Source organism: Cetorhinus maximus, chromosome 12, assembly GCF_964194155.1.
Source record: "Cetorhinus maximus chromosome 12, sCetMax3.hap1.1, whole genome shotgun sequence".
NCBI lineage: Eukaryota > Metazoa > Chordata > Chondrichthyes > Lamniformes > Cetorhinidae > Cetorhinus > Cetorhinus maximus.
The window spans coordinates 84,373,202-84,622,445 of record NC_135890.1 but is presented as its reverse complement, the minus strand read 5'-3'; the positions used below and the strand labels follow the sequence as shown (position 1 = coordinate 84,622,445).

The 249,244-nt window shown below is 43.8% G+C and overlaps 1 protein-coding gene across 1 annotated transcript; it reads left to right on the top strand.

Annotated features, from left to right (window-relative positions):
- Positions 1–36,884: 36,884 nt before the first annotated feature.
- On the top strand, positions 36,885–189,939 carry LOC144687212 (kinase suppressor of Ras 2-like). The gene is made up of 12 exons (XM_078552983.1): positions 36,885–36,938; positions 41,674–41,792; positions 48,721–48,889; positions 64,016–64,057; positions 64,457–64,523; positions 80,922–80,973; positions 90,576–90,952; positions 151,034–151,130; positions 152,681–152,814; positions 185,651–185,827; positions 187,893–188,022; positions 189,778–189,939. Exons 7-12 carry the CDS (start codon positions 90,636–90,638, stop codon positions 189,937–189,939), a joined length of 1,017 nt encoding a protein of 338 aa, XP_078409109.1. The 5' UTR covers positions 36,885–36,938; positions 41,674–41,792; positions 48,721–48,889; positions 64,016–64,057; positions 64,457–64,523; positions 80,922–80,973; positions 90,576–90,635.
- The last annotated feature ends 59,305 nt before the right edge of the window (positions 189,940–249,244 follow it).

The window sequence follows — 249,244 nt, the reverse complement described above, 5'->3', positions numbered from 1 at the left end:
CTGTTCCTTTCTAGCTTTCTGGACACCTTCGAAGATGAACAACTTCTTGATGTTCACATTGATCACCCCCCCACCAGTGCGTCAGGGACTCAAAGAGGAGTTTCATGGTTCTCCAACCTTTCTAACCCTTTTTGAGTTTCTCAATGTTCTCTAGGGTCAACAGCTTCACGTTCAGCTTCCATGTTCCCCTGCCAACCCTATGGCCTTCATGTAAGTTACAGTTGGCCAGTAGGAGGCAGTGGTCAGAGAGGAACACCGGCTTGATGTCAGTAGATTTGACCGTGAACGCTCGGGACACAAACAGTAAGTCTATCCTGGAACAGATGGACCCATCTGGCCGCAACCAGGTGCATCCACACTGCGCTCTGCAGGGTTGCTGAAGACGTCGTGCAGCTTTACTGTTTCCATCAGGAATCTGGACGTGGCGTCCAGTCTGCTTTCGGCTCTGCCGGATTGTCCAGCACAGCGATGATGCAGTTGAAGTCACGGCCCAGAATAACCAGCTTGGAAGTCACCAGCAGCGGTGGGAGCTGCTGAAGGAGGGCCAGCCGCTCGCTGTTTTGAGCCAGGGCATACGTTAGTTACCAGAGTGGAGCCTTCTTGTACAATATATCTGCTACGAGTAGGCCTCTGCCCACCACCTCCTTAACCTCAGAGATGGTGAAATTGCCTCGCCGCAGCAGAATACCAATGCCGGAGGAATGTGAGTCATTTCTTCCCGACCAGATCGATGGCCCATGGGACCACCATCGTGACCATTGCCTGTAGGAGTTGAGGTGCGGTATCGTACACTCCTGCAGAAACAGCAGGTCAGCTTTGACCTTGGCAAGGTAATCCAAGGTTGTAACACATAGCATAGCAGATTTGATGCTATGCACAGTAATGGACACAATCTTTGTCCCCATTTTAAAGCATTTTGTTGCTTACCAGACCTGTTGTCTTTGAAAGTTCCAGTCCTTTGGTCTGCTCCTGCATACCCATAGTGTTCACAAATTGTCTCACTTTTGATGGACTAGGGAAAGCTTCCTGAACTGCCTCATTGGAAATGTCCTGCTCAGGTGACATCAATGGGGTTCGTGCAAGGTGCGAGATTTGAATTGTTCTCTGTTGGAGAAGTCTCTCCGACCCATTCCACCTCAGGGACGTTGCTGTGCTCGGCATCCCAGAGTTGGAGTCTGCCATGCACTTCACTGCTTCTAGCTTCCTGGGGTTGGGGTGCATTGACCTCTTCAGGTCAGGGTGTGCAGGCCTCTTCATTGTCTCCAATGTTCTGGAGCTTGGGTGTCTCCTCCTCCGGTCCCTAGAGCTTTGCTGCTTCTTCTGTGGGTGCCACCCTTGCCCTTCTTCGTCCATTCTACAGTAAACTCTGCAATGCTTAGCAGTGGTGGAAGGCCTCAAATGCACCGGTGGATGCCGCATGGTTCCTCTCTAAGGATTGACATTTAGGTGAGTGGCAGTGAATGAAATGTTTAATCCTTGAGTGTTTAAAACTTAAGCAGACATTAATTTGAACATTCTACTCCAGCTGATAGTTCCTTTGCTCACCATCTTCATTATTGTCAGCTTGCTTTTCTTTTTGAAATAAAACGGAATCTTGTGCACTTTAAGAAATAGTTCAGGGTTGGGACTGTTTTCGGGACTCAACGCTCTATTGGCTGTCAGCACGCCTGCCTGGGACGTCTTCCTGGAGGAGCCAATTAAGAGGCTGCCTCTGGGTCCGCTGTCCAAACAAGGACAGCGGGCGGGTTCTACTGGCTGCAGGCCAAATCAAAGGGTCTGCAGTGTTGAAAGGACAGCACTGTAACGCCAGAGTGCTAAATTAGAAAGATCAGTGCCTATAAAAATACACCCGCTTTGAAAATTAATCAAAGCAAATTATGTTATTTTAGGAAGTGTTCAATGGAACTATTAAAGTTATTAAAATCTTACTTTGGCAGTATAAGTAACTTCAAGTGAATTCATTTCTGAAACCTATTTGTACATTTAAATCTAGACTTGAGATGCCCTCTGGAGAGGGATTGAATTTACTAAAGTAAATGGTGGTCACAGCCGCCAAGCTACTCCTCCACACGATGGCTGGCGTCCGCAACTGTGGCACGCTGATGGTTGCAGCTCCACTTGGGCCCGGAGTTGGGGTTGGGGAAGTGAATGTCGAAGACTTCACAGGCCCCTGAGGCCAGCCATTGGCAAACTGTCTCCAGGCATCTGCCTTGGCCCTCAATGGTGGCCCTAGTCAGCCCACAAATGGGCACCTATCTATGCCAAAATCGAAATACTGTGGGTGCTGGAAATCTGAAATGAAAAACACGATTCTGGAAATACTCAGCAGGCCAGGCAGCATCTATGGGGAGAAACAGAGTTAATGGGCAGAATTTTGCCCTTGGTGGGCGTGCGGGCCCCACTGGCTGAAATGGGGCCCGCTGCCATTTTGCGTGGGCCAATTAAGGTCACACAGTGGGCTGCCCGACGGGAAGCGCTATGTGCTTCCTGTGCAGGGGGGGGGATTCCCCAACTGTCAAAGTGTGCTCTTTCGCACATGCGCGCAAAAGACCGCACTGCTCCCTGAGACTAAAGTGCTGTCTCAGGGAGATTACTGACAGTCCAAAGGACTTTAAAAATAAAAAAATTATTAACATGTCCCCCTCATGTGACAATGTCACATGAGTTGGGACATGTTAATAAATATCACATAAAATGTATTAAAGTTTTTAAAAACAGTGGATGAGGTTTCATGTATTATCAGGAGCCCGCTGGGGCTCCTGGCCTGTCTGCCAGCCTTAAGGTTGGACGGGCAGGGTCTTTAATTATCTTAATTAGTCTGTCAGTGGCCTCAATTGGTGTTGACAGGTCGGTGGGCAGACAGCTGATTTCGCTGTCTGCCCGCCTTCCTAAAAATTTAAAGGGACCGGGATGACGTTGGTTCCTCCTGATGTCATCCTGCGTCATTTTCCCGTCGGTGAGTGGGCCCCACCCCCAAATCGCCATCGGGAAAATTCAGGCCAATGCTTCAGGTGGATGACATTTTGTCAGTACTTAATTCTGCAGATTGACTACCCTCTCTGCCGGTGGACTGGGCTGCTGATGACCTGCTTCGAGGCGATCGCCCAGAGATGGAAGCATGCTGCCTGCTGACCCAAAACTAATATTTCAGACTTTCCTCTAAGTCCCGCCATCAAGTCTGCCCTGCAGGGCCAGGAAGATTGTGCCCTATGTTAGCCCCTGATTCAGTTCCCAGTAGTCTTGTGACTTATCCTGAAACATGCTTGCAAACAGGTATTGTGGGAGGAATGGGTTTGAAGCATGCTAATGGTGGATACCTTCAATAAGAGATCAAAACACAATAGTAAATAGCTGGGAGTTATTGATTGGCAAGTGATCTCATCAAAGGGCCTAACTGACTTCACAGACCACAAGAGCAAAGCTTGAGTAGTTTGTAACTGCTAACTGAGCTTCAAGCGATAAGTTACGTTTTTTAATAAATGCAGCTTCATATTTTATTTCTGTTTTATTTATTCTCGGGTCAGTTATTTCTTAGTCATGAACAGCTGTTGGCGTTACATGTTGATGTTCGTTTACAAGTTGTCATGTGCAACAATATTCATTGCTGCAGGTTTTTAAGGATGCTGCCAGATTTTATTACTTCAGAAATAATATATTTAATATAATTGTTTTGCTGGAGCAGCAGCACATTGTGCCATTGAGTGATGAGACACAGGTTCAGTTCATCCACTCTGCTCAGCACCTTGTGTCAGTTACAAAGTTATGGGGAAGCACCAGGAAGAAAGGAGATCTTTCCCCTGGAGGCTTCAGATGCTTTTTATATCCTATCAAGAGTTCACCAGATGTAGTTAAGGGTTACCAGAGAGGTGATATCTCCAGATGGCATCTGTTACTTACACATCATAATTCTACATTTCAAATCAGGCTTGCCTTTTGCATACAAACATAGCACTAAAATTCAGAGTGGAAAAGGCAATAATGAAAGTCACTATCCCCACCATGTAAAAAGAACATAAAGATAGTGGATTCGTCCTGAGGAACAGCAATGTACTATCCTGACTTGGAACTATATCGCCATTTCTTCACTGTCCCTGGATCAAAATCCTGGAACTCCCTCCCAAACAGTGCTGTGGCTGTATCTACACCACAGTTCAAGAAGACAACTCACCACCACCTTCTCAAGGGCAATTAGAGATGGACAATAAAAATGGTGGCCTAGCCAGTGACACCCACATCCCATGAAAGAATTTTTAAAAAGGCTCCAGTATTTTCCTCTGTATATTAGTCTTAATGAAATTGTAAACACTTTGGAGTCATTTAATGCACAAAAGGAAAATAAAAGAAATCTCTATTCTGCCATACCATTTCTAGCATGCATTGTTATTTTATGGTAATGTGGACTTAAAGTGGTAGCTTCATTACCATAAAGTAACAATGCTTGCTAGAAACAATGCTTGCCCATTGGTGCCTAAGATCCTAATCCTAATGGGGCCCTTATCACTCTATTATTATTATTACGCAGTACCTTGCCCGCAGCAGGCCTCAGGCACCAAATGGGTTCCCTGCTACACCTCACCAGTTCTCAGAATGAGGGCATGTGACCCCAGTGGTATTTTTTAAGATGCTAAATTTCAAGTGGTCTGCAGTGGGCCCTTTGAGGGCTACTGGTTAAGTCACTGAGTTTCTAGAACAACTTGTGCAGTCATATCCGAAAATTGTAATCAGGATCCTGCAACCGGCCTAGAACCCCCAATTTCCTATTTAGGCAGACCCGCCTGTTTCAACCTACTTGAGAAGTGCAGCAGGTGGGCTTTGTGTGTGAATTTGGTGTCCTTCCCCATTTTCAGTTACTGGCTGCCTGTTTTTCACCCCAGAAATGGGTGGTCAGCAGGTTTTAAAATTGCTCCACGTATTTTTCAGAGGGAGGACAGGTTTATTATGGGCATTACAACAGTCATGCCCAAAGGACATGAAAAAGATCATAGACTATTTAAATCAAACCTTACTCTCTGCTTATTTAAAAATGGACTTTGCTGGTCCAAAAACATGGCTGCTACAGGTCACATGATTTTCAAGTTGGCTACAGTTCTAGAGTCATAGAGTTATACAGCACAGAAACAGGCCCTTCGGCCCATCGTGTCCATGCTGGCCATCAAGCACCTACCTATTCTAATCCCATTTTCCAGCACTTGGCCCATAGCCCTGTGTGCTATGGTGTTTCAAGTGCTCATCTAAATACTTCTTAAATGTTGTGAGAGTTCCTGCCTCTACCACCCCCTCAGGCAGTGTGTTCCAGATTCCAACTACCATCTAGGTGAAAAAATCTTTTCCTCAAATTCCCTCTAAACCACCTGCCCCTTACCTTAAATCTATGCCCCTGGTTATTGACACCTCCGCTAAGGGAAAATGTTTCTTCCTATCTACCCTATGTATGCCCCTCATAATTTTACATACCTCTATCGGGTCCCCCCTCAGCCTCCTCTGCTCCAAGGAAAACAACCCTAGCCTATCCAGTCTCTCTTCATAGCTCCACTCCAGGCAATACCCTAGTGAATCTCCTCTGTACACTCTGCAGTGCAATCACATCCTTCCTATAGTGTGACCAGAAGTGCACACAGTACTCCAGCTATAGCCTAACTAGCGTTTTATACAGCTCCAATATAACCCCCCTGCTCTTATATTCTATGCCTCGGCTAATAAAGGCAAGTATGCCATATACCTTCTTAACCACCTTATCTACCTGTACTTCTCTTTAAAACATTTTAAAAACGGAGGTCAAAGGATCAAATTTTCTAACAAATCAATGTTTTCTTGAAGTAACAATTTGAGTCCAGATGATATTTGATAGTCTGTTGCATTTCCTAAAGTGCTTTTAATTGAAACTCTGAAGGACAAACACCAAACATGTTGTAGTGTACTTTAACTGGCATATAGTTCACTGCACATTTAAGAATACATAATAACAACAGCAAATTACATTTATATAATGTCTTTAACATAATGGAATGTCCCAAGTCACTTCACAGGAGCATAATAAAGCACAATTTGACATCAAACCTCAGATGCTAATATTAGGTCAAATATCCAAAAGCTTGGTCAAAGAGGCAGGTTTTAAAGGGTGTTTCAAAGGAGGAAGATGAGGTAGAGAGTCATAGAGGTTTAGGGAGGGTATTACAGGGCTTAGGGGCAGAATCATCCCAGATTTGCACTAAGTCCGGTAGCGGGCGGGGAAAGGGATGTTTTACTCACCGGCCGCAATGGCGGCTTTTCACACCGTATCACCCCATTCCCGCTTCATTTGTCATACATTCCCGGGAAACACACCATTTAGATAGTGGGCAGGTTCCGATTTGCCCGCCATGCTGTCACCTCGCTGCTTCAACAGTCCGGGCACCACATTTAAAGTGCAGCCGCGCACACAACTCTGGATAGCAACGAACAGGATGGTGATGGGAAGCGCACAATACATAGGCATGCAGTCTGAGGCACTCAGAACCCTGCAGTCTAGTACCCCATTCTGCTTTACACTCTCCATTGAGAAAGCAGTGTAGATGTTTGTCCTGAGTGACCTTCTGGACGTAGTACTGCGCAGCATGCTGGGAACTGCAACAGATGTTACCTACTACAGCATGGAAGGAGCCCATTGTATAAATGCTAAAAGCCACAGTGCCTCTGACAGCCACAGGCAGTGCATCCCATGTCTGAGTTTGAGGTTCCATTGCACGTTAGCAGCCTCCTTGATGAAGGGAAGGCTCCTGACACATTGCTCCTCATCAAATTGAAGTAGAAGTGGTGTTCCCTGAAAGCCCATTGTGGGCACCAACTACGTCTGTTCTCTCCTGTCTTTTTCTACTGCACTCTCTGATTCTCCAACCCCAAAGGGAGATTTATCAGATTGACCATGACAAGAATAAAAGTATTTTGAAGGAAAACAAAAGCATTCCAGCTCCAGCAAAATAAACTTATCAACAGAAGCCAGAATTCAGTGCTAGAAGGTAGAATATAGGCCGAAGAAAATAATAACCAGAGCCAAAAAGGGAAACAGCAGTTAATGTGGAGAGAGTGGATGAGCCCTTCAAATAGCATTGCTGCAGGGTTCATGTTGCTGAGCAGGCTTCTCATGGGGAGTTTGGTGCCGAGTGAACGAACTTCACAAAAAGATATGATAAGAAATAAGGAATTTAATTGAATAATAGAATGAGGTTTTCTTTAAATACCTCTGCCACGTGGCAAACCTGTTGATATGGCAGGTGGTAAATTGAAACGAGCAGGGGTGCTTCACGCCAACATGTTTCACAACTGCACATAGGCGACGTGCACCTGGCGGGCTGCACTTTGCTGAGGACTTCGAGATTTGTTTTCCTACCTTGCTTCGGGTAGCACTCACAGTCATCAGTGCCAGGCTTCTCAGGCAACACCACATCACTTTTAGGGGGGCTTATGGGCAGGTCTGTACCTACCAGACCAGCCATAAGGCAGGGGTGGTTTTTCAATGTCTGCAGGTCTAGGGCTTGCTTGGGGAAGGGGGAGATGTGGCCTCAGGCAAGGGAAGAGGCTGCAGGACAAGGGCTATACTGGGGAAGGGAGTATCCCAGGGTGGGTGTGGGGGCACAGGTTGATCTGTGCAAGTGGCCTCAAGATGGTGAGGACTGAGGAGGCAATCTCCAGAGGAGATGAGGCCAAATGGAGGCATGATGGTGTGCATGAGAGAGTGAGTGGTAATGTCTCCTTGAGCTGGCAGTGAGTGAGATGCCATTGAATGTGTGATGGACTTGAGTGTGTGAGTTTAGAGTGATGAGATGGTTGCCTTACCCTGGTGGCATGGATGAGATCATTTATCCTCTATCTGTATTGGATGGCCAACCTCTACTGTGCAGCATTGGCACTGATCACCACGTTCTGGAAACTTCCAATAGTAATTACAGCACAGAGCTCAACTCTCTCCCTTGTGGAATCTCACACCTATCACTGTGTGGACCCATTACAACAAGGGAGCAGCAGATGGTCTGTCTCTCCAGCCTGGACTAATAATAAAGAGAGAGCCATTGAAATTTGTTATACCTCCGGAGGCACTAATAACCACCATCTGCCTCCTAAGGTAAACAATGGATTTTGACATGAGTCATATAAACTAATTGTTAGCCTGAAACTGACTCATCAATGGGCAAATGACCTAAGCTCCTCTGACCTATGGAAAGTTTTAATGTTACATTCCTGGACTCCCAGGGCAGTCTGCTGTTAACACCCAGCGTGTCAACACCAAGGCAGGACACCAGGCTGACAACAAAGCTTGCCTCAGACCTAAGCCTCCTAAAAGCCTGGTTCTCTAGAAGATTACTGCCATCGCCTGTACAGCAGACCGAGTCTCTGTATACCAACCAACCTTGCTACGCCATCACCAAATTTGAAGGAATTCGGCCACTCCTGCTTTCTGCTAGTTGAACCCACCTGAACCTTAACCCCTACATGAAGGCATCCTCACTGGACCCTGACGTTCTGGACTCTGACATTTCTCTGTTATCCACATCTTTGATTTCTTTTATTTTATGTATTCCTAGTTGTAAAACTCTTTTCTTTCCTATCTCCGAGTGTGTGTGTGTGTGTATGTGTGTGTGTGTGTGTTGTGTGTTTTTGTGTGTGTTTGTGTGTGTTTGTGTGTGTGTGTGTGTGTGTGTGGTTGTGATGATCATCCCCTGGGTTTGAATGTGTGAATAAACAATACTTCTGATTTAACTCTAATGAGCGTTTTCCGCTATTCACTTTAACATTGACTTCACGAGCAGACATTTAGGGGAAATGTGCCATGGTCTATTCCAAAAATTGAAACACCTCTGTTTATGAACAGATGGTGAGAAAAATAAAGGAGTTCAGTATGCCTCTCTCCCCTGTCCGTAACACAACATGAACTTCCTTTTCAGGCTACACGATGCTATAACTTTTCCTCTCAGCCCTGACACGCAATCTAGTCTTTTTGTTTTAGGGAAGACCAGAGGCACCTAGCACAACAGATGCCAATTAATCCTTCAGTCAGTCAGCCAATACAGTAGTTTTAACTTCACAGTACAGCTAGGGGAACAGGAAAGGGGAAAGAAGAAAACGAGAAACCTGGCTTGTACTTTAAATAGTACTTTGCCAAAAGGAAAATGTAGCCCTTCATGTGTTGCTTTCAAAATCCTTATTTCCCCATCCTTTTGATTAAAACATCGCCTAATTTAAAAAGAAATACAAAATATTCACACTTGATTGTCACTTTGTGTTATATTAGTTTATTATAAAGCTGTTAAAGTACTACTTAGCCCCTGGCAGTAATAGAGATGGGATTAGTAATTATCAGATCAATTTAAAAATTGAACTAGAAGATGGGGAAGCTTTTGCAATTTTTTTTTACTGTTACAATGATTCATAGAAAAGTGAGACATTCAAATGGTAGTTGAGAGTTTCATTTTATTGTGTTCCTTATCAATTTAATCCATTACCTCCATGCACATGCACAAATACAGATAACCACCCTTGACATATCTATCTCCGTGTTATGGGTTATCATAATCAAACCATTGACATTCAGATGCATATTATACACTGATACCATACATTTAACATGTGTTTTTCATATGTTACCTGGCAAGTCCAATCTCACTTCAATGCCAGTTTATTGTTGCCTAGGTTTGATATTCTTGGGAAAATTCAGAGTTCATTGATGCTGCTTATCAATTGTATCTGATGAAAACTGCAGTGTACACATCTGCAAAATTTGAAGAAAAGTAGCTTGAAACCATGCATGATAGTATCTAACATTAAGATAAATATATAGAATTGTAACAGCATTGAGAATAGATAAGAATGATATATAATTGTGTATGCAGCAACAAGATAATTAGAATGCTGAACTACTTAAATTTGAAAGCTTATCTTGTTATTCCAGTGGGAGTCCAGCAACATTTGCAAATAAGCAGTCATGATGGTTAGCTAGTTGCTGAACGACTCACATCGATGGGGAAAAATATAGTGATCTGGAGAAATGTTCGTTAGCTATCACAAGCACAATAAATGCAATGTCCACAGAGAATTTCAAGGAATATTAAAAAAATAGAAAGGGGGTATGAAACTCACTGAACATTAATCATGCAGGTTCATAGCAGAAGAGCAATAAATTAGCCCTTCATTGACCAAGGATGAATTTCAGTTGGGGAGGGGTGTGGCTGGGGGCAGTGGCGGTGGGGGGGTGTGGTTTTGTGAGTGGCGGTGGTAGTGGTCTCCGATTGTCAGATGTAACATTGGTGGATGACCTCTGTTTACCTCTGTTGCAGTAGCAGCAGATAATCAAGAGGGAGAAGCCCCCATGAAAATTTAACCCCAACATTTTCTAACTAGCATTCTAAAATGCACACTCTCTGTCATTGAATTGATTGTAGTGTTATATCCTGTAAACGTCTAATCATATATGTGCAGCTAATGTTTACTTAATATACCTTGGAATTAAATAACTATGGGCAGATCTTGCGGAGTCGATGGGGACCTTGGCCTGCTGGAGAGCCAGTGAGAGTCTCGTGACGCCTCTTTTCACAAAGGCCACCACATCTTGTGCTAACCTGGCACTTAACAGGCCAGTGACAGGCCTTTCCTAGGAACAAGGACTCAAGGGGCGGAAGTCCCATCCACCAAGAGCTGCCGGCCAATCAGAGGCCAGTAGGTCTTCTGTATGCAGCAGCACCACTAGGGAGGCAGTGGCTGCTACCGGTAGTATAACCGCCCAAGACCTTGGATCAATGAGGACCTTGGCACAGATGAGTGATGGCCGGAAGTGGGTCAGGAGTTGGGGTCGCAGGGGAGGGATGGGGTGGCAGCAAGGGAAGGGGGTAGCTTTCAGTGGGCCCTCCCCTTTTCGATGCTGGTTCCCTCCATTAGGCACTGAGTGCCTTTGAATGAGGGAATCAAGCGTGTTTGCTTGTCTTGCTCCCCACATGGCAAGTCCCCCACCACCAGCCCCCAGCAATGGCAGGAATAGGACCATAAATGGGCATTAATTGCCCACATAAAGGCCTCAGTCGGTAGCAGGGTGGGACCATGGGCCTTCCCACCACAGACTTAATTGGGGTGGAGGCGGGAAGGCGGTGGAGCCCACACTCGCCACCCTCCTGCCTGATTAAATGACCTGCTCACCAAATTCGCCATGAGGGAGGACATAAGATTCACTCATGGGGCGGAAGTGTGATTCCGCACAAAGTGTGGTAGCGGGCAGGAAAAAGGACGTTTTACCTGGTGGCCGCATTGGCGGTTTCTTGCGCCTTATCGTCCCATTCCCACCTCATTCATTATGCATTCCTGGGCAACTCGCTGGGTTGCTGGCGTGGCATCCTCTGATTTGCCCACCGTGCCGTCACCCTAGGCCTTCAGTAAACCAGACGCCATATTTAAAGGCCGTCTCTGCAAAGAACTAGCACTCTTCAACGGCTAGCAAGCTGTTGGGACCTGATGGCTGCCAAAACGAGAAAACATACTGACCCCAGATTTAGTGATGCTTCCCTCGAGCACGTACTGTGCACAATGGAGGCCTGCCGCAATGTCCTGCACCCCCCAACAAGGGCCTAGCTTTAGAGTAGCCTTGGGTTTACAATCTGGTGAGTATATCGCTCTATCTATCTGATCCAGGCGGCGGCAAGGACTTCCCAGGTTTCCGGCATTCGGAAGACTGCTGGAGACCAGAAATCTGCTGAGTCCAAGTCAGATGAGGAGCCTTTGGACATGGTCATACCTCAGTTGCTGGAGCTGAAAAGGCAAGCTCGGGAACATCAGGATGGGATGTCTGCTGTACTCCTCACAGGGCACGATGGCGGCTTCAGTCTGAGGTGATAGCGCCGGCATGACAATGGTCCTGCGCTGCTGCGCGGGTTAAGCTCCATCGCTGACACCATAGTTGGCCTCCAACAGTGTCAATGCAAGAGGGGTGGGGCAGCTCGATCTCACTACAGCTTCCCCTTCTCCTCAAGGAGTCAGCCAGGGGCTCTCGAGCACCCATAGGGAGGAGGATCAGCAGGTGCACTCCCTGGGGCCATCCACCCAGGTGACTCCGTGTGTGTCCAGCCCATCCGAATCCCCTCTTCCAGTGACCCCAGCAGCTCCAGCTCCACAGTCCGAGGAGGGTGCCACTGCCACCCAGCAGGTCCCTGAAACCAGGCCGCAGCCCCCCAGGTCTCAGCCCTTCAGAGGACGCCCGTCAAAGTCATCACAGACAGGGCGTAGCAATCTGCAGGCTGCCTCCACCTCCACTGTGGATGTTGGGGGAGCACCAAGAGCACCAATAGCAGCAGGGTTAGGAAGATTAAGAAGATGGAGTTGCACAGCTTGGGCACGGGTGTTAATCACTTGTACTTGATGTTCACTATTGTAAATAAACTCCCAAGAATGTTTCCTTACCTATGGCTTCTTGTTATGATGAGCAGTGTTCGTGACAATCAGGCTTGAAAGCTTGGCCCCAGCACCAGATAAAGGCAGGTGTCTCAGTCCAGAGCCTCTTCCCTGTGCTTTGTGCAACCTTCCCAGCACACTGATGGCGCACATTCATAGCCACTGGGCACATTAGTCATGCCTGCACCTCGATGGAGCTTATTATTGCTGCCAGAATGTCCTGGGCCAGTGGCAGAGTTCCGTCATTCTCTCTGTGTGCTACCAGCCCCTTTGAGTTGTGGCTGGACCTCCATCTCACCAGCATCTGTGTCCGGTGACAGTGTGGCCCTGAAAGCTCACGAAGGATGCCACAAGATCAGAAAAAGTTAGTTTCCCTGCTGCATCTCTGTTCACAGAGAGCAAGTGATCTGCCATCAGCCAGACAGGAGTCAGACATTTACATAAGCTATATGAGGACCCATGGAGTGTCCGCACTGCATGTCGTCATCATCCTCCTGGAATGTAGGGATGTAAGGACTATGGGCATCTGCTGCGTTTCCATGACAGGCGCCATTTCACAGAGGGTATGTGCGCTGCCATCAGCCAACAGGAGTCAACATTCACAGGTGCAATGTGAGGATCTATGCACCAGGATTCCTGGTCGGTGAGCAGGGTGCAGGGCCCACTCGCCGACACATAAAATGAACTCCTGACGTCATCCTGCCTCATTTCAATTTTCAGGTGGGTGGGGGCTCAGCAGAATCAGTTGTGCACCCGCCGACTTGTCAATAGCCAATTGAGGCCATTGACAAAGTAATTAAAGTACTTAATGGACCTGCCCATCCAAACTTAAGGTTGGCGGGCAGGCCAGGAGCCCTGGTGGGCATTGGAAAAAGCATGAAACCTCATCCACGGGCGGGATGAGGTTTCATGTAAGTTTTTAAATTTTTAATAAAAGTGTTAATGAAAGTGATGGACATGTCCCAACTCATGTGACAGTGTCAAGGGAATTCTGTTTTCTCTATTGTTAACATTTTTAAATTTGGCGCCGATCTCCCTGAGGCAGCACTTAGCCTCAGGGAGATGAATGCGCTCTTTCGTAGGCATGCACTCTCAGTTTAGGGATTCCCCCGCCCACACGGGGAGCGCATAGTGCTTCCTTGTTGATGTCATGCTGGGCGGGCCTTAATTGGCCCACGTAAAATGGCGGCATGCCCCGATTGGGGGCGCCGATCGGAGGCACGCCTCCACGCGCCTGCTCCTAAACCTCCCCCTGACGGGGGGAAAATTCTGCCCATGGTGTCTCCTCACTGTCATCATCCTTCACAAATCTAGCAGCTATGAGGGCCTCCCGAGCGCACTTGCCTTGAATAGTCAGTGTGATGGCTGCATCCATGTCATCGTCACATTCGAGGACCTCCGCACCTTCATCCCTGTCGACATCCCCCTCATCGGAGGAGACGCCCAGCTGCTCCAACTCCTCCTCCGCCAGCTCCTCTTCTCTTCCCGTTGCAGTGCCAGGTTGTGAATGGCACAGCAGGCAACGACAAAGTGTGACACCCTCTGTGCACTATACTGCAGGGCCTCAACTGACTGGTCCAGGCACCGGTACCTTACTTTCAACGTTCCGATGGTTTTCTCCACTAAAGTGCGAGATGCAGCATGAGCCTCGTTATACCTTCTCTCTGCTGCAGCCTGAGGCCACCGCACAGGCATCATCATCCACATCCTCTGCGGGTAGCACTTGTCCCCGAGGAGCCAACCCTGCAGCCTTTCTGGACCCTGGATGATGTCAAGGATCTGAGACCTACTGAGAATGTAGGAGTCATGGACACTCCCCAGGAACCATGCGCAGATCTGTAGGATGCATTTGTGGTGGTCGCAGACCAGCTGAACATTCAGCGAGTGGAAGCCCTTGCAGTTGACATAGTCGTCCGTGAGTTGCCATGGAGATCTGAGTGCCACGTGAGTGCAGTCAATGGCATCCTGCACCTGCAAATCCTAGAGCTCTTGCTTCCTGACTTACCTGATCCCAGGTGAAATGCACAAAGATGTGTGCCTTCACGAATATGGCATCCGTGACCTCCTGGATGCATTTGTGTGTGGAGGCATGCAATATCCCACAGAGGTCACCTGTGGAGCCCTGAAAGAAGTCACTGGCATAGAAATTGAGCGCCATGGTCATTTTCATGGCCACTGGCAGTGGACGCCTTCCATGTCCCCATGGCGCCAAATCCAGCAGCAGGTGTCAGATGTGACTGACCAGTTTCCTGGACATGCACAGTCTTCGGCAACACTGGTTCTCGGTCATCTGCAGGAATGACAAGCGCAGTCTATAGACCCCTGGGTCCAGCGACAGCTCGCTCTGCTTCTTCAGCAGTGTGCATAGGACCCTCAGCCGCCCTTTCTTGAGGGTGCTGCTTCTCCCTCTGTGTAACCATGCGTCTCTGTCTCTCTTTCTCCTTCATCCCCATTCCCTGGAAACCATGAGGCACACAGCTGGGTCACAAGGCTCCATGCTCCTGATGTACTCTGGTGGCACATTCATGTCTCTGCATTGCTTGAGTGGGCAGATAAGCTAGAGGCATGACTCCAAGCATGTCAATATGGCTGCACCTGAACTGTCTCAGCTGTGGAGGAATGTCACTTTATACAAGGTTTTCCCCAACTCACCTCACAGCGTGCTGCCTTGCCCCCCGCAACTCACCCCAGCCACAGTGCAGCCCTTGCTCTGGCACTGCATTGTCAGCCAGCTGGGAAAAAGTGACTTGCCTGTGCTCTCACCTGAATGCGCGGTGCCTCAAGCTTGAAGTTCAACGGGCGACCCTCGTGAGTGCTACGCAACGTTAGTGTGCACTCACTTCCGAGTTCCCCTTAAAGTTCAGCTCACCAGGTACAAGCCTTTTTAATGCTGTTGTGAAACATGTCGGCGTGCAGTCGCCCCGGCGTGCTCGAATGATCCAGCGTGGGGGGATGATTCCGGTGAGCAGGGCTTATAATGATATGAAGATGCATTAAAATGACATTCCCGACATCCGGCGGTGGGAAATGCTGATTTGACGACGTCGTGAAGCCAATTTTTGGCTTTCCCACCATATTGTCCGCTCATGCCCGCCATGACACCCAATGGATGTGGATAATTACGGCCATAGGCTTTATATACACAACACAACTGAAAGATGAAGCCGTTCATTTTTCTTTAACTGTTCATATGAGGCAATGATTAAAAACAGACCCTCATCATATCTACTTCACAATGTGTTGGATGGTAATTTTAACTTAACCGCATGATCTAGGTGTCAGCTATGGCTCAATGGTAGCTCTCTTCCCTCTGAGTCAGAATATTGTGGGTTCAAATTCCACTGCAAAGACTTGCACAGACTGACTCTCCAATGCAGTACAGAGGGAGCCCTGCACCCTCAGATCTGCCATCTTTCAGGTGAGATGTTGAATCAACCCATTTGCTTTTTTATGTGGATGTATGAAATCCTGAGGCACAATTTGAAGAAAATATTAATAAACTCTCAATTGGAGTGCCTAACACAATATTGATTAGCCACTTCAAAAAGATTAGCAGGTTATTGGTTATGAAAGAAATGGAGAATTCAAAGGCAGAAATGCAGATAATGAAACATTCCACCAAGCACTCTTGAGTTTTGTTGAGATCATGTGAATATCACCTGTGAAAAAACCCATACTGGGCATTATAATAATAATGCACATTAACATATTACAATAATATTCTGGGTTATAAACTTGCGAGAAAGTACAATAAAGTATCAGACTATACACAGTGCAAAGCCCATGCACTTTTGGGACTTTCTGTCCTTTTTCTAGATATTTCCATTTCAGTATTTTAAAAGCTGTCATCAGGGTCTCTCAGCTCCCGCTGCCTTAAAAGTATGTCCACTGGCTTTGATATTTGGGTAAGTTATGAAAGCATACTCATGGATAACAAACAGGAAACCATTCTTAGATTTGTTTTTGCTGTTGGATCTATCCTGTGACTCCATGCTGGAATATACCTCTGTAGAATATACCTTTGAGAACTATCCCAAATACCAGACAACATTTGAGGTTTAGCTGCCAAATAAGGGTATTAAACAATAGATGAATAAAGAAACATAACAGTATAATGTATATTTTTCCAGTAAATGCTAGACAATACTAATCTTCTTGGATGAGGAAAATGATTTTTTTTTAATTCATTCATGGGATGTGGGTGTTGCTGACTAGGCCACAATTTATTGCCCATCCCTAATTGCCCTTGAGAAGGTGGTGGTGAGCTGCCTTCTTGAACCACTGCAGTCCATGTAGTGTAGGTACACCCACAGTGCTGTTAGGGAGAGAGTTCCAGGATTTTGACCCAGCAACAGTGAAGGAATGGCGATATATTTCCAAGTCAGGATGGTGAGTGACTTGGAGAGAAACTTCCAGGTGGTGGTGTTCACATGTGTCTGCTGCCCTTGTCCTTTTAGATGGTAGTGGTCATATGTTTGGAAGGTGCTCCCTAAGGAGTGTTGCTGAGCTGCTGCAGTGCATTTTGTAGATGGTGCACATTGCTACCAGTGTGCATCGGTGGTGGAGGGAGTGAATGCTTTGTCCTGGATGATGTCCAGCTTCTTGAGTATTGTTGGAGCTGCACTTATCCAGGCAAGTGAAGAGAATTCCATCACACTCCTGATTTGTGCCTTGTAGATGGTGGACAGGCTTTGAGGAGTCAGGAGGTGAGTTACTCACCGTAGGATTCCTAGCCTCTGACCTGCTCTTGTAGCCACAGTATTTATATCGCTAGTCTAGTTCAGTTTCTGGTAGTGGTAAGCCCCCAGGATGTTGATAGTGGGGGATTTAGCAATGAAAATGCCATTGAATGTCAAGGGGTGATTGTCAGATTCTCTCTGTTTGGAGATGGTCATTGCCTGATGCTTATGTGAATGTTAGTTGCTACTTGTCAACCCGAGCCTGGATATTGTCCAGGTCTTGCTGCATTTGGACATGAACTGCTTCAGTACCTGAGGAGGCGTGGATAGTGCTGAACATTGTGCAATCATCAGCAAACATCCCCACTTCTGACCTTATGATGGAAGGAAAGTCATTGATGAAGCAGCTGAAGAGGATTGGACCTAGGCATTACCCTGAGGAACACCTGCAGTGATGTCCTGGAGCTGAGATGACTGACCTCCAACAACCACAACTATCTTCCTTATGCTAGGTATGACTTCAACCAGCGGAGAGTTTTCCCCCTGATTCCCATTGACTGCAGTTTTGCTAGGGCTTTCTGATGCCTCACTAGGTCAAATGCTGCCTTGATGTCAAGGGCAGTCATTCTCACCTTGCTTCTACAGTTCAGCTGTTTTATCCATGTTTGAACCAAGGCAGAGGTCAGGAGCTGAGTGGCCCTGGCGGAACCTAAACTGAGCATCAGTGAGCAGGTTATTGCTAAGCAAGTACACTTGATAGCACTGTTGATGACCCCCTTCCATCACTTTATTTTTTTTTCATTCACGGGATGTGGGCTCCGCTGGCTGGGCCAGCAGTTATTGCCTATCCTTAGTTGCCCTTGAGAAGGTGGTGGTGAGCTGCCTTCTTGAACCACTGCAGTCCATGTGGTGTAGATGCACCCACAGTGTTGTTAGGACGGGTGTTCCAGGATTTTGACCCAGTGACAGTGAAGGAACGGCGATATATTTCCAAGCCAGGATGGTGAGTGACTTGGAGAGGAACTTCCAGGTGGTGGTGTTCCCATCTATCTGCTGTCCTTGTCCTTCTAGATGGTGGTAGTTGTGGGTTTGGAAGGTGCTGTCTAAGGAGCCTTGGTGAATTCCTGCAGTTCATCTTGTAGATTGTACACACTGCTGCTACTGTGCATCGGTGGTGGAGGGAGTGAATGTTTGTGGATGTGGTGCCAATCAAGTGGGCTGCTTTGCCCTGGATGGTGTCAAGCATCTTGAGTGTTGTGGGAGCTGCACTCATCCAGGCAAGTGGGCAGTATTCCATCACACTCCTGACTTGTGCTTTTTAGATGGTGGACAGGCTCTGTGGAGTCAGGAGGTGAGATACTCATTGCACGCTTCCTAGCCACTGACCTGTTCTCGTAGCCACAGTACTTTGTATGGCTAGTCCAGTTCAGTTTCTGGTCAATGGTAACCCCAAGGATGTTGATAGTGGGGCATTCAGTGATGGTAATGCCATTGAACACCAAGGGGCGATGGTTGGATTCCCTCTTGTTGGGGATTGTCATTGCCATTGTGTGGCATGAATGTTACTTTCCACTTGTCAGCTCAAGCCTGGATATTGTCCAGGTCTTGCTGCATTTGGACATGGACTGCTTCAGCATCTGAAGAGTTGCGAATGCTGCTAAACATTGTGCAATCATCAGCAAACACCCCCATTTCTGACCTTGTGATGGAAGGAAGGCCATTGATGAAGCAGCTAAAGATGGTTGGGCCTAGGACACTACCCTGAGGGACTCGTGATGTGATGTCCTGGAGCTGAGATGACTGACCTCCAAAACCACAACCATCTTCCTTTGTGCTAGGTATGACCCCAACCAGCAGAGAGTTTTCCCCCGATTCCCATTGACTTCAGTTTTGCCAGGGCTCCTTGATGCCATACTTGGTCAAATGTTGCCTTGATGTCAAGGGCAGTCACTCTCGCCTCAGCTCAGGAGTTCAGCTCTTTTGTCCATGGTTGAACCAAGGCTGTAATGAGGTGAGGAGCGGACAGGCCCTGGCAGAACCCAAATTGAGCGTCACTGAGCAGGTTATTGCTAAGCAAGTGCCACTTGATAGCACTGTTGATGACCCCTTCCATTACTTTACTGATGATCGAGAGTAGACTGATGGGGCGGTAATTGGCTGGATTGGATTTGCCCTGCTTTTCATGTACAGGACATAGCTGGGCAATTTTCCACATAGCCGGGTAGATGCCAGTGTTGTAGCTGTACTGGAACAGCTTGGCTAGGGGTGCGGAAAGTTCTGGAGCACAAGTCTTCAGTACTATTGCCGAAACATTGTCAGGGCTCATAGCCTTTGCAGTATCCAGTGCCTTCAGCTGTTTCTTGATATCACATGGAGTGAATCAAATTGGCTGAAGAGTGGCACCTGTGATGCTGGCGACCTCCAGAGGAGGCCGAGATGGATCATCCACTCGGCACTTCTGGCTGAAGATTGTAGCAAATACTTCAGCCTTATCTTTTGCACTGATGTGCTGGGCTCCTCCATCATTGAGAATGGGGATATTTGTGGAGCCTCCTCCTCCAGTGAGTTGTTTAACTGTCCACCACCATTCACGACTGGATGTGGCAGAACTGCAGAGTTTAGATCTGATCTGTTGGTTGTGGGATCGCTTAACCCTGTCTATCACTTGCTGCTTATGCTGTTTGGCACGCAAGTAATCTTGTGTTATAGCGTCACCAGGTTGGCACCTCAATTTTAGGTATGCTTGGTGCTGCTCCTGGCATGCCCTCCTGCACTCTTCATTGAACCAGGGTTGATCCCCTGGCTTGATGGTAATGGTAGAGTGGGGGATATGCTGGGCCATGAGGTTACAGATTGTGTTCGAGTACAATTCTGCTGCTGCTGATGGCCCACAGCGCCTCATGGATGCCCAGTCTTGAGCTGCTAGATCTGTTTGAAACCTATCCCATTGGGCAGTGGTAGTGCCACACAGCACGATGGTGGGTATCCTCAATGTGAAGGCGGGATTTCGTCTCCACAAGGATTGTGCAGCGGTCCCTCCTACCGATATTGTCATGGACAAATGCATCTGCGGCAGGCAGGTTGGTGAGGATGGGGTCAAGTATGTTTTTCCCTCTTTTTGGTTCCCTCACCAGCTGCTGCAGACCCAGTCTAGCAGCTATGTAATTTAGGACTCGGCCAGCTTGGTCAGCAGTGGTGCTACCAAGCCAATCTTGATGATGGACATTGAAGTCCCCATCCAGAGTACATCCTGCACCTTTGCCACCTCAGTGCTTTCTCCAAGTGGAGTTCAACATGGAGGAGTACTGATTCATAAGCTGAGGGGTCGGTATGTGGTAATCAGCAGGAGGTTTCCTTGCGCACTTCCTTGAGACTTCATAGGGTCCGGAGTCCATGTTGAGGACTCCCAGAGCAACTCCCTCCCAACTGTATACCACTGTGACGCTGCCTCTGCTGGGCATGTCCTGCTGCTGGGACAAGACATACCCAGGGATGGTGATGGTGGTGTCTGGGACATTAACTGTAAGGTATGATTCTGTGAGTATGACTATGCCAGGCTGTTGCTTGACTAGTCTGTAAGATAGCTCTCCCAATTTTGGCACAAGCCCCCATGATGAATGGAGACATGATCTGAAGTGCATCGAGCTTTTAATTTCTTATATATCATGGCTGAATTTTAAAAAACAACAAATCATGTAAACCAAAGACTAGAATACTTTTTTTGTCATAGGATAGTAGTGGTGGTCTCACACTTCCTGGCATAAGTAGGAGTCAGATAGTTTCCCGAATAATCAGATACGCTACTCTCTATTGCCGGTATGCATTGGCAATCTCTTCACGTTAAAATGAAAGCACAGTATAGTGGCTCTATAATTGATAAGTTTTATTATCTATTATTATAAAGCTTGTGTCTGTGTGAGTACATGTCTGTATTTTGTGCTTTAACATTGGAGACTCCTTTCAAACCAATCAGATTGCAGAAGCAGAGTACCCTGTTGGTTCTATCAATTATATCTGAGAACTTGAACAAATCAGATCTTTAAGACCACTGTCCATTCAACCTGTCTTTTCATCCAGATGGGATCCCTAAGAGAGGAATAAATTAAATCCTAGAATCATCTCACAGGGCAGATCCCAGAGTCTCTCTATTGTGTAATTTATCATTGAGTCAATCATTAAAATGACCAATTACATTTTACCAAAAAATATTTCTGACCTGCAATTGTCAAGATAGCTCTTCACTCGCCTTGCCATTCAAAAAAAAAGTCAAACATACCGATTTTTCTGTCCCACTTGTCCTGATGTCTTTCCTCTCCCCACACACAATCAACAGCTTTGACCCTGGGTACACCTTGGTTGCAATCAGTACCATTTCCGGCCATACCACCACTTAAGCAACTGCCCAACTTAGGTCCAATATGGTGAATGCATAATAATGCACAGCAGGCCAAGGTCTATGCATGGTGACAATCCTATCTCTCTGCATTTTGCTGTTTGATCCATCCATTGGTTCTATGCTCAGTGCTGGTTTATTGAGCTCCCACCAATAATGCTTCTCCGAAGCAGGCTAGGTTGCGTTATTACACTGAAGGTGCTACCTCAATGCAAGTTGTTGTTGTTATTCTCCACCTATAATGAAGCCGGAGTGAGCTTCAGTCATTTGTTTTGCACTAACCCATCTTTGCAGAGAGCAAGCAAGTATGCTAACAAAAGGCTGAGTTGCTGAATTGTTGAAATCCACACATTTTAAACATGGGCTTTAATAAGGAGTGCTTGTGGTGCAGTGAGTAGCGAGCCTGCCTCTAAGTCAGAAGCTCTGGGTTCAAGTCCCATTCCAGGCCATGATGGCTAAGGAAGGTACATTCATAATGATACTCAACCTGATTAGTCTGAAGAAGGTTCATACTGACTGAAAACATCAATTCTGTTTCCCTCTCCACAGATGCTGTCAGACCTACTGAGTTTTTCCAACATTTTCTGTTTTTCTTTCAGATTACCAGCATCCCCGCAGTATTTTGCTTTTATCTTAGGTTGAGTAAACTAAAAACTCGTAAATCCTTCCAACACATGCCAATGGCAGGTGGTAACGGCAGGTGAGATTCCTGGTCAGCTTCTACCATCATTATCCATAGCTCCAGGCTACAACATGCATGTAAAGTGTATGTGGCCACAGCAACTTAGACTCCTTGGGAGGCCAGTTGACTAGATGGTTGGTGTGAATCAGATTGGTGGGAACAGCATGAGATTTGATCCCCATTCTGGCTGGAGGCAGATTCAGGACCTGCCTCCTTGCCCCACCCATGGTGGAGACCATAGTGCTGTGGGTTGGACCTGCCTTTGGGCAGAGAACTCAAGAATAAGAAAATTTTAATAAGGGTCTAAAATATTTTTACATATACACAAACTTGTAGCAAGTTCCTGCAGTTCCCTGCACTTTTTTTCCTTGGAGCCGCTTACCTCCAAACATACGGTCTTAGGGCGCCAAGAAAGCGCAGAAAAAAATGCCCACAAAGAGCAGCAAGAAGAGGAGAAGATCCAGGAAAGAAAGTTACTCCATCCACATCTACAAAGTGATGAAGCAGGTTCACCCTGACACCGCCATCTCCTCCAAGGCCATGAACATCATGAACTCGTTCATGAATGATATTTTTGAGTGCATCATGGATGAGGCTTCCCACTTGGCCCATTAAAACAAGCGCAGCACCATTAGCTCCCTGGAGATCCAGACCGCCGTGCACCTGCTGCCCGGGGAACTGGCCAAATAAGCCATGTTGGAAGTGACAAAGGCATTGACCAAGTACACCAGCTCCAAGTAAAACTCTGCAATGTACTAAAAAACACATATGGTCTTAGGAGGTTAGGTGTAGGGCTCAATCTCTTGGCCAAAAAGGGTCATAGCTCTGTCCAGTAAACCATGTTTACTTTCACTCATGCAGGACTGTTAACCTTTCAGAATTGAGATGGTTCATTACATGTACTGTCAGTAAAGATGAAACTTGTGAGGTTTGGCTCTTATTGGCAGGAACGTTTTAAGCGGTAAAGTGCAAACTCTCAAAAAGTTTGCATTTGTCCCTGAGCTGTTTTCTCGCTAATAAATCTATGTATGTATTCAACCTGCATTTAACCTGTAACTCCACATTAGACTTAAGCTATGTTATTGATTTAATGCAGCCAAGTTTTTCTGACTTTTATAAAGAGTGCCTAAGCATTATGTCCAGGCAACTTGGCGGGGCATTGACTTCAGCACCTTTCAACTCTCAGTCCTGGAATTGAAACCACCCCAGGAGGATGGGCTGACTGTCTCCTTTCTCCGTCAGCTGTAAAAGTCTTGTGAGATTAGCATGGCATGAGCAGTCACCACTTAGTTCTGAGTGAACATTGTCCCACACCACAAAATTGCCGATAAATTGGCATTCTCACAAAGAGGCCATCAGAGGTCAATGGGAAAATGTCATGCTGGTTTACTTGGAGGTACAGTCCTGAAGTTCGTGTTGAGGTGTTTTTTGGGATTTGTGAACATATCCTAATTCCTAAGACTAACATCTTTCATCCTGATACCATAAATCCAGAATACTTCACTGAAGGTGCTAATTCTTATTGTGGATTGAGGGCAGTATCCTAATTGTATTAACGCATTACAGACTAAATGTGGAAAATATTTACAATCTGTTGATGGAGAAGAGATCTTTTACACTGAAAGTTAAGAACCAATCTTATTCTCCTTTATTTGCATTGATGCCTCCAGGCAAGGGATAAAGATACCTCAGAATAAAACATTCAACAAGTTGCTGTCGGTAGGGCAGAAAATAGATAAAGCTGAGCTTTTTCCACAGTGCGATAGTGTCAAATACTTCAGATTTTAAATTACATCTTTGCGCTACATCATGACATTTTAATCCTTTGCATAGACTGCCCTTTTTATTTCTCAGAAGAGAAGCAGCTTTACCGAAACAATGGGGGACTTTTAACCTGGTTGAGGAAGTGGGATTGGGTGCAGGTGGGTTTGTTAAATGGGCAAGTATTCCATGTGTGTCAGGAAACTGGCTCCAATCTGCTGAGTTCCAGGTTTTACTGAGGCAGGACAACAAGTGGGTAGCCACTCCACTCCCAGGAGGCAAATTGTCATTTTAAATATATCAAAAAGCTGAAAGCCTTTTATTTAACTAGCTTTGCAGCTTGAACTGTGGCCAATGGGTTTTCTGGGCCTCAGGAAACCCAACAGCTGCTGAAAGGTGAAGACAACCTGGGGGAGAAGACAAGTGCCTGCCTATAGGCCAGGAGGAACAGGAGTGCTTCTTCCTTCACCCCCAACTTGCTCCAACATCAGAGCTATCCCCAGGATTGATCTCTTCTTGGGATCGGATCTCCTATTGTGTTCAAAGATTGGAGTCACCTTGGGATCAGACAGCCAGTGTGGTCTGGTACCACACCCCCCTGGGGATCAGCCCCCCAACCCAAGGTCAGGGATTGGACCTCCTTCTGAATCAGATGTTATACTCCAGGAAGTCAGTTGCTTAACATTGATATAGGAGCCAACCTTTACTCAGTCTTATATTTATTTACAGAATTAAATATTACAAGCATACACCTCCTAACTCAGCCATATCTACATATCTCTTGTGCTCATGTAAAAACACAATTAATGCTCTCTACCTGCATATAATAAACAAAATTGATATACAATTAACATCAGAACCCCCTTTGGTTAGGGATCAGATCAAACAACTGCCCCTCCTGGGATCTGGGATCAGATCCCATTCTGCAGTCTGACCCCTGGCCCCTATGTGAGGGATTGGACCAGCCCTGAAATTGCACCAACTCCCCCCGTGGTTTGGGATTGGACCTTCTTTCGAATTGGACCTACCTGGTCCTGCAACTTCTGAAGTGGGATGCCTTTCAGTTGGGCTGACTTCTGGCGGGGAACCTGTCAAGCCACAAAGTCACATGCTATGCAGTTAAAATTCCAGAGCACATGGAGGAACCCAGAACCAAAATTCTAGGTTTCCTGCCCACCTACTTACCCCATCCCTGTTTCCATCCCTGCACAACAGCTGCAACCCCCCCCCCCAAACCTCAGTATTTAGGTATCATGCTGTAGGTTTGAATGCACTTGTGACAGATTTTTAGTGATTGAATCGATATTTCTTATAAACAGGAGATGATCTAATGTGAATTTTAGAGCTCATCATATTAAGCTTTCTTTCATAAGAGAGGAAGAAAGACTTTTTGGGCAGAAATTTCCCCCCGTCAGGGGGGTTGTGCGGGGGCAGGCGCGAACACGATTGGCACCCCCCCGATTGGGGCCGCGCCACCATTTTACGTGGGTGCGCCGATTAAGGCATGTGCGCGAAAGGGCGCAGAAATCTCCTTGAGGCACAGTGGTGCCTCAGGAGATTACTTTCGCTTATGAAACATTGAAGAAAGGTAAAAATAAAAATTTAAGCACATGTCCCCTCATGCAAAACTGTCACATGAGCTGGAGCATGTCCATTAATTTTTTCAAAAATTTTTATTTAATTAATAAACCCTTCATGAAATCTCATCCTGACCATGGATGAGGTTTCATGAAAAATGTGAAGGCCGCCTGGGCTCTACGCCTGCCCGCCAACCTTAAGGTTGGACAGGCAGCATTCTGAACAACTTTATGTACTTTCTTAATGGCCTTAATAAGCCTTTGACAGTCCGGCAGGCGCTCAGCCGAGTCAGCTGTGTGCCCACCGAACTGACAATCTAAATGACTCACGGTTATGTTGGGACACACGCCTGATGTCACCGCGCGTCATTTTACGCGTCAGCGAGTGGGCCCCGCCCCCGCCCGCCGACCCGAAAATTCTCCCCTTTATCTACATTTTGAATTACCCTGAAAATTGGAAATGGGACAGCAATCATCAGTGATGAAGATTGTTTCATCATGTTTCATTAATCTATTCTGTGCATTTGACCCATTAATTGGAAAATATAAAGATTGGATAATGATTAATATCTTATTTTAATGCAGAGGCAAAATCTGAAGCTAGTTTTTTGAATAATATATACTTGTGAGCCTCATTAGTATAGCCAAGCACAGAGACATGTTAACCATGGACAGGATGCTTTCATTAAATTTCTGTGTAATGGGAGGGATACAAGTTACTTCACTGTAACTTATAATTATTCAGATTAAATGTAGCACTATATGACAATTATTAAAGATTTTATTGAAGCTAATGATCTGAGGAAGCAGTTCTGTGGGGTGCTGCTTGATTTAGTTGTTGTAATGTTCATAAAACTACAAGGAGCATAAAGTTCCAAAAGTTTACTAGATTAACTTTATGAAGGCTCATTCCCCTGGGTACCTGGCAAAAATAATATTTCTCTTACAGCCCGTGCAATAATATTCATTATAATTTTTTAAGTTTGAATGCTGTTTAAAAAAAGTGCTTTGGTTGTCCTTATGGTAAATAGATAAATAGATTTAATATCAAACTCAAGTTTGAAGAACTCCTGGCAGTATTCTCCTGAGATGAGATGTTGGTCTCGATGTTTTGATCAGACCCACTCAATTTTGGGGCATAGATCATTACTCTGAATCTCTGCCGACTGTACATCATGCACACATTTATAGGGACAGGAAATACTGGTATGAAAGGTGCTTGCCTGAAACAGGAAGGAACTCCTTTTGAACATTAAAATCAGCCCTGCCCTTCATTCTGTGTGCAACCTCCTGCCAATGCATAGGGAACTCTCAATCAACATTAGGATGTTGTAAATGTATGAACGTTAATTTAGAGGTTACAACAAAGCTCAGTTAAGTGTTCTTAAGACATTACTTGACCAATTTTCTCAGTGTTCCTTGAGCTCTTTTTCTACCTTTTAAAATTAATTCTTGGGATATGGCGTCGCTGGCAAGGCCGGCATTTAGGGCTTAATCCTAGTTACCGTTGAGAAGGTGGCAGTGTAACTTCTTTTTGAATCGCTGCATTCTGTGATGTAGGTGCTTCCACAGTGCTGTTAGGTAGGAATTCCAGGATTTTGACTCATTGATGATGTTGTTCAAGTGGAGGCAATATTCTTATGCACCCTTGCCTGCTAGGCGGTAGAGGTCCCAGGTTTGAGAAATGCTATCAAAGAAGCCTTGGCAAGTTGTTACAGTGCTCCCTTTAGGTAGTTTTCATTGCAATTTTGCAATTATTGTGCTCTGCTGGCAGAAGGAATGTATATTTAAGGTGGTGGATGGGCTACCAGCCAAGCGCATTACATTGTCCTGGATGGTGTCGTGTTTCATGGGTGTTGTGCAGATGCACTTATCCACTAAAACTCTGGCATGCCTTGCAGGTATTGGTGGAATATTTTTTTATCACTGAGACCATTATGTTTTCTAGAGGGAATCCCCTTTATTTGAGCTTTTTAGAGGAAGAAGAGAATAATCAATGGAAGTATATCAAGCCAATCCGACTGCCGCAGAGCCATTCTGTGCCAACTGTTGGTACCCTCACACCCACATCCGATACTTTGCTTTGACAAAGGATTACTGCATGAGGAAGCTTCTTTTCCCAAAGGAAATTGGACAGCAGGCCAGATGGCACCATTAAGATACATATGTGCTTGATCAATGCTAATGCTGGTTGCTTCCTCAAAGCATTCCAGCTACAATGTATAATGCTTTCAGTGGTATTACTTGAAAGAATACTAATGAGGCCTTGACAAGATGCAACAGACTAGGGAATTTGAGCAGAATGCTGGTGAAGGGGAGGAAGAGAGAAAAAAGTTGAATTTCAAAGTATTTTGGTCAGATTTGTGGGCAGTTTTAGTTGAGAGATATTTTTGTCCCTTTTAAACTTTCTTGCTGATCACTCTTCCACCATCAAAGTTTGTTCTTGAAGCCAATTTTGTTCCTGCAGTCTTTGAGCTTTGGTGTGAGTTTATTTGCAATTATGTAAGAAGCAAAACTGAAGTACTTGTTCCACTTGGAGGAATAATAAACTCAAGTATGTGTTACAGGCAGCAAAACACTTAACTTGAAGAATTTCAAATGCATCCCAGTGAGCCGCGTACTCTTCATATAAATATAAATAACATATAAATAACAAGTAATGTTTGAAAGTTTGGTGAAACTTTCACTGTCAGGCTGAAAATAGATCCAATAATGGATCTTAATTGCTCCTAATAAAACAGATGCAAGTATCACCACGTTTACTTTTCTGCTATTTAGAACTAACAAACTCCTTCAACCCACACTAGAGTACATTAAGCCTGAGCTGACACTCGGTGGTATAAGTATTGCAGGTGGGGTTTTTTAATACTACTCACAGGGTGTCAGTAGCGTTATTTTTGAGCATTTTTAAAGGTACAAAAATATTAGACAAAAGTGGAATTTATAAACACTCATGTGGAGTATTTGAAAGTTTACATAATATTGATCAAGGATATGGATTCAAACAAGGTGTCTATTTGCTGTGTTAATTGTAATGTGGAGATTGTGGTGTAGTGGTAATGTCACTGGGCTAGTAATCCTGACGCCCTGGACTAATGCCTGGGGTACATGGGTTCAAATCCCACCATAGCCATCTTTACATGGTCTGGCCTACATGTGATTCCAGATCCACAGAATTGTGGTTGACTCTTAACTGCCCTTTGAAATGGCCTAGTAAGCCACTTGGGCAACAAATGCTGGCTTTGTCAGTGATTCCCACAAGCCATATAAAAGATTGTTAAGCAAATTAAATTTAAAAGTATGCTTCATTTATATAATTTAGAAATAAATGTGACTATAATATTGCTGTTGTTATATTTTCTGTGTAGACTTTTAGAGTAATTGGCCGAATATCTCATTTGCCTTTTTCTCCTCTCCCTTCGTTAGATACATTGTCAGTGCCTCGATGGTCCCCTCAGATTTCTCGCAGAGATCTGGGGAATTCAATAAAACACAGGTATGGTACAGTGAATGATGTGATAAAAATGTAATTTTTGTAATCAACAAGCCTTAACCACAAGTATAGCAGCAATAGAGTGGCAAACCAGTAAAACTAAGCATTAGAGTTTCAAATTATTCCTTAGTTTCTTGACAGTGAAAGGAAATTGACTGTGAACCTGAAAACTTACCACAGCAGAGAGATCTGACTGGTGGTACCGACTTGCTGGAATTTCACAAATGAGTGAATAAAACTGATGAATCTTGAGCACTGTACACAAATTGTTAAATTATGAAGGAGCTTTACATGATCAGACTCACCGGATTATGTCTGACTTGAAGATACCTTCCTCTTTCTTTATTTCTGTCTAGTTTTCTCCCTCTATTTCTATCTCACTTGGCTTCTCCATGTTTGTTTTGTATCTTTTTCTTGCTTAAACTAATTCTGTCTTTTTTGAACTTCCTGCTTCTCTAATTCCTTTCTCTCTGTTTCAGATGCGCTCTGTCTCCATTTTCTTTGCTTTCCTTTGTCTCTCTCATTGATTATTATTCATGTTGACTTTTTCTTTCACTGCCCATTTTAAAGCGCAGGCGATTGTGCCTGTTCTCTTTGAAGCACCTTAAATCTTAACTCAATTTTAGAAGAATAACTCCTATTCCACCCTTACTCCCACATTAGCTGTCTTTATGACCTTTGAATGATGACTCCAACTAGTGCTACTTCACCCCACATAAAGGAAATATTCTATAAATAAATAAATTCTGTAAGAGAAAGTATATTTTTTATTTGAATTCTGTAGCAATTAGACTACAGTATAAAACAATATGATGAGTCATTACTGCAGTGTGGGGTAGGAGTGGTAATGATTTTACCAGTAAATCAGGATCAAGCTGTTCTCTCACCAGGGACACTAAAACCTTTCTAAGAACAAATATCTCATAGGCCAGGATTTTTTGGATGGCGGGGTTCCCCTTCCTGCGGAGAATGCAGGAGTCGGCTGCCCCACAGCCATTTAATGCTTCAACAAACGTTAATTGACTGGAGATGGGACCTCCGCCCCTCACTCCGGTGGAAGTCCTGCCTCAGAGAGTCGTTGGCCAATCTGATTGGCCTGCAGCTCTGTAGTCCCAGCAACACCACAAATTACAGTGGACAGGACTGGGATTGCAAGCCATCCCCAGAGTCTAAGTCCCAGGAGTCCAGGACCAGGTAAGTTAGGCGATTTCAGGGCGAGTAGGAGGGTGAGGCCCAGGTTCGGGTGGGGTGGGGGGGTGGGTGGTGGTGGGCAGAGAGGGTTGGGTGTATTATTGGAGAGGCCGTGGGAGGGAGCATCCGCAGGGGCCAAACCTTTTGGGAGTCGCCCGATGTTGAAAGGAGGCCGTTGATGGAGGCACTCCCACCCACCTGAGGCCTATAGAATTACAGCCAGTTAGTGAAGGATCCAGACAGCTTTGTGTTGGTTATCATTGTACAGGATATTTAGGCCCTGTCTTTACAGTCCCTGTTACCTCTATTCAAAGAATTGGGCCAGAATTTTACATCCCGTGGGCCGGCATTTGGCAGATCCGAACGGATGTGAAATACCGCGAGATGACGTCGGGCAAGCGTCCAACGTCATTGCGCACTCGCACGACATTTTGCTCAGCGGGCACACGCGGCAGTTGGAAGCACGCCCGCTGACAATTAAGCGGGCAATTAAGCCCATTGGCGATGCAGTTAACAGTGATTTTACATGGCCTGTCCATATTTACGGTTGGCGGATGGCCATTCTCCCAGGCGGCATTCACGTTTTTACTCAAACGTCGATCCAGGGTGGGATGGAATCTCCATGGGGGAATAAAATAAAAGGAGATATCTGGGGACTGGTGTCATATGATGTATGCTTTCAGGTGCTTGATTGTGCAGCGTGGATATATTTTGCAGCATTTTTGTCGTTTCCTTTATTCTGTGGAGGCTTGCAGCTCCCTGGGGCAGCTGTCTGCCTTCAGGGAGCTCATTCGCACTCGCACCCTCTTCCCGCCCTCACCCCAGCAGCACTGAGCATTTCTCAGCGTGCATTTCAGGCTGGCCAGCCGTTAATTGGCCAGCCGGCGTGAAATCACGGTCAGGGGCCGATTGCGGCTGGAGGCCCATTTGTTGTCTGCTTCCGGGCCCACCAATTACGTGTGCCTAACGGACGAAAAATTCAGACCTTGGTTGCTATGGGCCATTAAACTAATTTTTTTTTACAGTAATTGGGATCTGTTCTTGATACAGTTGGCAGTGAGCCTGTAACAGAAACTATCTTGAAAAATATTTTCTGATTTTGCCCTTGATGAGAGCTGTTACATGGATTGTGGGAGGAATGGACTTGGATGGCCACATAGACCTTTTCTCACCCTCTTCTAACTCTTGCTGTTCTAATTAATTGGGAACTGAATCATCTCCCACAGAGGTTCTATCTGCTGCTGCCTGTTGTGTAGGATGCAGCACCAGTCTGCAGTTTGGATAAGTGAGATTTTTGGAGCTCTTTGTGGGGAATCCTAGAGGGCTTGCCTTCTGTCCACCTCAGTGGTAAACTGGGCATTTTCTTTAATTCATCCCTGTAGCATACTCTGCCAGCTGAGATATGCTTTTCAAGATAACCCCTTCAAGATAACTTGGCAATATTCTGATTACCTTTTCCCTCAGTGCATATTACAATAAATGTAACATTTACAAACTCACGTTACTTCAAAAGAAATGTATCTTAGCTACCATACAGTAGTTGATAATGATTTACAGTTTACATTGAATTAATGTAATGTGCATTTTACTTTCCCTTTCTCCTTCCTGATCACTGTAATTTTGTTTAAATTTAATTAATAATATTGATTCAAGTGATTGATCTTAACTCCTTTTCTTGTAGATTTTCCACCAAGTATTGGATGTCTCAGACCTGCACAGTGTGTGGGAAAGGGATGCTTTTTGGCTTGAAATGTAAAAATTGCAAGTATGTAACCAAATCAAGTACTTTGGAGTATATATTCTACAGTTCTTTAATTTTAGTGATAATGTAAAATAAATTTTTTTTTGTGCTTTACAGCCAATGAAGTACTTCTGAAGTGTGGTCACTATGGTGTAGGAAACACAGCAACTAATTTGCACACTGCAAGCTCCCACAAATAGCAATGTGATAATCACCAGATCATTTTTAAAGTGGAATTGGATGAGGGATAAGTTATTGCCAGGACACAAGGGATAACTCTCTTTTGAAATAAAACCAGTGGATCTTTTATGTTCACCTAAGAAAGGAAACAGGGTTTGACATCTCACCCAAAAGTCAGTCCTGCATTGGAGTGTCAGCCTAGATTGTTGTGCTCAGGTCTTTGGAGTGGGGCTAGGTGTCCAACCTTCTGCCTCAGAGACAAGAGTGCTACCCGCTGAGCCAGGGCTGACATATGAGAATCTATTTTTATATATGGACAGTTACCATCTCACTAAAATTAGGAAACAAAGTAAATTATAGCCTTTCATTCTTGACTAAAGTGTGCATTAAGTCTAAATGTAGTATTAACCCATGTCTATTTGCAGAGTTTTTTTATTGGACATGTTGAATCTCAGTAAGTAGTAGAATACAGTGTAGTAGAATACAGATATATGCTGATGATTTTTCAAATGATGAATTATAAGTTTTAGTTGTATCAAGAGGAGGCACCAATGGTTGTGAGGCAGGGTAATGAGAGGGCCATTCACCCTGGATCACTCTTGTGTATCTCTTAGTAATTGGATTAAGCATGGCATTGACTGGTCCTGCTTCTCTCAGCTGAACTAATGGCGAATGGACACATTGAGGAAGGAAATAATAATGAAGTCAAGCCAAAAAAGGCCCCCAAAACTAACTTGAGGTTTTACATCACAAATTGTTCCCCATTGTGTGTTGGTGTGTTATACTGGCGACATCTATCAGTGTGCTCAAGGTGCTTCAAACCCTGGTCCTCATTGAGAAATTGGTAGTTAATCAGGTACAAGGTCTAATGCTTTAACATTTTCGGTTGCTGATTTCAGCTTACACTAGTTAAAGCACTACATCTCCTATCATGTCAAACCAATCTGTTGACGACCGGAGATAGAATCAACAACGACTTATCAGATTTAGTCAGTGGGTAGCAGAACTCGGCCTTGCAAGTTCAACCTTTGGGAACACATTATGACTACTAGTCGAATTACACTCAACTAACATTAGACTGAACTCAGAGGGGAAGAATTTGTGCTGAAATCATTTTGCCATTTATTCCCTTGTTTGCAATTTTCCCATCAATATCAGAAAATGAAACTCCTCACAGTTGCTCCCATTTTGCTGCGATGTCAACCAATAACTCCAGCATTCCCCAGTAATTGACAAAGGGAAACTTAATAGGCAAAATTATACCCATGCAGTATCTGATACCTGGTGTGATCAGACTGGTTTGTAGGCATACTGCAAGTAGCAAAGAATTATTTTTTTTACATCTGCTGAACTTACATGTAACAACTTATCTCTTTAGCTGAAATTTGTTTTGTTGTATTTGTGCTTAACTAGATCGATTTTTGTTATGCAGATGTATTATAACTCATTAAGTAAATCTTACTGTTTTTCATGTTATAGATGTATTATAACTCATTAAGTAAATCTTACTGTTGATTCTACCTCCAGCCAACAGCAGATTGGTTTGACATGATTAGGAGATGTAGTGCAGTTAATGTTATTTAACTGGTGTAAACTGAAACCAGCAATTAAATGCCTACCTTGAAGAAGTACTGCTCTGCTCTCCGACAGGATTTCCGTCTGTCTCTTCTGCCTTGTTCACCTTCATTGCTTTCCATTTCTCTCCTGGTGTTTGACAAGGTGTTTACTAAAACCCGCTTTCACAGCTATATTTCCTTTATTATCTGCTCCTATCACTGCTTGCTTGTCCCTACAACCAACCCCCCCCAACTTCTCTCCCCCCCCCCTACCTTAAACCAGCTTATATTTCACCCCTCTTCTAACTTTACTGAGTTCTGCTGAAGGGTCATGAGGACTCGAAACGCCAACTCTTTTCTTCTCCGCCGATTCTGCCAGACCTGCTGAGTTTTTCCAGGTAATTCTGTATTTGCTTTGGATTTCCAGCATCCGCAGTAGTTTTTTGTTTTTATCTCTGTGTTTAATTGACTGCTACTCCTCTTCAAGAAATGCCTACCTTGAAGAAGTACTGCTCTGCTCTCTGACAGGATTTCCGCCTGTCTCTTCTGCCTTGTTCACCTTCATTGCTTTCCATTTCTCTCCTGGTGTTTGACAAGGTGTTTACTAAAACCCGCTTTCACAGCCATATTTCCTTTATTATCTGCTCCTATCACTGCTTGCTTGTCCCTACAATCCCCCCCCCCCCCACCCCCCCCCCCCCCCCCCCCCCAACCCCCCTCCCCCCACCTTAAACCAGCTTATATTTCACCCCTCTCCTAACTTTACTGAGTTCTGCTGAAGGGTCATGAGGACTCGAAACGTCAACTGTTTTCTTCTCCGCCGATGCTGCCAGACCTGCTGAGTTTTTCCAGGTAATTCTGTTTTTGTTTTGAAAATGTCAAGCCATTAGATCCAGTACCTGCTTAAGCTACTGATTTCTCAATGAGGACTACTAGGGATTGGAGCACCTTGATTGCACTGGTAGTTGTTACCAGTATAACTTACAACAACACACAACAGGAAATATTTTATTCCATAAAATTTGGAGCTAATTTTGGGGTTATATTTTTTGCTTGGCTTAATTTCCTTTTCCTTCCTCCAGTCCATTACTCAATGCAGGAGCACCAAATGGCAACATAATGGAAGAGTGGTGGCTGCTATTGTGGAACATACTGTCAGCATGTTGAAACAGTGATTCAGATACTTGGACAGATCAATGAGGTTGTTTTGCAGAGCACGCCTGCCAAAATGCCAAATGTTATAATAGTGCATCACATATTACACAGTTTCACCATAAGAGATGAAGGGGGCCAGCTCTGGCAATTGGCAGAGCAGGACATTGAACCAACCTATAGGCCAGGATTTTCCTGTCGGTGATCGGGGAGGCGGGGCCCGCTCACCGACGTGTAAAATGACGTGCGGTGATGTTGGGCGGAATTCCTGACGTCACCGCGCTCCATTTAAATTTTCAAGTAGGCGGGGGCTCAGCAAAATCAGCTGTGCGCCTGTCGACCTGCCAGTGACCAATTGAGCTATTGACAGAGTCATTTAAGTAATTAATGGACCTGCCTGTCCAACCTTAAGGTTGGTGGGCAGGCCGGGAGCCCTGGCAGGAATTAGAAAAAGCATGAAACCTCATCCACGGGCGGGATGAAGTTTCATGTAGGTTTTTAAAAATTTAATTAAAGTGTTTTTAAAAGTTATGGACATGTCCCAACTCATGTGACAGTGTCACATGAGGGGACATCTCAGGGAATTTTTTTTTTCTCTATTTTTAATACTTTTTACAGTAGAGCTGATCTCCCTGAGGCAGCACTTAGCCTCAGGGAGATGAGTGCGCTCCTTTGTGCGCATGTGCGAAAGAGCGCACTCTTGGGTTTAGGGATTTCCTCCCCCCCACCGCCCGCATAGGGAGTGCAAAGCGCTTCTATGTGGACGTCACGATGGATGGGCCTTAATTGGCCCGCCCACGTAAAATGGCAGCGCGCCCCTGATCGGAGGCACGCCTCCGTGCGCCCGCTCTTCAACTTCCCCCCCCCCACCCCCCCCAATGGGGGGAAATTTTGCCCATAGATAAGTTTGTTGAATGCAGGTACACGTGTCCAATAAACAGTCCTAACAGCCACGACAGAGCACTCAGATTGCGAACTTAACAAGTGACCCCTTTATGTGTAATCCATTGGTGGTTTGGAAAAATGACAGGTTGAATGCGGCTGACGGGAAGGTAGGTGGAGTGGATAGATCACCTGTTTTACATCCCGCCCAATTAACCTTTCATTGACTTCAGTTTCCCATCAGGCGGGTTAAGTAAAATTGCCCCTAATTTGCTTTCCCAGTTTCTTTTATCTGAATGAATCTGATAATAACCAGACTCAGGATTAAAAGCATTTGCCCCAAAGTTCCAAGGTAGAGTCCCAGTGTTCCCTAGTTCAGATCCAGATCAGATGGCAGAAAAGGAGATGTAATCCAACTACCCTGGTAATCTGTCTAGTGGTTTCCACCCTGCCATTTTCCATTGTATTTGGGAGGCATGGACTGGCTGGTATTCTGATAGACCTTTCTATTTCAAGGGGGCTAATAGCTGACATGGTGCTGTGGGTCGCGTCTGTACCTCTGAGACAGAGCTCTGGATTCGAGTCCCACTTCAGGACTTGATAGCCAAGGAAGATGTGTTCATAATACCGTCAAACAGGTTGATTATTAACCTGCAAATCCTTCCAACACACACCAATGGCAGACGGTAAGAGTAGGAGAGATTCCTTGTCAGCCATGTGATGGAAAGAAAATTGGAGCCTCTACCATCGCTATCCATAGCTCCAGACAATAACACACATGTAAAAGTGCATGCTGCTATAGGATGTAGGACTTCTGAGTGAACTGTAACACACATCCACCAATAGCTGACATGAGTTCCACTGAGGCCTGAAAAAATGCCACAAATCTGGAGGGGATTGATTACCTTCCCAGAGAGGCTAGCTTGGTCCAGTGTACATCACACCGAATGAGTCATTGGCAAAGACCTAAAAGGCCAATCTGCCTCCCCTATCAACAAAGGGATTGGTCCTTATTTTTTGAGAATACCTAAGATCAGAAGAAAGCAAGGTTGCTTAAAAATATAGGCGAAATCTAGAAAAGAGTCAACAGAGAAACTTATTTAAAAATGCCATTGACATTGATATAGATGTCAAGGAATTTTCCTGTAACAATATTTAAGTGTTTCTTTCTCCACCAGGTTAAAGTGCCATAACAAATGCACCAAAGAAGCCCCACCTTGTCATTTACTCATCATTCATCGTGGAGGTGAGTTTAAACATTCATGTTTTGTAATTCTTATTTGCCTTTTGACTTTGAAATGTTCCACTCATCTATGTCTTTGCTACTCAATGCTGGAGACCAACAGGAAACTGAATATAAAGTTAACAAAGAATTACTGTTGTTTTTGTACCTTCACACTCTTCTTTTAATGATTCATCAGGTCACTTTCCAGTTCCTTTTCCTTATTTTTTTATATTTAAATAACATGGCTCATAGGCGGCTGCCTCTATGAGAGCTCTACCTTACATTGAGAAATCATTCTGTATTTAAGTCATATAGTACATTAATTTAATTAACTGACTATTCTTTCTTTCAGTTTTGTAAACATATAATTATATTTTGCCTGATGTTAAATGCATCCATTTTACTCAGCAAGGCATAGCATGCATAATAGATTTTGAGATAGAAACAGAAAATGCTGAAAATTCTCAGCAGGTCAGGTAGCATCTGTAGAGAGAGAAACAGAGTTGTGTGTCAGGTTGATGACCTTTGCTGTAAATGTTCACTGACCAGCTGAACATTTCCAACAATTCTGACATTTCCGATTTCCAGTATTCACAATAGTTTACTTTTGTTTCAATAAATTTTACGTGTTCAATATTGTAATACAGAATAATGTGACTCCATGGGCAGAAATTACCCCCTGTCGAGGGGCGGGCGTGAACCCGATTGGCGCCACGCCCCCAGTGTGATGCGCACCCGGAAGCGCTGACCGCTCCCTGTGCTGGAGCGGGGGGGATTTCCCTTAGTCAGGGCCTGTGGTCTTTTGCGCTTTCACTTATGAAGCATTGAAGAAAGATTTTTAAAACATTTAAGGACATGTACCCTCATGTGAAACTGTCATGTGAGCTGGGACATGTCCATTAATTTTTTCAAAAATTTTAATCTAATTAATAAACCCTTCATGAAACCTCATCCTGCCCTGGATGAGGTTTCATGAAAAATGTGAAGGCCGCCTGGGCTCTTCGCCTGCCCGCCAACCTTAAGCGTGGACGGGCAGCATTCTTAACAACTTTAATTACTTTCTTAATGGCCTTAATAGGCCTTTGACAGTTTGGCAGGCGCACAGCCGACTTGGCTGCGCGCCCGCCCAACTGACAATCTAAATGACGCGCGGTGACATTGGGCCTGACATCACCACACCTCATTTTACGCGTTGACAAGCGAGCCCCGCCCCCTCTCACCAACCCAAAAATTCTTTCCCATGAGATAGAGATTGAAACACTTTTGTCTATGGAATTCACCTGATAAGTTTTATATTGCTTTTCAGTAATAATTCTGTTTCCGCTGCAATTTACATCGAGACTCTATTTTCGTCTTCATCTGTAAAAAGATTTCTTTTTCTTTGCATGTGGAGTTGCACTCAAAGTAAAGCGTTTTACCAATGTTATGATCCTGTGTAGAGACCAATATCTTTAATTAAAGAAATTTGTGCTTCCAGTTTATAGCTGAAAGGATGACATGTCAAGATTTCACGTTTTAAGACTTTCACTGCAACAGACAGACTTAAAGCACTATTGACTAAACACTATTTTTGTAGGCAACTTATACTTTAAACTTTGGAACAGAACTTTCCCCTTTTATTTTTAACACAACCAAAAAACCCACTTCACAGATATACTTTACACTATCCCTTAAGTAGTCATGCAATTTTCCTGGACCCAGTCCAAAGTGATTCTTAGCTCCCTAGATTTACTTCCATTCTTTTCCTTTCCCAACTTTGTATCTTTTAACCACTGAACTGTCTTTCACAGGGAGGTTTACTTCCTGGCAACTCTCCCTCAAGCTAGGCGAATCTTCCAGCCTCATTTCAAATCCTCACAAAGTTGATCTCTTCAATCCAAGCATGAACTACCACCCCCATTCCTACACAGTGAATTATCGGGACTTTTGGCCTCTAGCTGCTCCCACTGTCTCAGATCCCGGCAAACTAACTCTAGCTGTGAGTTTCAAGGGTATCTTAAAAACCCTTCGCCTCTTAAAGCCCATTTCCATGGCCATGTGAATCGTATGGGCCTTGTATCCAGGTAGAAATGCTGATTAGCTATCCTTGAGACCACAGCTCTCCTTTATCTTGGAGGTAAATGGACAATTTAAAGCACAACTGTTTACAACCCGACATTCTAACACCTTCCTGGGACTTTGGAGACTGGCAGTCTAACTACTGCAAACACAGATACCACTGCCATTGTCTCCAAATGTGCACACCTTACACCTTTGTTCCAGCAAACAATCCAGGCCTCCCTTTAATCTTTTAATAGCCACATCACCCAGGCCTGTTGTTAGGCAAACTTCAGAATAGGTCACATGACCTATTTCATTTTACCCTAAATTAAAGACACAAACCTGAAACATAACAATTTATAAGTCTCATATTTATAACAATAGTCTCTATATCCTGAGCCTCAGTATTGATGGGAAAATAATAATTATGAATGTATCAGAATGTATTATTTGGCTTTAAAATCTTTAAATCAATTCAGGTAGCTGCTGATGCATGCACACTTTCTGAGCTCAATTTTAATTCTGTGCAAGTGGATAGGCTCTGAATGAGTTAAGATCTCTCAGTATTATTTAAAGCAAGTTTCAGAGGAATATAAGTAGTTGGTGTTTCACTTAGCTGGATTTTGCAGAGGTTATGATAGTGAAACTGTCAGGGTCTACATCATTACTCCTCTAAAGCCAACAGCAGCTTCTGGAGTTTGCTCGTGCGCAGTTAAATGCAGAAATCCAGAAGTTGCTGTCAGTAATTCTATTCTTTCCCATAGGTAAACACTTAAACTCCCCTCAGACTACATTCAGATAGAAATCACTGAACTGATGAGAATTTGCCCTTTTATCCTATCAGTCGCTATAAAGATCCTTATAAAAGTTGCACCTTGTTGAGTGAGTTGTAACTGAGTTTTTAACGTTGTACTAAGTTCATAATTACTGCTGAAAACCTTTATGGCCCTAAAAAACTAATTTTATATTTGTTAAATATCTCCATTATGATAGAAAAAAAATCAACATTTTCAAAATAGTTCTTTTAAAATTTTGTTTATGAAATGTTAGCCTCTTACTTAATATCATGTGTATGTATGTCCCAATAATTTATTTTGCTATCTCTAAAATTTAATTAAAAATTAGTCATTGCATTTTACTTCCTGGTTTGCTATCTGTGAGAATACTTCAATCTCATTTGCTGCCTACTCAACTTGATGACATCGTTGTTGTTGAATGCCTGGAGATCCCCTTGGCTTGGTGCTAGATTAAAACTAACACCAGGAAAGGGGAAATCCACATGGCAGAGATCACTAGACCTTTGTGGGCAGCTTTCTTTGAGGTCAGCGGCAAGCGTAGTCACTTTGCTGCTGAGCATGAAATCCGGGCCACTGTGACTATCAAACCATGGGATTTCCGAAGACCAGCATTCATGAGCAGGCTGGTGCTGAATCTGGCTCTCTTATCCCAGAAATTGACACACAAAGCATGGAATATACAAATGTACAACCAGCTTAAAGAAACCAGATACAGTGCAATGCCCATCTCCCAGGATATGGACCAATATGATGGCAATATAAAAGCGACTTTATTTTGTTTGATCTCAGGAACAAATGTTATAAAAGGAAAATAGAGCTACTTTGTCACAAGTCCATTTGGAAATATGTACCACAAATCGCCACCTCTGACTTTCATCATCTGAGAGTTATTTTGAAAACCATAAATGCAAGTTTGTAGTAGGTCCAGATGCTCTTTATCTTTGTTACCTTTGTAAGCAGTAATTATGACAAATCCTTCATCAAAATGCTATACTCATCAAACAGCAGTCATTTGGGTAAAAGCAGCCCCAAGCTCTGGCAACCTGGTCCTTTTGGCTCGAGCAACTACTTTTGCTTATTTCTTATTTCTTAGCTTGTCCTATTGAGTTTTGTGGACATGAAGGTTAGGAAAGTGCTGTTCAAAGAAGCACTGCCTGTTCGGTAAATAAGTAAATCAGGTCACCAAGATGTATTAGTTTAAGCAACCCGAGATACATGCAGCCTTACAATGTATCTCTGCAAGCCTGTTTAAAAGACTTTCTACCTATTCTCAGATGTATTATTCTAACCACAAACACTTTTTTTCTATCAATTGGCCTATTGAGAGAGAACGGATGATCTCACTCAACGTCTTTGAGTCTCTCGCTGACCACGGTAGAGTACCCTATTTGGTGAGATTGAAGCATAGGGAATTCCTCCAGGGAAACTAACAGCTGTCATCAAAATTAGTGTCTCCTGATTAAGAAAAATGCTTAGAAAGCCAAAGCAGAAACAGGCTGGCTGTCTTCAAAATGTTAGCTTGTTAATTTTTCATAATGCTCGTGAAATCTGATGCATTTACAACTTGTATAAAATGTTGCATTGAAAAGCCAAATTGTGCCTGCTAACTCCGGGAGCCATTTTGAAAGTTTCCCCTACTGTAGACTCTGAATATATAGAAATTGATACTTTCCTTGTACCTCCATTTTGAACACAGGATCAGGATGCATATAGATGAAAGGACTAAGATATGCAAATAAATGAAATAAATTTTTTGATCAATGTTGCCTTGTTCTTTATTTGAGGGCACTGACTTTAATATGGGGAGCAGTCATTACTAGTCAGCTAAGTGACTAATTATGGAATAATTCACAAAGTTATGCGTAATAATGTTAATATGTATAGCTTTTTCCTCACTTGTAGCCATCTCTGATTTTCAGCAAGACTTGTGCGAACAGAATCTGTGCCATGTGACATTAATAATCCGCTTAAGAAGCCACCCAGGTACTCCGATTTGCACTCCAGCCAAACACTGCCTAAAACCAACAAAATTAATAAGGTAGGTCATTATATTTGCTTACAGCTCACATACACCAGGCAGATATGTCAGTGAAGATATTGCTGTCGATGTTACGCATTAACCATGATATTTTTGGAAGTGAAAATCAAGCAGGAGATTAGCAATGCCAATTTTATGTCCAGGTATCTGGTTTTAAAATCTACTGTGTTTCATGCACTGATATCCTAGAGGTGAATGAAAGTTATTTGAGCCATCTGTTCAACAACATCAACTTGCATTTATATAGCACCTTTAATATAGTAAAGTATGCCAAGGTGTGTTATCAAGTAGAATTTGACACCGAGCCACAAATGAGATATTAGGGTAGGTAATCAAAAAGTTGGAAAAAGATGTCGGTTTTAAGGAGGAGAGGGAGATAGAGCAGTGGAGAGGTGTAAGGATGGAATTCCAGAGCTTAGGGCCTGGACAGCTGAAGGCATGGCCACCAATGGAACAATGAAAATCAGGGATGTGCAGGGGCCAAAGTTGGAGGAATGCATATATCTTAGAGGATTGTAGCATTGAAGAGGATTACAGAGATATAGGGGCGAGGCCATGGGGTGATTTAAAAAGAAGAATGAGAATTTCACTTCCAAACTTCCTGTGACAAAGGTTGAATCATTTTGTTCAATTTTTATTTATACTGAGTCACAGTACATTCCTCCTCTTTCAGGTGCCAGGCCTAAGAGGGCATTGGTGACTATGGACTTCCATTGGATTGGTCCATGATTATGCTTGCAAAGTATTGCAGTGGTTTGCCGTTGCCTTCTGCAGTATGGTTGACCAGGAAACTCTCCCACTCTTACCACCACTCATAAGGCATATTGGAAGGATTTACAGGCTGGTAATTAACTTATTTGACCACACTATGAATGCACCTTCCAGGGCCGTCAAGTCCCAAAGTAGGACTTGAATTCAGAACCTCTAGCCCAGAGGTAGGAACAGTATCACTGCACCACAAGACATTCCACAGTACATTAGTAGTTTAAAAACCAGTGTAATTCAATATATTTTGATAAGTGTTGAAAGTTGATTCGTTATGTGGTAGAGAGGAGAATCATAGAATCACAAAATGGTTACTGCACAAAAGGAGGCCATTCAGACCGTCAATATAATTACATCTGATTTATTTTGTTAGTAACTTATAATTCCTTATTAAATTTGAATGGTGAGAAATTCTAAATTCAGGAAGTCGTCTAACTCTTCTAGAATATAAAAAGACCTGTTCTGCTTTATTTCAGTTTTGTTCTGTTCAAGATACTGTTTACAAAATCTCACAAGCTGTTGATTTGAAATTCCTGAAAGGGAAAATTTAGTTTGAATTTCCAAGAAACAGTTTGCACAGTGGTAAGAACTCCTATGGAAAACAATATTTGCAAGTTATTTACAAAGGATGAGCTTAGTTTTTGGACTTGTAATGTTCTTCCTTATCCTTCTCCAATCGAGGAGTTAGGTAGAACAGTAAATTTGTAATGATGTTATAACATTACTTATGTGCTTGTTCCTTTTTTAAAATAACATTTAACTGTGATTTTTGCATTCCAATTTATGGCATAAGGAGTTGTCTGCTCAGAAAAATGCAATAGTGTGATATTCAAGTCCAAGTGGAACTGCTTTACCAGAGCTGACCGTTTTATATATGTAGAACTAAGCAGTAAAATGACCTCATGTTCAATTAAGTAAGCGGGTGCCTTTTTCCTGAAATGTTTCCAGAGACTCAGTGCAGGTAGTATGGAAAATTTGACGAATACAAGTGATCACACTTTATTACCTACTAAATGTTTGGAGCAAACTTGCAATAGTACACAGAATGTTAGTGATATGGTCACTAGGCATTGAAAGTTGATTGGTTATGTGGTAGAGAGAAGAATCACAGAATCACAAAATTCGATTAGTATTTTGAGCCACTTTGACCTTGCTGAACTCCACAAAGTGACTGCTATTGTTGAGTTCAGGAAATGGGCCTACACATTTGACAATAAGAAACCCTGTATCATCAACCCTGTCGTCGCCTGATGCCAGATCCATCTGTTTGGGCTTTGTCATCTCATGTTGCCGATAGGGGTTGCAGCAGGTTTGTTATGAGAACTCGCAAATATGAGTTGAAAGGGCTGCCTCAGCTATTAACTCCATTCAAATGTGTTCTATATAGATTCTGACTGAAATCAGTTCTGTCCTTGCAATTATCCAGAATTCCTTCTTAATGGATAAATTACAATTTACATGCACTAGAAAGATAGATGCAATATTTGTTTATGCCCATTAAACTAGCGACACATTATCACAGTGTGCCTGCTATTATAACTAACTGCTGGTGCACTGCCACACCAATTAGCATCTGAACAAGGGGAATCATTAAATAAGGCCTTGTTCAAGTTGGCTTTGCTGCTCTCCAGAAGTGAGTGGGTTGTTAAGTATAGGTTATTGAGCAAACGATGGCTTCCTGCTGAAACGATGGCTGAATCTCATAAACCTGGGTGTCTGAACTGCTGTCACAGCCATCAGTATAAATCAACGCTATCAAGCCTAAAGAGATAGTGGTTTCTCATGATCTGCTGCTGCTTTCAGGCAAGGCCCTAAAATTTATCTGGATCTTTCAATGTGCTTGTTTTAATGACTAGGAAAGTCACAGTCTGGTGACCGCAGAAGTAGACAAACACCAGCCTGTGTCTCTCTAGCTTTATTGATTTTTTAAATTCTGGTGTGATGTTTGGAACAGTAAAAAGCTAAAAAACATTCAATGATAGATTAAACAGATCACATACTCAAGGGAATTCATGTAAATTATGTCTAATATGTTTACAAGTCTTTCTGGCCATATTATATGTGCGTACCATTGTTTATTAGAGAAATATTAGAATTTTATCTTTTTGTTCTCAGCACAGTTGAATGCCAACACAACTTTATAACTTTATTTTTAAAAAATCAAATTATTTGGTTGTAAAGCATTCTGCAGTTCATGCATTTCATGAAATTGGACAATTACCCTTGCTACTTAATAACTTTGTGTGCACTGTTACTGTCCGCTTAGTATCTTCATGCATTATTGCATGTTTTATAGTATAAAATAAGCCTGTTCTTCACAAATATCATTGTATTTAATAGAATTTCTGTTATATTACATTGCATTTGAGCAACATTTTAAAAAGCAAAACTGTGTTGTAAGCACAGAAATTGCTGTTAGCTGCATTAGTAGGCAAGCACTTAACATTTTATTGCTGAATTCAGAGTTATTTCTTGCTGAAAACTGGATCCGGATTGGCACAATTTATCATACTTTTGACAAACCTAGCATGAAGAAATGATAACATTTTCAGCAGCGTTCGATCCTCTACGCAACCCACTGAATGGCACTGAATCATGATAGCAAGTGCAATTTAAATTGTCAAACACATTCCAAGCTTATTTTGCTTTGCAGCTTGGATAATATTTAGTTCGTACTCTGAATTGGTTAAGCTGTAACATGAAACATGAATAATTTACAAGGGTGATATTTTTCAGGAAGCTGCTCCTCAGTCATACACTAATCTGTTTAACCATCTGTGAACGATAAAAATCACAGATGGTGGTACCAGCTTAAAGTCATGTACATCTTTATTGCTTAAAAAAAAGTGTTGACAGCTTAATGCAAATTAGGCACTGGTATCTTTTTTATCAATGGAAACTTGTGAATAAAAAAGAAATCTGTCAAAACTGTTATAATTAGCAGGTAGCATGTAGCTCTGTGGTGTCTGCCAGACGCCCCTCCCCTCCCCTCCCCCCACACCCCGCAACCTCAACAGTATATCACCTCTGAAGTTACCATCTTCCATTGGGCTGCAGCCCCTTGCTTCAATGTCTATTTCTCATGTGTGGTGCTTAACAGTGATTGGTGACAGGATAACCTCATAACCCAGCCAGTAATGTCCTCATCTCAAGGCCTTGGAGAGAGTGCAGAGGGGATGTATCAGAATGATACCAGGGTTTAGGGAATTCAGTTATGTGGAGACACAAGTGAAGCTGCGATTGTTCTGCTGAGACCAAAGGCATTTAAGGGGAGATTTAATAGTTGCTCAAGATCATGAGGAATTTTGAGAGGGTAGATGAGGAAAAAGTGTTTCCATTGGCAGTAGCCAAAGGACAGAGATTTTAAATAATTAACAAAAAATCCAGACAGGAGCTGAGAGGATGAATAAATAAAAATAATTGGTATAATCTGCATTATACTGCCAGAAAGAATGGCAGATATAGGTTCAATCGTAACTTTCAACAGGGAGTTTGATATATTCTAAAAAAAAGAAAATATTTGCAGAGTTATGGGGAAAGAGCAGGGAAGTGAGACTAATTGGCTAGCTCTTTCAGACAGCTGGCACAGACAGGTTGGGCCAAATGGCCTCCTCTTGTCCTGCATGATTCAGCGAGCTCTGCACATGTGCACTTTGCACCAGGAGTTTCCTGCTAACTCGATTCAGATCTGAGGATTAAGGATGAGATTTTCCTGGATGCTTACTTGTGACCTCTGCTGAAAGTGCACCAGATGAGAAGCAGCATCAGGCTTGGTTCTGTAATTCTCACGTGCTTACTGACTCTGCAGGCACATGAACAATATTCACTTGTGTGAAGTGGAGGAGACTTGCTGGCACTTGTGGAATTGTACCCTTCTAAGTATGGAGAACAGTGGGGGAACAAGTGACTTGAAATCACAGTCATTGCTGCATAATTTCACCAGTACAAAATTGGTAAGGTAGTATTAGCACTGATATGATACAATCAGAGTATAAATACATTACCAACATACCAGTATTTTAAAACCTAGCCTCTTTAAGACTGTGATTACTGTTTTAATTTATTAGTATCTTATGTGCCAAATACTGAATACCATTCAGTTACATATTAATATAATGCATCTGCTGGAGCCACAGATCAAATAATTGACTTAAGTGGAAAACTGATCTTTTCAGCGATAATCTTAGAATTGCATTATTCTTGAAAATGAACAAAGAAGTGCAAGCAATCACTGAGCTTTAAAAAATGCCAAAAGGCACTGAGTATGACTCTTAAAAAGCGATTGGAATAGAATTTATGTTTACAAATTTTGAGGCAATTATAAGCTGTGAGTATGACAAACAGTATACCTAAGTGGTTATAACCTGGTCCTCTCCCAGTGTCGGCCTATAATTACAGACTTTTATTCTTGCTGATTATATAGAAGTACACCTAAATTACAGCACAGAAACTGGTAGTTGGGTTTAACCAGTCCATGGTGTTTATCATCCACACAAGCCATGGTCCCAATCCCATGTACCTGCTCTGTTTCCATAACTGTCTAGCACACTTTTCCCTTAACCACCAATCTAACCTATTGTTAAATGTTCACATGGGCTGGAATTATCCGGGCCCTTTGGGGTGGGTTGAGAAGCAGAAAGGCAGATAAAATGGCATGGCATGGCATCCAGGGGAGGGGCAGGGTGGTCAATGTCTTCCCACCGTCATGCCATTTTGCCAGCGGTGGGAAAGTTTGTGGTTGAACAACACCAAGAGGCCATCTGAGCCACTTAATTGGCCAATTAAGGGCCACTTCTTGCCTCCGTGGGGATTTGGCCCACAACTGGAGGACCCGCTGCTGTGTGGTGGCCTCCCAACAAGCTTGGGCAGGGGACCCTCCTTTATGGACACTCCATGGCCTCTTAATTTGCCAGTGGTGGCCAATACCCCACTGCCGGCCAAAGTGGGGGTCAGGTCCTACTTTTGCCCCCAGCAGTGGAACCTCTGCAGCTCAGTAAAATTCAGAAGTCTCTTTTTCAATTACTGAGACTGATCACATGTTCTACAACCTTGCAGCCCATGTTTAAAATATGTTTCCCCTGCTCTCTGTCCTAAATCTCTTTAATTTAATCTAATGATTACATCCCAGTGTTCTAGAGCCATCTCAAATCACTCGAAACAGTCCATTCTGTCTCATCCCTTCAAAATTTTAAACACATCTATTGAATTACCCTATAATATTTTCTGTTCTAATGAAAATTGCCCTAACTTTTAAGTCTTGACTTACTTCTGTATTTTGTCATGCTCGTCACATCCTAGTAAATTTGTGCTGCACCCTCTCTATGGTTTCAACATCCTTCCTTTGTGGAACTCATACAGTACATAGAACTCCAACTGTAGTCTTAGAGAGCCTTTATATAGATTGCATCTCAACTTTTATATTCTGTACATGTTGCCATAAACCCCTGTATTCCATTAGTTTTTGATGTGCTGCTTTTAATGTCCTGTGAACCTGAAACCCCAGGCACCTCTGCTTCCCACATCACGCAGCTTTCCCCCATTCAAAATATAATTTCGGTTTTTTAAAAAACAAAACGTATCATCTCACATGTACAGGCATCAAATTCCATTACCACATTGTTGCTGATTCTTTCTCATCAGTATCCCTTTGCAACTTTAATTGAAAAGCAGAATACTGCAGATGCTGTAAATCCGAAATAAAGGGCAGAAAATGCTGGGAATACTCAGCAGGTTATGGCAACATCTGTAGAGAGAAGCAGAGTTAACATTTCAGATCTGTGACCTATTCAAAACTATCCCAGCCACTGGTAAAATTGCAGTGAGGGCAGGGAAAATGAGTGGGTAGGGCCGCCCGCTGGGTTTAATGTGTGCCCCCACCTTCAAACCAGTCAGCAATGAAGCATAAAATCCAGCCCACATCCCTGAATTCATGCATAAAACTACAGCAAACAGTCTCCCATATACAGCAGGATTATCTCTCCGGCGAAATGCAATGATTGGAGGATTGGTAATACAAATTATGTGTGTAAAATAAATCCCAGTCTTTTACAGCATCCCAGTCTCCAGGTGCAATTGACAGGACAACTATTCTGGCCGGGACTTGTGGTGTCACCACATGCAGTCTTGGATAATTGCATGCTCTTTCTTTTCTCTTTGCCTGCAGGATCACATACCTGTCCCTTACCAGCCGGATTCCAGCAGTAATCCTTCGTCAACCACGTCTTCAACACCATCCTCTCCAGCGCCGCCTCTACCTCCCAGCGCGACACCTCCTTCACCACTCCACCCTTCACCACAGTGCACCCGGCAGCAGAAACAATTCAACCTGCCAGGTACAACACTTCAGTGTTCCATATGTTTAGTCGAAAGGTGTCGGAGTAATGGGATCCTTTTTCCGAGTTTACTCTGCTGTCGGGGAGCCATTACAGATGGAGAATTGAGAACAGCATGTCCCATTCTTCCCTCTTCCCCAACGTTTTTCTGGCAAGGCTCCCTGCTGGCAGTGCAAACACGGAACATCAGTCCCAACGTGTTTTATTTAAACAGAAAATGATAGAGATGCACAGCTGATTAACACTGCAGGTGGAACCCATCATCTGATTCAAATGAGGGGCTTCCACAAAGAATGTCAGCTTATCTTTTTTTGTGTTTTTCCAACATGTTTAAAACATTACTGGTCAGTCCTATAATATTTGTCATTTTTCTTCTTGTTTAAATTATAAGGGTTATGTTCAAATCCCCCACACCCAATGGGGGACCAAAGCTCTCAGTAAGCATAGTTCATAATTAACGATGGGTCATTTTGAGTGTAATTTAATTCGGACTAAGGAGGCTTGCCTTTTGGTTAGAGAGTTTGCAAGAGCTCCACATCACCTCCTTTGGGGAAAGCCCATCACACTAAGTGCCAGTCAAGTGGCCAGTGGTGGGCCTTCCCCGGGAACAAGAATCCCGAGGGCAGAAATCCTAGAGGCCTCCTTGCTATCAGCGCCACTGGGGGGAGCAGTGATGGTTGCCAGTAATGCTCCCACCAGAGGCCCAGAATAAGCATGGCTCTCAGAGAGGTCCTCCTTTCCCATTGTCTGGTCGCACAATCAGGCACTGGTTGCCTTTGAATGAGGGACTTCCCCCCCACCCCCAGAATTTGCTGTTGGGTTTGTTTTTCAGGCTTCCCACGTGGCAACTGCCCCAAACTGCCCCATCAGCTGCTGGTTGGACACTATTTGCCCACTCAAGGACCTCAATTGCCATGGGCATGGGAAGGCCATCCACAAGCCTTTCTACCTCAGACTTAAATGGGGCAGAGATGGGAAGGTGAGTGGGTCCTCGCCTAGCACCCTCCCACCCAATTAAATGCCCCCGCCTCCAAACTCATCTTGGAGGGGGCGATTAAATACTGCCCTTTATCTCCGATTCTCCCATTCCCTGGGAGTGCAGCTCTCCACTGCAAGTGCAGCCTCACAGAATTACCCTCATGTCAAATTACTTCAGAGTTTGGTAAATACCACAAAATAAAATTCTAATAGGTCACAGACAATTAATGATTGTCCTCATATACTAGAACAAACAATTGGGTAATTGTTTACAGAGCATGGCTTATTTGCAAATATAATTTGTTTATGTGACCAGTAGGGAAATCCTAATTGCAATATCACATTAATCCAGAAAAGAACTGGCGTCAGAACAAATAAAAATATACAGTGAGCAGTCTTTCTCTGCACATTTTCTTCTACAATGCCCTGTACATCTCAATCACTTGTCATGTCTTATCTGATTTTCTGGAAAGCCAGGTTTGTTGAGCACTGGACTCAACTTCCTGAGATCGAATCCTGCCAGGGTTTTTACTCAACATTTTATAATTGTAAATATTCCAAGGAGACAGATCCTTTTCATGTGTTTTATTTCTCTTTCTCAAAATGTACTTATCTACAATCACGTCTCTGACAAACTTAGAAATCATAAAATGTTTGACATCAACATTCTCCCATTTTTATTTTCATTTTGTGTCTGCTCGCCTGTATAAAAAAAACGATTCCAGATTACAATTTACAAAGTATAACAAATTTTTGCAGTGAGTATTTTTCCATGTCATGAGATCCTCTATTCTGGAATGTTCTAACTATCAGCATCTTACCCTAACATTAAATGAGAGTAAATGACTATCGCAATGCTGAAGGAGGGAATGAGTTTTTTCATCAAAAGATTAATTTCTCTTACTTAAGCTGCTTCAAATAAATCAATAATTGACACAGTCTGATGATGATTTTATGTGAAAATGACCAAAAATGTTAATATATGACAATGTTTGATAGAACAAATATGTTTCAATTAATAAATAATATCTGGGACTGTTCATACAGATATATTGGATCTTAAGTTTGCTGTTAATTGCAATCTACAGTATGAGCCCATGTGTAAAGTGTATAGAATTTTTTCAAATTTGAGGCAGCAATTCCTGCACAACATGGTAAATCAGATTACATACCTGAAATAAGACTCTTTGAGGTTTATGTTTACTTCTGGGTGTACAATTGAAGAAGAAAGGGGGTGAAATTGGCCTTTGGTGGAAGAGAAAAATGGGTGATAGTAACTGGGCACCATGTCCGTTTTTTCTTTTCCATAATGTGTAACTGTTTTCCCACAGCATGTGTAATTTCCATAGGTTGCTTCATTGGACTGCTGAGTTTGAGTTTACTAGCTAAGGTTGGAAGCTTCCTCTGTGCATGAGATATAGTAAAACCCCAAAAGACTTCCTTATGTACGAGGTTATAATTTCCTTATACAATGCCTACTGCATGGAGGGTACCAACCCCATTAGTCTCTACTGTGATAACCGCTTTGACTACGTTTGTTGTGACAGAATCAAGATCAAACAGTGAAAGTGTTCCTTGTGAAACAGTTTCCTGTGGAAATGTTGAAAAAGACCGCCTTGCTCTCCAAACAAAATAAAAGTGCTCCATCCTCATTGCTCCCGCAGCGTCATTTTTCAGGTTCTTCCCTCCCCCACTCCCCATCCTGGCCCTTTTTGGACTCCGGCGACACTTTTCTCTTTGGCTTTGTTGCATAAAGCTGACTCCAACAGCTAGGAGCACGCCTGATCTTGACTGGTTTCCCGCAGACACATCCCTTTCTCCATCACTTCAGTCACTTCTCATTAGGACATGCAGTTGCAATGATCCCCATCACATCCCTTGAAGAGCAATAAGCAACAGATTTCTCAAAGGAAGCTTGAGCTTGGATGTTGGCTTTCTCCCATCACCATCATAAAATCCACATGTAATTATTTCTAAAAGTGGATAGAAATTTGATTCACCACCAACAAATTCTAGCCGCAGATTTTTACACATTAGAAGATAAACGGCCACCATAAATTTGTGAAGAAATGGAAATACGAAAATTGACAGTATAAGCCAGTGTTTTGTTCCTGTTTGATCCTGGTCACCAGTTTGTTGGATCCTGTTCACACGCTTGTGTAAGTGGTGGCCGATTTGGTACTAATAATAGAGTTAAGTAGCAGATACTTCACAGGTAGAAACCCTGTGTTTATTTACAAAGATACTCAGCAGCAACTAAACATGTGCTTACATTTCAAACTCTATGTCTGTACACTGCTGCTACTAACTACTGACGACAGACTACTAACTACAGAGGTAGCCCACGCTACTCTGTTATTGGATCCTAAGATCACATGATCTTCTATTATAACATTCTTCTTAAAGGTATATTACACATCAGATTACCACAGTTCTTTCAATCATGAAATGATATAATACTCTGAGGTGATTGAGAGGAGTGCGCCATATTGTTTTGAACATTGGGATGACCCAGATGGACTGCAGAAGCTTCTTACAGTGCTGCCCATCCCTGTATTCCTAAACGTCTAAGTCCTGACAATCCACAGAACTATTCATGCCGGTGTTGCAGCCTGCAGTTTGCACGTTGGCTGACGACCCTCAACAGCGTTGAATCTATCATATCTCACTTGGGTCAGCTGACAGTGTTGTTATCTGAGAGCAGATCCTGTGTAACACGGGAGAACTACTTTTTTTTTCTTTATTCTTTCATGGGATGTGGGCGTCGCTGGCAAAGCCAGCATTTGTTACCCATAGAGTCATACGGACTCGAAATGTTAACTGTGTTCCTCTCCGCAGATGCTGTCAGACCCGCTGAGGTTTTCCAGCTATTTATCTTTTTGTTCCTAATTGCACTTAAATTGAGTGGTTTGCTCAGCCATTTCAGAGGACAGTTAAGAGTTAACCACATTGATATGGGTCTGGAATCACATGTAGGCCAGACCAGGTAAGAACAGCAGATTTCCTTCCCTGAAGGACATTAGTGAACCAGATAGGTTTTTGTAACAATCGGTGATAGTTTCATGGCCACCATTACTGAGACTAGCATTTCCAGATTTATTAATTGAATTTAAATTCCATCAGCTGCCATGTTGGGATTTGAATCCACATCCCCCGAGCATTAGCCTTGGCCTCTGGATTACTAGCCCAGTACTGAGTGCTACTCCTCTCACCCCGAGAACTACAGACTCATGCCACAAAAAGTTCAGTGACCCAGTGAGGACAAACAGGGTAACAGATTGGACAGTTTACCTTTTTTCTTTGCCTTGAGCATCTAGTAGCACTGGGGAGTGGTTGGACAGCACCCTTTGTAGTGTCTTTCTAACACTGGGGGTCAAGATACGGACATTTATCTCTTGGCTTTAGTCATCTGATAGCTGTAGTTACACGAGCCAACCTACTGATCAGTGGAAGCACATGGGGGGATTTTCAGTGAGCTGTGGGATTGGGCAAAGCAGTGGGCAGACTTGCAATCTCGCCCTACCGGCCTTTGTGACAGTTTGGCACCACAACCCCAACCCCAATCTGTTTTTAGAGAGGCCAGGCCAGAGTCAAAATGGCTACCTGCCCGCTAGTGGCGGGTAACCAATTGCGAGAGAGGCCTATTAAGTTCCCTTTCCCATGCTGACTGACATTTCTAATCAGCATGTGGGCTTTACACGTCGGGCCGAGAAATGGCCACTGAGTCAAGATGGCTTCATAGCGAGAAAGATGACGGTATGATTAATCCCACCAGAGACCCCCCACCCACCTCCACCTTCATCCATTGTGGCTGCTGAGCCACTGCTGTGACTGCTGGCTGTCCCATCACATCCAGGTAGCTGTGCTCTTTTCAAATTTTAAAGGGCTGAATTTTCCCCCTATCTGGGGGGGGTTGTGCAGGGGTGAGCGGTAGCGAGAGCGAACCTGATCGGGTCCGTGCCGCCAGTTTACATGGGCGGGCCAATTAAGGCTGAGCGCTCCCTGTGTGTGGGCAGAGGGGATTCCCTGAGTCGGGGCTTGCATGCGCGAAAGAATGCAGAAATCTCCCTGAGGCACAGAGGTGCCTCAGGGAGATCAGTTTAAGGTTTTAAAATTTAAATAAAGGAAAAAAAAACTTTTAAAACATGTCCCCTCATGTGAGTGTCACATGAGTTGGGACATGTCAATGAATGTTTAAAATAATTTTTATTGAATTTTAAAACACTTCATGAAACCTCATCCCACCCATAGATGAGGTTTCATGAAAAACACGAAGGCCATCTGGGCTCTTCACCTGCCTGCCAGCCTTCAGGTTGGACGGGCAGCTCATTAAACTGTTTTAATTAGTTTTTAACAGGCCTTAATAGGCCTTTGACAGTTCGGCGGGCGTGCAACCGAGTCGGCTGCCCGCCCACCGAACTGAAAGTCTAAATGATGCACAGTGACGTTGGGACACCCGCCCCCGCTCGCCAACCGTAAAATTCTTCCCAAAGAATCTGACCTTTTCTTCACATTGTGACACCACATCCGCGCCCTCCCCCCCCCCCCCCCGCCAACTTTCTTCATTATGAATTGGCAGTTCTCCACTAGACCTGAGTGTTGGACGGCGTCACACTGGCCCTCTAGCCTCAGGAGCCTGCCTGCCATCCTTAGTTGGAAGGCGAGCCTGCTCTCTGGCCATTAATTTGCTGACACTTTAAAAATTGGGGTCGGCATCCCGTGGACGCGATGTATGGGGCTGGGAAGCGGAACTGGCTCTGACATCGTGTTCCCGATCCTGGAATGGAAATCCCACCCACAGATACCACAGCATACCCACAACATACCCACAGCACCCAATACTGTTCTGTCTCAGAGCAACAGCACATGCTAAGTGCCTGGTCTGCTCTCTCAGATCATTCAACGTGCATATCAACATGCTGACATAAAACTGACTAGACACTACCGACAGAAACAAATTCAGTAGCTGGTGCCCTCCAGGGCTTAGTTAAGGGCCACCTCCAAATCATGAGCCTTTTGTAGCACAGGATCACCACTCATGATACTCTCAAGTTGCACTGAGGAGAAGCGATGGAATAATAGAAAGAAGTGCCCAGAGGAAGCAAAGTGCAATGGGAGAGTAGGAAGACTTAGATTCTCTTTTGATTTGCTTCTCATCAAGCCTCTCATTTCAAATTTAGCCATTCATCAGATTATAATCGTATTTTGCCAATTTGCAGCGTCATGTAGACCAAGGAGATTTAATGTGATGTAATGACATGAGTGCTGGATTAATAATGAGTGCTGGATTAAAGGATTTGCTATTTCTCCCAATCATCCACCATAACTTTATAGCAAAGATTTGTGGAATGCCTGCAGCGTAAACAGCATTCATGCCATTTCTCTGGGGTTTCCACGAACCTTCCATCAATTGAGTGATCAGGAGCATCCTATGTAAATTCAACCCCCAAGTGTGAACATACAGAGCATTACCTATCTGAAGTATCTGCCACGTATAATATTTTTCATTTGTACTCCAAACAATCCGAGCAGTAACACCTTCAAGTGGTATAATTGCTGAATAACTACCTTGGATGCAGGAGGGTTTTACTTTTTGAGAACAAAAGTAGTTTCTCTTCCCCTGAAGACAGCTGTTGAATCAAGTGGCCAACCTTCTCTTGAGAACCAAGACAGCAAGTGTAAGCAAGTTGTTCAACAATGAAGGATTACGCAACAAAACCCAGTCCTGTCACCACCTGATGTCCATACTTCACAGAATGGAAATTGAGTGGAAATTTTCTCCTTCCTAAGCTACTAAGACTAATTGCGGTACACCAACTGCCACCTTGGTTCAGGGGTAGGGCATTGCTACAAATTTTTGGTTGAGTCTTGCAAGCGATACCCAGACCTGGGGCTGGATTTTATGGCCCCCCCACTGGGTGTATTTTCAGCAGGGAGGCACGTAAAATACAAGGGGTGCCCAGCCCACCGCTCCCCCATCACCGAGCTGTCCCCAACCATATTTAAATAAAGAATTAAAAATCAATTGACCTTATTACCAAGCCAATTGATCAGAATATTTCACTGCTCATGCCAGAATATGGTTGGCGTGGACAGGCAGGCGGGAGTGGGTAATACATATTTTGAGGCCAGGCTGAACAAGGGCGGGAAAGAAGAGGGAGGCACATCACTCAGGGAGTGCCCTGTGTACACTGGGGGCATCCTCTTCCCCCCACAAGATGACATTCCCCTCTTCATTCCTCACCACTTGCCCTCCAAAATGCTTTTCCCTGTCCCTGAGCTCTTGGATCCCTCCTTGACCTAAAAGCCCGGGACTTAATTGTCTCCAGCAGCCATCATCATCATCTTCTCCTCCTTGCAGTTCCAGCAGCACCCACTACTGAGCTGTGGCGCTGCAGGGACTGCAATCCGATTGGCCAACACCTCTCGAGGGCTAGACTTCCTCCCACTGAGGGGTAGAAGTCCCACTCCCATGTAGTTCAGCCCCCCGACAGTTTGTTATGGCTGTGGGATGGGCTTCTTTCCAGTGCATTGGTTGCCAGCTGACTTTCCTTCCAGGAGGGGTGAACAGTCCCCATACCACACCACCACTCCACCCCCCATAAAATCCAGCCCCTGTTTCTCTTTTCTGATGAAAGGTCATCCACCTGAAACTTTGGCTCCGTTTCTCTCCACATGTGCTGCCTGACCTGCTGAGTTTTTGCTGCACTTTTTGTTCTTATTTCTGGTTTCCCTGTTGCTGGCAAGGGTTTCCTCAGAAAAGCCATTTTTGGAAAGAGAGGGAGCCTCAAACAGTGTGAGGCTGCTTATTTGGATATGCAAATACTAGTGGTGGTAGAGGCTCCAATGTTCTTTCCAGCACATGGCTGACCAGGAATCTCTCCTGCTCTTACTGTCTGCTTTTGCTGTATGTTGGAAGGATTTGCAGTTTGATACTCAACCTGATTGGCTGTGTTCTGAATGCTTGCTATCAAGTCCTTGGGTGAAATTCAAATCCAGAGCTTTATAGGGAGGAACGCTACGCACTCCGCCAAAAAACCTCCATTAGCACAAGTACACAAACTTATTTCTAGGTTCAGATTTTGTGGTTTGTTCACAAATAGCTGGTTGAACAAACTGATTTACACATATCCTGTTTGAAGAAACAAATAAATGTATAGAGGAAGAAAACCTCCATGCTGGTGCATTGCTCTCTCCAATGTTGCTGCTTGAGTTTCCCACTTTTACAATGGGGAGTATATTGTACCTGTGCTGGAATCCATGTGCATCCATTTTATTGTTGGTATATTTTAGTGTGATCTTGTAAACATGGGCGATATCTGGTTTTATTTTAACTTTAGTCATGAATATGTCAGATCCTAGACAATCCAGCAAAGTGGAAGTACATCAAGGGGTATATAATTATGCATTTGGCTCCTGCCAAATGAGTGGCATGTGTCTAATCACTAGCACTCATTGAGGATTATGTCCATGTTCATTAAAAGCCTAGTTTTAAAATTTTATCTGATCTCTGATGGTCCAGTGAAGCTCCCCATTGAAGTTTGTTCTTGATGGCCTAATTCAGCTTAGGCTCCTCAGTAACAGCCTAACCTTCAAATAAATGTTAATACTCTCCCCTGATAATAGTCTCCCAGCCTGTCAAGTGATTTGCTATTCTTTTCTATGGTAAATCATTGCTCAGAAGCTTTCTTTACAGCTTGTGTTCTCCCGAATGCAGTTCCTTCCTCCAAACTTTGTGTAAAATGTATTTTTACCTTGCTCGAGCTTCTAAATCAACAGAGTCTGCTGATAACAAAACATGCGTGCCCCGTTTTATCACTCATTAGTTTAAGCCATCAGTTGCTGATCTATTTCCTTTGGCACTTCACTCATTCTGTTGACTGACCATTTTTGATCTGTGTACATAATAGTTTCAAAGTCATGCTGTTAAGGCTCTTAAAACACCTGATAACGGGTTTGGTTTCCAGGTACATGCCCACAGCTGGATTTTCCAGTTACATCAGTGAATGACTAAGGTTCAACTGAAGAAGCTCCAATCAATGTGGAAAATAAAATAGGTTCTTTCTGGGAGATTTTGATTTTTTTAAAAATCAAAAACCTCCAATTTCAAACTGGCCATTTTCTTCAAAGCCCTCTCTTCCATTAGAAGTTGTTATTTTTGATAGCCATCCAATTGGGATACTATCCATCAATTCACCATTTTTTTTAAGTTTCACTTTTGAAAGAAGATACGTGACAACATCCAGCTCTGTTCATAATTGCACTTGAATGTTTTGTGCATTTGGCTGTTGATATCCATTGTAGGTTTTCTTCGTAACCCACGGGAAGCTGATGTTACTATAACAGCAAAACAAATGACTGCGATTAGCTGGGACACAAATAGTTTCTATGGTAACAGGGAATAGGACATCGGCAACATCAGAGATTGTATAAAAGCGACATTAATTTGACAACAGATTCTTTATCTGCACAACAAAATCTTGAAATGATAGTAATTTTCAGTTTTATCCTTTGGGATAGGGTGGTCAACTTTTAAGTACAGTCAACATCCATCTTAAATGGGTTTTAGAATGTTGCTTTTCTTCTAAATCAGGTATACTCACTAACATTCGGTTGAGGGCAATCACAAGCAGTGACTTGCTTGAGGGTCACAGCCACACAAGCCCACCACAAGGTAACTCCATTTTTAACAATAGCATCTGGTCTGTATTTACATTCTTAGAAGTAAATATATTACCACCCAATTTTCTGTTGTATTACCGAGGTTCGAGATAATCCCATAATTTGAAGTATGCTTCAATCTGAAGGCTCAAAATGTTGAGGGTTGTTTATGTGAGCGCTATGTGATAGCATGGTATGTTACAAACTCTGTTCATTATGACAGTCAGAAAACTCAGTGACAGTCCAGCTGGAAAACATTTCATTGACTCACATATGCCCTTACACAGTGAGAGCCAGGAGAAGGAACAAAGGAGTGCAATGTATCCTTAGTGCTCTATTTAAGTGTAGCCTCATTAATAGTATGACATCACTTTGAAAATAGTAGAACTTAGTGAAAGTGAGAAACACAGTGATCTGAAGAATGCCAAGGAAAGAAAATTAACAAAAGGAATCAAAATATGTTGATGACATTTTCTATCCTATTTTGTTGTTGTATGTTGCTCTAGTTGAGTGCATATTCAGGCAGATTTTATGAATTTATGCTCCTGGCATGGAGTTTTGCACTGGGAATTTAATGAATGGAAAACTGTAAAGGACTGCTGACCTCTCCACCTGAACTCTCAATATGCTTTTCTGGCAAGTGACATTCAGGGTTGGGAAGATGAATTCATAAGATCTACAGTAGGATTTATCTGCATGTCAGAGCATGTTTGTGGCGTGTGTAGCTGAGCCACTGCAGTGGCAACGCATCAGTTCCCCTTGGAAATTGACTTGTGATGAGAATGGGATGCATTTTCCCAGACCCGCCTTTTCAATCTAATAACGTGATGACCAGGAGTTTTCACTAAGTTACGTTTCAACACATTTCAGCCAAAATCAGTAGAACCAGAGCAAAAAAAAGTTGCGATAATTTTAAGCGCAAATTGGGCTTCTGTGATCATTTGCATTCCCTTAAAAAATTGTTCTTGAAGCCAGTCCCGTCTGCCAAACTGACCACACCCCCAGACTAACTTAATGACCATGGCAAGCTTCCTCTAATTGTGCCTGTTTACAGGCCTTCAAGGAGGTTCTTAAAATTAAACTTTTTTAGGTCGCTCAAAATGGGGATCTAATAGATATCTTCTAAAAGCTTCCAAGGTTATATTTTCTAATTTACTAAGAAGCTGACTGCACAGCAATGTAAAGTAGATGGTACTGTGTAGCTTTTTAGTGTCATTTTCATTTATTCAAAATCGGGTTAGTCACTGGTGGTGGACTTTGATTAAAATGCTTTTTATGATAATTCCATTTTCAGCTGCATTAATAAAACCGCATCAGATTTAACTCAGATATTTCAAGGAATATTTTGCGATGCAAAACAAAGAAGTACTTAAAAAATGAACCTTCTAAAACACTGCACAGCTGTGCTGATGCATGGAAGATTTTATGTTCGGCGATTTGCAAATGAATTAGTGCAAAAACACAACCCAAAAAAAAACTTCTCAAAACAAGCATGATTTTGACCGCAATTTGCACCTGACTTGCCGATTGCACTCAAAGCAAAAACTCCAGGCTTAAACAGAAAATGCTGGTAAAACTCAGCAGGTCTGGCAGTATCTGTGGAGAGGGAAACAGAGTTAACGTTTCGAGTCCATATGACTCTTCTTCAGAGCTAAAGCTCTTTAGTACTTGGGTTAATAGTTACCTGGAAATGTTAGACAGATTAAAACCAGGTCTCACATCTGGGTGATTCCACAACTGACCATTCAATCGCCATGCCCCCCCATACCCGACCACCCAACTGACTACCCCAAACCTCTCCAACTACCCCACAACCCGATTACCCACCCTGACCCAATCCAACTACCTGCCTGATCCAGCCCATCTACCTCCCGCAACCCAACCCGAATACTCCACAACCACCCGATTACATGCCCAATCCAATCTGACTACTCCTGACTACCCCCAGATGCTGCCAGACCGGCTGAGTTTTACCAGCATTTTCTGTTTTTGTTTCAGATTTCCAGCGTGTGCAGTATTTTGCTTTTAACTCCAGGTTTAAGTCTCTTGATCAGATATGGGGCGGGGTTGTTGCACTTGCTCGACAATCGTGGGTGATCACAAGAATTCCAAAATCTTCTCATTAACAAAGCCATTAGTTACAGCAGATTGTGATATGGGTTGAGAAGTTCTGAAAAGCCATCTTACTGCTACATTGTGGGTTCTATTCTAAGTACAATCTGTTTTATTGAAAGCAGTGAATTTGTGCTGTATCTTATGTCTTTTTCGGCTGATATGATCCTGCAGTGCTCCACAGGTGAGTATACAGAACTTTTATTGTTGCAGCATTTCTGAGCTTAATGGCCCAAATTTTCTGGTCTCCAGATCATCGGAGACCAGACGTACAATGGAGATGCGTGTCAGGACCCTGTAGATGTCCTGCGCAATTCCCCTGCTCCCCGGGACCCTCTACGAATGTCTCCAACCCTGATTCAGAGTCTGAGACTTGGGACAGCTCTACAGTACTTAGCTTAATAGTTACCCAGGAAATGTTAGAACATCTGGGTAATTCCACAACTGACCTCCCCAACCCGATCACCCAATTACCCCCATGTCTCCCTGACTACCCCAACTACCCCGCAACCTGATTAACCACCCCGACCCAATCCGACTACTGGCCTGTTCCAACTCGACTACTCTCTCCACCCCCCCCCACCCCCCTCCACCCACCCAACCTGACTACTCCACAACTACCTGATTACACCCCCAATCCGATCTGACTACTCCCTACTACCCACTCCCCCTAACCTGACTGTTCCTGACTACCCAAATAATGCCTAAATACCTGCCCAAATAACCCTGACCTGACTATCCACTCACCCACCTAACCACTCACCCATCCACCACCTTACACCTCCTACCCATTCACTCACTCACCCATTCGCTAACCCACACTCAAAGACTGAACCTTTAAACTGTTTCCTGTGGTAGATGGGTCAGTAACCAGAGGACACAGAGAGAAGGTGATAGGCAAAAGAACTAGAGGCAACATGAGAAATTTGTTACTAATGCAGAAAGTTGTTGTGATCTGGAATACAGTGCCTGAAAGGACGGTGAAAGAAATGCAGCTATAACTTACAGAAGGGAATTTGCCAAATACTTGAAGTGAAAAAATTTACAGGGCAATGGGGAAAAAGCAGGGGAGTGGGACTAATTGGGGAGTTAAGGTGTCTAAGACTAGGGGACATGGTCTAAAAGCTAGAACCAGACATTTCATGAGTGAAATTAGGGAACACACCTTCACTCAAGAGGGTGGTGGATCTTTGGCACTCTCTTCCGCAAATGACAATTGACTCTAAATCAGTTGTTAACACTTAGATTGATAGATTTTTGCTAGTCAAAAGTATTAAGGGAGATAGGGCAAAAGTTTGCTATTTTCTTTTCCCATCTCATGTGAAATGGTTTCTCCTATAACCTCCTTCAGCTAGGAGAGCAGAATACCCAGAGTCATAAGCCTTTTGCACTTCCGCTGTTGTTCTGTGTTAGGCTGGCAGGATACATTTCATGATTAAGGATCTACCTCCCAAACATTAACCACTTTTAAAAAAATTACTAGATGCCGACAGATTAGCAGATTGTATTTTTATTTCCACTTTTAAAAAATTTAGTTGTTTTTACTCCCACTTCCATTTCATTTCATTAGCGGAAAGAGCTCCACTTCTGAGCCTTGTGAGATGCACAGTAGTAAAGATGTTTCTCATGGCTTTGACATTGTTTACTGGGAGTTGAGGAATAAGGTCAGCATCGAGTTTCAGGGAGGAGATAGGATTGAATCAGGAGGAAAATTGACATGGAGGTCAAGGGTTGGGTTGACAGTGACAGTAATGTAGGGAATGGGATCATGGAATTGGACTTTGGGCCCCAACAGAGGCTACAAGACTGCAGATGAGTCATGGACAGTACAATGGGTGTTTCTTTATTAAATCCATTCTCTATCCTCCTCAAACCATAATTCACATGATTCAGTTGGAAAAATTACAACAGCTGGTACTTTAAAGACATTTTCATCTTCCATTTTCTACAGCCTTTATGCCAAAAGCACTAATGCACCTTGCGGTCCACCATCTTCTCTCACATCAGTTGTATTCATTGCTATTCCCAGACAGAGGAATACGAGAGCAGATCCTTATTGCACATGAGCTGACTGCCTGGGCATAGCTTGCAAAGGAAAACCAGGCAGGTCCATAAACCTAAGAAAAGAGGTGCCATTGGTTTGAAGAACTGATGAACCTCAAATTCATTAAGGCCTGAAATATCACCAACCTATCATGGCTGAAATGTGGGAGAATAAATAGCCACACAACTACTTTCATGACATAACACTAAGAAAAACACGTCAGGAAAGCGATAACAGAAAATATTGGGAATGCAGGGCTGTCAGCATGTTTAAAGAAGAAAGACTGGTTAATAATATACAAAAGACCCTCTGCTTTGCCCAGCTTGTTCTAAACAACAGCAATGCCATGTGTATCACAATATATACACTAGCCATCTCACCTGAACACTACAAAATGCTCTGTGCTGGTGTCAACACTTGTTAGAGCTTTGACATTGAATTCCTTTACACGCACTGTTTTACATTCTATGCAAGAAATTCCCCTCCTGTAACATCAGGAAGCTCCATGTGTTCTGATTGAGGAGATGATTATGGGCATTATTCCATATACGTGGACACCAGAAACCTGTAGGCCAACAGTCCTGGAGGTTACACCTTCCAGTGCTCTTTAACACTAACTCTAACATTAGGCCATCTAATTAGTATGGGGTCAGCAGGTGCTGATGTCATTGTAGAGGCACATCTCCAGTACATGCCTGCCCAATGCAGCTGGAAAATCATCAACAACAATTATCACTTGTATTTATATAGCCCCTTTACTGTAATAAAAAAAACCCCAAGATGGTTCACAGGAGCATTATGAAACAAAATGTGATGTCAAGCCACATAAGGAGATATTAGGGCAGATGGCCAAATGTTTGGTCAAAGAGATAGGTTCAAGGAGTGTCTTAAGGAGCTTGTTAGATGCTTAAGAAATGTTTTTTAAAAATTATTACGTGTGCGCTGTGTTTGGTAGTTGTTTTGTCAACCCTGCTAACAAATTTGCATCCAAAGCAATCACATGTCTGAAAGGTGCCCCATAATTTTTTTAGCAGGTTGTTCACAAGGATGGAAAAGGCATTTCAACCCCTTTTGTAGAACCAAGTAACATAAAACTCTGTAAAATCTATAGAACAGACATAATTTAATCTGAGATTTTGGTGCCCTGTTATCAGTTGTTTTAGCTTATAATATTGCTAGTCTGATATAAAGTGTTACTTGTAACATAGCCTTAATAACAATAACGTTGACAAATGTAATGTTTATTATAAAGATAAGAGAATGCCTTTGTGCCTATGTTTTACTTGGTCTTGATTACTTTGCTTACAGTTCTGCCTTTTCTCTGTTGCAAGCTTCTCATTATTTCAAGTACAAGCAACAGTTCATTTTTCCAGGTAAGTAATCTTTAGTTGACCATTATTCCTTTCTGTGGCGCAAACACAGTTTGCACCTTTTGATGGGTGTTATACAACTGAAGTCATATTCTTAAGGCACATTTTTTCCCCTTTAATTATTGACATTTGGAAATGCTTTAATGAATTAAACCGTGTGTCTGTCATTGCCGTAACTGGCAAGGTCCTTTGATAAATATTTGACTAGGACGCATGAATAAATTCATAGTTTCTATTTGATTTCCCCAAGATTAAGGTATCTCCTTTTAATATGTGCCATGTGCTTGCTTTGAGGTCCTTCAGAGGTTTGGTGTTCTTTATTTGATGTAGAATTTATGATTGCTTTTTTAAAATTGTTGCTTGTAATTTCTCCTCTCGTCTAACCTAATGTCTTGTTCCTAGACGTCACACCTGAGGTACAAAGCCGAACTCCACAAGTTATTCTGCATCCAGTCAACTCTGACCCCATGTAAGAGATTTTGATACTGGCTAATTTGAATAAAGTTTCAGTAAACTTTGTAATATTAAGCATTTGTACAGTCTGCAGGAATACTGAACGACCTATAAAATGTAGAGTGGTATGGTGACGTTTTGCCATGCTGAATTATTGTAATACAGTGTGAGGAAGGTGCTCTCACACAGATAATTTCTCACACAGCGAGTTTTCAGTGCTACTTTGCCACTATAGCCAAGGCTGCTAGTGCAAGCTGGTGTTTTCAAAAGTGGCTGTGAATTTGGAAAGAGGCTTGTTTTGGTTTGTCTCTCACATCTTCCTACGTGATTATGGAACCCTATTGGCACTGGGCATAGATCACAGCACCTAAGAGCTGTCTGCTCTCCAGAGAGGAGAGTACACCAAATACCTTAACAAAACAGCCCCAAGCCATATAGATGTTACAAAGCCTGCTTCCTAGTCATTTCATGTGTACGCTCACTGACATATTGTCTTAATAGCATCAGTGGCATGTTAATATACACAATTAATGAGACCAAGGACTGCATTAAGGAAAATAACTTTTTAACATGTTAGTTTTCATCACGGGATACTCTCTCACTTACTTATGGCATCAAGGAGCCCTAGCAAAACTGGAGTCAATGGGAATCAGGGGGAAAACACTCTGCTGGTTGGAGTCATACCTAGCACAAAGGAAGATGGCTGTGGTTGTTGGAGGTCATCATCCCAGCTCCAGCACATCACTGCAAGAGTTCCTCAAGGTGGTGCCCTCGGCCCGGCCATCTTCAGCTGCTTCATCAATGACCTTCCTTCCATCAGAAAGTCAGAAGTGGGGATGTTCGCTGATGATTGCACAATGTTCAGCACCATTCACGACTCCTCAGATACTGAAGCAGCCCATGTCCAAATTCAGCAAGACTTGGATAATATCCAGGCTTGGGCTGACAAGTGGCAAGTAACATTTGCGCCACACAAGTATCAGGCAATGACCATCTCCAACAAGAGAGAATCCAACCATTGCCTCTTGGTGTTCAATGGCATTACCATCACTGAATCCCCTACCATCAACATCCTGGGGGTTACCATTGACCAGAAACTGAACAGGACTAGCCATATAAATACTGTGGCTACAAGAGCAGGTCAGAGGCTAGGAATAGTGTGACGAGTAACTCACCTCCTGACTCCCCAAAGCCTGTCTACCTCTACAAGGCACAATTCAGGAGTGTGATGGAATACTCCCCACTTGCCCGGATGAGTACAATTCCCACAACACTCAAGAAGCTTGACACCGTCCAGGACAAAGCAGCCCGCTTGATTGGCACCATGTTCACAAACATTCACTCTCTCCACCACCGTCGCACAGTAGCAGCAGTATCTACAAGATGCGCTGCAGAAATTCACCAAGGCTCCTTAGACAGTGCCTCCCAAACCCATGATCACTACCACCTAGAAGGACAAGGGCAGCAGTTAGATGGGAACACCACCACCTGGAAGTTCCCCTCCAAGTCACTCACCATCCTGACGTGGAAATATATTGCCGTTCCTTCACTATCGCTGGGTCAAAATCCTGGAACTCCCTCCCTAACAGCACTGTGGGTGTACCTGCGCCACATGGACTGCAGCGGTTCAAGAAGGCAGCTCACCACCGCCTTCTCAAGGGCAACTAGGGATGGGCAATAAATGCTGGCCCAGCCAGCGAGCCCACATCCCATGAATGAATAAAAAAAGATTTATGTTAGGTTACTTCTGAACATCCATATTTAAATGTACATTTCCCTTGGGTTTTTTTTTAATATTACAACTTAGGAAGCACTGTCAGAAAAATTCAACCCAACTTTAGAAACATCTCCAAATGACGAAGGATGTGCAATTCCGATTCGTGGCAGTGCTGAAGACGGTACTAAGGAAGCTGGATGGCCTCTGGGTGAGGTGTGCTGCACCTCCACTGTTATGGTGTTGCTCTGCACAGCGCCCTCCCAGGCTTTGAATAGTGTTTGCACGAGTGTACCCTGTGTGTGCCGGAAGCCTCTGAATTAGTGCTGTCATGTCGTTACTCAGCCCTACGAACTAATTGGGTGCTCTATTTAAAAACTTGGGCCACACAGGCCCTGTCATATATTCCCTTGTTAACCACCAAAGAACATGCATTCAGCTGCAAGAGGGTCCCAGAACTAGCATTATTGAAAGGGCCAAGGACCCAACTTGCTGGTATGGTAAGTTAGAATAACCTTTACTCTTGCGAAGTCTCTGGAAGTACTGTGGAGTATTCTTGAAGACGCTATTGAGAATTCCTGCATTTGACAGGAGTCTGAGGGAAGCCAGATGATTTGGTGACCTGTCTACGCAAAGGCTGCAACAGTGGGTGGGGCTGCAGCTGAAGTGCCTCTGGGTCAGCAGCAGGGCATAAGATAAACCAGAGGCTTCAGAGAGGGCAAACCAGTTTCCTCTGCCAAGTTGGAGCTGGACTCCTGCATGTTCCTTAACAGTGACAGGAGGCTGTCTGGCAGGCCTGTCAATTCACCCATCTCGGAGTGCATGCTCATCAGCGTTTCACCGCATGCTGTCCCATCAAGGTCTTCATCTCAGTCCCCAGTAGCAGAACTTGTCTGCGACCTCACTCTCCAAAGAACTGACACACAAACTATCCTTTCTGTCTGGCCCCCCTGCAACCCACTATAGCCCACGGACTCACCATGTGCAGTTCCCAACTCTACATTCCTCTAAGGTACATACAATGCCAGTATTGGAGCTGGTGAATACCAGTGTCCGATGAGGTGATAGGGTCGTTTCATAACTTCTCTTCTGTTCCTTTCTCGCCTCCACCTGGTTGTGCTGCGGCTGAGCAGGTGACAGTTCCTGGGCGTGTGGATGCAGGAAATGGGAAAGTGGAAGGTTGGTGTAAGGAAAGTGGAGTGGGAAGCAAGAGGTCCATAATCACATGATTAGCAGCATGCTGATCATATCAGATAGAAGGATGAGGGTGATCTGGGTATTGAGAGGGGTATAAGGCATGAACCAAGGGCTGAAGTAAAGAAAATAACTTTTTAACACATTAGTTTTCATCATGTGATGCCCTCTCACCTATTTGCTATTAATATGTTAGGTTATTTCTAAACATCCACATTTAAATGCACATTTCCCTTGGGCTTTTTTTAACATTACAACTTGAACAGCACTGTCAGAAAAATTCAACCCTACTTTTGAAACACCTCCAACACTGCCATCGTTAATGTTCTCAACAACAGAATATTTGAGAGAGCAGAATGTCAGTGATTGTGTCGCACTGTGTTCAGGTAATATGCTTATCGCAGCTGAATAACTGGAGGTTTGCGGGAGCTGGGTGTGAGGTTGGCATCATCAGAATGTGTGTGAGGGTGAGGTGGAGTATCTGAATGTTAGATGTGAGTTCTGCGTGCCAGAGACTGGCACTGGGTGAGCGATGAGGATGTAGTGCATTCTTCAGCATGAGAGGCTGGTAGTGTAGTGGGTAGAGGATGTCATTTGACAATGCATTCACTGACTTTGACCGTGTATGTGAGGTTTCCAGATCTCTTGGGGCACTGCTGCTATATCCTTGGGGCACAACACTAGGAATTGACCTGATCCCTGTCCCTTCTGAGCGTGTTCTTTGACCATGGCATCTCTCCCTTGGTCGATTTCCATGACTAAAGCCTCCAGTACCATATCCCTGAATCTGGGAGCCTCTCTCTGTCTGGGTATTCTTCATAATTGGAACAATAGCATTAAATAGCCACTTCTGATTCAGTGCAGCTTTCCTTTAAGAGGGGAAGACTGCTTTTAAGAAGAGCAGGCTGGCTGCACCACGTTCTATCAGCTCGCGCTGCTTGACCCTTGCTGAGCACAGAGGCAGCCAGCAGTGCAGGACCTGCTTTGGACCAACATGGCAATCAGATAAATGAGGAGGCAGCACCAACTTTATGTGCTGCCTTCTTCCACGTAAATTGTGACCCCCCCCCTCACCTAAACTACGCATGAACCAATTTCTAGCCCCAAATATATCAGGTGATAGGTAATCTGAATAACTAAAAGTAAAGCAGCCTGCAATAATATCAGACATCAGTTGACTTTATGCAGTCCTTAGGGTTTAGGATGTCCATTGAATTCTTCAATTGATTACCTTTAAAGCCCTTATAAATATAAGTGAATATTGATCAGTTAAGTTAAACGATTTGTTTCATCACGTTAGTTATTTTTGCTCCATCTCATTCAGAAGCCAGGAAAGTAATTTTAAGTTAATCTGCCTGGCAAGAAACTGACAAAATCAGGTTGGCTGCCTATTTTACACCCCAATATTTATAAGTCACATTCACATATAAGATTATAACATAGCAATTATAATGAATGCAACAGGAAGTTAATGCTGGAGTTTTCATTTTGAAGCAGTTGGGCAGCTGAAAAACTATCAGACGTGTTTGTGGTTTTCTAGAGTCCATTTCCTTCAATTGTTTATCTTATTATTAATATTTCATATCTGAATAAGTTGCTGTTCCTGAAATTTCTTGGACTCACTTTCTTTTCATTGCTCACTGGGAAAAGTTTTACGCTGACCAGGCAGGTGCGCGCCCGGCCTAATCAGATGTGAAATCACACGAGATGACGTCGGGCAAGCATCCCGACATCATCCCGCGCTCACGTGATATTTCGGTCAGCGGGCGCACGGGTACCAGAGCCATGACCGCCATCAATTAAGAGGCTAGTTAAGGCCATCAAAAAGGCAATTGACCAAGATTTCACGTTGCCCGTGTGATTTCGCGCTCGTCGCACGGGCATAACGAGCAGGCAAGTGGCCAACATTTAGCAAAACCTCATCCGGGGGTGGGATAAAAAGGTTCTGCAGCATTGCCAGTGTAAGTAGTGAGGAATTTAGGAGATAGTTTGTTGCTGGTTGCTTATTGGCAGCTTCATCTCTGTTCAGGGCTTCGTTGTTACCATTTCCAGGCTTTATTTCAGGACTCATTGGTGTCTCCAAGGCCCCCGGAGGATTCAGACCGTGTGGACCCTTCCAGGTATCAGAGAGCCTTCTGTAACCCTAGTAATGGAGATTGTGGTCTCCACTGGAGGCACCTCCTCTAAGGATGAAGAGAAGGGCAGAAGGGAGAGGAGGCCAGGTGTCCCTATGCAGCTTCCAGAGGAGTGACCTGTGGGAGGAGAAGTGCAGGCACAAGGGGCGCAGGGCCAGCAGGGAGTCCAAGGTAGAAGGGGCCACAGAATACGCCACTATCCTGCTGCCAGGATTTACAGGCAGCGATGCAGCTACCTCAACATGTCTGAGGTGCAATGCCAAAGGAGGCTCCGCCTTTCCAAGGAGACTGTGACCTCCATTTGTCGGATGATTGGGCCTGGGATAACCTCCAACTGTGTGGGTAGACACCTCATACCAATGGCTCTGAAGATCACAGTGTTCCTCAACTTCTATACATCCGGCTCTTTTCAGGGGTCAGTGGGGGATCTGTGTGGAGTGTCCCAATCAGCTGTCCGCAGTTACGTCAAGCTGGTGACAGAAGCTCTGTTCAGGCGGGTTGTGACATTTATTCACGTCGGTACAGACGAGGCCAGCCAGGCTGAGCGAGCCAGAGGGTTTGCAGTGATTGCTGGGTTTCCCCGCATCCGGGGTGCCATCGACTGCACACAAGTGGCCATCAAGGCGCCAGCCGGTCAGCAGGGTGCCTTCGTCAAAAGGAATGGGTTCCACTCCATGAAAATGCAGATAGTGTGTGATCACAGGATGCAGATTCCGCAAGTCTGTGCAAGGTACCTCGGCAGCTCCCATGACGCTTATATCCTGAGGCACTCATAAAGTGCCAAGGCTCTTCAGTGCTCCAGCTCGACTGGGTGGATGGCTGCTGGATGACAAGGGCTATCTGTTGAAAAAGTGGCTTATGACATCTCTCCGCCACCCAAGAACAGAGGCAGAGCAGTCGCATAACAGAAGTCATGCCTCCACAAGGATGGTGATAGAGAGGATCATAGGTCTTCTGAAGATTCACTTCTAATGCCTGGACCGTTCAGGGGGTGCACTCCAATACCCCCCCAGAGTGGATGTCACTGATAGTGGTTGCATGCTGCACTCTCCACAATCTGGCACTAGCAAGGGGGGACCCACTGGAGGAAGAGGGTCTTGATGCAGCTCCACAGGCCACAGAGGATGAATCCAGTAGTGAGTCAGAAGAGGAGCACGATGAGGAGGACGCTGAGGGCATGGAGGCAGACCTCGGTTACCTCCAGGGAGGCAGGAAAACCAGGGATGCCTTGATCCAACGCTCTTTCAGCTAGATTACCAAAGATCAGCTTCAGCCTCATGCCAGGGCTGCCGCTTCCATCCTGGATGTCCGAAATGCCCCTGTCATGTGAACCTAAAGTCCAGTCAGTGCCTGTGTAATAAGGTTTAGGATTATATACTGGCATTCACTGCACCAAAAAATAAAAGGTGAAGCATACTCAAGCCATTACAACAAAATAAAATTTAATGTTATTGTCACATTGAAATCATACTGACATGACCGTTACTGGTGTTGATGTCCACACCAATAGACATATAAACCAAACATAACTGAACAGAAGATCAACTGTGAACAGCCCCTCTTGTGCTCATGGTGCCTTAAACTTATGTTTGCGAGTGCTATGTCTTGGTGCCCCCTCCCACTTTGCTGGCAGTGACATTTAAGACAGCCTTCCTACTCTGCTGTCATGTTGGCCTTGGTGACCTTGGTGGTCGTCCTCTGGCCAATGGAGCCTGTGCTGGCCCGGCCTGGGAGGGAGCGGCCAGTGCCACGGCTAGCATCTCCCCAGTCATCCCAGCCTCATCAGATCCACTGTTACTAGCAGAGAGGCGGAGGAGCTTCTGCCATGAGCACCCTGAGAGGAGCCCGCAGAGACAACAAGCAGGTCGTGCACCAATGTGAGGTCGCTCTGGATCTCCCTGCTTGCTATTGATGGACGGGTGCCTAGCTGGGATACTGGGTGCCTCACCCATCTCCCACACGGATAGTGACCACCTGAAGTCATTGCCTGTGTGAGGGTTTGCAGGTCCGAGCACAACCCCAGGAACCCCTGATTCTGTTATTGGAGCTGTGTCCCCATGAGAGTCGACACTCTCTCAATGGAGGAGGCAGTGCGCTCGGCCATGTGGGTCAAGGCAGTGCTTATGCTCTGCATGGACTCCGCCACAACAGAGACCATGGCACACAGACCCTCATGGATCTCTGCCAGATCCTCTTGCGCATCCCGCTGGACATCCAGCATCTGCCGCCTAATGGATGAGTCCAGAGGCTCATCATCTGCCTTTGACACAGCATTGCCCTGGTCTCCTGCAGTCCTCTGACTGCTGGTGCCCTGGGCACTCTCTGCCTCCACCTGCACCTCAAGCAAGTATGAGGTGCCCTCAGCAATGTGCACCGGCAATGTAGCCGACGATCTAACGGCTGCCGAACTGCTGGTATCTGCGCTGGTGCCTGGTTCAGAGAGTGGGTGTGGTGCAGGTGCATCTGAAGCCAGGCGGTCCTCTGACGTCAGGAATGGCTCTTCGGGATCCTGCAAATGAGCATGTACTGGTGAATCTAAGGGAGCAAAGTACATGTTATTAGTTAAAGTCATCACACTGTCACTGTGCATGCCAGGCACCCTGGTGAGACAGTGGAGATCTGCATCATGGTGCCATCGTCGTTCAATGATCAATGGGGATCCAGTTTTGAGGCTTCCATCAATGAAGAGACTACACTAGAATGGTTGCACAATCCGAAACTCTCACCTCTGTGCACCGCATTCTTACATTCATCTGGCACCCTGGTTGGACAGGGAGCCAGTCTTCTGAGAATAGAGATGCATAAATAGCTAAATGTAGCAATGTAAACGGTGCAAGCAGAGTACTGGAGCTCATTTCTAAATTCAAATGTGGGGTGGTAATGTTAAGTTTAAATAGAAATTTGGTTTAACCAAACTTGGAATGCTGTGCCCAGTTCTGGTGTAAAAGGATGTTGAAGCGCACAAAAAGATTACAGAAGAGATTTTTAATAATTGAGCAAACGCAATTATCAGGAAGAACCAGAACATAAGAAATAGGAACAGGAGTAGACTGTTCAGCCCTTTGAGCCCGCTCTGCCATTCAGTGAGATCATGGCCGATCTTCAACTTCAACACCATTTTCCTGCACTATCTCCATATCCCTTGATGTTGTTAATATGTAGAAATCTATTGATCCCTGTCTTGAAGATACTTAATGACTGAGCCTCCACAGTCCTATGGGGCAGAGAATTCCAAAGATTCACCACCCTCTGAGTGAAGAAATTTCTCTTAATCTCAGCCCTAAATAGCCTAATCCTTACTCTGAGGATAGCACAGGCTGGTGCTTTTTCACTGGAAAAGGGAAGATTAAGAGATTTAATAGATGCTTTTAAAGTCAGGAAGGGGTTTGACAAGGGAAAAATGGTCCAGAACTGGGGGCCATAAAAATAAGCTACTCATGGATGAGAATTTCAAACTTGTAGTGATAGAAGCAGACAGAATTAACTCATCTAATGGCTGCCTTGATGCATACATGGGAGAAGGGATTCAAGGGATATAGTATCAGGGAGGGAAAATGGGGATGCGGCTTAAACCTGTTGTGTTGAATTGCTTGCTAATGTGCTGCAGATTTTATATAATTCTACATGTTTTGATACACATCCATCACACTTGGGTGTGACACTTTCACACAGAAATTTCTATGACATTCTTTTAAAAAAAATTTAAACAAGAGCCGATCATTCCCAATATTTTGAGAAACTTCCCCAACAGGTAGCTCAGGAAAAAAAAATATGAAAAGCAAAGCAAGCCTATAATTGACCTGAGAATTTGTCCAATATAGCCACACTGGGAGAGGTGCAAAACAACTTTGCGAGGATGATATCAGAACTGAGAGATTATACCTATCAGGAAAAACTGAACAGGCTGACCTTCTTTTCTCTAAAAGGGAAGATTGAGAGGTGACCTGATAGAGGTCTTTCAAATCATGAAGGGGTTTGATGGGTAGACATAAAGAAGATTTTTACACTTGGGAAGAGTCTAAAGGGATAACAAACAATTCCTTATTATATCCAATAAGGAATTCAGGAGAAACTACTCAGAAAATGTGAAACCCAGTACCCCATGGAGTTGTTGAGGAGACAGTCAACAATATCTGTCAGATGATAGACCCTGAGATCTCCGCAAACTGTGTGGGTGGACACCCAATGCCAGTGGCTCTAAAGGTCACAGCTGCCCTCAACTTCTATGCCTCCAGCTCTTTCCAGGGGTTGGTGGGTGATCTCAGCGGAGTCTCCCAGTCAGCTGTCCACACTTGTGTTAAGCAGGTGACAGACGCTCTATACAGGCGTGCATTGACTTTCATCCACTACTGCTGGGACGGGGCCAGCCAGACAAAGCGAGCCAGAGGCTTCGCAGCCATTGCTGACATCCCCTGAGTCTAGGGTGCAATAGACTGTACACACGTGGCCATCAAGACACCAGCAGGTGAGCCCGGTTCCTTCGTCAACAGGAATGGATTCCACTGAACGTGCAGATAGTGTGTGATCACAGGATGCTGATTCTACAAGTCTGTGCAAGGTATCCAGGTAACTCCCACGACGCTTACATACTCAGACACTCTCTGCCCTGACAAGGGCTATCCCCTCAAAAGGTGACTCATGATGCCTCTCCGCCATCCAAGAACAGAAGCTGAGCAGCGGTACAATAGGAGCCACGCCTCCACAAGGGCTGTGGTGGAGAGAACCATCGGTCTTCTCAAGATGCGCTTCCGATGCCTGGACCGTTCAGGGGGCGCACTCCAATACCCCCCAGGTCGTGTGTCGCTGATAGTGGTTGCATGCTGCGCTCTCCACAATCTGGCACTGGAAAGAGGGGACGCAGTGGATGAGGAAGACATAGGCGCAGTTGCTCCGGATGCACATGATGAGTCTAGCAGTGAGTCCGAGGATGAGCACGCACAGGAGAACACTGAGGGGGTAGACACTGACCCAGGCATACTCGGGAGGCAGGGAAATCCAGGAGGCTTTAATCCAAAGAACCTTCAGCTAGCCCACTACAGATGGACCTTCAACACACGCCAGGGCTGCAGGCTGCACACTCAATATCTGAATGCTAAATCAGCCTGGATGCTAACATTAACATTAACATAAGGCCCTTGTCAATAAAGCTCAATGTCGAGGGTCCCAGAGGACTGAAAAATCGCTAATGTAACCTCCCTGTTTAAGAAGGGTGTGAGGCAAAAGACATGCAATTACAGGCCGCTTAGCCTGACCTCGGTCATTGGTAAGATTTTAGAGTCCATTATTAAGGATGAGATTTCAGAATACTTGGAAGTGCATGGTAAAATCGGGCAAAGTCAGCATGGTTTCATCAAGGGGAAGTCATGCCTGACAAATCTGTTAGAATTCTTTGAGGAGGTAACGAGTAGGTTAGACAAAGGAGAGCCAATGGATGTTATCTACTTGGACTTCCAGAAGGCCTTTGACAAGGTGCCGCACAGGAGGCTGCTCAGTAAGATAAGAGCCCATGGTGTTAGAGGCAAGGTACTAGCATGCATAGAAGATTGGTTGTCTGGCAGGAGGCAGAGAGTGGGGATGAGGGGGTCCTTCTCAGGATGGCGGCCGGTGACTAGTGGAGTTCCGCAGGGATCAGTGTTGGGACCACAACTTTTCACTTTATACATTAATGATCTAGATGAAGGAACTGAGGGCGTTCTGGCTAAGTTTGCAGATGATACAAAGATAGGTGGAGGGACAGGTAGTATTGAGGAGGCAGGGAGGCTGCAGAAGGATTTGGACAGGTTAGGAGAATGGGCAAAGAAGTGGCAGATGGAATACAACGTGGGGAAGTGTCATGCACTTTGGTAGGAAGAATAGAGGCATAGACTATTTTCTAAATGGGGAGAGAATTGAACTTGGGAGTCCTAGTCCAGGATTCTCTTAAGGTTAACTTGCAGGTTAAGTCGGTAGTTAGGAAGGCAAATGCAATGTTGGCATTTATTTCAAGAGGACTAGAATATAAAAGCAAGGATGTGCTGCTGAGGCTTTATAAGGCTCTGGTCAGACCACATTTAGAATATTGTGAGCAATTTTGGGCCCCGTATCTCAGGAAGAATGCGCTGGCCCTGGAGAGGGTCCAGAGGAGGTTCACGAGAACAATCCCAGAAATGAAAGGCTTAACATATGAGGAACGTTTGAGGACTCTGGGTCTGTACTCGATGGAGTTTAGAAGGATGAGCGGGGATCTGATTGAAACGTACAGAATACTGAAAGGCCTGGATAGAGTGGACGTGGGGAAGATGTTTCCATTAGTAGGAGAGATTAGGACCCGAGGGCACAGCCTCAGAGTAAAGGGAAGACCTTTTAGAACGGAGATGAGGAGAAACTTCTTTAGCCAGAGAGTGGTGAATCTATGGAATTCATTGCCACATAAGGATGTGGAGGCCAGGTCATTGAGTGTATTTAAGACCGAGATATATAGGTTCTTGATTGGTAAGGGGATCAAAGGTTACCGGGAGAAAGCGGGAGAATGGGGTTGAGAAACTTATCAGCCATGATTGAATGGCGGAGCAGACTCGATGTGCCGAATGGCCTAATTTCTGCTCCTATGTCTTATGGTCTTATTAAACAACTCACTCATAACATCATGGCTTCCCGTCCATTTGCAGAAGTAAGGAATCACCCTGAGGCATGGCAACATGTCAACATTTATTGAGTGAACAAATGTAATTTCATAAAGCAAAAAAAAACCGTGTTGGACATCACACCAATTCTTTCAGAAACGACTATGGGCCAACATAAAAGCACCAGTGAGAAACCCGTGGTATGCCTAAGGTGCCTTAAATTTACGCTTACGGGTGCTACGTCTAGGTGCTGTCCCCTCACTGGCACTGGCATCTGAGACAGCCTGCTCTCTGTGATGTCCTGTTGGCCTCAATGACCTTGGCGGATGTCCTCTGGCCCGTGGAGCCTGTGCTGGCCCCGCCTGGGAGGGAGGCGCCAATCCCACAGCGGGGTTCTCCCCAGTCACTGCAGCCTCGTCGGATGCCATGCTCACTGGCAGAGGGGCGGAGGAGCTGCTGCCCTCATCTGGGGCGCCCTGAGAGGAGCCCACAGAGACGACAGGCAGCTGCTGCGCCGACGTGAGGCCGCTTTGGACCTCCCTGCTCACCATAGATGGATGGGCACTGAGCTGGGAAACTTGGTGCCCAGACCATCTCCTACATTGGCACTGACCAGCTGAGGCTAATGCCGCTGTGAGGGCTTGCAGGTCCAAGCACAACCCCAGGAGGCTCTGATTGGTCTCCTGGAGGAGCCTCTCCATGAGAGTCGCCACTCTCTCCATGGAGGAAGCATGGCACTCAGCCATGAGGCTCATTGCATCGATGATGCTCTGCATGGACTACTCAAGCACGGGCACCATGCCACGCGTAGCCTCATGTATCTCCGCCAAATCCGCTCGCATACCCTTCTGCACTTCCAGCATTTGCTGCCACACGGGCGACTTCAGAGGCACATCATCAGCCACCGATTAAGCGTGTACCCGGTCCCAAGCAGTCCTCCGACTGCCGGAACCCTGGGCATTCTTTGTCTCTGCCCACAACTCAAGCGAGTGTAAAGTGCCCTCACCACCGTGCCCCGGGACACTAGCCGAATATCTAATTCCCACTGAGGTGTGCTGGTGCCTACCTGGCTGAGATGGTGTGACGCTGGTGAGTTGATTTGCTCTGGGGCTTCAGGTGTGAGAGGTGGGCCCTCTGTCTCCTCCTCCAGGCCCCACTCCAGTGATGCTGAAAGGAAGAAAAAGGACATTTGATTAGTTACAGTGGAGACAATGTCAACTTGCATGCCGCTCCCCCAGATCATTATGTGTTCATCTTTCCATAATCAATGGTCAACCCATGTTGCTTACTTCAATCATTGAGCATTCAGCAGTGCCATGGCTTCTGGGACACACATGGTGACCTGAGTACTCGCCAAACACACCTCCCCGTGGCACCCCCACCTCACTGCCACCGGTGGACCTGGGGGCATGGCGCCTCTCCAGATCCATGGCCTGCTGCTCGAAAGCCGTTAGGATGGCCAACTGGGCCAGGCATTTGTTCCGACACGTTGTGCACAGTCTTCTCCTGAAAAGGAGAGAAGAGCATTGATTAGTCCAGCCTGCACTTGAATTCCCATCGCATATCTGCCAACCCAGCCAGAGTGGGACACTGCAGGACTCCAGTTCTTCGTCACCCTGCAGCTGCCGCACACTCACCCAAACAAACCAGGGCTGACCCCCACCCCACCCCCACCCCCACCCCCCAGCATTGCCCAAATGCTGCCTCCTTCACATATGGCCCCACAAGGTGTCGCTTTGCTAAGCAAGGAGGCATATAAGCATGTGGAGCGCAAAGACCAGCAGGTGGATTGGTGCCCCGTCAACTGGAAGCTCCCCTTCCAGCATGTTAGCACCCTGACTTTGACATGCTTCGCAGTTCCAGCACTCTGCCTAGGTGCAGACCCTTGACTTTCCACCCCATTCTGTACTCTGGGTGTCAGTGTCACATATGCTGCGGATGCAGAACACACCCTAGCTCAACCCTCTCAAGGTGAACTGGGCATGGGCAATATCTGCTGGCATACCCAGTGAGGGTACATGTCGTGAGGGATTCAATGCGGTACTGTACTCAGATTTGGCGGGGGTTTGGGGGGTTGCGAAGGGGTGATGGCTGCATTAAGTGACTTGAGGCAACACGGTACCCACCCTTCCTGAGCACAGGGGATCGTTGAATCTTTTGCGGCACTGGACCCATGTGCGCCGCACCACATCATGAGAGCTAACGCTCTCAGCCACCACCTCCCACGCATGTTTGGTCACGTGGGGAGGCCTCCCGTCCCTCGGAAGGAGGACCTCCCGCCGTGCTGCCACCTCCTCCAGGAGGGCAGCTAGGCACTCATCGGAAAACCAAAGGGCACGCTATCCCGCTGGCCTACCCTCCGGCCTGGCTTGCCCCAACAGCCTACCCTCCGGCCTGGCCTGCCCCAGTGGCCTAGCCTCCGGCCTGGCCTGCCCCAACAGCCTACCCTCCGGCCTGGCCTGCTCCGATGGCCTACTCTCTGGCCTGGCCTGCCACAGTGGCCTACCCTCCGGCTTGGCCTGCCCCAACAGCCTACCCTCCGGCCTGGCCTGCTCCGATGGCCTACCCTGCGGCCTGGCCTGTTCCGATGGCCTACCTTCCGGCCTGGCCTGTTCCGATGGCCTACCTTCCGGCCTGGCCTGTTGCGATGGCCTACCCTCCGGCCTGGCCTGCCTTGATGGCCTACCCTCCGGCCTGGCCTGCCCCAACAGCCTACCCTCCGGCCTGGCCTGCTCCGATGGCCTACCCTGCGGCCTGGCCTGTTCCGATGGCCTACCTCCCGGCCTGGCCTGTTCCGACGGCCTCCCTTCCGGCCTGGCCTGTTCCGATGGCCTACCCTCCGGCCTGGCCTGCCCTGATGGCCTACCCTCCGGCCTGGCCTGCCCAATGGCCTTTCCTCCGGTCTTGTGTCAGGCACATTGCCCCTCTGATGTGCTTTTCTCCCAGCCATTGTGAGCAGCCTTGCAAAGGCTGCCAGGTCTACATTTAAACAGGCCATCGGGTCACCATTCGACCTGGCGGTCTGTGCACGCCCGCCGACGCCCGCCCACTCCCACTATCCATGGGAGCCATGAAGTACGCTGGGCAGGCCTTAATTGGCCCGCCTGCGTAAAATGGTGGCGCGGAACCCGCGATCAGGTCTGCGCCCGCCTGCACCCGTTCCCGCATGACCTGCCTGCGTAGGAAAATTCTCCCCTTAGGCATTTTTAAGCAGAATCTAGGTAAGTACATGAGCAAGGAAGAGATAGAAGGATATGTTGATAGAATTATATGAAGAGGGGTAGAAGGAGCTATTGTGTGGAGCATAAACAATGGCAAAGACCTGTTGGATGGCCCATTTCTGTGCTGTAAAATTCTGTGTAATTTATTTTAAAAATCCACGGAGCATAACGTCTCCACGTGTCAGCTGGAAAGTAAACAGACTTTCCCTTACTCGAGTGAGTGATTCTTTACTGTCAGTAATCAGCCTTTTTCATCCATCTCTAATTGTTTTAATTTAAGTGCTCAAAGGAAACAGGGGAGAAACATTTTCTCTCATGCTCTCTCCAAGGTAGCTGGAAGCTGTGTCCAGGAAATGAATCTTTAATTCCAGGAGACTCCGGAACTATCCTGGAAGATTACCTAGTTGAGTGAAATGCCAATGGTTAGATTGGAGCACTGAGACAGGAGACAGACAAACAGCACAGTCAGCTACGAGACTCAGCTGTATTTTATGCTGAGTCACACAACTGTTGTGTTTGCCCGTCTGCTGATGTCCTCAACCTAAATCTATTGTTGCCAGTTGTGAGAGCTGAGAAAGTCAGTTATGTGGCCAGTACTAAATCTAACACCAGGCCATACTAGTGAGTGGGACAGGCCACACAATAAGCAGCAATACTGTAGGGTACCCAAAAGGTAAGAACTGGAATTCTGACCCAATTTCACCACTGCAGTTAACCATTTTCTTAAGAGCCCCTTCACTCAATCTACAAAATTTGCAGGATATGTTACTTTCCCTTAATCGTTCTGTCAGGGGATGGGCGGTGGGATATCTAAATGGTACACAAGCTAAGTCTATTATAATGACGCTTTCGCTCCCTTCTTGCAATGGTAACACTTTCCAAATACTCCTCCGGTTTTAACTGGAAATGCCCAGCCATCTTAGAGAACATTTAGATTAACTTCTCTCAAGATATTGTGTTCATCGTGCATACATTAAATCTCTGTAATCTCTGGTGTTAGCCAGATTTATTCAGTCTGCAATAAAGTAAATCAGAGAGGGTACACCTCCTCCAATATTCTCACTCACTGGGGAAACAGCTCACCATTGATCAGCCCCCACCACAGCTTCAAAATAGATGAGTTGGGGAAACTCAACCAAACAAAGGAAAACCATTCCTTAATTTGAGCTCAGCACGTTTAGGTCAATATGTTGCACCATCAGCCACTTTCCTGCATGAAAATATATTGGAATTAATTATGGGGTGGTCTTTATCAATTAGCCTCCCAATGCAGAGTTTTATGCACTGAGAATGTATACTGGAAGTTCAAACATTCATATAGGAAGCCCCAGGCAATTTTCTATTCATTAAAATTAATGACTAGAAATTGTATGAAGTGCAATACTCTCCTGTCATGTAAAATTTTTACAGGAGTACTAAGTCAAATCTATACCTGCATAATCAGTGCCCATTGCAGAGCATGGAATTTGCTGTTTGATTTTTTTTTTGTTTGCATGGACTACCTTCGGAGTACCAGGCTGTACTAAAATGTAATGGTTTTTTTTTCAGAAGTGAAGGAACTCCCGCACTTAGAGTGGAAGTGAATGAGCCTACTTCAGAGGTAAGTTGAAAGTGATTAAAAATGATTAACTGAACTCCTGAAGCTAATAGCTTTATCAATGAAGTTTAAGCAGCAAGACAACTGAAGAATAAATCAATTTATAAGAGATTTCATTTGAAAATAATTGCCAATAGACTTAATAAATTTAGGAAGCTAAGCCTAGATTTACTGATCATCAGTGAAGTAACGCCAAAATCAATGTATTTATTTTAATATTTGTAATTGGAAAGAAACGAATGTAGATTCTAGGCCGAGCTGTTTAAGTGTTGATGGAACGGACATTAAATTTTGCTCTTGTATAAGTATACTGCAGCTATGTTAAATTAAAATAAGCTGTGCTAACCTGCTTCCTCAGTGTTTTCATTAATAAATGAATCAAGCATGGAACTAACCCATGCATGATTAGAAAGGTTGCAGTTTCAGTGCATGGTCTGCGTCATTAGTTCATCTCAACTGTGATGGGTAATGAGAGGACTGCAATTAGTCTCAGTGGGGGAGAAATTCATTTTGGGGGGTTAGCGCAAGACAGGCATTATGCACTGGCCCCCTGTTAAACCCTCACCTGATATTCCTTCATTCATGTGCTATGCCCAAAGGCAAGTCTTTGGCATATTGTCTGCTGATGCTTCATCCCGAGCAATTTTCTTGGCAGTAGCTGATATTCAATCTCATTAAAAATAATGCAGTATCACACATTTTGCATGTACTGAACCATTACAAGTTTTGTGCCTGAGGGCAACAGTTTGCCCAAGGACTACAATGATAACCTAGGAAAGGGAATGACTGCCTAATTATCCCATTCACAAGTGCAGGCCTGTAAAGTCAAACTGCAGATTGTTCTGATGAAAGCTATTTATTTAAACTACTTGGAACTATGTGTTCTGAGCTTTTATTCCATTAACTGGGGAAAGTAAAAATCAATAATCCTGTGAATCTTGCTGGAAAGTGCACACGTTATAGATACTGGATGAGAATACCATCAGGCTTGGCTGTGATGCTGTCTTCCCACCTCCTCACAATTGAGTAACCTGCCAGTACTCACTGCCTCATACGTACGGTGCTCACACATGAAAAATTACACCTGATTGAGATACTGGAGGGCTGCCATCACTGTGGAAGCATATCTCAGCAAAAGTCAACACTATCAAAAAGAAATGGAAAATTAATTGGCAACATGAAGCATGTGCATCATTTCCTGTCTCACTTCACAATCGAGTGTAGGAAAAATTTATTCCGGGCTTTTCTTTTTTTTTGCTGTTTATTGGCTCAGACAAACGTTTTCTTCCAACCTTTCTTCCTTTACAAACCTGTCCAAATAACCTTGAGCATTGACATAGTTACTGCCTCAACCCATAACTAATAAGTCTGAAAATGAATTCTACAACTTTTTGAATGAGAAAGAAATCATCTGCTCCCTTTTTTTAAATGCCTTGCAGATAACTTTGTACCTACTGCCCATCATTTTTACCCCCTCAGCTACTGGATACTATCTTCTTTGATTGGCTCTGTCCCATCCTTTCATAACTTGATAAGAATCTATTATATCACCCCATACTGTGCATTGCCCTAACAAAACAAAGACGTAATTTCCCAAATGTTGCTTTATGTTTATATTTCTTCATGCCAGGCAGCAGCATGTCGAAGTAAAACCTATAATTCTATTAGATTTTTTTTATAGCCTTATTGAGTATCACACGGGTCTGGATTTTGCCATTAATGCAGAAGTGCCATCACCGGGACTGAAAGTGGGAGCCTACCTCCCTTTGACCAGCTGCAGGATCTGGGATGGCATGTTGCTGGTAGTGGCCAATTAAGATACCACTGCTGGGGTTGCCATTCAATTAAGGCAGCAGCCTGTCCCTTGGAGCTGCTGCCCAATCAGAGGGCTGGCAAACAGTCTCAGCAGCACCACCTCTACCGATGTCCATTGCTGAGGCTGCAGCTCCACCCTACAGCCTTAAACGCCAGGGGCCCTCGAAGACAGGTAAGTTGGGTTGTGGGTTGCCAGCGCCAGCCAGGAAGGTCCCGGTGATTGGTGTGGAGGGGATAGCGGGGGTGGGGGGGGGAGGGGAGGTTGCTCACTGAGCCCTGGTGGTCAGTTGCTGTAAGGGCAGCCATTGCCACCATGGGCCATAGAGTGCCTCTAAATGAAGACCCGGCCCCCACCCCCTCCCGAGGCCACCAGGTTTCACTCACTGATCACGCCACGCAAAATACCAGTGGAGGCAGGAGGTGGCCCTTAATTGGCATTGTCCTAGCTGCCAACTTTCTGACCACTGGCAGTATCCCATGACGGTGGGAAGACATCAGGCTTCCCTCCCAGCACCTTCCCCCACCATTTTTCTCAGCCCTCCTGCCTCCCAGCCCATTGCCCAGAGAGCTCGGAAAATTCCAGCTGTGGTTTTAACCACTGCTATACATAAAACGTTATCACCCAAACCATTGTGAGCAATACTGTAGAACCTCCCCAGCTGTATAATTAAAAGTTTGCTTATAGCTGACACTTATTTCCTGTCATACTCCCATCACAGTTGGTTGATAACACATTTATTGGAATAAAGCAGCTGGATCTTCAATTCACAATGCTGTGGAACATTTGAAGTGTATTTATAAAGGTCATGTGCTCATCTGTTACATCCAGTATGTGATGTCCACAGTCTAACACATTGTTAAGATGCAAAATAATCTTAAAAGCAGAAAGCCAGTCATTGTTCTGTATACTAAAATTTACAAGGAGTTGCCATGGTGCTATTAATAACATTTAACAGATTGTAAATAGCAACAATTACCTAGATTTGCCTATTAGAGCAGCAAAACATCAGAACCGTGCCCCAGGTCTAAGACTGTCAATGAGCAACACCACAAGACATCTGCTAGTTTCCTTAAAGTTTTATAGAAAATCTAAGCCTTGCTCTGTATTTGCAAAGTTGCTCTGATTTATGTTATGAACTATAGCGAGAACAAAAAACTACTTTGCGTGTTTTAAATTAGATTGCCACAATTGTTAGCTCCCTGCCTTCAGGCACACTGAGAATCAATAGCCCTGAATACAGGGCTGACTCCATTAATGTGCTGGTACATCATTTTACTTTGTAAGAATCAAAAATCTCCTATTATCAAGAATGACTGCTTGATTGGGACAGTAAGAAAATGAGCACGCAGCATTGATGCAAGAAGTCTGTTTTCAAGCATGTGAAATAAGGCACCACTGAGTTAACAGGTTGGCTGTGCTGGTTGCTGATGATTCACTTAGCACACAGTGTCCTCTGTGCGGAAACGTTACTAACTTCACAAGAACTGATGCATTCCCCAAATTGAGCTTATTTGCGGGATACAGTAGATAAGAAGTCAACAGATAAAGCAACAACACATAATATGCTTTTGTGAGTGAAGGATGGCTTCGGTATCTGCTGATTTTCATGGTTAATAAACACACACAGTATGTTAATGTATTTGTGTGAAATTCGTCAGTCTGCTCTTTTAGTGTAATTGTGAACCCATTTAACACACATTTTGCATTAAAATAAACTGGTTTATGTTTTCATTGAAACAGTTGACAAAGGATTTCATACTAACATGTTAATGTATTCCTGACTGACATAACACGACACAATACCAAATCAAAAGTAAAATGAACATAAAAGAGGTGGCCAAAAGGTCTTATTTTCACAAATGCAGAGCCGAAATAGAGAAAAATATTAAGATGTATGAGATCAAAATTCTGGCTTCCATTGTTCTGGTGTACGTTTATCAAGGAAACAGATATCAACAAATCTTTTTTGCTCTTGAGTGTTGGCAACAGATGGAGGTTTGCACAGAAGAGGAAGATTCCTGAACTTGGCATGAACTATCAGTATTTTGTGGGGCTTGTAAGAGTGGAAACATGGCAGGTAGGGTGACTTAATTAGGCGGAAAACAAAATTTTGGTTTCGTGATGGCAGGGTTGAGATGCAGAGATTAAGTCGGCGGCGTGGCAGTGGTGGGTCAGGCCGCACGCCGTCCCATGGCAGGTTCATACTTTTAATACATTTGCATGCCTCATTACCTCACAATTATTTGAAATTAAGTCCAGCCTTGAACATTAAGTCAGCAGTGCACAGGAATCTCCTGGCACCCGGTTCATGTTTGAACAAACGAATATACAAAATAGGAGCAGAATTCAGCCTCTCGAACCTGCCCTGCCATTCAATAAAATCATGGCTGATCTTTGTGTTTTGAACTCCACATTCCCATCCAGATAACCTTTGATTCCCTTGCCTAACAAGAATCCATCTACCTCCGCCTTAAATATATTCAATGACCCTGCCTCCACCACCTTCTGAGACAGAGAGTTCCAAAGTCACACAACCCTCTGAGAGAAAAAAATTCTCCTCATCCCTGTCCTAAAAGGGCAACTCCTAATTTTAAAACATTGCTCCCTAGTTCTGGACTCACCCACCAGCGGAAACACCCTTTCCACGTCCCCCTTGTTGCAACAGTTCTTCATGTTGCATGGTCACATTGTACAGTACATAGCAGACCATGATCATGAGTCATTCTCTCTGGTGCATACTGCAGAGCCCCTCCAGACCGTCAAGGCATCGGAAACACATTTTCAGTATGACAGTAGTTTGTTCCATGATGGCTCTGGTGGAGATGTGTGCTGCATTGCACCTCTCTTCCACTCTGCTCAAGATCTTATATACTTCAATCAAAACACTCCTCACTCTTCTAAACTCCAGTCGAAATAAGCCCAGCCTGTCTAACCTTTCCTTATAAGACAACCCAGTCATTCCAGGTATCAATCTAGTAAACCTCCCCTGAACCACCTCCAAAGCATTTGCACCCTTCCTTAAATATGGAGACCAAAACGGCACACAATATTTGAGATGTGGTCTCATCAATGCCCTGTATAACTGAAGCATAACATCCTTACTTTTAAACATGGCATGCAACAGTTGACTTTGTGTAGTTATGTCTGAGGTCACCAGTTTTTTTTTAAATTCTGCAACTCAATGGAGCGGAGCAGGAGTATGGCAGCTTGCATGGAGGCTTTGGACTGGCAGGGGCTGGCCGAGGGTGAAAGGGGAGGGGGATCTAGGGTGAGGTCGAGGGTACGGAGGAGTGAAATGGGAAGGGCCTAGCATCCTGGGTGTTGGACACAGCTTTCCAGTGAAAGCATTGTAGAAGATATGCACTGGCACATCACCACGAATTCAGAATGAGAACTAACTACCTGCAGATGTTGGAGAGGCAATGCCAGAGACAACTGAGGCTGTCCTGGGAAGTGGTCATTGAAATATATGGGATTGTGCAGCTAGATGAGGAGCCATGTGGGCTTGGCAAGAATCCTATGCCAGAGGCTCTCAAGGTGACTGTGGCGCTGAATCATTTTGCCACCAGTGTTTTCCAGGGCTCCAGGGGCTCCATATGTGGCATATCACAGGCTGCCACACACAGGTGGATTAAGAAGGGGACCAGTGCTCTCTTCTGTCATGTGAATGAAATCATCAATTACTCTACAGATGAAGAGAGCCAGGCAGCAAGGTCATTAGGCTTCAGAGCATCGCTCATTTCCCTGGAATGCAAGGGGTCATCAACTGCACTCATGTGGCCATTAGAGCTACTTAGGACCAGCCAGTGGCATTTGTGAATTGCAAGGGCTTTCACTCTTCAAATGTGCAGCTGTTCTACAATCACATGTAAAGAATCACGCATGTCTGAGCTTGTTTCCCAGGGAACTCTCATGACTCATATATTTTGCACAACTCCCAGGTCCCAGAGCTTTTTGAGGTGGCAGCCCATCGTCATGGCTGGACCTTCGGACCTGGTTGATGACACCAGTGAGCCATCTCCAGAACAGAGTGGAAGAGTGGCACAATGCAGCTCACACCTCCACGAGAGCCATCATTGAACAAGCCATTGACTTACTGAAAATGCATTCCTGATGCCTTGACCAGTCTGGAGGGGTTCTGCAGTACGCACCAGAGAGGATGTTGCATAATCATAGTCTGCTGTATACTGTACAATGTGACCATGCAATGCAAAGAACTGTTGCAACAGGATGAGCAGGAGGAGCCATGATGGGCTGCCACCTCTCTGGTGCGTACTGCAGAACCCCTCCAGACTGGTCAAGGCATCAGGAATGCATTTTCAGTAAGTCAATGGCTTGTTCAATGATGGAAGGGTTCGAAATGGGCTAAAAGGTGGAGATGAAACAATAGATCGAAATAAATTTAAAAATAGGTAGGAAAAGAAAAATATATTTGTAATACAATTATAAATTTTGGAAAAAGGGGGATCAGAAAGGGGGTGGAGATGGAGAAAAGAGTTCATGATCTGAAATTGTTGAACTCAGAATTAAGTCCGGAAGACTGTAAAGTTCCTAGTTGGAAGATGAAGTGCTGTTCCTCCAGCTTGCGTTGAGCTTCTCTGGAACATTGTGGCAGGCCAAGGACGGACATGTGGGCATGAGAGCAGGGTGGTGTGTTGAAATGGCAAGCGACAGAGAGGTCTGGGTCATGCTAGTGGACAGACCAAAGGTGTTCTGCAAAGCGGTCACCCAGTCTGCGTTTGGTCTCTCCAATGTAGAGGAGACTGCATTGGGAGCAACGAATGCAGTAGACTAAGTTGAGGGAAGTGCAAGTGAAATGCTGCTTCACTTCAAAGGAGTGTTTGGGCCCTTGGATGGTGAGGTGGGGGAAAGTAAAGGGGCAGGTGTTGCACCTTCTGCGGTTGCATGGGAAGGTGCCGTGGGAGGGGGTTGAGGTGTAGGGGGTGATGGAGGAGTGGACCAGGGTGTCCCGGAGGGAATGATCCCTACGGAAAGCCGCCGGGGGGGCAAATGGAAGATGTGTTTGGTGGTGGCATCATGCTGGAGTTGGCGGAAATGGCGGAGGATGATCCTTTGAATGTGGAGGCTGGTGGGGTGATAAGTGAGGACAAGGGGACCCTATCATGGTTCTGGGAGGGAGAGGAAGGTGTGAGGGCGGATGCACGGGAGATGGGCTGGACATGGTCGAGGGCCCTGTCAACCACCGTGGGTGGAAAACCTGGGTTAAGGAAGAAGGAAGACATGTCAGAGGAACTGTTTTTGAAAGTGGCATCATCAGAACAGTTGCGACGGAGGCGAAGGAACTGAGAGAATGGGATGGAGTCCTTGCAGGAAGCGGGGTGTGAGGAGCTATAGTCGAGGTAGCTGTGGGAGTCGGTAGGCTTGCAATGAATATTGGGTGGTCAGTCTATCATCGGAAATTGAGACAGAGAGGTCAAGGAAGGGAAGGGAAGTGTCAGTGATGGACCACGTGAAAATGATGGAGAGGTGGAAATTGGAAGCAAAATTTATAAATTTTTCCAGATCCAAACGAGAGCATGAAGCAGCACCGAAGCAGTCATCGATGTACCGGAGAAAGAGTTGTGGGAGGGGACCTGAGTAGGACTGGAACAAGGAATGTTCCATATACCCCATAAAGAGACAGGCATAACTGGGGCCCATGCGGGTACCCATAGCCACACCTTTTATTTGGAGGAAGTGAGACGAATTTAAGGAGAAATTGTTCAGTGAGAGAACAAGTTCAGCCAGTCGGAGGAGAGTAGTGGTGGATGGGGATTGGTCGGGCCTCTGTTCGAGGAAGAAGTGGAGAGCACTCAGACCATCCTGGTTGGGGTTGGAGGTGTAGAGGGATTGGATGTCCATGGTGAAGAGGAGGCGCAGAATCTTACATGTTTCGGTAAGATGTTTTTCCCTACCTCATGCTGCATCTCCAGCAGGCTTCTTGAGGCCACACCCAGAGGCCCTTCATCAGCATGGGACTCAGCAGAGGCCTGGCCCCAGCAGTGCTCCGAGTGTCTGGGGACAAGCTGTCACATTCTCCCTCAGCTGCCAGGATTTGTCTGTGCTGTGATCACCAGATTGTAACCCCAGTTCTAAATGCGACCTCTCCACAGTCTGTGTGGGTGTAACTGCATTGGTGGAGGTTGTGGAAGAGGCAGGTGATGGTGCAACCTCTGGGACAGCAGTGTCTTCACTCCCAGAGGTGGAGTCTTCAGGCTTCTGCCATAGCTATGTCCTGGTCTTCAGATAGTGAGTACCTGTAGTGGAGATCAAAAGGAACCACATTAAGGAACATGGCAGTATGAGCGCAACACATGTCAGCATGCCTCCTGTGTGCCCATGTGCCAGCATCAGGTTAGATGCAAATTTACGTTTACACCTAGCCATTGCAGCCTCACCATCTCCAACTGCTCAGCCTCCCCCTTTCATGTGAGCTGTAGAGCCTCCTCGTGTGCAGGAGTGAGGACCTTCATGTCTGGAACTCCACCTCCTGTCCTTGATCTCCCCTTCACGTTGCGGATCTGTTTGTCTTGCATGACAACACACAGGGTTAGTGACATGCCAAGTGACATCTAACTCTCTTGTCTGCACCCATCCCATCACACACGTATTGGCCCGTCAGTGGCATGTTGGACCCATGAGCTCACATAAGCCAGAAGGTCACACACTTTGGCCTCAATTGCCATGTGGCACTAAGGCTATTCATGTAATCACCTGCCTGGCATGGATGCCCACTTTCAAATATAAATTAATTGATGACCCCACAAGAGATCCTTTTGTAAGATGTGACTCTGATGCTTACTCTGGGCGGATCAGAGCAGGTCATTGATCAGTTTCCTGAACCTGGACCAGTGAAAAGCTTTCCCTGTGATGTGATTGCAAGTGTTTCCTGTGCCTGCCGCCAGCACTTTAAATATGAATTTGAATCATTGGGAGCTGGCTCCCAACACAAGAGCAGAAGAGCCGCCCATTCCTGATTCCACCATCAGGAACAATGTGCCATTGATAAAATACTGCCCAATGTTGCAAGAGTGAAATTTTCCCAACTATTGCATATGATGCTTATGTATGCCTTTTGTAGCTTGGCAATCAACTGTGGAACATTTCTCAACAAATAGTTATAACCCTAGTCAGTAATGACCTTGTGTGTTCATCACATCATTGCTTTTTCACATCAAGGACATGAAATTCATTAAGGCTCAGCACCTGTCATAACAGCTGCTGCTGGCTCAAAAAATGACTGAAAATTAAAACCTCTACATTGAAACAACCGAAATAATATAAAATAATAAGTACAAAGCAAACATCTGTTCATAATGAAGGCTCCCAATGAATGCTGAAGCTTTACTTCAACTCATCATTTTAAAAAATTATTTCATGGGATGTGGGCATCGCTGGTAAGGCCAGCATTTGTTGCCCATTCCTAATTGCCCTTGAGAAGGTAGTGATGTGCTGCCTTCTTGAACCTGATTGCTTAAAGTCAGTCTCGCACATTCATTGTGAATATGGAGAAAAGCATGAGTGAGATTAAGATGGAAGAAATACTGCAATAAAAGGCAAAAGCATTTTTCAAATTGAATTGCAGAACTAGCTGTCATTGTGCAGAACATTTTGGATTTACTTCATAAAATAACTTGTGGGAACCAGTTGATTTTCAGGCTAATCATGCGTATCATGTAGCAAGCACATTTGGACACTTCTTAACTCTGTTATGTCACATGTTTCCCTTAAGAAGCAAGACATATATTGCAAGTTACTTGATTAATTGAAACTCATTTTGTTTTTTTAGAATGAAGATGCAAATGATGAGGCTTATAAGTCAGATGGTTCTGAAGATGATTTTGAGGAGATGAACCTTTCATTGTTGTCTGCACGTAATTTTCCACGAAAAGCAAGCCAGACCAGCATTTTCCTGCAGGAATGGGACATCCCATTTGAGCAGCTAGAAATAGGAGAACTCATAGGCAAAGGACGCTTTGGCAAAGTCTATCATGGTCGTTGGCATGGAGAGGTGGCAATCCGTTTGATTGATATTGAAAGGGACAATGAGGACCATCTAAAACTTTTCAAAAGGGAAGTGATGGCATATAGACAAACTCGACATGAGAATGTGGTACTGTTTATGGGAGCCTGTATGAGTCCCCCTCACTTAGCTATTATCACCAGGTAAGTGATGGCTCAGTATAACTTATTTTGTAGATTAGCTAAAGAAGAGACAAGAAAGAAAAAATATTGGGAAGAATTTTCCGGTCAGCGAGCAGGGTGGGGGGGGCCCACTTGCCGACGTGTAAAACGACTGGGCTGCGCGCCTGCTGAACTGTCAAAGGCCTATTAAGGCCATTAAGAAATAATTTAAAGTTGTTAAGAATGTTGTCCGTCCAACCTTAAGGTTGGCGGGCAGACGAAGAGCCCAGGCGGCCTTCACCTTTTTCATGAAACCTCACGGGTGGGGTGAGGTTTCATGAAGGGTTTATTAATTAAATAAAAAAATTAGAAAAAATTAATGGACATATCCCAGCTCAAGTGACAGTTTCACATGAGGGGACATATGCTTAAATTTTTTTTTCCTTTATTAAATTTTTCTGAACTTAAGCTAATGGGTGCCTCAGGGAGATTTGAATCCCCCCCCACCCGCCCCCAGCCAGCATAGGGAGCACTCAGCGCTTCCAGGTGTACGTCACGCTGGGTGGGCCTTAATTGGCCCGCCCACGTAAAATGGTTGTGCAGCCCCGATTGGGGGCGCTGATTGGGTCCACGCCTGCTCCCGCTCCGCCTCCCCCACCCCCGGCATCCAGAAAATTCTGCCCAATGTTTGCAAAAGTGTGATATTACAATAACAAGTAAGACCCAAAACAGCTTTAATTCATTTTCAGGGGTTCAAAAACGCACGTTCCATTTTCTTTTCAGTTGAAAGAGAAGATGTAATAATTATGTTATTGGGTGCTATTTGATGTAATAAATGTCTCCACTTGGGAGTTGACTTTAACTTATTTGACGTTTGACAGGCTAACTTATAGTGACGTTTATCCTATGTTCTACCATCCGTACCACAGTGTCAATGTCAAGCATGAGGCTTAGTAAGGGTGTTGGACAAGTAACAAAGATTTACTTTTTTCCCTTTTCTTTTCATTCAGCTATTATACAAATTAAGATGAGATCATAAGAGTATGTATATGGTTTACACTATGAGAGTCAAAGTTCAGGCTGAAGATCAATGTAGATAAACATAGACTTTGGAATACTTTCAGTCATCACATGCTCAAACCATGACTTTTGGAAAATGGGGGTCAACCTTATTGAACCAGTCAGACCTCATTTTCATATGTGACAACTGCTGGGTCAATAGAAACTTAATGTTTTTAATAGTTTCAACTCTTAAGAGTTACAGTGAAAAGTTTGATTTTTAAGGCTTCTGTTAAGGTTTTTGTGTTGATGTACTGGTATTGGCTGTGAGAGAGGTGGTATTAAATGTGATTCTAGAGGCAATCTGGCTGTCAGCTGCGATGAAACCAGGAGATAGGTGCCTCACACACATTGGGTTGTCTATAAGGCTTGTATAATTACAACCTGAACCAAAACTGCAGTGAACCTCATGGGAACACTAAAAACTGGTGCGAAATATTTCAGATATTAAGAGAAACATCCTCCCACAAGTTGTCTCCTGACATTAAATTTAGCCAGCAGAAGAGTTAACCTCCACACATGCAGCGTGCACGCACCACAGACCTTGTTTGATGCTGTGCTCAGTGTGACCCGCAGTTCGCAGTATAACTCAGATCTGCAATCTGCACATCATACTACTGGTCTGCCCTTCAGCAGCACCAGCACAAGTCACCCATTTTTGATGGATTTAATCCCAGTTTAAGATGAGTAGTTTATGGATGGCAGTACACTGCTGCAGCAAATCTTTCCAAACATTAGTTTTGATTCAGTGTTTGTTGCTAATCTGTTCAGATGGTTATTAATTATACGAAATACAAAACTCAGAGGAATACGCCACAATAAGGCGACATAAAAGATATTCTATTTGTTTAGTGTCAACGGGGAACTACAGCTCTGATTGAGGAGTCTACCTATTTTGTTGGGGTGGGGGGCTGGATTGGGGAGGCAGGTTTTCCACTCATTTTTATGAATTAAAAGTCTTGAATAGCAAGGCAGTCACTGAATTATGTCACCTACTGAACCAGACCTATGGATGACATGCAGCACAGGAACAATCTTGCCCATTGTGCTCAAATCCACCGCCACATTGGATTTCTCTAGCTGGAATTTTTAGGCTGGTGGTTACCCACCCTGGCTGAATACCCTGGGCCTCTGCTGGACCGGAAGGCCACGACCAGGTTTTACATTTGTTAGGCTGTTAACTGCCAGAGGTTGTGGTTTCTGCCCCCCAGTGCGGGAGGATGACCCCTTCTGATCAGCTGGCTGACAGCTCTCCAGTTCCAGCAGCACCACTGGGAACAGTGGCCATTGCTGGGACAGCAGTCAGCCCCGCACCCCCCATGAGAAACAGCGATGGAAAGTGGATAACCAGTTAAGTTGAGGCTGTTTCACTGGGACCGATCTGGAATGCCCCATCGAGGGGGTTTGCGGGAGTGGGGGGAGGTCCACGATCAGGAAGCTAGTAGTGGGGGAGCAGCAAATACCTTTGGAGAGGGAGGGGTGGGGTTCCGCTGGGGACAGGGTGCCCAAACAGAATGGCTCCCGCTCCTCCACTTCACCCCACCCCGTACGCTCCCCTCCCCCAGGGCCGCAGACAGGATTTACCTGGTGGCCTTGTCAGGTGGCGTAGACACTTTCTATACTAGCGGAGGTGGATAGGCGATGGGCATGGCACCCCAGACCATGCCACCCGATTTTAGGCCCTCATCCCTTGCCTACTGGCCTGCTTTTGAGGGGGCGTAAAATTCCAGCCAGAGTTACTAACTCATTACAAGGCACCAGTACAGTTCTGTGTTGATGGTTATGTGCAGCCTTCTTCTTTGAAAAAACAGCCTGTTGAGCATTAGGAAGTAACATGAGGAGCATCCTAACGTGAAGCCTATATTCTATCAAATATGTAAGGATGAGAAGAAACCTTCCAATGGTTCTAAGAACTATTGTAAAGAACATATATTTTTACTTTCTGTTGGACTGTGGATTAGAATTACAATGGCTGCAGGTTGAACAACACCCCACTGGGACAGGATGAGCGATATATACAATGTTGCAGTCCTGGAACAGAATGTACCATGAAAGACAGGATGGTGCTGGAAAGGAGTCCTGCACCAAGGGAGCTGCCTGACAACAGCATTTTAATTAGCTCCTGACCAGATGACCAGGGTTTTGTGTGGTAACAGTGCAGCAGAGAGCTCCTGGCCTGCAAAGAGAAAATATCTAAAATCTCTCTTCCTCATATCTCTATAACCTGCTCTCTCCCTGAGGAAACCCCTGTAAAAAGGAAAAGGAGAAAACCACTGTTAGAGACATTGAAGAGCAAGTTCTCAACGAGTGAACTAAATACGGAAAGTGCTGGAAGACCACCTCGTGTCATTAACAAAAACTGAAAGGAATTTGGAAGACAACGATCAAAATCAACCCATTGAATCCTGTACTCTGGACTGGTGCTATTGAACTATTTTATCCCACCCCTAAAATCCATGTTTTGTGTGTCCTATGTGTCTTGCGTGTGTGTGTGTATAGGGATTTAAGAACAGGGTAGAGTTTAAATTACAGTGTTAGAAGTTAGGAGTTCATATTTCTTTCTTTTGCCACTAGTTAAAGACAATTTGTTCAATAACCAGTTATTTACTTATTAAATTTACAAACCTGGTGCTTGTATTCTGTTAACCTAAATTAAACAGGTAGATACAAAGATAGGTGGAGGGACAGGTAGTATTGAGGAGGCGGGGAGGCTGCAGAAGGATTTGGACAGGTTAGGAGAATGGGCAAAGAAGTGGCAGATGGAATACAACGTGGGCAAGTGTGAGGTCATGCACTTTGGTAGGAAGAATAGAGGCATAGACTATTTTCTAAATGGGGAGAGAATTCAGAAATCTGGAGTGCAAAGGGACTTGGGAGTCCTAGTCCAGGATTCTCTTAAGGTTAACTTGCAGGTTGAGTCGGTAGTTAGGAAGGCAAATGCAATGTTGGCATTTATTTTGAGAGGACTAGAATATAAAAGCAGAGATGTGCTGCTGAAGCTTTATAAGGCTCTGGTTAGACCACATTTAGAATATTGTGAGCAATTTTGGGCCCCGTATCTCAGGAAGGATGTGCTGGCCCTGGAGAGGGTCCAGAGGAGGTTCATGAGAATGATCCCTGGAATGAAAGGCTTAACATATGAGGAACGTTTGAGGACTCTGGGTCTGTACTCGATGGAGTTTAGAAGGATGAGGGGGGATTTGATTGAAACTTACAGAATACTGAAAGGCCTGGATAGAGTGGATGTGGGGAAGATGTTTCCATTAGTAGGAGAGACCGGAACCCGAGGGCACAGCCTCAGAGTAAAGGGAAGACCTATTAGGAGAAACTTCTTTAGCCAGAGAGTGGTGAATCTATGGAATTCATTACCACAGAACGCTGTGGAGGCCAGGTCATTGAGTGTATTTAAGACCGAGATATATAGGTTCTTGATTGGTAAGGGGATCAAAGATTACGGGGAGAAGGCAGGAGAATGGGGTTGAGAAACTTATCAGTCATGATTGAATGGCGGGGCAGACTCGATGGGCCGAATGGCCTAATTTCTGCTCCTATGTCTTATGGTCTTATGGGGCAATCTGGTGGTTTGTTCAAACTTTTCACATTTGTCATGGCTCGGGGAACAGTGGGGCTTGGCATTACAGCACACTATCCCCAGTGAGTCGTGACACTATACAATATGTTTGCTGGAAAAGAAGTGTCAAAATTCTGTGTGTAAGGAAGCCTAAACCTTTTTTAAAAAAATCAAGTTGGAGGTGGAGCTTCAGATATTTAGGAGATCAAAGGAGTGAGAGGTGGGCCTAGTACTTTGAAGGTTGCTCTGCATGTGTGATAGTGTACTGGGTGCTGAATGCCTGTCACATGCATAATACTTCACACGTAATCTGCTTATTTTGAGTTGGTACCCGCTACTCTTGGTACTCTTCCCGAATGCAAAGAATATTTTTGTCTGTTTTCCTTTCATGAGCAATGCACAGAGGAAGTGTTATTGAAGTGATTGGGCACTTCCTGCCATATTTGCTGTACAGTGTCTCTGTTGGAGGATTTGCCTTTTCGAAAATTATTGATTTCATCAAAGACAGCTCCACCAATTAAACTACAGCACTGTTCATCGAGTAAGGCATTTTAAGAGTTGAACAATAAGTTAGTCTTCAAACTAAAATGCTGCCTCCCTTTTAAGGATTTGGCAGAATTTTAGAAGCTGTTGTTGTCCCGCTTCCCTCCCCCCTCCCCCCACCATGCCCCACCTCTGGTGTCTGGTAACTCCATGTGAATTCAGGCATGGTTTGGCTGCCACTCTGCTGGCATAGGTGCACATGGAGCATGGTCAGGTTTCTGGCTCAACCACAGAATCGGCTGTCAGATTTTCAGGTGTGTTCATGAATTATGTACGATATGTTGTTCTTGACAATGAATTAGTTTACATTTAATACAAAAAAAGCACACTAAAAACAGTTTTTATAAATGGCTAACAGTAATGCATCTTACTCGCCTATTGCATATGGCATTTTTCTCAGATCCTTTTTTGTGTTCAGTGTATTACAAACATGAGGTTTAATTTAAACAGCACTAATTTCTCCTCTCATCACCTGTCCGTAAACAGAAAGGTGTTTTGGCTTGTTTCCCTCTTTATAAGCAGTAGCGTATTTCCCAACCCCTTGGTTTTTGTGTGCTTCAATTTTTTAGTAATGACCTCACAATAAACTCGAGATAGGATGAACTCAAAGGATTAGTTTATTTGCACACACTCAAAACGTGGGAGGTCGGTCACCACACTCAGACAGTAAAAGAAGGATAAAGAAAAGAAGGATTTACAGTACAGAAACCACAGAGAAAATAAATATTGGTTCATGTGGGTTCTCGAGTTCAGAATAAAGTCCAATGAGGTTTTCCTTCACGGAGGTCAGTGGCTGAAAACCAATGTAGAACTCACTTTCACATGATGAGATAGGCATGCAGAGATGAATCAGTCTTGTAGGCGATAGTACAGAAATTCCAGCAAAAGCAGTGCAGCTGGGGCCAGGTGTTCAACCTGGACAGAGCTCCTTTTCTGTGAGGCGGCCAGTCAGATGGTAAACAGCAGACTGAGTTATTCAGTTCAGCAAGGCAATATTACTTGTCCCACAAGCCAGAGGCCCATGTCACATGACTTTACCACTCCACGATGTATTCAATAAAGGATGTTCATCCAGTGTCTGGAAATTGGCTTTGTGTTCCACGCTGATAATGTCTCAGCCATTATGGATTAAAAGGAATGTTTGAGAGGCCTTGTCTTAGTAGATGTTCCATATCCGCTGGCCAACCTGGGTTATCAAATACAAATAGACTTTGTGTAGCTCCCTTTGAAATTGGGCTGTGTAGTCCCTAGGTGATCATTAGAGATTCTCAGCGATAACAAGGTGAGAGATTTCCGAAACTGCAAGGTGGCTTCTTTTGTTCTTGAGTAACAGACAGGCACAGTTTCAGCCATTTTAAGGATCTTTGTTCAGTTTTTAAAATTCTAGAAATAGCCAAGAGGACATCTATGTATATTTTATAAAAATATATAGTGTGAGGTTTTAGTCCCTCATAAGTGCAAGTTTAATGTTAAAGACTCACTGGCTTCTTGTAAACTAAACTGACAGAGCAGCTCATATTGCACAGATTAGTTAATCAAATCATGTCATTATGATGAAGATGATGGAAAACTCTTCAACTTCTTCAAGGAAAGTTTTGTCAGACAATTCTATGTTAATATGAAGAAAGTATCCCTGTAAAATATTGGGCAGCATATTACTGGGGTGGGGAGGGGGAGGTGGTGGGTGGTGTGGATGTCTCCGCTCCTTCCCCCCCCCCCCACCTCCACACCAGAAGCAAGGCTGGTGTAGAGCCAACTCGCTGGAGGCCAAGTCTCCAGCATATTGTGCTGCAGACAGGCTAAATAGGCAACCAGTGGCACTCCTCACTGGGAAGGAAGTCCTGCCCTCAGGAGCTGCCAGCCAATCAGATTGGCTGGCAGCTCCAACAGCACCAAGAGCACTTTAGTGGGCACTGCCGGGACTGCAAGCAGGTCCAAGAAGAAGGCCCGTGGATCCCGGAGCCAGTTAAGTACGAGGTCTTGGGCAGGGAGGGTTTGGGCAGTTTTGGGAGGGTGTTGGGGTGGTGTGCTTTATAGAGCAGGCAGGTGGGAAGAAAGGGGGGCACTATCTTAGGGGGGCTGCCCCTAGATGTGCAAAGGGAACTCCCCCTCCCAAGATAGTACCTCCCGTTCCTTGCTGCCCTTTTAAAAAGTTTTTATAAAAAACTTTCCCCGCAACTGCCCATGCCAAGCATATTATGGCATGGGCAGCATATTATTGGGGTCAATTGGCTTGTTAACAAGTTCAATTAAGCCTTGATTATTTATTTAAATATGACAGACAGCCTGCCTATTTTGGCACCTGCCCACTCCCGAATTATGGGGGTGAGCTCGGTGGTGGGTGGGAAGGTTGACACCCACCCTATTTTACTTGCCACCGTGCTGAAAACACACCCAGTGGGGGCAAGTAAAATGCAGCCTGTTGTGTCTGCTTCTACTTTATGCTGGAGTTAAGGACTAAACTTTACAACTAACCTAAAGATAAAGCATTGAGTTAGCATGGAGTTTTTTATATTGCATGGTTGAGTACCTTGTGCATTCTAATCCATAAATCCATATGGGATTTCAGAGAAGTTAACTGCAGCCTTAAAAATGTAGGTATCAAAGATAATATAAATAGTAAATGATTCATTTCATATGGAAGCTAATCCACGGAAAGTTGGCCAAATGATCTTTCCATCAATTGCACACAGTTTACTCAACCTGGGAGACTACCCATCCATTTAATCTCTTGAGGGAAAGTTCTGAGTAAAAACTCATTGACTAACAAAGCTAATCGAGCAAAGCTCCAAAATATCTATTCAGTGCCATGTCTGTTTTTCAGCAACGACTTTCGACAGGTTAAAATGAGGAATATATCGCCCTGGATTTTGTGGTAGTAATGACTGAAAAACTGTCATTACTCATCATCATTACTCCTTTCACATCGGAAGCAACTTCTGGAGTCCACACATATGGAGTTAAAGGCAGAAACCTCGAAGTTGCTGTCAGTGTTTCTATGCTTCTCCATAGGGTGTCCCTGCTCTCCCAGAATGCACTCAAATAGAAATCACTGAGCTGACAAAAGCTTGCCCTTCTACACTATTAGTCTTGCTGTAAAAAAACACTGAAAAAGTAACACCTTTTGAATGAGTTGTGACTAGGTTTTTAAACAGCGTACTAAGTTCATAATTATTGCTGAACAGCCTGACTGGTCCTGAAAAAAATAATTTTATATATGTGGAACGTCAAATGTCTCCAATACGGTAACAAAAATCACTTTGGGCAGAATTTTTACCTCGTTGGGCAGGTGAGGCGGGCGGGCCTGGGAGCGGCCGCGAAACTGATTGTCGCCCGCAATCGGGCCTGGACCGAGATTTCATGCCGGCTAGCCAATTGACTCTGTCACATAAGCAGGGACATGTTAAAAATGAGTTTTAAAACTTTTTTAAAATCACTGGTCGAAACCTCATCCCGCCCGTGGATGAGGTTTCGCAAAACCTTTTCGCCTGCCCCCCAACCTTAAGGTTAGATGGGCAGAGAAATATTCAATTAAATTAATTAATTAGTGGGCTTAAAAGCCCTCTTAATTGTCAGTGGCCGCACTGCCAACTCCCACACGCGCCCCTTGACCGAAATATCGCGTGAGTGAACGATGATGTCAGGACACTCGTCTGACATCATCGCGCATTATTTTTCTCCTGTTTAGGTCGGGCGCACACCCGCCTGATGAGGGAAAAATTCTGCCCTTTGATTTATTTACAGGTTTTTTTTTGAAAGTTTAGCTTCTATCTTAATCCCACATGTATACCCCAATTATTTATTTTGCTCTCTGTAAAATTTTAATTCAGTGCATTTTTCTTCCTGATTTGCTGTTTGTGAGAATTTTTTTTATTCTTTCATGACATATGGGTGTGTTGGCTAGGCCAGCATTTAAAGACCCATCCTTAATTGCCCTTGAGAAGGTGGTGGTGAGCCTTCTTCTTGAAAAATGCTTGACAGCACTGTCAAAGACACCTTCCGTTACTTTGCTGATGATTGCACGTAGACTAATGGGGCAGTAATTGGCTGGGTTGGGTTTGTCCTACTTTCATGGACAGAATATCTACAAGGCACAAGTCAGGAATGTGATCAAATACTCCTCACTTGCCTGGATAAGTGCAGCTCCAACGACACTCAAGAAGCTCAACACCATCCAGGACAAAGCAGCCCACTGCATTAGCACCCCATCCACAAACGTTCACGCCCTCCACCACCAAAGCACAGTGGCAGCAGTGTGTACCATCTACAAGATGCACTGCAGCAACTCACCAAGGCTCCTTTGACAACACCTTCCAACCCACAGCCTCTACCACCTAGGACAAGGACAGCCGATGCATAGGAGCACCACTACGTACTTCAAGCCACACACCATCCTGACTTGGAACTGTATCACCGTTCCTTCACTGTCGCTGGATCAAAATCCTGGAAATCCATTCCTAACAGCACTGTGGATGTACCTACACCACATGGACTGCATCGATAGGCTTTGGGAAGTCAGGAGGTGAGTTAATTTGCCGCAGAATTCCCATTTCATGACCTGCTCTTGTAGCCAATATATTTACATGGCTGGTTGAGTTCAATTTCTGATCAATGGTAAGCCCCCCAGGATGTTGATAGTGAAGAATTCAGCAAGAGTAATGCCAATGAATGTCAAGGGGAGATGGTTAGACTCTGTCCACTGTTGGAGATGGTCATTGCCTGGTACTTCTGTTGCACGCATGTTACTTGCCACTTATCAGTCTAAGCCTGGATATTGTCCAGGTCTTGCTGCATTTGGACATGGACTGCTTCAGTATCTGAGGAGTCATGAAAGATGCTGAACATTGTGTAATCATCAACAAACATCCCCTTCTGCCCTTATGATGGAGGGAAGGTCATTGATGAAGCAGCTGAAGATGGTTGGGCCTGGGACACTACCCTGAGGAGCTCCTGCAGTGATGTCCTGGAACTGAGATGATTGACCTCCAACAACCACAAGAATCTTCCTTTATGCCAGGTATGACTCCAACCAGTGGAGAGTTTTCCTCCTGATTCCCATTGACTCCAGTTTTGCTAGGGTTCCTTGATGCCACACTCGGTCAAATGCTGCCTGATGTCAAGGGCAGTCACTCTCATCTCACCTTTTGAGTTCATGCGTCTTGAGTCGTGTTTGAACCACGGCTGTAATGAAGTGAGGAGCTGAGTGGCCCTGGTGGAACCCAAACTGAGCATTAGTGAGCAGGCTATTACTGAGTAAGTGCTGCTTGATAGTACTGTTGAAGACCCCTTCCATCACTTTACTGATGATTGCATGTAAACTGATGGGGCGGCAATTGGCTGAGTTGGATTTGTCCTACTTTTTGTGGACAGGACATAACTGGGCAATTTTCCAAATTGCCAGGTAGATGCCAGTGTTGTAACTGTCCTGGAACAGTTTGGCTAGGGTTGCGACTAGCTTTGGAGCAGAAGTCTTCAGTACTATTGCTGGAATGTTGTCAGGGCCCATAGCCTTTGCAGTATCCAGTGCCTTCAGCCATTTCTAGATATCATGTGGAGTGAATCAGATTGACTGAAGACTGTATTATGGTATAGCCAATGGTAAAGGCTGAGTTGCTCAAATCCCAGAGGGAAACTTGAAACAACTGTTATAACCCATTTTTGCAATTTGTATGTTTCATGATGCAGGCTTTGAATTCAGTAGCAATAAGACCACCGAGCCTCAAGAGGTTTTTTCATAAAACTAAATTAAACATTTATTAATACAAGCACATACATATGTCTACAAAATTACTACTATAATAACTACAAAAATCCCCTAATTAATCTGAATCTCAGTTACGCCCCCGTTAAGGCAACTGTAAAGCTCATTGATTTAAAAAGACCCCAGGCAAAGCACATTTGACCTTACGAATTCAAAATGAGGTTCCTTGCAAGTTGGTTCCTTTACAGACACAGTTGGAGGCATACAGGCTGGTTAGTTCTTAAGTGCTTCTGCCATACACACACAAACTCCTTTCTGTTTATACCTAGCTTTTCCTTTGAATATAAATTTTCCATTGTATCCCTAGGCTTTCAACGTCACATTTTCTAACAATAATATCCTTTCATTCCACCAATTTCATTAGTAAGCTGAAAAAAATAAACACATGGCTTGGCGTCTTCTAGCTAGGTGCAAAATTTCACCCATTCTTTTGAATGCTTTATTCAACAAATGCAAATGTACACTTCACATTTTAACTTCCTTACTCTTTGCCCAATTAACATCTCAAAACGACTACATCAAAGCACCCAGACTAGCTGGCTTTAATCCAATTAAGATGCACACACATACACACACATAGACACAGATACCACTAAACTCTATTTAAAAAATAATTTCCAATAACATTATGGACATTAATCTCTTCATGACAATTGGCATTTGTGACACTGGGAACCTCAGGAAGAGGCCAAGATGGATCATCCACTTGGCATTTCTGGCTGAAGATGGTTGCAAATACTTCAGCCTTGCCTTTTGCGCTGATGTGCTGGGCTCCCCCATCTTTGAGTATGGGGAGATTTATGGAGCTGTCCTCCTTTTAGTTGTTTAATTGTCCAACACTACTCAGTACTAGATGGCAGAACTGTAGAGTTAGTTCTGATCGGTTAGTTGTGGGACTGCTTAGCTCTGCCTACTGTCAGCTGCTTATACTGTTTGGCATGCAAGTAGTCCTGTGTTGTAACTTCTGCAGGTTGATACCTCCGTTTTAGGTAAGCCTCATACTGCTCCTGCATGCCCTCCTGCACTCTTCATTTAACCAGGGTTGATCCTCTGGCTTGGCGGTAATGGTAGAGCGGAGGTTATGCCAGGCCACGAGGTTACAGATTGTGGTTGAATACAATTCTGCTGCTGCTGATGGCCCACAGTGCCTCATGAATGCCTAGTTTTGAGTTGCTAGATCAGTTCAAAATCTATCCCACCTAGCATGGCGGCAGTGTATACAACACAGTGGAGGGTATCCTCAATGTGAAGATGGATTTTTGCCTCCACAAGGACTATGTGGTGTTCACTCCTACCATTACTGTCATGGACAGATGTATCTGTGACAGGTAGATTGGTGAGAATGAGGTCAAGTAGTTTTTTTTTTCCCTCTTGTTAGTTCTCTCAAACCTGCCACAGACCCAGTCTAGTAGTTATGTCCTTTAGGACTTGGCCTGCTCAGTCATTAGTGGTGCTCCAAGTTACTTTTGCTGATGGACATTGAAGTCCCCCATTCTGTGTCCTTGCCACCCTCAGCCTCTTCTAATTGGAGTTCAATATGGAGTACTGATTCATGAACTGAGGAGCGGGGTGTGAGGTAGGGTTCCTCAGTGGGTTTCCTTGCCCATGTTTGACTTGATACCATGAGACTTCATGGGGGCCTGGAATCAATGTTGAGGACACCAAGGTAAAATCCCTCCTGACTATACCACTGTGTCGCCACCTCTGGTGTGTCTGTCCTGACGGTGGGACAGGACATACCTGGGGATGGTGATGGTGGTGTCAGGGTCATTCTTGGTAAGGTATGATTCAGTGAGTACAACTATGTCAGAGATAAAAACAAAAGACTGCAGATGCTGGAAATCCAAAACAAAAACAGAAATACCTGGAAAAACTCAGCAGGTCTGGCAGCATCGGCGGAGAAGAGCACAGTTGACGTTTCGAGTCCTCATGACCCTTCAACAGAACCAAGGGTCATGAGGACTTGAAACGTCAACTGTGCTCTTCTCCGCCGATGCTGCCAGACCTGCTGAGTTTTTCCAGGTATTTCTGTTTCTGACGACTATGTCAGACTTTTGCTCGGCTAGTCTGTGAGACAGCTCTCCCAATTTTGGCGCAAACCCACAAAGAGCCTAATTAAGCCAGTCAGGGGCCACTTCCTGCCTCACTGGCATTTTAACGGAGCAGGAGGAGCTCTCCACTGCAAGGGGTGAGCATGAGGTAAACCCTGACAGACGCCCAGCAGACTGCAGGCGGATGCCTCCGTTTAGGGTGCCATTTGGCCCACTAAGAGGTTCCCCCCACCACCTGGTGCCAGCCCTTTGATTGGCATTTAATGGGCTGTCTCCCGCAAAATGCAGCCCTGGGTTCCATCACCTGCCAAAGTATGGTCGGCCCCACTCTCAGCCCCAGCAGTGGGACCCCTGCGGCGTCCAAAGAATCCCAACTATTAACTTTAATTTGGCCCCCAAAAAGAGCGAAGTAAAACAACTTTGATTTATCCTGTATCATTCTCAGATTTGTATTCTGCGAGATGGGTTGTGGTACATTAACTTGCATACACCGAGCAGTATCACCTTAAGGGCTAAATGAAGCATAGCCATATTTATTGTTTGTCTATAGAAGAGAACTCCAACAATCTACAAGATAATTGCTTCAAGAATAGGATGGTCAGCATGTGAGTTGTTTAGCAGACAGTGACCAGAGAGTCATGGTCAGGGAAGAGCTTACTGATGAGGAGAAAGCGATACTGAGTATACGCTGAAATTGAGCTTCATGAATCATACACAAGATATTCAAGAACATGGAGTTCCCCACTAGAAAAACTGTTGGGAGTACAATACCAAGTGTGAGATTTTAACTCATTCAAAACCCATTCACTCACACTGAGTTAAAATCAGGACCCAAGAGTATCAGGTAGGATGGAGGGTGCAGGTTCTGCTGCCAGTGAAGTGTCAGAAATTACAGCTCTACATGGCAACACACATCCAGAAGTTGGAAAGATGCAGCAGGGTTAATTGAATTGAGGTATGCAGCCAGCCATATACCTGCCTATTCTGTTTTCCGATCGTTCCAATGGACCCTACCCCCTGTATGGGGGTAGTAAAGGCTCTGCTAAGAACATAGCAAAGGATCAATAACAGAGAGAATTGACTCTTTTCTTTTGAGAGCTGTAGAATTGGCCCCTTAGCTGAGACAAACACTGCTGATGCGCCCTTAAATGTGCCAGTAACCTACTTCATGTGTATTAACAACCCTGTCTCTGTAGTCTAGGATAGAGTCTACAGCACATCCTCTGGGAAGCCCTACTTGGCCACCATTTGGCTGATGGAGCAGGCCATTCGGATCTTGAGGCCCATTACGTCTAGTCATGTTTTTTTAAGGATGGACCAAAGCACTCAATTCAATGATAAATTTAAATTTAACAGACACATATTTAAACTTTCTTGTCCTTGCAAAATTGCGAAATGTATCTCTTAACCTGTCTTGTTCCAATTGAGCTGCCCAACTCAAGGCATCTGAGATTTAGATAGACCAGAGAGATTCCATGAATAGTGAACAACACATGTCCCCATATAAATTTATATTGCCTTTTAATGCAGCAGACATGACTTTTTTAAAATCTTCTTCTCGGGAGCAATTGTTAAGCCTGTAACTACTGAAAATCTACACTGTTGTTTCTTCTTTTCACTTAGAAAATAAATAAAGAAATAAGTTATATAATGCCTTTCATATCATCAGGACATGACAAAGCACTTCCCAGCCAATGGATACTTTAGAAGTGCATATATCTTTTATATACATATTTAATGGGAGCAAAAGATGAATTGGTATCATGTTTGCCATCTTTCAGTACAGATCACTGCCAACCTTTAATGCAGAGGAATATAATTAGCCTCTTAGCAGTTACAACGTTGTCATACATTATGAGCTAACTTGCATACATGATATCATTGAATTTGACAGCCTTGATCATTCCTTTCTCTTAATTTTTGTTAACAGTTGTTTGATGGTGACTCATATTCCTTGATGAGAAGCTGCAGGACCAAACAAGCAACTCATTATCACCAGTTAATAAAAATGTTGGGTGGGCTTCTAACCTATGAATCGGTAGACATTTTTATTTTAATTACCATTGTGGAACATCTGATGCAGGGGCAGGGCCCCTAACTAGTGAGGCCTGTAGCAGCCAAGTGCATGTTCAGTGAATTTTTTGATAAATCGTGCTTCACAATGTCCTAAATAACTGTCATTTAAAGAGAAATATATCTTTTTGCATATCAAGAGTTGAGCATATAATAGCCCTTGTACGCAAACCATAAAATAAATTCCACTTTGTTGAACACATTGTCCAATTATCTTTAAAAGCATTTTTTTCACAATAAAATTGTTGGTGGTATTTGCAAATGGCCCTCACAGTGCAAAGTACGGTTAACTGCTAAAATATTGGGCGGGGTTTTCCAGCCCCTCCCGCCTCCAGGATCATCCGGTCCCGAAAAGTAAATGGACATTTGGCTGGCCCGCTGCATTCCCCCGCGGCGGGTCCCGCCACCACGGGGCCAGAAAATCCCAGCCATTGTCACAGGGACCTCATTGGGTCTTATCCCCATCAGTCCCCATAACTTCGATGTAAGATCACTGCAAATGCACACGTAAATGGGTATGCGAGTATCTTCTGTCAAAGTTACAGCGACCAATTAAGGGATGTCCCAAGGAGATTCTGGCGTTTATTATTATTGTAGGAAATTATCATATACAATAGTTGGTGTTAGCTTTAAAAGATCATAATTGCAAAAAAACTGTCAGTTTATAATCAAGTGAAACATTGGTGTACAAAGCTTTGTCTCACAGTGGCAATTTTGAAGTACTGTTCTACTGTTCATATTCATATGGCAGTCTGTAAAATGTTCCTAAAATGAGGGTAGTAGACGTGCTTTATAGTCCAGGGCATGGATTTAAATTTTGACACACTGGAACAATGTGGCAACTGGTCACCTGCCTGTTACGACAACAGAGAGGCTGCCACAAACTTCAAGGCCTGCGTCTCATTTGAAATCCAACCAGAGCCAAGGTGAGTTAAGTCCAGACTGGCAGTGATCTGTAATATTTTTGTGTAGCCAGGAGGAGCATTACAAGTGTGAAAATTAAACTTCAATCGAGGCCAATACTTTAGCGTGCAGAGAGAGTGCTACATTTTCATAAGATTGAGACCTTTAAACAAGGCCCTGTTTCAGGGTTCAAGATCCCATGGCACTTTTACAAAGGAAAACCTTTGGTGTTTAATATTCATCCCTCATTCGGCAAGGCCAAAAACAGATTAAGCAGTCATTTATCTTATTGTTGTTTGTGGTACTTTGTTATGTGTAAATTGGTTGCCATGTTTATATAGGAGGACAGGGGCTACAGGCCAAATTTTCATCTGGGTGTGGTGGAGAGTATCGGTGCATGGATGGCTGCACTTTGATTCTTTTTTGGAGGAAATCCAATTTTCTTCCTTGTTTTGGAAGAAGTCCAATTTTCCTCCGCAGTCCCGACATCACGCCATTTCCCCTGGCCTTTTTGTGAGTCGGGAATGCCTAGTCTGCAAAAACACACACCCGCCTCCGCTGAGGTCGGGCACCCCATTTCAAATAGGACATGAAAATCGGATTGCCTCCCATACACCATTTTCGTCTGGTGGTGCGGGGTTTTGGAAGCCCATTTAAAAGCACACCAGGTTTGACCATTTGTGAAGAAAACGACAAGCCTGCTGAGGGGTAGAACATTCTAAAAGGTAAGTGTAAAATATTTCCACATTTTAAAATGCCCCTATTAGGTCCTGCATTGTAATATGGATATGTTTTTAATACAGTGGTTCATCACAGGGATCTATCCTGCAAAGGGAATTTGGCCCTTACATTGACCAGCATTGTGTAATTTTTCACATGCATTACTGTGCTTCTCCAGTGGAGAAAGTACCATAATATATTACAAAATGTCCTCTGCTGTCATGTTTTTGTGCTCATTTAATTGGACTGGCAGATCTGGCTGTTTAAAAAAACCCCTAATTCTGAAGATAGAAAAATGATCTGTACCAGCTCCCGCTCCATTGATTTGTAGGCATTCTGCTTTGAAATGGAAATGGATATCTGTTTTGTCAGTGGAGCTGGAAGCTTCTGTTGTGACAGCTAACAATCAGCATTTTAAATGCTTGGCTGGGTTTCAAAAGCTTCAGCTCAGGAGGTGGTGTTATTGGTCCAAGAATTATTAGAACTTTTATGAGTCTATTGGAACTTTTATGAGCCTAAGAGAGTATGTCCTTGATGTGTTTCCTTTGTTTGTTTAGAAACCTAATAGGCACATTTTCTTTCCCTTTGTCTTTTTTAAATTATTCATTCACGGGATGTGGGCGTCACTGGCTAAGCGAGCATTTATTGCCCATCCCTAACTGCCCTTGAGAAGGTGCTGGTGAGCTGCCTCCTTGAACCACTGCAGCCCATGAGGTGTAGGTACAGTGCTGATAGGGAGGGAAATCCAAGATTTTGATCCAGCGACAGTTAAAGAACGGCGATATGTTTCCAAGTCAGGATGATGTATGGCTTCGAGGGGAGCTTCCAGGTAGTGGTGTTCCCATGTGTCTGCTGCCCTTGTCCTTTGGTCCAGTATCAATGATAGTGAGTTTAAATTCAGAGTTTTCTGAGATTGTTAGAGGTTTAATTGTTTTCCAATGATCTTAAAATAATTCCCATTGCTGTTGCATGACTCCTGAGAACATAGGGCATACTGGGTGAGTGGCTATTGAGAATGCAATGCAGGTGCATAGGATTGGTATGGAGTGGCATGGGAATGTGAAGTGACATGGGTTGGCATAGGAGCATAGAGGTGACGTGAGATGGCATTGGAACTGTGAGATGGCATGGAATGGTAGGGGGGAATGTGAGGAGGTATGGGTGGCATGGGGGTGGGTGGGAGGGGTGAGCGGTGAGGCTTAGGGGACTTTTAAATTATGTTAGTATTCATAGTATACATAGTGATAAAGGAAGTCTTTCCCCATGAGCAGGATTTTTCCCCCATCGGGGGCGAAGTTGAAGGGCAGGCGCGCTTCCAATGGGCACCCCGGATCGGGGGCGCAGTGCCATTGTACGCGGGCGGGCCAATTAAGGCCTGCCCAGCGTGACGTCCGCACAGAAGCGCTGTGCGCTACCTGTGCAGATGCGGGGGGATTCCCCAAAATCGAGAAAGCGCTCTTTCGTGCGCATGTGCAAGAAAGAGCGCACTCATCTCCCTGAGGCTAAGTGCTGCCTCAGGGAGATCGGCTCTAAATGTAAAAAAGCTAAAAATAGAAAAATAAAATTTCCCTAACATGTCCCCTCATGTGACACTGTCACATGAGTTGGGACATGTCCGTAATTTTTACAAAAACTTTATTAAAATTTTTAAACGCCTACATGAAACCTCATCCCGCCTGTGGATGAGGCTTCATGCTTTTTCTCATTCCCGCTGGGGCTCCTGGCCTGCCCGCCAACCTTAAGGTTGGATGGACAGGTCCACTAATTAGTTTAATTACTCTGTCAATGGCCTCAGGTTGGCGGGTGCGCAGCTGACTTTGCTGCGCCCCTGCCTACCGGAAAATTTAAATCAGGCGTGGTGACATTGGAAGTTCTGCCCGACATCACCACGCGTCATTTTACATGTCGGAGAGTGGGGAGCGGAGCCCACTCGCCGACGGGAAAATCCTGCCCCATGTGTTTTCCATCTACCTACCTGTGTGATATCTTCTCAGAAACCATTCAGTGTTAAAAATTACAACCTGATATGTATATAAACAAGTAAATATAAGTAACACTTCATACACTTTAAGTTTTGACAGTTTTACTCTTTCTCTTGTGAAATGCAGAAGTGACAGAAGATAGTAAAAAGTTTCCAAAGCAAATGAGGATGAGTTAAAGCAGAAAATCCATTCAAATAATCAGAAGCGGAAGTGTATCTCTTAAAGGCACTGAATTTCATGCAGTATGAAAGACAGTGCACCAAATTCTTTTGTTTATTCTAGACTTATATTAAAAGTCTTGGCTGAGCCAATCAACCAAATGAAACTTAAGAGAGTTTATGGGTTAAATTTTATGGAGCCTGCAGGAGTGAGATAGGAGGCAGGTTGTGCCGAAAAAGGGAGGGCAGGGGTTGGAGTGCTAGTTACCTTCTTGCCACTGTGGCAATTTACCACTGCTGGGAAGATGCAAGACGGCCCCCCCACCCAGAAGCCAACTGTGCCACATTAGGGAATTTTCTCACCACCACTGGCATGAGGGCCCTCCTGATAAGGTGCTCTTTAGTCCACGGAAGTGTCTCCTAGTGCCCCCATAGCATCACCTCTCCCCTTGACCCTCCCCCACCCCCCAGGGCCTGACTGCCCATGGCAACCCCCAACCCCACTTACCTTGCTGTGAAGCGGCATCAGTTGCTGAATCTCAAGGCTGGGTACAGTCCAGGCAGTTACCATCTGGTGGCGCTGCTGGGACTGAGGAGGTGGCAGGATCTCGTCCCTTAAAGGGACGGCGTCCCCAACAGCAGCTCATTGGCTACCTGATGGGCCTGAAATCCAGCCGGGGCTCCTCTAAACAGGTGATGTGGGGTAGTCCCCAGCTTTCTGGCCCATCATCGAGGCCACTGCCACTCCAACAAAATCCAGCCCTTTGATTGCAGCAGTGATACATTTCATTTGATAGTTTTCCGCTTTATGTTCAAAGAATTGTGGAGGTTTTTTGAATAGAGAACTTATTAGCTATCTTCAGAGAAAAAGGGTCAAGATAAGTTAGAAAAATATTGTGGGTTTCGTTATATTACTGTCCTAATTATAATAAAAATCTGTGTAGGTCTGACTAGAATTGCATGGTCTTAATTAGTGAGAGAAGAAAAATTTCTTGTGAGAAAATGAAATGAGTCTGGCTGCAGACACTTCTGAAGATGAAGCAAATCAGATCTAAGAGTTTTCCAGTTACAAAAAAAGAGTTGAATATTGCGCTGCTGAAGAAGGTGGTCAGAGAATACTGAGTGAGTGAGTACTTGAGTTGCAGTGAGCAGGAAATTTGCAAGTTTGATCCCTAACCTATGCAATGTTAGCTGATCAGGCAACAGTTGAAATGCTACAAATGGCTCAGGGCCCCTGAATTAGGGAGAGGAATTCAGCCATTTTTCCATCATATTGTTATACAGTAGCTTCTGCCAAAAGTACATATGTGTGACCTGAGGAGAAGGTCAGCTGCAGTGTCACACTAGATTCAATATTCTATTGACACTCATTATCAAGACTCGCACGTGGATAATAACCACTTAGGCAAGGTATGGGATGGTTCAAGAGCTCGATGGAACCATACTACATAAAGGAGTCAATGCCTTCAGGAAAAGAAGGAAGGCAAATGACCAAGACAAACATTGTTTTTTCACACCACAGGTATTTAATATGAGAACTCCCATTTTACATGATCACACACTTTATATAAGGCCCGATTTTAATTCACACTTGCACAAAATTCAAATTGGGCCCATTTATGTGACAGGAAGCCATAGTCTATATTCATTACGTGGCATAAAAATAATGCAGTGAACATAATGGCTGGAACTTCCAGTAGTAATGATGGCAAAACTGTCAGCGTTCACTGTCATCACTCCCTTGAAACTCAACACATTGGAGGTTTGCAAATGTGCAGGATAATGTGGAAATCCAGAAGTTGCTGTCAGTGATTTAACGCTCCTCCAGAGGGTGCACTATTGAAACGTCCTGAGAGTACACTCCCTAAACATCAGTGAATTCATGAAAACTCCCACTTTTACATTGTTTGTTTCACTGTAAAAACCATTGTAAAACTTATACCTTGTTGAATGAGATGTAACATGGTTTTTAATGACATACTGAGTTCATAATTCCTGTTGAACAGCCTCACAGGCCCTGAGAAACTACACTTTCATTTTGATGAATGTCAAATTTCTCCGTTATGATAAAAAAAATCCACATATTTTTAAAGTAAGTTTTTAAAAGTTGTTTTGATCGATATTTTAGTTTCAATCTAAATCCAATCATAATCATTTCTTTTGCTGTCTGAAAATTTAAATTAAAGTAAAGGATTCAGTGCTTTTAGCTTCCTGGTTTACTGTCTGTGAGAATACTTCAATGTGGTTGGCTGTTTCCTCTGCTTGATGACAACATGGATTCTTCATGCCTGGAGAGCCCCTTGACTTGGCACCATATTGCCATTGGATAAGGGAAAAACTGTGTCACTAAGATCACCAAATATTCATGAGCAACTTTCTTCAAAGTCAACTGTGAACAGTGTTACTTTCCAGCTGACAGCAAATTCTGAGCCACTCCCTCTCTCTCTTCAGGTACCATGCCCTAAAAAGATGCTGGTAACCATGATCCTCCATATTAATCATGCTCTGGAGGCGTGGATCATCTTTGTTGGTGGTACATTCATCCAGTTGGCGAGGCTCTTTGGAAAGGTCGTTCTTTGTCTACCTCAATCTCTTTTACCACAGATCTTTTCCATCAACATCAGACTTTTGAAATCGTGATTTCTTTGATGTGCCCAAGAAATTCTTACTGTCTGTTCTTGATATTGGTCAGCAGAGTTCTTTTGGTCTCAGGACAGAATCGTCCCAGATCCAAGCCGCAGTGGCGGCATCTTATGCCATATCATCCCAAACCCACTGCATTAATTATGCATTCCTGGGAAACACACCATTTCCATGGCGGGTGGGCTTTGATTTGTCTGCCATGCTATCACCTTGCCGCTTCATCACACAGTACGCCACATTTAAAGTACAGCCATGCACACACCTCTCAGTGCTTCCAGCCCTAGACTGCTGCAAATAAGCCATGGCCCCAAAGGGCAAGACTGCAGCCCCCACCAGGTTAGTTCTTGAGACATCCCTCGAGTGCCTTTTGGACACTGTGGAGGCCTGCCATGATGTTCTCTAGCTCCACTCTGGCTGCAGGAGGGGCAGCAACATTGCCACTCCGACTTGGTAGGCGATGCAGTGGTGATCAGTGCCAGTGCTGCACAGAAGAGGTTGGCCATCCAATGCAGATAGAGGATGAATGACCTCACCTGTGCTGCCAGAGTAAGGAGACCATCACTCTAAACTCACACACTCAAACCCATCACACATTCACTGGCATCTCACTTACTGCCAGCTCAAGGGACATCACCACTCACTCGTTCACACATACCCTCACATCTCCATCTGGCCTCATCTCCTCTGGAGGCTGCCTCCTCAGCCCTCACCATCTTGAGCCCACTTGCACAGATCAACTTGTGCCCCCACACAAACCCTGGGATACCCCCTTCCCCAGTACATCCCTCACCCCAGCAGCCTCTTCCCTTGCCTAAGGCCACTTCTCCCCCTTTCCCAAGCAAGCCCTAGTCCTGCAGTTGTACAAAGCCAGCCCTGCCTTATGGCTGGTCTGGTAGGTAGAAACCGACCCGTGAGCCCACCTAAAAGTGATGTGGTGCTGCTTGCGAAGCCTGGCGCTGATGACTGCGAGTGCTGCCCGAAACAAGATAGGCAAACAAACCTCGAAGTCCCGAGCGAAGTGCAGCTCACCAGGTGCACGTCACTTATGTGCAGTTGTGAAACATGTCGGCGTGACTGGGCAGACGATCCAGTGTGGGCAGATGAGTCTGGTGAGATAGCATTATAATGGTATGCTGATGTATTACAATAAGGTTCCTGACGTCCAATGGCAGGAAACGCAGCCTGCCATCGACAGGCTGAGCAGACGATCGCATACTGGTTTCACGACGTTGTGGAGCCGATTTTTGGCCTTCTCGCCATATTGTCCGCTCATGCCACCAGGCACACCCACACTAGGAGGCAGGGACAATTCCACCCTCAGGTTTTACTAGCACCTCTTCCTTGGTAGTGTGACTTATCCACCTCAAGAACCACAACAATGCAGGCTCAGTTCTTCTCTGCATTGCTTCATGGATCGTCCAGCACTCTCTTCCATATGTCTAAATTGGTGTGATGTAGTATTCCAGGATTCTCAGCTTTGTTTTTATTGCTAATTTTGAGTTAATCATAATCCTTTTAATTTAATGAAATGCATCCTTGGCCATTCCAATCCTTCATCTTATTTCTTGGCCGCACTTTCCGTCTGATGTTAACATACTTCCTAGGTAACAAAATTTGTCCACCTGTGTGACCTTTTCATTCTTCACTGTGATCTTATGTTCTGGTATGATTTTCTTTTTAGACAGTACTATACATTTTGTTTTTTTTACAATTTATGCTCAGCCCTTTCTCCTCACTTTCACTGGGCCACTATCTGCTGGAATTGCCTTTATTCACTGTGTCATTAATTGTTGAGGTATTATTATCTGTTGAGGTAAGTTTTTGGGCATTTATTTTTGTGCTTTCCTACAGCTTTACCCCTGTTGGCATAACAAGACATCCATTTTGCCAAATGTGCCTTTTGGGTGGAATTTTGAAGGTAATTGATGTGTCATTTGACTTGCCTTGGTGTGTCTGCTCTGTGCCAAAGGAATTATTGTGTCTCAACATTAGATTAGCATATCCTAATGCAGACAAAGGCTGCAGTGAGTGCTGTTAGCATAACAGTTCCCAAATGTTATCAGGCAATAGGAGAGGTGGTGCACCACATATTGACCATGTTACAATCTCAGTAACTTTAAAAAAGAAATTCAAGCCTCCTAGTTATTAACTGAAAGAATTCTGCCACAAGATTTCACATTGTATAGGAATCTTTTACTTTACAAGAATTAAACAAAGCATGTACTACTTACTTAACACTATATTTTATAAACACTTATACTTTACACCAGGAAATCTCAATGGAAAACTCCCCATTCTACTTTTATTTCCACCCATGAGTTCCCCAATATTATACAGGATCCTGAGGGTTCCTTCTCCTGGAACCAAACAAAGATATGCCACATCTCTCAAGAATTCACTTTGATTTTCCTCAGTGTTCCTGCTTTTCTCCGAGATGTGAGATTTCTTGGGGTCCTTCCACTAGCATCTGGCTAGGCGACTCTCCAACTCTCCTTCAAAACCTCAGCATTGTGAACAGCTCAATGCAAGCATGGGCCTCACTATGTTCTTGCTTGGTGAGTCCAAATCTGAAACACCCCTAGTTTCTGATAGCCCTCTGCTACTGGTTCCAGCAGTTTTTTTAGCTCCTAGCAGGCTCTCTCTCTGCCTTCTCCAAACTGTGTCAGATCCGGACTCCAACTGCCTGTTTCTGTGAGAAATCCCATAGATAAAATCCCAAACCAAAAAAAGCCTCTCTGAAATCTATCCCCATGGCAACGTGACACACCTGGAATGCCCAAAGATAGAGATCCAAACCAATCATCTTCAATTCCCAAATATTTCCTTTGTTCTTGGAAAGCATATAAATAATTTAAATCCTTTATTGAGACAGCTGTAGACATCCAGTCTTCACCAAGAAGCTCAGAGTGGTAATCCATTGTTTAATTTCCAATATTTCCCACGGTGGTCTTAGAAAATAAACATAGGTCACCTTTTGATTTGCAATTGTTTTAGGCCTGTTTACCAGCTTCTCAAACCAGGCGTTTTCATTTATCCTACATTTAAAAATTTCAATCCTCAAACTAAAAGTTACACTCCTAAAATGTATGAATCATGAAATTAGATATTCGTAACACATGACAGAATAGTGTTCATGTGCAAACATAAAAAAATAGGAGCAGGAGTATGTTGTACAACCTCTCAAGCCTGCTTCACCAATCAGTAAGATCTGATCTTTGGCCTCGACTCTATTTTCTTGCATTATCCCCATATTCCTTCATTCCTTAGACCAAAAATCTATCAACCTCAGGCTCAATGATGGAGAATCCACAGCCTTTTCGGGTAGAGAATTCCAAAGGTTCACAACCCTCTGAGTGAGGAAATTTCTCCTCAACACAGTCCTAAATGATGGAATTCCTTATCCTGAGGCCATGCCCCCTAGTTCTAGTCTCTCCACCTGGAGGAAACAGCCTCTCAGCATCTACCCTGTCAAGCCCTCTCGGAATCTTATGTGTTTCAGTAAGATCATTCCTTTAAACTCCAGACAGCATTCACCCATTTTACTGGATCTCTCCTCAAAGTACAACCCTCTCATCTCAGGAATCAATCTTGTAAACCTTCATTTCACCCCCTCTAAGAAAAATATTTTCTTCGTTAGATACAGAGACCAAAATTGTACGTAGTACTCCAAGGTCTCATCTAAACCCTGTCTATTGCAGCAAGACTTCCTTACAATTGTACTCCAGCCCCTTTGCACAAAAGGCCAACACACTATTTGCCTTCCTAATTGCTTATTGCACTTGCAAGCTAATTTTCTGTGTTTTATATACAAGGATACCCAAATTCCTCTGAACATCACCATCTATTAGTTTCTTATATTTAAAAATACTTTGTTTTTTGATTCTTCCTACCATAATGAATAACTTCACATTTCCCAACATTATAGTCCAACTAACACAATCTTGCCCACTCACTTAACCCTTTGTAGATTCTTGGGGCTGGATTTTACCATCCCTCTGAAGATGGGCTGGGAGGTAGAAAACCTTATAAAATGACAGCTGAAGGCATCAGAAGGGAAGCCTTATTTCTTCCTCGAACAAATTAACTGGCCAATGAAGGTCGAATTCCTTCCCCTGCCAGCATTTTACTAGCGTCAGGAAGGGCCCCAGCCATGTGGCGAGACTGCCAGTTAAAGCCCAGTGGCCTCCCAGCATGTTCCCAGGGTGGGGAAGGCCCTCCTTTATGGCTGCTCCATGACCCACAGAGGGGTCCCTGGTGCCAATGGCCACACCTGCAGCTACAGCACCGCCACTGGAGGATGCACCCCATGGTCGCTGAGGCCTGTGTGTCTGGCCCTGGCTTGGTTAAAAAAAAAACACCTGACCTTCAAGGGCACCTCAGCATGGAGGTACCCTTTTCTTCCTGCAGCCTCAGCAGTGGCCATCTTTCTCAGTGGTGCTGCTGAGCTGCTGGCCCACTGGCTGCCTGGCGACTCTGGGAAGCAGGCCGCCCTGTTTAATTGAACAGTAATTCCCTCTGCTGATAAATGCTGGCCAGGTTCTTCTGCCCACCTGCGTATGGTCAGGTCCAGCTTTAGGTTCCCCTGACAGGAATACCTACCTTTCAGAAAGATTCCACCCCTGCGTCCTCCTCACAGCTTATTTCCCATCTAGCTCTGTATTGTCCGAAAACTTCAGTCCCTTCACCTAAGCCATTAATATGGATTGTAGCAAAGGCCCCCGCACTGATCCTTGTAGCACTCCAAGAGTTACAGCCTACCAACCTGAAAATTACCTGTTAATTTCTGTTTTATGCCTTTTAACCAATTCTCTACCCATGCTAATATATCACCCCCACGCTATGAGCCTTAACTTGTATAACAGCCTTTCATGTGACCCCTTATCGAGTGCCGTTTGAAAATCCAAATATGCTACTCCCATTGTTTCCCCTTTATCTACCCTGTTAGTTACATCCTCAAAGACCTTTGATAAATTTGTTCAACATGATTTCATAGAACCATGTTGACTTTGTCTGATTATATTATGATTTTCTAAATGCTGTATGACCACTTCCTTAATAATGGATTCCAGCATTTTCCTGATGACTGACATCCGGCTAACTGGTCAATAGTTCCCTGTTTTCTCTCTCCCCGCTTTCTTGAATAGCAGTGGTACATTTGCTATCTTCCAATCCACTGGAACTATACCAGAATCTTGGGAATTTTGCAAGATTGCAACCAGTGCGTCCATTGTCTCTGCAGCTACCTCTTATAGAGCTCTACTCTATAGAATCATAGAAATGTTATGACACAGAAAGAGGCCATTCAGCCCATCATGTCTGCGCTGGCTGAAAAAGTCACTAGCCATCCATTCTAATCCCACCTTCCAGCAACCAGTCCGTAGCCTTGCAAGTTACATCACTTCAGGTGCAGAATGAGGTACCTTTTAAGTGACTTGAGGGTTTCTGCCTCAAGCATCAATTTAGGCAGTGAATTCCAGACACTTAACACCCCCTGGGTGAAAAAGTTTTTCCTAATATCCCCTCTAATCCTTCTACTAATCACCTTAAATCTGTGGCCCGTGGTAATTGATCTCTCCACTAGGGGAAACAAGTCTTCCCTGTCTACTCTATCTAAAGTATTAATACTTGACTTAAATATTTATTCATTCAAAGGGATAGGAAGGGTCAGGGTTTACTTAAAACTACTGCAGTCTTTGGGCTCAAAGGCTGATGTAGGCAGCATATTGATTGTAACTGAAATCCCCATCCCCATGATCAGAATTGGGAGATGTAGCCACAAGCTCTTGCCTGAAAACAATCCAGATTATCAATTATCGAACATCATCCCCACCTTTGAGCATGGATCACCAATTGTCATAGTCGTTTATGTGGGCCAGCATAACATCCGAATCTGGTCGAGTAGGCTGAAAGGTAAACATGGCCTGTCCCTGTAACTGCAGTCTTTCATGAAGGATAATTATTTGTCTTCCCTATTGCAATTTATCTATGTGGATTGGCCTGAAGCCCCCTCTGTGTTGTGGAAGGTCTTAATAAAAGATTTATTTTTTCAGCCTTGTCGTTACAGAGCCTCAACCAGGCAGGGAAAAGCCTCAAGCTGTGTAACTGTAATAACTTTGCGTTAACACAGTGCGACAGAGGTATGTGCTGCACGGACTGTCCTGTACACTTGCCCTAAAGTGTCTTTAGCGGTATTATCACTGGTATAATTACTGGTTCTGCAGTTTTTCTAACAAATATATATGTATATATACATGTTTGCGCATACAAAATATGCATGTTTATTCAACTATATTCTAGATATACCTCATCTAAATATTTTTGATACTTCTAATTCCAGCCACGGTGTCCAGCCATTATTTTCTGCTCCCTCAAAGCAAGACTGATTAACTTGTATCAGGCTTATCTCTCAGACTTATACTTCTGTTCCTCACAGTAATTGTTGTTTCACACAAGGGATCTGCATTTCCATTTAGCATTTATATGTACTTGTTTGTTTTTCCTCTGTGTCCTTCTTCATAAATGCAGATAACTAAGTACTGATTCAAACCCTCTTAACAATAAATTGCACAACCAAAATCTGCAGTGGTAGACACCAGTGACAGAAATGTCATGATGAAAGGAAAAATCTGCAGACATTGTGGGCTGAATTTTGCCGTCGGCGAGCAGGGGGCGGGGCCTTGGAACTCTTGACATCATCCCGCCCCATTTAAATTTTCAGGAAGGCGGGGGCGCAGCAAAATCAGCTGCGGGCCCGCCGACCTGTCAGTGGCCAATTGAGGCCATTGACAGGATCATTGAAACAATTACAGGACCTGCCCAGCCAACGTTAAGGTTGGCGGGCAGGCCAGGAGCACCGGCGGGCAATAGAAAAAACATGAAACCTCATCCACCAGCGAGATGAGGTTTCATGTAGGGATTAAAAAAGTTTAATAAAGTTTTAATGTAATTTATGAACATGTCCCATCTCATCTGACATTGTCACATGAGGGGGACATGTTAAGGATTTTTTTTTCTATTTTTAACGTTTTTAAAACTGTCAGCGATCTCCCTGAGGCAGCACTTAGCCTCAGGGAGATGTGCGCTCTTTCGTGCGCATGCGCAAAAGAGCATGCTCTCGCTTTTGGGGTATGCCCCCCTTCCCACACAGGAAGCGCATAGCGCTTCCTGACGGACGTCATGCTGGGCGGCCCTTAATTGGCACGCCCCTGTAAAATGGCGGTGGGGCCCGCTTCTCCGGCGGGAATTGGCTCCCCGCCCGCCAGAGATTGGGTCGGGCCCGCCCGCCCGACAGGCAGAAAATTCTGCCCTGTAAATCTGAAATGAAATACAAAATGCTTGTAATTTTTAGCAGGTCCTTGTCTGTAAAGAGAAGAGATAGGACCATTTGGGATGTCAATTGTTGGTCAAAACTTGCAAGATAGCTGAGATTAACCTGATAGTTGCACATGGTACCAACAGGCAACAGATTGTCACAGTCTGATACAATAAAAATAATATACAGAAAATGTCATTGGAATTGCACATTCCCTAAACATTCAAGTCATGGGCCAAAGTCTTTGCGTTGGCATGCGGGGGAAGGCCCTGCTCGCCGACGTGTAAAATGACGCTTGGTGACGTCGGACATGCGTCCCAACGTCACTGCGCATCATTCAGATCTTCAGTTCGGTGGGCGCACACCGGAGTCAGCTGCGCGCCCGCCAAACTGTCAAAGGCCCATTAAAGTCTTTTAAATATCAATTAAAGGAATTAACAGAGCTGCCTGTCCAACCTTAAAGTTGGCGGGCAGGCGAAGAGCCCAGGTGGTCTTTGCATTTTTTATGAAACCTCATCCATGGGCAGGGTGAGGTTTCATGAAGGTTTTTAAAGTTTAATAAAAAGTTTTAATAAAACTGATAGATATGTCCCAGCTCATATGACACTGTCACATGAGGGGATGTGTCTTAAAATTTTTCTTTTTCTTTGGTTTGATTGAGAAAATTTTAAGTAATCTCCCTGAGTCAAGGAGCTGCCTCAGGGAGATTTTTGCACTCTTTCACGCGCATGCACGAAAGAACGCAGGCCCCGACTCAGCCTACTCCCCCCACCCGCGCAGGGAGCGCTCAGCACTTCCGGGTGTGCGTCACGCTGGGCACGTAAAATTGCAGCGCGCAGCCGATCGCAAGCAGCGATCGGCTGCCAGCCTGCTCCTGCCCAGTCCCCCTGATGGGGTGAAAATTCTCCCCGTGAAATTGAATAGGGCCCAAAATCCGGTGGATCACAGTGTGGGATTACCCTGCATCTGTTCCTTCCAATGGAGGCACCTACAAATTTAAATTCTGGCACGAGTAGCATGCAGCCAGTGCTAAGTGCGCAGTTGAATGGCTGCATGTCTGAGCAGGGGCCTCATATCACGAGAGGCTTGCATGAGTTCATGCTGGCCTGCACAACTTAAAGAGGAGGTGCGTTGTGGTTGGAGCAGATGCTGGAAGTTATTCTGAAACTGACTTTGACACAGGGAACACTCAATAATGGCACTACATCATAGAGAGTGGACTCTAAGATATTCCAACACCTGCACTGGAGGCAGGAGATGGAGAGGAGGACCAGGAACCCCTCCAGACAAACTTTGTGAAGGCAATGGGACCAGATAGCCATGACATTCAATGCCAGGAGTCTAAACCCAAGTACATGGGTCCAGTGCTGCAAGAAGTTCATTAACCTTATACAAGTGGTCAAGATCAGTAAATGTATCTTCAAATGCCACATCTAGGAGCTCTTATGGTGCAGTGGTAGCATCCCTACTTCTGAGCCAGAAACTCTGAGTTCAAGTTCCACTCCTGGACTTGAAGGTAGTGGAAGGTGTGTTCATAACATGGCCAACAGGTTGATGATCAACCTGCAAATCCTTCCAATATGCTCTGGCAGGTGGTAAGAGTGGGAGAGTCTCCCAGTCAGCCAGATCATGTGGTAGCTGCAGAGCGACATGTTCCCCATGTTAAAAGGCTCCACTCGCAGGTTCTTGCCATGGGCTGTAGTCCATGGCAAGTGCCCTCCTTACTTTAAGGGACTGCAAGAAGAAGAAATGCCATACCTTGCCAACTGAACCGCTAGCATCACACTCTGCCCTATACACCACACCGACATCACTCACCTACCAACAATATCTATCAGTCACAACTTATGTATAATGTTTGTAGCTTCACCTTCACACATTTAGCAGTGATGCAAGCCTTACACCCACATTTCACAGCTTGCACATACTGCCAGCAATTCAACCACGCCAGCCACATCGCACAAATATATTGCACCACCTCCAATGACACACATCTCTTGTGGAACAAGGTGGCACCCAACTGCAGGCAGCAGCACCTCACCTGTCTCAGTGGGAGTCAGGCACTGCTACAGGCCCTTACCCCAATGGAGGATACGGTAGTCACCATCGTTGGCGTGATCATGGCTGAGGCTGTGGACAGTGGCAAGGCTGAAACCATCGAAGATGACTGTATCCTTATACCTAATCGTCCCACTTCCCCCATCAAAAGGTCTCTTCTGATTTACAAGTTATGGTGTAGGCACACCTCTTGCTTTCGCCACCAACACCCCCCATCCCTTCACTGCAATCCTACCCTTGTGCCTTTCTCCTTTCAAATACCCAAGAACCACCACCTGTCTAGGCAGTGGTGGAAGAGCAGGAAGAGGTAAATGAAGTATTACTCACATTGGCAGCTACCAACTCAAATACTGACTCTGCGCGTCTTTTAAGGGGTAGCTTAGAGGCAGGATCTGCATGTTTTGAGAGACCAGGCGCAAGTGGCCTGCAGCCAGGGTAGGGAACAGAAGTGGCCTAGGAGCCGACTCGCTGAAGTATTAAGTCACGCACGAGTTCTGCTGTAGAGGTCTCATATAAGGACTTTGATAGGGCAGCGCAGTGAAATGTTTGGTGCATTAGCAGGCCTGCGAGAAAGCTCACTTGCCACTATCAAGGAGCTTGAAGGAGTCCAGCATTAACTTTGCACAGCACTTGGACTCCATCCTTTCCAGCATGGAAATGATACCAACTCCATTAGTGCAGATGTGGATCCACCCATGATGCAGCATCTGATGGCCAATGCCTCAGCTTCCGTTGTCCATTCATTGTCTGGGTACTGCAACGCTAGCTCAGACTGCTACCATCATAACTGTGGATACCAGTGTTCAAAGTGTCTTGCAGGGTTCAACACAGCTTAACAATATGTCCTCCCACACATTACCAGGATTGCTGATGCACTGCCCTGGTCAAGTGACAGTAACACATGCCTGCTGCCCCCTCTCACAAACACTGTATTCGACTTCCCACCCCTGTCACTCCACCAGTCCCCTTGTTGTTTACTATTAGTCAGCCAGCCTAGATTGCTGCTGCTGATGCTGAGATGGTGCAGCTCAAAGCTAGGCCTATAAGGTCAAAAGCTCAAGGTCACCCTGCAAGGCCATCTGCAGTCCCCCCCCCACTAAAAGTCAGCAGCATTCTATCAGTCATGTTGCAGCTACTGAGTGGCACAGCGTAGGAGTACTAGGATAAAGAAAGCTACAGGTACGAAGGGAATGTATGCAATATAGCATGATTTCATTTATAAATTTGGTTTGAAATATTTATTTTGTGTTGGGTTTTATTTCTGTATTACGACCAAGAGGACACTCTGATAGTCAGTGACAAAGGAACAATAAGGTATGTTGGTGAATGGGAATTATGGTTACGTTTACTGATATCACAGTTTGACAAGTCACTCATGGACACTCCAGCTAGAACCACGTCCTCTTCCTGATCACCTTATAGCTGATGACAAGGGGTACTTGGCGTAGTGGTAATGTCACTGGACTAGTAATCCAGAGGCTCAGGCTAAGGCTCTGGGGACATGGGTTCAAAACTCACCATTTCAATTGGCAGCATTTAAATCCTTTGAATAAAACTGGTCTCAGTAATGGTGACCATGAAACTATCATCGATTATTGTAAAAACCCATCTGATTCATTCATGTCCTTCTGGGAAGGAAATCTGCCATCCTAACCTGGTCTGACCTACATGTGACTCCAGATCCACAGCGATGTGGTTGACTTTCAACTGCCCTCTGAAATGGCCTAGCAAGCCATCAGTTCAAAGGCAATTAGAGATGGGCAACAAATGTTGCCTTGCCAGTACTAACTGGAACATTGAACTCCAAATTGGCAGCACTCGCAACAAGTTAGCTTGAAATATTGAATGATGTCATAATTTAGCTACACTGCATGATTCCAGTGGACGCTTCCTACACATTTGCTAATGCCTTCACCAAAATGGCGGCCAGCCTGGCTAGCACTAGAAGTGCGCTTTTCCATTGAGGGTAACATTTTGATGGTAAAAAAGCATTTGTAGCACTGGCAAACTGGGTGCTAAGGAGCCAAATTTCACAGTCTTAATATTTTAAACACTTTGCCAACGATGCTGCAAATTCAGCACACCCACAAGTAATTTTTACACAGTCATTAACACCTTTATAAGATAGTCACTTATAATTGGCACACAGCCACCTTGCAGTGTCATATTCTATTGAGACTGAATGAAAAAGCTTGCAATTGTATAGTACCTTTAATCACAACACGTAGAAACAAACCAAACGCTTCCAGTACAATTATTCTGAAGTTGTGGTCATTGTTGTTTTTCAAGCAAGGGTGACAACTATTTTGCACATAGCAAGAATCCAAAGATAGCAATGAGACCAGTTGCTGTAATCACTATATTTTTCGTGTTTTTAGTTTGAAAGAAGAATGTTGACCAGCACACCAGAACCCTTTGCCCTTCTTCCATTCAGGGATCTTAGACATCTACCTGAACCACCTAAACAGGCAAATATTAATGAGGAGAGCCTTTTTGAAAATTTTTGTCCAAATACAGGCCAGCTGCTCAACAGCAAGCTTCAGCAGTCCGCCTAAGCTCGGTCTCAGAGCCTTCTTTTTAAAAAACTGCCAGGATATCTCTATGTTTATTTTTAACGTGATTTCATTAAAAAGCGCTTACAGTGCATCTATCCCAAAACAAAATAATAGTCCAACCAACGTTTCAACATGTTTAAACTGCAAATTAGAGTTGCCTTTCTTCTTATTGATTGATAGTTCATACATTCTTTGTAATATAAGTCTCTTAGGGTACAGTTTGAGCAATCCAAATGGAGCACATTTCATCCTGTGTCCCACTCACCTCTTGTTCTTAATGTCGGTGTATTAATTATTCCCCTCATTGGATTAAGGAAAAGGACAGCCGAGTAGTTGAAAGTCCAGTCTTTTAACTTTGCAGTTCTCATTCAAATAGACGGCAGGTTGAGCGTTACCTGGCCAAAAAGATAGATAGATGAATGTGACATGATCCTTCATCAGAACAGGCATGATAAGACTGGAGAACCGTTTTCTGAAAGAACTGGCTTCATGGACCATCAACCTAAATTTGCCAATTCAGCTGAAGTGTCAGGTGTAAAATTTTAATTTTTGTTTTGTGATTTTCAGATGCTGGTCAACCTTTTGTGCTTTTCCGACTTTTTCTATTGCTAGCCCTGCTTTTCATCACTTTTTTTTTAATGATCTCTACTGATCAGTGGCCATTTAAGTTGTTTTTATCAGACAAAAGAGTATCTCCTACTGATAAAGATAAATCAAAATCCAGCCTTTACCCATGGGTCACCAATCCATTACATCAATATTTACAGTGCTTTTCTTAATTACACTTTAATGCTGAATTTTATGGATAATTTTTAAAATATACATGCTGTTTCTACCATGTTACCTACATAAAACTGGCAGAGTGAATTTTGAACACTATATGTTGTACAATGAAGATTAAATTCAACTTGAATGGAAGCAGAGAATAAGCTGTACAGTATCGATCTTATATTGTAACAAAGGAACAAAATATACTGGGAGTGAAACTTGGGTGGGGATGCAAGATGGACTGTATCATAAGGCCCACTTGTTATACATACATGAAATCAATGGAACCGAATATTATTTGGAAAACAGGTGATTGATACCATACAGCCTGTTCTATGACCCCTCTCAAGTTGAATTTAATCCCAATTAGTGTAGGGAATTTCTGTTTTCACGTTGTTCTTGAAATAAGATTGAAAAACAGTTTCATTTCTGTTTTTCTAGCTACAATATTAATTAGCTCTAATAATTTAATTAAGGGCAGCTACTAAATTTGATGTTACAACATTTTGTACATGCTATAAGGTTTTAAATATTATCGTTGGGCAATAACCAGAGGGCACAGGCTTAAAGTGATTGCCAAAAGAACTAGAAGCGACATGAGGAATAGCCTTTTTGTGCAGAGAGTAGTTTGTATTTTTTTATTTTTCATGGGATATGAGCATTGCTGGCTGAGCGAGCATTTGTTGCCCATCCCTAGTTGCCCTTGAGAAGGTGGCGGTGACCTGCCTTCTTGAACCGCTACAGCCTATGTGGTGTAGGTACACCCACAGTGCTGTTAGAAAGTGAGCTCCAGGATTTTGACCCAGCGACAATGGAGGAACAGTGATACAATTCCAGGCCAAGATGGTGTGTGGCTTGAGGGGGGAAATTTCAAGTGGCGGTGTTCCCAAGCATCTGCTGCACCAGTACTTCTAGGTGGTAGAGATTGCAGAAGGTGCTGTCGAAGGAACCTTTGTGAGTTCCTGCACTGCATCTTATAAATAGTATTGCCACTATGTGTTGGTGGTGAAGGGAGTGAATGTTTAAGGTGATGGATGGCATGCCCATCAAGCTGGCTGCTTTGTCCTGAATGGTGTCACGTGTCAAAGTTTCTTGAATGTTGTTGGAGCTGCATTCATCCAGGCAGGTGGATAGTATTCCATCACACTCTTTACTTGTGCTTTGGAGATGGTGGACAAGTTTTGGGGAGTCAGGAGGTGAGTTACTCTCCGCAGAATTCCCAGCCTCTGACCTGCTCTTGTAACCACAGTATTTATATGGCTGGTCGACTTCTGGTTCTGGTCAATGGTAACCCCCAGGATGTTGATAATGGGTGATTCAGTGATGGTAATGCCATTGAATGTCATGGGGAGATGGTTTGTCCTCACTTGTTGGAGAATTTGGAATGTTCAGCGTGATAGGCTGGTGGATACAGATTCAATAGTATCATTCAAAAGGGAATTGGTTAATTGAAGAGGGGTGTGGGACTAATTGGATTGCTCTTCAAAGGAGTCAGCACAAACTTATTGAGCTGAATGGTTGCTTTTTGTGGCATACTATTTCTATGATTGTCAGTAATTTAGGTGAGAAGAGAGTGTTTTTATTTTTGACCAGTCAATTAAGTCAAAAACATTGGGCTAGATTTTTCAGTCAGTGGCCCTGTTTGTCACACCTGAACGTTCCCGACTTTTTGTGGGTCACTGCGCTGGAAGTTCCTGTTAGAATCAAAAAATGCGCTGTCCTCTACAGTGAACAAGGGAAACAACTGGATCTCCTTAATCAATCAAATTGCAGAATCATTAATGAGAAATGTAATCAGGTGCAGAAAGAGAAATAAAGAGAGGGAAGAAAGATGGCATTTAGAGAGTGACAGGTCGAAAAAGATTTGTTATTTACTTTTTTTAAAAATTCCAACAATAATTAAAATCTGCTAGAATGAGACGCCGCATTTGTAAAAAAGTTTATTTTCAGAACCAGAGTGGTTGTTTGGCACTAATTAGATTTATCACAGTGTCAAGTGAGTACTTACATAAAATGGACAAGCCCTAAACTTTTCCAGCTGGTTTAGTTTGTGTATATCAGGTAAGTACAGCAATGTCATGCCGTTCAATATATTTCTATGGCAATTCCCTTGATATTACACAGCTTTTGAAGGAGCAGGGCATCTTGGACAGCAAATTCCTGATTTATATGTTTAACTGTGCATGTGCAGTTGCTGATAGTTGCTGTCCAATTTCCATTAAATAAATTAGCCTCACTGTCTTTCTTACCATAAAATCTGGCCTGTTTTGTTTTCAACAGTCAGGTAGATTGTCATATAGAAAAGACAAAATGTGCCTGGGATCTTGTGAGGCTGTGTAACGTGGAAGGCAATGCCAAGAGCATTGGCGGTGATTAGTCATGCTAAAGAGAATAGCTGCCATTACAAAGGACAGTGTTTAGGCCAAAGGTGTTCTAAGAAACTAAAATGACTGGGTACCAATTTGTAGTGTGATCTGGCAGTGGGGAACTATCTAGTTTTCAGTCTTACACACTGTTTTGTAGTCGCAAACACTGTTTTGCAAAGCAGCATTAAATTGAAAAGACTGCTTATTAATCCTTTAGGCTCTATTTTCTCCAATTACTGGCAAAGTGAACAAATGAAAATATATATCAATCATCTCAAATCTTAAATTGTCATCATTAAACAATGAGATAAGGTGACTGCACTTCAAAAGTATTTCATTAATCATAAAGCACTTTGGACATCCTGCGGTTATGAAAGGTGCAAAATAAATCCAAGTTCTTTATTTCTATGTTGCTGAAGTTATAAATACAGGACATTTTTGAAGTTTAACTATGAGCTTTCAAAGCTGCAAATTGTTTCTGCTGTTGATAAAGTGCCTTAGTTTTAAAGATGATATAATGTGACAAACTCAACTTGAGGGTAGGATGTCTCATTCAGCACAAATAAGCAACAGAATCCCTCTGAACTTGTGGTTTGTTTCGCTATCTCTTCCCAGTAAGCTGATGTGTTTGAGTTTTTTTCTCTTAGTATCTACTTTGTCCTTAATGCATCTGAAGAGTTCCGGCCTTGTCAGAGGCAGTCTTTGGCACCTATATGATTCTCATACCAGTCTTAACAAATGAAGGCTATGCTCAGATTTACATATCCAGTCATTTTGGGCAAGAATTTATAACAGAAGCATTTAGGGAAGACAGTGATGTAGTGGTAATGTCACTGGGCTGACAAGCCAGAGACCAAGCTAATGCTCTGGGGACAAGGGTTCAAATCCCACCACATCAGCTGGTGGAATTTGATTAGTAAATCTGGAATTTAAAGCTAGTTTCAGTAATTGAGACCATGAAGCTATGGTCAATTGTCATAAAAACCTATCTGGTACACCAATGCCCTTCAGGGAAGGAAGGCCTGGATTTTCACTGAGTTAGATTGACTTGGAAGCCCTTTAAAAGTAGAGGGCATGTCCCGATTCCGGGATTCCCAACTCCATTCCCTGGCTGTGTGATTTTTGGGGGTGCCTCTAAAGGATGCGGGCTGCTACCTGTCAGAATCCGGCTCTCCCGAACTGGCTGGCTCCATTCTGGAGATAGGCATGTCCTATTCCTCTGCAATTTTCATGGAATCAGGCCAGGTTTTTAAAGAGTCGTGGTTCATAGCACCTTAGAGGAGTTGTGAACCCTAATCTGCATGAGGGGACTTTAAAAGGTAACTTCAAAAGGTCTCCCCCAAGTCCCCTATGCCAAATTACAACCCCAACCACCCCCTCAAGCTCCTCATGCCCCCTATCCCAAGCTCTTCCCTTCCACCCACCCCCTCAGGGCCCTCATGCCCCATACGTCAAGCTCTGGCACTTCCATGTCCATTGACCTACTGTACACTTTCTAGAACCATTGAACGGCACAGTGTAAATTGGGATGTGCAAATAAAAGCTTTGAAAAAATGCAATCCTTTGATCACTTTCCCCTATGCTTGAAAACAATCTGGACAAGCTAATAGGAGCGTCAATCATCCAGGCCCTTTCCACAACCACAAACCACAAACACTTGAAAACCACTTACTTATGTCAGTAAACATTGTGAAATTGACCACAGAGATCAGAGAGCCTGAGTTGTCAATCAAACAATGTTTCCTCTGGGGAACAGGTGTTCTGTTATTCTAATAGATGTCTGGGCTCTCAGCCAAATGTACATAATGGGCATGGAAGTGCCAGAGCATGGCATGAGGAGCCTGAGGAGGTGGGTGGGGCCATGAGGTTCCATGAATAGGGTGTGGGGAGTGTGTAGAGTGTGAGGTTGAGGTCTGGAGGGCCATTTGGCTTTTATTGTAACTGGGACGAAGTCCCACAGCACCGAGGTTGGCCTTTTAAACCCCCCACCTCGGGACCTGGCAACCCCTGTGTCTGCCTCCAAACTTCTTCCCAGGTCAGCTGGCCCAGCTTCAGCTCATACCCAGTCCCTGAGAATGAAGATCCTGTCTTGGCAGACACTTTTTCCTGAGGTGGGCAGGCCAGGCCTGATATTTTCCTGACGCCCCCTACCCATCTCGAGGGTGATAATCTAGGCCGAAATCTGGCATCCTAATCTGGCCTACATGTGACTTCAGGTCCACAGCAATGTGTTTGACTCTTAACTGCCCTCTGAAATGGCCTAGCAAGCCACTCAGTTGTATTAAACCGCTACAGAAAAGTCAATAAGGAATTAAACCAGACAGACCACCCAGCATCGTCCTGGACACCGGAAACAACAGCATCACACCCAGCCCTCCCAACAGGTTGGAGTCGTATCTAGCACAAAGGAAGATGGTTGCAGTTGTTGGAGATCAATTATCTCAGTCCCAGGACGTCACTGCAGGAGTTCCTCAGGGCAGTGTCCTCGGCCCAACCATCTTCAGCTGCTTCATAGATGACCTTCCCTCCATCATAAGATCAGACGTGAGGATGTTTGCCTATGATTGCACAACGTTCAGCACCTTTCACGACTTCTCCGATACTGAAGCAGTCCATATTCAAATGCAGCAAGACCTGGACAACATTCAAGCTTAGGCTAAGTTGCAAGTAACATTCGCGCCACAGAAATGTCAGGCAATGGGCATCTCCAACAAGAGTTAATCTAAACCATCTCTCTTTGACATCCAACAGCATTACCACCACTCAATCCCTCACTATCAACATCCTAGGGGTTACCATTGATGAAAAACTGAGCAGGACCAGCCATATTAATACTGTGGCTACAGGAAAAGGTCAGAAACTGGGAATTCTGCAGCGAGTAAGTACCTCCTGACTCCTCAAAGCCTATCCACCATCTACAAGGCACTAGTCAGATATGTGCTGGAATACTCTCCACTTGCCTGGATGAGTGCAGCTCTGACAACACTCAAGACGCTCGACACCATCCAAGTCAAAGCAACCTGCTTGATTGACACCCCATCTACCATCTTAAACATTTATTCCCTCCACCACCAGCACACAGTAGCAGCAATGTGTACCATCTACAGGATGCACTGCAGCAACTCACCAAGGCTCCTCTGACAGCAACTCCCAAACCTGCAACCTCTACCACCTAGACTGTCAAGGGTAGCAGATGCATTGGAACACCATTAACCGCAAGTTCCTGTCAAGCCACACACCATCCTGATTTGGAACTATCGTGACTTGGAACTATATCGTGTTTCTATATAGTTCCTTTACTATTGCTGGGTCAAAATCATGGAACTGCCTTCCTAACAGCACTGTGGGTGTACCTACAACACATAGACTGCGGCGGTTCAAGAAGGCAGCTCACCACCACCTTCTCAAGGGCAATTAGGAATGGCCTACCAGCGATGCCCACATCCCGTGAAAGAAGTAGTCTTTTCTTGTGTTCATAGCCAGTTCCTTTTCCCACTTAATCTTGGAGTTAAGATAACTTAATAAACTGCTGGAGTGGGTGCTGAGTAAAGAAGTTAGTCAACACTCTATCCTACCACCTTGTCAGTTAAATTTTGAATCAAGTGTGCACGGATAAGATATGAAGCCTCTGCTGGCTTTAAATGTCCTACATGAGGTGAACCAGGGAAGACACAACCCAGTTTCTGGTGCCAACAGGACAAAGCTACCCATAATCAAGACTGAAATGCACCTCTTGCCCTGGAATTTAATCCTGTTTTACAATTATCATTTAGGTAGTAACCCATCTGGATATTTTATGTATATTCCGTTCAGCAAGGCAGTAAGAAGATGTTTCTGGGGAATTTATTTGCTTTTGGTGTGACTCAGGAACAGAAAGAGGCAGAGGTCATGGTCTCTTTTCCTTCTAAGTCACTTAATTTTTCAATATTACATTGCATGCAACCTGCCGCTTGCTTTTCTCTGTGAAAACCTGGGTCTATGTGCCAGCAAAGTCCTTCGCTCTTCTACCCTTCATCCAGGTTAATGCATTTGGAACATTTGTGGTCTTCTGCTGGCTTCCCTTAAATCTGGTCAGCACTTCAAATTTAATTACATATTCTCAAGTAAAGCCTGAATAGCAGGGGTGGGGGGATGGTGGATATTTTAGGATAAATTTTGTAAGGCCCTGCTGCACTAGGTGGACTTTGTATGCAGTCAGCACATATCAGGAAATACTCCATTTGATTTCAATGGACAGAGAATGACAGACAGTGAGTGCATGTTTTTCTGGTATGAGATAACCTGCCAACAACATGGGGCTTCACAAAATGTGCTCGCTTGTTTGAACCTTTATTAAGTATTCATATTGAATGTTAAATATTCTCAGCCTGCACCAACATTGGGGGAGGGGTGAAGTGCTGAGCAGAAATTAAAACGAAAGGAAACCCAATCTGGAGGCACAGAATAGAGTCTACGGACAGTCGACTGGGTGCTACAGCTATCTCTGCAAATAGCTAAGCAGCACATTGATACTCAGATGCTATGTTCAATAAGCTGCTTGTAAGCAACTAAAATGCACATTTGCTCCACAGTTTCTATTGACATCACTGTGCCAGGCAATGAGGTGCTTCATCTTCATTCTGGCCTAGAATGGTGGTGTCACTTTATGCAGCCTATCTTTTCGCAACAAAAAAATCATCTATTTAGCACTGTATAGCAAAAAATAAAAGCTGTGTGATGCCTTGGGTTTGACGCTGGCCATGCACTACTGCTTGCAGGGAAGTGTCTGAGCGAAATAAGCCTAAGAGTAGGTTTACAGCCGCAACTCCTCCTAATTGACAACGTTAGAAGATAACAGGATAGCTGATGTGGGAATTGGAAAAGTTGGCACACTGATGTAAGGCAATGGGGAGGAAAGTCATACTCTTCTGAGAGTGGGCTGAGGCACCTTATTGTGCCAAATCTAATCTGAAACTGCGTGATACTAAGGGACTAATTTTAATTTAACTTGATGGGCAGGAAACTCACAGGATCAGATGAAACTGTGTGCTTTTACAACCACCTAATATTTTTCTCCTTTAATTCAGATGGATGTAAAACCAGCTTTGCACCCAGTCTCATCAGTTTCCCAATAAGCAGGTTACGTTAGAATTGTCCTCTTTAGTATCTGAACTGAAAAGACTTCAGTTTTCATGTGGTGACATCCTTCAGCCTGATGAGAAATTTAACAAAAAGTAACAATTATATTGAGATTTCCCTGTACCCACATCCAAATTTGCTGGCGAATCTACAATACTATTGTGCAGATTTTGTTGGGGTTGTTGCAGAAATTGGTCTGCTGCACCTGCACTTAATTAATCACCTTATTCGTCATTAAATTGGTAGTGTCAATCAGATTCATTGAACAAGTGTCAGGTGCAGCAAAGAGCCATCTTCTGGGACCAGGACTAAGGGCGGAATTTTCCGTGCCTCTTGGCGCGGGCGTGTTTGTTGGCATGAGCGGACAATACGGCGAAAAGGTCAAAAACCTGTTTCGCTACATTGTGAAATCAGTTTGCAATCATCTGCTCTGCCTGTCAATGCGTTTCCCACTGTCGGACGTCGGGAAATTCATTGTAATACATCTGCATATCATTATAAGCCCAGCTCGCCACCCCTCATGCTGGATCACCTGAGATCACGCCAACGTGTTTCACAACTGTACATGGACAATGTACGTGCTGCACTTTGCAGATTTCGAGGTTTGTTTGCCTCCCATGCTTTGGGCAGCACTCAGGCTTCGCTGGCAGCACCACATCACTTTTTGGGGGGCTCACGGGCAGGCCTCTACTAATGAGACCAGAAGTGAGGCGGGGTGGCTTTTCAATGGCTGCAGGGCAAGGGCTTGCTTGGGGAAAGGGGGATAAGTGGCTGCAGGCATGGGAAGAGGCCGAAGGGCAAGGGCATTACTGGGAAAGGTGGGGGGTATCCCAGGGTGGGTGTGGGGACACACGTTGATCTATGCAAGTGGCCTCAATAGGGTGAGGGCTGGAGAGGCAGTCTCCAGAGGAGGTGAGGCCAGATGGAGATGTGAGGGTGTGTGTGAGAGAGTGAGTGGTGATGTCATTGAGCTGGCAGTGAGTGAGATGCCAGTGAATGTGTGATGGCTTTGTGAGTGTGTGAATTTAGAGTGATGAAATGGTTGCCTTACCCTGGTGGCATGGATGAGATCATTCATCCTCTTTCTGCACTGGAAGCCCACCTCTTCTATGCAGCTTTGGCACTGGCCATCACTGCCACCACCTCCCAAGGTGACACTGCCAGAGCAGGGGTAGGGGACGTTGTGTCCAGAAGGCATCACAGGGACATGTCACTGAATCTTCTTGCCTTTTGAGGCCATGTCTTCTGTTCAGCAGTCCTGGGCTGGAAGCACCGAGAGATGTGCGTGCGGCTTCACTTTAAATGTAGTGCCCAGTGTGAGGAAGCAGCGAGGTGATGGCGTGGCGGGCGAATCAGAGGCCGCCCACCAGCAAAACGGTGTGCTTCCCATGAATGCATGATTAATGAGGTGGAATCAAGACAATACGGCGTGAAAAGCTGCCATTGTGGCTGGCCAGAAAAAATGTTCTTTTTCCTGTCCGCTACCACTCTTAATGCAAATCTGGGATGATTCCGCCTTAAAAATGCATTGATGGGAGTTAATGGAGGGTCTTTACTATGCTTAACTTGAAAGTGACAATTTTGACATTCAATATTTTGCCTAATTCATTTTATTACTGATTTAGTAATTTGACTGGGTGTTCTTACTGAATCACATCCATCTGAGTTACATCCAAATGTGAACAAAGGTCATTCAACACAGCATTAACTTGGGCTTGTTTGAGTCATATTTTATTTGCTTGTGAGTTTATGTGAATGAAATCTATTTGAAATGAACAGAATTTAAAAAGAATAAATTTAGCAGTATTATTGAAGAATTATTGCCAATTCACAGACTAGTGCAAGATCCAGATATAATGGTGCAGTTAGACTGCAATGCCTTTCTAACTGGTTTACCAGAATCTGAAATCTGGGAGAGTGAACCAGAAACTTCAACTATGGATCATATTAATGAGGAAGCAATATTAATAAAATATGCTTTAAATGTTTATAATAAATGAATTTGTCAACAGAGTAAAATAAACTCACTAGAAAATAGAAAACCTGAAGCTGTTTAATCTGTTAAAAGCCTATAAGAGGCATTACGAAGCAGACTATTGGACTCTGAGAGTGAATTGACTTCAGTTGAATTCCTCTGAGAAACTAGTTCAACAGTGGGTATGAGGATGAAGTGGATAACAACAGATAAAAAAAGATTTGCAAAGAATGGTTTAACAGGACTTGTGCTTAGCACTGTGCTGTCAAACAGAAGGGCAACTAGTTAATGCATTGCAAAATATTTGTGTTATTCTTGAGTCCATTAACTTCTCTGCTGACAACAGGGCATTTATTTTAATTCTGTCTTTATTTTTAAAAATTTATTCATGGGATGTGGGTGTCGCTGGCAAGGCCAGCATTTATTGCCCATCCCTAATTGCCCTTGTTCAGAGGGTCTGGAGTCACATGTAGGCCAGACCAGGTAAGGACAGCGGAGTTCCTTCCCTAAAGGGCATTAGTGAACCAGATGGGTTTTTATGACAATAGTTTCATGGTTATCATTAGATTTTTTAATTCCAGATTTTTATTGAATTCAAATTCCACCATCTGCCGTGGCTGGATTCAAACCCATGTCCCCAGAGTATTACCCTGGGTCTCTGGATTACTAGTCCATTGCTAGACAATAACACTATGACATCACCTCCCACAACTAACAATGAAAAATCTAACAAAGAAAAAGATTGAAGGCCAATTTTGTGATGCTTCAGAGTCTCACCTTGGGAAGTATTTGATGTGTTACACGCCAAGTTCTTCTAGCTGTGGATTAGGGAGTCAGATGATGCTGTACTATCAGCTTGTGCAGACCTCACTTAACTAGTAGAAGTATGCAGAATTGCAAGAGTTTGGATAAGGCTGTGCCCTAGTATTCACCTTGCCTGTAAAATGGGCACGTGACTGCTAGACTAGCTAAGAGATTTACTCTCTCAACTGAGAGCTTACAACATATGAACAGGCCAAATGACTCAATCGTTGTCTAGTGAATCCAACAGCGTCAGACTCCTGCTAGGGGGTGTCTCAGTGGCATCAGTCAAAGGGCTGACGACAATCGTTCTGAGTTCATTCCCTCACTACTTTGAATCATGCCTGAAGATATTCATGAAGATACCTCTCGCTGAATGCTACACTGAATTTCTGTAAAATCCTCTAGCAGTACTGCAATGAGGTTAGAAGTCCATTGCTATACATTCTCCAAGATTTCCAGCAAAATATTAACTCCTTGTCCATTTGCTTGATATGTGACGTGACATCACAGTTCTTTCTTATTTCTCTCCTACCAGTTCCACTTGCTCTTCTTGCCTTGTGAATTGTAAGTAACCAAAAAATTCTTCCTCCAACTACATTCTTGTGATTGCTGGAATCTGTGGTCACAAATGTTTTGATGTGTTGCAAATCATGCTGCCACTAGGTCCTGTCACCTCATTTTGGGAGGAACCTACAGAAAAGAAAACGAACTTACTTTGTATGGCCAGGACATTGCCTGCAAAGAGAGGCATAGGCCGGATCTTGGCCACCGAGGCACGTGACTCGAATCGGTAAATTTCTTGCCTTACCGGACCCACCTCATTAAAAGTACCCTGATATGCGCAATTTTCACTCCGGGTGGAAGGGTTCGGGATGGAATCGGGCTCACTGACCCCGTACATTGAGTGTAGGTGGCCATGGGGATGGGCAAATGCCAAGGTAGGCTAGTTGGAAGGCCTGCCTCAGTTCTATGGGACTTTGTCCCAGTTGCTTTAGAAGTTGTTAGGCCCTCTAACCCTCACCCCTCACACCTCCTCACCCCCACACCAAACCCCATGGCTCCTCATAACCTTCATGCCAACTCAGTGCCAACTCATGCCCCCTCACTTACCCCTCTTGTCGCTGTGCCACCTTCATAGCCACTCACCCAGTATTCACCATGGGCAGACCTCAGGAACCATGTGGAGATGAGAGAAATAAACTTCTCACAATCTAATGGTGAAAACGCTCCTATTCATGAAATTCATTCAAAATGTTTAAATCCCCTCTAGTGGTTAACCTCTTATAAAAACAAACAAACATCTATTTCACTAACCAAATTAAAGATAACCAATGCTTTAAAAGCCTCTTTAAACTATTAATCAAACTGTGAACTCAGAACACCCTCTTGAGATAACTGTTGCTTTTGAAACTCAGCCAAGCATTCTTAATGACATAATAACAGCCCTTTGGGAAATGTCAAACAAAGAGCTCTATTGAAACTACATGAGCAGGTGCTAATAATTTTTCTAACCTATGCCTGTCGATCAAAGCAGTCCAGCAGAGGATTTTTTTAACTTTCATTGACAGCTGCAGCTTGTTTTTTTTTGTTTATGGAATGGGGAATTTAAAAACTTAAAATCATAAGTTAATAAGTTATACAGACCTTATCCATCCTTTAAGTGCATTTATGTCTACTCCATCAATTCATGACCCCCCAAAGACCATTGCAACAGTCAAAATGGTGTCTCTTTCAGTTTTAAATGGACAACCACATTGATGATTCACCTCGCCCCCTTTCCTCTATCGGCAAAAATTGAATTGGCTAGAAATGGGGGTGGGTCTCCTGAATCTGGGTCCCACCCGCCACTTTTAAACATCGGTGAAGTCTTCCTGATGCCACAAAAATGCAACTTGTAGTACCACAACATATATAATGCATTATGCAGTTACTTGCCTAGTTCAATCTTTATTCTGAAGAAAGGGAGTTATAATATGAAGGATTAATATATAGAGAATGCTTGCTAGGTAGAGACAGCACATCTCTAATTTACTTTCACTGCCCCTCTCTCTGAGTGTGGGGTCAACTGTTTCAGCATTGCAGTCGCTCACCTGTCCCTGTTGTAGTGCACTGACTCAGACTCTAGTCAGAATGCAGGAAAGAAGGTTAAATAGGAACCTTCTTAGATACTCAAACAACACCTCTGTGAACACCACCTTTTTTGGGGCTAAGACATTGCAAATTAATTAGCATGGCAGTACTGATTACAAACAGAACTCCCAAATGCTATGCACAAGGTATCAGTGTGGCTCGTTGTAATAGTAATCTCTACATCCTATTGAGTGAAAAAGTGATGACAAGAGAGCAAAATGCTCTCATCATGCTCTTTCCCTGAGGGAGATAGAAAAGCATGTTCTTTGGGGCTACATGGTAGAAGAGCAAGCAATTGTGGTATACTTGCTATGCCACCCTTCCAGATCGATAGAAACCTTTTCCAGGTCTGGTGTACTTGGGATATTGCATTCACTCAGTGTCATCTTCTGCCTTGAAATTTGGACTTCCATCTACACAGCAGGGTGGCATTCCGTGCCAAAAAGAAGCCGCTCTCCTAACCTGGTGCACCTCCTGCAGCAAGGTTTCCAAGGCCTGGACAGTGAAGGAGTCAATTTTGCCTACCTTTCTTTCTTGTGATATTCTGCACCTTCTGGCCATCCATTGATTTTCCCTTTGAGATACACTGCCTACCTTGATTTTGCAAGCCCCAACTCTCCCCCCCGCCGGCAAACAATCATGTTCCTGTGCTATCTTCCTTTAAACATTTTGCATTTGCAGGACCCTAAGCATATGAAGATGAAGAGATTGCCTTGCAAAATTCAGCAAGGCCATCTCTCTCGCTGACACCAGCATAGAGGCACATTTAGCAGAGATGTGCACAGCCAAGACTTTACAGGCCTCATAAAATCAGAACTTCGGAGTTAAGTGCATGCAGATTGATTACTGAGGGGTAATTTCTGAATTCTTACACCTACACAAAGTACTGAGAAGTTCAGGTGCACAGTAATGTAAAGGTTGCATAATCACACGCAGCACATAGGAAGAAAGAAAGAAAGATTTACCTTCATATAACCCCTTTTACGACCAGGATGTCCCAAAGTGCTTTACAGTCAGTTAATTACTTGTTAAAATCATTGGTATAATGTAGGAAATGCAGCAACTAATTTACACATGGCCAGGTTCCACAAACAGCAACCAGTAATGTTGGTTGAGGGATAAATGTTGGCCAAGACAGTGGGAAGAACTCCTCTGCTGTTCTTCAAAATATTATTATGGAACCTTTAATCAGAGAGGAGAGTTGGGGTCCCAGTTTAACTTATCCTCTGAAATTCACCTGTGTGCTTACACTGGTTCTTTACAGTTTCCGGACTGTCTGGTGGTTTTTGTACATCAGTCCTGTTTATGTATGCTGGCAGCACACATTAGGAACCACCATGCCCCAAGCCTAAGGCTTTCTGACTGTTAAAATTGATCATAGGAAAAGCATGGACAGAATCCAGAATTTCCAGCCACGTGCTCCTTGCTACTCATTAAGGTTGGCCTAACATTTTTCAATGATTGCCATGGTCTTCTTACTCAACAGGTGCTTCATTAGGGCACTTCCCTCAATTTAGTCTACTGCATTCGTTGCTCCCATTGCGGTTTTCTCTACATTGGAGAGACCAAACGCAGACTGGGTGACCACTTTGTAGAACACCTTCAGTCTGTCCGCAAGCATGACCCAGACCTCCCTGTCGCTTGCCATTTCAACACTCCACCCTGCTCTCATGCCCACATGTCTATCCTTGGCCTGCTGCATTGTTCCAGTGAAGCTCAACGCAGACTGGAGGATCAGCATCTCATCTTCCGACTAGGCACTTTTCAGCCTTCCGGACTGAATATTGAGTTCAACAATTTCAAATCATGGACTCTTTCCTCCAACCCCACCCCCTTTCCAACCCCCCTTTTTTTCCCCAATATATATAGATTTTTCTTTTCTCACCTATTTCCATTATTTTTAAATGTATTTCCATCCATTGTTTTATCTCTACCTTTTAGCCTATTTTGATCCCTTCCCTTCACCCCACCCCACCCCCACTAGGGCTATCTGTACCTTGCTTGTCCTGCTTTCTACCCTTAATTAGCACATTCCTTAGATAATATCACCACCTTCAACACCTCTTTGTCCTTTTGTCTATGACATCTTTTGGCAATCTCCACCTATCACTGGTCCTCTATCCAGCTTTACCCTCCCCCCACCCCTTAAACCAGCTTATATTTCACCTCTTTTCTATTTTTACTTAGTTCTGTTGAAGAGTCATACGGACTCGAAACGTTAACTGTGTTCCTCTCCGCAGATGCTGCCAGACCTGCTGAGTTTTTCCAGGTATTTTTATTTTATTTTGGATTTCCAGCATCCTCAGTTTTTTGCTTTTATCTTCATTAGGGGTTGTTGTTAATGTTTCTAATTGTGGCGAAAAGAGTGTTTTTTATTAAAAACATCATCTACCGCTTCAATAGAGAGGCAATTTTAACGGGTGGCTCCCAATAAATGAACCAATTGAGTCTCTATTTTTTTTTGAAAAATATACTTCATTCATAAAATATCTGGAAGAACATTCCAAAACATTTCAAAATCACCATCACAAAAGTACAATCAGATTCAACTTTTACACATGTGTCACAAGGTGCATCAATACAATCAATGAATATTACAATAATTTCAATATGGTCAATGCAGACAATCAGACAATGGTGTTGGAGTTATCAACATACATCATGTTGCACTCTGAGGTGCTTCAATACAATTATAATACAACAATTAGTATTCAATGCATACATTCATTTTGAGCTGTACAGCCCGAGGGGCTCTCAACAGTTCCCAGCTCCTTGGTGCACTGTGGCAGAAAGGTCTTAGACAGTGACCTTTCCCCATTGCGCCTTTGCAGCGGCTGCCCCAAGCTTTAGTGCATCCCTCAGCACGTAGTCCTGATTTACTTAGTTCTGTTGAAGGGTCATGAGGACTTGAAACGTCAACTGAACTCTTCTCCGCTGATGCTGCCAGACCTGCTGAGTTTTTCCAGGTATTTTTTATTTTTTGTGTGTAACTTATACAAGCTGACAACACATTCATATCAAATTCTTTTTCTCTGTCATTTTAATGGAGGTGTTAAATCTAATTAAAATAAAAGTAAACAAAAGGAATTCCTTTGTTAAAATTATGGGACGTAAGAATTGAATACAAATGTTTTCTGTTTCTATAATAATACCACAGACAGTAATTTCTAAGCTCGAGTTCATTTGAATAATCGGCATGGGCAATATAAGCACATGAAAGGCTTTCACCATCCTGCTGATCATTTGAAGTGCTTGTAGAATCTCTGGTACAGCCCATGGCTATTTGTTTAATGATAGCGTGCCTGTGCTGCTGTCTGCAGTGATCAACGCCCTGATTGATGCTGGGCTGAGGAACATATAAAACGATAGATATTCAAGTCAAGAATGGCTATGTGTTAGTGAAAAACATTCCAAAGGTGCTGTGAGCTGATTGCACGTAATTTTCCAATGCATCATTTTTCATAGTTCCTTGTGTAGCATTGGCCTTTTGACCTAATTGGGGGGACTGATTAAATTCTTGGTGAAACTCAAGGTAGTTGAAAATAAGTGAATGCGCAGGGGAGCGAACGACAAAAATTCTTAGGGCAGAACTTTTTGCTGAGCGGGCGGGCACGCGCCTGACCCGGTCGAGCGTGAAATGACACGTGATGACGTCGGGCAAGTGTCCTGATGTCATCGCGCACTCGCATGATATTTTGCTCAGCAGGCAGACGTGGGAGTTGGAGCTATACCCGCCAATAATTAAGAGGCCAGTTAAGGCCCTTGGCAACCCAAATGACAGCGATTTAACGTCGTCTGTGCGATTTTTCGCTCGTCGGGCAGACAAGCAGGCCACAATTTGCAAAACCTCATCCACAGGCGAGATAAGGAGAGCCAGCAGCATTGTCAATGTGAATAGTGAGGAGTTTTGGAGATAAGTCACTGATGGTGGCTTATTAGTACTTGTCAGCTTAATCTCTGATCGGGGCTTCATTCTTAGCATTTTCAGGCTTCATTTCAGGACTCACTGGTGTCTTCCAGGCCCCCTGAGGTTCGGACTGTGTGGACCCTTCCAGGTATCAGACAGCCTTCTGTTACCCTGGTAATTGGGATTGTGGTCTCCGCAGGAGGCACCTCCTCTGAGGAGGAGCAGCGGGTCAGAAGGGAGAGGAGGCCACACGTTTCAATGCAGCTTCCAGGGGAGGGACCTGTGGGAGGAGAGGTGCAGGCACAAGGGGCGCAGGGCCAGCAGGTAGTCCAAGGCGGAAGGGGCCGCAGAAGACGCCTCTATCCTGCTGCCATGGTTTACAGGCAGTGATGCAGCTACCTCAATGTGTCCGAGGTGCAATGCCAATGGAGGCTCCACCTCTCAAGGGAGACAGTGACCTCCATCTGTCAGATGATCGGGCCTGAGATCAGCTCCGACTGTGTGGGTAGAAACCCCATGCCAGTGGCTCTGAAGGTCGCAGCGGCTCTCAACTTCTGTGCCTCCGGCTCTTTCCAGGGCTCAGTGGGGGATCTGTGTGGAGTCTCCCAATCAGCTGTCCACAGTTGTGTCAAGCTGGTGACAGAAGCTCTGTTCAGGCGGGTATTGACTTTCCTTCATTTCCATACTGACAAGGCCAGCAAGGCTGAGTGACCCAAAGGCTTTGCAGCGGTTGCTGGATTCCCTCGTGTCCAGGGTGCCATCGACAGCACAAAAGTGGCCATCAAGGCGCCAGCGGGTCAGCCGGGTGCCTTCGTCAACAGGAAGGGATTTCACTCCATGAACGTGCAGACAGTGTGTGACCACAGGATGCAGATTCTACAACGAAAACAAAAATGCTGGAAAAACTCAGCAAATCTGACAGCATCTTTAGAGAGAGACAGAGATAACGTTTCGAGTCCGTATGACTCTTCTTCAGATCTAAAGGGAGGTAGAGATGTGGTGAAATATATACTGATTTAGGGGGGTGGAAGCGGTGAAGCTGGATAGAAGGCCAGCGATAGGTGGAGGCAAAGTAGAGATGGCAAAAGATGTCATAAACAAAAGGTCAAAGAGTTGTTAAATGTGGTAGTATGCAGATTTTGCAAGTCTGTGCAAGGTACCATGGCAGCTCCCAAGACGCCTGCGTCCTCACACTCTCCCAGGTGCCAAGGCTCTTCAGTGCTCCAGCCCGACCGGTTGGGTGGTTTCTTGGTGACAAGGGCTATCATTTGAAAAGGTGACTCATGATGCCTCTCCGCCACCCAAGAACAGAGGCAGAGCAGCAGTACAACAGGAGCCAGGCCTCCACAAAGGCGGTGGTAGAGAGAGCCATAACTCTTCTCAAGATGCGCTTCCGATGCCTGGACCGTTCAGGGGATGCACTGCAATACCCTCCAGAGCATGTGTTACTGATAGTGGTTGCATGCTGCGCTCTCCACAATCTGGCACTGGCAAGGGGGGACCCATTGGAGGAAGAGGGCCTTGATGCAGCTACTCAGGCCACAGAGGATGAATCCAGTAGTGAGTCAGAAGAGAAGCATGGTGAGGAGAACGCTGAGGGCGTGGAGCCAGACCTCTGTATCCTCCAGGGAAGCAGGGACACCAGGGAGGTCTTGATCCAACACTCCTTCAGCTAGGCTGCCAAATAAGAACTACCACTTCATGCCAGGGCTGCCACCTCCATCCTGGACCAGTGTCAGTGTGGGAGATGGATGAGGCACCCAGTATCCCATCTAGGTGCCCATCCATCAATGGCGAGCAGAAATGACCCTTCCTTGGCCCCCAAGATACACTCAGTGCCTGTGCAATAAAGTTTCAAGCCTCCCACGTGCAGCATTATGTATTGGCCTACCCTGCACTTACAAAACAAATGAAGCATACTCAGGCCTATAACACAAAAGCAAATGTAATTTTATGTTGGAACTCACAGTCTTGAATGGGAAAAAAATGGTGTTGGTAGTCACACCATTAAAAAAAGAAAAACAAAATGGGTGAACAAAAGATCACCTGTGACCAGCCCCTCTTGTTTAAGGGGCTTTAAACTTATATTTGCGGGTGCTACATCTAGGTGCTCCCCCTTCGCTGGCACCGGCATTGGAGACAGCCTGTTGACTGTGCTGTCCTGTTGGTCTTGATGACCGTGGCGGTCGTCCTCTGGCCAGTGGAGCCTGTGTTGGTCCCGCCTGGGAGGGAGCAGCCAGTGCCACGGCTGGCATCTCCCCAGTCGTCACAGCCTCTTCAGGTGTGCCGGTCACAGACAGAGGGGCAGAGGAGCTGCTACCGTCATCCAGAGCTTCCTGAGAGGAGCCCGCAGAGACGACAGGCAGCTCGTGCGCCAAAGCGGGGTTGCTGTGGACCTCCCTGCATTGATGAATGGGCACCTAGGTGGGATACTGGGTGCCTCATCCATCTCCCACACTGACACTAACCAGCTGAGGTCAGTGCCTGTGTGAGGCTTGCAGGACCGAGCGCAACCCCAGGAACCCCTGATTCTGTTCCTGGAGCAACCTCTCCATGAGAGTCGCCACTCTCTCCATGGAGGAGGCATTGCGCTCGGCTATAAGGGTCAACGCAGTGCTTCTGCTCTCCATGGATTCCTCCACAATAGAGACCATGGCACGCATACGCTTATGAACCACTGCCAGATCCTCCCACACACCCCGCTGGACATCCAGCTTTTGCTGACTAATGAATGACTCCAGATGCTCATCATCTGCCTTTGACTGAGCATCATCCTGGTCTCCAGCAGTCCTCCAACTGCTGGCGCCCAGGGCACTCTCTGCTTCTACCTACACCTCAAGCAAGTGTGAAGTGCCCTCACCAACGTGCACTGAGATACTAACCACTGAAATAATGCCCACCAAGGTGCTGGTATCTGCGCTGGTGCCTGCTTCAGAGGGTGGGTTTGACACAGGTGCTTGGGGAGCATGGTGGTCCTCCGGGGTCAGGGGTGGCCCTTCATGGTCCGGAGAGTGAATGCCTGCTGGCGAATCTAAAAGGGAGAAGGACATGTCATTAGTTAAAGTCATCACACTGTCACTGTGCTTGTCAAGCAACCTGGTCATACAACGGAGACCTCCATCACGGTGCCCTCGTCTTTCAATGATCAATGGGGGCTACAGGTTCAAGGCTCACATCAATGAAGAGACTACACTAGAATGGTTGCAGAAGCCAAAATTCTCACCTCTGTGCACTACACTCTTACCTTCGTCTGACACCCCTGCCTCACGATGGCCACTTGACCAAGGTGCGTGGCGTCTCTTGAGCTCCAGGGCCTCCTGCTCGTACTGGGAGAGTATGAGGAGGTGTGGGGGTCCTCCGCCAGTCCGCGACTTCTCAATATTGTTCTGGGATGTCTTCTCCTGAAACGACAGAGGAGCATTGATTAGTCCACTCTGTACATGTAGCGCCATTGCAACCTGGCCAACCCCAGCCGAGGAGCACCTTGCAGGGCACATCCAGGTTGTGACCCTCAAGCCGCAAGGCACTCAGTCAAAGCAGCCGGGGCTCAGACCCTTGATCAGCTCCAGCGTGATTGACTCAGACTCTAACACCCCTGAGCTCCATGGGGGGATGGCCAGCCCAAAACAATTCAACACACTGTCCCATGCCAACATGGTCCTCACCCTTCCTGAGCGCAGCAGGTCATCGAAGTGCTTCCGGCACTGCACCCAGGTGCATCGTGGCTGCTCACCCGGTCTGCCACCTCCTCCTCTTTCTTTTTTGTGAGGTATGGTGGCCTCCTCCTCCCATCTCCGGGGACAAGGATGTCCCTTCTGGCAGCCACCCCCTCCAGGAGGGCAGTGAGGCACTCGTCAGAAAAACGGGGAGCCGGTGCCCAGCCGACCTGCCTGCCTGCCTGACATTTGCTGCCACACTCGAGTTCATCTTTACAATGGCAGATGGACGTCCTTCCCTGGCAGCCTTTCTGGGGCTGCCTGGGCCGTTTTTAAACAGGCCGCTAAGTCGCCAATGGACCTGGCGGTCAACAGGCCCACATCTCCACTCGGCCCTTCCTGGCCTGTGATGAGCCACGTTTCATGCTGGGCGGGCCTTAATTGGCCCACCATCGTGAAATCGCGGCTGAGCCCCAATTGCGGGCGGCGGGCGGCTTTCCGACCGCTCCCGCCGAGCCCACCCAACGAGGGTGAAATTCTGCCCTTAGAACCAGTGAAAATGTTCAGAAACTATTTCAATCCATCAGTCCCTTTTGAGAATCCTCAGGGGGATGAGGAGAAATAAGTACCATGTAAAAATCAAGTGAAAATAAAACAAATGTGGAGCCATGAAGTAGGGAGCTAGTAGGAGAAGTGGCAGCCTCCATATTTAATGGCTGGCAAATGATGCATGAGGTGGATGGAAAAAAAGAGTTATCCTGGTTGACCCTGAGGATTGCCAAAGGATTGCAGGGTAGGGTTGCCAATTCTGGTTGGACATGTTCCTGAATATATCATCACACCCTGGCCTCCAACTGCCCTGCTCAACATCCTACACACCTGCCAATTGAACAGCAACTAGACTCTCCATGATCTATTGGATGATTCTTTACAGTCAGTCAGACAGGCTTTTTTCCCCAAGCCTGATGTTTTCATAAGTAGTAAACAAAAGTGTTGATAGAATTTTTTTTAAACCACAATTCTTATCACCTCCTTTTATTTTTCTCCAGGGTTGCTCAGCAGTGTCATGGAGGTAAGTGTTTACTTTTGGAGACTCTAGGGCAATCCTGGAGGGTTAGCAACCCAGTGCAGCAGTTGGAATGAGCCTGAGCCTAAAAGATAAGGGCTGAAGTGACCTTCACAGCCCATGGCCATGCTATATATTTGATGGAGTTTGGCTCCAGAACAGATTAAAATAAGTGCCACAATTCTACCATTGTCTCCTTGGCAACTGGAACCCATACACACACACACAGTTCCTCGGAAAAGTTGCAGTTGATGTACCCGATCTATGTTTGTGGGTGGGAGGATAATGGCAGGCGTACACAGTCCTCCTGCGTCACCTGCTTGGCATCCCTAGATCTCTCTTCTTATGCTTGAGAACTTAAATATAGCAGGATTCACATAAGGAAGCACATTATGCAGATTTCTGAGGCATGGCAATGTCAGTACTCATCACACCATCCTTCTCACCAAGGTGAGCAAAAATAAAATTACTAAAAAAAAGTCTGCACTGAAAAGCTTGTAAAGCATCTCGAAAAAATACTGGGCTAAATTTTACCAAACCTTTGAGGACGGGCCAAGAGGCAGCAAAATGGCATGGGAAGGCACTGAGTGGCGTACCCAACATCTTCCTGCTGTCATACCATTTTGCCAGTGCCAGGAAAAGTGGCAGATGGCCCTCCTGCTTGGAGCCCAATTAAGACATTTGTGGCCAAATAAGGGCCTCTTCCTGCTTGGGCTGACATTTTACGAGCGGTTATGTGCAGAGACTGCCAGCTAGGTTATCTGTGGTGGCCTCCCAGCAGGCTTCGGTGTTGGGGTGTGGAGGCCTCCTTTTTGGGTACTCTTTGGTTCACCCCAACCAGCAGCAATGGTTCACCCCGAGCCCTGTCCTCAGCAAGTTTCCCCAATGCTTCCCCCCCCCGCCACCACCCCACTCTGCCGGGATCTGCCTACCTGGCCCTTGCATCTCCAGATCTCACTTACCTGTCTTTGAGGGCAAATGGCCATTGATGGACCCTGATCTCCAGGTGCATCGCATCAGTGGTCACTGCTAGCAGTGACACTCCTGAGGCCGCTGAGTTGCCAGCCTTAATAGGATGGCAGACCCAGCAACAGTTGCTTAAATGGCTGCCACCAGCAAAATGCAGCCCTGGATCCCACTGAACGCCGAAGCGGTGACCTGCTCGCTTTTGGACCCAGCAGCATAACCTCTGCCACCTCTGCAGAATTCTGTCAATATTTTGTCTTCCTTGAAATCATCAATTCTCCAAGCAGTAGTTGCCTAGCAATCTTTGGATGTAGTCTTTATAGTTACACATCGATGACTGAATGTATAGCTTGGTAACTGCTGGGAAATTGTGTCCACATCTAAATGGTGGCATGTCCGTGCATTATTATATGGTAAGGGAGCTGGTGCCTCTGACAGGAGCTCCCTGCACCTGTTATAATGCCCATCAGATTTGTAACTCGTGCATATTGTGGATGGAGGTTGAGCCTGTGACCCCTGCTCATTGTCACACTCTGCTTTGTCATGTGCAAAATCAGGGGAGAAACAGGTCTAAAGGTAGGGACTAAGAAAATGTACAAATACACCACATCATAGTGACATAGCATTTCACTCTTGGTGTCTGCTATTTATTGCTTGTCGTTTGCAAAACAAAAATCTGATATGGCACTGGATTTTTCAATTAGTTAATGATCAGAACCAAAGTTTGAAAAACCTGAAGCCCTGATTTTCATACCCTTTAGCCATGATGGGGAGGGGACAACTCTGAAACATAGCGAGGGTGAGTTAATTACCGGTATTGTAAACAGGCCAATGTTTTCAGGGAAGGCAGGAGCATTTTCACATGCTGACTGATTTAAAACTGAAATCAATGTTAAAGAAAGGCCACAATAAAGAGCGACATCAGTTTGTAAGTGCTAACTTACCGCAGTGAAAATTTCACACTGAAGAATTGTGGCTAGGATTGAAGTTTGTAATTGAGGAATGCTGGTAAGCAAAGTGTTAGATTAGGTTGTCATATGTATTCAAACAATGGCCCTGATTTTTCCCCTTGTATGGCTCTGCAGTTTCCACATTAGGGTATCCCCATGGGTAAAGAAAATCAACGAATTGTTGATCCTTTCCGTAAGAGCAAAAATTTTACCTTTGCATGTTTTTTTGTGGTGTTTTGTAGTATAATTTAAGTTAAAGGATCATCTCAAATACCAGATGAGGTGAATGACTCATTTGATTATGCTGATATAAAATGCATAAACACCTACTGAACACCTACACTGGGGGAAGATCACAATGGGTAAAAAGGGACAGCAGTCTAAGCTGATTATTAACGTTTAGCTCTCCCTCTCGATGTCTCTCTCCTCTTCCCCTTTCTCTCTGTCTTGTGTCTATGCATTTCTCGCACTTGAAAGTTTCACACTTGTGTCTAATAAACTCAAATTTATTCATACAACAGCAATGCTAAATGGAAAGGGAATCTACAACATTAAAATAACTTAATGCAAAGTATTTTTAAAAAAAGGAAGCCAGTCCATGTTTTGATGGTTTCTGCTGACCTTGAAAAAATGGACTATAAGCAGTTAGCCTGTACTTAACCTCAACAACAATAACTTGTATTTATATTAGCACCTTTAATGTAATAACACATCCCAAGGTGCTTTAATGGAGTATTGTAGAGCAAAATTTGGCACTGAGTCACATAAGAAGATATTAGAGCAGATAGCCAAAAAGCTTGGTCAAACAGTTTAGTTTTAAGGAGTGTCTTGAAGGAGGAAAGCGAAGTAGAGAAGTGAAGAGGTTTAGGAAGGGAATTCCAGAGTTTAGGGCCTAGGCAGATGAAGGCCTGGCCACCAATGGTGGAGCAATTAAAATCGGATGAGCGCAGAAACGGCTGGAGAAGATTACAGAGATGGGAGGGGGGAGACCATATGGAGGAATTTGAAAACAATGATGAGAATTTTAAACAAAAACAGAGAATGCTGGAAAAACTCAGCAGCTCTGGCAGTATCTGTGGAGAGAGAAACAGAGTTAACGTTTCGAGTCCATATGTCTCTTCATATGAGAATTTTAAAATTGAGGCTTTGCTTGACTGGGAGCCAATGTAGCTCAGCGAGCACAGGGGTGATGGGTGAATGGGACTGGGTGAAAAATAGGACACAGGCAACAGAGCTTTGGATGACGTCAAATTTACAGTCAGTTGTGGCTAGTGCTGCCAGGAGGGTACTGGAATTGTCAAATCTGGAGACAACAAAGGTATGGCTGAGGATATCAGCAGCCGAGGCAGGGACTGAGTTGAGTGATGTTACAGAAGTCCTAGGCAATCCTCGTAATGGTGCAATATATAGTCAGAAGCTCATCTCGTGGTCAAATATGATACCAAGGTTGTGAACAGTCAGGTTCTCCCTCAGCCAGCTTCCAGGGAAGGATGGAGTCGGTAGCTGGGGAACAGCCTGCTGTTTTCTACAATTAGACTTTTTAACCTTCAGAGACACTTCCAGTGTAACAGTGGAATAAATTCTTCCTTACATCAGATACATCTCTGTTTCTGTAAAATAACAAATCATCAAACCTTTTGGGAAATCAATGGGAGTTACACATTCTGTTTTGGAAAATTAGCTTTGATCTTCTCAAGTTGAAAAATAGGGATTTTAGTAATATGTTCTTGCATGGATTGTAGTCTTCAGAGCAGTATTGCAGCCAATGTCATTCACAACTATATGGTATAAGGACTTCCTAGATGAGAAATGAGAATTTGACCTACAGTCGACCACACCTCCTTAAGGCCAATTTCAACTAGCACTGTGATGGACATTCACATCAGAAGGGTATTCTTACCCTATGGGAATCTTCTACAAACTACAGAAGTTAATCAAAACTCAGTACAGAAGTTGATTATTTTAATCACTGATTGAAGGCAACAGGTCGATAGTCAGATTGAAATATTCTCCCAACTTTCCAAAATTCAAATTTTCCAAAGGCAAAGAAGGTGAGATAGTAAATGAGAAATCTAATTCTGATTTAAGCTTAACGTAATCCCTTAGAAGCTCAACTAGAAGTAGGATTTATATCTTAGCTTACTTCATATATTTTATGAATTATAAGGTCTCATTTAATCTTTCTCTACAGTGAAGATTAAATAACTGTAAAAGTATTCTGTTACTCAACCACATTGTAAGGTACAGAGAGGTATACAGAAACCTTGCTGTGAAATGCTCAAGAAATCAAAATCCTCTAAGTAACCAGTCATTTCTCAAATTAACAATGGCTCTTCAAGTGTCAAAATTAGTGCTATACATTCACTTGAAACCTGTTACCTGAGCTGTATGTGGGAGGCTAGAGTCTATCTGGACACGGGTGATAAGCTACCAGTTCAAAGAGTCTGCTGTTCATATGATAGTAAGCACCTCTAGTACAGTTACATACAACAGATGGGCACAGTTTGAAGCCAAACTCATTGAGATTTACAATCTCCAATGGGAACATACATGGGAATTTTCAAAGATCCAACAACTTAGATCCTACATTTGGGCATTTGAGAAATTGAAAGATATACAGGCATCTTTTGAAGTACTTGAGGGAATTGTATCACCCTAACATCATATTTCTACTTCTTGCTAAGAAAATGCATTTTTATAAATAAATGTATATGCGCACATGCAGACAGCTCCATATACACAGTACTTCAAGAGGGCCCTTTATCAGAAACCATCATGAAAGGTCTCAACCATGGTATTAATCGTTTTTTTTTAAGATTCTTACTGAATCAATTTTACATTTTCAGTATTGACAGATTCTTAAATCTTTCAAATATTTTAATAGGTATTGCAATATATTAATGTAACAAAGATAATTTAATTTCTTTTTGATAGTTATATATGTTCATAAGTATCGCCAATGATTTCAGTTTCCCACGACTTGCAGTTAAGCTTGCAGCTATTTAGTATTTGTTGATTTTTTTTGCAGCCTCTGCAAGGGAAGGACTCTGTACTCTGTCGTTAGAGATGCTAAAATGGTGCTGGATGTGAACAAAACCAGACAAATTGCTCAGGAGATTGTGAAGGTGTGTAAAGTGTTATGATCCCTGTAGCGATCTTTAAGATACTTTTGAAAAGATACTTGACTTTCCAGTGACTGACTGAAAGGATCACATGACAAGATTTCAAGTTTTCAGAGTTTTACTGTAACAAACTAAAAGCAATATTGATTAGCCACTATTTAGTAGGCAACCTATAATTTGAACTGCAGAAAAGATCCCCCATGTGACTTTTATCATGATTGACAATCCCCCACCATGGTTATAATTAATGCTGACCCTTAAGTGGACCCTTTATTCTTTCGGAATCAGTCCAAAACTATTCTCTGCTCCCGAAGGCCTGCTTCCTTTTTCCTTTCCCAGCCAGATAACTTCCCCTCCCAGAAGTGACTTTCACTGAGGTTTACGATGGAGATCCTTCTTTGTAGCCCAGGCTAGGCGAATCTTCCAGCCTCCTTTGAATACTCACAAAATTGGTCTCTTCAATCTGAGCGAGAGCTCTCACCCAAGTTCTGTGTGATGAACAATAGGATCAGCATTTCTCTGCTTCAGGTGAAGGACCAGCTACCTCTATCTCCTGCTATCTCTCTCTCTCTCTCTGTGAGTCTTGCAGACTCTCCTTGGGTCTGTGAGTTTCAATGATATTTTAGGAAATCCTGTAATCTGGTACTACAATGGACTCATCTTAAAGCCCAACTCCATGGCAATGTGATTAACAAGAACCTTGTACCCAGGTATAAATGCTAATTAGCTATCTTCTAGACCCCCAACTCCATTCTGGCTTGGAATTAAATAGTCAGCTCAGAGTGTAACTATTTATAAAACCTGACATTCCTAACACCTCATGTGCAGATGCTCTTGCTGCTGTCCACAGCTTTGATCAACTTGCACCTTCTCATCAATTCTCTTGACGTGGGCCCCTCTTGTCCCCATAGCAACCAAGCCACCCAGGCTTGTTGTCAGGTAGAACTCTGAGCAAGTCACATAACCCCCTTCATGCCTCCATTTTACCTTAAATTAAAGGGAGTGTCCCAAAATTGAGGTCTTGTGACACAGTAGTAGCATCCCTACTCTGGGCCAGAATCTCCAGGTTCAAACCCTACTCCAGAACTTGATGTGTTCATAATGTGAGCAAACAGGTTGATCATCCACCTGTAAATCCTTCCAATGTGCCAGATGGCAGGCAGTAAGAGCGGGGGAGTTTCTTGGTCAGCCGTACTGCAGAAGGCAACAGCAAGCCACTGCACTACTTTGCCAAGAACAATCATGGACCAATCCAATGGAAGTCCATGTTTGCCAATGCTCTCTTCGGGTGTGATACCAGAAGGAGCTCCAAAACATAACACGCTTATAAACTTCGTATTTGTAATATAGCATTTTTATTTTAAAAAATATAGTCATTTAACATCAGTCAACTGGCGCTAATAAAATATGGAACAAAGCTGTACATTTTTATTGTGCGGATTAATTTGCATAATATTTGTAACTTGGGAAAATATAATACTTGTTCTGTGGCATTGTGTGTTAATAACCAGCATGTACCTACTTAAAACATTATTATAATTTTTATTTTCTAGGGAATGGGTTACCTACATGCTAAAGGAATTATCCACAAAGATTTGAAGTCAAAGAATATATTCTATGACAATGGAAAGATAATAATTACCGATTTTGGCCTCTTCAGCATCTCCGGAGCTTTACAAGAGGGCAGGTACAGTACTGCACAGAATGTAAATCATTGCTGTTAAGGAGTTAAACAATATAGATAATATACATTAATAGTTGTTCTTTCTTACAAGTTTTCCTTTTGTTTTCTCAACAAAATGGAGATATGTTTTCCCATTTTATGCTACAGAAGAGCAGCCCTTTGACTTGAAAATATATTCAAATTTTGGACAGAATGGACATTTATGATCTCAGTTAAAAGTACTATTTTAAATTATTTTCACTTATGACTTCACAAATATTTAATTCTGTAGGAGGCATTTATTGAGGCGGTTTAGAAACCTTCCTTAGGTGAGGTAAGTAGTAAAGCAAGTGACGAAGTGGACTTAATTGGTTTTAGCTTCTAACATTAAAGTTGTTGAATAGTAATGTGATGGTTATGGTGAACAAACTGAAATGATTATGTCGCTTAAATAAAAGCAAAACACTGCGGATGCTGGAAATCTGAAATAAAAACAGAAAATACTGGAAAAACCTCAGCAGGTCTGGCAGCACCTGTGGAGCGAGAAACAGAGTTAATGTTTTGAGTCCATGTGACTCTTCTTCAGAGCTAAAGAGAAGTAGAAATGTGATGGATTTTACACTGTTTAAGAGGGGTTGGAGCAGGTGGAACAAGTTAGAAGGTCAAGGATAGGTGACAGCTAAGGAGAGATTGACAAAGATGTCATGGACACAAGACAAAGGGAGTGTTAATTGTTGTGGTAAAGTGTCAAGAAGGTGCTGATAGTGGCACAAAGGTAAAATAGCAGAAGCTGTTCATCGCAGAAGAAGAGTCAGCACTCTGTGAAAGCAAAACATAAAAATAAGTGACAGATGGCCCTGTGGGGAGAGGGGGGCGGGCAGGTTTGGGAAAAAGGATTAAAAAAATGAACAAATAAATAAAAGAATAAAATCAAATTTTAAAAATAAATATAAATAAATTTTAAAATGGATTTAAAAAGGGATCAAGATGGAGGAGAGAGTTCATGGTCTGAAGTTGTTGAACTCAATGTTAACTCCAGAAGGCTGTAAAGTGCCTAATCGGAAGATGAGGTGCTGTTCCTCCAGTTCGCATTGGGCTTCACTGGAACATTGCAGCAGGCTAAGGATAGACATGTGGACATGAGAGCAGGATGGTGTGTTGAAATGGCAAGTGACAGGAAGGTCTGGGTCATGCTTGCGGACTGAGCGAAGGTGTTCTACAAAGCAGTCACCCAGTCTGCGTTTAGTCTCCCCAATGTAGAGGAGACCGCATTGGGAGCAGCAAATGTAGTAGACCAAATTGAAGGAGGTGTTTCACCTTCTGCAATTGCATGGGAAGGTACCGTGGGAGGGGGTTGAGATGTAGTGGACCAGGGTGTCACGGAGGGAACGGTCCCTACGGAACACCGACAGGGAGGGTGAAGGGAAGATGTGCTTGGTGGTGACATCATGCTGGAGTTGGCGGTGGATGATCCTTTGAATGCGGAGGCTGGTGGGGTGAAAAGTGAGGACAGGTGAGACCCTATCATGGTTCTGGGAGGGAGGGGAAGGGATGAGGGCAAAGGTGCAGGAGATGGGTTGGACACGGTTGAGGGCCCAATCAACCACAGTGGGGGAGAGACCTCGGTTAAGGAAAAAGGAAGACATGCCAGAAGCGCCGTTTTGGAAGATGGCATCATCGGAACAGATGCGATGGAGGCAGAGGAACTGAGATAATGGGATGGAGTTCTTACAGGAAGCAGGGTGTGAGGAGCTGTAGTCGAGGTAGCTTACATTTTCGCAGTACTTATGTGGCCTTGGCAACTGCGTACTGACCTACTGAGTGTATTGAAAGCAACAGCACATCCACTTTCATTTGGGAAAAGTATAATTTTTAAGAATATATTTCACCAGATGTATTTTTATTTGTTTTCTTTGCTTGAGGTTCAGTTACACAAAGCACTCTTCTCTAACTGAGAGTGGATAGAGAAAGCATTCCTAGGTGGAAAATTCCAGACAGCAGGATCACAGCAGAGTAAAGGGAAAAGAGAAGTCCAATGTTGGCGCAGGGAGGGGCCCTTCCAGAGCAATTGGAAATCACCAAGCTCAGACACAAGACCTTCAAGAGATTTGAAAACAAGGGTGAAAATTTTGAAATTGGGGCACAGGGGCTTAGAGAGGATGGGCGGACAGGAATGTGGGATGGTGACTGAGGATGCAGGATGCAGGCTACAGCAATTGAAACTAGTTCACACTTGTAATGTTGATCTGAGAAAGCCAGTTGGAAGGCTTGAGAAGAGTCAGGACATCAGTGATGATGGCGTGGACTACGATTTAGGCAGCAGGAGAGGAATTGGGGGAGCAGTTGATGGACCTCATTAGTCAGATGAGTGAGCTGAGAGGTGAGGAGGACATGGGAGAGAAACTGCAAGGAATGGGGAAGGTGAGAGCGCAGTCCTCTGGAGAGCAGATATTGGAGTTAGGAACTTGTGGGAATTGCAGGGATTGGGCAGTCAGTCACCAGATCAATGCCTCCAATTTTGGACACAAATAAGATCCGCAAATTCTTTGTGTTTAGAGTTGGAGGTGCCGTAGAACGAGGTCACAGAACACTGTTAGTCTTAGAGAAAGGTGATTGCAGTACTTGCTCCTTTCCAGGAAAATTTTGGAGTAGTATGGCTTTGGCCAGGGAGAGGGAGCAGCTATAAAACTTGAGTGATCCTGCAGGAGCTTCCAGCTGATGTTTTGACCATGCTGGATGGATCATTCAAGCTTACAGCCTGTTGAACTGAGTGTTGAAGTAACTATTATACTGAGGGACTGAAAAAGGTAGGTGACCTTACAGGTTGTGAGGCTAATTGAGGTGGAGGAAGGGCTTGGCAGAGATGTCATAGCCACAAAAGGTGGCCAGCCAGAAGCAGAGGAGGTCAGAGCTAAAGGGAGTGTTAGAGAGACATTTTGGAGGTAGCTTTTCTCCAGGAGCAGGAAGTGACAGTAAATGGTATTAGAGACAGCAGTGGAATGTGTAGGAGAATGCAGATGAGGAAGTGGTTGAGATGAGCCTAGTTAGCAATAAGGTCCTCCTGAACCACATCCTTATCTCCCTGGGTGTATTGAGCCTACAGGCGCTGAGAATGTCGAGGCTACCATAATGACTACTAGTTTGGCTGCTTTAGGCCTAAGAAAACTGACCATAGCATGTATGGCACAATCCAAAATGGAAGAAGGCCTGAAATTGAATTTAGGCATGGAAATGCATAGGAAATGGGTCTAGTGCTGGTTTCAGGAATGTGTCATGCGGCAGGAATTTTCAGATGGCGGGCTTTCCCGCCTCTCCACCAAAAAAGTCAGTGAGGAACACACCAACCGATCACAACAGACCTGCAGCCATTTAATACCCCATGGGGGGAATTCTGCCCCTCACTCAGGAGGATGTCTGGTCCCAGAGAGGTGCCAGCCAATTTTCAGTGATAACAGCAGTCCCATCAGCAGAAATGCCAGAGCCCGCAGACCCAGGTAAGCCCAGGGTCTCATGGTGAGGGCAGGAGAGGAGGATGAAGGAGGAGAGGAGGCTGGGGGCTGTGACAGATGGGAAGAGAGAACCTGGAGTTGGGGGAGTAGGGGGGAGATTTTGGGGCACATCCGATCTGGAAAGGGAGCAAGTGACAGAGGTGACCCCCAGCTCTCCAGCCCAAGCAGGCTTACTGTCAGGCCTCCCCCATCCCCCAACCCCTGTCCTTGAAATCCTGCAGCCGGCCTCAAAATTGGTACAGGCAGGAAGCAAGGGTAGGCGCGTCACCCTCTCAATTCCACCCCCGCCCCCCCCAAAAATCCATCAAGCTCCCTTGCAAATCTTCCCAGAGGAGCTTGCTGTAATTCTTACATCTGTTCCAAGGCTCATTCCCAGATTTTCACTACCAAGACAAAAATTTCCTGAGTCGCCAGACTAGCCTCCGAGAATGTCGCAATCTTCACTAGGAAGTTCGGGTATGGGGCGGAGTCGGGCCCACCAACTCCGGAAGCAGAGCGCAGGCAGCCAGGGGAGCTGGTGAGTACTGGTTAGAAGGCCCACCTCAGTTCTTTGGAACTTTGTCCCAGTTGTGTTATAAGATTTTGGGCTTTCCAGTCCTCATCCGTCACATCCCCTTACCACCCCCCCCACACCCATCTCCATGACCCTTTACACCCCATGCCAACTCATACCTCTCACCCACCCCATGCCGACTCACCCTGGGCAGATATTTGGAGCCATATAGAGATAAAACAAATTAAAGTTCTAAAAAGCTAATGAAGATTCCACTATACAAACCTGATAGTAAAAAAATCCCATTCATGAAAGTCCATTCAAATTACTTTTTAAAATTTCAAGTACTTAATCTCCTTTAAAAACAAACAAGTTTCAATTCATATCCCACATCAAAGATATTAAATCCTTTAATAGGCTCTTTAACCTGTTAATAAAACTGTGAACTTAAAACCACCTTGCTGAATTAATTGTATGTTTGGAAGTCAGCCAAGTATTCATAAAGAGCCCTTAAGGAAAGGTCAACTAATCCCAGCTATTGAAACTGCTAGAAGTTAGAAGGTAAAACTTCTAGAGTTTTTTTTAACCCATTGACACTGCATCCTGTTTTTCATTTTCACAGGGCTAGGAGTTTAAGTAACTTCAGATCATGACAGTTAAACAGACCTTATCAAGTGTTCAAGAGTGTTTTCCTCTACTTCATAAACTTGTGGCTGCCAAACTAAGGGTTAAAGCTCTTTCAACAGCATCTGTTTGCACTCAGTGCTGAGTTCAGGTTTCCCTCCTATGTGAATCACACCCTGCCTCCTTTTCCCTACCGGCAAAAATGGGATTTGTTGGAAATAGGGGTGGAGCTTCCACATCCAGTCCCAACTGCCATTGTTGAAGGTCAAAGGATTCTTCTTAGCTCTGTGAATATTCAGGTCTTAGATTCTGGAGACTTGAGTCCAAGTGAGGATAACTAAGTTCAACCAGCAGGAATTAGAATTAGAACCATGAAGTTTGAAGCACAGAAGGAGCCCATCAAGCCCATCATATCCATGCTGGCTTTCTGCTAGAGTAATCCAAAATTTATCCCAGTACCCATGCTCTCCCCACAGCCCTGTAACTTCCTCCACTTCAAATATTTATCCAATTTTCACTTAAAAGATGTTGTGGCTTCTGCTGTGACAAAGCATTCCGAGCTCCAACAACTCTCTGCTTAAATTTCCCCTAATGTCTCTCACCTCTTAGTATATTACCATTCCTTACCTGTTGCTGGGTCAATATCCTTGAACTCCCTCCCTAAGACCACATGGCCTGCAGCGGTTCAAGAAGGCAGCTCAACAAGGGCAAAGGGGAGCCTGTAGACATACTGTGCTTGGACTTCCAGAAGGCATTTGATAAGGTGCCAGATCAAAGGTTATTACGGAAAACAAAAGCGCATGGTGTAGGGGGTAACATATTAGCATGGACAGAAGATTGGCTGGCTGGCAGAAAGCAGAAAGTATGCATAAATGGGTCTTTTTCGGATTGGCAGGATGTGACATGTAGAGTCCCACAGGGGTCTGTGCTGGGCCTCAACCTTTTACGATTTACACCAATGACTTAGATGAGGGGAGTGAAGACATGGTAGCTAAATTTGCGGATGACACAAAGATAGATAGGAAAATATGTTGTGAAGAGGACATGAGGAGCCTGCAGATGGATATAGATAGGTTGAGTGAATGGGGAAAAATGAAGTTGTTCACTTTGGCAGGAAGAACAAAAAAGCAGAATATTACTTAAATGGAGAACGGCTGCATAATTCTGACGTGCAGAGGGATCTAGGTGTTCTAGTACATGTGTCACAAAAAGTTAGTATGTAGGTACAGCAAGTAATTAAAAAGGCTAATGGAACGCTATCCTTTATTATGAGACGGATTAAACATAAAAGTAAGGATGTTACGCTTCAGTTATACAGGGCATTGGTGAGACCGCATCTTGAATACTGTGTGCAGTTTTGGTTTCCTTATTTAAGGAAGGATGCAAATGCATTGGAGGTGGTTCAAAGGAGGTTTTCTAGATTTCTGGAATGAGTGGGTTGTCTTATGAGGAAAGATTGGACAGACTGGGCTTGTTTCCACTGGAGTTTAGAAGAGCGAGGGTGATTTGATTGAAGCATACAAAATCGTGAGTGGCCTTGACAAGTTGGACATCGAAAGGATGTTTCCTCTTGTGGGTGAGCCCAGAACGAGGGGGCACTGTTTTAAAATTAGGAGTTGCCCTTTTATGACAGAGATGAGGAGAAACTTTTTCTCTCTTTCTTTTCTTTGGAGCTCTCTGCCTTAGAAGGTAGCGGAGGTGGGGTCATTCAATATTTTTAAGGCAGAGGTAGATAGATTCTTGTTGGGCAAGGGAATCAAAGGCTATCGGGGTTAGATGGGAATGTGGAAATTGAAACACAAGAAGATCAGCCATGATCTTATTGAATGGCAGAGCACGCTCGAAGCACCGAATTGCCTACACCTGTACCTATTTCTTGTGTTCTTATGTTATGTTCTAATTAGGGATGGACAATAAAAATACTGGCCTAGCCACCGATGTCTACGTCCTGTGAAAAAAAAATGATGGTGATGATCCCTTGTCACTGGTTAAGCAGAAGAGATCGCCTTTCCTTATTGACTGTATTAATACTCTTAATATTTTCTTTTAAAAAACCTCCATTAAATCTCCTCTTAGTCTTCCATGGTCCTATGGAATTATTCCCAATGTCTCACATCTCTCATAAACATAATTCTCTATCCTAGGCATCATTTTAATGTACTTACAATGTAAGCTTCCTTTGTCTTTAATGCCCTTTCTATAATAGGTCATCCAAAGCTGCCACAAGACTCTTAGCTGTCGGCTAGCTAAAGTTATCCATGAATTCACTTTATTTAATTACACTTGCATTATATACCCCTATTTTTAGAAGGCAACATTTTAGTAGCTTTCTTATCACTTTATCCGCTGCAATTGTCTACATTTCCCTGTTAATCGAAAATCTTTGGTCTCTTTCCACCAAATGTATACTATATTTTCTTGCACTTTTTTTCCCAAAATCTATTGCACCTGTCACCAGTTTGTACATTCCCCATTTTGGCCTTATCATCCTGAAGAATAATCTAATGACTTGGCAAGATTGAAAAGCTAAAACAGATCTCATAATGCTCAAAACTGAGGTTCCCTTATTCCCTTAAATCAGGGGACCTCTCGGCCACAGCTCTATGTTTGACCTGGGGAAGCACTTGAATTAAGCGCCGACTGCTTTCTGGAAAAGTAACATCGAAAATGTTAAAAGGACAGGGTCAGTTCAATAAAGATAGTGTAAATCTGTATTAGCTTTCCTACACTGTGAAGGCACCCACAATGCACTCCACAATACACTGCTTTTAAGGATAAACTCCTCCTTTGAGTGATTGCTGAACTGTGGGTGGAATTTTCCGAATTTTGCACTAAGTGTGGTAGCGGGCAGGTAAAACAACGCAATGGCGGGTTTCACATCGTATCGTCCCTAACCCACCTCATTATTTATGCACTCCTAGGGAACACGCCATTTCCATGGCGGGTAGGCTCTCGTTTACCCGCCCGCCATCACCTCGCCGCTGCATCATGCCAGGTGCCATGTTTAAAGGCCAGCCGCAAGCACACATCTCAGTGCTTCCAGCTCACCACTGCCTCGTTCACAAATGCGATGTGAGGAACTATGGGGCCACTTCACTGCATGTCTTCATCATCCTCCACAAATCTAGCAGCTATGAGGGCCTCCCGAGCGCTCCTGCCTCATCTAGCCAGTGCGAGGGCCTCATCTCCATCATCATCGCCTCTGAGGAATTCCTCAGCCTCATTCCTGTCAGTGTCCTCCTCATCGGAGGAGACGTGCAGCTCTTCCATCACCTCCTCAGCCAGCTCATCTCCCCATTGGAGTGCCAGGTTGTAAAGGGCACAGCAGGTGACAACGATGCGTGACACCCTCTGTAGACCGTATTGCAGGGCTCCACCAGACTAGTCCAGGCACCGGAACCTCATCTTCAGCGCCCCAACGGTTTGCTCCACTAAGTTGCGAGCTGCAGCATGAACCTCATTATAACGTCGCTCTGCTGCAGTCTGAGGCCGCTGCATGGGAGCCCTCAGCCACGGCCTCTGCAGGTAGCCCTTGTCCCCGAGGAGCCATCCCTGCACTCTCTGTGGATCCTGGAAGATTCCAGGGATCTGTGACCGACTGAGAATGTAGGAGTCGTGGACGCTCCCTGTAAACTATGCGCACACCTGCAGGATGCGTTTCTGGAGGCCCCACACCAGCTGCACATTCAGCGAATGGAAGCCCTTGCTGTCGAGGTAGTCCACCGTGTGTTGTGACAGAGATCTGAGCACCACATGAGTGCAGTCGATTGCATCCTGCCCCTGTGGGAAACCCGAGATCTGGGTGAATCCAATCACTCTTGCATCCTGGCTGTCCTGGTCCCGGGCAAAATGCATAAAGTTGTGTGCCCTCGCAAAGGTGGCATCCGTTGCCTCATGGATGCATTTGTGGCTGGAGGGTTGTGAAATCCCACAGAGGTCACCTGTGGAGCCCTGAAAGGAGCGCCACGGTCACTTTCACAGCCACTGGCAGTGGATGCCCTCCATGCCCCTGTGGTGCCAAATCCTGCAGCAACAGGCAGATGTGAGCGACCAATTCCCTAGACATGCACAGTTTTTGGCGACACTGGTTCTCAGTCATCTGCAGGAACGAAAGGCGGCGTCTGTAGACCCTGGGTGTCACTTGGCGCCAGCCTGCGGTGGCTCACTGTGGCTATTGGGCAGCGTGTGCAGGAACCCCAGCTGCCCCTTCTTCCTGAGGTTGCTGCTCTTGCGTCTGCGCAGCCAGGAGTCTCAGTCGCTCTCTCCTCCATCTTCTTCGTGCTCTGTTGACCACCAGGCATATAGCTAGTTCACCAAGCTCCGTGATCCTGATGTACCCCTCCTGCAGGATGAAAGAGAGAGACACGTGGTTAGCATGGGTGTACTAAGAACCTGTCCTGGTTAAGTGTGACGGCCCCAAAACACTTCCCGGAGAGTGTTGGCCACCACTTGGATGGCCAGAGATTAGTGCACTGCATGGCTGCCCTGTTTGCTTGAACTATGGGGGAGACTGGTCCAAAACCAGGATGATGACATTGCAAGGGGCTGTGAGCACCTCCAGCAGTCACTGCTACATGGCCAGCTTTAGCGAGGAGGTTGTACAACATGTGCAGTCCAACTGCTCTGCAGTCTGCTAAAGTGCTCATGAATTTACAGTCTGTGCCAAGGGATGAGCTCTGGCAAACTTGGTGGCACTTTGATGCCTCTGCGTTGTTTGAGTGGGCAGATAAGCTAGGAGCCTGACCCAGTCATATCAATGTGGCTACACCTGAACTGTCTCAGTTGCAGAGAAACAGTCACTTTCTACAGATTTCCAGAATGCATGGCCACCTCCCTTACCAGCCCCCCCCACCTCCCCCCCACCCCACCCCCAATGTTTGTGAGCTATATTCAACAGCAGGCTGCCCTTGCCCACACGTCCCCCTTGTCACCAGTCGCCTCAACAGCAAGGCTGCACTGCCCACACGCCCCCCCTGTCACCAGTCGCCTCAACAGCAAGGCTGCACTGCCCACACGTCCCCCCTGTCACCAGTCGCCTCAACAGCAAGGCTGCACTGCCCACACGTCCCCCCTGTCACCAGTCACCTCAACAGCAAGGCTGCACTGCCCACACGCCCCCCCTGTCACCAGTCACCTCAACAGCAAGGCTGCACTGCCCACACGCCCCCCCTGTCACCAGTCGCCTCAACAGCAAGGCTGCACTGCCCACACGTCCCCCCTGTCACCAGTCACCTCAACAGCAAGGCTGCACTTGCCCACAAGCCCCCCCTGTCACCAGTCGCCTCAACAGCAAGGCTGCACTTGCCCTGCCCCCCACCCCCTGCTCCCCCTCATCCTCAAAAGTCGCCCCAAAGGCAGGGCTTGCACTTGCCCCCTGATCACCCCCGCCACCCGCCCGCCACCAGTCGGGCAGGGCAGCACTTAACCTCGACACCCCGGCACCCCGAAGCCTGCAAAACAACAGGCGACCCTGGCGAGCTCGGCAGAACGTTGCTGTTCACTCACCTCCAGCTCACCCAAAGTGCAGGCCGCCAAGTGCACGTCGCCTCTGTGCTGTTATGAAACACATCAGCGTGCTTTCCTGCTGACGTGGACAGACGATCCAGTGGGATGGGTGCAAGAACCTGGCAGGATGGCCTGATAATGATATGCTGATGTATTACAATGTTGTTCCCGACAACTGATGGTGGGAAACGCGGCCCGCTGTTGGCAGGCTGAGTGGACAATCGCGACCTTCCTTCCCGCTGTCGTGAAACCGATCACGTCATGTCCGCTCACGTCACCTATCATGCCCACCGCCAGCGAGCACGGAAAATTCCGCCCAAGACCTTTTGATGTATCTGTTCGGAATTCCTTAATGTGGCCCATTCAAATATGCAACTATAATCCATATTAAAAACATACTGTATCTTCTGCTCCACTGTTACTTTACCTTGATAAAGTTGTGGATCACATTTCTAATCTTTCCCCTCTTCACCCATGTACCCTACCACCCATGATGATTTGGAGGATTTTGAATTAGTGTTGATCCAATCAGGTATCCAGACCCAGGCAATCCAAAATAGGCCTATAAGGGTCATTCTGCATTTCATGTTGCCTGTAGAAAAACCAAGGTTCTCCACTACAAATCTGTGAACTTTACTATTTCTAAAGGAGGAAAATATATCCCACGATATTTGATACAGCATGCAATTTAAAAATTACAGCCTACTGAAATGTCAAACAAAGCATTGCTTTCTTCTTCATATTAAATTAAATTGCACTCATTAGATAATTCAGTGTCATATAATGTATTATTTATTCCTCTACAACGTAAAGCATACGTTTAAATAGGGACATAATGACTACAAATTACTTGTGCAGAAAGACTGAACATTAAGATAATTGTGACTTTAAAATGCAGCAATTTCTCATGAGACAAGAGAAATGCATTGCTTTTATCTGGACCTCTGAGCCGCACACTGGATTTAGTATTTTACAGAAGCTTTCACAAATTGTTGCTATTCTGAAGCAATTTTCTATCTGGGTTTCATTTTTAAAGCTTTTATGTAATTAAAAATATCACTATGCTTCGAAAATACAAAGGAAAATTAGCATAGTAGATTTTATGAAAGAGTTTTATGAGAGACAAAACTTTTTTTTTTACTTGTGATGCATTTCCTTAACAGTTGTATGCCCTACTCCACCTCATGATCAAATAGTCTGTGAAGATTCACAGCCTAGGCTGATAAATGAAGAATATCGCAGGAGTTACAGTGCAAGTGAAACTGTACCCAGCAAGATTCAGCATATTGAGGAGAGAAGGGAATTATATTGTGCTCTGTGTATTTCCCGTGGACCAGGATCATTGAGCTGAACCTTAGTTTCTTCACGGTTGTTTGGACCATTTTCATGTCAATGATCTGTTTGCTGGAGCAGAAGATATCCCCAGTTGCCCTTTCCCACAGCAAACCAATTAATAGTCTACCTTCAGGCTCCATGACTGTCACAGAAAAAGAAATGTTTTTCAACTGCCAGTGACCAGTGTGCTTTGCGGTGTGTATATATAAGGCATGCGTGTTTTCTTACCTTCAGAGTGATTGTCCCAATTTAAATAATTCCAGGAGCAAGATTTTTGTGAATTTAAAAATAAGGAAGGTTGTTTATTATCACACACTTGCCACGGAGGTTCAAAACCACAACGTCTCAGTCACTCAACTCACCCACACTATTACTCTCACAAAGATTAGATACAGACAAGGAAATAAAACAATATAATTACAATGTATGATTGCCTCAGTCTCTCGTTCATGGCAGGCCTGTAGTTTCTCAGATAAATTTACACTTTGGTTGAAGTGAAGACCTTGTAAAGCAGAGGATTGTCAGTAAGCTGCAAAGCCTCTTGTAATCAGCTTTCCAGGAGGTTTGTCTTCAGGTGAAGTTGAAAGTGCAACAGGTTGGGGAGAGTCCTTCTCCCATCTTCAAGCTGGCTGTTTGTTTGATGTGCACCTTGTTTGATAGCTGTCTGATGGATTTTTGTCTGCAGAACAGCTTCTTGCTGTTTTAAAGAGCAGGCAACAAACATGATTGCCTCACCATCTGACCTGTTACAAGCCCAAAGTCCTTTTCCAAGTAGGGTGGGTGGCCAGGTTGATTATACATCCTGTGTGATGACTTTCACACCTTGAGAGTTAGAGGCAGCTAGTGTCTTTGTATTTGACTGATTCATTGGCATTGAAATCCTTTTGAATTAATTTCAGGAAAAGGCATTGTGTCAACATCACTCTGGAAAATTTCTTTTGTTCCCTCTTGAGACAGGGGATTGTTTCAATCCACAAGAGAAGTTAGGTGATCCTCAGGCTGCCATCTTTTTGTAGCCTTTTAATAATATGAAGTATTATTGGAATATGAGACCAACAATTAGGGAGGGCAGGTGGGAAGAAGCAGGCAATTTGGCAGAGGAAGGATTTCTAATTAAAAGGATCCCGCATGTTTCAGAGCGCCTCATCAGGACAAGGATTTTTGAGGCTACAGCAACGACAGGAATGGAGGAGAGACCTGGGAAGGCTGCTCCCCTGGTCTCTCACCCTTACCTGGAGGTCAAGCTGAGGGGCTGGAGCGAGGTGAGCTCATGTAAGGGCAGGGGAATGAGGACAGCCTCTCTAACCATGCAAGCATGGAATGAAGTAGCCAAGAATATGAGAAGCAGCCACATTGATATGATTGGGTTGGGCTCCTAACTTATGTGCCCACTCAAGCAGCAGTGCATCTCCCTCTAGGCTGGAGACAATGGACCTGGAAGATCCAGAACCTCAGGAGTGTATGGCTGGTGACTGGTGTAACATTGCTAGATGCCAAGCCCCATACTCTGGCTTGCCCACTATTCTCCTGCACAGTATGCCTCAAGTCGCAGCTCTATTCATTCCTCTCTCTGCAGGCACCCCATGTCCCCATTATTCATTCCTCTCTCTGCAGGCACCCCATATCCCCATTATTCATAATATGCCCACCTCCCTGCTTTCTCTCCTTGCAGGCGAAGGGAGTTGTCTAGTGGGTGGGGTTGTGGGAGGCAGGGGTGTGGAGGCCTCCAGTGACAGAACTTTAAAAAGGGCACTGTACCAGGGCACTGGCAGTGATTGCCTGTCTGGTCCACTGGGAAGGTGGTCTGGAACCATGAGGGTGCAGATGTCAGCAGCAAGTTGCCATCAGAGCCTGAACGTCCTGAGACACTGGTACTCACGCATGTCGGAATGACTGCTCCATTGCCCATTTGTTGGGAATCTGGCCTTCTTCCACCTGCTTCTAGGTGGCGACTCTCTCTGCCCCATGGAAGGGCATGTGGATGCGTAGAAGGCAGCTGGTGCTGCTGTTCATGTTTCTGCAGTTGCAGCATGTGGCAGTGGAAAGCCTTGTGCTTTGTATATAAGGGGTGCATGCTTTGTATACCACCCTCAGTGGTTGGGACATTGTAGCTGCATAAACTGTTCCCATGCCACTGTGAAGACTGGCAGTTTTGATGGGTTGAAGGGCCTTTTTATGTGCTGTAGGCCTCTGTGACTCTATGACTCTATGGCAGTAGGGGAGTTGCTTCTGAGAGTGGGTGAAGTGCTGCTCAGACGAAATGCCTCCCAGGCAGCTGGCACTCTTATCAAGCAGTGATACCAGTCACTGGCAGAATCAGTGCAAGGTAATCTCCCAGCCTGGTTATGTCTGCAGCTCTTCAATGCAACTGATCAAAAGCTCCCTAACTTGTCAGTTCACTGACAAGTCCCTCCGACTACACTCCTGCCTTTTCCAGCCTGTGGGGAGACAGTGTGAGACTCTTGGAAAGTAGGGATTCCAATGGAAAAATCCCTCTTAATTGGATTCTTAACAGTTCCAATTGGCTTCCTGCCACTGCTAGGCAGGTGGCCATCAGCACACTCGGCCCACCCCGGGAAAAACGGGAGGAGGTGGGAACACGTTAGGATTGTCTGCAGGTATTTCAGATTTTGCCCACCCCCACCTCCAAACCTGCCTCCATGAGGCTGGGAAAATTCTCCCCATTAGATCATCGAGTGCATAGTGTTTATTCTGTAGCTAATTTGAAGCTTATGTATAATTGATTTCCCGATAAGACCACAAGATTTAAAAATTCCTAACTTCACATTAATAGGTCAGTGAGGGAGGTGTTTTTTTTGTAGCACCAAGAAATGATTGAAAATGAATTATTTTGCTTTTCTAAGATTCTTTCACATCTTTTGCACCCAGCACTACCTCACCTTCTCAACTTCTTCACTGTCTGTAAACAGTTAGATGACTTGTCTGACATCCAGTACCGGATGAGCAAACATTTCCTACAACTAAATATTGGAAAAACCAAACCCATTGTCTTCACTGAATCCATTCCTTTCTCTGGCAATTGTCTGAGGCTGTACCAGACAGTTAGCAGCCTTTTGATATCATATTTAACTCTGAGGTGAGCTTCCAGCCACATAGCCAGGCCATCACTAAGATCATCTATTTCCACCTCTGTAACATCGCCCATCTCCTCTCCTGATTCAGCTCTTCTGCTGCTGAAACCCGCAACCAGGCCTTAATAACCTCCAGACCTGACTATACTAACGGACCTCTGGGTGGCTTCCCATATTCTACCCTCCCTAAGCTTGCAGTCATTCAAAACTCTGCAGGCCCTCACATCCTTATTTGAACCTAGTCCTGTTCATCACCCTGTGCTTGCTGATCTACATTGATTCCCAGTCTGACAGCACCTGAATTCTAAAGTTCTCAGCTTTGTTTTCAAATCCCTCCATGGCCTGGCCCCCTCCCTATGTCTGTAATCTCCTCCAGCCCCACAACCCTCCGAGATATCTGCACTCCTGTAATTCTGGACTGTTGAATAATCCCGATATTAATTGCCCCACTATTGGTGGCTGTGCCTTCAGCCACCTAGGCCCTAAGCTCTGGAATTCCTTCCCTAAAATTCTCTGCCTCTCTGGGCAGAATTTTTAGATTGTCAGGCGGGCGCGCGCCTGACCTGAACAAGCGTAAAATGATGCGCGCTGACATCGGGCGAGTGTCCTGACGTCATCGTGCACTCATGCGATATTTCAGATGGCGCGCGCGCGCAGGAGTCGGCAGTGCACCCGCTGACAATTAAAAGGCCTATTAAGGCCATTAACACGAATTGAATTTAATTTTTCGCTGCCCGTCCAACCTTTGCAATTTTTGCGAAACCTCATCCACGGGCGGGATGAGGTTTTGATCCATCCTTAAAAAAAATTTAAAATATTCATATTAATTTCTAACATGTCCCTGCTCATGAGAGAGTTACACGAGGGGACATGTTTTTTAACACCTTAAAATTCTTTATTTTAATTTTTTTATAACTTCATCTCCCTGAAGCAGCTCTGTGCTTCAGGGTGCTTTTCCAGCGCGCAGCTGTGCACATGCATGCACTTGCACTCTAGGCCTCCTCCCCCTCCCCCCCCACTGCCCACACAGGCAGCATTGAGTGTTGAAGCATGCGTTTCACACTGGGCGGGACTTAATTGACCTGTCAGCGTGAAATCGCAGTCCGGCCCCGAACACGGATGGCGGTCGGCTTCCCGACCGCCCCCGCCGAGCCCGCCCAACAAGTGAAACATTCTGCCCTCTATCTCGCTTCCCTCCTTTAAGATGCACTTTAAAACCTACCTCTTTGATCAAGCTTTTGGTCATCTGATCTAATATCTCCTTATGTGGCTCAGTGTCTGATTTTGCCAGCTAGTGCTCCTTGTGAAGCACCTTGGGACGAAAGGTGCTTTATAAATACAAGTTGCTGTTTTATCAATGGGTAACATATTTAGCACAAGAGACTGAAAGCTTTAAATATATTTTAAATATCTATGATATATTAAGATCAATAAGTGAGCCACAACATTCTATTTGACAATACAGTGGAAAGTCCTATGTTATAGTATTTTGATGGGAAAGTGCATTAGCTGGGGCATATACAGATAGTAGCTAATTGACTGCCCCATTATATACCTGCCTAATTTGCTTTTTAATTGAAGCCAATCAAAATCAAATGTGACGGGTATATAGCAGACGGCCAAACTGCTACCACTCATTTCACGCATACAGTTACAGAGTCTAACCACCATGTGTCACTGTGGTGCAGCCTGTTTCTCTGAAAAACTGGTCTCTCAAGCAGCAACCATGTCAGTAAATGTAAGGGAGGTGAACAACTTACTTTGTGATTAAATCTTAATTCCTAAAAAAAATTGATTGTACTAATATAGCCCTCCCGGACTTCCCGTCATGCAATTATTGAGTTGGCTGAGGGATAAGTATTGACCAAGAGAAAGGAAAATGTCCTGGTCTTCGTTGAAAAGTGCAGTGGAGGGGAGATGGGACCTCGGTTTAATTTCTCATCGAAAAGACAGCACCTTTGACAATGCAGCGCTCCCTTAGCACTGCACTGAATTGTCAGTCAAGATTCTATACTCAAATTAAAATTTACCATCTCATATGTGCTCCTATTGAATTCCATCTGACACTTTTGTCCAATTCATATTTCGTTAGCTTTTCAATTGTCCACTATCATTTGTGACTAGATGTAGCAGGACTGCAGAACTTTGGCCTGATTTGTTGGTTGTGGGATCATTTAGCTCAGTCTATAGCTTGCTGCTTAGCATGTCTTTAGTCCTATGTGGAAGCTTTACCAGGTTGGTACCTCATTTTTAGGTATGCCTGGTGCTGCTCCTAGCATGCTCTTCTACACTTCTCATTGAACCAGGGTTCATCCCTTGGCTTGATGTTAGTGATGGAGTGAGGGATATGCTGGGCTGTGAGGTTAGAGATTGTGGGGGAATACAATCCCTCTGCTGCTGATGGCCCACAGCACCTCATGAATGCCCAATTTTGAGCTGCAAGTTCTGTTCTGAATGTATCCCATTTAATGTGTTGGTCATGCGGGAGGGTGCAGTGTGAAGACAAGATTTTGTCTCCACAAGGACTGTGCGGTGATCACTCCTGCAAATACTGTGATGGACAGGTGCATCTGTGACAGCTGGATTGGTGAGGATGAGGTCAAATAGGAATTTCCCTTCTTTTGGTTCGCTCACCACATGCCACAGGCCCAGTCTGGCAGTTATGTCCTTCAGGACTTGGGCAGGTTGGTGAGTAGTGGTGCCTCCAAGCCATTCCTGGGGATGGGCATTGAAGTCCCCCATATACAGTATATTCTATGCCCTTTCTGCCCTCAGTGCCTCTTCCAAGTGGTGTTCAACATTGAGGAGTACTTATTCATCAGTTGAGGGAGAGCAGTAGGTGGTAATCAGCACGAGGTTTCTTTGCCCATGTTTGACCTGATACCATGAGACTTTAATTCCATTCCTGTTTAGTTAGTGGTAATGCCACAATTGCAGTATGCCATGACAGTTCAATCTTCTCTACCTGGATTGGGAAGGGAGTTATTCTCAGAACCGCCCCAATGATTCAATTTTTTGTGCTGACAGAGCAGGAGGGGAAGTGGCAGTGTTACTGACTGGAGTCTCACTATGTGGAATACCAGTCTGGATGAGTCCAAGAAAAGCAAGGTGTGAGACATTTGACATTGAAAATTATTTTTAATTTAATTTAATTTGAAAATCATTGGTATATGGAATCCTATTCTCCAGAAAGCAATGGAGGCTGGGTCATTGAATTTATTCGAGGCAGAGTTATACAGATTTTTGACAAGGGGTCAAGGGTTATAGGGGGCAGACAGCAAAGTGGGGTTGAGACACCACCAGGTCAGCCATGATCTTATTGAATGGCGGAGAAGGTTCGAAGGGCTGAATGGCCTATTCCTGCTCCTAAGTCCTATGTTCTTTTGAAAACTTCCATCACTGTGCCACTTGCAGCTATAACCAATGCTACAGGAATTATACAGTAATAGGTTTGCCCAGAGTCATTGTTATCAGGTAAGCTTTAAGTGAAACACTCACCCAATTTACTAAGCTTGATATATAATGAATCGATAGATTGATTGAAAAAAATGAAGCATCAAAAAACACAGCTGACTTTCCTTGCACAAATCTGTGATGTTGGTTATATAGGAATAAATGTCAACACCAGTTTAAAATGTGAGAGAGAGCAGCAGGTGAAAATTATCCAATTAAAATCACTAATCAGTTCTTTAAGACAACCATGACTAAGGGGCCAAATGAACTTTAGAAATGTTAATGCATCATTACTTAGCATCTGTTACTGAACCAGTGCTTAACTCTTTTACTGATGCCTTGTATGAAGATGATTGCATGCTTCTTCTGTTATTGAATGTGGGCTGTGAGCCTCTGACATTGTGTGCAAGCTGATTTGTTGTTGGTTCTTGAAGCATTTTGAATGGCCAACCAAAGTGAATTTTTAGTTTTTCAAATTGGCATGTATAATTTTTTTTGTACATTATTATGTAACATGATTATGAAGTATGATTAATGAGTGATCTCATTATGGATCAGTGACCTGCCATTCTAATGCGATTGAATGTCAGATTAGTCAGGCTCGCCTAATTCAGTGGAATTAAGAGTAATTTCAGTAGGTAGTGATATGGAAAATGTAACCTGTTTACATTAGAGACTCAATTCTGTCAGGAAGTAAAGGATAAAGAGAGTGGAATTGAACTCAATTTATGCAGTATTTACACTATGTTTCGGCTCTTTGAGTTAAGGGATAAATTGGATGGTGTCTCCCACATAAACTGATGCTTAAGAGGAGCATGAAAAGGACAATATCAGGTCAACTGGAAAAACAATCAGCCCTGTACTGCATTGGCTCCTGGTCTGGCACCACCACAACAATAACTTGTATTTACATAGCACCTTTAACTTAATAAAACTCCCCAAGGTGCTTCACAGAAGCATTATAAAACAAAGCATGACATCGAGCCACAAAAGGAGATATTAGGGCAGATGACAAAAAGCTTGGTCAAAAAGATAGGTTTTAAGGAGTGTCTTACAGGAGGAAAGTCATGTAGAGAGGCAGAAAGGTGTAGAGAGGGAGTTCCAGAACTTGTGGCATAGGCAGCTGAAGGCTCTTCAAAATAACTTTAAAAATAAAGTATAACCATCTCATTACCTTCCCCAACAGTAGCACATGATGCTCAATGCCAACACATCATAGCATGCATCCGGTCTAGTTTGCACGCATAACCAGTTTAATTACCCAATTAAGCTTCTTAATTGATCTGCCTCTTCCTTTTGTGAGGATCTGGCCCGATTTATCGGGATCCTGTTAACATTCTCTAGGTAAGATTGCTGAGTCAGGGTTACTCCCAGTTTATAATATATATTTTTATTTCATATTTCCAGCTTTCGCAGTATTTTGCCTTCATTCCCAACTTAGTCTGCCTAATGTCCAACTCTTTATATTTAAAAGCTTCAGAAGCCCAACTTCCAGCTTTGAATTCCTGTATAATTTTACACAAATTTCTCAAATGCAGCAGATCCACCCCCACCCCCCCATAGGAAATCATCTACGTGCATTAAGAAAATGCCAGCTACTTTTCCTTCCTAGTACCAATAAAACATTGCTGGATCTGATTTTAGCTGAAGACAATTAGCTGATTTTAGCTTTAGTAGGACAGACCTAACTGAAAAATACCCAAATCTGGATGCATCGTTTAGCCTATAAACACATTTGTTCAGCCTCCATAACCCCCCCTCTACATCTCCAGCTTCTTTTGGAGGCTTTAAGAATATTTCTCTTGAAATCATTCCCCTTGCAAAAATGCTGCTTTGACATCAAAGGATTTACATTCCCATGAATATGTCACTAAAAGTGCTAGAAAAATCCTCAAACTTACTTTTCTTGCAGTTGGGGAGTCTACTCTAACTTCCTAGCCACCCAGTTGTTCCTCAACTCCCAGAGCTACAAGCCTGACCTTAGTTTATAGATACCATTGAGAAGTACTTTCTCCATACAAATCCATCTATGGGACAACGCTGGCTGTCCTTTGTCTGGCATCTCTGTGTAAATGCCAAACTCTCTAGCTGTCAAGTTCTTTTTGTTTTGCCTCCTTTATCAATTTACCATCTAACTTGTTAGTAGCCATTAGAGCTTCTCTATCATAGGGGCTCCAACTTCTTCACCTGTTCTTTGGTCCTTGCTCTTGTTAAACTACGTCACCTTATTACCTTAAGCCATTGGGTATTTAATATCCATCAACAGAACCTATTAGATACTAACACTGGATAGTGATAGGAGGAAGGGGAATTAGGAGGTGGTGAGGGTGGAGGAAGATGGGAAGGACTTGGTGGGTGATAGAGAGAGGATGGAAGCTGGTCTCCTAGACAAAGGTTAGCAGCACCATTTTTGAGCTCACTTTACACAGTTCGAAAAACAAGATGGAAAAAAAGCGAACGGGGAGGAGTCTCAGAGCATGTGGAGAAGTTCAGCACAGAAAACCTTGGGCTGATTGAAGGGACACCCTATATTTGTCCTGCTCAAACCATGGAGAGCATGGCTCAGCTGGGTGCTGGACTCGAGGGTCTAATGCACAGTGAATGAGCTTGACTCCCTTAATCGTGATGTGCATTCAGATGACAATCCATAACTTTTAGGTGCTGCGGTGCATACGGTGTTAATTGGCATCAGATCCTTACAGAGACAGTCAGAATGGATGTAGGGTCAAAAAATCAATGGCCATGTCTGCTGTTCATAGAAGCATGGACCCTATAAGCCTCCACTTTCCCAGTGCATTGGCCATGGCATTCAAGGCACCATGCTTGCAGTCAGGACATAAGTGCAAGTACTGGATATCCATAGTTATTGTCAAGGAGGACAAATAACAAAAGGCTGACTGTGGCTCCTAGGACTTGGGTCTTTTGACCCAAATTAAAACTTGGTGGGTGATAGGGGGAGGATGGAAGCTGGTCTCCTAGACAAAGGTCAGCAGCACCATTTTTGAGCTCACCTTACACAGTTCAAAAAACAAGTTAGAATAAAATTGATCAGGGAGGAGTCTCAGGGCATGTGGGAGAAGTTCAGCACAGAAAATTAGACCCTCATTGTGAATGTGCGGTCTTGCCTGAGTGCCACTGACCTCCCTGGTGTGGTCAGGTGGGCGGACTCCCCTGCTCCTGCCTTTCCTGGAGGAGAATCCCCAGGGAGGCTTCGGTGAACTGTGGAGCTGAGGATTTGTTGCATTAGGTCGCTGCGCTAATGCAGACTTTCAGCCCACGCCTGGCCTGCAGTGAGTGAATGTCTGTGCAGGTGCCATTTAAATATGGTGCCAGGACCTTCAACCCCGAGGTAGCGGTAGGGCAGACATATCAGTGCCCGTCCCACCACGAGATTCAACAAACTCTTCGATGCATAATTAATGGCTGAAAAGCGAATATCGGGCATGAAAATCCACCCTGCCAATCACACCGACTTTCCTGCCTGCCGCTGCACTCAGTCTGCGATTTTCTGACCCCACCCACCGCTGGGATCTTCCGGTCCTACCGAAAGTCAATGGACTTTTGGCTGGCCCATGGCACCCTCTGCGGTGGGTCTCACCTCAGCAGGGCCGTAAAATCCCAGCCTTTGTCTCCAGAATGGAAAATTCCACCCAAGCTCTTTACTCCAGCTATGTGGTTTAGAATTGTTTTAGTCCTTAGTGTCACGTACAAAATCAAAAGTGAAATGATGGATTCCTCACAAACACAACTCCTAACAGCACAACATTGCTTGTTTGTAAATGGACAGCAGTGATTGCCAACAGTTGATCTACACTTACTTCTACATTTTAAGTCAATTCAATGTACATTTACAATTGATGTAAATTATCATCTAAACTATAAAGAGATATTGTAAGTTCCTTCCAGTCTGAGGGAATTATATCACTGAAAAATTGAAAATGTGAAATTGCCAACACTTCTTTTTGAAAATATAAAATACATGATTTGTTTAAAAAAACCCTAAGGACAGTAATTTTATTCATTTGACACTGCTGCATGATAAACTGAATCAGGTGTTTCTGTTAATTTATCAAGTGTTAGGAAGACTAAAGCCATTGTCTTCTGTGTCAGCAATAATTTCTGTTCCATCACCAGCAGTTCCAGCCTCCTCATCAGGCACTGACAACTCAGGCTCAATCCAGTTTCAGTACCCTATTTGCTCCTGAGCTAAGTCTCTAACCCCATATCCTTTCCATTACAAAGACCACATGCATTTCATTATCGGTCTTCAACCCTGCTTCAGCCCATGCAATCATAGAATAGTACAGCAAAGAAGGAGACTATTTGGCCCACCAAGTCTGCATTGGCTCTACCAAAGAGTAATCCAGTTAGTCCCGCTCTTCAGCTCTTTCCCCGTATCACTACAATTTTTGCTCCTCCAAGTGTTTATTCAATTTCCTTTTCAAAAATACTATTGAGTCTGTTCATTTTAAATCCTAATCGCTTGAAACATAAAAAAGGTTTTTTTCATGTCGCCTCTGGTTCTTTTGCCAATCACCTTAAATCTGTGCCCTTCGATTATCAACCCTTCAGCCAGGGAAAGAATTTCTCTTTATTACTCTACCTAAACATTTTGCGATTTTAAGCACCTCTATCAAATCACCTCGTAGCCTTCTCTGCTCTAAGAAGAACAGCCCCAGCTTCTCCAGTCGATCTACTGTAATCCCCCATCCATGGAACTGTTTCAATAAATTTCTTTTGTATCCTCTCCAAAGCCTTCATGTTCTTCCTAAAGTTTATGCCCAGAATTGAACACCTCCACCTGAGGGCAAACTGGTATTTTAAAAACAGGTTTTGCAAAGCTTCATGCCTTAGTACTCCATGCCTCTCTTTATAAAGTCCAGGATCATAGAAACATAGAAAATAGAAGCGAGAGTAGGTTATTCAACCCTTCAAGCCTGCTCCATCATTCAATATGATCATGGCTGATCCTCAATCTCAAAGCTAAACTCCTGCTCTCTCCCCATACCCCTTGATGCCTTTCGAGTCTCAAAATCTATTTCCTTCTTAAATATATTCAGTGACTTGGCCTCCACAGCCCTCTGTGGTAGATAATTCCACAGGTTCACCACCCTCTGAGTGAAGAAGTTTCTCCACATCTCAGTCCTAAATGGCCTACCCCATATCCTGAGATTGTGACCCCTTGTCCTAGGCCCCCCAGCCAGAGCAAACATCATTTCTGCATTCAGTCTGTCCAGCTGTGTCAGAATTTTATGCATTTCAATGAGGTCCCTTCTCATTCTTCTAAACTCCAGTGAATACTGGATCCTATTTGCTTCATTAACTGCTTTTTTTAAGCTGCCCTGCCACCTTCAACAATTTGTGCACAAACATCCCCAGGTCTATTTGTCTTAGACCCCCTTTTAAAGTTGTACCATTTAGCTTGTATTGTCTCTCCTCATTCTTCCTAACCAGATATATCACCTCATACCTTTCTCTGGGGAATTTCACCTGCTGCTTGTCTGCCAATACCACCAGCCTGTCTACATCCTCTTAAAGTCTATTACTGTATTCCTTATGGTTTCCAAGTTTCATGTCCTTTGCAAATTTCAAAATTGTACGCTGCAACCCCAAGTCCAAGTAACTGATATATATCAAAAACAGCAGTGGGCCTAATATTGAACCTTGAGGAATGTAACTCCATGGGCTGAATTTTTCCCTCGTCAGGTGGGCGCGCGCCCAACCTGAACGAGTGTAAACTGACACGCGATGACGTCGGGCAAGCACCCCGATGTCATCGCGCACTCGCGCGGTATTTTGGTTGACGGGCACATGCAGGAGGCGGCAGCACGCCCGCCAACAATTAAGTGGCCTATTAAGGCCCTTAATTAATTAATTGGAATTTTTCACTGCCCATCCGGCTGTTCAGTTGGCGGGCGGGCAAAAAGGCCAAGCAGCTTTTGCATTTTTAGCTAAACCTCATCCACGGGCGGAAAGAGGTTTCGACCAGTGATTTAAAAAAAACTTTTAACACTCCTATTTAACACGTCCCTGCTCGTGTGGCAGAGTGACATGAGGGGACATATTTCATTACTTTTCATATCTTTATTTTGAGCATTCAAAATCCTCAGCTCCCTGAGGCAGCTCCGTGCCTCAGGGAGCTTTTACTGCATGCATCCACGTGCATGCGCAAACTTCAGCGCTCGCCCTCCTGTCCCCACCCTGGCAATGCTGTAGTGCGCATTTCACACTGGCTGGCCATTAGTCGGCCAGCCAGTGTGAAATTGTGGTCGGCTTTGCGACTGCCCCCGGACCCACCCACTGCGCCCCCCGCCCCCCCCGACAAGGGTAAAATTCTGCCCCACATCTCCTGACAGCCTGAAAAACATACATTCACCACAACTCTGTTTTCTACCCCTTAGCCAATTTTGTATCCATGCTTCCATTGCCCCTTTTATCCCATTGGCTTCAATTTTGCTAACAAGCCGCCTGCTACTGAAACACTCAACAATGGTTTTGTCAGCTTCAACTCAACTGTTACAATGCTACTCTCGCCATTCTCCCATCTTCCACTCTCCATAAACTTGAGTTCTGCTGCCTGTTTACTAACTTGCAACAAGTCCCACTCACCCCTCAACACTGTGCTCACTATCCTACATTGGCTCCAGATCCATCAACTCCCCAAACTTCAAATTCTCATCCTTCCATAATCCTGCCCTTCCCCATCTCTGTCACCTCCTCCTGCCCTACAAGAGCTCTGCATTCTTCCAACTCTGACCTTTTATACGTTTCTACTTCCTGTATCCCACCATTGGCGGCAGTGCCTTCAGCTGCCTAACCCTAAGTTCTAGAATTCCTTGCTTAAATATTTCCATCTCCCCATCCGCCTTCTCACCCCCCAACCCATCTCCCCTCCTTTAAGTCTCCCCTTAAAATCTACTTCTTTGGCCAAGCTTTTAAGTCACCCCTCCTCATATCTCTTTTGGCTCAGTGTGAGTGGTTGTCTGATTGCATTCCTGTGAAGCAGCTTGGAATGTTTTCTTACATTAAAGATGCTATATAAATGCAGGTTATTGTTGTTACCAGTCTGAATGGTATGGACCAGCTATTCTAAAAAACAACAGCTACACATCCGTGGTTATTGTCAGTCCTAGAGCAATTAATTCCTCATCAAAAAACACACTTTTGCAAGTTAGTCGCCAATGAAGATGCTGAATATCAAAATAATAAATCTTTTGTCCAAACTCTTGACATTCGCAATTTCTGACTAATATCAGTGGTTTTCGAATTTTTTTGTCTGAGAAACCTCTGCATAAGTCGCTTCATAGTCAGCGCCTTCTTTGCAGAAACCATGGGTGGAATTTTATGGGCCCTCCCACTGGCGGGATCTTCCGGTCCCACGGAAGTCAATGGACTTGTGAACAACTCGCCGCATTTTCCGGCCTCGCCCCTGCCACGACCGGGCTGTAAAATTCCGCCCCGTTTATATTTAGTAGTCTACACCAACATGCCTCCATTATGAGGAAAAACTGAAGAAATTGGGAATTTGAAAAGAAACAAATTATTTTTGTTGCAAGGGACTTGTTGCAAGGTAGTAAACAGGCAGCAAAACTCAAGTTTATGGAGAGTGGAAGATGGGAGAATGGCGAGAGTAGCATTGGAACAGTTGAGTTGAAGCTAACAAAAGAGAGATGTTCTCATAGAGGTAGGTAAGATTGCAAATTATAAATCTATAAAATTAGGTTAAATTGCAAAAGTAAGCAAATGGGTCACAGGTTTAATGTAGCCAAATTTAGATCTGCTACGAGGAAGATTTTCTTTACTCAAAGAATGATGGACACATGGAAAGGACTCCCGAATAAATCTCTTTGGAATTATTTAAGAATCAATAAAATACTGCAGCATTTGGGTTATACTGGATGGATGAACTAAGATGGGTCAAATGCCTTCTTGATTCTTAATCATCTTGTGAAAAATAATATGCTCCTGTCAAGCTCGGCTCAGTCCCAGCAGTCTCGTTTCTGCGTCAGAAAGTTATTGGTTCAAACTCCGCTGTAGAGATTTGAATACATAATCTAGGTTGGCACTTTTGTGCAGTACTGAGGGAGTGCTGCAGTGTTGGAGATGCTGGTGGCGGGACTGGAAATTCCTGCCCAACGTCAAAGGACTTTTGGCTGTTCCCCAAAATCCCTGTCTCTGTCTTTTGGATCCAGTGTTAAACTGATAGCCCCACCTGCCCTCTCATGTTAACATAAAAGGTCCATGACATTATTTCAAAGAAGAACAGGGGAGTTTCCCAGATCTCTTGGCCAACGTTTATCCCTCAAACAAAACTTTGAACAGATTATCTGGCCATTTATTTAATTGTTGTTTGTAGGATCTTGCTATGCACAAATTGGCTGTTGTGTTTCATACATAACAACAGTGAGTACACTTAGTTGCTTGTAAGGCACTTTGGGATATCCTGAGTAGGTGAAAGATGATTATAAATGCAAGCTCTTACTTTTAATTTTTTTACTCCCATGCATTTGAGCACTGGATCTCACAACTTTGGATTGGATATTAGCCCAGAGATGGGGTGAGTGGAGGATGTTTGTTTTTAAGCCAGGAAAGCCAGAAGAACAGTTTTCCCACACATCCGGCCGAATTTAATGGCAGGATCGGGCTGACACTTTTTATCTCGGTTTCCCGGCCGCAGCCAGCCACATTGAGAAGCTGTCGATTGGGTAGGCATTCAGAACCAAGCTGCAGTCAGTGAGCGAAGAGGAGGGAGGGCGGGATCAGCAGTCTCCAAAAGCAACTGGAAGAGTTGGGGGAGATCAGAAGGACCTCGGAATGGGGGATGGGTTGGAGATTGGAAGGGTCGCTAGTGGAGGAGATCTGAGGCCTATGGGGGAAATCAGAGGAACTGGGCATGGGGGGGGCTGAGAGAAGATCAGAATTGTCGGGGGGAGATCGGAAGGATCGGGTGGGCAAGGGCGTCCAATCCTGGGAGGTGGGTGAAGCAGATAAACTGGATCCAGCAAGTAAGTAGAAAGACTGTTATCTCCTGGATCCAGCAATCCTCGTCTCCATTTAGCTGGCAGGTTTCCTGAGGTTTTGGGAACGCAGTCGGCCAGTATTAAATTTGAAATAGTAGATAATTCTGAGGCATACAGCATCATTGTAATATTTAAATGACCAACCTTCCTCTTGAGAGTGGGTTAGATGTATGACCCCTCCCCTCCCCTCCCCTTCCCCCCTCCCCCCGCCAACCACCACTGTCTTGCCTCCTTTAAAACCTGAAGAAGGCAGGATAGGGTGGGTTTCAAATTTTTTTACATTCCTGCATACCGACAAAAACCCATCTGCTTTGGGAAGTTAAAATCCTCTCCCATTTTATATTTTGTTATTTGCCCGAATATAAGAAAAGGTACTACATGAAATATGACATTTTATACTTGAAATGAAGCAGTGGGCTACCATTATAAACAGGAATAATTCTAAACTCTTGAGCTTGGATTCTGAGCATGTGTTTAATTGTCTAGAGCAGGAAGTTGGAGTAGAACATGCTTCAAAATTCTGCGCTTTTATTAGCTCTCTGATCAACCAAGTATGTGCTTCTCTGAAATTATGCTTGTTACAAAAGAGGAATAAAAAGCAGAATTTCCCTCCAGAATGATTTCCTTTGTGCCCCATACACAATCAAAGCAGGGCAATTAGCAATTGTCAACAATCTGTCATTACAAGCACACTCAATATTCTGATTAAAATTGTCCCCTACCTCTGGCTTCTGGAAGAGCTATTAACTTTTTTTCTCATAATGACATCTGAAGATTGTACGTGAAAAAATTAGTTACTTATCCTAATAATCTGAAGAAAATTAGTTATTGTGTCTGGACACTCAATTTACTTGACTGCTGATGAGAGGCTTAATCGGTATGTGCTAATCAGTTGAGTGAAAACTCACTCTCTGCTATAGGTTGGTGTAAAGTGGGACTTTGTAAAAATGTGAAAAATCAGTAGTGGTAATTCAGAATTAGGCAATATTGATTGGCAATATACTTTGTTTTCTTTTGTCAAGAGTGTCTTTTGTCTGTTGTTGAATCATTTTTGAAACATTTTTAATTTTGACTTCTAAATTCATAGCTTCCTTAATGTTTCACCGAGCTATTTGATGATATCCCAAAAGTTTATAAATTTTATGCTTCTGCTAGAAAAATATCATTTCAACTGGCTTGTTTAAACTATGTTGTAACTATATTGTATTAAGTGCTTAAGACAAGAGATGATACCACCTTTAAATATTACTTGGCACTGGATTATTTTCACAGTTAGAAAGATATTTTAATTGCAATAAATTATCCAATCTAATTACCTAATATGACATGAGAGATGCTTTGGATAATAGCAGCAATTCAGTGATTTAAATTAACTAAAACAGTTTTAGTGATGTGTAAGGCACTTGATTGAATCTAGCTTGTCTGTAGCTTACTTAGGATCTGAATCTCTTAACTGGGAATGAGTATTTGCTTCAATCTGTAGTCACTAGTTGCTAGAGATTATGAACAGTAGTCACTGGGAAGATAGCAACAGAAGGAGCCCCCTGAGCCTGATGCATCATTAATTTAGATCATGGCTATCATATCCTAACTCCATTTACCTGCCTGGCTTCCATAACCCTTAATACCCTTGCCTAACAAAAAACTACCAATCTCAGTTTTAAAATTCTCAATTGCCCCTAAACCTCAACAGCAATTTGAGGGAGGGAGTTCCAAATTCTGCTACCCTCTGTGTGAAGAAATGCTTCTGACATCAACCATGAAAGGCCGAGCTCTAATTTTAGCACCCTGCCCCCTTATTCTGGATTCCCCCGCCATAGGAAATAGTTTCTCTCCATCTACCCTATCAAAACCTTTAATTATCTTAAGCAGCTCAATTAGATCACCCCTTAATCTCTGTATTCAAAGGAATAGAAACTTAGTTTCTGCAAAAAAGTTGGAGATGCTAATCCAAACTAACTTAGATTTAGGATGATTTGAAATTTGTGGCCTATGAACCAAACCTAAGCTTGTAGCCATGATGTCAAAATTAGAATGTGCAACTTGATATATTTTTTCAAAAATTTCCTTATTATAAATGAAATAATTTGATCTGGATTATTTGTAACTGCAAATCTTCTGCTTTTTGAATTGTGATAGCCATGTCAGATATTTAAGGCAATAGCTCCTGCTTGAATATCCATCAGTGTCTTTAACATTTGGCAATAGCTGTGCTATATAATGTACCTCACTTTAACTAGTGGTATTAAAGTAACAATTTTCATTTATATAGCACCTTTAATGTAGCAAAACACCCCAGGACGCTTCACAGGATAAAAATTAGCCAGCTAAAAACTGACACCAAGCTACATAAGGAGATATTAGGACAGATGACCCAGAGCTTGGTCAGCTATGGAGGTTTTATCCAGGGCCTTAAAGGAGGACAGAGCAATAGTGGGATAGAGAGGTTTAGAGGGAATTCCAGAGTTTATGATTTACAAATATTATGTAAACTTTGTAACTCAAGAAAGATTTACATTCATGCTTTGACCTCAAAGTGCTTTCCAGCTAATTAAGCATTTCAAAGTATAGACACTGTTGTAATGTAAGAAATGTGGTAGCCAAATTGCACACAGATAAATGTGCAGATAGTCTGCTGGTTTTGAGTTAAATATTGGCAAGGTCGCTGGGGAGAACAGTTTGCTCTTCTTTGAATCATGTCACGGCATCTTTTATATCCACTTGAAAGGGCAGAAGGGGCTTGGGTTCATCATTTCATCAAAAGGCAACACCTCTGGCAGTACAGCACTCCCTCAGTATTGCATTGAAGTATCAGGGAAGATTTTGTGCACAAGGTTCCAAAATGGGGCATGAACCTTCTGATTCAGAGGGAAGCGTGCTAACACATCTGATACCTAGGGAGGGTGAATGATGATAATTGCTCAATGAGCCTTTGAAGATTTGACATTTCTACTAACAATCTTTTGACCCAATACAAGTTAAACGGGAACAGTTTCTCTTCATGAATGTGCAAATTGTAGCACATGGTTAGCAATTCAAATTAAAATAGAAATTAAATTACCAACAGATGTGGTTCCAGGAAAAAATACTTAATTGAACCATAATGAGATTACCTCAGACTGCAATTACTTTAAACTTTAGAAGCCCGTGTTACAATTGAAGCTCCTAATTTTACAGTTGAAAGATGGTTATTCTCAATAAAGGTATAGAAATTTGTATATGAGACAACATAAAGTTTGAAATTTCAAAATTCTACCAATGGCAGGGAATTAAATATAGTTTTAGAAAACTTCTGTTGCACTATCTGTTAGAACTTCGTAACTGAAGCCAGGGCAAGGCTGTTAATGTCCTTGATATTTCTTCACAAAAAGCATGACAAGCAGTGCAACTCACCATACAATGTGTGGGCACATGGCCAACATTACCTTGACCATTGTATGGATACAACCTGCAACCCACTGCACTTTGGTGATAATTATACATTCATCACACACAAGGAAATTTAGCTTCTGGCCTGATGAGGATTCTGTGTATTACCATTAGAAAGGGAGAAGCCATATTTCCGTTACATGATGTTACGACCAGGTGAGGAGGGGTAGAATGGCTCTCCTCTTTGCCCTCTCCTCATTTTATCACAATAGTGTTTACAGACTGAGTTGGTTGTCCTTCGGGAGACAGTAGTGCTGGGTTGGATAATTTAAGAAATATCTGTCTGTAGCAGGGCGTCCCTGGATGATCACAGTCAGCAAAGAGGGCTCGAAGCTTACCCGGTGGGTTGGAGAAAACAAGGATACAGAAGGGACCCCACTTAGGTCTTCTCACTACGCTGCTTGCCTTAGTTCTACTGAGAAAACATGCTTAAAACATACAAAGGTTTGGCTTGTCATGTGACTGCCCAACTGACCAGTAATTCAATCATGATTGTGTATTCCAATTGTAACTTGATTAGGTCAGGTCTGGGAAGTCCCCTCTTAGCCAGGATTCCATTTTTCAAGTGATTAGGTTTGATGGTTTATCTCCACCCAACTGAGTATCTGGACATTGTGCTAATGGCATAGGAAGTATGGTTCATTCACATTCCTCTGAGATCATTGTCTTTAATTGCTTTTTGCAGACATGCCATTTCCATCTCAATGGAGTTGGAATGTGAAATGTACAGTGATGCAAATTAGGTAGCTATCATGGCTGTGAGTTCAAGTCACTTTGTTCTGTGTTTTAAAAAGTCTGTTTTTATAAGTTCAATTCATGTTTCCAGCTGGTGGATTAGAAATCATTATTTGGCATAAAACACATCTTCGTGATAATGATCAAACAACCACATCAATATGTTTTTAAATTATGCTTTATCTTCAAAAAAATTATGAAGGACATTTCACAGGAATGTTATCAAACAAAATTTGACATGGAGTCATATAAGGAGATATTAGGATAATCGACCAAATGTTCGGCCAAAAAGGTAGATTTTAAGAAGCAACTTAAACGTTGGACAGTGTAATGTACAGTGGATGCTGTCTTAAAATTTAACTTCTTGGTTTGTGCATATCTTTTCCACATTGATATCTTTACATCCATCCCCAATCATTGCAATATTTATTAAATGTAAGCAAGTTGATATCAACTAAAGAAAATAAAAACCTTTCTGCTGGTATGTTACCTTCAAGACTGTTTTAATGCTTTGAAGTTATACTCAACCGCATATAACAAATGCTGCATTAGTAGCTATCGCTCAACCATCAAACTAGTCAATGGGATGGTCCCTGGCATGAAGATCTGTACCAAAGCATAGGTACCCATTGCATAATTCAATAACATGGGGCCGTACTTCAGCACTCAGTAAATCAGCAGCTGGAATTTTAAACATCCCTCATGGGAGCAGGCTGGCAGTTGGGAATAGGCGTAAATAGGCAGGGGTGCCGTGTCCATTGCCACTTGCCTCTACTGGAATTTTAGCAGCAATGGGGTGAGCATCTGGTGAATCACACCCCCTGAGGCCCTTAAGTGTCCAATTAATGTCCACTTAAAGACCTCCTCCCACTGCATCTGGCAAAATGTGTAAAGGAACCATCATATTTTTCCTGATATTACTGTAGGACACTTTAAAGCAGGCTTATGTGTGTGTGTGTGTGTGTGTGTATGTTTCTGCGTCTGTGAATAAGTTAAGTAAACTGCAGACTGTTAGACTGCAAGATTTGAATCATCAAAGGGATTAAGTGTAAAAAACAGGTGTTTGAAATGCTAATGGATGAGCTAAGTAAAGTGGAATTTGCATTTTTAGGTATTGGCCAACCGCTCTCAGAGGCGGGACATCCTCCCACACCGGGGCAGAAGCCACGACCTCAGGCACTTAACAACTTGATGATCATTAAACCTGGTCATGGCTTCTCTGCTCGGCGGAGGCAAGGCCACCACTGACTATGGTGGGCGGGGTGGTTGGGTTGTGAGGTGGGAGTGAAGCAAGGGCATCGCCTCCGTGAAAATTCCTGGCCAGAATTTCTTGTGCTTTCAGATATTTCAAACTAATTTCCAGAAATATCTGTCTGTTAATTTGATTTCTGGATGAAGTTTCAGTATTGAACAGTAATAGATTCACGTACACCTGTGTGTTACAGCATCATATTAAGCTGCAATATAGATCGATTTACAGACCACTCAGTTCATGTCCTATCTGTCAAAATCATTACTTCCGTGCTTCCTCCTAATTGCACAGCTATTTTATGCTGACAGTTTGTGATTAGTTAGCAAATGCAAAAAGTAGGACAAAAACCAAAACTGATGACTCTTTTCCCCTGCCACTGATTGTATGAATTTTTCATGTGTTTTATTCTGTAGGAGAGAGAGTGAAATGAGGATCCCTAATGGTTGGCTGTGTCATTTGGCTCCTGAAATTATTCAGCAACTTTCTCCCTCTACAGATGAAGACAAACTCCCATTCTCCAAGCAATCAGATGTATTTGCATTTGGGTTAGTTCACTGCTTTCTCATAAGACAAGCACTGTGGTGGATTGTGTTAAAAAAAAAATAATAAATTGAACAGACAGGTACACAGGGACATAGCTAAAGATTCTGGACATGCCTTAACTTTAAAACTGTGTGTTAATGCTTTGATATTAGTCAATTGCATATAAAACATGCTTTATTGCCGGTTACCCTCCCACCATAAGGTTCATCAATGAAGTGGTCTATGTCAGTGTTTCTAAAACTGGGGTCTTATTTAGGCTCCATAAAAACTTTCCAGGGAATCTGCAAACTAATATGAAGGTGTTTACAGAGCAGGTCTGACCTTAATGGGTTGGCAATGTGGGCGACCGCTCAGGGCACTGTGGTCAGGGCTTGGATCTCACTTTGTAACCTCTCAGCACCTGTAAGCACTTCCACATTATTCCCCGGACCCCTGGAATATCTCTGCAGATCCCAGTGTGAGAACTACTAGCATAGACCCCATCCCATTGACTGGTCTGATGGTGGGAGGTTAACCCATTTCATGGCACTGTGGATCAACCACACGTTATAGAAGCCATCCAATTTTTAACTTCCATGATTATAATTTTCTATAATGGGCAGGGAAGACTAAAATTACCTCCATAGTTTCCTTTCAATGATAATTGTCCAAAGTTACTGAAATCTGTTTTTAAAAGGCAACGTAAATCAGGAAAAACAATGATTCATATATTTGTGAAATGTAATGGATCTCTTGTTAATGTAAGATAAATTTATCTAAAGCTCTTTGCATTTTCATTTATAAGATTTTCTGCCATCATTGATTGGCTCAGGTATCACAGCAACAGATGCAAGTCCTCCTCTTGATCAACAACCTGTAGAATTTCTCTTAAACTTTGCTGATATGTAATAATTAAATATTGTTACAAATGTAAGACAGGAACAACCGAAACCTAGTGCTAAATGCAAAGCATAAGTATTTTCTTCAACAGGTCATTTTTAAGCAATGCGATGGGAGGAATAATGATTGCTATTTTGATGAGGTTGCATTCATTACATTAAAATGAAACCTTTGTTCTTTGTCCACCTATTAATTCTCCTGTAGAGTTTGTGAAAATTGGTGAAGGTATTTTCTCCTTACCGAAATACTATAACACGAAAAACCTTAATGAATACATACAAGAGAGGAATTACAAAATGTTACAGCATGTGCCCATGTTGGGCACCAATGTACATGTCACTAGATATGACCACTGTGCAGATGTGTGTAAAATCAGGTATTACCTCCTTGAATATAAATGTAAAAGATATTGCACTACGATCAATTTCTTCCAAAGGTACATGTCCCATAAATATTGGCTGCAGAAAGCATTCATTGCAAGTAATGGGGCGGGTGGGGGCGGTGGGGCGGGTGCGGGCAACTAGAGTGCCTTTTTTACTCTTTTAAAAAACCTTTTATATGACAAGTGCTTAATCTATAAAAAAAATGCAAAGAGTGTATCAATGCATTTAATAAGAGCAATTGAACCAGACTTTATATGGGTTGTCTATTCCATACTTTGGCTGTATTGATTCAAGCCTTTATATTGATTTTCTATTAATAATGGGATGAGTTTCAGTTGAAGTCTTTTATTTTAATGGACCAAAAATATACTGAAAAATTCCTATGATGGTTTCCATAGCAGGATTCAAAATTATTGAAGTACCAATGAAATCGTCAGTAGAAACCAACATATTAACATTATCATCATAATGTGTGACGTATTAAAGTGCTGTAAGTTTCAATAGAAATGAAAATGATTGAATTGTACGTCCCTCTTGTTTTCCTTCTAACTTCCAACAAATTTAAATCGTAAAATGTATTTTACTAACAACTATCCTGAGCATATAAACCAGGCATTGCATAGTCAGAGAAGTTTTAGATGTTGTAAGTGCAGCAGTGTTTAAATTTAGTCTTTTGCCTTTCTCCTTCTGTAGCCTGTTATAAAGATTCCAATAGAGATTTTGGGGTTTCTTTTCCTGCCTAATGGGAATGAGTGAAGTACAATCAAACCTGTTGCAGCTCTACATCTGTACAAATGTTTTGAAAATGCCATACTGTTGGGTTAAATGCAGTTATTAAATTTTACTACAGAACCATATGGTACGAGTTGCATGCACGCGAGTGGCCTTTCAAGAATCAGCCAACAGATGCGATAATATGGCAGACCGGGCGAGGCATGAAGCCTAGTCTAAGTCAAATTGGCGTGGGAAAGGAGATTTCGGTATGTAGACACCAAACAACCATTGGTTATCTAAAATTATTCAGTACCTTAAAGTACTACAAAGAAATTTTACAACATATCTCCAATTAACATATAATTAGATCATTTTCCTTTATAAACTGGCACGGATACATTGATACTCCATGCAGTCAGCAATAAGACGTGATTTTCCTCCCTATTTTCTTTACATGCTGAGTTCCCAATCTCAGCCAGGCAATCTTGGAGAGGTGCTGAATGGAGCTAAGAAAATTGGATCTCTACTGTTTTGTTCCTCTCATGATTGATGCAAAACTACAACAGCAGAGCTTTGAAATATGCCACCTACCTACCCACTTAGGTTATAGAACCAAAAAAAGAAAAAGGTTAAAAATATGTAGGCAAGGTTGCAAAACAATGTACAGTACACTTTTCTATTGAATGACTATTATTTCCTATAATTCATATTTGAAAATATTGCTAATACCATCTTTTTCTGATTGACCTAATTAATGTTATAAAAAAAGTATTGTAGGATATAGCACACGGCTACTCAACCAGATACATTTAAAGAGTCAGTGCACACAGCTGTGTTGGTCCTCTATGTTTGCTGGTTATATCAGGTTAAAGATAACACTTTTTCCATAGCATCCTTTTTTGTGGTTGTTGATGAACACAGTCAATGCTTGCGTTGAACTTGCATGCTGTAAAAACAAAACTGCTTGAGCCCTGTTCTTCACCTGCCCTCCCCCATTACAACCTTCTAGCTCACTCCTCTTTTACATGCCCGTATATGACTTAGATCTGTCAGAAGACTCAGATGTTTCAATGACATTTACTTGAAATGAGCAATTAAATTGATCTTCATGACTATCTTGCTAAGCCTGTATCCTTGAGAACAGTATTGATGAATTTTCACACCTGTAGCTCTTTTGGTAAGGCTTACTAAATACCATATAACGTTACCAATTACCATATAACTTTTTTATGGTAATGGTGATTTATAGTGGTGGCATAGTGGTATTGTCACTGGATTAGTATTCCAGAGACCCAGGGTAATACTCTGGGGACCCGGGTTTGGATCCCACCATGGCAGATGGTGAAATTTGAATTCAATAAAAAATCTGGAATTAAAAGCCTGATGATGACCATGAAAACATTGCCGTTTTTTGGTGTGAAAACCAATCTGGTTCCCTAATGTCCTTTAGGGAAGGAAATCTGCTGTCCTTACCTGGTCTGGCCTACATGTGACTCCAGACCCACAGCAATGTGGTTGACTCTTAACTGAACAAGGACAATTAGGGATGGGCAATAAATGCTGGCCTAGCCAGTGATGCCCATGTCCCATGAATGAATAAAAAGAACATCAAATGGCCTTTATCTCCATTTTTGCAGTTTCAGTTTTGTACAACTTGTTAAATATAATGACAAATATTTCACTCATTCCAATAGTTAGTAATAATTTTATTACATTTGTGCTATTTGACAACATAATTTTGGTTTCATCGTGTTATTTATAAATCCAGTTGATTATATACTGCTGAACCTCCACCAATACCATTTTTGTATTGCTGTTAAATTGTCTGTGTCTCACGCTACAGATTCCTATTACAAATCTTTTGAGTTTCCCTTGTGAGGCCAATTTAGCTATATTCCATTTTTAAAACTTGTTATGCAATGTGTTAGCTTTTGATCTGTGAGCAGGTGAAAATAAATATATACATGGTACAGCAGTTGCTTTTTTTTTTGCATCTGTTACCTGTTTCCGATTGATTCCAGGATATCCTGCTTTTCTGCTGGGCCTATGAGCAGGAAGAGCGTCCCAGTTTCTCGAAGATCATGGAGCTGCTTGAGAAACTGCCCAAGCGAAACCGTCGCCTCTCCCACCCTGGACATTTCTGGAAGTCAGCTGAGTACGTTTCCCTTAGCTCCAACGTATGAAAGTCCAGATACACATTGTCGGATTTCAGATGCAGTCTTGCGTTTCATGCGTTACGTTGCTTTAATGTTTCAAATGGACAAATCAGATCAATCCTCCAAGGGTGCACAAGTTGGGAATCAGAAACTGAAACTCCAAGTGAATGTTTTAAACCTCAGTTTTAGCTGAATAAAATCCGCAGCGGTAGCAGGCACAATTTAGTGCACTTCTTTGGTAGCCACAGCTCCAAGTGCCAGGGATGAAGAGTGCGGTGTGTGGAAATATCACTTGGTTTAGTTGATGGAATTCTTGTAACTTTGAGTTCAGTATCTAGGCAGGCACAGGAGGCACACTTGGAGAAAAGGCCAATTGAGTTCAAAACAAAAATTCTCATGAATAAATTGAGTGATATTGTTGCCAGAAACAACTTGCATGATCCTGTGGCTGTTTTGAGTCTATCTACAAATGAGGAAAGTTCCAGCTGCTCAGATGGTCCCTCAAATGGGTAGTTATTGGGAAAAGTGGACTTTTTCATATGCTGTGGGAACTGATAAGACCACGTCACTGAACAGAATGCTGTTGTGACCCAGAAAAATGTGTGATCCATTATGATTAATGTCCTCTATTACATCACAGCCACTGTGGATAAAATAGCACCTATAAGTTGTGTGATATAAAGCGATTTATATCAACAGCGTAATCATATCAGTTTTTAATTGGACATGCAATCCTAATAATGGAAAATAGCTACAAAATTGCACATTGTGCTCCTTGATTGGTCTGAATATTCAATCCTGTTATATATGGGATTGGTACCAAGACAGGAGTTGAAAAAGGTCACAACAGGTCCTGATCATGGATCCAAAAATGAGGTAAACTAAATGGGCTGTATGGTCTTTTCTCATTTCTACCCTTTTAATGAGCTTATGTTCTTATCAGCAACTTTTGTGTCCATCCTGACCTCTCACCTGTAATAGGATTCTCCTGTGCTGAATCTCTACTTTGTCAATCACTGGACGAGAAACTACAAAAGAACAGCTGATCTTAGTCAATAATATCTTCCTCCACATTCTTTCATTGTCCCATTGACTAAAGGTTCATGTCCCATCTCCTGCTGCTCCCTGTGGCAACTGCTGGTACTGCATGCCCTCACTGCCATCTGATTGTGCCAACTGCTGTCCTGAAATAAGCAGCTTTTTTTCATGTCAACATTTATATTAATGAAAACAAAATAAAGTACACAACCTTTTCATAAAATTCAGTCAGTACTTTAACTATAACTCTGCCATAGATGCTTCGGTTCAGTGAAAATTAATTCAGTATACCAGCAAAATTCTTGTACTGTGTGGCATTTCAGAGGCACGAGTCTTTCTTTATTTCTGAGGCATTTTTACGTATTTTTCCTATGTGTTTAGCTTTATTAAAACATCTGAGTGTTTGGATGTTTTCTTTTTGTAGTTTAATGGATTTTTTTTTTTTGGAATTTGCAATTTGAGTCTACCAGTACTGTGAAACATGGTCCGGATGGTGAAGTTATAGTTCCATCAAAAAGAGTTATTATCTGGCACTGCAGTGTTATCAGTTCTTTTCCATGATAGGAGTACAGACTACCTATAAAGCTTCTATGGATAAAAAGGGAATTTGCATTTTTATAGCACCTTGCCATGACCTCGGCACAACACAAAATACTTTATAATCATTAGATTACTTTTGAAATAGAGTTACAGTTGTCAACAAATGTTGCACACATGTTCCAAAATAAAACAGTAAACTGCATGAATGACATTGGTGTTGAGGAGGGATGTTGGCCAGGACACTAGGGGAACTTCCTACTCTTTTTTGCATAGTGCCATGAGCTTGTCTTATGTCCAGCTGAATCACTGGTGCCTGCAGCAAGGATCTTGGTTGAACATCTCACCTGAAAGACAACCCCCCCAACAATGCAGCACTCTCTGAATGCTGCTGTCAAGTGTCAGCCTGGATTATGTTCTCTAATCTGTAGCAGGTATGAACCCAGCACCTTTGACTCAGAGGCAGGTGTGCTGCCACTAAGCCAAGTTGACTCAGAGGCAGGTGTGCTGCCACTAAGCCAAGTTGACAGCATGCATTTAGAAAATCATTCTGTGCATGTGATGATGTCATTTCCGTGAATTATTTCCCATAGTTCATGGAGATTTGATCATCACATTCTAAGTACCTGGACTATTTTTTACTTTGAAAGTTAGTTGTGATGAGAACATTCAAAATTTGAATATCCTACGTTCATAATAGTCAACAAAATAGCATTGCAATAGATCTATTGGCTCTGCGGAATCAATAGACAAAGGAATATAGTGCTGCATTCAACATATTCTTTCACTTGTTTATAAGTCTGATTTTTAATATATGGCATAAAAGCCATGGTTTTTGTGTCTTTAATGGTATTGATTGTAAGTTATTCACAGTAGTGAGTTATTAACTCAGCTGACTCATCCTGAGGTAGAATTCACAGGCCTCAAGCATCCCCAACAATGTAAGACTTAGTCACTTAGTGCACTGTTGACATATTTCCAATAGCTGCAACATTGGCCATTCTTAACAAGCTAGCAAAGGTAGGACATGGTGGAACAGCTGTTGGTTGTGCGGACTTTTGCAGTGGTTCTGTTGGCTGGACTATCCTGATTTTAGATGCCAGAAATTTTAAGCATAGAAACAAAGCTCCACTTTAAATCATTGTTGGTTCATCCCTGTTTAGTTTTGATACTGTTGTTCTTGGTCTTGGAACGTTGGAAGGCTTTTAGTCTTAAGACAATCACGAGACCCGAATGATAGTAACTTGTCCTTTTCATAACGTGCTTTTCACGTCTTTCAATTCTGTGTTGAAGAGAATGGTAAGCATTTAAATCCACTTTAGTTTCAGTAAGCAATCCAAATGATAAATAAGTTTCAGATGTTGGAAGTACTGTTATATTAAGGTACATATAGGAACATCAGAGATGTTAAATATTTGAGGAGTAGCTATTAAGTAAAAAGGTAAAAACGTCCATAGTAAAAATCTAAGGAGAACTTAAACAGTCAAAAACAGAAATGAATCCATTGACCTTTTTCAGTTTAAATCTACAAAACCTCATGATCTGTTTAAAAATACTTAGTTACAGCAATTCATTGTTAGGTGTTAAACTGGAATTTTTCAGAATTTTGTTTGAAGTAATATATTTAAATTTCTGTATTTTCATCCAACATTTCATTCATGCTTTGTAACAAAAATATATTATGGCTTTCTCTGTACAATTCTTAACTTGTCAACATACCCAAGGACATTGCTGTTCCCTTGGGCCAACTGGCTTTGAATGTTTCAGCTCTTGCAGTTTGATGCTGGAAGAAAACAAATCCTTTACTTGTAATGTTACTGAAACTTTGGAGATATCTTTATTACTGTAACATTCACCATAACTAACTAAAGTCAACACTAAAAACATAATTTTAAATAAATTTGAACACAATTTGTTGTTGCCCTGTCAACCATTCTTTCTTCTAACTTCTCAAAATATAATACATTTTAATTTTTACTGTCACTTTTCCTAATGTAATCAATACCACAAATTCAATTTTTTTTAAAGTTTAAAATAATTGGCCTAACTTGTTTCTCCAGCCACCATGTGTCCAGCACCTATTTCAGGAGTGGGAACAACTTTGTTTAAAAACAACATTGCCTTCTCACCAATTAAATTGCAGTTCCTAAGGGAGATTTTTCCCCAGTGACTTGAATGTTAAGATCCAGTAATTATCTGGGCATATTTGAACAAATCAATCATTGATGCACACTTGATCAAATCAATCATTGATGCATTTTTTCACTTCAAAATAGACAGCTAAGCATTCTCACCAATGTTCCCCAAAATAGTATGCCCAGATGAGTAAGTTTATTCAAATGCATTGAAGGCCGAGACAAGTGTATAACATCTTTCTATGTTACTTATAGTTCTATACTGTTATACAAAAACCTGAGCAAAAGGGGGTAAAAGTCTACCCTTATTGAAAAGGTGCTGATGAGTTGATGCAGCTTAAACCTCAGAGAGCAGGTATTACACATATCTTATTGAAGGTAGCATTCGCAAAAGCCCTTATCGCAGTATCTTCAATCACTTATTCTGCATTTTCGATTTTATTGTTAGAACCATAGAAAAGTTACAGCACAGAAGGAGGCCATTCGGCCCATCTTGTCCATGCCAGCCCAAGGACACCCAGGTGCCCTTTCTAATCCCACCTTCCTGCACCCGGCCCATAGCCCTGCAGCTTACAACACTTAAGGTGCAGATCCAGGTACTTTTTAGTCATTATCCTATCTGGCCATGAAGTTGAGCTCCGTGGTGCTGCTGGTGCCAGTGCTACAGAATCCCTGAACTGAAAAAGTAAGCCAGAACACTTCCAGCCACTTCCGGTGTGGTCCGTACAGCACACCCTGACTGACAGGGCACTAGTGCAAGCATGCCATGCATGCTCCTGAAGCTTACAGAGTAGGCAGATCATAATGTCAGACAGACTGTAACGTTTATTTAATGCACAGTCTGCCATTTGGACTGAGCAAGTCCTATTAGAGTCCCTCTCATAATCACTCCCAGCTGAACGTGATTCGGCTGTGTGAGGGACCTTCACTGCGTTATGTATAGGGCCAACCATTCAACTTCCAGGTGAGCTACCTTTGGTTTACTTTTGCTGGTGTAGCGTCAGTGGAAGGACCATGCTGTGTTATTGGAGGTGTTTTGCTAACTTGTTTTGATTTTCAAGGGCATGTTGCTGCATTTTGACAAGGAGGTCAGTGGAGTTGTTTGGCCTGTCAAGAAAAAAATCCCGCTTCAATCATGGGGCTATCATTGCAGTCCCTCTTGAGCTGCAGCATGATTTGGTAATAGAGCACAAGGCAGTAGAAACAGGGAGATGGCTGGGATTTTTGAATGAGTCAGGGTTGGGATCTGAGGCGGGCAGGCACGCAATTTGGTGCCGCTTGTTTCCTTACCCAACCCAAGCCAGTTTCAATGAGGGTGGCTCAGGGATCGATCGTCTGCTCGGCGGGAAGTAAGGGGGCAGCCAATTTATGCTAATTGTAAATTCCATTTGGCAATACAGGCAGCTCACATTGACCTGGACCGTGCCGAGGCCAACGTGATGGGCACAGAGCTGGCAGGGAAGGGTGAGGTGGGTACGAAAGATCAAGTGAGGACCTGCCCAGCCAGACCCATAATGGCGCCAGGCAACAGGGACTACCACTGGCCATCCCCTGGCGAATCATGGCCAGGCAGCTATGACTTTTAAGAAAGTAAAAACCTGCCACTGTGCCTCACAGTCTCCATATTCAGATCACTAGTGTTCACTTTGACCAGGGGGACTGTGGTCTCTGAGTGCTGGAGAGCCTTCCATTGGCTCCCCACCATTCCTGACTGGACAGTGAGCCTGCTGCCACTCCTTTAATTGATGAAGCATTGAAGATTGTGGTGGACATGCCCAAAACATGCCATGCAGGATCAGGCCCCGGAACCACCCCTCATTTCTGGTTCCCAATCCCTGGTCACTAAACTGTGTCGCCTCCTCCAACCAGACATACAACCTCACAGCAAGGAGAGGATGGCATTGTCAGTAGCCATCAAGGTTACCAACACCCTAAATTTCTGCATGCCACTGGATCCTTCCAGGCAGGAGCAGGTAACGTCTGCAACATCTCACAACTCACCAGGGAGGTGGCAGCGGTCCTGCATAGGGGAGGGAATTTCATTATCTGATCACTGACCAGAGAGAAGCAGGACGGGAGAGTATGTGGATTTACCAGGCTGACGGGCTCCTAATGTTGCAGGGTGAATTTGACTGTACATGTATGCCTCTGCAGGCCTCACATTAACTGGGAGATATTCCATAACTTTCAGGGCCACAATTCCATTAGCATCCAGTTGGTGTGTGACCAGAAGATCCTCTCAGTGAATACCCACTATCCTGGCAGCAGCCTCAACTCATTCACCCTGTGGTAGTCAGCTGCATCTGCCATCTTTGGACCACCACCAAGAGCCAGTGGCTAGTTGCTGGGTGACAAGGGATACCTACTGTTCAGCTAACTTCATGATCCCCCTCTGCCACCCAACCATGTGAGGACAGTGCGCCCATAAAGAGAGACATGCGGACACAGGAACGTCGTGGAGAAAGCCATCATTGTCCTGAAGCTAAGGGTTCCACAGCCTGGGCCACTTAGAGAGTGTCCTCCAGGACTCACCAGAGTGGGTGTCTAAGTTTGTTGTAGTCTGCTGCATCCTCTACAAGCTTGCTTTGATGAGGACATGGCCTTTGCCACCAGGCACTTGGAGGCCACCTGGGGAAGAGAAGGAGGAGAAAGGACAAGAGGAAGGGAGGAAGCATCTGTAAACCCAACGCTCTGGAAGGGCTGTCTGTGAGCAGTTACTAAGACACTGGTTCCTCTAAGATATCATCCCTATATCACAGTTGCTTCAAAAATCCACACCTTTCAATCCATCTGTTAGGGGGAGGCAATGGCGTAGTGGTATGAGTGGCTGGATTAGTAACCCAGAAACCCAGGGTTATGCTCTGGGCACCTGGGTTTGAATCCCACCACAGCAGATGGTGGAATTTGAATTAAATAAAAATCTGGAATTAAAAATCTGATGATAACCACAAAGCTATTGTTGATTGTTGTAAAAACCCATCTGGTTCACTAAAGGAAGGAAATCTACTATCCTTACCTTTTCTGGCCTACACGTGACTCGAGACCCACAGCAATGTGGTTGACTCTCAATTGCCCTCTGAACTAGGGGGGCAACTAGGGATGGGTAATAAATGTTGGCCTGGCCAGCAATGCCCACATCCTATGAACAAATTTTTTAAAATACCATCGCTGTATTCTCTTGGCCAGCATCCTGAAATAAAAACCATTCCATAACAACTTTATCTAACAGCATTGCCAATAACCCTTACAAAACTGAACTATTAACCTTTGTAATATAAAAGCAAAATACTGCGGATGCAGGAAATCTGAAACAAAAACAGAAAATGCTGGAAAAACTCAGCAAGTCTGACAACATCTGTGTTGAGGGAAACAAAGTTGATGTTTTGGGTCTGTATGACCTTCAGAGCTGTTTTTGTTATTAACCTTATTATTTTCCCTTAATGACTGTAATATGGGTGCTTTTGGCTGTCATGTTACCCCAAGGGCTGCAGCATGGCTGGCAGAAGGCTGCTTACCTTGCAGGGGGAGAGTGCAGATGGCCCTGCAGATGTCCTCGAGCAGTCCTGTGCCTTGAGGGACGAGCTTCGGACTGTACCACTCAGCATGAACGACAGCAATCTGGACTGGTTGGCTGAAAGGCAACTGCAAGGGCACTGGTGGAGAGACAGTTGTGGGGACCATGAATACATTCATTCCAAGAGAGAGCAGATTTGTGCGCCATGGAACCACTGGCAATCCCCAAGGTGGTGCCTCAGCAATCTGTAATTGTTAGATTACTGTTAGATGACAGATTGTTGGACTGCTATGAGAGTCTGCATGCCCCTTGATCACTGGTATCCACAGCCGTGCAGGCAGTAGTCTGAGCCTCTATGGTACCAAGCATGGAGCTTATAACTTCAGTCTGACCTTCCACAGTAACACTGAAACTTTGGGGAGCTTGCTGCAATGGAAGCTGAGACATTGATCCAGACACTGCATCATGGGTAGATCTGCAAGCACTTTCATAGAGTTGGCCACATTTGCACACTGGAAAAGTTGGGCTCCTGGCTCTGTGCGAAGCCCTGTGCCAAGTTGAGCCAGACCCCTCCACAGTGGCGGATTACAAATAGTGGGGCCCTGTGCTCAGCTTCATTTTTGGAGCGCCCCACCATCCCAACCCGGACACAACTCAAAACTACAGGGCATTGGTTATTTCACCAGCTTTTTCACAGTTACATAACTACTTCTGTACACTATCATATAACCTCAGTTCTCACCACTCAATCAAAAACACTTAGTGCCTCTAACGAAATGATGCAACTTAAAATGTGTATACAAATGAGCGTTGCTTTGCTCTTGTGGCGCAATTGGTTAACATGTGGTACATGCAGGATTGAGGTGTGTACAATGCTGGCGTTGTGAGTTCAAGCCAAGTCTAAAGGAACTTCTGTTGTGCAGCCCATGTTGCGAAAAAAACATGAGCTTTCAACTGGCTGTGGAACAGGACACAGTGCAATCTCGAGCAATAAAATAATTTAATTGGAAGGAACCAATTTCTGTGGATTAAGAACGGATCTGTCCCGGTTAAACGTCTGAAGTATCAACATTAATGCTGCAAATACTCAGCAGATGAAGCAGCTTCTGTGGAGAGGGAAACAAAGGCGATGATCCTTCTGGTATTGCTGATCCTGCACTGTTTCATCTTGGCACTGACTCTTTAGCTCGTTTCATGTTGTTCAATTTGTTGCCAATTTCTCAGATTGAAAAAAGTCACAGTGATGATTACTATAATCTAAACCATCCGATGTTTATCAGTAATATAAGATGTTATGACTAGGTTAAACATTCAGGATAGAGATTAAAGTCTGTGGTTAAGCTCAATCTTATAAAACGGTTAATTTATACCCGAGCTCACCTCACAACTTATTTATTGCCCTTTAAAATGCATCAATATATGAAGTCGGCAGTAGAATTCTCGAAGTACGTAAGGCGGTGTGGGCAGGAAGGGGGTCATCATTTAGCTTCCTGACTAGTGGTCTCCAGTTTAATTTAACCTGTGATTCCCTTCGATCTCACTCCCCATATTTACACTGAAGTTTTTAAAAGAAAGACAGAAATGTAATGAAACTTTGAGACATCCGGTGGTCATGAACAATGACAATACAGCCAATAAAGTACTGTTGAGTTGCAGTCACTTTTGCACACAGGAAGCTCTCACAAACAACACGTGACCTTTACCAGATAACCTGCTTTTGTGACACTGGTTGATGGATAGCAGGACTGCAGGGAAAATTCCCCTACTCTTCCAGAAAACAGTGCCAACCTTTTCTCTACTGCTGCCCTGCAGACAGGTTTAAAAAAAAAACTGTGCCAGATACACTTTCAATGGGACTGGATTTTAAACCTGTGTAAGCCTATGGGTTTTGAGTGAGTAAAATCTGGCAACATCCCTGGATTCAAAATCTATCTGTACTGACTGCTATCTTTTTTAAACAGTCAATTTTCAAAGGGAATTTTGGGGATGAAATAGTTGAAATTCAACCAATTGTAAGATACTTAATAAAGAGAAATACGGCACTAGTTAACAGGTCGTGAGAGATAATAAACAGTAATACTAAAATCAACATATTCACTCTGAAATTAGTGCCTAAAAAGTAGGCACTCAGAAGTAAGAGTTTAATTTTTAAATATTATTTCCAAATGTCCCAATGCATATAGCTAGCTTCTGCAGGAGGGAATTTCCAGTCACTTACCTGCAACAAAGAGCTAGGTCCCTTGGCCATATACCCACCCAGGGTAATGTTCTAGGGTTCAGCCCATGCAGTTATCCAGAACAAAAACAGAATTACCTGGAAAAACTCAGCAGGTCTGGCAGCATCGGCGGAGAAGAAAAGAGTTGACGTTTCGAGTCCTCATGACCCTTCAACAGAATCTGTTGAAGGGTCATGAGGACTCGAAACGTCAACTCTTTTCTTCTCCGCCGATGCTGCCAGACCTGCTGAGTTTTTCCAGGTAATTCTGTTTTTGTTTTGGATTTCCAGCATCCGCAGTAGTTTTTTGTTTTTATCAGTTATCCAGGATCCTGGAATCAGACAGAAAACATGTTCAGATGCACCAGTCCCCAGCATTATTCAGACTTCACGTGAGGGGCAGTAAGGAATGAACCATAACAACATCCACAGACAGACATTAAAATGTTATCAACACCCAATAGTGGGAGCGAGACTCAGAATGTTATCAATTATGAAATTATATCAATTGGCAACTTTTGTATGAAGGACAAAATTAAATTGATTTTATAAGATGTAAAATATTAGAATGTTCTAACCGATACAAAGATCTTCAGTTTTTAATATTTGCTTCTCCGAGCTTTTGTTTGCTTTCTGTCACTTTGACACATAAGTACTACTCGAGGTAACTCACTTTCCACAGTAATAGATGGCAGCATCATTCACCTCCTTGTTCTTTATGATTAACTGGTAAATATTTCAGCCACTGTTGGCTTTCAATGTGAAACGGCTGCTGCTAAACCTAGAACCAGAGTTTGGGCTATTCCATGAATAGTAAAAGTTGAGGACCCATTGAGGAGCTTCTCCTGGTGTCGGCTTGTACCAGTTCGCATGATAGCTATCATGCGTTCCAGTGTTGAGCCCAGTGTGGCCGTGTTTCTGGGTTTCACAGTCAGCTCTGGAGGCTGAGTCAGAGTCTGAGACTGTCCATCTATAAAAGAGCAGCGTTTGAACATTATAAATTGACTCTTTAAAAGTGATCCCAAGTTCCCCATCCGCTGATTGAGAGGAGCAGAGTTCAGTGTTTGTACTTACAGCCCAGCCACAGTGCCAGAGATGGAAGAAAATGCAGCGTCCGGTTGGGGCCCCTCTGTCATTTGGGGGCCCCATAGCATGGCATGGTGTGTTTCATTGTAAATCCGCCCTTACTCCTACGTGACCTTTCAACAGACTCTATGGCAAGCCAGCATCTCTGTGTCCATGCTCAACCGCGTTTTTCTGTATTCTGCCACATCCAAGTCCCCATCTGAGTCCTCTGTAGCAGGACAAGTTTGCAACCTCTCCCTCCAATAAGCTGGCACTCGAGCTATTCTGTCTCCCTGGCCTGGTTGCAAACTGCTCATGCTGGTAACTCACCACATGCAGATCTCAATTCTATACTACCCTCTAAGGTACATATGGTGCCAGTATCTGACCTGGCAATTGCGTGTGTTGAATCAGTGTTGAATCCACTGACAGTGCTTCTTCATCAGAGGTCAGGTGTAACTGCTGCCCTTCCTCATGAGGCTGCAGTTTGCTAGCCAGGTGGCAGGTAAATGTAAGCATAAATGCAGAAGGGAAGGTTGGAGTGAGGTCAAGGGCGTTCGATGGAAAGCAAGAAGCCCACTGTCCTAATATCTGCACCTTGCACTTAATGCCATATAGCAGGATGCGGGTAAATATTAAATGTATGTATAGTAACACGGTGGCAGTGGTGGAAATTTATTAGTGAACTGATTCAAGATGTAAAGCTTATGTGAACAAAACCAGGAGGTGAAGAACTGGGAGCTCTCAAGGGAGATCGGGATCACAGGGAGGAGACTCCGTGCAGAGTGCCGTTAGTTCAGACTATTCGTCACATCAACAACTTGCCCTCATAAAGCACATATTATTAGTAAGTTTAATTATACCAAACAATATATGGATTGCCTGATCCACAGTTGCCTGCAGTAATTCAAACGTTTACTATCAATAATGTGATGGGAATTTTATTTTCCTTGAGTTTCAGTAAAAGTCTTTTATTTTTATCAGCCAAAGAATTACTAAAATATTTAAGGCCAGAATTTTACGTCAGGTTTACGGTCCTGCTGAACTCAATGGAGTTTAGAATGGCTCACCGCATTCTATAGCCCTGCCCCTGCCATGACGGAGCTGTAAAATTCTGGCCTTAAAGTTGTTGAAGTACCAATGAAATGGTATTGCAATACTGATGAAGTAATGTCTTCAGTGTAGTAAACATCCTGAGGCAGAATTTTGCCGTCAGTGTGCAGGGCCGGGCCCAACACGCCGAGGCATAAAATGACGCACAGTGACGTGTCCTGCTGTCACCGCACGTCATTTTGAAATTCCGTTTGGCGGGCACGCGTCGGAGTCGGCTGCGTGATCGCTGAACTGTCAACGGCCTATTTAGGCCATTAAAAAAGTAATTAAAGTTGTTAAGAATGCTGCCCGTCCAACCTTAAGGTTGGCGGGCAGGCGAAGAGCCCAAGCGGCCTTCGCATTTTTCAGGAAATCTCATCGTCGGGCGGGATGAGGTTTCCTGAAGATTTTATAAAATAAAAAAATAAATTTTCCTAACTTCACAAACATGTCCAGCTCATGTGACACTGTCACATGATGGGACATGCTTAAATAAATTTTTACTTTATTTAATTAAAAGTTTTCAAATCCACTCAATCTCACCGAGGCAGTTCCATGCCTCAGGGAGATTGCTACGCTCTTTCGCGAAAGGGCACAGGCCCTGACTCTCCCTCCTCCCCCCTGCCCGCACATTGGCCCGCCCACGTAAAATGACGGCGCGCAGCCAATCACAGGTGGCGATCGACTCCACGCCCACTCCTGCCCAGCCTGCCCGCCATAGGAAAAATTCTCCCCCTTAGATACTTCCCAGAAGCATAGACAGACAAAAATGGATACTGGAGCAAGGAAGGAGATATTAGGATCGCTGAAAAAAATCATTGGTTAAAGAAATAGGTTTAAGGAGGGTCTTCAAGAAGGAGAGTGAAGCAGGGAAGTTACAAAGGGAATTCATAGCTTAGGTACTAAGTGGCTTAAGGCACAGCTGTCAATGTTGGGACAAAGGGAGTAGCCAGATTTGGAAGAATGCTTGTATAGTTCTAGAGTTGAAAGACACGACAGACATAGAGAGGCACAAGGCTGTGGAGAGATTTGAGGTCAGTGAGCACAAGAGTGATGAATGTGTGGGATTTGGTATAGATTAGGATACAATAATTCCCCACTCTATGTTGACTCGATCAACATTGTTTTGCATTAACAACACAGAGGGAATGAGGAGCACAGATCCTTTTCAAATCACGACATTCATTATAATGTCGTTTGTCCATGGACATTAATGATCATCTGACTTCCAAGTGCTCCACAAATGGCAGGAATGGAATTTTGAGAGGCGGGGGCAGAGGAAGGAGAGAGAGAAAAAAACACTCCTTATTCCACAGAAGGGAGCATTCTACTTTAAGAAGAAAACATTGGTAAATTTTGCTTCAACAGATTATTTTGGAAGAATGCCATTTTATTGCAAGAAGCATTGTCCATTGTTAGATATTATTTTGAGAGGCTTGGCTTGGGGTGACTATTACTTTCTTGCTTGAACAGGTTTCAGAGGAAACAGAAGTGAACAGTCAAAATTGCATCTCACCTAGTCGAGGTTGGGGAGGGGGAAAATGATAAGACCTTTGCATTCCTGTTATTTTCGTTATAAGTGCATGGACATGCATATCCTCTACCATTGCTTCACTTGACAAATCAAAAGTCGAGTGAAAGAACAAACCTTCTCTGTAAAAGTCACTCCAGGTATTAATAGACAGAAAAATCATCTGACATTAATTTAAATTTATGCAGATTTCTTTCATGTTTAGCAATTTATTGTATTTTAAAAGTTATTTCAGCTAGGAATGCACGGTGCCGTACATGTACGGGGTACTGTATTTCAACATGTACATTGGTTTTTCCGGGCAAGAAATGCCAAAAGAACTAACTCCAGGGGAGGGATTTTCCACATCTGCCCGCCCCCGTGATTTTCCAGTCCCACCGCAAGTCAATGGATTCCTGTCTGGGGCACTGCTTCACCCGCAGCGGGTCCCGCCCGTGACAGGGCTGGAAAATCCCAGCCCAGGTTTACCATTGATTCCTATGGGCACCTTAATGTCATTTACCTAAAATTGTGATTTCACAGAATATAACTGGGGTGTTAAGTGAGGAATTACTGCACATGCAGCAGGGTTTCATATGAGCTCAAGTTTATGGAGAGTGGTTGATAGAAGCCTGGCCAGGAAACCATTGAAGTATTGAATCTGGTGGAACAAAAGCATAGAGGAAGGTTTCAGCAGCAGATTAGCTGAAGCCAGAGTAGAGACAGGCAATGTTATAGATGTAGGCAATCTTTGTGATAAAGAGGATATGGCATCAAAAGCTCAATCAGCTCACGATCAGTTAAAATATTGACAATGCGAACAGTCTAGTTCAGCCTGAAGACAGTGGACAGGGAGGAATGGAATCAGTGGCAAGGGAAGGGTGGGAGGCCAAAGACCATGGTCTTAGCCATCCCAATGTTCATCCTCTCCTATCCCAATCTTTGTCACTACCCTGTTCAGTTAGTGGCACATAGGTACTCCACATAACCTCTTATGCAGCTAGTGATCCATCTTGAAAAGCATACTTGTGTGCAGTATCCATAGAAACATGCAGATGTAATTACCCAGTTGATATTGTGTCTCTCGCCTAATTTGTGCAAGACATTCAAGATGCCTCTTGATTAACTATTGTCGATACATCCTAGCTAGTGTTGTCTGGAGCCTGTTGGGTTCAATGCCAATTACTTTCAAAATGAATATTATAAAAGAGAGTTATATAAATCAAGATATTCACAGAACATGACTTTATTCCTGGTATTCCTTATTATTATTTAGGGAGATTGTGCATCGATTGCACTGAAAGGATGATTGTGTATTTCAGGGCGGTTATTACATCTCTTACTCTTCAATTCAATTCATTAGTAAAAGGAAGCATCTAAATAATATCAACATGCCACTAGACTGCACTGAATTAGAGTGCACAGACTAAAGATGCAGTATCAACTTAAAGATGATAATCAATGATTATTGCAGCTTCATAAGATTCTGTTAAACTGTACTAAACACCAGTGTGTGAATTCCATCCTTTCCCCTACAATGTTATTTTAAATACTTTATATTCCAGTCAATGTTCATTTCATACAGATTTGCTTTTCTCTGACATGCTGCTAAGAACAGCAAAAGCATGCTGCTCTTTTGAAAGGACAATAATTATTTAAACGCAATTAATTAATAACGTTTCTGCTTTTCTTATATAAGCATCCTATTATTGTGTCTTTTAGCATCAGGAAAGTGGCAGGCATTACTAAAATGATAATGTATTTACTGTGAATAATACTATTGTCTCAATGTGCAGTTAAAAATACGTGCAGCTAATTAAAATTGCTCTATAGGCTGTGCAATCCTTACAGATTAAATGGGTTGGTTTTGTTTCCCTTTTGATGTTTTTTATGCAAGATAGTTCACTGTGTCAGAAAAAAAAAGAGCAAATGGTTTTGTAACGTGGGCAAGTTAGGAAACATGGCAAGCTATCAAAATTAAGACATTGTTGATCTTTTCGTATAAAAAGATTCTTTAAGATATAGGAAAAAATCATTAACATCGGTAGAGTTGCAATTCAGCTCCACTGATCAAAGCTCAAAATATGAATTGCAGGCGTTGGATTTTCTTCTCTCCATGAATATCATGTGACTGTATCTAACAACGCGTTTATTCTGCTTTACAACCACTAGGCAGCATGGTTCTATACACAAAAATGGCCCAATTTCTTAGGCTTAAATTTATCAGTAAGGATTCTGCACACACAGATTTGCTCCTGGGGATATCAGCGAATCTCATTTTACTTGATTGGCAAAATTGATTCTACTTCCATCTAACCACAATGTTCTCGTCATTGCGCTGTTTTCACCCAAAGGAGAATTCCTTAGTGCATTTGTGGGAATGTTCAGTTTTCAAACACTGGCTCCTGCGAATGCAATTATTTTTGGTGACAATGAAAAGCAAATAACCGTCAGCCACGATACTCTTGCATTAATGATCCTTTCATGCTGTTCAAGCAGCTAACAAGCCCTCAACCCAATGTCCAAGTTCATTAATCCATCTGTAGAGCGCACAGGATTTAAAAGACTTACAGAAGGACTCAGCTAAACATCGAGTCTTTGCCAATGCTGGAAACCACTGTTATGAAGCAACAGGAGGACTGTATTTTTGTTTTGATAAGGAAGGGCAGCCCCCAGTACACAAAGAGGATGCCAAATGTACCAATGTGTCACTGACAGAGAAATAAAAACAGAAAATGTTGGAAAGATGCAGCATCGGCATCCTAAAAGACAGGCTAACTATTGGTCAGAACTGGAGACTGGATGATAAACAAGGAGAAATGAACGACTGGTAAAGAAAAATTATCAATGTAGCTAATGTCAACCTTCTTAAGACCAGTTAAAAAAATCATCCAAGCCTGTTGTTTACCCTGACCTTGTTTATTTTCCTCAGTCCTACAACAGGTCTAGTTTATCTCCCAGTTTCCAGTTTGGATGAAGAACCTACACCTAAAATGTTAGCCTGTTTCTTCCCCTTGTAGTTGCTAATGGACCTTAATATGTGACTTCAACTTCTTCAGTTTACATTTCAAATCTCCAGAAAGCCTAGAAGAAACTGTGTTACTTAAGAAGGGCCCAACTGTAAAGTCGCAGCACAGAGCAATTGTGAGCATGAAGGAATGTTGACAGTAAACGTGTTTGTGAAATTGTAATACGCAGGAAATTGTACATAAGAATGTATTAAGGAATGGTTTAACAGTGAAAGAAGCTGAGGTTATACAAATTCCATTATCGGGTCAATAATGCAATCCTGGCTGAGCACTGCCAGAACACCAGCTCTTTGCACCTTCCTAGGATGGAAGCAGTCTCACACAATGCAGGCTCAGCTCAATGATTACCACTGATTCAAACCCCACCATGACAGATGGTGAAGTTTGAATTCAGTCTGGAATTAAAAGTCTAATGATGACCATGATACCATTGTTGATTGTTGTAAAAACTCATCTGCCATCCTTACCTGGTCTGGCCTACATGTGACTTCACACCCACAGCAATGTGATTGACTCTTAAACGCCTTCTGAAATGGCCTAGCAAGCCATTCAGTTTCCAAGAGCAATTAGGGATGGACAATAAATGCTGGCCTAGCCAGCAACTCCCCCATCCCATGAACAAATATGAAAAAAAACACACATTGGCAATGTCATAGTGCATGTGGACACCAAGTTAGGCAGCAGCAGGTAACGAAAGGCTGCTGACTGCCTCAACGTTGCATTATTTTCTCCTTTGTGATCATTGGTGATTTAAGCCCTTAATGAATGGGACTGCTGATGGGTGAATAAAAGCTTTTCTTCTAATGAAGCATGGTCCAGTACTAGGAAAGGGCCCAAGGCTTTCCACCATCTTCCCTGAAGTACCCATTCCAAACAGGCACTTGGTGACCTGAATGATTCACCTGCCAGTCGCATTATGGGGTGGCTCTCCATTAATACACTTGGTTTGCAAGTTTTGCTGTTGTCATATAAGTGAACCTTGCCACAGTTTCCCATTGCCCCCCTCACCCCGCCACTGATCAGCCACATAATGGGATGTTTGGTACCTTGGACATAATATATATCTCATATCCCCACTTCCAGTAATGGAACTGTTTCCATAACATCTCTTGAATGGCATAAAGGGAGAAATGACATATTACAAGAAAGAATACCAAAATATCCTGCCTGCGTCAAGCTCCAGCCTGTATAGTTAATCTGCCAGCATTTTCCTGTGGGGCTTTTGGAGACTCATTCTTCAAATACACAGTCCCATCCACAAATCCTGATACAATTTTGTGTCACAACACAAGTGGCCTGGGAGTTGATGCTGAGCTGTTTATTTGTATCTCAGCATTGTTGTCGTGACACTTTTCGTCAAGGCAGAAGTGAACAGTTCTGCAGAAACGAATCTGTGCACCTAGCAAGATGGAGGTATAGACAACCGCTCAAAATTGTAAGACCTGTGAATAAGAGATTAACATTGATGTCGGCTAAAGTTGATTTTTCATGTTTAGGAGAGCTTGAGAAGTGTGAGATTACAATCAACAGCACTAAATTAAGGTAAAAATGCCAATTGGTTTGCTTTAGAGTGAGGTTGAAGGGTAGTGCAGATATACAGATATGTACCAAATGAATCATTTTTGGATGATTTCCATACATTGCATTAACATACCCACACACAGATTCTAGGGGGCAATTTTAACCTAGCTCAACGGGCCAGAAACCCACAGGATCTGGTGGAACGCCAGTTGACTTCAGTGCCAAGTGAAATCAGCACTGATCTCATCAGTTCCCAAACAGACGGTTTAAGTTGAAATTGTTCCCATAAGGTACAGTCTGCTCTCTCCACAGAGCAAGGTGAGCCCAGTGAACCCCCAGGTGCATCCAAAAAATAACCCAACATACCCGAGCACCCTCAGCTACCACATTAATGTACGCACAGGAGCAATGTCTGGGAGCAACTGCAGCCTGCCATCATACTGATACCAGTTATAAGTACTGCACTCTCCTTCCTGCAGTTGTGATCCTCCCTCCACATAAGCAGTATTGCTGACTGTCCTTCCTTATTAGCACTGCTAGTGCATTCTACAAGCTCATAACCCTCTGCATTAATAAACTTTCTCCTGATCTCTACCATAAACCTCTTACCTTTGCCCTTAATCCTATGTGTTTTCATTCTAGGCCTTTTTATTAGTCCATTCTAATCTATTTTGTTCCATCCCTTCCTAATTGTAAACACTTCTGTTAAATCAGCCGATAATCATTTCTGTGTGGATAAAAACAGCCTCAATATTCCAAGTTTTTCTTTATACCAGGCTGTTTCATAGCCATTCTATTGCCATATGAACAATTTTCTGTTAGTGTGGAACTCAAAACTGCGCAGAGTACCCCAACAGCAATATTACAATAAGCTTGATATCGATTCACCATTACATCTTGGCTTCTATATTCCACGTGTAACCATTCCATTGGTATTTTTATGGCCCTATCCATTTGAGCTGCTGCTTTTAATGTCTTGTGAGCCTGAACCCCGCCCCCCCCAACTCAATATCTCTACTGTTTCATGTCACTCGCCATTCCCCCATTCAGAGTGTAATTCTTCCTTTTCATAACCGAGATACACCATCTTACTAACATTGAATTCCATCTGCCACTTTTTGCTCATTCCACCACTGCACCAATATTCCCCTGTGGTCTCCTTTGATCCTCAGCTTTATTGGAGAGCTCTAATTATTTTCCCTTCATCTAGATATTTAGTAATCTGATCTTTCATTAAAGATTCCAACATTTTGCCAACTGCAGATGTTAAACCAACTGGGTGGCAATTACCCAATTAGCTTGTCTCCCTTTTTAAAAATGGATTGTATATTGACCATTCTTCCAGCATACATCCATTCCCAATAGAAACTAAAAGACTACTTCTAAGGCCTTTGCTGCTTTTGGATGTATCGCTTTAGATCCTCAACACTTTGACTTCCTTTAGTTTAACTAACTTCTCAAATTCCTTTTATTTATTATAATATATCACATCTCACTTTTAACCAACTCGAGCTTTATCTGCCCCCCAATTATCTCCTTTTGCAAGCATTCAAGTAAAGACCTTAAACATTCCTGAATATTTCTGGTGTCCTGTGTACCAATCTGTCTTTCCACTTTACCTCAGCTAGCTAGCTCCTCATCTTTCTAAAACCTGTCCAGCCCAACTATGTGCCCTTATTTTTGCCTTTCTCTTGGACCCTAAACCTTATCATTTTATGGTCACTGCTCCCAAGGTGTTTGTTCACATTTAACCCATCGAGCTGATCTATTCCATTAGTTGTAACTAGATCTTCCAATGCCTCTCCCCTCAGATCAAGTTAACAATTGACACTTTCTCCCAACATCACAGCACTTTTTTACTTATGCCTACTCCTTTTCTAAGAATCCTATCATACAGCAAGGAAGGACATTCAGCCCATCATGCCTGTGCCAGCTTTTTGAAAGAGCTATTCAATTAGTCCAACGTGCTCTTTCCCCATAGCCCTGGAAATCCTTCTTTCTTCAAGTATATATTCAGTTTTCCTCTTGAAAGTTAACCTTTGAATCAAATAGTACATTCCAGATGATAACAACTCATTGCAATAAAATAAAATTCTCATCTGTTCTCTAGTTCTTCTGCCAATTATTTCACATCTGTGACCTCTGGTTACTAACTCAGTGGAAAGTTTTTTTACCTTGTTTGCTTCTATTAACACCCTTCGTAATTTTGAACACCTCTATTAAATCTCCCCTTAACTTTCTCTGCTCTATGAAGATCAGTCTAGTTTCTCTAGTCTTTCCACTGAACCAAAGTCCCTCATCCCTGGTAATCTTCTGGTAAGTCCTCTTGTACCTTGGACCAGCACAAGGAGGAATAATGGATCCGAGTCCACGTTACGACTTCTGCTTCAAAAACAAATAAATTAATACATGCAGGATTAAAATTCTCAGTCCTTTCAGATTATCCAGTGAGCCAAGGAGTTTGACTTGGTTCTTAACAGATGTTAATTCTACTCAAAAATATTAAGGTTTTTGGCTGCTAGAAAACCATTGTAGATTCTACAGAGTGGAGGTAACTTTCTGCATCAGCACTAGCATTGAGGAACCACTGGCAGCATATTTCAGAAAGCCATGGGAATTCATCCTGGAGTCTCCCGCCAGCAGCACCGACTTTGATAGTAGGCCTTGTATGTATTGTACAAAGAACATTCAGTACTTGAATGCTTAATGTAGTACATGGAAATTTGTACTGTTAATAACATTAGTAGAAATTCACAAACAGCTAGCTCATGCATGGCTATAGATTCCACCGTTCAAGTCTTCGGACTTGCCGCTGAATATGATTTTTGACATCACTATTTTATTCCACATTAAAGCCTGAACCTTATCATAAGATTCAATGTTCTTTGGCAGATAACTGCAATGAACGGCTCACGGTCAGCACCACTCATGCAATTCTGCAGCCTGCGACTCACATTCTTGTGACCATGGCTGCTAAATTTTGAATGTTTCAAGAGGGAGCAGGTGAGGTGTCTGCTCTCGTTAAACATTAAACAAAAATTCTGTGCACATATATAAAATGTCTGGAAGTCTAGCAGGCCATTTTTCACATGGGTACCATGCCAGTAGCGCATCAGATGAAGCATTTGCAACAATCTTCAGGTGGAGGTCCCCGGCATCACAGATGCCAGTCTTCAGCCAATTCAGTTCACTCCAGGTGATATCAAGAAACAGCTGAAGGCACTGGATACTGCAAAGGCTGTGGGCCCTGATAATATTCCAGCAAATAATATTGAAGACTTCTGCTCCAGAAATTGCCGTGCCCCTAGCCAAGCTGTTCCACAACAACTACAACACCGACATCTACCTGGCAATGAGAATTTCCCAGGTGTGTCTGTACACAAAAAGCAGGACAAATCCAACCAGGCCAATTACCGCCCCATCAGTCTACTGTCGATCATCAGTAAAGCAATTGAAGAAGTCATCAACAGTGCTATCAAGCAGCACTTGTTTCACAATAAACCTGCTCACTGACACTCAGTTTGGGTTTCACCAGGGTCACTCAGCTTCTAACCTCATTACAACCTTGGTTCAAATATGAACTCCAGAGGTGAGGTGAGGGTGACTGCCATTGGCATCTATGCAGCATTTGACCGAGTGTGGCATCAAGGAGTCCGAGCAAAACTGGAGTCAATGGAAATCAGGAGGAAAACGCTCCACTGGTTGGACTCACACCTAGCACAAAGGTTGTGGTTATTGGAGACCAGTCATCTCAGTTCAGGACATCACTGCAGGAGTTCCTCAGGGTAGTGTCTTCGGCCCAACCATCTTAAGCTGCTTCATCAATCACCTTCTTTCCATCATAAGGTCAGAAGTGGGGATGTTCGTTGATGATTGCACAATGTTCAGGACCATCTGTGGCTCCTTAGATACTGTTACGACTGGTTCCTGGGTGAGGTTCCCCCAAATTGTTTCCCTCCCAGGTGAAGAGAGATGAACTGGCTCCTTTTCTTTATTCAATCCCCTCATTTGGTCACAACAGGGTTAATTTAAAATGGATCCCTACCCTTGTGGATACCTTTTCCCAGTCCAAATTTATTTATGTTTTAAAAAAAGCTAATTTAACCAGGCTTTCTTGAGTTAGAGAAAGAGTGGGTTTATTAGCTATTAAACGCGAGAAATAATAAAAATGCAACACATATGCACACAGATTAGAAATGAGAAGTGAGTCTAGGAACAAAAGTTAAAAACACATACAAATCAGCCTTTGGCTTGTCTGTGAGGAGTAGATAGTGAAACGTTCCAGCCATAAAGTTGGGCTAATTCCGGAAGCGCTGACTTTAGCAGTTGAGCAGTTGGTTTGGAGATTCTGGGTCCTGCAGGTTAGCAGGGTCAGAGTTGTCCTGTTTCCTTTTTGACTGTGGCTTTGCTGACTTGTGACTTGCTTCCAGCAATCAGAGAAAGAGAGACTTTTTTTACCTGCAAGTGCAGGGAGGCCAAGTTAATGTTCTTCAGCTGTGACCTTCACAGCACACACTGACACAGCGCACACTCCCACAACAGACGAGCACACTGAGACCAGGTTTAGGGTTGGCTTTTTAACCCCTTTTGTGTATTCCTAGAAGAGGTAAAAACAAACATATCTTTCACCCAGAAACTGCTTTCTTTCAATTTAGATCATGTCCACAGTCTGGGATTAACTCAACAGGAGATGGTTCCTGCTGAGACGGTAACCAGCCTCCATTATCTCTGCAACCACAGGGGATTACAGTTCAGTAATTTGCATTGCATCTCCTCCTTTGAATTGTCTCTGTCTGAATTAGGCCTTGACACTTTTTAGGTGCGACATTCCGTTCTCTCTGGACTAGTTAGTCAAGTGTAATGCACACAAGAATTTTCCAGCAAGTGGTTACTTTACAGTCTCAGCTAGCTTTTGCTTGTATGTCGTTTTTAAAAAAAACACATGTCTTACTTAAAAGTTCAATATGTCCATAAGCAATTTGGAGCTATGATCATCAGTCATAATAATACTGAAGCAGCCCATGTCCAACATCCAATATCCAGGCTCCAGGCGTGGGCTGACAAGTGGCAAGTGATATTCGCACCACACAAGTGCCCAGGCAATGACCATCTTCAACAAGAGTGAATCTAACCATCGCCCCTTGACATTCAATGGCATTACCATCACTGAATCCCCCACTATGAACATCCTGGAGGTTACCATTGACCAGAAACTGAACTGGACTAGCCATATAAACACTGTGGCTACAAGAGTAGGTCAGAGGCTAGGAATCCTGTGGCGAGTAACTCACCTGCTGACTCTCCAATGCCTGTCCACTGTATACAATTCACAAGTCAGGAATGTGATGGAATACTCTTCACTTGCCTGGATGAGTGCAGCCACAATATTCAAGAAGCTTGACACCATCCAGGAAAAGCAGCCCGCTTGACTGGCACCCCTTCCACAAACATGCACTCACTCCATCGCCGATGCACAGTGACAGCAGTGTGTACCATCTACAAGGTGCACTTCAGGAACTCACTAAGGCTCCTTAGACACCACCTTTCAAACCCATGACTGCTCCCATCTAAAGGACAAGGGCAGCAGATGCATGAGAACACCACCACCTGGAAGTTCCCCTCCAAGTCACTAACCATCCTGACTTGGAAATATATCGCCGTTCCTTCACTGTCGCTGGGTCAAAATCCTGAAATTCCCTCCCTAACAGCACTGTGGGCGTACCTACACCACAGGGGCTGCAGCGGTTCAAGAAGGCAGCTCACCACCACCTTCTCAAGGGCAATTAAGGATGGACAATAAATTCTGGCCTAGCCAGTGATGCCCACATCCCATGAATTAATAAAGTAAAGCACAGTGAAGAAAGGCACTCTTGTGACCTGAATACCAGAGGATTTCTTCCACCCTCAGCCACGTTCAGTATCATAAGCAAAAACATCACTTCCAACTAATCACAATTTAAAAGCCTGAGAGAGAAAATGTTGCAAAGTGTAATTTATCAGGTTTGGTGGGGGGAGGGGATGTAATTCTTGCCTTCTATATTATTTTAACGAAGAGTGTGGTGTATTTATCAAGTAGGCAAAACAGCTTTATTGACATGCCAGCTTTCTGGCTGAATTAGCAATGGCAGGGCTTTCACTAGCTGGCTGCCCTAACTGTGACTTTGTTGCTCCCTGTTACTTGATCAGGTGCTTTTGTTGAATAATAGCCTAGAAATATCGCTCGGCCTCAAGGCAGTAATCATGTGTAGCATTGGCAGAGGAACAGGAGGTCGGGACCGAACAGGCCTCTGCTGCTGGAAAAGTGACTACTTTTGTCAAATGCACTCAAATTGGCTGGCAAAGAAATCAGTATTATCAGGTTCACAGCGGTAGGATGAACATACAGTGAGAGATAACTCATCAGGAATAGATGTGTACTTTTGCCATTATTACTGATTTGTGGTCAGATGTTACCAGGTCAAAAGCAAGCTAGCTTAAGCTCCATTCTCTCGGGTTTCACAAATAAGGAAAACATGACTTTCAGTGTGGAGATAAGTAAAATATTTGGTACACTGATATTTGATAGAAATAGGTAACCGACTGGGCTGTTAATGTGTAAAATATATCTGTGATCGAGTGATATCTGAGAGAGCTGGGTCGTTAATTACAAATTTCTCATTTTTGCCCATAAATTTCAATTGGCAGTTTGTGATGTTGAAAACAGTAGGGCTCCCCACTATATTATTCCTGTTCTTAATGCTGTCTTGATCACTTGTTGGTTCAATGTATATTTTTTTCTAAATTCCTCCAGGGTGTAACAGATGGAGTGAGAGGACATGACGCATGTCCCCCTCCAGACCACTGACTGGAATCCAGTATTTGAAAGTAACTGTAGGGCGCTGTCATTGGCATTTAGCGGTTAGCCCTTTGGCTTGATTGGGATGTGCCTCTTTAGGCCCCTTGTGGTCCTTATGCCCTAAGATACTCATCTTTTTTGTACAATTTTCCACACTTTATCTTTATCTCTTTCCCTATATTTATTTATAAGCTTCTTTTCCTTTTCTGAACCCTCCATGCCTGAGTGTCTGGATGAATATTGAACACTGTTCTACCATTCAGAGCAGATGGAGGAGCCCAGTTCTGATACAGTGACTGGAAACATTAGACTCTCCTTTTCTCCTTCCACAGATGTTGCCTGAACTGCCAAGTGTTCCCAGTATTTTCTGCTGCTATATATCCTTATTATGAAATCTTTATGCTTTTAACTGGAGCAATTATAAATATTTGCCTTCATAAAAAATATTTTTTTGAAGGGCAGAGTAGGCCTCTGGTGCTGCCATTTGGTTTGATGGCATCAAGGTTAGTGCAAAAGATTGCCAACTAACACAGTAAAACCACACTGACATAGAGCTGTTGAACCATTTTAAAAACAAGCAACAGACAAAGCTGATGTCAATTTGATTTTCCCACATTATTGAAAGCTTCACAATGTAACAGACATCAGTGTCACTGTGGCTTCTTGTCACCAAAGAAACGGCAGCAGAACAGGGACCTGTTCCTCACACTCAGAATATGAGTTAAATATTTAGCACTTCTATTAAAGAATTACGTAGAATTTACAGCACAGAAACAAACCTTTTGTCCTAACATGTCTATGCCAGTGTTTATGCTCCATACAAATCTCCTCCCACCTCTCCTCATCTAACCCCATCAGTATACCCTTCTATTGTTTCCTCCCTCATGTACTCATCTAGCCTCCCCTTAAATGCACGTACGCATTTACTCCTTGTGGTGGCAAAGTTCCACATTCTCACACTCTTTGAATAGAAAGTTTCTCTCAAGTCTTTTATGATTTAAAAGCACTAAGCTGAACAATAAGTGTCCCTAAGCTGAACAATAAGTGTCCATTTGCATGGAAAGGTACTAATTTCCTACACTTCCCCCTCCCTTCTAAAGCCAAAAGGTTTATTGAAGGGATTACAGGAAAGTTACAGTAGTATTCGGTTCTATTAAGGCTGATATTATGCCTTTATCTTTGCATGGTTACATTTTGTTAAAATGGTTTTCCATAGCATACCAAGTGTAACTATTTACTTAGCCGCCTGTCCTTTTAAAAGTTGTTTGTACAGTTTGCCTCCTGATTACTGCAACAAAATTACAACTCAATAATCATTTGCTACTTTTCACCTCCTTCAGTCCTTTCTTGCCCCCCCAGCTTCCCATCTGTAATCATGTAAAGTATGCCATCACTAATGAGCAAAAATAGAATTGGTAGCTGTTTGCTATTTTAGGCATTTAGCTGCGTAATGTTGCTAAGGATAATTGCAGAACAAACCTCGGCAACAAATGTGTAACGCACCTCATTCTTTTCGTTCATGGCATCATACACTGCTGCAGGAGAGAGCAAAATTAGAAAATATCATCAACATTTACTATTGCTTGAATATTAACTGATCAAACATCAAAGATGCTTGCATTTTTATTAGATTTGTTTATTCATAATCAAGGTCAAAGGGGGTATGTGTGGTAATTGGGTTACATTACTGCAACTTAGGTTTGAATCCAACATAGATGAGATAAAAGTCTCCTCTGTCCCTGATGGTCCAAATGTCCTAAGTGAAATAAACTTTGGCAGCTGCACTGCAATTTTCATAGGCTATTGTTCTCAAACATAAAACTACTGTCAGTATTTAGCACATTTAGGAGGGATAACTGATAGTGTGTCTTGACAGTCTGCTGGTGTGGAATGTACCTTATTTATTGTGGGGACTGAGAATTTTTTTTATTACTGGAATTCTTTTATCTGTGCCAGTTTAGTGGAAGCTATACGTGCATTTACACAACTAGTCTTATAGTGGATGTATATTCATTTCTCATTATAGCATCAGGACTGACATTCAGAATTCACCATTTCACAACCTAATAAGATGCAAACTCATCATATTTGAGGTGTGTACTTTATCAATAAATATGAAAACATTGTTGATTTTTTTTTTCAGATGACCTATTGGGCCACTTGCAATTATAATTTAATGAGGTAAATTTAAATAGAAATCTCAATAGAAATAAATATTAGGAGAGATGTAAAACAGGCTGCCGTGTCACTGTCAGCCATTTTCCATTATTGCGCAGTCAAGATTCACCCTATTGTGTCAGAATAAAAATTGACTCTTTACAATGTTACAATAATTCAAAATTAATATAAATACAATTCTCCTGTTCATTTGTATCTCTAATATTTCAAATGGAGACTGTTAGTACAAAAAGCATAGCCTTGAACTTACTACATCAAGACATATCCAGATTTTAATAATAGTTAATTCATAAATATTTAATTTTGCTTGCAGTCAGAATGCTTCATTGTAAGTGTGCTTATCCAAACAGCACCATCAGATGTTAATGTAATGAATATACTGGAATTGTAATTAGAAGAAGCAGATTATAAAACCCCCATGGGAAGATTCATTAGTCGCACCAATTTTGTGTGGAGTGATTTTGAATGTAACAGTATGCGGTTTTGCACGTGTGTAAATCTGCTTCCTTTAAATAGAGGAAAGGAGTTAAGTACAAACTCACCTGCACCCAATGGATTTATCATAGACCTAACAATACAATTCAGCAATTGAAAGGCTGCAATGGTTTCCTATATAGAAAGTACCAAAAACATCATTGGAGACATTAAATAAATATACTTGAACTTCTTCATTCCCAATATGTAATGCAATTTTGCCCATAAATACCAGTTACTCTACAGCCTGTCTCACTCACAACCTCTGCCAACACAAATACAACTTATCCCATTCTCAAACACAGGGTCTGCTACCACCAGCATAATCTGTTTTGTTCTGAAATATAGCCTCCATTGCCACTACTAGAATGTAGTTTACAGTGCTCTTGTGTTAAACCTTCAGGTGTTGGCATTAAACAGCGCAAGTATAATGTAGTGCCAATAGTATATTAATTATTTTTCTTCAGTTGATGTGTACTGCAAGTATTTCATTATATTTTCCCTCTATGATTATTTCTACAGCTCATATTTTTGCTGACTTTTTGTCCACCTTAAGTTGAGGGATGTCAGTATTCTAATACTAATTTCTAAATGAGATATCTATTGTCACTGTCAACCAGATCAGCTAATTGCTGGACAGATGCAAAATAAATCTTATTTTTCTCAATCCTAACAATGTGCCTTAGCTCCAATCTTGTACAAGCATCTCGTCTTCCCTGTTACAGGGTAATATATCACTCACCAACCAATCTTACATCCTCTTAGCACAACACTGGCAAATTAGTGCTGAATTATGAGTGGTTTAGTCTAGATTGAGACTGGCCAAACTAATTTTGTGTAGAATTCTTACAAGTCAGTAATCTTTACAAGTCAAGAGAATACTTTTATACCATCAGTCTGGATTGGATTTGAACCCAGGACAGTGCACTAATTTACTGTACCACTGCCAATCTGCTGAAAAATATCTGTAAAAATAGTTTAAAATATGTTTTTAATAGATCATCATTGAAATGTGTCATTGGGATACATTGTGGAAATTATTCCATGAGAATTTTTCAAACATAACTATATAGGGTGGAATTTTATGGCCCCATCATGGTGGGGTTGGAGCTGGAAAATGCAGCGAGACATTCAAAAGTCCAATGCCTGTGGCGGGACTGGAAAATCCTGCCAGCGGGAGGGGGCTGTAAAATTCCACCCATATATGTTTAAGTCTTCAATTTTGCCTTTAACACTATGACAATGAGAATGTCCTTGTTGGGGAAACTTAAAAATAATGAATCAGGAGAGTTTAGTTGTTTCCCAGTTGGGGAGACAGTGGCCGCGGTGTCGGGTGGGTTTCTAATGTACTTTAATCAGAAGTAAAAGCCTAGCAGCATTGTTTGCAAACTCTCTAGAATGAAATCTTTTTGAATTCCATTTGCCAGTCTCTCTCTCTTGAAACATATCACTTTCATCAGGAATTAAAATTACCGCCAGGACACAACACCAAATGGCAGCAATCAATATATTTGTTTTTTAAAGAAAATGTTAAAATAAAATGTCCAAGAAAAAAAAGATTTGAGAGCAGTTAGCAGGCAGCAGCAGGAGAGCATGGAGCATTACCATCAGTGGCCAGTGAGAAATCATTCTCCCCTGAGATTATTACAAATAAGACACATTGTACAATAACCATGACTCTGCATGGCCAACTGTCCTGTGTCTGTTAGGAATTGCTAAAATGTTCTATTAGCTCCAATTTGCTTGCAAGTCACTGTTTAAAGTCAGAGTGTTAGTACTTAGCATGTTTTTTTGTGAATAGTGACCTCAACAGCTTTGTCAGAAAAAATGCAAAAGCCTACTTTGGTAAACAAAGCTAGTTTTTTTTTCCTCTCTCCTTTTTAAACTCTTGAGCCTGTATAGTATGAAGCAGAATTAATGGATACCATGTAATTTCAGTGTTAGTGACAATGCCTGTCGCCAAACGGCCAGGATTGATTTTTTTTTTTTGCTACTTCATCTGAAAGAACAATTTGTTTCTGGTGCAAAGATACAGTCGGTCTCTTGTGTACATTTGTACAGTAACGTTTATAAAGTTTTCTACACTTTAAGAAAGTATTTATAATTTCATCTGTTCTATTCGATATCGGCTCTTTGAACTGCAAACATCAATTTGTGTTTTGTGCGACGTTTGGTGAGGTTATCATGTTCAAATTATTTATGCCAATAAAGAATTTTGAAAATCATTGCATCACAAGCTTCTATGGTAGATTGTGTTTTTGTTATTGCTTGTTCTTTTATTGATAAAACCATTGATAGCAATACCCTTACACAGAACTAATTTATTATCTTTGTCCTTTTGTCTGTGACATCTTTTGGTTATCTCCACCTATCACTGGCCCTCTATCCAGCTCTACTTGTCCCACTCCCCCTTAAACCAGCTTATATTTCACCTCTCTTCTATTTTTACTTAGTTCTGTTGAAGGGTCATTCGGACTCGAAACGTTAACTGTGTTCCTCTCCACAGATGCTGCCAGACCTGCTGAGTTTTTCCAGGTATTTTTGTTTTGTTTTGGATTTCCAGCATCTGCAGTTTTTTGCTTTTAATTTATTATCTTGCTTCCTTCAGTTTTCCCTTCTACTTACAGTTTCAGGGCTTTAAAAACCCAAGCTGAACATCACCAAAACATTGCTGCTTGGTTTATATTGTCTTCCCTCACACTATTTTTAACCTTGATGGCCTCCTACACTGACTTAAGCATCTCTTTACAAATAATTACTTTGAATATGAAACCTTTGTCGTCGTTTATCATTTTTGCAAGTGGTAATTCAACTCCAAATTGTTCTCCACCTCAGCATCTTTATGCAAATGTGAAGTCAATTTTGATTATGCATTTGACTGATTTGGGGTTCTTTTGATGCATTTTGTTGTCATTTTCCCAATGCTCGTCCTGTGGTCTTCAGTGGCCGAATGGTATAATTCACCTTCGGGAGATTTCTTTAAATTGAGCTGCTGGAGTAGTGGGAACACATGACCAATGTCCATTAGTTTGCCCGATTGATGCTTTTTGAAGTGTTATCACCAGTATTGGAATTCCATTAGCCATTATCTGCCTAATAAAGATATGCAGTTACTATTATCTTATTAATTAATATACAGCACATTTGCTACTACCCGTGTCTTTTTATAATGTGGATGAGATCGTGGCTGAGTGTTCTCACCCCACTCCCCATAAGTCCAGCAATGAAATCATGTCCATCAGTCATAAAGTGCTGATGGGCGATCATTGACCTGATTGGGCCCGACTCTAACTCTGTGGAAGTGAATGGATTTTGAGTTAGTTAAAATCTTGCCCATTAACTCTGTTTCTCTCTCAACAGATGCTGTCAGACATGCTGAGTGTTTTCAGCATTTTCTGTTCTTATTTCAAATTTCCATCATCTGCAATATCTTGTTTTAGTTGGAATATCAATCGCTTATGCTGGTTTGGAGGGAGGTAGCAACAGTTATGTTGGATTAAGTATGTAAGAAAAACTATTAAATGCTCTGAGGGAAAGATACAATCCGTCTAATTTCAAAATAAATCCGTTTTCCGAAATGTTGATCCTTGGAATTGAGTGGGAAGATTTTAGCACACAAAAATCAGTGGATTGGGAAAGGGTTGGGTGGGGACATGGGGAGAGGGTGTTAAAAATTTTAAACATCTGAGCTCTGACCCCAAGCTGCTGCCAACCTCACTCTCCTGTGGGTTTTACAGAATGGGATGAGGGAGTGCTGTCAAACCGCTCCCTGGAGGCGAGTTGGCAATTTAATTATTTTAGTGAGACTGCAACCTCTGGTTGAACCTGCTTTACAGCTTTTATCCTGGTCAGCCTGGTCAGTGCCTTGGAAAGCCTAACAGCTGAAGTGGGGCCAACCAGGGAGAAGGTAAGTGCCTTCACAGCACTGCTTGTGGATCACGTGGAACGTTCCTCTCTACACCCTGCCCCACCCCCTCAGGATCGGGGATTGGACTCCCCCTCCCCTGACCCCAAGGAAGAGAATTGGACCATCCTCGGGATCAGATTCCATCCCTGTGTTTGAGGATCGGAGCCCCAAACTGGGAACGGACTCCTCCCATCACATAGGATTGTACATCAGACCTACTTGGTCCTCCGGCCTGCTCCAGAGTGCTACCTGTAAGATTGGAGACCGGGCCTAGCAATCAGGCTGACTTCGATGTGGGGAGCCTGTCAAGTTTAAAAATTGCATGCCATGGAGTTAAAATTCGACAGCACATGGAGAAAACCAGGTTTCCAGGTTTCCTGCATGATTACTCCATCCTGCCCCTTGTGTAACCCACCCCTGTTTATATCTAGGCCAGTCTCTTCATTGCACATTTAAATGTTTTCAAAGATACAGACAGCTTTGCACCATATAACACACAGAATATCTGACGTGTAGGCTATTGATACAGGCATCAATGTGTGTTTATGGGAGAAAGGCTCTTTCAATTGGCTGAAATTTCTAATGATTTATACAAAAATAAAAGTGCAATGTACATGATTCAGACACAGCAAAGGGAATGTTACTTTAGTGCACACAAAATATCAAATATCAAAATAAATCAGATTAAAATAATCGACAATTCCAACTCTTCTTTCTCTGTAGATGTCAGTCACAAATTGGTTGATGTCATTTGCACCTTTTCAATACCGTTCAGTTTAATTTCTATAATTTCATTTTATTTGACAATTTTTATCAGATGAATCATTTTTTCCTGTAACTAACGGTGATGATGGACTCCTGCTGTACCACCATGTTCGAGTACTTATCCATCCAAATGCTGAATTACAAACTAGATGCATCATATGCGATTGGTGGTGCACTGTATATTGGGAAGCAACATCCAGGCTCATGCTTTAATCTGTTGAGTTATTGTTCCTTCTTGATGTAACTGTCATCCATCCTGCCACAGAAAATAAAAATGCCCATAAAATGTAATAATGAGCAATTACCCTATTTATACAAGTTTTTTTTAAGTCAAAGAGACACTTTACCAGAGTAAGTAGAGGCCAATTCAACATCATAGCTCTAACATCTTTAATCTCTCCCCGCACGTTGTCAGGTTTTTGGAGGTTGGGAGTATCAGCCTTATTATCATTCGTGGGTATTCATCCAAGTTCATCTTCTGGGGCTGATTCCCTTCAGCAACTTGTTTCTCATGCCTCATAATATGCCCCAGAGTTCAAGGAGGAAGAGGGTTGGCACCATTGTCAGCATCCTCTTTAGGGTCTCCAACCATGGATTTGCTGATGCGTAAAAAAAAGTGTAAATTCCTTTTTAGGGGAATAACCATTTTCTGTTAAGTGTTGATTCTACAAATACTTCTCAAAGTCAAGAATGTAAATTCCAGTTTCTTAAACTAGTTCAAATAATGATTGAAATTACATGATGACTTATCTGAAAACACCACATAACGTTGCAGAGATTACTACCCTCAACACATCAGCAGTTAAATGCACACAAAGCAACACAATTTTCCCTAAAATAATTTTTAATTGAGATAGTACTGATCCTAGTTTTCACACTGCAGCCTCAGTCTTGGCAAAAAAACGATTGTGTTTATTGGAAGTTGTCACTTCCCTCATTAACATTTCGTAGCTTTGGAGGTTTAGGGCAACCTTAAATAATGCAATTTAAAAATCGATGTGAAAGTCTTCACAAAACTCTGAAACTGATATTAGCCTGAGGCTATAGATATAAATATTTTGGCAAAAGCTTAAGGGCATAGCGCCAGTAAGTGGATGGAGAGTGTAAGCTGCTTTCTAAATCTGTAGGTTGCAAGGTTCTCCTCTCACTGGCTATTTGCAGAAAAACACTGCACAAGCTTGACTGGGCGGCACATATGCTCCGATATTTAAAGGGAGTGGAGAGGGAGTCAGGACAGGGTAGAGTGAGGATGGGGCAGAGTGGGGCAGGTGGAGTCTGGATGGGTGGAGTAGTGGGTGGTAGTGGCTGGGAAACACAGAAACGTGGGTAAAGCAACATCCTGCTGAGTTTAACGCTATCACCTCATTTGAGCTAATTATCACGATGGGCAGAATTTTCCCATTGGCGTGCGGGGGCGGGCCCCGCATGCACATGCGTAAAATGACGCACGGTGACGTTGGGTGAGCATCCCGACGTCATCACACGCCATCGCGATATTTTGTTGGGCGGGTGCACGATGCTTTCTGATGCGCGCCCGCCATCAATTAACAGGCCACTTAAGGCCCTTGAGGCAGCAATTGACGCTGATTTTTCGACACCCATGCGATCTTTGCGTCGGCGCATGGGCGCAACAGGCAGGTGGGTAGGACACATTTGTATTAACCTCATTCACGGGCAGGATAAGAGGGCTACTGGGGTCGCGAGTGTGCTCTCTGAAATATTGTTTTTTCAAAGTTACTGACACTTGCTTGTGTGATCTGCAATCCTTCAAAATGCATACCAGCTGCTTTTTCTGGACTCTTAACCTTCAGGTCAGCACTCTGCAGTGAGGAATGCCTTTTGGACCTGCAGGTTTCAGGAAGCCTTCCCTTAGCCTGGGAATGGGATCTGATCTGTCCACTGGAGGCATCTCCTCTGAGGAGGAAGGGAGGGCCAGAAGGGGGAGGAGGCCAGGAGTGCACATTCAGCCTCCAGGGGAGCCACCTTTGGGAGGATAGGCGCAGGCACAAGGGGCGCAGGGCCAAGAAGTAGACCAAAGGGGCCACAGAAGACGCCACTATCCTGCTGCCAGGATATACAGGTGGCAAAGCAGCTACCTCAATATTTCTGAGGTGCAGTGCCGAAGGAGGCTCCGTCTCTCAAGGGAGACAATCAACTATATCTGTTAGATGATTGGACCTGAGATCTCCCCTAGCTGTGTGGATGGACACCCCATGCCAGTGGCCCTAAAGGTCACAGCTGCCCTCAACTTCTATGCCTCTGGCTCCTTCCAGGGCTCGGTGGGTGATCTTTGCGGTGTCTCCCAATCAGTTGTCCACACTTGTGTCAAGCAGGTTACAGACGCTCTGTTCAGGCATCCATTGACCTTCATTCACTTCCACTGGGACCAGGCAAGCCAGACACAGCGAGCCAGAGGCTTCGTGGCCATTGCTGGCTTCCCCCATGTCCAGGGTGCTATAGACTATACACATGTGGCCATCAAGGTACCAGCAGGTGAGCCCGTTGCCTTCGTCAACAGGAAGGGCCTCCACTCCATGAACATGCAGATAGTGTGTGATCACAGGATGCAGATTCTACAAGTTTGTGCAAGGTACCCAGGCACCTCCCATGACGCAGGCACTCCCAGGTGCCGGGGCTCTTCAATGCTCCAGTCCAGGTGGATGGATGGCTGCTGGGTGACAAGGACTATCCACTCAGAAGGTGGCTCATGACACCTCTCCGCCATCCAAGGACAGAAGCTGAGCAGCGGTACAATAGGAGCCACGCCTCCACAAGGGCTGTGGTGGAGGGAACCATCGGTCTTCTCAAGCTGCGCTTCCAATCCCTGGACCGTTCAGGGGGCGCACTCCAGTACCACCCAGATCATGTGTCTCAGTGATAGTGGTTGCATGCTGTGCTCTCCACAATCTTGCGCTGGAAAGGGGGGACGTAGTGGGCGATGAAGACGTTGACACAGTGTCTGCGGCTGCGCATGATAAGTCCAGTAGTGAATCCGAGGATGAGCATGCACAGGGAAATGCTGAGGGGGTAGACGCTGACCCGGGCATACTGCAGGGTGGCAGGGACACCCGGGAGGCTTTGATCCAACGAACCTTCAGCTAGCACATCACAGATGGACCTCCAGGACAAGCCTGGGCTGTAGGCTCCATACTCGACAACTAAGTGCAAAATCTGTTAGGAGCATTAACTAAGGGCCTTGTTAATAAAGCTGAATGTCCCACAAAGCACTCATTACATTTTTGTAAAACATTCACCTGCAGAAGAAAAGAGGCACCCTCAGCCATGGTCACATGACTGGATTTAATATCACAGGCAAAGGAACTTTATCAAACAAAATGACAAGGGTGTTCCAATTCAAAGCAAATCATAAAGACCTCATCTCGGGCCGACACAAAAGTACCAGTGATAAATCCGTAGTGTGCCTAAGGTGCCTTATGTTTACGTTTCCAGGTGCTATGTCTTGGTGCTGCCCCATCACTGGGAGTGGCATCTGAGACAGCCTGCTGACTCTGTTGTCCTGTTGGCCTCGATGGCCTTGGCGGCTGTCCTCTGGCCCATGGAGCCTGTGCTGGCCCCGCCTGGGAGGGAGCTGCCAGCTCCACAGCTGCCATCTCCCCAGTCGTCGCAGCCTCACAAGATGCTACAGTCACTGGGAGAGGGGTGGAGGAGCTGCCGTCCTCATCCGGAGCGGCCTGAGAGGTGCCCGCAGAGATGACAGGCAGTTGCTGCGCCAACATGAGGTCGCTTCGGACCTCCCTGCTCACCATGGATGGATGGGCACCGAGCTGGGAAACTTGATGCCCAGACCATCTCCCACACTGGCACTGACCAGCTGAGGTCAATGCCGATGTGAGGGCTTGCTGGTCAGAGCGCATCCCCAGGAAGCCCTGATGGGTCTCCTGGAGGAGCCTCTCCACAAGAGTTGCCACTCTTTCCATGGAGGATGCATGGTCCTCGGACTTGAGGCTTATTGCTTTGGCTAATGTCCAGGTAGACTCCCCCACCACGGAGACCAAGTCAAGCATAGCCTCATGTATCTCCCCCAGATGCTCCCGCACACCCGGCCGCGTCTCCTGCACCTGCTGCGTCATGGACGACTCCAGAGGCGCATCATCAGGCACCGACTGAGCATGTGCCTGGTCCCCTGCAGTCCTCCGACTGCTGGTGCCATGGGCACCCTCTGTCTCTGCCAGCTCCCCCAGTGACCGTGAAGTGCCCTCACCGCTGTGACCTGGGACACTAGCTGATGTTACAATTCCCACCGAGGTGCTGCTCTGGTGCCTGCCTGGCAGAGATGGTGTGACACTGGTGAGACATCAGGGTCCTCAGCTGCTCCTCCTCCCGGCCCTGCTCCACTGGTGCTGAAAGGAAGAACAAAGACATTGGATCAGTTAACGTGGGGTCAATGACAATGTGCATCCCTGTCCCCTGGATCATTATGCGCTCATCCTTCCATAAGCAATGGTCAAGCCATGTTGCAAAATTAAATCACTTAACATTCGGCACTGCTATGGCTGTTGGGAGAACAATGCTGACCTCACTGCTGGGCATAAATACCTAGCTGTGGCACCCCAGACTCACCGACACCAGTGGACCTGGGCGCATGGCGCCTCTCCAGATCCAGGGCCTCCTGCTCAAACCGGCTGAGAATGGCTAACTACACCTGGCCCCACCAGCCCTCACACGCTCTGCAGCAGTATGAGGTTTCTTCTCCTGAAAATGAGAGAAGAGCATTAATTTGTGCAAATTGCACATGGACTCTCTTCACGCACGGCCCACCCCAACCAGAGTGGGACATATCAGGGCTCCAGTACCTCCTCACCCCGCTGCTGCCGAACACTCACACAAAGGTGCTAGGCCTGTTCCCCACCGCCCCCCACCCGTCCCTTGGCCACATGCTGCCTAAATCACATTAGGCACCACACGGTATATCCTTCCATAGTAAGGAGGCGCAAGTATGTGGAGCGCAGAAAGCAGCAGATGGTTCATTGCCATACCACCTTGAAGCTCCCCTCCCAGCATGTCATCACCCTGACTTGGACATGTCCTGCAGTTCATGCACAGCGCTTAGGTGCAGCTTCTCCAGGTTGCCCCCAAAACAGTCATGTGGATCTCAGTTTACTACATGCTGCGAGTGCAGAACCCATCTCTTCACCACCCTCTCAGGCTGACCTCAGCATGGCCAATATCTGCTGGCCCACCCAGCAAAGGACACATGCCGTCAATGATTCAATGCAGTCACTACACTCAGACTTGGGGGGAGGGTGGTGAGGGTGGAGGGCAGCAGAGGGGAAAGCCGACCTGCTGGGTTACATGACCAATGCCAACATTGTCCTCACCCTTCCAGAGCACAACAAGTCATCGAAGTGCTTGCGACACTGGACCCAGGTGCGCCGCACCACGTCGCGGGAGCTCACCACCTCCGCCACCTCCTCCCAGGCACGTTTTATCATGTGGAGGGGCCTCCTCCTCCCGTCCTGGGGAACCAACACCTCCCACTGTGCTGCCAACTCCTCGCGGAGGGCAGCAAGGCAGTCATTGGAAAAACGAGGGGCACACTGGCCCCCTGCCCTACCCTGCGGCCTGGCCTGCCCTGATGGCCAACCCTCCAGGCTTGCATCACCTCCATTGCCCCTCTGCAGAGCCCTTCGCCCAGCCATTGCGAGCAGCTTTTCCAAGGCTGCCAGGCCTTCCTTTATTCAGGCCGCTGGGTCGCCATTGGACCCGGCGGGCTGAGTGCATCCGCCGCCGCCCACCCACTCCCGCTATCACGGGAGTCGTGAAGCACGCTGGACAGGCCTTAATTGGCCCACCCACGTAAAATGGCGGCGTGGACCTGATCGCAAGCGGTGATCAGGCCTGCGCCCTCCCATGCCCAGTCCCACTCCGCCCGCCCCCCACATCCAGAAAATTCAGCCCCATTTTCCAGCTGGCAATCAGCTGAATTGAAGGCCTACGATGGAAGGCCACAATTTGGAACAGAGAAGAAAGATGGAGATACCCTGGTTGGTGGAGGAGGTGGGGGTTGGGGGGGGCGGTTGTGGCTGGTGGGGGCCGGTGCAGTGAAAGGTCCTCAGTGAAGAGATCAGGGATCGGGTGGGCGGTGGAGATCTTAGGTTGGCAGGAGACCACGGGTGGAGTTCGGTTCACGGTTTGCGGGGGTGGCGTGTGGTTTTGGTTCACGGGGAGGGAAACAGGTTAGCTTTAAGGTTCGGCAGGGAGTCACTCCTGCTACTCCTCATCCACAGGCCATACTGCCGTCCAGCTGTTCTTACATCTCCTCAGATGCTGCGTTCCCCAAGCCCTGGGAAACTTTAAAATGTGAAAGTCTATTATAATATGAGGCACATTAGCATTTTTAAATAACCAACCCATCTTTAGAAAGCAGTTAATTGGCTGCCTGCAACAATTTACCCTGGTTAGAACCAAAAATGGGCGCATTCGAGGCGACTTAGGGTCAGGTTTCTGACTTTAAAATTTTTAAACACCCCATGCCCCTCTCTCACCCATTCTCAGTGAGTTACAATTTCCCCCATAGTATCCAATTATGCTCAACCTGTACACTGTTTATTCCATTATTGAACCAGTTGGTGACACAAACAAGAAATTGTCCTTTTCTGAAATACAATTTGCAGAATACATGTGTGAATTAACACAGAGGGGAAACATTTTGTTTTAGCCTGTTTTCAGGCTGCCTGCTCATCAATATGATTTCAGTGTGCAGTCCAATGTGGAAATGGGCTACCTGACTTTTCACCCCTATTTAAACATTGGTTTGCCACCAAATGGTATTACTGACCTTCAGACTGTCCAAATATTCTGAATCTCTAATGAGATGCATCCTGACTTATGACAACACTGGTCCTTTATTCCAAAACATCTGTACTATGAACTATAGTTCTTTAGTAATCACCCAGTGTTGATGTCCATTCTAGCCAGCATACCCTTGCATACCAGTTTAAAACCCAACATCTGGAGTGGAACTGAATCCATTTGTCTGTGTTCCATGCTTCATTTTTCTGTTTTTATTCCAACTGGTCCTCTGCACAGTTACAGCTCAGTTTGATTATTAAGTCTCAACTCTGCAACAGGTCCAACATATCCACTGCATTGCATTTTTTATCTCGTACAGCAAGGTGAGCTGCACATACAGCATTATTCCAATTCATTACCTATGTTGTATTCTGTTTCTCACCACTTGTGATTGCAAAAATAGGTGTCCTCTTTTCGATGTCAGGGTTTTTAAACTACAGAAGTAACCCAAGAAAATGGTTTCCTTTACTACTCCCTGGTCTTCATATCCAACATCCCCTCGTGACCTTGTTTGGGGTTATCTAAGTCCTCACCCTGTTAACATCACATGCCTACCTTGAGTCATTTTCTCTATGAATCTATTGTACAGGAAGCTAAGCTATACCATATTACTTCAAAATCATGGACTTAAGTGATTCTTTAAATCTTCTTTTACTGTTATCCATCTTCTGGATATTCTTGCTATGTATTATTTTGCTCTGGACTTGAATTCTCCCAATTTCATTGCTAGTTCAAAGGAACTCAACCTTGAAATTTGGAACAAAAAACAGAAAATGCTGGAAATATTCAACAGGTTTGGCAACGTCCATGGAGAGAGAAACGGAGTTAACGTTTCCTGTCAATGACCTTTCATCAAACCCCAAATTCCCAAATGGAAACCCAAATTCAACATCCCTGTTTAATTTCAATGCTGATTGGTACCAGGGTATTTACTGATTAACACAACAGTCTCCTCCTCCCCATCCCAGTTCTTCATCACCAGAAATAGGTTCAAACTGGGCTGGTATTGTTGAACTGACAGGACTTGTCAATATATTCAATTTTATTTCCAAAAGTAACTCTCTTCCTTCATACACAATACTGGGCGGGAACGACTTGGATTGGACTAATTCTTGAAAACTAAAATGTTATTATCCCCATAAACCTCAGATTAATCTTCCCTTATTGAATGCTAGGACAGCAGCATATATTGATTTATCTCAACAATTTCAATTTCATAACAAATTTTGCCCATGCTTGATGGTTTTATACAGTACTTTTGCATGTAATTCTTACATCTTCCACTTCACCCCTGAGTAATCTTTCCAAAAGATAACAATTGATTCTGAATGGGTTAAAGCCAAGTCTTTGAATGGCAAAGTCTTAGTTTGATTGGTCACCACACTGTGACTTTTCATATTTGCCTATAAGATCTTATATCACTGGTTTGCCTCCTGCACCAACACTTTTCCAATGAAGTTGGCCCTGTAAATCTGTGAAGCCACTGTTACATCAAAGAACTACTTCTGGTAACCCTGTGCCATCAACACTCATGCAATCCCAAAAACAATGATGACCTGTTTAAAAGAAAGAAAAACAGAAAATCCCTTGTGGCTCTTCCTGAAAACCTAATGGGTTGACTGCATGACATATAGTTGTCAATTCCTTCTTTCCTTCTCCCACCATAGAGAGATATCCATTCAAATTAAGGAACTTAAAAGTCAGTAATGCCCAATATATGTTTACATGCAACAGAATCGCAGAGTCTTTACAGTGCAGAAGGGAGCCATTCAGCCCATCGAATCTGCAACTGGCTCACTGAAAGAGTGTTCTACCTAGTCTCACTTCCCTGCCTTATCCCTGTGACCTTGCACATTCTTTCTTTTCAGGTAGCAATCCAATTCCCTTTTGAATAACTTGATCGAACCTGCCTCCACCAACCTTTCAGGAAGTTCATTCCAGACCCCAACAACCCTCTGGGTGAAAAGTTTTTTCCTCACATCACTTCAACTCCTTTTGCCCATTATTTTGAATCTGTGCCCTCTAGCTCTTGATGTACTCTTGAGTGGGAACAGTTTCTCACTATTTACCCTGCCCATACCCCTCAGGATCTTGAATACCTCTATCAATGCACAAGTGTGGCTTAGTGAAGATCTAAGAAGAGTTAATCTGGTACTAGAAAAAATTAAAAGCAGCTACCTGTGGCAGGGGTTAACTTCTTTGCAGTGAAAAGAAGGTAAACCCAAACCTTTATCGAATGAAGAAGAACCAAACTCCATTTTCCTTTTCTTTTACATCTTTGTGCTGTTAAAAGATGCACAAAGATCCTAATATAATTGCACTCTGGAAAATAAACATTCTGTGAAACAGTTGTTTGTCGATACAGAACCTGAGTGTTGCTGAACAAAGATGCAATTTTGTTGAAGTTTTTCATCTTGCACTCATCAGGACATTTGAAAAGAATACAAATCCAAGGGAAGAAACAAATTTATACAGTATGAGAAGAGAGTGCTAATTTGTCAACTATCAGTCACCATCAATTGGTACAGTCTCCATGGTAACACCTCTACCAATCAGAGTTCACTTGCCAACCAATCAGCACTCTCTTCTCATACAGTATATATTTGTTGTCTCCCTTGGATCTGTATTCTTGCAAAATATCCTGATGAGTGCAAGACAAAAAGCTTTGACAAAAATGTCTCTTTTTTCAGCAATATTCTGTGAAACATAATTCTGTTGGGGAAAATCAATATTTTAATTTGTTCATTAAATCTTTAAAAATGTAGATTGTATCTGATCATTTTACCTATAAATGTTCCAGATTAAAGCTGGAATTTTACGACCCTGTTGCAACGGTGACAGGGCTGTAAAATGCGACGAGCTGTTCTAAACTCCATTGACTTTGGTGGGAATGTAAAATTCCACTGCCGTAAAATTCTGCCCCAAATTCTGTTAAAGCATTTAGCATTAATTTAAGAGGTGCTCAAAATGTTATTAACTTTAAGATATTTAAGCCAACTACAAGGTTTCTCCAGATTGTTGTCATAGAGATGAGGGCAGATTCTAAGATTCAACCTCCACCCCACTGCTGCCGTCACTTTGATCACAGTCAACCACAAGGTTAAAGGGGACCAGCAGTTTGATATCTGCTGTCACATTCCACAAGATGCACTGAATTAACCTTTGCCATCAAAACATTTCCCTAATCACAATTAGACTCAACATTTGACTTTCTTTGTTATAATTTCATGTCTATAACTAAACACTTTCCACATAAATTACAGTAACCAGAATTTTATAAAAACCACAATAGATGTATGCATTTTTTAATAGGTTAGTTAACCTCAGTAACTAAATTGATTCAGCAATAACTTAAACTTACACAACACAGAGCAGCAAATACCCAGAAAATTATGTCACCATGACTGTAAAAGCACTAAATATGGCTGAAGAATAAATTGCCCTTCACAACTGTAACATTGCTAATCTTGAAAATGAGGGGGGAGCCACAGCCAGTGACACTGAAACATTCACAAGGCTTTTTCCAGAGAAGGGATGCTGAAAACAGAGGACCTTCTGTAGAATAGTAGGATATGAATAGGATCTTCCTCTTTCTCCTTTTCTTCATTTCATCATGAACAAATTAATCGTTTTTCACTGAAACCAATTTTCAATTTCTGATGTTTGCTGCTTAACCACATTCTGTATTGATTGGAAAGTTTCAGGAACATCATAGTCTGTGTCCTCACCAAAGCCGTTTACCTCCTGTACTATTCCTATCAATCATATCTGTTGGTAAATGGAAGGGGTGTACTGGCGTAGAGTTAAGGGAAAAGTGGATGCTGAGGATTCAGTTGACAGTCTCAGTCCTTTTCTCTCTTCACCTTCTGGAACCAATATGATTACTTCTCCCACTCTTGGGGTGGCATTCTGTGGAGGTGACGGGGGTCTTGGTTGCCAGCTGGAGAGCTGGTGAGAGCCCCATGTCCCCTCTTTTCAGGAAAACCCGTCATATTTTGCTCTACTTTGGCAGTTGACAAGCCAGTGATGGGCCTTCGCCGAGATCAAGGCCACCGGGGGCAGAAATCCCACTTGCCAAGAGCTTCCGGCACATCAGAGGCTGGCAGCTCCACTGAAGCGCAGCGCCACCAGTAACCAGCCGAGACCTCGGATCAAGGAGGAACCAAGGCCACAGGTGAGTGATGGCAGGAGGGGGGTCATGGTGTGGGGATGACAGGGACCGGGGCCGGCAGCAAGGGTAGCAGAGTGTCTCTCAGCGGGCCCCCCCTTCCTGATTCCAGATCCCTCAATCAGGCACTGAGTACTTTTGAAAAAGGGAACCCCCCACAAACCACCCCCTACCCCCCCACTCCACCCACCGCTGGGAGCCTGCAAGCTAACCCCACACAGGTTTGCTTATTGTGCTACCAGCGGCAGTGGGACGAGGCCCTTAGGTGGACATTAATTGCCACCAACGGGTCTCAATTGGCGGCGGGGTGAGAGACCACCCATGGGCCAGACTTAATCAAGGTGGAGGCAGGAAGGAGGCAAGGTCCCCACCCATCACCCTCCCACCGAATTAAATTCCCCCCACCACCAAACTTGTCATGGAGGGGGTGGGGGCACAAAATCCTGCCCTTGGTTTCCACATTCCAATCTGATTCCACAACCCTTTCAGACGATCCTTACAATGCCTACAATTTGTCCTTTTCATTCAACGTCCTTCCAGTTTTGACATGGCCCATTCTGACAGAAACTTTAAGTGCTTCATCAGCAAGTTAATCCGATCGCTCTCATCTCTGTTTCCCCATCAGATTCACGAACGCCTCAGACTGTTTTTCATCTCTCATTGGATCAGCCACTTTATCCTCGCTTCTCTGTACATGGAGGCGAGATACATACTCTTAACAATCATTTCACTGGTTTCTTTTTCATCCCAAGGCCACCATCTTTTTGGTTCCACTGACATGCTTCTCCAGCACCCATTCTGTCTCCTCCCAGCCCCTTTTCAGAACGTCTTTGATAAACATGTAGGGCAGAATTTAGTGGTGGGGGGAATTTAATTAGGTGGGAGGGTGATGGGTGAGGACCTTGCCACCTTCCTGCCTCCACCTTGATTAAGTCTGGCCCGTGGGTGGTCTCTGGCCCCCATTGTCAATTGAGACCCGTTAGTGGCAGTTAATGTCCACCTAAGGGCCTTAATTGGCCCGCCCACGTAAAATGGCGGTGCGGCCCACTTCTCCGGCAGGGATCAGCTTCCCACCCGCCGGAAATTGGGTCAAGCCCGCCCACCCAACAGGCGTGATGTCCGGCGGGAAGCGCTATGCACTTCCTGTGCGGGCGGGAGAGGATTGCCCAAAAGCGAGAATGCGCTCTTTTGAGCATGCGCACAAGAGAGCGCACATCTCCCTGAGGCTAAGTGCTGCCTCAGGGAGATCGCTGACACTTTTAAAAATATTAAAAATAGAAAAAAAAATCCTTAACATGTCCCCCTCATGTGACAATGTCACATGAGATGGGACATGTTCATAAATTACACTGAAACTTTATTAAACTGTTTAAATCCCAACATGAAACCTCATCCCGCCGCTGGATGAGGTTTCATGTTTTCTCTATTTGTCGCTGGGGCTCCTGGCCGACCCGCCAACCTTAAGGTTGGACGGGCAGGTCCTTTAATTGTTTCAATGATCCTGTCAATGTCCTCAGTTGGCCATTGACAGGTCGGCGGGCCCGCAGCTGATTTTGCTGCGTCCCCGTCTTCCTGAAAATTTAAATGGGGCTGGATGACGTTGGGGGTTCCGCCTGACATCATCCCACGTAGTTTTACGCACGGGCGAGCGGGCCCCGACAGCAAAATTCCGCCCGTAGTTTCTAATTCAGTCTGAATTTTTTTAAAGGGACCACCAATCAGGTAGCCTTCAATCTTGTCCGATTCCATCCCACTCCATAGATCGCAGCTTCCAGAAACAGTATTGAAATGAAAAATCAGAGCTAATGATGCACCAGAGGAAGTAGGAAATGAGAAATAAGTTGGTGTTGGAGGAGTGGAGAGTATGGATAGATGGGGCAGATGACAGAGATAGCAAAGGGTGAAGCTACAGAGTAACTTGAAGGTGAAGGATGAAAATCTTGAAGTTGATTCTCAGGGCAGAGGCGTCCAGTGGAGTTTGGCGGCGCAGGTCTAGTAGTGACTGAGAATCAGGCCACTGCCTTTTGGTTGATCAGTAATTATCGAGGATGAGAAGAGAAACAAAGGAACCTAACTGCATGGATTAGGATTTCAGTCAGAGGTAGAGACAGAAGGAAATAGCTTCACAGGGTGAAAGTGGTCTTGGCAATTGTTTAGATGTGATAGAGGCTGAAATCGAGTCAAGCTGAGCTAAGGTTCCACAACTCTGGCTTGGCAGAAGTAGCAACCTGGGGAAACTGGAGTCCAAGTTCAGAAGTGCAAATGTTTGCAGAAACCAAAGAGGATTTCTTCAATTTTGCCAGTAATTAGCTAGAAGAAATGTTGGCTGATCCACATCTTAATGCTGGATTGGGAGTTGAAGAGAGTGAGAACAGCCATGGGATGGATGGAGGATGCAGCTAAGTGTCATTAGTGTACAAGCTTCCAGTCAAGGGGCAGCACATAAATGACAGATGACATGGCTAGGATTGAACCCTGGCATGCCCAATAGATGATCAATGTGCATTTATTGGAGGATATGAAGGGCTAGATTTCAACTTGCTGCCTCGGTGTAAAACTGGTGTTATGGCTTAGGCAGTCATTATAGAAACACTGATTTTCATTTCCTTTGGTTTCAATGCCAATGACAATCAAGCAGTTGGACAGTCAATCGGCATTGCCAGTTTTGCGCCTGAGTGGCAAGTTGAAAATCGACCCCAAAGTGTCTATGATGTGATGGGTAGGAGTGGAGCCTTGAGACTGCAGTGCCACAGAGGAGGATTATGCAGAAAGATATTTGAAGAGGGTGGAATGGTCAATGAAGAGGAACACAAAGAAGGTGATGAGGAACATAAGAAGGGACCATTGCTGTTACAACAGACTGCTGACTTTGACCAGGATGGTCGCAGGTGGTGTTAACATAGTAAAGTCTAGTTGGCAGGCTTTGAACAAGAAGATGTAGGAGTGTAATTGCAAGACAAGACTTTAGACAAAGAAAGGATAGTTTTTACCCAAAAGCATTTGAGTATTTAATTTTTAATGATTCTGTTGAACAAACTTTAGTTTAGATCTGGAACCACCTTAATTAAAACATAGGGAAGATAGATGTAACTGTGAATATCCTAAGCTATGAAGTGCTAGCCATGATATTTGCTTTGTTAAATCTCAATGATAAACAAATATGCTGAGAGACATGGTGCAGTAAAATACTGAATCCACCAGTTTGGCAGCTGAGAACATTGACATTTTTTGATTGGCTCGAAGATAAATCCTCAAAGATAAGATGCCAGCTGGTATGTGGATACTTATGGACACATTTGAACATGATTTTGCTATTGTTATGTCATCTAACATGAAAAACCTTGCAAAAGGCCTGTTTCCTGAGTATGTACATAACTAACAGTTATCCCAGGAATAATGTCATTCAGATTTGTGGCTGCAAACCTAATGTTCTGTCAGCTTGGCTCAGTTAGTATCACTTTTACCTGTGTCTGTCGTTTTGGGACCCACACCAAGTTCTGAGCTGATTATCCAGCTTTATACCCCAGTATCCTGTTGAAGGGTGACATTTATTGAAAATGTACTTATCAGCTAGGATATCAAACTGAGTCCCATCTGCCTATTCTGGCAATTCAAGTAGATGAAAAAGATCAAGTTAAAGTGTTGTTTTCAGAAAAGTCTTGGCCAACATTTTATTCACGGTTAAAACCTCCAATAAGTAAATGAATTGATCATTCACCTATCTTATTGCATTTTGTGAGACATTGCTGGTGGAGAATGGCTGCTGTATTTATCTGTGTAACATTCAGTGTATTTCAAAATAGAAAATTGTGTGAAATGCTTTGAGATTTTGAGATGAAAAATAGAATCTAAATGTAAATATTATTATCTTCAGATTGTGACAGAACACGTGGACATGCCATAGAACACATAGTCATAGAGAGCTTGACAGGGTTGAGCAGAACAAAGGCCAATGTACACTGATCCATTATACTTGAATCTCCAAGAAGATTGCTCAACCTTCATGAGACATTCTTCATTCCAATCCACTTTGACAAGCACATTTTGAACTGCTGCAATTAATCAAAACCAACCTCCTGTCAAAATAGACTCATCTAATAAATGTTTTTATTTTAAAAACCAACCCATCAAACATGACTTTGTGCATTACCAAAGGAAACTGTTGGATCAATTCTGCTGCCATCTACTGTCAGCACCAGGAATTACATGGACATACTGCTGATCAGAGCTCCACCAAAATCAGCCTTAACATAAACAGCATATCAATCCCAGCATCAAAAGATACTGAGCAATCCCAGTTCCCACACTCAGGCTTGTTGATGATTTCTCAGATGCCAAATTAGTAGCTGTTATGGGAGGTTTTGCTTGTGATTTTAAATCTGCTTAACTGGATTGAGCCTGTGCCTGACTTATTTCACAGAACCCTTGCAACTTGTAGAGAGGATAGTTTCATCCCGCCATCCACTGTAGCATCTGGTTCCCATTCTTCAAGAGAAGAGGTGGCTCTCAGTGGAAGGCATGGTGAGCCAGCTAGCTGGAGAATGTGTGCCAAATTAAAAGTACGGTTTCAAAAGCGCCCAGAACATCTTCTAGACTAATGTTACTAAGCAGCTGGTGGGACAGTTGGTTCTTTACTGCACTAAAGTAGGTTTTCAGCATTTGGGTGCCAATGGGTAGACAGTTGTGCATATATTTAAGTACATACATGCACAGCACCACTTTGCTTGAGCACAGATGGGTGAGAGATGGAGGTATAAACTGGTACTTCAAACCTGCAATGCAACTGTAGCATCAGAGAAGAGCATCCAATTAATGAAAGCTCAGCCAATAGTCCTGTTGGTTAGGTGTGTGTTTAATGAACGGTTCTGGAGTGATCTGATTCTACATAAATGGTACACTTCCAGGAACCTTTCCAAAACTGTAAACTCCTGAATATTGCTTTGTTTTAGCAGGTTAAATTATCATGGAACTAATGACTTCCAGAGGAGCTCAACGAGGTCAAGCAGTTGTCAACAGGTTTACATTATTACCCAGCTCAATGGACAAAGCATTGTTATTAACAGGATAATGATACTCCAGACGATGTACTCATGTTGTTTTCAAGCTTATCACGGTATTACTGAAGCTTATTATTAGGAGATTTCATACATGTGAATATTGAGTGCTTCATTAACTCAATATTGGTAAAGGCTTTTTCCTGAAACAGTGACTAAATCACTTAACATACAATCATCAGAACACAACAGAGTTGCCGGGTGCAGCAAAGCACTAGGGTAGATTTTCAATTTGCCATGCAATTAAATTGAAAATAGATTTGTTCATAGAAACATAGAAAATAGGAGCAGGAGTAGGCCATTTGGCCCTTCAAGCCTGCTCCGTAATTCATCATGATCTTCTATGTTACAGTCATAGTTGAGCTTATAAGGTACAGGGCATGCAACCACTACATGGAATTGAAGTAGCTAGTTGACTAATATGCCTTGGCTATTTTTCTACTTTTACTGAGCATTGGAACTATATACTCAGGTAAATTCTGATTCATTTGGAAATGAGCACAATTAGAATGTTACTGTGCATGTATGTCATTCTTCCTTCCCTCTGAGGGTTTTTTTTAAGGTGATAAGCAATCATGTCAGACAGAAGATCATGCACACAACTATTCACACTCCTATAAACATCCCAGTTTCTTCACCTCTACTCTGAAGGTGCCTCTTTCTGTGCCAGAGCTTCTGAAGGACCCTCCTTTTTCCTCAGTAGAGGATTCCCCTCTGTAGCAGTCAATAAGACCTTTGACTGGGTCAGTGTTCCATTTCCTGCACTTCCCCCCTGATCCCTTCCCCTCCTTTCACAACCATGAGAGAAGTCCATCCTACCCCACCAGCCTCCCCACATGCCAGATCATCTTCTGCTATTTCCAATTAATAATTACTCAGGGTATTTTCACACATAAAAAATGTTTTACGTAAGCCTTTTATTTTCTAAATGCTGTTAAAGCAACATCCTAATGGTATAACAATAGTGTCTTTATACGAGTTTACAATTTTGTTACAAAGGGCACTATCTCTCCCCACTCCACCCCACCAGTGCAGCTCCCCCTACTCAATCCCGACTTGATGAGTTTATGTATAATACATTTGCATTCCATGCTCCCCCATCCCTCTTCCTGGGCAATGCAATGGCATGAATAAAAGGCTAATTTTGCAATCCAAGAGCAAGTGTAGGAATTTTTAAAAATTGTCCAAATATATCCATGACTTCAGGTCATTACTATGTAAAGTTTTTCCGAATGCTCAATAAAATGAACATACCACATTCAAAAGACATATTAAGTTGGAATGCTGGACTCAATCTGTGATTCATGCTGAGAGTCTAGTCACAGAATCACACAGTGCATAAGAGGCCATTCAGCCCATCGAGTCTGCACCGACAGACTCTGCACTATAGTCAATCAGATTGTTTTATTATAATAAAGTAAAGATTGATAATGTTGAATCACAGACATAAAGAGTCTTAGCTACAAAACCACAAGATCTAGCAGTAAGAATAGAAATGAACAGTTCAAATGTAATTGAAAAGGTCCAGAATTAACGCAAACTTAAATTGTATCCTCACAGAATTATCTCTTATAATGTAACTTTTTATTTAAATTTTTTTTATTATTTATTAGTGTTGTGCAATAAAGATTCTTCAGGCCTTCAGATCATTCCAATTGTAACCATTCCAAAAAGAGTTTGACTTCACAGGTATTTCTTTGGAAGGCAATGAAAAATAATTAGTCTAGTTGATCTGCTATCAATCAAATACACAGGTGATAAATAATGTCCACGCCAATCAGTTAAAAAAAATTAATCCTGAGTGTGCTAAGAATTACATTAGCAGCCAATTTAAGATTATCAGTTGGGCTCACGAAGTGACTCACTTATGTTTGCTAGAAGCTGCATTTATTCATACGCAGGACCCTGTCCTCTACAAGCAGAAAGAACATGTCCAGGAATTGTGCCCTTTTCTACTAAATAAAAGCATGAGTGAGAACAGTTCCCTAGGGCATTCCCATGGCAGCGCCTCGACCAATCAGAGTGGACTTGCCTTCTTTTGAATTTAAACAAAAGCTTGGGGTGTAACTGTTTTGTGGATTTTCCATGGCAATGCGATGACCAATCAGATTCCACTTTCCAACCAATTAGCACCCTTTTCTCAGGCAGTATAAATTATTGTTCCCTTTGAAATTTGGTACTCCTGCATCTGTCCTGATGAGTGCAAGATGAAAAACTTCAACAGCATGTCTCGTTTTTCAGCAATAAACTTCTGCTATTAAGCCTTATGCCTAGTATTATTGAAGAATGTCATCTAATCAAGAAAATTAATGGCAGACCATGAAATCCAGTTCTAAACATTTCACTAGATTCAATGTAAAAAGATTGAACCCTAGAAATTGCTGTCAGAAAAGCTATGTACGAATGCTTACAACCTCAATCTGTTTATTTTAAACAGCTTCATATCTGCATTGAAATAACAGGAAAATGTGTATCATATTAACACTGTAACTGTTAATGATAATTTCCAGACCTTAGTTCAGTTTCAGTTTGATTCTGTGTTGTTTTCAGTATTTATACATAGCTTCATTTCAGAGATGCATAGCCCACTTAAAAGTACGTGAAAAACCTTTTAAATAATTACAGTCTGTTACTGTACAAGACGGAAATTTGAAGATGTACCTCACAATGTAAGTCCTGGAGTAGAGTTTGAACAATGCTGCAAGAATTTCCTGTAAATTTAATTTGCAAGAAGATGTTAATATCTGCTGCTGCTAGGGAATACGTGATAATATGCATGTTCAAGAAACTTAAAGCAATTAGTTTTGAGTTATATAAAGGAAAAGAAAATATCAGGTTCAGCATTAAATCAATTTTAGTTGACTATAAAGGAGATACTTCACAGTCAATGATCTATTGCAGTGACTATTCCATAGTAAGACTGATCACTTAAATGAAAGACACTACAACAGGCAATATAACAGACTTACTTTTGAAAAAGCAAGTCAAGAGGCCTATTTTCAAATCCCTCCATGACCTCACTTCTTCCTATCTCAGTAATCGACAATCTTACAACCCTCTGAGGATTCTGTGTTCCGTCAACACTGGCTTCTTTTGCATCCCCCACTTCCTTCACTTCAGTAGTGGTAGTTGCGCCTTCAGCCCTCCAGGTGATAGGCTCTGGTAAGACCGCACTGGGTTATCAAGTTCAGTTCTGGGCACCACACTTTAGAAAGGATGCATTGACCTTAGAGAGAGTGCAGCGTAGATTTGCTGGAATGATACCTGGACTCCAAGGGTTCAATTATGAGAAAAGATCACACAAACTAGAGTTTTATTCCTGAGAATTTAGATGATTAAGGAGTGATTTGATCAAAGTTTTCAAGATATTAAGGGGAACTGATAGGGCGAATAGAAAGAATTTCTATGGTTGGGGAGTCTTGACTAGGGGACAAAGCCTCAAAGTTAGAGCCAGGCTTTTCAGGGGTGAAGTGAAGAAACATTTCTACATATAAAGGGTGGTAGAAACTCCACAAACAACAGTTAATGCTATGTCAATTGTTCATTTAAAATCTGAGATTGTTAGATTGCTGTTAACCAGGGTTACTAAGGAGCAAGGGGCAAAGGTGGGTATCTGCAGTTAGGTCACAGATCAGCCATGATCTCACCAAATGGTGGAACAGGCTCAAGAGGTTTAATGGCCTATTCCTGCTCCTATGTTTCTGGAAACCTCTGTCTTCTCCACCTTTCCTACTTTAAGATGAGAAAGCAGGTAAGTGGGGTTTATCCGTGAAAAGGTGATGTGGTTTGTTTGGTCTAATTTCCATTTCCTGTTCCTAAAGGATTCTTGCCTTCCAAAATTTGAATTATGTACCAGAGAATGAAAAGACTAAACCAGTCTCCATGCATTCAGCTTTCTGTGATTTTTTGCTCAATGAGATTTATCTTGTACAAACCATACTGAGCATAACTTGCATTGATGGAGCGGGAACCAGGCCACAGAATGAGCATCCATGTCACAGTCCCTGTCAGGGTTTGTGCAGCCTGTAAAACTTTCTGCAATGTTATACCCAACTTCCTGCCATCCAGATTTCCAGAGACTGTATGGAACAGCGACGAGAGAAGGTATAGTGTGACCTGACAAGAAGATTTGTAGGGCACCCTTAATATCAATAAGAATGGCTACTTCCATCTCCCATCCTCCACCTACTGTAACCCTCAGCTTATCCAGAACTCTCCTCCCATGTTTGATCTTGTACCAACTCACCAAGTCTTCTTAGAGAGAACCTTCCAAACCGCTGCCATCTAGGACAAGGGGAGTAGATACATGGGAATACCACCACCTGGAAGTTCTCCTCCAAGTCACTCACCATACTGACTTGGAAATATATCATCGTTCCTTCACTGCCGCTGGGACAAAATCCTGGAACTCCCTTCCTAACAGCACTATGGGTGTATATCTACACCACATGGACTGCAGCGGTTCAATAAAGCAGCTCATCACCACCCTCTCAAGGGCAGTTAGGGATGGGCAATAAATGCTGGTCTAGCCAGCGTGCCCACATCCCATGAATCAATTAAAAAAAAACCAAGTCCCAGCTACCACCACCAGTCCTCATTAGCCTACATTGGCTCCCAGTTGCCCACTGACTATATGAACACAAGTTTGTGTTTATTTTATGCAGTAACGTGTCATGATATCCTTGCTGCTTTCTTCATTTTAGGAGGTTGCTGCTTAACTCTTGCTGCAGTCAAGTTTTGATTTACCAAACATTTTACAATGATTCAAGCTTATTTTATAGTTTGATTAACATTTGGAATTAAAACTATTGCAGCACATTTTTATTCTGTATCAATATTAAAATCTGATTATGTTATTATTATTTTGATTTTATAAACAGTTTGTTATGACTAAGCATTGTAGCATGTTGCATTTTGTTGTAAAATCAGCCAACCAACAAATTTCTTTCTTCCCTGCTAGGGATTCAAGGAGTGGCAAGAATATGTAAATAAAGAATTACAGGACTGTTATTGTTCTTTTATCCTGTGTTTCATAACTAAATGTTCTATCTTTGCCCTTCCCTTCACACTGTGGTGTGCAGATCAGAGTTAGGTAACTAATAATATTAAGTCCAGGGGCAGTTTAATGCACAGATCTATGAACTAATACCAAGGGGAGAGCTATCATTTAAATATAATATATTGCAATACGATTTACTTTATTATTAGCACAGCACGTAAACGTTCATCTTGCATTTTATTACATATTTGTGTTTTAGTAGAGGTGGGTTTGGGGGCTTGATGGTGGCTTCTGTGGGGTGAATGTTCTTGGCACCTATTCTTAATTGGGCAGTGATTAAATGTTAAGCTTTAGTATGTATATTTGTGGAAATAGTAAACACATACATACACACAAACAAATACATGTACATATGCAGATGCACTAATATACATATGTGCATGCAAGAGAAATTATATTGTCTCCAAAGGTGATCACTTCAGCTGTGCAAAATATAAATCCTCACAACCCTGCTAAAGAATGATCACATCCAAACACAGTTGGCTTTCTAATGCTCTGGACAACATACCTCACCCAACTGCTATGAGCTTCTATTAAGTGCATTAAATTATATCAACAATGAACTTGTTGATTTTCAGCTATAGACTCCAATTGGCTAGACATTTGATCCAGATTTGAACCAATCTGTTTGGCTTTTTCTTCTACATTTTCCCACATAATAACAGTGACAGTTCCTCACAGATACTTCATCAAAGGTGAAGCATTCTTGGAACTTTTGAAGACATATGTGTCAATGTTTTATCAGTCATATTGTAAAGGTTTGTTAATGTCAATTACATTGTTATGGTTAAGAGAAACAGGTGATTGATATTCATTGTCTTTGAATGCATTTAAATAGGGTATAGCTGGGACACTGGGTGTGGGAGGAAAGCTGTGAAATTGAACAAGCCAATAAACTCTCTCTCGCTCTCTGTCTTGGTTTTGGCTTCACCAGCTGGCTTGGATACCAATATGTTTCTATATTAGTGTAAGTTAATTCTTTATTCTTCATTAAACAATGAGAAGAGTTTAGGAAAGATGCTAACTGTAGCTTGTTTTGCAAGAAAGCATCAAAAAGGTCGCCTGGTTAATTTTTGTGAGAGACAGTAATTTAAAAAGCTGAAGGAAGAGAATGAAGCAAAAGCAAGAGAGAGAAAGTATTTTTTATTCAACACTTTTAAATTTATTTCAGTATGTACAGTTAATGTTAAAGTAATATATCTATTTCTGATATTTGTATAACAGCATCACTCTAACATTAAGAATTGCTTTGACATCATAATGTGTGAACTAACTTGTTTAAGGTCAGCTCAGAGAGATTGAAATTTCCTTGGATCTGCTGAGAATCTATGGCTTAATAGATATTCAGGTCAAATTAAGTTATTTTTCTCACTGCCCTTGAGAAGGTGGTGGTGAGCTGACTTCTTGAACCACTGCAGTCCATGTGGTGTAGGTACACCCACAGTGCTGTTAGGAAGGGAGATCTAGGTTTTGACCCAGCAACAGTGAAAGAATGACAATATAGTTCCAAGTCAGGAGGGGAGGGGAGTTTGCAGGTGGTGGTGTTCCCATGTATCTGCTGTTCTTGTCATTACAAGTGATAGGTGTTGTGAGTTTGGAAGGTGCTGTCAAAGGAGCCTTGGTGAGTTGCTGCAGTATGTCTTGTAGATGGTACACACTGCTAGCACTGTGCATCGGTTGTGGAGGGCGTGAATGTTGAAGGTGATGGATGGGGTTCCAAACAAACAGGCTGCTTTGTGCCAATGGTGTCGAGCTTCTTGAATGTTATTGGAACTGCACGCTTCCAGGCAAGTGGAAAGTATCCATAACACTCCTGGCGTGTGCTTTGTAGATAGTGTCCAGGCTTTGGGAAGTCAGGAGATCAGTTACTCTCCGCAGATGAGTTACTCTCTGACCTGCTCTTGTAGCTGCAGTATTTATATTTATTTATAGTATTTATTTATTGAAATGCTGTTGCTAATTATAAACATTAGTTCTAATAATTCAGGACAGTAAGATATTGGGATAATATTTTAGTGTAAGACACATACTTGTTCATGTGATAGAAATTATATAGCACTTTTCTCAGAATGTCATGACATCGCACTGCACTTCATAGCCAATGAAATACTTTTGAAGTGTAGTTACTGTTGTAATGCACAAAACTCAGCAGCCAATTTACACAAAGCAAGCTCCCACAAACAGCCGGATTATTTTTTTTGTTTGTGTTGGGTGAAAGATAAATAATGACCAAGATACCAAGATAACTCTCCTGTTCTTCAAATAGTGCTATGGTATCTATTATGTTCATCTGAGGGGACACATTAGTGCTCAGTTTAAGATCTTGGCACTGGCTCAAAACTGCCAGGAAATGTCATGATTTGCTCAGGTCTCTGGAGGGGGCCAACCCCCAACCTTCTATCTGAAACAAGAAAGACCTACTACTGAGCAATGGCTGACAAATAAGCATTTGACTAAGTATTGCAAGAACTTTATAGAGCACCCTAACCTAAATAAACACTCTAACTAAACACCAGAGTCTAGGATCAGACAAATAGGATAGTTGTGTGTTATTGAGATGCTTTAGAGTGAAATCACTCTGGGCCTGTCCGATCATTCATGGAACAATTTTTTTCTGTTGTTTAAAGTTGACCTATTCTTTCTTTGTAAATTTCTTGAATAGACTTTTCAGTTATGAAGATTGTTTGGAGAGGTTGGGACTGTTCACCTTGGAGAAGGGAAAGCTAAGAGGAGATTTGATAGAGGTGTTCAAAATCGTGAGGGGTCTGGATAAAGTAGATGGGGGGAAATTGTTCCCATTGGTGGAAGGATCGAGAACAAGAGGGCACAGATTTAAGGTAATTGGCAAAAGATGCAATGGTGGCAGGAAGAAAAACTTTTTCATGCAACTAATGGTGAGGATCTGGAATGCACTGACTGGGAGTGTGGCGGAGGCAGGTTCAATTGAGGTATTTAAGAGGGAATTGAATTATTATCTCAGAAGGAAAATTGTGCAGCGTTACAGGCCGAAGGCGGCAAGTGGCACTAGGTGAATTGCTCCTTTGGAGAGCTGGTGCAGATAGGACGGGCCGAATGGCCTCCTTCTGTACTGTAACAATTCCGTGGTTTTGAGAAACTCCAATTGTACCCTGATTCTGGCAGGGACCTTGCTCTCTCTCTCTCTATATATATATATATTTATATATACATTAATTTAGTAGTCTGTCGTGTACACATAGATAAATAAGGCCAGGATATCCATTAATCTATTATTAAGCATCAATCCCACCACAGTACAAGCAACAATCGCAGCAGAGCAAGTTACCGGACTCTCCTTTGAGGTTTCAACTCTCGTCAAAAGCTCCTTCCAGTTTCATTCGCTGCGCAACACTGTCGGTCTCTACAAAAATAGAACCTCCACAACTCACCGGCAAGCAAGCAATGATTATTAAATCCAATCTACAAACTCTATCCCAAATAACTGCGCTTCGGTCTCGGCAGCGCAGACCGGTTTTCCTGTTCCAGCCTTCACATGAGACTAGGCTCAAAGCTCCTCAGCTAATCCCTCTCGGGGGGAAAAGTTCTGCATTCAAACCTCAACGGGGTGTTTGTGTATTTCTGTTCTATTTAGATATCGCCCGCCAGGCACAAACACACACTAGCTAACAACGCGTTCATCTTTCTCATCGGAACTTGGAGTCGATGTTCAGCGATCAGAAGTAAACATGTATGGGTTCAGGCAGTGTTTATTTAAGGAGAGCCCTCCATCATATCGCACGTTTTCTGGGAGCAAGTGGACTCACTGGGCTAGTGAAAAATTAACACATTGCTCGCGATTGTAGGAAGTGCAAAGAGACAAGGAGAGACTGTACTTTCATCCTTTGTTCACTGCCTTCCTCTAATGCCACCACCAATTTGTGCTCTACTCTTGTTAATTCCCCCTCGGTTATCGTGTGTGTGTGTCCTGTTCCCTTGTCTTTTTTTTACCCTGGTCATCATTCTGAGTTCATACGCGTGTAAATCTATGGATTTCTAATATCACACCTTTGCAACTTGACACTATAACCGTGAGCCGCTCATTCGCCTTTCTGTCCCCATTCTAACAACTCATCTGGCGGATTTTCCACTCCAATCCGTCCTATTTCTACATTTATTCGCACACTGCTTCGCTTCGCCCACCGCAGCCTGCAATCAGAATAACACTGAACTCGGGTTAATGTTCTCCTGAGCCTGGCCCCCCTGACCCCTGCATGTACATTCGCCTTTTGTTGTGTCAGTCCTAACAAGCGCTTGGTCTTGGGGTTTATTTTGCATGCCCGTTTAGCCTTTCTTATTGCGTTGGGGCGGGGGTGGGATGGGGGGTGAAACTGGAACTTCCCGTGTAGATTCCACAAAGATGTCGATGATTTCTTAAGCCTGTGGCTGCTTCTATCAGGAAAAACGCCTGAACATTCAGTAAGCTACTTCAGGGTGACTGAAACAGGAGATTCGGATGCTTCATTCTAATTCTGGTTCAAGTTACCCCGTGGAGTTTGCTAAGTAGAACACTTTGGGTCACTCCCCAGGCGCCAGCCATGGTTCTAAGTGAATATAGCCCGACAAACTTCAGAGCAGTGGAATAATTAATTAATGCATCTTCCCTGCAGCCCAGCACGGAGGGCTATTAGTGACTATCTCCTATTGATGCATCCCCTCACCCCCAACATTTCCTCTACCTCAACAAAATAAAAACAGAATTACCTGGAAAAACTCAGCAAGTCTGGCAGCATCGGCGGAGAAGAAATCAGTTAACGTTTCGAGCCCTCATGGCCCTTCAGCAGAACTGAAGCATAGTTTCAACAAGGGAGAAATATAAATTGGTTTAAGGTGGGTGGGGGGGAAGAGACACATTGAGGGTGTGGTGTGAGCAGATAATCAAAAGATGTCACAGACAAAAGGGTCAAAGAGGTGTTGAAGGTGGTGGTCTTTGAGAAAAGTGCTAATTAAGAATGCAAGACAGGATATTCAAAGTACAGCTCTAGTGGGGGTGGGGTGGAAAGACTAAAGGTTTTAGTTTTAGATTTAAAAATAATGGAAATAGGTGGGGAAAGAAGAATCTATAATTATTGAAAAAACAGCGGGGGGGGGGGGGGGGCAAAGAAACGGGGTGGGGATGGGGGGAGGGGGAGTTTAAGATCTAAAGTTGTTGAATTCAATATTCAGCCCAGAAGGCTGTAAAGTGCCTAGTCGGAAGATGAGGTGCTGTTCCTCCAGTTTGCGTTGGGCTTCACTGGAACAATGCAGCAAGCCAAGGACAGACATGTGGGCAAGAGAGCAGGGTGGAGTGTTAAAATGGCAAGCGACAGGGAGGTTTGGGTCTTTCTTGCGGACAGACCGCAGGTGTTCCGCAAAACGGTCGCCCAGTTTGCGTTTGGTCTCTCCAATGTAGAGGAGACTTAAGTAATGAAAGTGGAGTCTTTCGGCGATAATGTGACACCTCAGCCGATCCGTCACCTCTTAAGGCCCTGTGGACGAAAAATAAAGCAGTCCAGCGTGATTTGTGAGGGTAACTCTGCTGCTTATTGGGTCTGGTAGCTATCAATGAAGCACTTGTATACATTACAAGATCGCAGACTCGTGTTCAAATCTAACAATGTGGTTTGCTCTCTCCGGTGTCCCATTAAATCTTTCCATTGTCAAACTACACTTGACAGCCCATTTACTGTCTCGGTTTGTTCGAGTTCGCGCTCAGTTACAGTGACTTCCAATCACCGTTCCGTCCTTTTTATGTTCAGCACCAAGTTTCCTGGAAATGCCGAAGTAGCCATATCTCTTTGAAACTGACTTCCATGTCAATTTCACAACTCCTGCCTGCTCTGTAATTGGGCCGATCCAACGCTGTCCTTTCGAAATTGGCAGGTTGCAAGATGTATACATTAACTGTGATGGCATGCTGTAAGTTTAAATGTTACATTGCCACGCTACTGCTGCCAACAGCTGATCCCATGCGCGCAAACTTTGTTTTTGTTTCACTGCATGAGAAATAGGAACTTAGAACAAGTGGGGGAACCTCGAACTAGGGGACATAGTTACAGAATAAGGGGACACTCATTTAAAACTGAGCTACGCAGGAATTTCTTCTTCCAGAGGTAGTGAACGTCTGGAATTCTGTACCCAGAGAGTTGTGGAGGCTAGATGACAAAGTATTTAAAGAGGAGGTTGATAGATTTTTGAAATATCGGGGAGTTGAGGGCTATGAGGAGCTGGCATGAAAGAGGAGTTGAGGCCTGGGGCAGATCAGCCATGGTCTTATTGAATGGCAGGGCAGGCTTGAGGGGCTGAATGGCCTACTCCTATTTCTTATTTTCTTAACTGGAGCAGCGACACCTCTTCTCAAGCCTGCTCCGCCTTGTCTTCCAATCTCAACTCCACTTCCCTGCCGGATCCCCTTAATTCTTGGTTTCC

Bases quoted from the DNA above. Each gene is read 5' to 3' on its own strand.
- LOC144687212 (XM_078552983.1), top strand. From the start codon at position 90,636: ATGAACCTTTCATTGTTGTCTGCACGTAATTTTCCACGAAAAGCAAGC. The intron at 90,953-151,033 runs GTAAGTGATGGC...TTTTTTTTGCAG, and splicing joins CACTTAGCTATTATCACCAG to CCTCTGCAAGGGAAGGACTC. The intron at 152,815-185,650 runs GTACAGTACTGC...TTTATTCTGTAG, and splicing joins GGAGCTTTACAAGAGGGCAG to GAGAGAGAGTGAAATGAGGA.